Source organism: Talpa europaea (genome assembly GCF_964194135.1).
Source record: "Talpa europaea genome assembly, chromosome: 5".
NCBI lineage: Eukaryota > Metazoa > Chordata > Mammalia > Eulipotyphla > Talpidae > Talpa > Talpa europaea.
In genome coordinates, this window is record NC_140071.1 from 130,880,455 (window position 1) to 131,168,812 (window position 288,358).

The 288,358-nt window shown below is 45.5% G+C and overlaps 3 protein-coding genes across 3 annotated transcripts; 2 read left to right on the plus strand and 1 right to left on the minus strand.

The window, feature by feature from the left end:
• Positions 1 to 10,926: 10,926 nt before the first annotated feature.
• Positions 10,927 to 39,649, plus strand: LGI2 (leucine rich repeat LGI family member 2; the record flags this gene model as incomplete). The annotated part of the gene is made up of 8 exons (XM_084234047.1): positions 10,927 to 11,313; positions 13,181 to 13,252; positions 14,707 to 14,778; positions 16,989 to 17,060; positions 22,657 to 22,728; positions 23,381 to 23,550; positions 31,049 to 31,213; positions 38,832 to 39,649. The coding sequence occupies exons 1-8, from the start codon at positions 11,111 to 11,113 to the stop codon at positions 39,647 to 39,649; spliced, it is 1,644 nt and encodes a 547-aa protein (XP_084090173.1). The 5' UTR covers positions 10,927 to 11,110.
• A 59,053-nt stretch (positions 39,650 to 98,702) lies between these two features.
• On the plus strand, positions 98,703 to 195,190 carry CCDC149 (coiled-coil domain containing 149; the record flags this gene model as incomplete). The annotated part of the gene is made up of 13 exons (XM_084233567.1): positions 98,703 to 98,750; positions 134,803 to 134,964; positions 136,527 to 136,565; positions 150,776 to 150,883; positions 163,485 to 163,601; positions 164,366 to 164,538; positions 165,251 to 165,323; positions 166,729 to 166,813; positions 168,736 to 168,880; positions 178,088 to 178,164; positions 179,453 to 179,485; positions 185,161 to 185,277; positions 194,775 to 195,190. The coding sequence occupies 13 exons, from the start codon at positions 98,703 to 98,705 to the stop codon at positions 195,188 to 195,190; spliced, it is 1,593 nt and encodes a 530-aa protein (XP_084089693.1).
• Positions 195,191 to 202,590: 7,400 nt separating this feature from the next.
• On the minus strand, positions 202,591 to 203,898 carry SOD3 (superoxide dismutase 3; the record flags this gene model as incomplete). Its single annotated transcript, XM_084233022.1, has 1 exon — positions 202,591 to 203,898. One exon carries the CDS (start codon positions 203,896 to 203,898, stop codon positions 203,164 to 203,166), a length of 735 nt encoding a protein of 244 aa, XP_084089148.1. The 3' UTR covers positions 202,591 to 203,163.
• Between the last annotated feature and the right edge of the window lie 84,460 nt (positions 203,899 to 288,358).

Sequence of the window (288,358 nt, forward strand, 5' to 3'; positions counted from 1 at the left end):
TTCTCACCTACAGGGTACAAGAAGAAAAAGATTTACCTTTAAGTAACTTGAGGCAAGATGGAGGAAGGGATGACAAGGCTTTTGCTTTCTAGAATCTTGTGGAAGGCATGGATAGGCTTTTTGTCAGCTCATTCCCAATGCTTGCTCCCTACCCTCAGTCCTGCACCGCTGTCTGTCGCAGTCTTTGACATGAATGTGTCACGGGCTGCCTGGTCTTAGCCCACACACCTCGGTTTCTTCCTCTGAAAATACCTGATCCAGGGCTATTGTGAGGCTGCAGTTGAGGTGATGGGGGTGAAATGTCCTCATTAGCTGTGAATCTGCAGCATAAATGTCACATTTCATCATTGTACCCTTCCGAGCTACTTTAGTTCTGCCAAGCAAGGTAAATCTCCCAACACAGGGATGTGAGGGCTAGAAACAGATGCAGAATTTTTTTTTTTTTTAATGGAGGCAACCTTATATCTGACATGAGCTAAGGTGGCCTGCTGAGGGTCATCTCGGAGGGACAACTACTCTTTTCCTGAAATGACTGGTCCTGTATTGGCATCCGGGCTAGTGAACACCCCATGCTGCCCTTCCCTCAGTGATGGATCATCTGCTCTCCTCTGGATTAGCAATCCTCAGGAGTCACATGAATCCTAAGTGCCAATGTCATCCTAGTGATCAAGAACAATGAGTCACGAGGTCTGTGGAAGGGGTGGAGATATATCTCATTCTGGTCCAAGTTTGAGAGAGAGGGAGGATGGATAGATTGTCCTAGAGTCACAGCCACCATTTTGTCCTCTGGCTGGGCTTCTGAGATTCTGCCCAGTTCTCAGAGACTGCTCATGCACATGTGCAGAATGGATGCCTGGACCTGCTGCACACACGGGGAAGACCGAGGAGGCCAGGAATCCACAGCTGCACCACATCTGCCTCACCCACCTTTGTATTTCCAGAGTCCAGCATTGTATCCGGCCCATAGGACCAGCTCAATAAATATTTGTGAACGGCTAAACTAACCTTTTCAGGTTTCAGATAAATGCATAGATTCTGCTTGTTGAGTCTGTGGAAATCAGGTGTTGAGAAAGTACTAAGTCACTTCTGAGGTAAATAGCAAGCTGTTTGACACAGGAAAGTCTTGTTTCCTTGGGCGCATTGTAAACTTCTATATCTATATAGAATCTATATCTATATTCTGCACTAATTCATATCTCTATCTAAATCCATGTCATACCTATGTCTATATATATTTGCATCTGTCCATTTTCATCTCTATCTCTACATCCTTGGCTACTGATATTCATATCCATGTCAATATCCTTATCTATCTATCCATATGTATATTTATATCTTTTTTCAGGTAACCATACCTGTATCTATTTCCTTATCTATGTATCCATATATTTATTCTATATCCTTATCTATTTATCCACATCCACATCTATAGCCACACCCATATCTATTCTCTATATCCTTATCTATTCATTTCCTTATCTCTATATCTATGGTGGTTTGTGGCTCTCCATGAATAGCTAACCACCAAACTAACTTGTTCTGTCTATAGGGAACTGTCACCTTCATCAACTGATTTCATCCTTCAAACAATCCAGATGGATGGACACTTCCCTCTCCTATTTGCAGAAGAGGAACTCAAGTACCTAGAAGAGAAGATGTGCCAACTGGGGTGCAAATCAGAGCCCCCCAGCCCAGCCCATGGCCTCCACCATACCAGCATCTCTCAGTAGCAGGCCCTGAAGAGCTCTGGAAAGGGAGGCATGTGGAACAGCCGTGAGGTTATGTTCTGGAGACGTTTCTTCAGAGCAACTCTGAGATGTGGGGGGAGGTGTGGAAGCTTTAGTCTACTTTCTGATTGCAGGGACTCCATCTGAAACTCCCTCTTGGTTTTTACTATAAGCCTGAGGATTTTGTTCAAATACAGATGTCCCTGGGCAGGCCAATGGCTAAAGAGCCACAGGGGTTCAATGTGGATTGATTTAGATTCTTCCCTCAGAACATATGTTGCTATGGGCTGGGTGGCTTGAGCAGAGGGCATGAGATCACAGGATAATCAGAGGCTGTAGAGTGGAAAAATGATAAGCCCAACATATCTTTAATTTGGCTTTGATTAAAATTGAGATCAGAGCCACAGGCTTTAGTAGCAGGGATCTTAAGTGGATAGATGTCCTTGGAGAATGCAAAGCTTTGAACTAACCAGTATTTACGGGTAAGAGAAGGCTGGTGAGGATATTTACAAATCCATTATTATAAATTTATGTTAAAACTGTATTTTTTTGTAACTCGTTCTCCTAAAGTAGAATTTCTAAGTCTGTTTGCTAAGAAGAGCAGAGATCACCGCACAATTATCCTACTGACTTATACATTTGAGACTGTGAAAGTTTTGTCATGCAAAAGCTGTCTTGTCTTAAGGGATCAAGTTTACTCATGGACTCTCCGTCTATGACTCACAGATGCATTTCTCATCAATTCAGCCCAGCTAAAAGACAGGCACATTCTCCTAGGAGTAGGAACATAGCTAAAGGCATTTTGTCTTATAAATGTAAATAAAGTGATGTATTAGTCAGGGTGCTCTGGAGAAACAGAACCAATGAGATAAATATACATGCGAGAGAGGATTTATGATAGGGACTGGTCGCTGGAGGCATGGAGGTTAAGTCTCATGACCTGCTGTCTGCAAGTGGAGACCTGGGAAATTAGTGGTGCAATTCAGCTGAATCCAAAGGCCTGAGAAGGGGTGGGGGGAGTGGGAGGGTGGGAGAGGAAGTGGGTGGCAACAGGCATGATGGTCGGAATCAATCCCAGTTTGAATCCAAAGCCTGAGAAAAAGCAGCACCAATGCCTGAGGGCAGGCGGAGATAAGTCTCAGCTCAAGCAGAGAGAGGGACTTTGCCCTTCCTCCATCTTTTTGTTCTATTCGTGCCCTCAATGGATCCATGATGCCAACCTGCTCTGGCGAGGCTGATCTTTCCTCAGTTTACCAACTCAAATGTTGATCTCTACTGGGGTCACCCTATCGACACACTCAGAAATAATGTTTAACCAGCTTTCCAGGTATCTAAAGGTTCAGTCAAGTTAATACCTAAATGAACCATCACAAATAACTCTTATAAAATAAAGTCACTCTAACTTTTTTTTTAAGTGCAAACCTTCAGAATAAGTAGGAGAAAACAGATGATAAAGATAAGAGCATATCATAATGAAATAGAAAAAAAGATTGGATAAAGTCTTCATGACCTCCTTTGGTTCCTTGTGATGGTAATAAAATAGATAAAAGTTTGGGCCTCCCCTGGTGGCGCAGGTGGTTGAGTGCAGCACTGTGAAGCTGTCCGCAGCCTCTGCAGTGCTGGTTCCATCCCGGCCGGCCGGGGAGATTCCTACATGGCGTGGCAGACCTCTCCTGTCTTGCCCGCTGCGCCCCTCAGCAGTGGATTTCAGTCAGTCTGCCTGCCTGTTCTGTTCCCTGCTCTGTCTCTGGTGAATCCTCTCACCCTCCCGCGCATCTGGCCTGTACCCCGGTTCTTGTATAAATAAAATAAAATAAATCTTTTAAAAAAAAAGTTTGGCAACATTGACCTAGACAAGAAAAATGATCTCTCAAATGTGCAGAATTTCAAGATTCCCTTGACAGAGACACTGAGTTTTACGTGCTTGTCGATTTCATCCTAAAGTCACCCCATGCAATGTCTGAATGGACTAGTTAGAACCATTTGTTTGAAATTAACCAAGACCCATCTTTGACAAGTGAAGCAAAGAAAGGGGACTTGCGGCCTCACAAACCTGAGTATTTGAATGCATGGGTTGGGCTGGGGTCAAACAATCAGGACCCTTTGCCTATAGTGGTGCCTTACTCTTAATGTCATTCTTTCATTAGAATATTGAAGAGGGAAAGAAATCACTTCCCTTGGGGGTCACTGTCAGTGTGAGTTTCTCTGGGCACTTTGGTTTCCTCCCACAACGCAGAGATGTGCCCATGAGGGTCACTGACATGTCTCACTTGTCTCAGTGGGTGTGAGTGTGAGTGTCTGTCCAGGGTTGGTGTCCGTCTTTGCCCTGAGCTGCTGGGAGAGGCTTGGCCACAAGCAAGCCTGGGAAAGAGGCCTAGAGAATGAATGAATAAACGCACTCATGCATGCATGCAAATTGTTGTTTAATATTAGAGGTGTTTTGGGTCTTTATTTAGATGTTTAGTGAGATTTTTGTGATCAGAAATATGCCTCAGGCATTTTTAACTCTTATTTTTGTCAATTAGCCTGTGTTAAAATTGGTTTCATTGCGTGCCCTTCTGCTTAAAGCTGCAGTTCCCAAGAACCTGTAGATGACTTTAAGTGAGGATTTAATGTACAGATTTCAGGCTCCCATCACCCTTAGACAGTGGAAGTGTGGAACCATTTCCCAAGATTTCAAGCATTAAGCTCTGTCAAGTTGTTCTATTAAACCTTCTTGTTCCAGTTGGGGGATGTGTTTATCACTAAACCAGTCACTGTGACTGGGAGAATGGAATGTTCTGGAATATTCTAGTGGACAAGTGCAACAGGAGATGGAAATATTCATCAAATGAGCTACATGGATTGAACATTGAGGAAGAGTCATTCCCTCCAAAGCTTGTGTCCTGTTGTCATGCAAAGGGGTACAAGTATTGAGTGACAAGAATTCCACAGGGGTCCACAACACCGGGGTGTGAAAGGAAGTGGCAAAGTTTGCCAGAAAGCATGACCAGGGTCCTGAGGATCTTTTAGCTGAGTTAGGAAACTGCATGAGATTATCTACAGAAGGCCCTTCAAGAAAATAATTGAATTCAAGAGACCAGCCTTGTGGCCTATCTAGAATGATGGCTTCCAGACGGTGGCACCCATGGAGCTTATGAAGAAAGAAATGGTGAGAAGCCAGAAACAGCATATATTTGGATCCGCGGCCAACCACAGAGTGGCATATTGTGGTGATGGGGTCAAAGAGGGGTTGGCAAATTTATCAATTACAAAAATGAACAAGAAGTTTTTCTGTTTCTCCCCACCCCACCCCACCCCACACTCCTTTAATCTCTGTAAGTCCAATTTGTAACCTTCAAACCAAGTGCTTTTGAGGTTTGAATGGATAATTTTCTCTGGTTGTTACCGCAAGCATCAAAGTCAGAAGCATTCTGGTTAGTGAAGGTTTTCCAAAGTTTATAGTTCCTGAGAGAAGACCAGCCAGGATTTTGGTTGGAGAATGGGGAACAGAAATTAGAAGTATGATGAGAAATCTTTGGTTCTTACAAGGTTGGTTTAGAATTTGAAGTATTTTTTGGTCTAAAAATAGATCTGCAGGGCCTCCCCGGTGGCGCAGCGGTTGAGCGCTGGGTTGCGAAGCTGCCCGCGGCCTCGGCGGCGCCGGTTCAATCCCCGGCTGCTCCCCGGCCACCAGAGGAGGGTCCCACATGGCGCGCAGACCTCTCCTGCCGCCCGCTGCTCCCCTCAGCAGTGTACTTCGGTCCTTCTGCCTGTTCTGCTCCCCGCTCTGGCTCTGGTGAATTCTCTCACCCTCCCGCGCTTCTGACTGTACCCAGTGCATGTATAAACAAAACAAGCAAGCAAATAAATAAATAAATAAATAAAAACATGCCTCTATAAAAAAAAAAAAAAAAAAAACGAAAAAAAAAAATAAAAATAGATCTGCAAACTGCAATATCATGAGAGTCACACTTTTCTGATAAGATTTCTGTGGTGCCTTGTTGATTGTACCTGAGTTAGTTTTTCTTTAACATCTGTATTTCCAAAATGTCATTCACTCACTCACTCATTCAGTCAGTCATAGATCCAAAACATTAAGGGCTTATTGAGAGAAAACCAATGTTTTATCTAAGGAATGAAGATTTTCATCTACCACCTCTTTACCATCCCCTCTGGTCATTCAGCTGCCAACTCAGCCTCTGTTGTGGGTGCCTCTGGGACATTTCAGAGTCCAACATCGAACTCTTCCTATCTCTTTCCCAGTTAAACCCTTTCCTCTTGTAGGCAAGAAGTCTCAAGAAATGGCATTTGTACCCACCCACTGGCTCAAGCTAGTACTTGAGAGATAGTCTTGACCTTCCCGTCCTTCACACCTAAGTCCAACTGTAACAGGGTGGTCCCCAGGAAAAGGGGAGGTTCCAGATTTCCTGCCCCACCCAAAAGGAGGGTGGAGCTGAGCAGAGAGAGAAGAAGCTGCAGAGGAGACTGAGGAAGGAAGGAAGCAGGATGGAGAGCCAGAGGGAGACCTGGAGGAGGCACATGGAGCAGAGAGACATGTGAAGAAACTACACTTGACTTTTGGTCGTGGACTGGGTGACACAGATGTGGGTGAGAGACCCGTGGGAGGTGACAATGGCAGTTTTTGTCCTGATTTTGATTTTGTTCTTTTCCTCCCAGACTTGTCTAGTTGTTTCTGACCCTTTCCTGTGGGTCCCCACTGGAAGATGATTTAGACAGGCTTTGGGGACTTGTTCTGGGCCAATCCTGCGTGGGTGGACTTTTACCCATGAGAGGACAGGTAACTTTGGGTGCTTGGTTTAGAAACTGTATTCTTTGCCTTTCCTTGTATTGTTTCCTAATTGTGTTAAAGTTCCTTCCCATTAAAGTCGCATATGTTTTGTGTTGATGCAGCGGATGGCAGAACCTATCTAGAGCAGGTAGGTTTGCGGGGTCTGGGATGCCCCTCTCCCTGCCCTGCAACACAACAACTGAGGTTCTCAATTAATATTGACTGAGAGTTGTTGAGTGAAGGTGAATGAATGAATGAATAAATGCTGGCTTATACCAGCCACTCCAACTTGCTCCATTTCATCCCCCTATCAGAACATGTGAGTATGTCATGGAGACACAACTCGAGTAAGTGTGCATCTGAACAGAAATTTCACATTTTGAAAAACTCTTGCTATTTCCTGGAAACAGATTGTGTCTCTCTGATTGTCTGTTAAATTTTTTTAAACTGCTGAAGATCTTGGAACCAAACCAAAGTCATCTGCATTTCCATTTTTATATCTTGATTTATAAACTGCACCTTATAATTTACAAGCACTCACTTACTTAGTGTCTGTAACAGAGCCGAAACAAATACATACCCTGCCAGCTATGCTACCCAAGTCTTCTTGCTGTACTCTTTTCTCAGAAACTTTCTAGTTTGGAGAGGATAAGCTGGAGCCTGCGCTAGCTTGGGGAGGATATAGATAGTAATAATAAAAATGTGTCATATTTACTTAGGGAAGAGAGAGCCAGGGCTCATTACCCCCCTTTTGTAGATGAGAAAATAGAAGTTGGGGATGGAGATTCCCCAGCCAAAAGGGTTTGCTTGTGAGTGGTAAAGTCAGAATCTGCATTTATGGAGTTCTTCATGCAAGCACTTAGTCCAGAGCCTCTACACTTCAGCACCGGTGACATTTGGGCTGGGTGATTCTTAGGTATGTATTGTGGTATATTTAGCAGTATCCCTAGATTCTACCCATTAGCTGCCAGTAATACCCATCCTCCTATGGTAATCCCAAGTGTCTCCAGATATTGCCAAGTGAGACCCACTTGGACCCTTATCCTTGATTAAAATAGCAGCACAATGGTTAGGAAAGTTCATCTCCTTCTATAGCACCTCCCTTTTCCCAACCCCCCCACTTCCTTCCAATCCCAGGGTGTAGCTTAGAATGGATCTCTGAACAAATACAGCTCTCCCTCCACATACAATAGGATTCCATCTCGATAAACTCATTGTTAGCTGAAAATATTATAAGTTGAAAATATTGACTGGGAGCTGTGGCTCACTGAGGCTGCCCAGCATCACCAAGAGTACCTTACCTTGGTTTCTATTCCATAGTTATCGCTTTTACACCACTGTAAAGTCAAAAAATTGTTAGCAGGACTGTTATAAGTTGTAACCACCTGTATACAGTACCCCCTGAATGGCATTGGGTGTTATATAATCTCTCTCATATTTATTAACCTCAAAGGTTGATAATAATGTTGCCTTTTCTACATATGAAGAAACTAATGTTTCAAGAGGTCACTGGGGCACAGTAAGTGGCTGGCTGAAATGCTAACCCAAACCTGTCATTTTCTAGGGGTAGAGTTTTCCTTCTGACCCTTCTTCATTCCAACTCAGCTGAGAACCAGATTTTCTTTTTCTGGGGTAGCAGGAAAGGTAACTAGAAAAGCCTTGTTCACCTCCATGTAAAGCTGCCCAATTTGATCTCAATTTTTTGGGTTACACAAAACTTATCTAAACATTCCTTTAAGACTTGTTTTTGAAGAAGTGGCCCTGGACTTGACTCCTGGCCCAGCTCCTGCATGACTGTAAATGGGACTTGTTTGACCAATGCATGTGGGGATGGGGGAGGTAAGGGAAACTCATCCTGCATCTGCAATGATCAGAGCGCAGAGCTACCGTCTTCAAGACAGCAGCTACTCGAGGGAGCCATGGGCTTACTTGTGATTGATCAGATTTTGCCAAGTCTGAGAACACCCTCATTCTGCCACCCCCCCCTTCTCTCTACCTCACTTCTGTAAGCCCCTTCCCTCTCCAGGCCTGGAAGGCAGAGTTGAGGTTTTCCTCTTGTCTCCTCACCAATTGACCACGCAAAGCTGGCATCATGGTATTGGTCCTATACACTTTGGAAGCAAACCCGTTGCTCAGTAACACTTTCAGGTGGACCCATGACCCGTGATTATCCTCCCCAAACTGTGTTCTGTGTCCTCAACACCGGGCTTTGCTGATTAAAGTGTTTGTGAAATGAATGACAACAGAGCAGGCTAACCATAGCAACCCCTTCTGGGGTAGGGTCCTCCTGACTGTGTTGTGTGAACTTCGGCAAGAGAAAAATGTCTCAGTTCAATTTTCTCATCTATATGATGGGAAGACCCACTTCTTGGGGGTAGATGTGAGAATTAAGTAAGTATAGATGGGTTCACATTGAACCAGGTGCTGAATAAATAGTGACCTGCGATGAACAGCCAATGCCCTCCATGAGGTCAAATGCAACAACTTGCTTTCAATATCCTAGATCTCTTTCGGTTAGCCCATGACCCCATGCAGCCTTGGGCCAGCTGCCTAGCTCGACTTCAAGCTCCCTGCGGACAGTGCCTGGGCCTCCCACAGTGGTCAGCCTGGTTTGCGCTCAAAATGGTTACTGAAGAAGCAACAGCATTGATTCCTGGGGACTAACCATTTGTTTTGGGTGCAGCTGAGCTTATGAAATGGTTTTCCTTCTTTAGTAACCTGGTGATAGTGCTCTGGATTCCCCACTCTGAGTAGTTTGGACTATTAACCATTATTTTGGTCCTGCTTTGGTTATATTCCTCGCTCTCCCCAGTTTACACAGCGGGTGGTAAAAGTCAAGCTCAGTGTATTGAATGGGTAGAGCAGAAGAATTCAGGAGCACTTGACCCCAACTTCCCTCTCAGGTTCCAACCCCACCCCAGCCTTTTCCTAGCAGATCACCAGCCAGTTGTGATGCTCTCCATGCCTCAGTATCCTCATCGGTAAATTGATAAATTATTAATAGGGCCTGCCTCAAAGGGTTAGAAGATTAAATGTAGCTGCCAGAGAGTGTACCACACCCTCAATCTCTAGTAACAATTATCCCTGTCCTTTAATTGGAGCGGGTGGGGTGGCAGTGGGCATGCTGAGTGTGGAAAACTTTCAGCCCCCTTCACCCTCGCTCCTCAGTAAGGGTCACACAGCTGTGGTCACTTTCCTTTTTTGTATTCCCTCTGTGGAGGATGGTAGGTACTTTTGTAACTGGGTGGTCCCCAGGAGTGGGGGAGGTTCCAGAATTCCTGCCCCACCCAAGGGAGGGTGGAGCTGAGCAGGGAGAGAAGAGGCTGCAGAGGAGACTGAGGAAGGAAGAAAGCAGGATGGAGCCAGAAGGAGACCTGGAGGAGGCACATGGGGCCGAGAGACACATGAAGAAACTATCCTTGCCTTTTGGTCGTGGACTGGGTGATACAGATGTGGGTGAGAGACCCGTAGGGAGGTGACAAGGTGGTTTTTGTCTTGATTTTGATTTTGCTCTTTTCCTCCCAGACTTGTCTGGTTGTTTCTGACCCTTTTCTGTGGGTCCCCACTGGAAGGTGCTTTAGACTTGTGCTAGGCTTTGGGGCCTTGCTCCGGGCCAATCCTGCTTTTGGGTGGACTTTTCCCCACGAGGGGATGGGTACCTTTGGGTGCTTGATTTAGAAACTATATTCTTTGCCTTTTCTGTATTGTTTCCTAATTGCATTAAAATTCCTTCCCATTAAAGTCTCATATGTTTTGTGTTGATGCAGCGTATGGCAGAACCTATTTAGAGCAGACAGGTTTGGGGGGTCCTGGGCTGCCCCTCTCCCTGCCCTGTAACACCTTCAGTAACCCCAGGATGCCGTAGGACGGATACCAGGCCCCACTGACCCCACTATCCTGCCAAACTCACCACAGCATTCAGTTCAGTTTTTTCTCTTAAAAATAAAGCTGCATATAAGCTCTATCTCCAAAGCGCCCAGGTCAAAGTCTCCCTATTCAGCAATCAAGCCAATTCCTCCAGCCCTACTTTTTTTTTGGAGAGGTGGTGGGTGTGGGGGGAGACGGGATGTCAACTTTTGGTCCTATGAAAGGAGCCTAGAGCTTCCCCCAATTCCATTGCACTGACCTAAGGTCCGCGTGCGCCTGACCCCCAGGAGCCTCCAGGCCCGGGGTGGGGATGGAGGGTGTCGGGCCCAGGCCGGCCCCTCCCCCAAGGTCACCTAACTTCCCTCTTCGGCAGCTCCCGGGGAGGGTCCCCGGGGTCGCGTCCCAGCCCCAGGGCAGGGTGGGGCGCACGCGGGGCGGTGCCAGCCCCTCCGTCTCCATTGGCCGGAGCGGGCTGCGGGCGCGAGCGCTGATGTCAGGCGGGCGCTAGAGCCGCGGGCGCAGCGCGGCGGCCGCCCAGCAGCCGGGCCGGGGTGGGGGGGCGCCGAGTGGGGGTGGCGGCCAGCATGCTGCTGGGCTGCGGCTCGGCCTCCCACACCCGCGGCGCCCTCGTCCTCGCCAGCAGCGGCGGAGCAGCGAGCGGCGCGCGCCTCTGCAGCCGCACCGGGTCCGAGCGCGCGGCGCGGCGGCGGGGTCTGGGGGCCGGGCGGGGACCGGGGGGCCCGGCATGGCGCTGCGGAGGGGCGGCGGCGGCCGCGGGGCGCTGGGGTGGCTGTTGCTGCTGCTGAGCGCCGCGTGCCTGGTCCCGCCGGGCGCGCAGGTGAGGCGCCTGGCGCGCTGCCCCGCCACTTGCAGCTGTACCAAGGAGTCCATCATCTGCGTGGGCTCCTCCTGGGTGCCCAGGATCGTGCCCGGCGACATCAGCTCCCTGTGAGTGAGTGGGACCCTCTGAACCCCCGCCCCGCCCCACCCCGCGCCGGCCGCCGCCGGGGAGTTGCTCCAGTGCTGGGACAGCGCGACCCCGGCTGCACCCCCCGGCCCCTTTCTGTGCGTTCGGGTGGGGGGCGCGCCGCGCGAGGTGCAGGGAGTCTCGGCCGGAGGGAGGGTGGAGGGCGGCCGAGATCCAGCGCCCGGGGATCCAGGCAAGTCTCTGTGGCCGTGTTTCCCCAAGTGTGGCCCGCGGGCCAGCTGCACCAGCCCCCCCTGGGGGCGCCTGTGCCAATGCAGATTCCAGGGCCGGTGCTGAAGCTGGGTCTCCGGAGTGGAGACTCGGAGTCTGCATTTGGCAACTCCAGGTGATTCTGGGGTGCATTAAAGTTTGGAAGGATATGTGTTTGTGTGTGCAGGGGGAAGGTGGGCAGGGCGTTGTTAAGAGACTTGAATATGCAGAGACCCTGACTGGACTGAGTTGCAACTAGGAAGGGGTGAGGCCTCACTGTCCCACCTCAGCTCTCTGCTGTGATTTACACTGTGGTCTCCTGCCCATCTCTCCACCATGCAGGTCTGAAGAACCAGGGTGAAGGCATTCAGCCTCTGAAAGTGGGGGAGGGCACCCATGTGACCTGGAGAAGGGGAGCAGGAGGGCTCGGAGGAGGAGCTGGGGCATGTGGGGTATCCCGCCCAGTGGCCAGTGCTGGAAGTCAGCCTGACTTCTTGTCCCAAGTTGACAAGGGGTCTTGCCCCCTCTCCTCACCACTCATCGTGTTGGCATCTTTTTCAGCGCTGGAGGAACTGACAGGAAAGGGCTCCACTTTATTCACCTGCTAAGAGCTGCTTTCAGCCTGCCCTCACACAGCCACTCAGTCACATGACCAGCTCTCGTAATGGCTGTGGAAGGGGCTCTCCGGTCAGAGCTTTCCTGCTGGGAAATATTTTCTGCTGAACCCACTCCCTCTTCCAGATGCAATCACAGAGGCAGGAAGTTCCTGCTGGTGAAGTTGCTGGTGCGCTGGGCACTTTGTGTTGTGCTTCACTCCCTGGCCTCTGAGTCCAGGCCAGGCACAGGCAGGGGCTCCTGTTTGCATTTCTAGAAAGTCCAGAGTCTAGCAGTGCCTTTTTGATTCTTAATATTGCTAAGTCAGGTGACAAGGAGGGTTCTAGAAATTAGAATTCCCTTGCTAAATCCTTTAGATCAGCAGCTGCTTCATTGATCTGCATGCTAACTAAAAGAATTTTGAAGTCAGAGATCCTGCAGGGGACTGAAATGATAGGGGACCAGGTGGCAAAACCAGAGCCCCCTTCTTGCCCGGTGCTGACCCCTGAGTGTGACAGATGGCATTGCCTGCACTACACATTCAAGTTCAGGTGTCTTTGAGTTTTTCCCCCAAGGCTTTCATGGTGCATTTCATCAGATGGGCTCTACGTGACTTTCAGAGATGTGCTCCTGAGGGGATGCTCCATCCTACCCTGGAGTTTCATGGGCCAACAGTAACCCTGTGTCTGTACCAACAGAGTCATGGGCAGAGGTAAAGCAATTATCCAGGTCCAGCCAGGTCTCCTGTAGGTAAGAAAAAGAAGCCGGGGATTGATCTGAACTGGCTGAGATCACGTCTGTGAAGGAGCCTGGCTGGTGGGAAAGGTTCCTAACTGTCCAGACTAGTTTTCACATTGATCCGGTTCATTTCAAAAAGGGCCTGACTCTCCCAGTTTCTCCTGAGAAGCCCCCGGCCAGCAGTTTTAAGTCTCACTCCTGAGTGGAGGAGTTTAGAATACAGGGGCAGAGCCAGAGGGTTTGGCCATCCTGCCCGGCACTTCAGAAAGAAACCTGGGCCTTGTGTCCTTCCTCTTTTGCCTGTAGGAGCCTGGTAAATGGAACATTCTCGGAAATCAAGGACCGAATGTTTTCCCACCTGCCTTCCCTGCAGCTGCTGTGAGTATGGAAGTTCTCTCTGAAAATGGGTGTCGTGGGAAGAGTGATCCCACTTCTCAGCTCTCAGCCCTCCCTCAGCCCGAGCTCAGGAGTAAGCTTGGTAGCTCTTGGTATCATTGGGCCTGTGGCGTCCCCACCAAGCTGAGTCCTAGCACTCATTGCACCGTTTATTGTAGATCCCAATGCCCAGCTCCAGTGATCAGGGACACGATGGCGTTGAATTATGGCCGGAACGTTACCTAATTGAACTATTTCCCAAAATACCTCACTTTAAACTCTAAGTTACTCTGGAAATAAAAGTATTTCTAGTTCGTTAAATGTGTAAACCGTGGGGCAGCTTATTAGGCATTTAAACATATAATTTTATTTCATCATCATCCCTACAAGAAAGGTATTTTTATTTCCCCATTTGTCAGATGAGAAAACTGAGACTCAGAAAAGTTAAACAACTTGCTCCAAATAGCTGTGAGAATTCCAACCCACACTGTAACCTCTCTGCTTCCAGCCACTCTGAGCCATGCCCAGTGGTGCCCCTTAGCCCAGGGCAGTGAATGTTTGCTAATGAAAAGAAATGCCCAAGAAGCAGTTTTCAAAAGCACATTAATGACAGGCATTCTCAGGAATATATAGCTCATTTTCTTTCTCTGTATTGATTTTTTAAATTTCACATAAGATGGACATTAAAGCAGGCAACAGAATACAGAAAACCAAGGGGAAATCATTCTAAATAAATTTGATATTTTTTTCTTAAGATGTCGTGTACCTACTCATGAGTTTATATTACCCTTTTAAAATGTGAAATTCTTCAAGACTGTCCTTCTTTTAAAACATAGTTTCCATAGGATCCTACTATAATTCTGCGTGTTTTACCAAATAAACTTAACTGGTCACTATATAAACTATATGAACTTTTATCGAATAGACTTAAATGGTGACACATATAAAAACGTGGAGAATCTTCTGAAGGTTTCTTAAATTTTTTTCCTATCTCCTGGGAATGAATATAATATATATATTTTTTTGTCACTGTGTGTGACTGTGGTCAAGTCACTTAACTACTTTGGGTTCAGATTTTTCTGAAGGAAGAGTTGGCATTGATCCTTTGAGATGTCTAATTCTGTGATTCCATGTGTATGATAGTGCATTCATTGGCTATTTAATTTTGCTGGGCATTCAGATATTTTGAAATAACAGCTACCAGGTCATATTCACCAAGATCCACAGGGGAGAAAGGGAGGGGGAAGGAGGGTGCCCACAAAAGCTGGCCAAAGGGAAGCAATTTACTTGACAGTGTGCACCAGCACCTGTGTGTGGGGTTACACACCTCATAGTCAGCCTCAGGCTGAGAAGAACCCGTGACTGCCCACAGCCCAGAACACAGCTGACGAAACAAAGATGGCATCACCACTTACAGATTTGATACCTTTCCACTGAAATCTGTGCTTTGTTTCCAGATTGCTGAATTCTAACTCCTTTACAGTCATCCGGGATGATGCTTTTGCTGGACTTTTTCATCTTGAATACCTGTGAGTTTTGTGCGTTGTCTCTGTGCTGAGGGTTAGGTGTGCCAGGGGAATTGCTGGCCTGCCTTCCAAGCCAGAGCAGCATCCTCTAGCAAGCTGAGGGGTGGAGAGAATAGAGAAAATCCTATTCTCTTTAGCTCTGACCTTTTTGAGTTGACTTGCATATAAACATGCTGGGACAGGAGGAGGTTGGGGACAAAGAGGGGGAAAGGAAACAAAGAAGGAAAGATATTCATTCTCTGCTGACATTTAATTTGTCACGTAGTAAGCACAATTGGAAATTGCCTTGGATATTTTTACCTCTCATAAGTGCGTGGATTTGCTGATCAGCCAGAAGGAGAGCTGCAGGATTCTGAGGGTTACTTATTTTTAAATAAAGTCATTCCGTTTCGGGCCACAACTTTGTTTTTAATTCAGGCAGTCCTGCACTGAGGGTTCTCTTGTATTTCTTCTCCCTCAGGAAAAAAGTTTATTTCCCCCTTTTCAGATGTGCAGTGCTTTTCCCCAGCAACAGGCTTCGCCTGATTTCTATCCTTTCCCATTTTCAAATCATCTTTTTTCCTCTGGAGTTCTTTCACCTTTGTCTTCTGTCACTTTCTAATAATAATCATCATGCTGTCCAATAGGAATTCCTTACTTAGCATCCAGAGGAATTTTAAAACCTTGTCTCTGCTTTCCTTTCTGAGGTTAACAGGTGGATGTTTGGATTCTAAGCCCATTCTGGTCTCAGAAAGCTTTCAACTGACTTTATGTCCCTAGGAAAGCTTCTGCAGGGTTCTTTCTCCAAAGAACACATGAAATATATACTTTGTAGGCAGGTAGTGCACAGACTATGGGAAGAGTGAGTTCTCCCAGGTGATAACTCTGATGGGAGCCTTTCAAAGCAGCATAAACAGCTGATGGAGGATCTCCCTGGTGGAGCAAGGGGTTAAGTGTCAGCACTTTCAAGCTATCAACAGCCACTACACCATGAGTTCAATCACCAGCCAGGGAGCTACCCACATGGTGCAGCAGACCTCTCCTGTCTCACCCGCTGCTCCCCTCAGCAGTGTTGTTTCAGTGGATCTGCCTGTTCTGCTCCCCACTCCATTTTTGGTGAATACTCTCACCACCACCCCCCACCTCTCGCCTACATCCCAGTTCTTGTATGCATAAGTAAATAAATAAAAATAAATCTTTAAAAAAAACAGCTGATGGATGTGGGCAAAGTAAAGCTACTGGCTTTCTCTTGGTCACTGTTCATCTTACACTCAAAGTTATTGAGGACGAAGTTCTCACCAGTTTATAGATAATCCCATCAGTTTATCATCACAGTATAGATCCAGAAACCTATTACTATCAGACCCCTGATTTTTATAAGACTAGCATCGTCGAGTTTTCAATGCAACAATGAATGAAAGCCATCGCCTTGCGAAGCTCATTAAAGAACACACTTTCCTTTGATATAATTTGATGCTATAAACTAAAATTTAGTTCTCTGTAATCCTAGAGTATAATCCCAGTGCATTCCCTTCATCTGTTTTCCACAGTCAACTACGCATGGCCAGAGTTGCTATTGCAAGGTCCTGTGTGCAAACCTCAAGACATTTTAGCACAAAGAAAGACGTTTGGCCCATAATTAACTTCACTGTCTCCCCAGCCCTAGCAGCATGGAGATCTTAAAGATATGGGCGCTTGTCACCCATCTGTTGAGGGATTAGGCTGTGTAGGACACGATGAACTCAAGTGTGCTGGAAGGCAAAGCTAAATGGAACTCTCCCTCAGCAAAAACTTTAATATGGAGATAAAACAAAGGGCTCCCTCGAGGGACAACGATATTAGCAAAAGTATTAATAACCAGGCACTGTGAAATGAAAAAAGGTCTGAGGGGGAAATGTTTGGAAGGATTCCAGAGGTGCGAGGATTTCTTGCCTTTGATTTAGCGCTTTCTTCTCCCTCCACCCACTCCACCCCCAAGATGCTTTTACCCAGGTAGCCAACTCTGAATTTGAAGTCTCCCAGGCTGCTTTGGGAATGCAGAGCATACCGTTGTGGGCATGTGTTTGCTCACACACGCTCTCCCATGGGGAATCTGGCATCGCTGACCTCGTCTCAGAGATGTATTTTACATTTAAATGTTTCTATATTTTATTCCAAAAGCATCCCAGTATCACCATATTCTACAGATACCAAGCAAAGAAAATTCGATTTTATGATCCTGCTGTTCTTCTTAGGTTCATCGAAGGGAACAAAATAGAAACCATCTCAAGAAATGCCTTCCGTGGCCTCCGTGACCTGACGCACCTGTAAGTCCTGTGAAGTATTCAGTCTTTTCATGTATAGAGTGAGGCTCTCCCTAGGCATTCCTTTTCTCCTTGATGGTTTGTCCTTAAGGCAATGTGCTCTAAAGGAAAGCAACTTCCAGGTGACCCAAGAGGCATCTCTATGCTATGGATCAGACCCTTGTCCATTGTGCCACGCATATGTGTTGCTTAACAATGGGCTGTGTCTGGGAAGTGTGTCATGGGGTGATTTCCTTGCTGTGTGCAGGTAATGAGTGTGCTCACACAGACCTGGGTGGGAGAGCCTGCTGCCAGCATGAATGGCACAGCCTAATGGGACTGTTCCTGTTGACTGAAGTGTCACTCATAAACTTGGCTTTATTTATCTTTTCCATTGTCCTGAATTGTGTATGGACCTCAACTGTCTATGAAGAATAGAACACTCTGAGCTTTGGGGTGTGGGGGTTGGATGAAGGATGCTATAGGGATAGTATAACCTAATGTATGCCAGGCACAGGCACAGGCTTATGGAACACTATCTCTCAAAAATCTGAGAGTCCCCATTTTACAGATTTGGGAACTGAGGCTTACATGATCCCTTAAAGAATGTTGAAGGCAGGATCAGGATGAAGTAGAATAGAGACATTTTTGTGGTTCCTCTAATTTGAATGCAAATAGCTTTTTCTTTTATGTTGGATTAATGTACGGATTAAGCTAAGCTCTCTGGGTTCTTTAATAGCTTTCTGGAGGAAAAAAATTAAACAAATTGATTTGAATTGGCATATCAGAATGAAGCAAGTACACACACTTAGCAAATTTAGAAAACTGGAAAAGCTGTTGGCTGTGTTTATGAAAATGTGAAGAGAGTCATTGTTTTGGTAGGAACAGTTTTATTAGCCAGGAACCAGGTCCCATTTGCATGATAGATATTTTGCATTTGAGTGAGATAAACATGTCTCATCTCTACTGTCAGTCTGTCTGCAGCAAAGGGAAAATTGGAGGGCTTTGAAAGGAGGTATTGGGCAGGCGGGCTAGTACCTTCAGCAATAGCACCTCAGAGATTCACATCAAGCCCCAATGCAGGCAGAGGTGTTTGCCAGAAAGCTCAGTGAGCACTTGATTCTGGAATCCTCCATGCAGAAGCTTTGTATGAGTTAAAATTTGTAAAGTAAGGAGACAGGGAACAGAAAAGGCAGGTCCATACATTTGGATCGCACTGTCGTCTCTGGAAAGTGTCAGATGCTTGTTGGTGTTATTACTCCAGGTTTTCCTTTCTTCCTTTGGAAATCTTGATAAATGTTTACATTTTTCAGATAGAGTCAAATCCCCAGATTCTAATAGAGACAAGAATAAGGGCTTGGATTCAAATCTCAGGGCCATCATTTATTATTATTATTTAGCCTATTTGAACCTCAGTTTCCTCATCCTTAAGATGGGGATATCAAGGTGGGGAGATGCTCAGAGGTTTGCTACCCATTGAGTGTTCATGCTGCCTTGCAAAAGCATCCAGCCCATTCCAGGTGTGGCTGGTGCTTTATTGTCATCACCACCATCAGCAGTAGCATCTACATCATGCCCTCCCTCCACTCACGAAAGGTTTGTTTTCTCCATGGACTGTTGAGTAGCTTTTGCAGTTTGGGTGGCCCGAAAGGGTCTGCGAAGAAGACAGCTGTGTGTGCCTGGAGAGGAACAGCTGTGCCCAGATCAATTCACTTCCCAGAGTCAGGAATAAGGGGCTTTATGTCTGAGCAAAGGCTCTGGGCAGAGACCATACCTAACTCAAATTCCTTGTGATTGAGTTAGCCCAGATGGCTACTTTCCTTTAGCCCATTAGCTCTGGATGCCAGGTGGGCAGCGGGTGTGAGTATGTGTATTTGCATATCTTTATATGTGTGTCCCCATGAGTGCATACTTGTGTGTCAATGGCTGTGTTTGTGTGTGCATGCTTGCACAGTTACACATACAACCATACGTGTATAGCATGTGTGCCCGTGTGTAAGAGGCAACTCATTTTCCATGTGACATGCAGAGAGCACGAACAGAGGGAACAACAGAGTCCCTACTTGAGTCCAGGGAGCATTCGATGCTTTTGAGGTGATCTGGGCTCTCCCAGTGTGTGTGACCACTCTCTACTCCAGCCCACAGGGCCCCCTCTCCCCAAAATGCCTTATTTCCCTCAGTGTTCTAGGAACCCTAGGCTCTCCGGGACCCCATGCATACCCAGCTCACCCCTTACCAGATTTTTCCCTCATGCCTTTTTTCTTGAAGGCGATGCTCCTTCTTCTGCTCATGATTTCCTGAAGTTTGCCTTTTTCTTCAGAGTGCAGATTAAGTTCTCTCTCCCCCACATGGAGCCATTCCTGATTTCCCTTTTACTCTCCTTGCACCTCCTTAACTGTTGGCTCTCCCAGCATGCAGCGCATACTGACTGGCCAGACCCTGGGTTCCTCACTGGGCTAGATTTTCCATGTTTACTTTGAGCAAAGTCACATGACTTTTAAAGTTGGTTCCTCCAGGCTGGAGCTGTCTGCAGTAATTAAAGCATACTATATATTGTTTAAAGAATGAGCCCTTGCTCCCAGCTCCTCACTTTCACTTATAAACTAAGTAGGAGAACACATCCATTCTCTAAAGTTCTCTCCCTGTGCCTAAGAAAGTCACTGTCTGGAATGTGCTTGTTTAAATTAAGCATCTGACTTTTTTTTTGAAGTGACATTGCATTATAACATTATGTAAGTTTCAGGTGTTCATCTGGCAAGTCAACATATGTATACACTAAATTAAGTTCATTACTGAAATTCTAATTCTGTCCTTCAACATATCTTGTTCCTTTTATCCTGGTTTGCTCACCCCTCTCTCTCCTTCCCTCTGGTAACCACTAATTGGCCTTATAGCCCAAACGTTTATTTTTTTGTTGTTTAGTTCATCTGTTTGTTTTCTCTATATACCACAAGTAAGTGAAATCGTTCAGTGTTTGTCTTTCTTTGGTTTATTTCATTAGGCATAATTCCCTCTAGGACCATCCATGTTATTGTAAGTGGCAGGAAATCGCCTGTTTTATTTTTTTTTTTTTAATAGCTAATCGTATCCCACTGTGTATATGCCACCTCTTCCTAATCTGTTCATCAACCCATGGAGACCTAGGTCGTTTCCAGTTGCTGGAAGTGTGAACAGTGCTGTTCAGTTGGAAATAGTGCTGCAATGAACACGGGGGGTGCATATCTCTCCAAATTAGTGTTTTGTGTTGTGTCTTGGTAAATGACCAGAAGTGGGATAACTGGATCATCTGGAATTTCTGTGTTATGGGTAGTATCCAAAAGATAAATAACAAAAAAATATTAGAATACTGGAGAGGATGTGGAGAGAAGGGAACCCTCACATACTGTTGGCGGGACTGTAAATTGGTACAGCCATAATGGAAAGTAGTGTGGCGGAAACTCAAAAATCAGGTTTCTGATTTTTATATTTTATGAGCTTTTCCAACCACTAAAGTCTCACGTTTCTGCGTCAAGAGACATAGATCAGGTTTCAAGGCACGAAGGCTCAGAGCCAATGTGTAACTAAAATCTAGGATGCCTGTTTCCAGCAGTCCTGCCAGAGGGCAGGTTGCTATTAAGTAGTTTTAGAAATGAAGTAAGTGCCGTGAATTTGTAAATAAAATGAAGTGGAGTGTGAGATGTTTAGTACTCTGAGTGGGATGGATCGTCCATCTACATAATTCGGCTCTCTGAAATCTAAATGGAACTCTTGAAACAGTTGTTAGACATTTTGGGAACTTGATGGATCTGTTTGTTCTTAACTCTTCTGTAACAGACATTTCAATGAGCTAAAAAAAATTTAGTGAAATAATTCACCTTTAACTAGTTAAAAAAAATTTTTTTTTTTTTACTTTCTGGAATAAGTGACCATTGACCAGAAAAAAAATCAACACAAACACATTTTTTAACTTCAAAAAGTCACTGCTAGAGTTTAGTCAATCTGATGACAGTTTTAGCCTCTTTTGCAACATCTTTTAAAATGTGCAAATAAATAATTTAGAAAAGAAAGTAGGATAATACACAAAATTGTATTTTCATCAATTTGTGGCTACCAATGGGAAGAGATGGAATTTCAGAAATTATAGGTCTCCCATTTTCTGTTGGTTTCTTGAAGCAAGAATGTTTCAACTGGGCTCAAAGTTTTCTAATTCTGCTGATTCTAAAGGGGAGTACCCATATCTTTCATTCATCTTTCTGGGATGGGTCAGTATGATGTTGCCAAAGGCTAATTTCACTTACATTTTTAAAGAGGTTGGCACTGGATTGCCTATGTGTTTGTCATTTCTATGTCTAGCTATTTGTAGTCATATGTATAAAAGAAACCAAAACAGGCATCAGCATCTCAGCTGACTCTCATTATGGAATATGACATTTGGGGGAGTCACAGCCTTCACCTGCCTCATTCCAACACCAGCATCTTCCACGTCAGCAGCCTGCATCATGGACATCTGTCTGCAGGACCACAACAGGGCAATGCAAAATCTGAGTCATCAGAGAAAGACTTGAGAGTCTTCATTCAAGTCTACTTCTTGGCGGTTCGGAGTAGATAATTTAGAGAGATCTTCAACACTAAGAACAAAAATTCAAAATGGGTCTGGTCAACCTTTAGATAATGAGAAGGCAAAACTCATCATGATCACTCGTGCCCTAGACTGTGTGATGAGTGGAGATTGTATGTTATCATCGGGCTAGAGCTGAGGATCTTCATTGAGTCTTCTCTTGGAGTCAACAGTCATAGGATTCCCTTAGATGGACCTTGAGGGCATTTCGTGGGGCAAGACTGTGCATCCTTATTATTTTTGTTCTAGGAATTAAGGATTCAGATGTGGACAAACAGATACAATTTCTGTCCCCATGTGACTTATGTGTAAGGAGAATGCAGACGGTCAGCAAGTAGATAAGTCTCAGCACCAAGTAGATCATCAACATAGATTGTATGCTCAGTGCCCGTTGTGCAGTGAAGAATGATGAACAGGGAAGGGAGCTGTGTAGAGGCCATGGGCAGGGATGGTGGTGATAGTGGACGGCAGACTTCAAGGATGTAATGGAGTGTGCCAGGTGGGTATTTGGGGGAAGAACTTTCCAGCTGGATGAACAGCAAATTCTGAGGCTTTGAGCTGGGGGTTATGCCACATCTGTTTGAGGAACAGCAAAGTGTGGGTGATCTCAGAAGCTGCAATCAGGTCCCCTAGGTAAGTGGCAATGGGGGAAATGAGACCCTGGAGGGTCTTGCCTGCATCAATGGGAGGTTGGCTTTTCTTCTGAGATGTGGTGCCATCTGAGGTTTGACAAATCGAGATAAAGAGCTTACTATGCGCTTGTTTAAAAACAAAGCAAAAAAAACAAAACGAAACAAAACACTACCATGGAACTCCAGCACCTCTAATCTAATGTTCGTAATATCTTTATATAACTAAACGCATTTCTTTATCTCACCATCAGTGACCAAAACCAGAAATTGAACTGTGTGGTGCTGAAGAGGTTTAGAGTTCTGTTTTAAATCATTAGCTTTATTTAAGGGTCTTCAGGATAACAGGGCATGGAGATAATAACCACATTAAGATGTGACTTTCTTGTTCTAGTTCTCTGGCCAATAACCACATAAAAGCACTCCCGAGGGATGTCTTCAGTGATTTAGACTCCCTGATTGAACTGTAAGTAATGAAAATTAAGTGTATGTGTGCTTGTCATTGTGCCCCAGTTAATTGTGCCTTTATGTCCCCTCTCCCTCTTTATGGCATTTTTTTTATGTTGGAGCTAAAAATCTATGACCAAAAAACAGGGAAACAGCAGATAGTCTGTATTGTGTTGGAATTTGCCATTTTAGAATGGCATACAGCACGAATGCTACTGAGTGTGTCCATCTGCTTAAGCTTCTCACGTTTGCACTTCTTACTGGAGGTAGTTTAATGAGATTGTCAAGGTCAGTGGTGTTTGTGAAAACTGCCTTCCTCGAATGTCCCATTTTTGCTCTGAGAACCTGTGTTGGGTGGCGTCCTTCTGGCGTCCCTCCCCCATTAGCAGCATGACTTGGTGACAGTTTCAAGAGGGCTTGGAGAGATGGTGCCGTGTCATCTTTGAGAACTCTATGTCACACACTTGATATCATGGGCAATGAAGACTGTTAAATAAACTGGTAATACATACAAGATGCAAAATGTATTAAATATAAATATTTTGAAAAATTCCACTTGGAGGTTATTAAATATATCAAGATGTTAATAGAGCTTGAGTTTCCTATTATTGCAGAAACATGTCAGACATGTCTGTTTCTCTGTGTATGTGTGTTTTGTTTTTGTTTTTTAGAGATTTAAGGGGCAATAAATTTGAATGTGATTGCAAAGCCAAGTGGTTGTATCTGTGGTTGAAGATGACAAATTCCACTGTCTCCGATGTGCTATGTATTGGGCCACCAGAATATCAGGAAAAGAAGCTGAATGATGTGATCAGCTTTGACTATGAATGTACAACGACAGGTATTCAGATGTTCCATCCCCGAGAGCGACATTAGAGTAATCTTTTTGTTTTTCTTTTGGACTGTCAACAGGAAGTGGGAAAAATGGGTATAAAAGTTTTCCATCAAAATTGTCTTAGAGAAATTGCTAGCATTCTACATGAACTAAGTCGATGTGGTAAGAAAAATAGCTCAACAGGTTTTTTTACTGAGATAATGTAGTTTTACAATATAGGTGTATAGGTTCACAAGTCTTCAGATATATATTGCCACACCCACCACTGAGGTATTCATAAACCTCCCCTTCTCTACCCCCTCCGGTAACCTCAATTCTGCTATCAGATTTCTAGGATTTGTTTGTTTAGTTTTGATGGTTCCTTTGTTTTGTTTCTCTTTATTGCAATAACTCAACAAGTTCAAAGGATTTTGTTAAATGCACTGATTATAATTGTGACTGCTTTTCTTGACAAAATTCAAATTTCTTTGAAGCTTTATTTATTTATTAAAAATTTATTTATTGGCCTTCCTGGTCATGCAAGGGGTTAAGCACCACACTATGAAGCATTCCGCAGCCTCTTCAGCATGAGTTCGATCCCCGGCTGGCCAGGGAGAAACCCACATGGCACGGCAGACCTCTCTGTCTTGCCTGCTGCTCCCCTCAGCAGTGTATTTCAGTCAGTCTGCCTGTTCTGTTCCCCACTCTGTCTATGGTGGATCCTCTCATCCCCCGCACCTCTGGCCTGTACCCCAGTTCTTGTATGCATAAATAAATAAATTTTTTAAATTTTTTTTATTTTTTAAATATTTATTTATGCATACAAGAACTGGGGTACAGGCCAGAGGTGTGGGGGGAGGTGAGCAAATTCACAAGAGACATATTGGGGAACACAACATGCAGTTCTACTGAAATACACTGCTGAGGGGAGCAGCGGGCGAGACAGGAGAGGTCTGCTACGCTGTGTGGGTCAGCTCCCTGTGGGGATGAACTCAGGCACAGTGGCTGGTGATAGCTTGATAGCGCTGAGACTTTAACCCCTGAGCCACCAGGGAGGCCCCCAAAATTTATTTTTTAAGTCAGAGGATAAGCTAGCAAATTGGGAGCAAGAATATTCCCCATCGGTCTGTTTCATGGAAAGCGGGTGTGGAGAGGCCTAGATTGCTGCTTTCTTGCTTCCTATTCTCTGGAGAGAATAACACGAAGTTTATTGAAAATGCAACCAGTAAATCTACAAATCACTTTTGTAGCTTGTGTCAAAAGAGATAACGAAGCAAGCTCTAAGCAATGACAAAGTACAAATATAAGTTAACTAGTTTTCAAACAAATTCACATTGAGGGAAAAATGTAAAGGTTTGATTTAGCCTCCCAGGGCCAGTCTCTAGGTTTCAGTTTATACATTTTTCAGGATATAAGATAAAGTTAAATTCCTAACTGCCTTAACCATCACATCTTATAGAGGACAGGTGAATATCTCCCTATGAAAAGCTTCAATGGAATGTGTCATGTCCAAAGCGAGATTTTAAAGTAGAGAAGATCAATCCACAGCCTGAAGCCTGTTTACCAGACTTACAAAAATAAACATTTAGGCTGGGAGTTGATATCTACAAAGCCTCCAGGCATATTTGTAGGAGCAGCAGGAATGAGAACTCAGAAAATAGTTACAGAAATGGAAGAAACAAAAAAAAAAACCCTACCAAGAGCAAAATGTCACATTTGTCAGTCCTACTGCTGCCATCCAAACAGATAAATAAACGCTCACAAAGTAAAAATGATTTCTAGATACCTTTGTAAATAGGGACTCCACAAATCCTGTTCTTTTCTCATAGAAACCTGAAAACTTATGGAAATGCCCTTGTCTCTAGTCGTTGAAGGGGGCTTACTCGCCTGTGTAATTGGCAGGTGCCCTTTTGCCAGCCAATGCCACCAGGGGTTATTTATTATATGGTGGAAGCTGCAGTAAATCAGAGGTCATAATCAATGGCATTTACACCAGAAGATGGCATTCAGGGCCGGCTGGCATGAAATGCTCAACTAGAGTTGGCTGGGGCTCCTCTCTGCCTCTTCTCCAGAGTTTCTAGAAAGTTCACTAAACGGCAAGGTGAAGTAAGTGGCTTTCCTGTTGTTCTAGTCACACCTGGCCATGGCATGTATTGCTGATCTTTGAAAGAAGGGACATGGACTGTGGAGAACCTTCAGAACTGGGAATAGTTTATATGAAAAAACATGGTTTCTGAACTTTGAGCTTTGGGGGTGATTATGAAGATGATCTGGGCATGTATGTAATATGTATTTATTTAGATTTAACCTATAGCATATGTAATGTATATTTGACTTTGCTAATGAGTTTCCTACTAAACTTTAGAAGGTCAGCTCTCCTCCCTGGGAACAGGGAGATGATCCTTCTGTTTTTCCTATTGTTTCATCCCTTTAAGACTCATGAACGGAGTAGCTCTTGCTGACGATTTCTCCTTTCATCAATGAATGGCACCACCAAGTTGTGACCCCATCCCCACCTTGTAAGGACTAGGTCAATAAATTGTGAGTTTAGGGGGCTCCTGTCTTCTCAGATCAAGCCTCGTGTTCTGGTGCTTTCTGGAAGGTGGGGAGGAACAAAGTGAAGATGGATGGAAGGTGGAGAGACCTGTCACTGTTATCACATCCTCACTACAGATTTGGGAAGAAGCATGTTTCCTGAGTATTGCTTTCCTCTGAGCTCAGACTGTCAGAAAAGGAGAGTCAGGAGCTGTCTCATCCTGTTCTTCCCAGGGAGAAGGTACTGGTGCCGTTCTGTTCCTGGCACAGAGGTGTAATTAACACCACCAAGCCACCGCTGGGCTGTTTCAGCTCTCTAGATTAATCACAGTCCTTCCATAACCCTCTGCTTCAAGTCTATTTTTAACCACCTCCGAAATCCCTGTTACCTACTCATGATTCCTTGTGTTAGGTGGATAATTCACTAAATTCCTTAGAGGGAGCGAAGTTTGCATCCTAATTGTCCTGTTAGCTTCCCTATTTCAGGGCTGATGAAAATGCAAAGAGAAATAATGCATTAATGTGCAGTTTCTCTCCCAATAGGATCGGCATCATGTATAATTTATTTTCTGCAAGTGCTATAAATAGATATGTAAAAATCTGTTGATTCCAGCGGGAGCAAGGCCTAAATTGCAAGAGTCCCACTGACATCATGAACTTAATCCAATGTGAATGGAAGTGGCAGAGCTTTCTGCCGAGAAAGCCATTAATACTTTAACACTAGTAAATTGATGTCATAGCAATATGTGTATTCTTCGAGATCTTTCCACAGTGAATGTGCTTTTAACGTTTGAGAAAGATAAATTAAGTTGGGGATGGGAGAAGATATTTAAATTCCTGAATTCCCTCCTCCCATACACACAAACACATCAATTATTTAATTTCATCCTCTTCCATTCCTCCGCCTTCTCCTCCTCCTCTTTTTGGGAGGGGGGCTGGAGGGTGAGCAGAGGGGATTCCTATTAAGAATTAGATTTATAGTTCAGATGATTTAATAGCCTGTGTTGTTCCAAGTTGTCGGTATAGGAAAATATGAAATCAGCATTTGGGGAGAAATAAGTGAAAATACTTTCATGAAAGCCTCGATTTGCAAAATGCTCTCTATTCTGGCAGCTTTTCCATTCTGGGATTCTTTATTAAATCCCATACTTTTTGGTCTGCACTTTAAATGACCTGTAGGGTTTTTTTTGTTTTTTTTTTTTTTTCTTTTCTAGCAATGCTCATGTTGCTGAGACTTAAGAGTGTAGTCGGGGACTCACCAGAACAGACATCCCTCTCAGGAGTGTCTGGAACCTTCGGCAGACTTGGATTAGACACATGTAACGGGAAGGTTTCTAGCCACTTGGTTGTAATCGAAAGAATGCAGCTGTATTCTGAGTCCTGCGGAAGTCAGACAGCACTGACAGCTACCACCCCCCTTTCCTCAGTGACCCGCGCTGAACAGAAACCAGCCGAGCCTGGTGGAGCCCACAGTGCTTTCCAGCTTCACCAGAGGCTCGGCCAGTGCCACAGGGAGGCCGGGCATTTTCTGTGTTAGCCTTTGAGTGAGCGATGCTGGTATTTGGGGGAGTTGATAGCCATTCTGTCTTCCCAAGCCTTTGTCCCAGCAATTCTTAGAGCCATTCTGTCTTCCCAAGCCTTTGTCCCAGCAACTTACTACTGTGAATGTTGTATGTATAAAGCATGGAGGGATCGCCATGGGTGGGGCTCTGTGCAAACTCAGACCTGCACTCTTATCAGCCTCCACAGCAACCTTAGGAAATAGTCCTCACTCTCATTTTACTGATGAGTTGCCTGAAGCTTAAATTTCTTGCCAAGGTCACAGAGCTCCAGTTGTAAGGAGGATCTTGAAGCCCAGCCTCTCTTATTTCAGAGTCCAAGCTCCTCAGGATGCCTTCTCCTTTCCAGGTGGGGATAGGTGTAGCCAGTGTCCCCACTCTCCCTGAGCACGTCTCCCTGTTGGGGTGTGCAGGCAGCCTCCTCTTTGCTTTTCCCTCTTCTTGTTGTACCTTCATGCATCATCTCCCAACCTCTGCCCCCCACAATCTCAGAGTGGACCAGGGGGCATGCAGCCAACCCTCCCACACTCAGGAAGCCAGCAAGCATTTATTAAGCACCCATGGTATACTCAGGATGAAGAGAGGGACACCTGCAAAAATTAACGTGTACCTAGCACTCACTTTGCTCTAGACACCATTCTGAGAGTGTGAGTCCTAATATGTGATAAGGAAACTAAGGCAGAGAGAGGTTGAGTAACTTCCCCAAGATCACTCAGCAAGAAGGCAATCACAGCTCTGGCATCTTACCTTAGATGTCATTGAAATAGACACTCTTCGAAGAGTGTCCTGTGTTGGTTAGGACAGAGGAGGTAGCCTGTTCTTCCTCAGACCTCAATTCCATATTTATCAAGCACCTACTGTGTGCTAAGCCCTGAGATAGGCTCTCTACCGGGTCTGTCCCTGTCATCAAAACTGAGACTCGCAGGCTTCAACCCAAGGGAGGGGGTCCTGTGTAATGTAGGGAATGAATTCACCAGAGATTGCTAGGTGTAGTTGAACCAGCCAGGGTTTAAGTAGAAATTAATGCGAGAGGGAGCCAGTGCAGGCAGGAGAGTGTAGCCCGGCTCCTCAAAGAGGGTAGGAGGAGGTACTTAAAGGTAAGTCCACAGGCCAGGAGGAAGAGCTCAGGAGCACAGCTGGCTGTGGATCGGGCTACGCCTGGGCATGCACAGACGTGGGCTCTCACCCTCCCCCCAAGGGTACTGTGAGGTGATCATTAGTGAGGATCTGATATCTGATGCTCACAGTCAGTGTGAGGGCCAAGTTGCCTGACAGGGCTCCCCAGTCCAGGGGTCAGTTCCCCTGTTCAAAGAGGACTGAGGGCAACACATTCTGCTGGCTCTCAATTTCTTTCATCTCTGCTGCCTCAGGCAGTACTGTTATCCCATAATGTGGTCAAGTAAACTAAGGTCTCGCAAGGGGACGTGCCCAGCCCATGGTCTCGGTGTAGGCAGTGGTGTTGGGTAGTCTGAGTCCCCACACAGTGCTGCTTCCAGTGCCCCCTCAGTGCCCCCTGCCCCTCAGCTGTCCTTCCACGCCTGCTCCACACCCCCAACCTCAACTCTTAGCTGCTCTCACCTCCTGCCTCTATTCCTGTGCCCTGTCCAACTTTACTCCCTGCTGCGTGGCGGGCCCGTTACTCCCTTTCTTTTTTTTTTCTTTTTTAAGATTGATTGATTTATTTATTTATACAAGCACTGGGTACAGTCAGAAGCGCGGGAGGGCGAGAGAATTCACCAGAGCCAGAGCGGGGAGCAGAGCAGGCAGAAGGACCGAAGGACACTGCTGAGGGGAGCAGCGGGCGGCAGGAGAGGTCTGCGCGCCATGTGGGACCCTCCTCCTGTGGCCGGGGAGCAACCGGGGATCGAACCGGCGCTGCAGAGGCTGCGGGCAGCTTCACAACCCAGCACTCAGCTGCTGCGCCACCGGGGAGGCCCCCGTTATTCCCTTTCTAATTTGACATTAGAAAGGCTTCCAAGTCAGGGGTAGTTCTTGAGAGGCTGCCATGGGTTTGCACCGTTAGAGGCTCTGAGGACCCAGGCCTGACTTGGGGAAGCCTCTGGTCAGGAACCCTGGGTTCCCTCAGCCACGTGTGCTGTGGCTGAGAACTCACTGTCTCTGGGCTTCGGCTCCGGCCTCTGTGAAGTGGCTCAGAGCTCTGTGATTTCTCCCTTTTCTCCAAATCTGGCTCTGTTGTCACTTTTGGAGATCCAGTGGCAGTAAAGACTAAGACTTAAGCCAGTGCCTAATTGGAGTCTAGCAAGTTAGGAAAGTCTGTGGATGGGAGACATCAGGGAAGGCTTCACGGGGGAGGTGGGACTTGAGCAAGTGTGGGTATGGATTGGTTGGGGAAGACATGGAGAAATCCTGGATTTTCCCATAGGAATGACTTTCCTTTGCCAGTGTCTACTATCACTTTACCCCGGATGCATTTAGGCCCCCAAGGAGCTACCCATGTCACCACATCCCTAGCCAAAGAAATTACCAACCTTAATCTTTATAAGTTTTTAACACACTTTCTTCATTGGTTCCCTGGCCCCCAACTTACCAACTAGTCTTGCATCTAAGGTACACTCACCCTCTTCCAAGGTAAAATTGTATGTTCCATGGTAAAATTGTATGCTCCCTACTGAGCTTACTGTAGTGGGTCAGTTCAGGGAGCAACATGCATGCAGAGAACTGACTTCCCGCTGAGTGGAAGGTCAGCTCTGTCTCCACTAGACCAGAGTCTGTGTCTGCAAGTCCAGTCGATGTCCCTTCACTGCTCGTGAAGCGGGGGCACCATCAGATCCCAGCCACAGCCGCTGTCCAGGACCCAGTAAGCCCCCTAAGTCACTGCACCGCGCCTGGCCTTTTCCCCTCTAACAAGACCAGACCAGAGGGTTTGCTTTTGTTTCTGGGTGTGTGGTGTGCTGTGTGGGGCGTTTTCTTGCAGTCTTGAAGCTGTGCAGTGATGCTTGCCCCGCGGGTATCATCGATGCTAAAGGATTCTTTTGTCACGGATGGTGCGGGCAGCGCCACAGCCAGCAGGACCAGCAGGCTCCCTTCCTCCCAGGCTGTGGTGAGGCCAGAAACACACCATCTGCCCAACTAACCTGACCACACGCCTTCCTTCCCAAGGTGATCGCTGTGAGTTTCAGGAATGTTCTGCAGCATCCTCTCTGTCTTTTTGAAATCTTTCCAAATTTGAGATCCTTTAGCCACATTTGGGAGCTGTTTATAGAGAGGCTGTATTGGAAGCTGCGCCTTCTGTGTGACAGTCCCACATCAGCCAGACCCCTTACCCAACCCTGCAGGGTGAACACACTGTGTGCATTGCCCCCTCCTTCCCAGCCCTGTTGGAACAGACGATCTGAAGGATAGAAGGGTAAGTTGTCACTAATCCCCCCACGTGATCTCATGGATCTCTCTGTTTAAACACCCGTTCCCAGATTTTGTCGTCCATCAGACCTTGCCCTACCAGTCGGTGTCAGTGGACACGTTCAACTCCAAGAACGACGTGTACGTGGCCATCGCCCAGCCCAGCATGGAGAACTGCATGGTGCTGCAGTGGGACCACATCGAGATGAACTTCCGCAGCTACGACAACATCACAGGTGTGCGGGGCTCCCCTTGTTCGGTGTGGCTCCAGCTCCTGGGAGCAGAAACGGTCTGTGTTTGGCTCTCTGACTTGGTTAGAGTTGGGGAGTAATAGCCCCCCAGTGTTACTCTGCCTGTAGGTGAGGATGGAAGCCCCCTGCTCCAGCCCACCCTCATGTCTTGGATTTTTTTCTCAACTTGGCCAGTTATCGGGGAAGACAGAACCCTCAGGTGACGACCCTGTTTGTGTTGGCCGTCCTTTTGGAAGGGAGAGGGGCCTGGGGGACCTGTGTGTGTTGGGGCATTTTCCAGAAGTCACGGGACAATCCCCTGGTCCTGAGCAGTCATGGCAGCCTAAGGTTGCACCCACTTTACAGGATTCCTTTGACTTCTGTTAAGCTGATTGTTGACTAATATGCTAACTCATGCGCATACATGCACACGCCAGCAGACACACACGTGCACACGCACAGACACGCACACACATGCTCTATGGCTTGTTCTCACTGCCCTCTTGCCAGGTCGTGGTGAGAGTGATCACTCTCCTTTTTACTACGTTTTCCCCTAGATATTTTCTCTGTGCAAGCCCAAATATGGGTCTTCCTGTTCAATTGCCCACGGAAAAGCAACTTTGCAAGAAAAGTGCACGTTTTCTTTTAGATTCACCTTAAACTTTGAGATGGTTCCCTCATCTAGTTATCTGCTTCTCTATTTTATTTTTTTTCTAATTTTTTCCCATTTTATTTTGCAATTCTTCAAACATCAAAAACATCTGAAGGAATTGTACACTGAACATTTTATATGCACCCTCTGGGCTCACTGTTTACATGTTGCTGAGTTCACGTTATCTCTATCTGGTCATCCCTATGCTTAGCTATTGGTCTGTCTCGTGTGTGTGTGTGTGTGTGTGTGTGTGTGTGTGTGTGTCTCCAATAGCTCTGTCTTTTTCCCTTTCCACACCTTTCCCTTAGGAAGTGGCTGCTGCCTTGTGCTTGCTAGCAAGCAGCCCCATCTCCTTGTCTTCCCTGAGTTTAGAGTCTCCTAGTCAGAACAGTCCCTCAGGGAAGTCTCCCCCACCTCTCTGACCAGCACTGAGAAAATTATCTCTTAAATAAAGTCTGCTTCTTTTTCCTCCTTCCCATCACCATCCTCTGCCCCTTACCCTCCCTCTTAGCCTCAGAAGCCTCACTTTCCTTTTTCAGTTTCTGTAAGTACTTTGTTGTGTGGAGTCTTGGCTGTGTCAGCGCCCATCACTGCGCTCTTCTAGTAAGCACCTGTGAAATTGGAGTAAGTGGCTCCCGGGCTCAGGTGTTGGGGGTCAGGCTTCATCAATGCTCCTTTTGGCTCTGTCAGAAGATCTGGGTCTTAGCCCTACCGAGGGCCGCTGTCTGCTGGCTTTTACATAAGTAGATAAAGTCCAAATAGTCTTTGCAAGACCTCATTTGTCAAATGTGATAGCCATCCTGACTACGGCAGCGCCACCCCGGCTGTCCCCGTGAGCGGATTTCCTTCCCGTGGAGTCAGAGCAGCATTTTGCGGGTGCAGCCAGGAGCATCTCTAGGTAGGATTTCCAGTCGGGGAGGCTCCTAAGAACCTCTCAAAGTGGCTTTGGAGCAGGTGCAGGGGTGTGGGGAGGCAGGGAGCGTGCGGCCTCACCCCTGGGGAGCAGGGCTGCTAATGGGTCTCATCTGGCAGCGCCTGGAGGGCTGAGCCCATGCTCGATGCTCGAAGAGGCCATTTCAGGGGAGCTGAGCTGCTGCCGGCCCATCTGGCCTCCCAGTGCTGAGCTCAGGTTCCTGGGAGCAGCCCGGGCTCAAGTGCAGACTCAGCACAGGGCTCCAGGTGAGCCAGTCAGGGAAGCCGGTGTGGCCTGTGGACTTCAACCGGCCTGTAAAGGGCGGTGAGAGGATTGAGGACTCTCTGCCTGTTCTTTTGTGTTTCCTGCCTCCCAAGAGACTACAACTGGTGACATTCCCAGGTTCGTGTGGCCAGTGGTTCGTTCAATCATTCACAAAGATTCTTGAGCATTTACACTGAGCCAGGCTAGGGCCATGGCAGTGTATATGCCAGATTAAAACCTCCAACCTCAAGGATTTTATAATGGGAGGGAGAGACAATGAAAAGGACAATTGTACTAGTAGTGTAAGAGCAGACAGTAGCCTGCTGGCAAGAGAAAGGGAGGCAGGGGAGCAAGATTTGAAGTGTCGGGGGTGAGAAGAGTGAGCTTTATAGTGTTGAGTAAAGGCCTCTTTAGTAAGGTGTCATTTGAGTTAGACCTGTGGAAGGTGAGGAGTTCCCAGACAGGGGAACAGAGAATGCAAAGGTCTGGAGTCAGAGGGTATTGTTATTGTTTGGGGTATGCAACGCTGGTTTGATTTGAGCAAATGATCCTGCGGGAGTGGCGGGAGCTAGTGAGAGAGGTGAGAAGGGCTGATCGTGGGGGGCCTTGCTAGGCCTATGAAGACTTCGGGTTTTTCTTGGGTGCTCTGCAAAGCCGTGAGTTGAGGGCTGTAGCGGTCAGAGGGGTGCATGGAAGATCCAGGTTCTTGGCTGTGCTGGTGCAGAGTAGTCTGGGTGGGGGTGATACAATGGCATAGGAAGAGCAACTAGTTCAGGGGGAGTTGCTCCTGGAAAGCCAGGACCCTGCGGAGCCCTCAGGGAAGTGGTCTGTGGGGTGGATGTGCTGGGGGCCGAGGCTGGACCTTGCTGATTTCCAGGGATTCTTCAGCCCTTAGTCCCCTTATCTGTACTTTCGGACAGGTGGGCAACCCTGACACGAAGCCCACCTGCATCCTCTCCACATGACTACGGTGGTGTGTAGTTAGGTAAGGAGCACAGCACCTGCTGGTTTTGGATAAAACTGGCTCCAGATCTTTCTAGTTGTGACTTTGGCCAGTTTAGTTCATTTCATCTGTAAAATAGGGATTTTGTGAATTCTCATTTTAACTGTAAAATGGAATAATTCCATGGGAAATGAATGGAATAATATGGACAACACTTAGCACAGTGCCCAGCTAAAAGTAAATCCTCTGTGAATATTGGGATGTCAGTGGGGGACAAAAATAGATATTTGATTACCATTCCTTGCTACCATTAAGGAAAGCCACCAGCTTTTTAGCTTATGAAATCACATCGAATCTACACATCAAGTTTCCAACATATCCCACCAAATACATATTGCTCATTTCCTGTCACTTATTGATTTATGATCACACCTCACAATTCAGCCATCTCCTTTGCTTTTATTTCTTCCTCCAGGCTCAAATGAAGCCTCCTCCAGGAAGCACTCCTTGATGGTCTGATTAGAATGAAGTATCTGTCTTTTTTGTTCCCTTAGTACATGAATTTCCATTAAATACAAGTGACATTCATTGCCATCTTTTCACTCTAAGTAAGGCAACTAACATTTGTGTGCTTAGTGATTTATAAGTCTTTTCTCACATAAACCACATGACAACCTCATAACATTTATACTTACTGTCTCCATTTTGCAGTAAAAGTAAAACAGGAGCTGTCCTCCTTAACCCATAAACCCTAACAAACTCTTGGACTTCAATTAAAAACCTCTTTACGACTTTCACAAGTACAAGGATGCAGGGACCAGCAGAGAGTGGCCTGTGGGAGGCAGAGGATGAACGGGGTTGCAGAAGTAGTGTGGATTGCTCTGGAATTTAGCCTGGTCTGAAGGAAAGCCCTGTAGGACACACACACCGGCAGACATCAATGGATCCCAACCCAGAACCACTTGCCTTGAACCAGACCAAGGTAGATGCCATCCCTTATAAGGCTGTATCGACCTCGTTTGTCATCTTCTTTGATAACAACAAGGGCTGGCAGAATTTTCCAATTCTTGCCAGCCAGACAGAGGCTCTAGTGCCCCCTTCTGTGGCCCCAGTGAACTCTAGTCGTCCATCTGTCTTAAAGGGAGTGAAGGAAGCCCACGGTCATGTTCATCTCTCTCCTTTACATCTCTTCTCGCTCTTCTGTTTTGTTTGCTTTTAATTTCTGCACACTAAGTATGGTTCAGCCTCTTTTCTCTCTTCTGCACATGCACACACACGTGTACACACACACACACTAATCTCTTCTGTTAATGACAGCTCCACGGATTACAAGTGTTTTGAGGACAGAGATTTTTACAGAGCATCTGTAAGGAAGGAATTCTTCCTCCATAACCCTGGGCTGAGACAGGCAGACCTGCAGGGCATGCTGGGCAGTAGGGAGTCATCATCAGGGCTTCAGGAAGGGCACAGGAGCATGTGCTCTCAGTTAGTGTTGGCAGGGTGGATGTCAGTGAACTTTTCGAGGAGCTGTTTGATAGTTTTACCCTGGAAACCTTTAAAATGTCCCAATGTATGCCCCAGCAAGAACACTGCCAGATGATTTTTCCAAACAAAAAGATCTCTCTACTGGGAAGCACATTCATTACTTGCAATAATGAAAAACTAGAAGTAGCTGCAATGTCCAGCAATAGGGGATCAGTTCAATGACATGGTGCGTCTGTGCACTGGAAGGCAGTTGATGTTTGGACAATGCTCGGGTGGGGTTGCAAACCCCCACAAAGTTGAAAATCCATAATTGAACTTTACACTCCCCAAAAGTCATCTCTTGGTATCTGCAGGGGATGGCTTTTAGGACTCCTAAAAGCCAATGAGTTCCTGTATACTCAATTCCCGTATACTCAGTTCCCATATACTCAGCCCTCAGTACTTGCAAATTCCATATCCACAGATTCAACCAGCTGACAACCGTGGAAGTGGAACCTGTGGATATGGAGGGCCCATAGTATTTATTGAAAGCAATCCTCATATAAGTAGACCCGTGTCTAAGAGAACCCTCAAAGTTCAAACTCATGTTGTTCAAGGTCAACTTTACTGTATAGTATTAAAAAATCAAATTGTAGAAGACGCAAGAACACGGGAAAATATTCACAATGGTAAAGCGAAAAAAAGTAGCTTATTAAAAAAACCTATGTATACTGTAAACCCAAATCTATTTTCAAAAGAGCACATTTGGATATGTGCATATAAAAGATTGAAGAAACATGGTATCAAGTTCAGCATTTGCAGTGAAAGTGATTTTGATTTTTTTTTTCCTTTGTTTTTTCTGGTACTTTGGTGGTGGAGTATAGAATGGGGTCAGATTACCTGGATTTGAACACATACTGGTTGTGCACCTTGTATTAGCTGTATTCTTTTTGGCTGTTTCACTTTTCTTATAAAATGGAATTGAAATGATAGTGACAGTAATAGTACCTGCCTTGCCTGATTTTGCAAGGATTCAATGAACAAATACATGTTAGATGCCTAGTATAGTGTTCTGCATAGTATTCGCTTTGTGTGACCATCACTATTTTCAAAATTTGCTTTGCTGAACATTTAAGACTTTTATACTTAGGGGAAAAAGGTAACTGTTGTTTTCAGCAAAGGAGAGGGGCCAGGTAATTGTAAGAAGGGCAAAACAGTGGTAGAGAAAAGTAAATACCATTCTAGAAACTACCTATCTACCCCCAAAGTTAATACTAAGGACAGAAATTGGGTAATTATTCTTATAACTTACAAACCAAATTCACTTCGGTCCAGATTGTCTAGAAAATTAAGGGAAAGCAGTAACTTTTAATTGAATGACCTACGTAGAGGGTGTGTACCCTGAGACATGGGTGGCTCTAGTGCTCGCAGACTGGAATGGGGAGGTTGGGGCTGGGGGGGGAGGGGCAGGGGTTGGTGTGCAGAGTGGGAGAGGACTCAAGGAGGTGGCTGGGGCAGGAGAGTGTCAACTGAGAATGATCCCCCTTTCTGGAAAAGTTCTAATTTTCTGACTTTGTGATAGATTATTCTGCAGGCGTCTGTGCAGTGCTTGCTAGGGCCAGTCACGAAAGGGGGCAGATAGGTCTTTCAGTTGTCGGGACAATTGCTTCAATTATCCAATCACGATGCCTGCTCAGGATGGACCGCTCCCTGCGTGTGGGCACTCTGGGCCGCAAACACTGGCCAGAAGGTTCTCATTTAGTCTTTATAGCAGCCCTGGAAGTCAGGGCTGGCAGCATCTCAGTCTCATTCTGTAATCACATTGCTCATCCCACACTTCGGACAGTGACTGGCCGCATATACAACGGTAGTCCCCACATTTATACAGAGATCCAGTCTAGTATAATGGATACTTGCTGACCTTGGCACAAGGATGAAATTGCCCAATAACACATTCATTTCTCAGAGCATCACTAAGATGAGGTGCAGACTTGGGTTTACTAGCACAGAGTCAGGAAGCTTCCAAGCCGTAGGGCTGTGTTTGAACCCTGGGCACCAGGTTGAGGGTTGCAAGCTATGACACTATGTGTTTCTGCCTCTGCTTCCTCTGGCTCTGGAAACCAAGCGAGGTCATATGTCTTCAAGAGTCCTCATGCTTTCCCCTTCCCGCCTCTGAGTGCCTATTCCTTCCTTTCTACCCTCCAGAGAAGATGCCCATGTAACTGCCACATTCTGCCCTGTGGCATTTGGAAACACCTTTGCATGTTAATGAATGTCCTGAGTAGGGCACCTGCCCCCAAAGACGCCAGGTGACCCGCTCACCTATTTCTATGGTGGTTCATTGGAAAAGAAAATTAAAATTGAATTGTGGGAAATTATACATAACGTGAAACTTGCCATCTGTAGTGGCAGGAAGTCCACTGTGAGGTTTTCTGATCCAGAAGACCAGGTAAAGGAGGAGTCCTGGAGTCCTCGGTGGCTTTTGCAGGCGTCTGTTGGCTGGCAGGCCTCCCAGCCCCCAGCAACTCTTCACTCTGTCTGGGCTCTCCGGCCTTCTCTTGCGTTCTCTCTGCTTCTCTCGTGGTTCTTCCACTGGTGTCCCCGTGATGCCACCCTTATAAGCCCAGTCGAATCCCATCTACCTATGCCCACACCCTACTCCAGGTGCCCGCCATCAGGCATGCATTCAGGACCACAGGGATCCATCATCTATCCTGATGGCGGGAGGGCAGAAAAGCCTGATATCATTTACTTATCCTACACCATCTGAACCATTTTTCAGGGTACCATTCAGTAGGGTTAAGTACCTTTATATTGTGGGGTGTCCAGTCTCTGGAACTCTTTCATCTTGCAAGACTGAAACTCTGCCCCCATTAAATTACAGCTTCCCCTTCTCCCCTTCTCCCAAATCCAGGCAGCACTGTCCATGACTGATCGCTCCTGATGCTTCCTATAAATGGAGTCCTACACTGTCTTTTTTGTGCCTTGGTTGTCTCTCATAATGTCCTCGACATTTGTGTTGTAGCATGTATCAGAATTTCCTTTCATCGCTGCACACAATTCCATTGTGCATATGTCCATGTTTATTCATTGTCCTTCGACTGAGACGTGGGTGGCTTCCACCTTTAGGCTTTTGTGCATGGATGTGACTCTTACAAATATCTCTCTGAGACTCTGCCTTTAATACTTTTGGGTAGAGACCCAGAAGTGGACCTGCTGGATCCTGTGGAAATACCAGGTTTCATTTTTCGATGCACCACCATACTGTTTTCCACAGCCAACGCCCCATTTTACGTTTCTCCCTAGCATCCACCCCGGGCTCCCACGACACTGTGGAAGCACAATTCCCTGTGGCTGCCCTAACTCCTCTCCTTTCTTCGGGGCGCAGGTCAGTCCATCGTGGGCTGCAAGGCCGTCCTCATCGACGACCAGGTCTTCGTGGTGGTGGCCCAGCTCTTCGGGGGCTCCCACATTTACAGGTACGACGAGAGCTGGGCCAAGTTTGTCAAGTTCCAAGATATAGAAGTCTCTCGCATTTCCAAGCCCAACGACATCGAGCTGTTTCAGATTGAGGACGAGACATTCTTCGTCATCGCGGACAGCTCCAAGGCGGGGCTGTCCACGGTGTACAAGTGGAACAGCAAAGGCTTCTACTCCTACCAGTCCCTGCACGAGTGGTTCCGGGACACGGACGCGGAGTTCGTGGACATCGACGGCAAGTCGCACCTGATCCTGTCCAGCCGCTCCCAGGTGCCCATCATCCTGCAGTGGAACAAGAGCTCTAAGAAGTTTGTCCCCCACAGCGACATCCCCAACATGGAGGATGTGCTGGCCGTGAAGAGCTTTCGGATGCAGAACGCGCTCTATCTGTCCCTCACCCGCTTCATCGGCGACTCACGGGTGATGATGTGGAATAGTAAGCAGTTCGTGGAGGTCCAGGCCCTTCCCTCCCGGGGGGCCATGACCCTCCAGCCTTTTTCTTTTAAAGAGAATCACTACCTGGCCCTGGGGAGTGACTACACATTCTCCCAGATCTACCAGTGGGATAAAGAGAAGCAGCTGTTCAAAAAGTTTAAGGAGATCTACGTGCAGGCACCTCGCTCCTTCACGGCTGTGTCCACCGACAGGAGAGATTTCTTTTTTGCATCTAGTTTCAAAGGGAAAACAAAGATTTTTGAACACATAGTTGTTGACTTAAGTTTGTGAAGGTGTGGTGGGTGAATTGAAAGGACGCGTAGCACTTTCATGAGACGTGAAAGTAGACATCAGGCAGGGCCCGGGGTGGGGAAGGAGGTTCAGAGCACTAAAATTTGGGGGGAAAAAAAAAGTGCACTGGGGAAATAGTTAGGCATTTTCAAACTTTTAGAAGTCACCTTTTAATCAGGGATTGCATTTATTGGCTAACTGCATGACATGTCCATTCTGCCACTTAAAAAGACATCGTAAAGCCTGTCATTCCTGGGAAAAGAGTACAGCATTAACTCTCGCCATCTAGGAAAATGATGTGCTTTTTGTTCTTTTTTTTTTTTAATGAAGAAGGAGAAAAATCGGCTAAGAGGGGACAGCTCTTATAATGAAATAATAATAATAATAAAATGACCAAAACAAATGGTGGGCCCTTCTCATTCCATTTTAGCTATCTTTTTGGTAAGAACGCTTAACACCAAAGTCCGTTGAAAAGATTTGCTGATGATTAGCTTAAAAATCGGATAACACTCAGCGATGCTATTTTGAGCCATCCCAGCCTTTCTGAATCTCCTGGCAGAGTAGAAGCTGGTGTGATTGGCTCACACAGATGTCCATCACAAGTCTGTTCATAAAACAATGTCTGACGTTGCTCCCTCTGTCCCAGAGAAAATGATCTGCTGACACATGTCAGGCGAGGCCCGCACAGGCCCACACCGGCTCAGGAGCATCAGAGAGGAGTTTCCCCTCTCCCTTGTGGGGCAAACCTGTCCCCCGTGGAGGCCAGAGCAGTGATGCTCTGGTTTGATGCTCCATGACTCATCTGCTTCTCCGAGCCCGGCCTCTGTGTCTGTGGGTGACCGGCAGACAAGATGAAGACCAGTGCTTTGTATTCCATCCTTCAGAGCAAGAGGATGGGTATTTCCATAGCAGGAGCCTTTGGTAGGGTTTTTGAAGTGAGATTCCGTGAAGTCAAACTGCACACAGTTGGGGTGTGTTCTAAGCCCAGGGGTGGCCCTTTGAGGTGCACATGTCTTTCTGGGCAACTTAATATTTCAAGTCAGTGATTACCAACCTGACTGCCCGCCTGCCCACCTCCCTGCTCATCCCACAGGCCTGCTTCATTGATTTGCTGATATTTCTGCTGCCAGCGCAGCCCTGGCAAAGGTGTGGCACCAGACTGAAAAACTAGGATACCCACGACAGCAGAGAACCCTCTTCTCTCCAGGACCTCAGCAAAGGAAACCCCCAAGTCCCACATGCTCACATGAGGCCAGCACGTGCTGGCCTCATCCCATCCAGGTGTATGTGTGGGGGAGAGGGGTGCTATTGCAGGCTCATCCATAGGGGTCAGCTGAATCCCACAAACTGGGTCTGCACTCAGGGGGTCAGGTGGCCTGTTTCAAACCATCCCTTTCTGGGATGGACCCTAAGGAAGCTCTTGGGGTCTGCTTCTATGGAAGGTTCCAGGTGGATGTTAGCTAATCAGATACTTTCTCTTTAGAGAAAGTGCTTTCTGGCAAGTACTTTCTCTTTAAAGAGTAAGAAGTAAGCACATTTTGGAGAGGAACTACTAGAATAATCCAGCCACTTCTCTTCTAGCCATGAAAGTAGCCTAATCATATTGTACTGTATTATTTTTTAATAATTGTTTGCTAGTCGTGAGTTGGTAGATGTTTTGCTGCAAACATAAATGTGTTGTTTTCCTGACTTGAAGCAATGCAGATCGAGGCAATAAATAGCACTTAGAGAACCATGGCTTGATGTCACAACAGTACCCTTGGGGGCATTCTGGGACTACACGCTGAGGGCATCCAGCCTAGGACACCAGGGATTTTAATGAAATACACCCACACATAATAGCTTCGCTGCTTGGAACTTTCCTACCAAGCTCTGACCCAACAGTAGAAAAGTGGTCTATTTTCTTTGGCAAGGCACAGTCCCTCCTCTCTGTCCTCTTGCCTTCCTGGCTCATTTGAACTGGTTACAAGCGCCCAGATGCCCACGTTGGAGGCTGCACGTGAGACGTGCTGTTCTTCCTCTAGCCATCGAGAGGGGCTGCCTATCCCTCCTGGTGCATGGCACCCCCCAGACTAGCCTAGGTGGAAAAGTGGGCACTTGGCCAACACTGAGGACATCTACACAGCCCCAGAACCTTCCCTAGGTGGGAATGATGTCCCTGCTGCCAGTCCTTACAGAGAAGGCAGTAGGGCCTCCACTTTACAGTGCCAGCCTCCAGCCTCCCAGCCTTGCTGCAGTGGGGAGAGCAGGTTGCCCTCTGACGAGGCAACACAACCATTTCCTAGAAGCTGTGGGCCAGGTAGTGCAGGGTGCTGCTGGGCTGCCCATGGGGGGCTTGCTGAATCCAGATGAAGTAGGTAAGGGTGAAAGAAAGTTCTAGAACGACTGGAGGCAGGGATGGGTGGGATGAAAGTGAGCGGGTGGGTAATCCACTTGGAAGCCATTAGGTTTCTTTCTCTTTTTAAAAAATTTTGAACATAGCAGAGCCTGCAATCTACATCACCCTCTGGCTGAGAGGAGGTATTCGTGCTGGCTGAATTACCAAAGGGACAGGGATGTTCTTATTGTGAGCTGGTAGAAGCTTTGCTTCATTAATCTTACTGCTCCATCCCAAGAATCTCTTAAGTTTTAAACAATTTCTGCAAGAAACTTTCTTCCAGTCGTAATTTAAGACCAAAAACTAACAGTAAAAACCCAAAGCTGAGGGTAGAACATTAGGAGTGCCTGTTCTAGCGTCATGTCCTCACTGCTGGTTATCATCTAAGCTTTTTGTCATCTTGGTGGGGAGGCACCCCAGCTGAGTTCCTCCACATAGCCAGGGGGCCCAGCGACTCAGCCTTAAAGCAAGGATTTGCCCCCAGGGGCATCGGGTCTGTTGGGAGTGGTCTTTTATGCATAGAAACACGACTGACTCGGGTGTGATGGGTCCAGGATATTGGACAATGGATAAAAGACCATCTCGAAGTTTGGCAAAGCTTTCTGTTTCTTCAATGTTCATATCATTTATTCATAAAATAGTTCTTCCATTTAGTGAAGACAGGTGTTATTCTAATTTCAGAGAGAAGAGCTATGTCAATCTCCTGTTCAAGATGGTCCAGGAGTGAGTGGCAAGGCTAGAACTTTCCCTCTGATCAAACAGGTTTTGCACTTACTTTTCATGACACTCTGTCATGCCCACCATAAAAAGGCTTTTGTTCATACGTAAATCATGATTTTGAATAGAGAAGCACTTTGGGATAAAATTTTAAATTGCAACAAGACATGTATAGCCCGAAGGAAAATAGTGCTAAATAACTACCATTCAATCAACAGAGCCATTGAACAAACATCATAGAACTGCTTCTACATGTGAGGCTTCACATTTAAAAAACTTTCCAGAAGTTTCAGATAATTTTCCCTTCTAAAGAGGGTTCCTAACTGGCACAGTTCCCCACCCCACCACCCCCTGGGGCATTGCGAGGGATGGTAAGGTTGAGACACATCTGGTTCTTGTCACAATATCCACAAGATAAACAAGATGAGTTCTATGAGGGAAAAGCTCAAAACTTGGATGCACGGTAGCTGATGAATTGTTCCCGGCCACAGTCAGCCTTTGGGGACCATGCTGGAAATGGCAGTGTTGCCTTTTTCTTCCCTGTGGAGTGAGAGGCTGTGTATTTTTAGGAAAGAAATCAGTGTGGGATGCTGGAGGTTTGGCTGCCAGGAACAGTGATGATGGAAATTCCTCCAGCCTGGGGTATAATGAAAAAGGCATGAAGGTTGCTGGAGGGGGGCTATTTACATGCCACCTCATGACAATCTCTAGCCATTTTCCTGATGCTTCTATAGAGGTGTCAGCCCCTCGTCTGCAGATTTGGAAGACAGTTCTTTCATTAGGCAGTGGTCAAAGATTCTGTTAAACAGAGCCCTGGAGAGGAACACATTAATCTAGATGTTGATGAAAGGAATAGAGTGATTCAGATTTGGGGAAAATTGTAAAAGGAACTGGCAGGAAAGCAGGGCAGATGGCTATATAGGAAACTCTTTGGGGGACATAGAAATAAACAGGAGGAAAAGAAAAATCATAATTTCCTTTGCCTCAGTCAGGGCTACTTGAGGGTGGAAAGACCAGGCAGATTAACAGCATCTCAATTATTAATGAGCAGAGCCAATTGTAATGCTAATTAAAACAAGAATTTTATTGTAAAACTACGGGGGTCTTAATCGAAGCACTCTTATCCTTACGTTATTTCATTGCTATGTCAGAATCTACCTTTTTCCTAGTAGGGAACTATGCATTCCCTATCAATCCCCTTGACTATCAGGAATGTATGAGAACTGTGATAAAACAGGCCAATATGCTATTTGGCACCATTTTTATGTATTTTGAATATATAACTTAGGTAAAATACAAATAGTTTATATGTATATGAGAGCAAATTTTTTTTTTTTTTTTTTTAAATATATATTTTTTTTATAGAGGCATGTTTATTTATTTATTTGTTTGTTTGTTTGTTTGTTTTGTTTATACATGCACTGGGTACAGTCAGAAGCGCAGGAGGGTGAGAGAATTCACCAGAGCCAGAGCGGGGAGCAGAGCAGGCAGAAGGACCGAAGTACACTGCTGAGGGGAGCAGCGGGCGGCAGGAGAGGTCTGCACGCCATGTGGGACCCTCCTCTGGTGGCCAGGGAGCAGCCGGGGATCGAACCGGTGCCGCAGAGGCTGCGGGCAGCTGCTTCGCAACCCAGCGCTCAACCGCTGCGCCACCGGGGAGGCCCTATATGAGAGCAAATTTTACAGTATGTAAGCTCCAGTGAATGCACTTTAAGGTTGAATATATATTTAGCTCTTTCATAAATAGAGTTAACAAACAAGATGCCTCTTAATTCAATATATCCTGTAAACCTGTGAATAAAAAGTAGCTCGTACCTAATATGGCTTTGATCTCTGGTCTGCTTCAACGTGGCTAGGTCCACTTGAGCCCTAGTGTTGACGGGCTGGCTGCCTGCAATGGGCTATTGAGACAGTGGAGGGCATGCCCATTTATCTTTGTGGCCTGCTCCCTGCTGCAGTTCAAGATGAGCACTGCAGAGGCCAATTACTGCTTCTACTTGCAAATAAAAACATCACGGAAGGAGTTTACATCATAATCTTTACAGAATGACAAAGAACTGAGCATCCTTGAATAAGGAGAGGATACTGCACAATCTCACTGGTTGGGTTGAACCACGAACAATTTGAGGACAGGCCTCTTGGTGTGTCTGCATGTCTGAGATATAACCTGGTACTTGGCAGGCTCACAGTAAAAATTTGGCCCATGTGTCTGTGTCTTTAAGATCCATTTTGTTTCACTGGACAAATGAGGGGGTCAAAAGCTCAAATTACATATGAGTATGTACCTACTGCATGCCAAGTACTTTGATAATCTATGGGACTTTTCAAAAGTACAAGAACCGAGTCCTTGCCCTTTGGGAGATTTACATACAATCTTGTTAAGAGGAAAAGTTATAATTGCATGAAGCTGGAGTCCCCATGTAAGGTCTAGCTGACTTTCTATGTCAAAAAGCAGTGTATGACTAATGTGTCATGAGGAAAACAGAGGTGATAACCAAATATTTCACTTCCGGTAGAGCATGGCACAGAACTAGTTTTCTAGTGTGGTGTCACAAATCACTGCAAACACAGTGGCTTGTAACAAAACACTTGCATTATTTCAAAATTCCGTGGGTCGGGAATCCTGGCACTGCTTCCTTAGCTGGGCCCTCTGCTCAGGCACTCTCATGCTACAATCAGGGACTTGTCTTCAGTGTTTTCTGATTTGGAAACTCACCTGGGAAAGATCCACTTTCAAGTTCATTCAGGTGGCTGGTGGGATTCATTTCCTTGTGATTATAAGACTGGTGCCCCACTGTCTTGTTAGTGGTTGGGGGACTTCTCTCAGCTTTTAGAGATTGCCCTCAGCATCATGCCAGTGGCCTTCTCCTCCCTCAACATAACTGTGGGCTCTTGAAGTTCATCAGGGATCATAGGTATGACATCACAGGCCCTCTCATTTAAAATGAGGGGATTATAAGGACATGACCTATGAGGAGAGGGTCTGGTCACTTTCAGACATGTCTGCGCAGGTGCCAACCGAACAGAATGGATGCCCAACTCATCAGAATACATACTAACCATAAGCAACCATTGACTCGGGCCCAGTCCATTCCAGTAGGATGTGAGCTGTGACTATAGAAAATAAGTTCATAGGAGAAAAGGTTAATTCAGACTGGGAAGTGACTTTTGATCAGGATAGAGGAGAGAAGCATCTGGTTCCTTTTCATTATTACTTACCTTTAAATCATTGTTTTGTGTTTGAGGAGAAGTACAGGAAAGAACCTGCAACTCAGAAGCTTATTAATCCCAGTATCTCAGTGTGTTTCTTCTTCTTCTTTTTTCTTTCTAAAGATTTATTTATTTATTTATTCATTTATTTATTTATACAAGCACTGGGTACAGTCAGAAGCGCGGGAGGGTGAGAGAATTCACCAGAGCCAGAGCGGGGAGCAGAGCAGGCAGAAGGACCGAAGTACACTACTGAGGGGAGCAGCGGGCGGCAGGAGAGGTCTGCATGCCATGCGGGACCCTCCTCCGGTGGCTGGGGAGCAGCCGGGGATCGAACTGGCGCTACAGAGGCTGCGGGCAGCTTCGCAACCCAGCGCTCAACCGCTGCGCCACCGGGGAGGCCCTCAGTGTGTTTCTTCTTTCACCTAAAATGCTCTGTGTAAATTAAATTGCTCAGTCCTGACCATGTGCCCGTTAGCGAGGCTAGTAGACCTACTTCCTGTTTCTCAGAGTGCTAACTACAGCTAACTATCTAAGATTTGGCCACATGAGTAAGGTGTCATGTTCATTGATTACCTGTTCTTGCAATTAGTTTCTCTACTGGCTTCCAGACAGGACAACTCTTTACTAACAAGGGCCTCCTTGGCACACACGACTTTTTCCAATAAAGTCAGAGCTGAGACTGAAGGCTTGGATGAAACCCACCTCTTAGCCTCTTGCTAAACTTGAGCTTCTCCTGCCTTCAACCAGAAGCAAACCAAGGCAACACAAGAAGTGAGGTCAACAGCACTGGACATGGTACTTCAGGATCTCCTGCACCTTCTGAAGGTGAGCCCTGAAGAACATTCTCCTGCACACACCTCCAGGTGTTGACCCCAGCTAGTATACTGCAAACCGAGAGAAAAAGTATAGCAAGGTGCTTTTATCTTGCAAGGAACAATGGTCAGAACAGAAAGGAACCTGCCCAGCTCCATGCCCCATGTCACCCCACCCATCACCCCAAGAAACGACCCAGAGCTCTGACTAGTATGTCACTAGCCCAGTCAGTTTTTTTTACCTCCCCTTTTGTTTTCAAGGGCAGTGTGAACTGCAGAAAATGTGGAAGTAAGGTGGGGACCTTGCCAATTTCAACCTGTCTCCAGGTTCAACTCTGCTCACCTCTCGTGTGATTCATTCCTCATCTCCTGCATTTTATTTCCTAACTCATCTAAGAATTCTGGACACATTTCAACTCCAAAATATTTTTATTTCAAGTCTACATAGTTCTTCTGTCCTTTGGATTTTAGCATCTTGGCTCATAAATCATATGAAAATCCAAATTAACTTTTCACTTGATTCTTTTCAGCAAACATTGAATATTCTCTTGTGAACAATACTGTGCTAGGTACTGAGACTATAAATGTCTTAAGAAAGGTACAAAAGCATTTAAGAAATTTTCAAAGTAGCTTGTCCTTGCCATTTTACATTTGTGGTGGAAAGGCTCAGGGAATGTGAACATAACCCACATAAATAATAAGACCCATGAGACCCAATCTCACCCAGCATCGCGCTTAATGAAACAATCTAAAAACCAAATAGTAATTCTGATCCCTACTTATGTCCCTGAAAGAAGAGGAAAGCCAATTATGGTGATCTGCACACGCTTCTTAAATCCAGTCTCCCCAAGCTGCCCAGTCCTCATCCAACAACACCCCCTTATGTTACTCTGTCTACTTACTGCCTGCTTCTCGTTCTCATTTCTGCACATCAGTTTTCCTGGGGAAAAAATCAGAGGGAAAGAAATTCTATAGGCTCAAACATTAATATAGTTTATCCCTACTGTAGTAAATTCAATACATTTGAAGTTTCTTCATCTTTGAATCTCTCTTTCTGCACGTTACCTGTGATGGTTTTCAAATATGCTCATAACTTCTTTGGTGGTCCAGTCTTCAGGAGGTGGAGCCTGCTTTCTTTCCCTGTGAGTGTGAGCTGCACTTAGCAACTGGCTGCTAAGGAATAGAAAGTGGTAGAAATTTTGATGTGACTTCCGAGAATGGGTCTTAAAAGGCATTATGGCTTCCTTTTTGTCCTCATCAGGATGACTCATTCTCAGGAATCCAGGCTGTCATGTTGTGAGGACACTCAAGCAGCTGTTGTGAGGACACTCAGCTGTTGCTGAGACCTGCTGACAGCCAGAACAATGAGAGTGAACCATGAGGAAGATCTATCAGTCCCAGCCAAGTCTCCAGGACAGTGCGGCTCTGGCCAGCCTCTTCACTAAGCCTCAGGAGAAGCCTTGGTCCACCGGGGCCCTCCTGGATTCCTGGCCCAGGAAACTGAGAAGATAAGCATTGTTGTTTTCAGCTGTTGAGTTTTTGAGTGATTTGTTATGGAGTCATGGGTAACTATACACCATTTTCATTAACTTTCAGGATTGAGATTGCTGCCAAATAAATCCATTAATTTGAGAAAGTTTAGGAGCCAAACATACACCTATCACACCATACCACACCACCCTGTACTTGCATACACACAGACCCCATACACCACCCACGTACACCTCACACACACCACCACCATGCCACATAGGACGTTGTTTAAGGGAGAGGTGCCATTTCCACAGTTCATGCCCAGACAGGTAGATGCCTACTGGGTTAACAACGATATTGAAATCAAAAGGACAAAATGTCCAATTTAGCTAAAAAAAATTTTTAAAAAAGGGAGGGATTCTTGAAGGCATTCTTGCAGAGTCTTGAGTATGACTTGAATATGGAAAAAGAATGTAATGCCTTAACTTCCTAATAAGCCCTAAGATTTCTTAGTGACAGTGAAGGGCCCAGCTGTGTTTTGTGGGTTGTGGTGACTTAGAGAGAGAGGACGGTGCTCTGAAGGCCATCCCTGACAATCCTGGTTAGCTCCTGGGGTTTGAGGCAACCCTGTCACACACTGTTATGGAGCAAAGGATTTTGTCCCCTTAAAATGCTTATGCTGAAGCCTAATCCCTAATGTGATGGTGTCTGGAGGTGCAGCTTTGGGGTGAAAAGGTCATGAAGGTGGAGCCCTCATAATGGGCTTAGTACCTTATAAAAAGACACACACAAGGGTGTGTCTGCTCTGTCATGTGCGCATGGAAGGAGAAGGGGAAATTCTGCAAGCCAAGAGGAGAGCCTCCCCCAGATCCCACCTGACACCCCTTGATCTTGCCACCAAAACTATGAGGATCAAATATTGTCTAAATCACTCAGATTATGGGATTCTGTTATAGCAACTCAAACTAAGACACAAATATCTGTTCTCTGTCTGAAGACAACACCAAGGAGAAATAGGAAAATGCCAGAATAGCGCCTTCTTAATGATAATGGTTACATTGGTGACTGTGACTTATCACCTGCAGACAAACAGGTGCATAAGAAGGCACCTTGAAAGAGACAGATTGACACACCTAATCACAGACTTGCAGAGGACTCTCTCTGCTGGAAGACCTGGGGGGAGGGGACCACATGACCTTTCAGGGCCCAGTTTCTCCATCCTAACTCGCTAGTCACATTGGACATCCCGCCCTTCTCAGGTAGAGGAAGGAAAGCACACAGAGTAGAGCTGGGAGGGTCACACCTCAGCGCCCTCCACACAGAAGGAAGCTTCTGGAATGGGAGAGAAACCTTTTCTCCAATGAGCATTCATGCCAAGGTAACACCCCTTTATCCTTCAGCAGTTCTGGGGAGCTCAGTCATCCACAGAGACCAGGGAATGTATTTTTAACCATTTGGAAAAGATCTCCTTGGTATGCAATAGACCAGAAGAAAAGGACATGTGCCAGGACCGAGAGAAGATCTTTTCTGCAGTGATGGGAGCTGATGTAGTCCAGTAAAGCTCTGTTCTTCCCTACCACCCCCTTTCTAGTCTTTTATTTGCTATTTTATCAGCTTTTCAGATTGAATAGCACCAAATATAGTGAAATACAACGTCATTCCAGGGTTCTGAAAGAAAAAGCAGGTCAATTTTAAATTTCTTTCAGTAACATAGAAAATCAGGAGAATTTTCTGGCGTTTCATATTTTCAGCAAAGTGGAGTATGTGCTCTACTTACTAAAAATGACATTCTCTCCCACCATTTCCATCTGCATTTACGTTCTGCACGTACTGCTGAGGTAGCTTTTTCCCCCGTATGTTTACTGCCAACACATTTGCATTTTCTGTCACAATAAATAACCCAGTAAAACCCTCCAATGAGTAGGTTCTAGTCCTGGCTGTTTCTAAGCATAGAACCATACGCAATGATTTATAGTCACGATGGCCAGAGGAAGGAAAGTGGACATTTGCAAAGGAAAAATCAGTGAATGCAAACAAATATGCACTGAGCTGTTAGGAAATTAATGATGTGAAATTTCTATACCATTAACGTGGCAGGTGGGAGGGTGGTGCTGGCAGGAGGAAGCTCTCCTTTTCAGAGACTCAGTGTGGGGGTCACGCATGTCTCTCTCGTACCCAGTCTGTTGCTTAGCCCAGGGGGTTCCCAAATAATATTTGCTGAAGGAATGCTGAGTGGGTAAATGGTTCACAATTGTTAAGAGCAGGGTGGTAGGCAGGGAGTGTTAAAATCTTCACTCGTTTCTTCTCAGGACGATTCTGTGAAGCAGGTGCTCTCATTCTGCATTTCACGGAAGAGAAGATGGAGGCACAGAGCAGTCAAGTGCTTCCTGGGTTGCACAGCTGAATGGCAAAGCCAGGAAACTGCGGCCCAGAGCAGGTCGTTACTTGCTCAAGTTTGCATAGCATAGAAGTCCTGGGAGAGGGACACAGCTAGCTCACCTGCAGAAGAGGGTTGAAAATGCAGGATGCAGGTTATATTGGAATTTCAGCTAAGCAATGATTTTTTTTTCAGTGTAAGGATATCTCAAATATTGCACAGTCTACTCTTATGCTAAAAAAATAATCTTTGCCATTTTGAAATTGAAATGTAGCCGATAGTCGAGTGTCCTGTGTTTTTACTTGTTAAATCTAGCAGACCTAATGCAGACCCCACATAGTTAACCATGCATGGCACTGTCTTCAAGATGCCCAACACAAAGGCAGCCAGGAGAATGATCTCCAGTACAGTTGAGCTTGCATAATTTGCACCACATATAAATTTTTGCATCTAATTTGCCTCATCAATCAATGGGCAGGTTACAGATGAAAAGTTCAGATCCAGATAGCGAATGTCACTTGTCCAAGGTCACACAGAAAATACTAATCATATCTAACCCCTAGTGGCATTTGCCCAATGCCAGGTGCTATTCTAGGGGTTTTCTCCTTATTATTTCATTAATATTTATAAATTTTTCAAGGCAGATCCAGTCATTATCCCCATTTCATAATTTCAGAATGGAGTCCAGAGAGGTTAAGGAATGTGCCCATGGTCACACAGCCAGCAGGTTGGCGAGCCTGGCTTTAAATCCAGGAAAATATGATTCCAGAGAGTGTACTCTTATCCACTGAGCTGCATGCACTCCCTCTTGAATACAAAGAAGCCATAGCTTTTTAGGTGCCCAAATCTGATCCAGATGCATTATTTATGGCACTATATTTTGGGGTCTCTTTGTTATCATGCAGCTTATTCTTTAATCCAGGAGGCCATAAACTAAGACTCTTGGACCAAATATGGCCCTCTGCCAGTTTTGTAAATAAAGTTTCATTGGATCACAGTCATCACACGCATCTACTGCATTTCCTGTGACTAAATTTGAGCTTCAACACCAGTGTTGCTGCAACAGAGATCCCAGGACCTACATAGCCTAAAATGAGTTACTCTCTGGACTTATTTATAAAGAATGCTTGTTGGCCTCTGATCTAAACCATGGACACTTGTGATCATCATTTTACATTGAAGAAAATGAAACTCTTGAGGGTTAAGTAAGTTGTTCAAAGTCAAATACCAAGTGAGTAGCTCAGCAGTAACTCAAACCCAGAACCATCTGACTCTCAAATTCAGAACAAATAGCACCTTAGGTAGACGTGGTTAAGATGAACTCAAGTCGAATTGACTCCACACGACGCAGACATGCCAGAAACTAAGCTCCTGTGTTTTTCCTCTCATTGACCTTATCTTTTTCATAGACCCATCTCGCTGAGTAATGGGTAAACTAAATATAAGTCAATCCGGTGAACTCAGTCTAATCCATCCATTTTATTAGCTTACGCAGGTTGTGAGTTCAACACAGAGTTTTCAGAGTCATACACTCTTGGCTTTTCCTCCGGGACCACTTTCGGGGTCCTGGGGGCAGGGGCAAGAGGGCAGGAAGGGTCCTCACATCGTGTAGACATTTCTAGCCTCCACCTTGCCCTGAATTGCTCCATGGCCTTGGGGACCACTATGGTCTGGCCAATCCCGTCTGAACTGGGGTAGGTCTCTGCATCTGAGAGTTTCTACCTCGGGAGACGAATCCAAAGATTAAGCAAAAACAGACATGGAAGACAGTCGGAGCAAAGCTTCACATTTAGTGCCTGTTGTATGTGCTTACTGGGTCCTGCCCCCTCCCCGTCCTGCCACCATAAATAAATACAAACAAAAGAGCCTTTGGTTCAGCAAAAATAAATAATTTTTAAAAACCATAAAAAACCACAATTTATTCTAAGCAGCAGGGTAGAGAGAGAGGGAGAAGGCCCAGTTACCAATGCTTGGTGCCAGATGGGTTGCAGCTAGAGGAGCCGCCAGGGTGTGGCTGATACTGGGGTCTCCCCCCACCCTGTGGAGAGGGGTGTTAAAGTCTGCAGCCTGGTAGGCAGCCGCTTTTCTCGGCAGCTCTGAGGAAAAAGGGAACAAGTCAAAATGGCCACCCAGCCCACTTCTCAGCAGTCTCCCCGCTCAGGACATCACCAGTTCAGGCCAAGGCACCGCCCAGGCAGGCGTGGGCCCCTCCTCCGTGAGTGGCGGCTGGATGCCGGGGGTGGTCATCAGGGGCAGGTGAAGTCTGGGCTCTTGCCAGAACTGGGCCACTCCTGTAACAGGGTGGTCCCCAGGGAAAGAGGAGGTGCCTGCTTCCCTGCCCCTCCCAAGCAGGGTGGAGCTAGCAGGGAGGAGAAGCTGGAGGAGACTGGAGAAGGGAGAGATCAAGAAGAGGACCTGCAGGAGGTGCATGGAGCAGAGACATGTGAAGAAGCTGCTCTTGCTTCTCAGCCTTGGACTTGGACCAAGGACTTGAGGGACAGGGAAGGCCATTTGAGACAGAGGCCTGGGTGAGAGTTATCAGGGAGGCTGGCAATGGCAGGCTTTATCTTGATTTTGATTTTGATTTTTTCCTTGCCTGGTGCCTTCTGCCCCTTATCTATGGGTCCCCACCAGAAGGTGCCTTAAACCTGCGGCAGACTTTTGGGCCTCAGCAGCCCTGTGTTGGGCCAACCCTACGTGGCTAGGCATTTACCCACGAGGAGGTGGTAACCTTGGGTGCGTCATGTGGAAACTATGTTGACCGTATTCTTTATCTTCTCTTTATTGCACACTATTTGTATTAAAGTTCTTTTCCACTGAGGGTCTTACACACTAGGATATGTTTTGTCTTGATGCAACGAATAGCAGAATCTACTTACAGCAAGCAGGCTTGGGAGTCCCGGGATGGCCCTCCTTTGCCCAATAACTCTCCCGCAGAGGCATGTCAGAATGCATCGGTGGCATCACTGGCTCTTGGCCATTTGCCCCAGTCTGAGGTGCTTACCTGCAGCAGCCTCTCCGTTGCCCTGCAGGCTGCTCTGCCAGTCCCTGCAGGCTACCTCACGGAAATGCAGATTCCTGGGAGCCAGAAGTTCTGCTGGTGGGCTTCTCCTAGACCATCCCAGTAGCCTCCACTAGGGATGTGTGGGGAAGTGGTTCTAGAATATTCTTGCCCCTCCCCTGAATCGATGCAGCACACCCCCCCACATTCAGACCTGGGCCCTGCCTTTCTCCTCTTCCTCCTGCAATCTCTGGAAGTGGATTCCCAGTTCCTCCTGCCATGGCGTCCCCCTTTTTAGTCTTATAGCAAAACTCTATGACCTATTCAGCCAAACTCTAATCTGTAATGAAACTCATCATTTAGAAAATTCCGTTCTTTCCTTAGTGCCTGGTTGTTAAGGCTATTATCTTGCTAAAGAGGTCAAGGAAGGCAGTTTAGAAACTCCAGCTGATGAATGGCCTCTTTCTTCCAAGAGAATCTGCCCTTTCCTTCCCCGGGGCAACTGGGAAGCATTATTATCCCCATCGGAGAAGCACTCAGGCAGGCCCACTAGGTGGGGATGTTGTAGAAGGGAACTGAGCCCCAGATGTCTGGATGGCCTAAAAGTCCTCCAAGATCCTTAATAGCTAGCAGCAGGGGGGACAGTGGCCTGGTTAATGGGGAGCTGAGGCCACCTCTGGCATTCCTGCTGGGGGTCAGAGCTCTGGACTCTGGTTTTCTCATAAGCCCCCAGGAATGGTGCATGCCCTAATTGGGGGCTTCTCGCAGCAGGTGCGCTCCTGAGAACCTATTTCAGAGGCCATTTCACACGGGGACAAGTCACACACGTCCGGTCAGGTCACCCGGCTCAGATTTTCCCAGGCTCAACCAGCGGAGCCAGGCCCCGGGGCAGCAGAGGGGTGATAAAGGAAAATCTATAAGATAAATAACCATTTCTATCTGTTAAGGCATCTGGAGACCATGTCTGACTGAAAAGTCAGCAGATGTGGGTGGCATGTTGGGGAGAGCTTGCTTTATAATATCTGCTCGTTTCATACACCTTGGGGGCTCCTCAAAGGGACCGACATGCTCCCAAGGGGTTCGAACACAGAGATGGGTTAGCGCATGCAATGGAAATTAAGGCGATATAGATGTAGAAAGCATACAGTTTTGAAAATAAGCCGCAAATTAAAATTCAATGATGCAGGTGCCCCAGCAGTGTACCCCACTCTGAGACTTGATGCTGGGGGACTCAGGGCTTGCTTATAGTCGGTAAATTGCAATAGAAATGGTGCTTTGACTTCCAACCCATAAAAGATCTGTTAGATTTCTGTGTTGCTTAATAAATGACCACACACTTAGTGGCTTGCCACAACATGTATTATCTCACATTCTGAGGGTTAGAACTCAATGCACAACTTCACAGGATTCACTGCTCAGGGTCTTCCACAGATGAAATGAAAGTGTTGCGTGGGTTATGTTCTTATCTGGAGACTCAGGTAGGGAAGGACCCACTTCCAAGTTCCCTTAGGTTTGGGGCAGAATTCATTTCCTGGCAACCATAGAATCCATGGCAGTTGACTTCTTCTAAAGGCAAGTGTATGGGTCTGCTCAGCTGCTATAACAAAATGCCACAGATTAGGGGCTTAAGCAACAGCTCACCATTATGGAAGCTGGAAGTCTGAAGTGAAATTGTTGACAAGTTTGCTTTCTTGTAAAGTTTGGCCCTTCTCTTTGCTTGTGGATGGTTGACTTCTCGCTGTGTCCTCACAAGTTTCCTTCTCTGTACATGTGTGTCCCTGTATTGTTTTCCATGTCTCAATTAATGCTTCCTGTAAGGACTCCTCTTGGATTGGATTACAGCCCATTTGAATGGCCTTGTTTTAATGACCCTATCTCCAAATAATCACATTCTAAGTCCCAAGGTGCAGGATTTTGACATATGAGCTTGGGGTAGGAGACATAATTCAGCTCATAACAGCAAGCAATGAAGAGAAAGCCTTTGCTTTTTGGATTATCTCACTTCAGAGAAGTTACAGGCCTCTTTTGGAGGGGTCACAAAACCATATCAGGTCCAACTAGGGTCCAACCCTTTTGATTGACTGAGAGTCAACTGATTAGGGACCTTAACTGCATTTGAAAAATCCTCACACTTTTGTCATATGATATAAAATAATCATGGGAGTGGTGGCCATTGCTTTGGTCTTATGATTCAGGACCCAGTTTCATTCCTGTTCTCAAGTGCAGGGAATTCCATGGAGTATAGACATAAGTGAAGCTCCCTTGGGAAAATCCACCACAAAAGGTGTTGCAACTTCTGTCCGGTTTGCTGGGACACTCATCAGGAGCTCTGTACCTTCATGTAAGTGGGATGACACTGAGGCCTCCATGCTTGAGGAAGCTCAAGCTCTCCCCTCTGCAGGGACCCCATCCATACTTGAGCCAACATGAAGAGAAAGAGAGGTGTCAGGTAGCCCTTAGCTGCTCCAGGTTCCTGCTCTTGCAGCTCCTGATCCTCTGTGATGGCCACACAGGGGAAACTGAGTTAGACAAGCTGACCAAGCAGGTCCTGAATTCCACCCAACAGAAATAATGCCTGATGATGAAATGATTATTGTTTTGAGTGACTGTATTTTGTGGTCATTCTTTATGCAACAATGGTGATTGCAACAGCAGGCATTCCAAATGGGAGCCAGTGCTAGGAATTTAATTTATCAAAATTTAAATTGAGGTGTTATCAGCATTCATTGACATTCTAGAGAAAAAAGAGAGGGAAAAACATCTCCACCCTCACAGATTGCTCCATGGGCTGAGTAACCTAAGGCACTATTCCCAGCCCTGCCTCCTACCTCTTCCCCCAACCTGTCCTCTATTTGACTTTTCTCCATTTTTTTTTTCTAACTACCAAAGCACACTCTTTGTTTAGCTGTTTGCTGGCTGCCCTCTCCTCGCCCCCCACCACCCAGTGTACAATCCATGTCAGAGAACTTGTTTCCTCTCCTGTGCTGGGCGAGTATAGATTTGCAGGACAAACTTTCTTATTTCAACTGGCGATAGCTGGCCTAACCACAGGAAAGAGACCAGAACAGGAAAACAAGTACTCAGGAAAAGTCAGACCAGAAAGTCACATCGAAACAGAGCAGCACTGGTCCTGAGCTCACACACAATGCAGTCAAGGCCACGTTTCATCCTGAAGAAAACAGACGTCCTGGGGGAAGGACGTGCATGACCCGGGAGGCTAATGACAGAGCCGGCTCCTTCTGGGCGTCTCACCACAACATCACACTCATGGGGATCTGCACAGAGGGGCCAGGATCTATACTCCTTTGGAGTTTTGCCTGAACATGCACAAATCGAAAGACCATTTTAAAAATAATTACTTCCTTTTATTTCTCCATTAAAATATTGTTAGGGCATTCTATTGATTTAAAATACTGCTGAAGGTAGGTGATATTTTAAATGAGTATCATTTCACGAGAGTCACAGCGATTGTCTCAACCTGGGATCCCCCAAAGCAGATCTGAGACAAAGGCTGTACTGCAAGGGGTTGCTTTTGGGGGAGTATTTTCCATGGGAGCAGGAGTGAGGAACAGGAGGAGAAAACGAGTTGACTAGTGCTACAGGGGCTGCTGTATGATCCCACTAGAACCTTCTAACTGGCTGTGTGAACTGTACTTTAGAGCTGATGATAGGTCAAGCATTTTACCCATGGGCTCTCATCACCATTGGTAAATACTCGCTGTTTACTTCTGGGCTGGGCAGCCTCTGGAAATGGCCCATTCAATATCCTCCCAAGCAGGGGGCACATGTCCTCCCAAGCAGGGGGACAGAGGTGGCGCCAATCCTACACAAGGTGTCTCTGGGCAGAGCCTGCCAGGGTCTGCCTAGATCCAGTAGTTGCAGAGCGACTGGCAATGAGTTAAGGCCCGGAGGATTTTAAGGAGCATTCAGGAAAGATCTGTCCAATCCCCAAACCTTTGTTCTTTCCAGTGCAGTCAAGTGTCAGCAGATCAGAAGAGGAAGGCAGCTCAGAGCTCTGCCGTGAGCCTGCGGCATTTCTACCTAATCACACAGCCAGGATTTCTCATCTTGGAATCCTCTAGGAAATTCCATCTGCGGCGTCAAAGTCAAAGGGGAAGTTCAATGTGCCTTTATATTTGGAAAGACCTGAAACACAATCCCCCTCTGGGAGTGCTTGGTGGTCTGAAGTTTCCCACTGCCTGGATGAATCGATGGGCGTCAAATTTGTTCCCAGATTGACCCTGAATATGAGGGGGTCAGTGAGGGAGGAGGAGTCCAGCTGCCAAGGAAGATGCTATGAGAAAATTTACCTTTGTGGACATGTAGCCCTTATCATTTGCTGAGAACGTACTATTCCCAGGCATTAGCTTAAGTGCAAAAGAGTCATTTGCGGAAAGCCTTTGAGTAAATATTCCCATTTTATAGAGGATCAGGTACGTAATTTGCAGGGCACAGTGCAAAATGAAAACACAGGACACTTATTCAAAATACTAAGAATTCATTGGATAGAGAAGAGGTGGTATATGCGTGTGGTGGAATACTACTCAGCCATAAAAAAAGATGAAATCTTGCCATTTGTACTGCCACGGGTGAAACAGGAAGGGATTATGCTAAGTGAAATAGGTCAGAAAGAGAAAGACAAATGCTGCATGATTTCAATTATGTGTGGAATATAGAAAAGACAAAATGAATGTTTAGACCCTGACACCATAGGGCGGTGACCAGAATGGTGGGGTCTAGAGGGGAAGGATGCAGAGGGATTAGTTGGGGTCAATGAGTTGGTAATGGATGGTGAAGAAACAGTGAGAAAATACTCTTGGCGTAAACTGCTATTTCTGTATTTATGTCCAGGATTTTCATATTTCATTTCATTGATCCTCAAATCTGTCTTGAGACTAGGAAAGTAAGTATTATTGGTTCCATTGTAATGATGAGAAAACTAAGGCCTGAGAAATTAAGCGGCCTACTTAAATTCATGCAGCAAGTGAGGACAGTCATGACTTCAACCATCTTCACTAGAGATTAATCCCTAAATCTGGGATCCATAGCTATGGATCTATGATCTAAAGCCAGCCCATCTTCATTTCCAGAGACCTGCCAAGTGCTACCTTGGCCGATACACCGGAAGCTCACGTCTGCCCGCCCTGGCCTCGGGTACAGCTGAGTTTCACTCCTGTCCTAGAAACCAGTGAGTGTGGAGCAGGCGACAAAGAGAAACATCCCAGAGCAATCGCAGCCTCAACAATGACAACTGATGAGGCACAATAGCAGGATCTGGCCTGTAATCAGTTTCAAACTACACTCAGCTATTTAGGCGTCCATTCTGTTGGGAGAGAGTGCGGGGAGCAGCATGCACACCCTCAACTTCAGCTCCTTGCTCATCATCACCGCGCACCATGCAGAAAAAGGACCCCTTTGTGACAGCATCGCAAATTACAGCCCAGGCAATCTGGAGCCTCAGCTAGAGCAGATTCTTGTCTCCCCTAAAAGAAAAATCTGTTTTAAGCTTAATTATAGACTGTCATTACGCGCAATTTAGTAATGATCCCAAGTCCCTGGCAAATGATAATAATAATAAAAGAGAGAGAGAATTAATGATTCAGATATGAGTAGAAAAAAGACTCAGACAAGTACAGGGAAGGATGTGTTGGTGGCATTCTTCGGAAACATGAAACGAGGCTGGGTCATTAAGATGGTAAATAGGTATTCTGGCTCCATTGTCAACTTACCAGGCCCAAGGGCTTAGTGTTAACTTTACCCACTTTCTGAATCTTTAATTTTTGTTGCTCCAAAATTCATCTTGTAAAATGTAGGAGCAGTTCCCAAGATAAGCCAATGTCCAAAATCAAATGACCTAGATTTAATAGGACGGTGCTTCTCCAATCCCAAGAGGTTTCACTGAACAGGCTAGAAGTACAAGGAGATAGTTTTGGGCGTGTTAGCAAGAAGATGTTGAGGCTTACCGGAAGTTACCTTTAAAATCAAGTTTTCTTTGTCCGTTTCCATGGACTGGACTATAATTTCAAGTACAGCCAATTATTGGGAGCTCCCTCTTGTGGCTACATTAGGAATGGAAATCTATCTTTTCCCCCACATCCTCACACTAGGCCCCAAAAGCAAAACAGAGAGACAACTTGTCCCAAGCTGGAGGGTGGGGTTGGATAATGTTAAGTTAAATCTTACTGGAGCCTACATGGTCTCCTGAATTTGTGAAGCTTTGTAAAAGGATGTGACTATCAGCAGAAATGTCTTCCTTTCTTTTCCTTTTTAACTTCTTTTTAGCTATTTTTATAAATTATTTGTGGAGATAACTACTTTATATTGAATATAAAATAACTCTTTAGTTATTTTCCATTTATTGAACTGTGAGAATTCCTGGAACGTCAAAGAAACCTTCTAAGCCTTTGTTCCTCCACAGCAAGATTCTTGGTGTGAATTCAATTTTCTGAAAAGAGCTATCAATGAGTTGGGTATGGAACTCAGTTAGGCATAGGGAGTTGGCTGTGCTTGGAGAGAATTGAGTGAGTTGTGTAGTAAGCTCCCCTTCGCTGCAATGACTGCTGGGCCAAAAAGAGAACTTGTCTACCATTTCTTGCCTCCTCTGGCCATTGTACTCTTGTTTGCAGGAAGGAAAAGTTAATATGACTTAACTATCAGTCCTATTTCCTTGGTTTTGAAACAATGGGAATTCTGTGTTGTGGGAATAAAATTAGGAAAGAGAGGCGTTATGAATCATGATCATTATGTTGTCAATAACAGAAAACTGAACCCCAAAATAGCTTAAATAGTGTCTGAAATTTATAGGTGCAGGTAAAGGAGAACTCTGTATCAGCTTCAGGTAAGGCTTGGTCCAGCAGATCCAAAACATCACCAAGGATTCCACTTTGCTCCATCTTTCCTGTCATCTAAGGAATAGGAGGCACTGTCTGCACTGCCATTTTCCCCTGAGCCATTCCTGAAAGTCACTAGCAGTCATTTCCTGTATACTCTAAAAAGTCCTTGCATCCTTCTACCTAAGGGTATTCTTTGTCCTCAGTAATGTACTCAGCAAGCCAGAGAGAGCTAATATCCCAAGATTAACCCTAACCGTTAAGGAATAGAAGTTAGCAAATAAACATCCAAGCTTATTCACCCTCCCTGTAGAACCACTATAAGATATATTCAACACTATTTGTGAATGTGATCCCAAGGAACCAAGCTCCTAGAGCCCACAGTATCTTATTAATCTGTTCTCTCTTGGTGGCTTCTATCCTCTCATTTCCCTACTTCCTCACAGTGTTTTGGGGATTCCTTCCCCACAAAATCACTTGCACCCAAATCCTTCTCTCAGAATTTGCTTTGGGGAATAATCTAGGCTAAAAATAAAGCATACTCCTTCCTAAAAGGGGGACACAAATGTTGGACATCAGACCACAGGTGTCACCCTACTGAAAAATCCCAAAGATATGCCTGAGTAAGAGAGGTGCCTCTGGACCTGGGGTGTTTCGGGGGGGCAGGAGAGAATCACCGAGGACAGTAAACTAGAATCCGTGGCAAGATTACCATAAGATCTGAACCCATGTCATTCTGTGGAGGGTGGTGAATGGCAGGAGGCACCTTGAGGAAAGGCGAGATAGGCCTATTGATTTACAGGGGAAATTAGGAACCACCACCAAAGGAAGCCGTTCCTAAAACCATCCTCCCCAACCCCATCACCTGGTCTAGGGTGTGTCTGATCAGTGAGGTAAACACAAGTGGAGAGCCACAGAGACCTTGAAAGGACTTGAGTGGGATCCCCAAAATAGAGACCCTCGGAACCAGGGAGACCCTGAACCCCACAGAATTGCACCCTCAGAGGGCAATGCCTTTGAATCAGGAAGGTGGTATTCACTTATTGGGAAGATGTCATATACTTATTCAGCAGAGAGCTACTGAGCACTTATTGTGTGCAGACACTGGGGTGTGGGGGTGTTGAGATGAATAAGACATCACACACACACACGCGCACACACACACACACACACACACACACACTTAAGCTCAGAATCTAGCAAGGAGAACAAGAAAGTCACATTGGCAAGTCAGTGAGGAATGATATCATTACATCCTCGGGATGAGTCAGCTAGGAGGACACAGAAATTCCCAGTGCAACAGAGGAGCCGCGAGCTCATATCCGGTGTGGCTACCTCTGAAGTGGTTCTCTGCCGGCTGGCGCCCACCTTTGTGACTTGTAGGAGCTCCTGGGGTTGCTGCCAGAGCAAAGCACTGTGGGACCCAGGGTGCCATCCCAGGGATTTTCACTCCTCTGGGTTCTGGCTTGGGGTGGGGGTACACCCACGTGAAGGTGGGGACCATGGAATTCATAGCGACCAGGTGTCCCCCAGGCCTGTGCGCTCAAAGCGCAGATGACTGGTTGGTGGGGAAAGGGCCGGCACCTGCAGGTCACCTCAGGGAGCAAACTGTCAAAGGAGATGTGCCTGAGGCTGACCTAGTTTGACAGTGGGCCGCACGCTGGCGCTCCCCTTTTCGGGATTTGTTCCAGGCCTTCGTTTATTTGCAAACCACTCTATTTGTTGCTAAAAATAGTCCCCTGAAGCAGATGTGCAACTGACCATGACTGTCGGAGAAACAGCCCAGTGCATGAGCACTGACACACACCCCTCGGGTTTACCAGCTCCGCGGACCACCAGGAGTGAGGCAGGTGTCCTGGCCTTAATTGAATCTCGTCACTCCCATGACCCCCAGGGCCTCCCTTCCAGAGACAGGTGCCCTCTCCAAGAAGGGCCTTTCGGTCTGGCTGATGGGGGACAGCCAGCCCTGTTTGGTTGGGCATTTACCAACGAGAGATAGGTAATTTACCCACTTCAGATGCGTGAGTTGGAAACTATATTCTTTGTTGCACACTAGTTGTATTAAAGTTCCTTTCCATCAAAGGTCTTAGCATTAGAATATGTTTTGTCTTGATGCAGCGGATAGCAGAACCTATTTAAAGCAGGCAGGTTTGGGGTTCTGAGTTGCCTCTGAGTTGGGGTTCTCCCTGCCCGGTAACAATTACACAGGTTTGTCTTTGTGTAAATGTCATAGAGTGTCACTGCACAAACCTAAATGATATGGCCTCCTACATACCTAGGCTAGATGGTGTCACCAACTGGAACCCCAGTTGCATATGCAGTCTGTTATTGATCAAAACATTGCTAAGTGACACAGGACTCTATGTCCATTCATGTGGGTCTCTCAGGGGCTCAGGGGAGCTAGTTTGAAACAGACTTGCCTCAGGACTCCATTTAATACCTGACCCCAAACATCTGTTCTGATAGGGTTGGTTTGTAACTCTGGGCCTCGATCAATTTAGGCCTTGTGTCCAAAACACTGAGAACTCTGAACATCTCTCTTTTCACCAGAATTTCTTAATTAATGGACATAGGCCCTTGAAGGAAGACTGATACTGTCTCTACTGTTGTTGGGTCCATTTTCAGGAGGACTTGGCCTCTTCATTCATCAGGTTCTGGATCTGAGAAGTAGCTCAGGTCTGGAAACCAGGCAAAGAAAGGATCATGGCCTATGGAGGCTGCTGAGCTCAGTCTTCTCATTCACCCTTGATATCCTGTTTGTGTATATCAAACGGTCCTTGCTGGCAGCTCATGCATCTTGCCCTTAGAATAGAAACACTGTATTCTGTGAACTGGGGTGGTGGTGAAGATGTAGAGTAGCCGGGTAAAGTGTGATGGTGGGGGGTTCCGGGGAGAACCGAGGGATGGACCACTGAAATAATTTACATTAACAGCCTGAAATTGCCTAGGTCTAGCTCAGTTCAGGCAGGATGAATGGCAATGTAGTAAATTCAGACTTTCAAGCTGGAGAATGAAGTCAGAAGGCTGTCAGCAACCTTTAAATAAAAGCTTTAGAAGTCACTTTGAAAGTCTTTACATATGTTAATAGAGGGTCACCAAGAGGGTAAGTTAGGACCATCAGGCCCGGGGCAAGTTCAGAGAAATCCTTGTTATGGGGTCAGGCTGGGTTAACTAGGTTTTCTGTCATCTCACAGAACCACTTTGGCTTCTGTCTCTCGGTAAAGGGAAAAATGACTCAGCAGAGATCCAATTAATTTGGTAAGAGATACATGAAAACCCTGAGGTTTATATTTTTGACTTACAATATTTTATCAATTGTGCCCAATTTTTTTTTTCAGTAAAAAACATAGATCTGTAGCATCTAATACATACATTAAGCTTCCTGCCATCTTCTTGGGTCAAGATTGAGGCAAAGATTATTTTCCTCTGTTTAGGGTAGGGGATGTTGTTTAACTGAAGTTCCTAGAATTTTCTCTTTGTTTCTCCAAAAGCCTCCTTCAATGTAACCTAGCAATGGCAGGCCTCCTCCTATTCTTCCCACAGGGGGATTTGATCTTATGGTCTCATGACTGGAAGGACTTACCTTATCCACTGAGGAGCCCTGGGCCCTTCCAGGACTGACAGTAACCAGGGCACAAAGAGAGTGGGGGATGAGACAATTCCATGGGAGTCGCCACCAGAAGCTACAGAAGTGGTCTCCATTCCTTTCCCAGCTGTCACCCACTTGCCAGTCCTCTCTGGACTGAATGGACAGTGGACAGCAATGGGATAGTAGCCATTTCATCTCGGTATCATCATGACCATCTCCTCACAGAAATTTCCAAATTCAACCTTCTTATAAAAAGTCATTTACCAAAAGACAGATACCCTGTGATTCTGCTTATCTGAGGTAAAGTAATCAAATTCATAGAAATATAAAGTAGAATTTTTTTTAATGATTTATTTATTTATGCATACAAGAGCTGGGGTACAGGCCAGAGGTGTGGGTAGGTGAGAGGATTCACCAGAGACAGAGTGGGGAACAGAACAGGCAGACTGACCAAAGTACACTGCTGAGGGGAGCAGCGGGCGAGTCAGGAGAAATCTGCTTCGCTATGTGGGTTGCTCCCTGGCCAGCTGGGGCTCAAACTCGTGCTGCAGAGGCTGTGATTGTTTCATAGTGCAGTGCTTAACCCCGTGCGCCACCAGGGAGGCCCAGAATGGCGGTTTTGAAGAAATCCCAGGAGAAAATGATGAGTTATTTGTCAGTGGGTCTAGTTTCAGTTATACACAGTGATGATGTTCTGGCCAGGGGAGGGGAGATATGAATAGGTGAGGCAGAGAGGATTTTCAGAGCAGTGAAAATACCGGGTATGACACTATATTAATTGATATGTCATTTGTCCAAACCCACAGAATGCACAACACAAGAGTGAACCACAGTGAGAACTATGGACTCTGGGTATTGATGTGTGGATGTAGGTTCGTCAGTTGTAACAAATGTGCTTTTCTGGTGGGGGGTGTTGATCACGAGGGAGGCTGTGCATGTGGTGGCAAGGAGTCTAGGGGAGAGCACTGTACCTTTCACTGAAAACTTCAGGAAAGTGGAGTTATGAGTGCCCTAAGTCACATCAAGAGACATTGTTTAGGACATTGGGAATCAGGGCTCCTGGGTGGGAAGCTACAAGGAAGAAGGGGCTGTGGATGCGGGATCTAGCAGAGCCGAGGTGATTGGAGAGAGGCCTGCAAAGCAGAGGAAAGTCCTTCACAGCAGCTTCTCATCATCCGGGAGCTGGGGAGCCAGATGCAGGCCTGACCTTCTGCAGAGTTTCTGTGTGCAGTGCGAGCTTTTGTGGACCTGAATTAGTAAGATGCAGTTTTATAATCAGAATTCCTGGCCCTTAAATGGCACCTCTTCCTGAAAGGCTGCAAAGAGCTTTCCTATTTACTCTTCTACACAAAATGCTGCTTTCTCCACTAACACTGCGAGATTTGAACGGCCACAAAAACCGATATAAAAAGAAAACATTTAAAATACAGTCACTATTGCAGGCGCATTTTGGATGGCAAATGTATTTGGTCGGATAAATTGTTATCAGCTAAGCTTTCTCTTCTTTTCTCCCTTTTTAAACCACCATAAAAACCCAGAGTAAGTTACCATGAAAAGCTATAATAATGCTAATTTTGTTCCCATTTCCTGGCTTTTTCCACTAGACTTGAGGCTCTTTAATATGACTTTAAAATTTTTTTCCATTAATAATACCCTTTCTTTCGGGCTCTGCTCTTTTGAAGTTGTATTATTATTTCCCTCTATGTCTGACTGCGGCATATTTGCTCTTTAAAATCAACTCCTAATGCATGAAAGCACATTCCCAAGGGCTGTGCTGTCCACCCTGAAGTTTAAAAGCTTCCAAAAATGAGTGGGGATGCATCATTCTGAATGGAAACATTTGGGGCAGCTTGCCCTGAAACCTCCTTGGGAACAGGCAGATCTGGGGCATGGGGGTGCATCTAAATGAGGAGGTGTGTGTCTGATCTGTCACCGGCTGCCTGGCGTCCTGGTAACAGCCCCAGCACACGTGATGCCCATGCATGTGGTAATCACCCACCGCGGGCAGTGATTTCCTGCACACGCCTGCCCATGGCCTCCTTCCCTCCTCCCCAGCAGGGGAGCAGCTGTGTTTTCCTCCAGAAGGTGTCCTCTAGGGCACACAGATGCTGAGCTGGGGTATCAAGGGAATTTGGTCTTTGAATGCTGGGTTTGAGAAACACAGGGAACATTTGATTCAGAAGTGAGAATTATGTCCGGTCCCTATGGCAACTTTGGCCTGTTCCTGTCATCAGAGGCCCCTGGGGCCCCTACATGTGCCTTAGACTCACCCCCAGATTAGAAAACAAGTTACTTTAATAAACACACCTTGCTTATTTTTTTTTAAAATCCGTTTATTGGATAAAAGAATGAATATGTTGAAAAAGAAAACACTATCCAAACCCTAAGAGAGAGATACTATTGTTATTCCTGTTTTAAAGAAAACTGAGGGGGCCTCCCTGGTGGCACAGGGGTTCAAGTCTCAGTGCTATCAAGTTATCGCCAGCCACTGCAGCCTGAATTCGATCCCCGGCCAGGGAGCTGACTCACATGGCGAAGCAGACCTCTCCTGTCTTGCCTGCTGTTCCCCTCAGCAGTGTATTTCAGTAGATCCACCTGTTCTGCTCCCCACTGTCTCTGGTGAGTCTTCTCACCCCTGTACCTCTCACCTACACTCCAGTTCTTATATGCATAATTAAATTTTAAAAATCTTAAAAAATATAAAGAAAGAAAACTGAGGATTGGAGATGCTAAACCTTTGCAAGATCACAGACTAAGATGAAAAGCTCTGTCTTATTCCAAAGCAGGGGCCATGATTTCCACCTCTACATCCTCTTGATTCTGGGGCCATTTGAAGGTCTTTTTACAACTTGACCACCAGTCAGGGAAAGAGTAAAGAGGCATGGAGTTTTAATAACTGACTTTTCATAGCACCTGCTCTGAGTCAGGCATTGTTCTAAGGGCTCTTTGTATGTTGAGTCATTAAATTAAATAAAGTTACAACCGTCATATGATGGAGGGTTATTAGAGCTTGCTTTCACCGATGAGACTGAAGACAAATATATTACTTGTCAGCAAATGGTGAAGGCTATATTCGGAACCAGCCGGTTGGTTCTGGAGGTCATGCTCACTGGCTTTCCTTGTCAGGTGTATTGGCCTCTCACAGAAAGCCATCGTCACTTCACCAACAATCTGGGTTTCATTGGAAACAACAAAAAAGCCCTTTGGGAAGCACAGTCTCATGGCAAGTTGTGCATTTCCCCTATCAAAAGCCAGCACCCCCTTCCATAGCCTTTAGAGGGGCTGCCGCTGGGTGAAGTGGCACCTCCTTCCGCTGGGGCAGAGACACCACTTCCAGACAGATGCAGGGCACAAGGGGCCCTGTAGTTTGCTGATTGCACCTGCATGGGCGCTTTCTTCCAGTCTCCTGGCCTCATTCAAAGAAGGGCTCTACACATTTCTCAGCTGTGATAGTGGTGGGTGCTCTGGCCTATTCTACCTCCTTGTGGGGCTGCGCCAGTCACTTCCCATCAGGATGAACACTGTCCTTTTCACTTCCCTAGGTGGGGAGGAACCATTGCAGGGGAAAGGTCTTCACCCATGTACCCTGGCATGAGTCAGGCTGCAGTCTTTGGTGCATAACCACCTATGTTGCTCCATCTCTGGACCTCCAGGTTCCTGAAGCAGCCATGGACCTAAGCCAAGAACCTGGGGAGTCTGCCTGACTTCCCTGCAGCATCCTGGAGAAAGGCCCATCCTGTCTCATCCTCTACTACTGCTCTTTTCCCTCTGAGAGGGCCTGGGTCCTAACCTTTCGATGTGCTATTCTTGCTCAGAGGTTGGCCTCCCTTCCACCGTGGGGGTTGGTGGAGCCAGCGCCTCCCGTACCAGCCTCAGTTCGGGGGACATGAGACTGTCTAAAGGGCCCCCACCCACAGGCCCTGAATCATTAGTGTTTGGGCGTGTGAGCCCTTTGAGACAAGGAATCACATCCTGTTTCTCTTAACCTCAGAACCTGCATAGAATCTGCCTCACTGGCAAGTTCTATTGATGAATGTTGAAAGAGAAAGTACTTGGTCTATTTTGATTACATTAGATAAAGGACCTTTCTTTCCTCCTGTCCTCTTCCCCCACCCCACCAACACATACACACCTATACACACACACACACCTACACACACACACACACATCTTTCCAGGTGATGACCTGGAAGGAAACATCTTAAAAGTGTCTCCCTGCACAGGACAAGACCCCTTAGGCACATAGCATGCAGGGCTAAGTTCCTGCCCAGCTACAATCAGAGTCATTTTTCCCTTATCTGTGTTACCCAAGAAATTTCTGGGAGCCTCAGTTGCAGCAGGAAGAGATGTCAGGTTTCCATGGGTTAATTAATGAGAACTGAAAGAAGAGGTTATTTACAAAGACATGAGTAGTCTTAGAGGAAACACATATGAGATGATGAAACTCTGGAGACTAAAAACAGTAGTTGCTGCTACCCATGACTGAAGGGGTAAGGTTGGGGGAATGTTCTGGAACCCAGAGGGAGAGAAAGAAGTATGCAACTAAAGAATAGGGACATCCACAGGAACATTGTCACTGCCAACAATGACCTGGCATGCGGCGACATGGGGGAATAAAGACCTCCACCATGCTCCTCTCCTGTTGCTCTCCTGTTGGCTCCTGCTACTGGTGGAACCTACGTGAAAGCAAGGGTGTCTGAAGATGTTGTCCCCACATCCATCCTGGAGCTCAGGACAGGTGAAGAAGCCTGAGGTCTTAGTCTATATGGCTGCTATAACAAAATTACCCACAGGCAGAGCAACTGAGACAACAAAAACCATTATTTCTCAGAGTTCTGGAGTTTGGGAAGATGTCCAAGATCAAGGTGCCAGCAGATTCAGTGTCTGGGGAGGGCCCATGTCTGGGTCATAACTGACCATCTTCTCACTACTTCCTCCTGTGGCCTCAAGGGGCAGTGAGCTCTCTGGAGTATCTCTCCCAAGGGCACTAATCCCTTCATGAGAACTCCACCCTCATGACCTAATCATCTTCCAGGGCCTCCCTAACACCATCACAATCAACGTTAGATTTCAGCACTTGAAGTTTGCATGATCACACTCTTGACCTCTACAGCAGCTGGAGAATCAAACATCCAGTCCAGTAAGAGGAATTCATTGATAATAATCATAATAAAAATGCTGCTATTAAAAGACAAAACTTTGAAAACGACTGCTCTAAGCCAACCCTCTTATTTCACAAATATGGAAATTGAGGTAGAAAATTGTCTTGGATGGATCCAACTGCAAACCTAAACCCTAGTCACTTGATTGCAAATCCCTAATTTGTCCTCAAGAATATCCCAACTTTTTCTCAGGGACCCACTTCAGCATTACATGCTCCTCTAAGCACTGGTGTTCACAACCACTTGCTGATTTTTCATGATAAGTCTCTTAAATCACCCGCTGTAACACACTGCCTGGCTACTCTATGCCTCTGAATTTACCATTCCAGTTAAAGTCACGTCCATGAAGAGGGAGGGAATGAACAGCTCTCCCCAGCCCTTCAAGCCCCCAAAGTGATTTGGCACTTGAAGTCACTGTTATATTTTATACTGAGTCTTCTGAATCAGTTCATTGAATTTTAGCTGTAGCTATATAAAATCCTCTCCAGTGAAATTATTTGGCCATATTGCGGATGGTTCTGCCATGATCTATCAATGCCACTAACTATAAGCAATAAAGAAAAAAATTCTTCTCTTTTTGTTGTAATGAATTTTCTAAACTCAGATTGAACCTTGGAAGACACTTTACTGGCTTTTTAATTTTTAAAAGGTACTATTTTGTATTTTTGTATGAAATGTGCAAAATGGGAGGTGACAAATTTTGAATATTTCTTATGCTATAGAAAGTTTGCCTGAGGTGGAGGGGCTGCTCAGGAAATCCTAAGTGGGATTTCTTGGAAAGAATGGATGGGTTTGGGGAGGGCTCACAGGAATCCCATTTGAGTTACACTCCTGCGATTTAGTGCAGGTCAGGATGGAGACATTTGTTAAGTAAAGAGAAGGTAGGAAAACCCGGCTGGGGGATTTCTGTGCATTAGTGCATTGATGATGGGAGAAAGATGGCATAATTCAGGCAAAGATTGCAAAACCAGACGCTATTGTCCTCTACAAGGACCTGATTTTCAGGTCAGAGGGGGAGCTATGGACACTGACTTCAGCAAAGCATTACTAAGTGGCATAGGTGGAGGGAGCAGAAGGCATTACAAAGAGGAAGCAATTCATAGTTGAGGGAGGAAAAACGATGAGGGCATATGGATTGTATATTAGAAACCCAAGTCTTAAACTCTGAGAGTGTATCTGCAGTTATCATAAATGAGATTTCAAAGGCAAATCTTAGGATAATAATGAAACTGGAGTTAATATTAACTTACCTAATAAAATGCAGAGAGGAAACTCCTACCTCTTGCTGATAAAGAGATCGCGTATTCACCAGTACAGTGTTCTTTTTTGGCAACTATATAATATATGTGTTCTTTCATCAAGGAGAGTCCTTTAGTTCATGCAATTTTGTCTTATCACTCTCTGTACAATGGACATTTTGAACAATGGAAAGTCAAGTAAAAACAATTTTTCAAAAACTAACTTTAGAAAGCTCCCTCCCTTTTTATGACTGTTGTTTATATAATTGGGAAAAAACATATTTTAATTGACAAAATGTTGTTTGAAAGATAGAAAATTTTAAAGTAAAAATTATGTCTTAATTCCTCTTTCACCCAGCTAAGTAGAGCCCACTTCAAGGACATATAAAAAAGTAATAGAAACTAAGTATTAGTTTAGTTTCTTTGGTTGCAAGCAACAGAAACTGATTTGAGCATTAAACACACTGGAAGGATATTGAAGACTCACAGAATCTCCAGGAGGATGAACTGGCTTGAAAATAGGTAGATTTCATGTGGACAGCAGGGCAACCATGCTACGGCCTGTGTCTCATAGTGGTGTCTGGTCACGGTGCTAGAAGTATGGACGTGCCACTATTTTCCTGTATGTTTGTATGTCTTGCTCACAATCCGAAGTCCAAAAAGAAAGTGTAATTGGGCAAGCATGTCCACCTCTGACTGTATTCGGTCAGGATAAAAATGGTCCATCTTCAGAATAACATCTCTTGGAATGACCACTTCAGTGATAATTCCTCAGAAGTAATCTGGAGTGCTTTGAGGCCACTCTAAAATGGCACACATCCACTACAGAAGTCAACAGAAAAGAAGTCAGATTACAACTTCTCTTTTCTTAAAAGTATTTTATCACCCAAATACGTCTACATTTTCCTTTGGAAAGATAGCTGACACTCCTTTTTTCTAGAACAGTAATTCTCAAATTGTGGTCCCCAGACCAACAATGTCAACACCCCCTGGTGTATTCATTTCCTGGGGCTGTGGTGACGAATCCCTACAGAGGGAGTGGTGTAAGACTCAGAAGACAGCATCAATTTACTCTCTCACAGTTTGGAGCATAGAAGTCTAAAATCAAGGTGTTGGCCCACCATGCCCCCTGTGAAGCCATGAAGGCAGAATCCTTCCTTGTCTCTTCCTAGTTGCTGATTGTCACTGGCCATTCTTGGTGTTCCTTGGCTTGCTGCTCTCTCCAGTCTCTGCCTCCCTCCTCACGTGATGTGCTCCCTCTATGTCTCTGTGTCTCTTCTCCTCTTTTTGGACACCAATTCTATTAGATTTAGGGCTCACTTAATCCAGTGTGACTTCTTCATAACTAATTGTATTTGCAAAGACTTTTTCCAAATAAGATCACTTTCTGAGGACACGAATTTTGTGGCAGGGGTTGTGAGTGCACTAATTAATGCAGTGCCTCTCAAAAATGCAAATCCGCAGGACCTAGTCTACGCCTACTGAATCATAACTCTGGGAGTGGAGCCCGGAAATGTGTGCATAAACAAACTGCTGGGGGGGGGGGTCTGACATTCTCTGAAGTGTGAGGACCAGTGTCCTGAAAGTTGCAACATACACGTCTGGTAACATTAGCATTCAGTCCTCACAAAAAACTACCATATGGAAAACTAACATTTTAGGTAGAAAGGAAGATTTGGTAAAAGAGGAATATGATAGTAGGGGAGCAGAGAAGTAGGATGATGGGACTGGAAGCAAGAGAGTACCTAAGTTTGAGTTCCGGTGTTTCTGCTAATGGCTCTAAGCTACAGTGAACTTACACTGACCAAAAATAACCACCATCATAGGCATCATTATCATCATCCACTCAGATGTCTACATGGCAGAAAACAAAAGCCATCACCTGAAAAGCTCTCAAAATGTATTTGTTCGAATCAAAGAATGGCCTCTATGCCTTAACAATAGATTCAATTTCTTGAAAGTTTTTTAGACTCAAGTTTGTTTCCTCTAGGAAGAGAATTAGGCTTTTTCTAATAGCCAAATTAAAAATAAATAATACTCTCTCTTAAGACTTCTGAACTCATAAGATTTCCCCCAATTAGAGCTTTCTGTCATTTCTCTTTAATATCAGTAATTGATATGCGGTACAGCCTCATTCTCAGGGGCTAGAAGAATTGAATTTATCCTATTTGGAGATCTTGGTCCAGATGAACTATGGCCATTTCACCATGATTAAATTTTATGTTACATATCAATCAATCCTTACCTATCAGCCTCGAAGACATGCCTTCTCATTCAGACTTGAAGCAGAGTGGCTCACTGAATTTTCTCTCCATCACTATTTATCAGCATTCTTGGAGGTTCAGTAGCTATGCAGACAGCTCATCCAATACTCTGGCCTCCCGGTTCCTATCATCCAATTGTCCTTTTTCTCATCCCATCTCACTACCTATTCCCAGAGTCATGTTCTGGACCTTGATGTTATCTATAATTTCACCCCACTCAAAATCTCTATTTCAAGAAGCAGCCCACTCTCTGATTACCTCCTCCCATCCTTCTGCTTGTTTCCTCTATTATCCTAACTCCAGCCAACCCTTCAGTTCCACTGGCCCAACAAACTTTTTGCTGTCCATCGCTTATGTAGTGTTTCTACTTTCTTCCTGATGCATTCTTCCAGCCTCACTCTTGTACAAATGCCCTGGAGAAGCACTGTGATAGTCAGAAGCACAGACCCAGGGTCCGACAGCTGAATTCAAATCCTGTTTTACGAGTTGTTCACCCTTAGATAAATGATGTAATTCTTCTGTGCTCCAGTTCATCATCTACAAAGTGGGGATAAGTAATAGTATCTTCCTCATAGGGTTGTTACAAAGACTAAATGGGTTGGAATTTGTAAAGTACTTACGATAGTGTCTGCCACATAGAAGTCACCACATAGGTGTGTGTTAAGTAAAATTTTAAAATTCCTCAATCATTTTGGGGGGATAAAACTATCTTTTGCTCCTCCTTTTAACTCACCTTGGATAGATCCAATTCTTCATTTACTCCACACATGTAGCAGGTGCAAATGGCTATGGAAGAATGCACAATCATATTTTACTTTAAGTTCATGAATTTATTACTAGATAATGTGGTAATAAGAATCCTATCCTGCTCCCTAGTCAATAACCCTCTCCACTCTATTTTTCAAGCTTTCTCTTCTCTCTGTAAAGCAGAAACATCTTTCCCTTTCACTGAGAAACTAACACAGCTAGAAAACTTTCTCATATTTCAACCACCATGTCCACCAAGCTATTTGAATCTGTAGTTCTCTTCCATTTAAGATAATCCTTTTGAACACTAGATTCCATCCCCTCTTATCTACCTAAAGACCAGGTTACTGCAGGTCCAGTAAATCTTCACTTCCTATTGTCACTAGATTTTTAGAAATGGCGAATTTCTAATAAGTAAACCAAGTGCTTGAGTAACATTGTTTTCTTCAAAGTCAGCCAGGATGGTTTTATTTTCATCAGCATTAAAATGAAATGACCTTGAATGAAACAACATTATTCAAAGACTTGATGTATTTTCTTCTTCCCCTGCAGTACATGTTTTTCCTCACCAATGATGCACATTCCCGTGAGTATAAAAACATGCTCTAATACTGCCTGTTTTAAAACAGCAACTTCAGACCTCCCTTATCCACACCCCCTACTGACCCAATTCTCTCCTGTCCTTTGAAACAAATGTCTTTGAAAGAGTTGTCTGAATTAGCTTCCCATACTTTTATCTTCGGTCCTTCTTGGCCCACTACTCCTTTGAATTTGCCTTTGTCAGGGTTGCCCAAGACTTCTGTAATGGCCAAAACTAATAAGCAAATCTCAGTCCTCATCTTCCTTGACTAAGATTAGCAACCCCAGTGGGAACTGCCTTTTTCTTGAAGTATTCACTTTCCTTGGCTTCTGGGACATCACCTTCTTCATCTCTGCTTGGTTTCTGTCTCTCTGATGAACCCCTCTTTCTCTTGACTCCCTTCCTGAATGCAAGAGTCCTGCCTTGGATTCAGGTTCATGCTTTTAAATACTAGCTATGCATTGATGATCCCCAAGTTTATACCTTTAGTTGTCCCTCGCCCCTGAACGCTAGGCCTATATAATTATGCTTAAGCAAAATCTATACTTTGATTTCTAATAGTCGCCTTCAAATTAACACACCAATAACATAACTACATTTTTATCCCAAACCTGTGCCTTTGTGTCTTTTCCATCCCAGCAAATGCTACCCTGATTAACACAGTTGTCCAGACCAGAATAAATTTAAATCAGTCTGAATTCTGCATTTTCTCTTACTTCTATATCCACTCAATCAAGAAGCATGGCTGAGCTTAAAATCAAAATATATCCAGAACCTGACATATTCTTGCACCTCCATTGCTACTATTCTACTCTGAGGCACTGTCATCTCTCACTTGGACACCTGACAGAGCTTCCCATCTGGTCTCCCTCCTCCTGCTTTTATTCCGTCGTTGCTCTAATCCATTTTCCACGTAGCACAGTGTGATCCTACTGATACAAGAACCATTGCACATTACTCTTCTGCATAAGCCTCGCATCACATTTGGATAAAATATAAAGACCCAACCAAGACTTCCAAGGCCCTAGTAATCTGAAGTGTCTATCAACTGCCTACTTACCCTATTGGTTGTTCTTTAGCCACACTCCCAACACCTTTGACCTCTATAATCTTTGAATTAATCCCCCAACATGCAAAATATATCCCATCTCAAGGCTTTTGTCCTCCTGGTTCATTTGCATAGAATGCATCTCTCCCCCATCTTTCCCAGGACTCAGCCCCTCTCTTCATTCAGATCTTTTTTCAGTTGTCATTTCCTAAGATCATGGTATCTCACATAGCTGGCTCCACATGCTCCAGGCACTCTCTGCAGTAGGTAGTTTCCAGAGTGCTGTCATCAATTCTGACCATCAATAGGTAAAATCTAGCTTCTCCAAAGAAGACATACAGATAGCCAACAGATACATGAGAAGATGACCATCACCTCTTATTATTAAGAGAGAATGGCTAGTGAGAATGGCTAGTCTCCAAAAGATAAGAAACAACAAGTGTAGAAAGGGTGTGAAGAGAAGGGAATCCTTGTACATTGTGGTAACACTGTTAACTGGTGTCATCATGTGGAAAGCAGTATGGAGATTCCTCAAAAAATTAAAAATAGAAATTCCATAAGACCCAGTTTTCCCAATTCTGATTATTTACTCAAAGAAGATACTAAATTTGAAGACACATGTACCACTGAGTTTATTGCAGCTTTATTTACAATAGCCGAGGGATGGAAACAACCTTTAACAGAAGATGATGCGGTGTATATACACAATGGAATACTATTCAGCTATAAACAAGATGAATGCTACCATTTGCTACAACATGGATGAATGGACAAGGTATTACTATGCTTAGTGAAATAAGAGAAAGGCAAACACTGTATGATTTCACTCATGTGAGGTACAAAGAAACAAAACAAATGAATGAACTAAATAAAAAGAAAATAAACTTTCAGATTATAAGATGAAATTAGCAGTTACCAGAAGGGAAGAGAGGAAGGAAGGTGGGTTAATTGATTAAAGGGCTCAACTTATCAGCGAAGGGTAGAATGAACTTTTAAAGGTGAACATAGTATAGTACATACAGACATTGTTTTGAAAATGACACATGAAACCTATGTATTGTTATAATGCAAAAAAATTGAATGGAATTAGAATGATTTCCTTAAAAAAAAAAAATGAAGGAAGAGTCTATATCTGTGAGTCCAGGCTCGTCTCATGACCTGCTTTGACCAATAGAACTCAGTGTGCCAGGGCCTCCCTGGTGGTGCAGAGGGTTGAATGCAGCTCTGTGAAGCTGTCCGAAGCCTCTGCAGCTTGGGTTCGATTCCCCGCCAGCCAGGGAGATACCCACATGGCTCAGCAGACCTTTCCTGCCTTGCCCACTGCTCTGCTCTGCAGTGTATTTCAGTAGATCCACCTGTTCTGCTCCCCACTCTGTCTCTGGTGAATCCTCTCACCCCAGTGTCTCTGGCCTGTACCCCAGCTCTTGTATAAATAAATAAAAAACTTTTTAAAAAAAAAGAACTCAGTGTGCCAGTTCCAGGACCACCTTTAAGAGGCCTGGAACACCCCGATTTTATTTTCTCTGGGAAAATCAGATACCATGCCATCAAGAAGATTAAGGTGTCTACTGCATAATGACACATGATGGAGAGAGGGGAGACATATGAAGGAAGTACTACATATATGAATGATTTTTAGAATCTTCCAGCCTGGTCCACTGAATGGGACCAAGTGATCTATCCTAGCTGATGCCACATGTTGCAGAAAAACCAACCAACTGAGCTCTCCCTAAATTTGTGCCCTACAAAATCATGAAATATAATAAGTTATTATTTAAAACCTTAAATCTGGAGATAGTTCATCACAGGGTAATAGCTAACTGCGATACTTTGTAATTCCTCACTCTGTGCAATAGACTGAATATCTGTGTCTTCCTGAAATTCTTTTGCTGAAACCGATCCCCAGTGTGATGGGGAGGTGGGGCCCTTTGGGTGGTGATTAGGTCATTAGGGCAGACGCTAGTATCAGTGTCCTTATAAGAGAGACTCAGAGCTCTGTTGTTCCCCTTTGGCCAAGTGTGAATTTGGCCTTCTACAACCCAAAATGTGTGGGGACACCAAATCTGTCCCCACTTAATCTTGGACTCCCCATACTCCAAACTATGAGGAATAAGTTTCTGTTGCTTATATACCACCTAGTCTAAAGCATTTAGTTATATCATATTTTTATGGTATTTTGTTTTATAGGAGCCTGAACAGACTAAGACACTTTATTTTCTTCATAGCAATTATCTCAGTAAGAAATTATACAATCATTGGTTTATCTGTCTACTGTTTATTATCTGTCTCTCCCGCTAGAATATAAACTCTATGAAGAAAATAACTTTCCTTGTTCACCACCGCCTTCCCAGTGCTTGGAACAATCCTTGACCTATTTCAGGACTCAATAAACATTTGTTGAATATATTAATATACCAAGAACCCAGACTGATATAAGAGTCTTCCTTTTCTATAAAAATCATATCCATCTCCATGGAAACATTTTCCTTTAAATCCCAACATCTAATTTACATATGTCTTTTAAACCAGAGATCTCTATCCAGTTAGCAGGAAAACTTATCAGACTTTTTCTTTTTTTAATCCAGAAAATACTTTGGGTCAAGAGCTGCCACGCCTTTGAAGATGAGTGGAGTATTATTGCCATTCCCTGGCGAGCACAGAGCACCCTGGGGCAGGTGAATGACAAAATACCATTTAGTCCCTGCTCTTCTCAGGATGGATTTCTTGTGGCACCCTGCCCCTCCCTTTTAAAAACATACACGTCCCCACTTTTAGGATAGAACATCCAAGCAGGAGTTCAGCGTTCCTTATTCATTCTGAAGATCCCACCAATTTTTCCGTCAGGGCAACAACAGAGCAGCCTCTTCTTTCTTAGTCATCGAAGATTATTTTCTAGTGTTTTTCCTCCCTGAGTCACCGGCCCTCACCGTGCATCAGGCATCGGACACTGCTGCATTGGGGATTGCTGAAATAGGTTCACTGCGATTTCTTTCATGCCTGGTTGGAACACAGAGTCATAATTAGAACGAGGCTCTGCTCCCAGATCATTGCTCTGACGGTTCTAAATTGGTTCACACAATCCTATTTCTTTCTAAATGAACAAGACCTTGCCTTTCTGATGGGAGACTTGTGAGATTGACCACCGGGTCCCTGATACCTCCCACCTGAGTAATGTTTTCCCCGGTGTTTCAGCTGCTCTGCCCTCTACATTTCATTTTGGGGCCACAGTGCTAGCTTGTAATTTAATTTTTCTAAATTTAGTCTGTCGAAGGCACGCAGCCAATGGAAAGGGATTACAGCTTACCAGGAATCCACATTTAAGCAAAGGAAAGTCCTCTCTGGGGATCTGGATTTATTTACGCAGTTTGGGGACTCAAATGAAGACCAAATAGACTTAGCAGCCACACTTCCCTCCTGCAATTTAACAGTCTCTTAAGCACAAAATCAAACACAATATAAATAAAGTGGCTTGAGTCTTTCCTGAGTATCTTAACTTCTGCTACCTTGTCTTGTTGATCCCCTAGATGTCCCCAAAGACCCCTTCTGTCTTCTGGAAGACCTGGAACTCTTTAAGGAGAAACAATGGCATCTTCTGAAATGCTTCCTGATAGCTCAGAAGCAATCCAACAGCGCAGAAGGTAAAATTTCTAAAAGATCAAATCTATGGAAGACCTTGATTACAAAAGTAGCGGCGGACCATACCTTTTGGAAAATATCTTAGGTGCCTAAAACTGTATTTGGCATTTTGGAAAATAAATGAATCAACGTTATATCTTGGTCTCAGCTAATAAGGAAGGTAAAGAGACAAGACATAGCCGCTGGGAGCAAGAGCTGTGGCAGTAAACTGGCTGTGCTAGCACTTTATTAGAATTCTTAGCTTTCCTGTGGCTCAGTTTCCTCATCTGTAAGTTGGAGACAATAAAAGTAGCAATCTTGGAAGGTGATTGTGAGGATTGAAGTGAGTTAATACATGTAAACAAGAGAATGTCTGGCATGTGGTAATTGAGTACTGTCCTATAGATATGGATGTGTGTGTGCATCCATACAATGTGTGTGTGTGTGTTTATCCATACAATGTAGAAACTGCCTATTAAGTGAGGGGCATGTATAGAAATCAGAGGAAGGAGCCATTATTTGCAGCCGGAGGGAACCAGAGACATTTTCTAGAAAAGAGGCAATGATAATAATGCTCACTCAATATTACCACATTTGCTTTGTCTACTTCCTAGTTCCCTTATCAGGGTCATGTGCATGACTTGGTCATGCCCCAAGTTCTGGAAAATGGGAAGTATGTGAACGTGCTGGGCTCCTTTGTTCTCTCCTGCTGTATCCATGAGGGCAAGCTTCCCCGATGTTGCAGATACAAATGGCCATCAGCCTGGGTACCTGTGTGTCACTGTGCAGTAGAGGCGCCTCCTTTGATGCAAACACATACATCCAAGCCACAGTCAATACGCAGCATGAACAAAATATGCACCTCTCAGGCTAAGCCCCTGGGACTTCAGGGTTAATTTGTCTCTACAGTGTCTTGTCTCTGGTGGCTCCTTCCTGAGCCAGCGGGGTCCCTCCTTTCCCCAGATAGCTCAGAACACCAGTTTCTTTTGTACGTCAATACCAAGAATTGGGTTTTGTGATCACTAGGACAGAAATGTCTTATCTTGACGTCTAGCCCATCTCTATAAACTCTCCCTGTCCAGAGAAGCAGGAACCTGCTCTGCCTTGCTGTGGGAACTAGAACAATGTCTCAGTATGACAACTTCTAGGAAGAACTGAAAATGTTCATGCTTTTCTTCACTGAGTTGAGGGTTTTGCTGAGTGTGTGCATTTCTGGAAATGGAATGGTCTTTAAATAGTTCCACAACCAAAATTAAAATGTAAACGGGGACATATTGGTGCCGAAATCAGTTGCCTAAGGAAAACAAAAATCACAGTTTCTGCACTTCTGCCCAGAAATACTACAACCCGTTACACTGGTTGAGGTGGTCCTGGCCACTGCAGCAAACCCATGTAGTGGCTCAAACATGGTGGACACTTATTTCTTACACACTCAAAATTCCAAAATGGTGTTCCCCATCGCTAGGTCGCTTGTCTCCTTGATGATTCAAGGACACCAGCTACCTTCTGGCTTTATCATCTTCCAGGGTCACCACGCTAATCTGCATCAAGCTGGAAGGGGAAGGAGAATAGTGTTCCATGTGGAGTCTGAATGGCCCAGGTCTTGAAGGGAGCACATCCTTTCTACTCACTTTCCACTGACCACAACTCAGGGAAGGGTCTCCTCTGCGCACAAAGTGGGTAGGCAAGTGTGATTTACCTGTGTGTGCAGGAAAGAGAAAAAAGACATTTAGGGAGTAATAGCCAATTCTGGCACACCTGGAATTGTTTCCCTAAACACTTTTCTTTTTTGATATATGTCTATTCAAAGAACAAGTTAGTAAATATCTGGTTTCTTGTAGTTTCACTACATTGTTTACCTAGCACATCCTTTTTAAAACATTCAGGGCATGGGGCCTCCCTGGTGGCGTAAGGGGTTAAGACACAACCTATGAAGCTGTCCACAGCCACTGCAGCACGAGTTCAATCTCTGGCCAGTGAGCAACCCAGATGGCGCAGCAGACCTCTCCTGTCTTGCCCATTGCTCCCCTCAGCAGTGTGTTTCAGTCAATCAGCCTGTTCTGTTCCCCACTCTATCTCTGGTGAATCCTCTCACCCCCACATCTCTGGCCTATACCCCAGTTCTTGTATGCATAAATAAATAAATCTTAAAAAAAATTCAGGGCATGCTGGAGCATAGGAGGCACAAAGAAGAATACAGCTGAAGGCTTCCCTCTAGGAATGTATAATCTAGTTGAAGGAAAATATCTGTCTGTCTGTCTGTTTGCCTACCTAGCTACCTATGAATCCATCCATTGATCAAGGGGTAGGAAGATACCACATAAGGCAGAAAATAACAAAAGCTCTAAGAGAGGTTCAGAGAAGACTTCATAGAAGTTCAGAAGAGGACATAAATGGAAGATTCTATGGTGGAAATGGTGCTGAAGACAAGACATGAGCACAGGCACGGAGTTAGAGAACCAGGGAGTCTTCATGGCAAGAAGTCAGCTTCCATCTGACTAGAGTGATGGGTGTAGAAAGTGAGTGCAGGATTAAGTTGGAAAAGTGTGTTGGCACCCAGTGCCCTCACACTCTTGCTAATCACACACGATGATGTGCATTTCTGAGAGGCTATTCAATCACCTATCCCACGGTTTCTATTTTTTCCCCAGCTATTTTTCATTAAGCAGGTACCCTGTTCCCTTTCCACTTCAAATAATTATAAAGATGATTATGGAAATGATGGTGGTGGTAGTGCTAATGATTAGGAAAGAGAAGAGGGTTTATAAAATTTCCTAACCTACCCAGAAATCTTCCCGTCTCACTCTGAGAGGGACCCTTGAGCTCATCACTCAGGAGCTGCTGTGGACTGACTTCCGCGCTGAGGGAGATGCACAAGGAGAACAGCAGATTATGGGCTGCTTTTGAGAATCAGCCCAGCAGGGCTGCTTGACAATCAGCTTCGAGAACACAGAAGTCACCAAGCAGCCCACTTGGGCCTGCTCTGAATGGACCAGCATCTGCCCTGGGAAAGGGAGTAGAAAAGCGCTGATGTTGAGACTGGTTTTCCCCACCCTTAGCCTTGCAGAAAAGCACCAATGGATGAGCTGGAACTCTATGCCAACGAGGGGGCTTACTCTGCCTTTATGTTTTATAATAAATTCAATTGTCTTTTTTTAGATTTTTTTAATTTATATATTTTGCGTGGAAGAACTGGGGTACAGACCACAGGTGCAGGGGAGAGAGGATTCACCAGAGACAGAGTGGAGAGCAGAACAGGTGGATCTACTGAAATGCACTGCTGAGGGGAGCAGCGGGCCAGACAGGAGAGGTCTGCTGTGCCATGTGGGTCAGCTCCCTGTCCAGGGATCAAAATCAAGCTGTCTCAGTGGGCCATGGAGGTGGTAGTACCGAGACTTAACCCCTAGGCCACCATGGAAATTTCCTTCACTCTTCCTTTAAATTAGGCAAAACCAGCTAAGTTCATGAAGCTGTAGCATCCTGACAGGTGAAGTGGAGCCAAAGTAGCAACCAGTACATTTCAAGAAACCCAAAGGATGCCTGAAGCCACAGAGAGTATCAAAGCTTATATGTGCTGTATTTTTTTTCCTGGTTTCATTCAGTGTCATTTGTTATAACATTGATGAGGGGAAATATCCCAGCAGACGCTGAACCAGACAATGTTGTTTGAGGACCTGGTTTCATCACTTGAAGTTTCCAAGAACCTATCAACTACTTTAAGTGAGGACTTACTGAGGATAAAGTTTAATTCGTAAATTCGGCGCCGTAAGAGATGAGCAACAATAACTAGGAATAAATTATCTAGGAATAGACAAGATTAAGAGTTACGTGACTCTGGTCATCCACCTCAAGACGTCTTATGGTGTGTGGTATTTCCTGGCCATTTGATCAGGGGGAACGGAAATCTCAGAAAGCAAAACCATGGATGATGGGCGACTGTAACTCAAGATCATTTCAGTTGATCGTAAATGTCAGCTAGAAAAAAGGGTGTGAGCTGCTCAGCTGTCACACGGGCGCAGTCTGCTCCCCTTCCTATTTGGCTTCTTTACCTTCTGGATTGTGCCAGCTCCTGAGTTCCTCAGGGAGTGACAGGAAAATACCCCTTCTCTGTGAAGACCATGGCACCTTTATAATCATTTCCTGAAGCCACACAACGAACTACTACAAACTGGTGGTTGAAAACAATAGCGATTTGCTCCTTCACCATCTGGGAGGAACATTCAAAGCAGAAAGAACAGTAGTGGCAAAAGCTCTGAGGTGGAAGGGTGCCGAGACAGGACAGCAGGCGGGAGGAGGGAGTCTGGGCTCGCCCAGTGATAGTCAGGGCCCGACACCCAAGGCTCAGGAGGCTCCCTAAGGAAGTGAGAGGAACACAGGAGGTAATGGCCAAGCCTGCTCCCTTTGCAGACACCATGCAATCTGTGGGAGTTCCTGGGCATCCCCCCAAACCAGCGTGTGCCCACTTTCCCTGCTTCAGCCTTTCCTCTCTTCTCTTCCTTCTGGGGCACCTGCCCCCGCTAGACACAGTACTAATCTTGACCTCTTTCATGCAGCTGCCATCCAGCATGCCTGTCTCTGGAACACCTTGCCCCTGGCTTTGGGCACAGGGAAGCCCTGAGTGCTGTTTCCCTTCTTTATCTCCTCAAATCCTTGCTGCAACGTTGGGGATTTTCACTGCAAATCAAATTTGAACTGAGTTTTTAGAGAAGACCTAGTTTATGTGCAAAGTCATAAAGATGTAATAGAATCCTTTCAAAGAGCTCTCTTGCTAATGCTAAATCATAGGGAACAACGCATTTCCTGACATTTTCAGAGTCCCAGGCCTGAGATAGAATATGATAGAGCGAGGCGGGGGGGACAGTTTCATAAAGATTCTTTGGTTCCATCTTCCTTCTAGACTTTATCTTTATTTATGGGACAAAGGAATTCACTTCTAGTAAACTAGATTTCACGAATGTGCCCAGGTGTGGGTGCCCTGACTTTTGTCCAAGCCAGGTCTTAGTGATGGGAAATGTACCGAATATGTGGAAGATCTAAGCAATTGTAAAGGATTTAAGGGTGATACAGGAAAGTTTGTGTGTGCAAGTGATGTGAGTGTGTAGGGGGTAAGAAAAGGGAGGGAGAGATAAAGATGGGGAGACTGAGTTTGTATAGAATGAAAGGTGTGGGTAGGTCAAGTTTTCATGGGCAAGTTGAACAGGTGTTGAACCGCTCAGCCCAATACAGACGTCACACCTAGAGAATGACATCGTGATAGGTAAGGCGCTGGCTTCTTGTAAGGGGAAGGCTTTGGGCCAAGAGAAGATTTCAGCACCTGCTTTAAACAACTATTTTTTATGAAGATTTACTTATAGGAGTTTGAGTAGTTTTTCTCGAGCTCCTTCCCTTTGCTTAAAGTTTGGAATTTTTCCATGTTTTTGGACGCAAATAAATGCAGCTGTTTGCTCTGTGAGAGCGATGGAAAACATGTATTTATGCTGTATTTGTAATATAGAGAATGTTCAATTGAGACTGAATTTGGCTTCTTGCCTTATGTTTCAATGTTTCTTTTTAATAACATAAGGTCCTTCATTCATGCAAATGATGCTATTGACTCATCAGCAGGGTATAGCAAAAGAACAGGGGTCTGGGCATAAAAACAACTGCGTTTCAGTTCTGCTTCATCAGTAATGACCTTCCTGGATGTGGCAGATCACATTTTCCAAAGATACTTCCAAAATCTCATCTCCTACATACTCCTTTACAATGTGACCTTCTCATTCTCCTGTCAGGAAGAAAAGTCTCTGTCTCCTCCTCTAGAATCCAGATGGGTTTGAGACTTCCTGTAGCCAGTAGAACATGGTAGAAGTGACCGCCCATGACTTCTGAGCTTGGGTCACACAAGCAATGCTGCTTCTAGAACACTTGTACTAGGAGCCATGGCCATGCAAGAAATTGAACTACTGGGAAGCACCATGCTGTGAGGAAGCTAAGTAGCATGGAGTAGCCTCAAATGGGCACTCCAGTCAAAAGTCTTAGTCTTTGAGTTCTTCCAACTGGGTACCAGACATAGGATTGAAGAAATCTTCAGAGAAACCAAATTCCTCATTGAGGGTCATTCCCAATCATCAGGTATTTCCCACGAAGCTTCCAGAAAGGGGCTATCCTCACTATTCCCTTTTGAATTCCTGACCCACAAAATTTGTTAGTTTAGGTTTTTAGACTACTAAAATTTATAATCAATAGGAACAGAATTGTCAGCAATAGAAACAGAAAATTTGGAGTCTGGAAGTGGAGGGCTACTGTAACAAAACCCTAAAACATGTGACATTAACTTTGGAACCCAGTGGAAGAGGGATTCTGGAAGCCTTTTATGAGGTACTTTTGTACAAGCTGGAAAGATCTCAAGGAGAGAGGTGTTAGCGATTAAAAGAAACAGAGGAAAATGTTATCAGAAACTGAAGGAAGATGTTTGCTATGTAGTGGCGGGAGCAGGGCAGGGGATGGGGTGGGGATCACATTACATCTGTTTCTGCTGATAAAGTATAAGATAGAAAATCTATCTAATGGCCTGACTTTATCTAGTTGTCTATAACACAAAGAGAGATTGGTGTGATAAACTAAATAGTAAACTTCAGTTTTTTAGTATAATTTGGAAATTATATAAAGGTCCTAAGCCAGTCTTTTCAGGCAAGAAAGGGTCTCAAATTAAGAAGTAACTTCTGGGGCCTCCCCTGATGGCGAAGCAGTTGAGGGGGCAGCCCCACAGCCTCTGCAGCACCAGTTCGGTCCCACATGGCGTGCAGACATCTGCTGCTGCCCGCTGCTCCCCTCAGGAGTGTATTTCATCCGTCTGCCTGTTCTGTTCCCTGCTCTGGCTCTGGTGAATCCTCACACCCTCCCGCGCTTCTGACTGTACCCAGTGCTTGTATAAATAAATAAATAAATAAATCTTTAAAAAAAATAGGAAGTAACTTCTGGCAAAAGGTAGAGAGGCCACATGCAGGCATGCAGGCCACATGTAGGCACATCGTCCATGTGCAGGTGTCCAGCACACAAAAGAAAGGGCCTTCAGGTGACCTCAGATCATTACCCCTTGAGTCATTCTGTGAATTTCTCCAGCCAAGGCCACAAGCATCATGGATAAGCTCCAACTGGCCCTTCTGTGCCCTTTTAAAATTCCTGAACATAATGTCTGTGAATATCATGACACTTTATCCTAGTAATTTTGGGCTGGTTTGTGATGCAGCCATGGTAACTACAGCCTTGTCACATTTTTTTTTTTTAAATCACATTTGTAAGCTTTTTTAAAATCACAATTTTTTTAAATCACAATTGTAAGAATTTAGTTTACATGACTTCCAAGGTCCCTTTTTGGCTACAAAGATTTGAAAATCTGGTCTCATTACATTACGACTTAAAATCCTTTAGGTAAGACTGCTGGCTCTACCCCCAACTTCACCTTTGCTTTCTGCTTTCAGGGCCCCCCAGTTAGAGGTTATTGTCCATTTTTCTTTGCTGTGTGGTATGTATGTGACCATGGGACTGAGTTCTCACTGCAGGGACACTGACCCCTCACTTGTTTAGAAAAAAAATAGCTGACTTGGGACTTTTCCCTTCTTGAGCTGGAACACACTTGGCCTCAACTCACCTTCAAACCTGCATTTGAGGACAGTGTCCTGGTGGAGGCAAAACCACAACAGGCAAGGAACCTGGGGTCCTGAGTGGTCTTGGCCAAGAGCGCTGCCCTGTCTGTCTGTTAAATGAAAGAGCACAAAACTCTTCCTATTCAAGCCACTGTATATTTGGGCCTTTTATTAAAGCATCATTTTAAGCCCAACATATCCTTCATACCCACTGTTTGCATGATAAATGCCTTAAGATGGTGACATCTCTGGCCTTTCTCCCTAGTCCACACTCCTGTCATTCTCTTTCCTATACTCTGTTAAGCCACTCTTCACAGTGATCTTTTGTTTTCTCTACGTGGGTGTTCAGTTTTCTCAGGACAAATTCTTTCCCCTCTAACTCTTATAGGTCTTGGTTAAAATGATACTTAACTTAAATTCCCTATTAAATGCCCCAGAACAATCCCGTGTGTTTTGTTCATAGCATTTATCACTGTGCTAGTTAAATTATTGTTTGTATAGCTGCTTGATATCTGCTTCACCACTACACTATGGACATCATGAGGACAAAGCTTATGCCCTTTTTGTTTCCTGCTCTACTCCCAGTACCAAACCAGTCCCTGGCCATAGTAAGTACTCAAAGAGTACTGGCTGAGAGTTATTGAAGGACTTGTAAGTTAACTGACCAAGGTTTACACCTTAGGCTTGTGGCCATAGAAGTAAGAAAAGATGAAGCTGCCCATAGGGTATCAACCTACAACCTTGACTTTCTAGTTCACATGTTCACAAATCCACTGAGCATCCCCCACCAGGCTGTGGACCCCCTGAATTCGTTCCCTATAGGCCATCTTGAGTGTCATCAGGGACACTTCTGATAATAGAATCTCTCTCTTTAAAAAATTGGTTTATGGATGAAAAAGTCCCAAGTATATAGGATGCTGAGTTTAGCAGAATCTGTATGTAAATTGGTATTTTGCTGGTGATCAATCTTGTGCTAAAAATGGAAAATCAATAAAAAAAAGAAAATCTAAGGGGAAAAATAAGTTGTAGACATTTTTGGTCCAATGAGTTTCCAAGTCCGAGGACACTGCATCTGAGACCAAGGTTACTGCCTGTTTCAAGGGAGTGTGCAAGAAAGCTAGAGGACCCTCACACACTCAAATAGAGCAGAAACTCAGGGGAGAGGAAAGTTCCACAGGCAATGCCTTCTTAGGGCATTAGCTGGGGAAGGTCTTTGCAGTATCTCCTTGGACTCAAGAAGAATCCATGACATGTGAAGGGCAGTTCAGGGTCTTAAAATCTGTAGAGTTCACTGAATGACCAAAGGGACTGGAGCTGACCTCATGTCCCAGCCACTGGTTGTAGAAACAGCAGAGTTAAGGGCATTGGAGATGCATAAAAAAGAATAGAACAAGTAAGAACTGTCTCATAGCAGAGGCTTCAACTAGACACTGAAATAGGTTACACAACATAAAGACATGGATGGCATGGGGGAAGAGCAGATGTTGCCAAGTCAGGGTGGACTCCAGTCACCTCTGACTGAAGTGAGAGGTTCATCATGGGCATGGTTAGGCATACTTTTGGGGAGCTAGTAGGCCTATACACCTTGCTCCATGTAAGATGCCTCATTAACTTTGTTACACAAAGATGAGAAGAAATCTTGAAAAGAAAATCACTGTTATGGTTTAATTGTGTGCCCCCCTCCCATCCCCTATTCAGATGTCTTGAAATCCTAATCCTCACAACCTTATTTGCAAATAGGGTTACTGCACAAGTAGTAGCTAAGCTAAGCTAATCTGAGGTCACAGTGGAGTCAGTTGGGCCCTAATTGAATATGACTGATGTCCTTGTGAAAAGGAGATATCTGGGCATGGAGACAGACAAAAGAAGGAGTACAGCGTGAAGACACATGGGGTGAAGAGGACCATCTGTGAGCCAAGGAGAGGAACCTGGAACAGATCATTCCCTCTCAGCATCATTCCCTCCTCTGTTGAGGAACAGGAACCTACCCATTTGAATTCAGACTTCCAAACTCCAGAACTGTGAAATAATACATTTCTGTTGTTAAAACCAGCAGGTCTGGGGTCCTTTGTTATAGCAGCTCTAGCAAACTAATACAGTAGCAACTATCGCTCTAACTATGTGTATATGCAATAATAGCAACAGATACCATGTGGATCTCAGAAGCAGTCTTGTCTTGGATCTATCCCTTACAAGCTATGTGATTTTGATCGAGTCATTTAAAAAACTTAAAATTCTCAGCTTCCTTTTCTTTCAAATGCAGATAATCAGGGGCGACAGTCAAAATATTTCGTAGCCCATCAGCTGCACTGCAAAGACTGCTAATCCTACAAGTAGTCACAGGAGAGCGACTTCAGGTGTATTAGGTCTTGGACTCTTTCAGTCTTTTTTATTTAAAGATTTAGTTATTTATGCATACAAGAACTGGGGTACAGGCCAGAGGTGCAGGAGGTGAGAGGATTCACCAGAGACAGAGTGGGGAACAGAACAGGCAGACTGACTGAAATGCACTGCTGAGGGGAGCCTCTGGTGAGTCAGGAGAGGTCTGCTGTGCCGTGTGGGTAGTTCCCTGGCTGGGGACCGAACTGATGCTGCAGTGGCTGCAAATAGCTTCATAGGTTGCATCTTAACCCCTGGCGCCACCAGGGAGGCCCGACTCTTTCAGTCTTAATGGCTAGGTACTCACCAAGCACTTACCTACAAATGTGCCAGCACCACCTGCCCAGAGCTAGCTGCCCTTTAAGGCTTGGTCAAACCAAGCTAGGAAGACACCTGGATGGGAACTTTGGTGAGGGACCTTCAGGAATCTCAGGTTAGTGGGGACTTCCAGATAGTGCCCACCTAGGTCTCTCCTGGGCTGGGGTGTTTGGTGGGGGAGAGGTATGAGAGTAGGGGTTCATTCAGGGGACACAGAATAGCTATTATTTATGGAAGTATCTTTTTCTTTTTAAGGTTTATTTATTTATTTATACAAGCACTGGGTACAGTTAGAAGCGCGGGCGGGTGAGAGAATTCACCAGAGCCAGAGCGGGGAGCAGAGCAGGCGGAAGGACCGAAGTACACTGCTGAGGGGAGCAGCGGGTGGCAGGAGAGGTCTGCGCACCATGTGGGACCCTCCTCCGGTGGCCGGGGAGCAGCAGGGGATCGAACCGGCACTGCAGAGGCTGCGGGCAGCTTCACAACCCAGTGCTCAACCGCTGCGCCACCGGGGAGGCCCTATGGAAGTATCTTAATATTTTAACAACTAATAGGGTCTTATGGCTTTTACCTTCTTTATATCAGGCCTGGGATAATTACAGATAATCACACAGTCTTGTGAAGCTGAGATAAGGTGACATATGTCAAGTGCTTAGCAAAATGTCTGGCATGTGGCGAATAATCAATGCTAGTTTACATTATTATTGAGAAGCATGGTATTTAAATAGAGAGCAGCACCCATGAATTAAGTACCTCCTCCGTGTCATACACTGCCTTGGGCCTTACAGGTACCGAGAGGAAGATGGCAGCATCCCTGCCTTTGGTATTTTCAGTGGAGAGGAGACACTCTAGTCTACTCTCTTGCTTTTCCTAGTGAAGGGAGATTTGAGGGCTCCAGTGTTTCGGCACTTCTTGTCTGTTCCACCTTCCTTTCCGCACCAAGAGTCCTCATACAGTCCTCGTTTGAGCACTGCTTTAGGGATTCTCTTCTGTCATAGTTTAGCTAGTTTAAATGATCCCTGAACTGGTAAAACAAAACAAAACGAAAACTTGTATTGAGCTCTGAAGTCAACTGATTTTATTTCCATTATGATAAGAAATCAGGCTTGGTTAACACCTACCCGGTACTGTATACCTAAACAGGGCACTGAAGGATTGTTTGTGGTAAAAATCAGAATCCCTGCTGTGATAATTGGCTTCCAAACATATGGCCATTAAATTCTTCCCTCCTGGTGTGCCCCTGGCTCCAACCAATCCCCACATGGGGGAGGGGGAATCAGCCTTTCCATCTCCTTCTGGACTAACTTGGGACCACTTTGTTGAACAGGATATGTTGGAAGAGAGTCTATACTACTTCCAGGGTGAGTCTTTAATAGAACTGACAAATTCTGCTTTGTCTAGAGTCCCCTCAAAATTCAGCCGTTGAAATAAAACCTCAAAGTGATAGTAATCCCAGGTGAGGCCTTTGGGAGGACGATTAGGTCATGACTGGGATTAATGCCCTTATGAAAGAGCCCCAGAGAGCTAGCTTGCTTCTTCTACCATGTGAAGTAGTCAAAAAAGGGCCATCTAGGATGTGGGTTGTCACCAGATACCAAATTCACCTGCATCACCATGATCTTGGACTTCCCAGCATATCCGGAACTGGGAGAAATATATTTCTATTGTTTTTAGGTTACCCAGGTTGCGGCATTTTTTTGTAGCAGCCCAACAGACTGAGAGCTGCTTCCTCTCCCTTGAAATACCTGCTTTGGGGAAGCTCCCGCTAGGTGCCCAGCTGCCATGTTTGGGAAGTCCTCCGTGAAGAGACATAGAATGTGCTCCAGTTGACAGCTTCAGCTGCGTTCCCAGCCGACAGCCACATGAGTGTGTCATCTTGGGTATTAATACAGCCCATACTCCATTTTACCTCTACCAGGGAGTCTTCAGGAGCACCACAGCCGAACCCAGTCAACTCACGAAACCAAAAAAAGGCAAATTGGTGTTGAAGCTACTAGCTTTTGGCTTGCTGCCTAGCAACAGATAACCAAAACCTGTTTTCATGAACCTCAAATATTCTTTTTTTTTTTTTTTTTTATAGAGGCATGCTTTTATTTATTTGTTTGCTGGTTTGTTTGTTTGTTTTGTTTATACAAGCACTGGGTACAGTCAGAAGCGCAGGAGGGTGAGAGAATTCACCAGAGCCAGAGCGGGGAGCAGAGCAGGCAGAAGGACCGAAGTACACTGCTGAGGGGAGCAGCGGGCGGCAGGAGAGGTCTGCGCGCCATGTGGGACCCTCCTCCGGTGGGCGGGGAGCAGCCGGGGATCGAACCGGCGCCACAGAGGCCGCGCGCAGTTTCGCAACCCAGCGCTCAACCGCTGCGCCACCGGGGAGGCCCTCAAATATTCTTAACTTATAAGCATTTTGAAGGAGCCAGGGCACTAGAATCAGAATTTCTAGGGGCCTCTCACAACTCTGTCCCTAGGAAATTCTGTGAGCTTGTGCACATTGCTTTATCACTCTGGGCCTGTTTCTTCTCTTGTGCAATAAGGAAGGAATCCAGATTTCTAAAATTCCTCAGGCTTCTAAAGCTGTATCATGCGATAATCTTTTTTGAATGATGTTAACGGCACCTTCACTAAACATTTGTACAGAATTCCACCCAGATGTAGATTTCTGCATTAATCTCTTCATAGATCTCTTCACAGAGACCTCAGGGTCATCTGGCCCAATCTGCTCATTATGGAGATGAGAATAGTAAGTCACAGGGAGGTGCTGCTACCCCAGCTTCCACATCCACTGCTCCAACCCACTGCCCCATTTCTAAAGCTTTGTCCAATTCTGCTTCCTTAACCTTGGAAAGGGGTCATTGCTACCTCTTTTCCATGCTCTGGGATTTGGTGAATAACTTACCAACTCATGCCTTTTAGTCTTTCTAGTCATTGAATCTGCCCTCTCCCAGCTTTGCAAAAGGACCTGGTTTTTCTTTTTCTTTTTGAGGATTAAAAATTTTATTATTGTAAAATGTACATAACATAAAATGAACCGTTTTAACCACTTTTAAGTATGACAAATGGATCTAGATTTTGTGATTCATGCCTGGCTCCTGAAGAAGCTTACTGTATGTCACATCAGAGTTGAAAAGACAGTTCCATGTTTCTCCTTGGGAAATGAGACTTGCTAACGGAGGAGCATCTAGGACAGAGGACAGGATCATAGCCTTGCTATCATTCCCAAGGCATATAGCACCAGCTCAAGAAATGCTTGTTGAGTAAATAAATGATCTCATAAGTTAAAAAGAGACCCTCCCATTTAAAAATTGCATTACTTTCTTATTGAGTTAACATCGGCTTATCACACTTTATGATTCAGAGGTCCATGTTTGCACCTTTTCAGATACATATTAGCCAGGACCGTGATTGCAGAGTTTGGGCACCTCTCTCTGAGCCTGTACTTGCTTGCAACTTGCAATTACAATGAAAACAGAGACTGGAGACACCGAGATACAGAGCCAGGCCAATGGGTGTTCCAGTTCCTGTATACAGAGCCAGGCCAACAGGTGTTCCAGTTCCTGTACACCACACCCAGCATCCAGGTGCCCATAGTCCAAAGGAGTTCCTTCTAAGACTTTCTCATGTCACCTAGACATTGTTTATCCTATTTCATTGGAACAAAGAGGGCTATTAAAGGAAAAATTTTGTGGGCATATAAGGGACATAAACAGGCCTCTTTCCCCCAAAGTAAGCTACTGATGCTACTGCAAGGACGTGACAAGTTCAAAAGCACCCTGTTGGGACTGAGGTGATGGTGCACGGGTGCCTTGGTGAAGGAAACTCGATGGGGACTACACCTGAGGGGATGGGGGAAGCAAATATTGTTTAAAAATGAACAATGATATAAAAAAAATAAAAAAAACAAAATTAAAAAAAAAACAAAAAAACAAAAAAAAAACCGAAGCAAAAATCACCCTGTTGACAGTCTCTCTTTAGAAATCATGTTTACTTGCGATTTTGTGTCTCTGTGTAGAGAACAGAGACATTTGCCTCTTGGTGACTGAAGGAAGTCAAAGCATTATAATCAGTGTTACCGAGGGCTGATGATTTCTGCCCCAGGGATGCAATAAAAATGAGCAGATCCCCCCAAACCTGTGTAGCCAAGGCCTCTGTGCCACTTCCGGACCACAGAACCCCTGTAGCTGAGGGCCCCACAACTATCCTGACTCTGGGGCGGTGCAGCCTTGACAGGAAGCCAGAGCTGGTGCTGGGAATATTTGTCTTTATCGGGAATACAGAAACTGGAACACCCGTTGGCCTGGCTCTGTATCTCAGTGTCTCCAGTCTCTGTTCTCATTGCAATTGCAAGTTGCATGCAAGTCCAGACTCAGAGAGAGGGGCCCTAACTCTCTGCAATCACGGTCCTGGCTATAGCTAGAGAGGCTGCTACCGACTGGGGAGGCACATTATTAGAGAAATGTGTGACCTGGAAAAGGGGAGACGGTAAAAATCAGCATCCAGTGTTCTGAAGGACAGCCTAATGGACAATCACTATTTTACGAGCTCCGGCCATTTATATGGAATGCCACCTTTCACCCTCTCAATCAAATTGGTTTTTTTTGTGTGAGTTTCCCACCCCCTCAGTCCCAGCCTTATTGTTCTTCCGTAGTGTGGAAGGAAAAACACATCACTCCACTAGCAAATTCTGTGCACACAGTAAGGCCTAGACCTAGCCCCCTCTCTTTTCATGGAAAGAAGCCTGCCCATCTCTGCCCTGCAAGAACTGTCTCCCACCCTAGGACCAAGATCAGACAGGAGGACCGTGTAGGTGATCCTATTTTAGGCAGTCATCAGGCTTTTTTCTTATAAATAAGCCTTTGAGAGCGACAGGGTCAGTCCCTCTCTTGGCCTGCAGGCGAGGCCAGTGGCTCCCAGGCCAGACATTTCTATTTTCAGCTCAGGAAGTCTGCAGAGCGGTGCCCTCCGCCTCGCCGAGGGCCATGCAGCCAGCCCGCCAGCGGCAGGGGCCTTCAGCCTCTCTGCATTTCCATTTCCATAAATTTACATCAAATTTGTGCTGAATCATATCCCCCCCATGCAGAAGAAATGAAATACATTATCAATAAGTACAACAAATTTGAATAATCTGAGAGTGGAGTGACTTCCCTATCCCTTCCCCATTTAACTCCTTCCTTGGGTCTATCTCACTCCATTGCCCCCACAGCCACCACCACCGGGCGGGGGTTAGCTTCTCCCCTCTCCCCCCCCCCCCCCCCCCCCAGCAACCAGGTTTCTCTGTTCTCCTGACACTCTTGATTTCCTGCCTTTCATAGGCGCCCAGGGGCCTGCGTCTCCCTCTGCCTCCTGTCCTTTCTCATCTGCTCCAGCTCATAATCCTTTCCCCCTGACATCTTTGCTCTGGTCTCCTTTCTCTGAACCATTCCATCTGCTGAAGGTGCTGCCCCTCTGTCCTGAAATGCCCCAGCCAATCATACCCATTCCCACACCCCCTCAGGATGACAATTGGGGGCCCCTGGCCTGCCAGACTGTCATCTGCCCCACGGAGTCATTTGGAGCTCCTCCACACTGTTCAGCAGGGAGTGGAACTTCCTTCCACCCCCTGCTGCCCGGCTGATTGGCAGCCAGCAGGGTTGGGAGGGGGGTGCAGAGGGGAGCAGCGAGCAACTGATTGTCGGCTGCTGGGCAGGGAGGGCTCAGCAGAGGCTGAGACTGAGCCCAGGCACTCGGGGGGCTAAGAGGCTGAGGATGCTCTGAGTCAGGAACCTGGGCAGAATCCCAGGACTGTGTCTGTCTGCTGCCTGCCCGCCTCCCCATAGGGAAATGACAGAGGAGGCCCTTTGCAGAATATCCCCAGGTAGGGGGAGAAGGGGAAGAAAGGAAGGCTGAGATATTACAGATTTGAGTCCAGTGACTCAGATCCCAGGGCTCTGCAGGAGGCCTGGATACCATGTGCACTGAGATCAGCAGTCCCTTGCCCTTAGCAACCAAGCATGTGGAAGGACCTGTCAAAATAACCTTCCTTGAGAAGAGCAAGAATTGGGGACCTATATTTTATAGAGAGATAGGCAAATATTAGTATACACACACACACACACACAGAGCTGACATATCTACATCTATATTTGTATCTATCTGTCTATCTACCTAGCAGTTGATATTATAAACAGCAGTCATTGTGAATTATTTTCTTCCCAGGCTCATCAGCCTGGGGCTCTGAGTTCGGGCAGTGTTTGGGGACAGGTGTGGCCATGAATATTGCCCCAATTGCATCAAGTTCAGAGAAAAATCAAGCTAAAAAATCTCAACTGGAGATTTATTTAGTTTCCTTTAATATCTCTTACATTTTTGCTTGGGTAGCTAGAATTTGAACTGAAAATACTGTCTGGACAAGTTCTATCAAAAGCTTTAAGGCTTCCCCATGTGTCTGGGGCCATGGGGACTTGGCCAGAGTCATTTAGCAAGTCAGGAGAGAAATTGACACGGGAGGCTTAGGTTTCTAAGGGTGAGTTTGAGACCTCCTTGCCTTCCCAGTCTCTCCAGAGATTGTTGGGTTTTGTCTTTATCAGTATCTGCTGCTGGTTCAACTTCTCAGATTAAGCTATTTTGGAGTTTCCACATCTAATACCCTCTCAAACTTTTAAAAGTGAAAAACATCACTCAGAAGCATAGAAACACTTTCTTCTAACACTATGTGCTCATATAAATAAATAAATAAATAAACCTCACCCTGGGGCTAGGAATATATCGGGGAAAATTGGGTCCCTGGAGATTCTTCAGAGAGCTGAGGGGATGTGAGATGCAGGCTGACACCTGTGTTCCCATCTGTGCGCCAAGATGGCAGATTTAAGACCGAAGCACCTGGTTTTAAAGTGGCCCTATGCAATTGGACTATCAGGTGGGATATTTAATAGACTGCTTTTATAAGAGGTAAGGATGGTTGGTGAGTAGTTTTATATGTTTTTGTTTGAGAAAAGTTAACCACAATATAATTAGCTTTGTTTTTGTCAGCCTGGACTGCGGCTGATGAGGTGTCTAGAGGCCTTCTGGCATAGGTGCCTAAAAGCTTAAAGTGCACTTAATTATTATTATTACTCAATGTCAGGCTACTTAAATGAAAAGAGATAAAAAAGAATCGCTTGCAGCTACATTGCCTTAGTTTGTGATTTCATTACATCTCAAAAGCTAAACAGGTTCTAGTTGCCACTTGGGTGTGAAAGCTCTAAGGAAAACCCAAGAGACTGGAGTTTCAGCTGAGTTGAAAGTTTCCCCATATGCTGGGGAGCTAGGAACTTGATACCCTTTGATTTTCCTCCCCATTTTTATTCTTAAATACCTTAAAAACGGGCTGACTTATTCCAGGGAAGGAAAGCCAACAGAGGAAGGGGGTCACACAGAGCTGTCTTAAATGTGCAGAATCTCTAATGTGAAGATTGTTGACTCCCACAGCTCATTGGTTGTCTGTCCTGCTGCCTTCCTGAAATGCCAAGGAAGTTTCCAAAGCAGCAGCAGCAGCACTGAAAGCCTCACTAACCACGGTAACTGGAAGAAGAGGGCTGCTTTCCCACCTGAATCCCAGCCCAGGGCACGACATAGACCAGGAGGCAGCAGGAGGCAGATGGGCCAGGTTATGCCACTCTTCTTCCTACCGTCTATTTCATCGACAGGTCAGAACAAAACCAGATGGTTCGCCAGAGGGCAATATATTGGCAGACAGTACCTTGCTTTTTAGCATGAGACATTGGGCTGTTAAGAACAAGTGCTTGGCGTTGAATTAACCCTAGACATTCAGCTCAGAGATGACCTTCTTTCTGCTTCCTTGGAATAAAGAGAATGGGTTAGGTGACCCAGCCTGGTCAAGAGACCAGAAGCCTTAGCTGCATTATGATCCCTTTATTTTCTCTTCTTACTCCCTACAGTCTTAGCTTGCAAAACCCCCAGGACAGGGTGCACAGTCTGCATTTCTTTTGAATATCCCCAGGGTAAATACAGCATTTGCACACCACAGGCACTAAGGAAATGAGCTGACTTGTAGACTGGCTCCTTCTTGTAGCCCCTGACTTGCCAGAATATGTTGTAGAAAAAAGACCTCTGAGGTCTTGACCCAGGACCTGTGACCCTTTAAAGGCTGCAGGCAGAGGTCAGGCACCCACCTAAGCCAGTGATCTGTTGACGAAGAGCAAAACACTTAGTGGCTTAAAGTAACAGTTTATTTGGCACGTGATCTGTAGGTCAGCAAATTGGGTCTATCTCAGCTGAGTAGTTCTGCTCGTCTCAGCTGGACCCATGCATGCATCTATGGCCAATGGCCTCAATTATTAGTTGCTTGCTGGCGTGAGTCTGTCATCATGCAGCAAGCTAAGCTATGGAGGTGATCACAGGTTCCCAAGAGCTCAAGCAGGATCAACTTTACCTAACACTAGTGCTTTACAAACCTCTTTGCATAGCACATTTGTCAACACAGCATTGGCCAAAGTCAGTCACATGGTTGGGTCCAGTGTCAAATTCACAGACAATGGCTGAGAAATGGGCAGGAATTCATTGACGTCATATTTGCAAACTCTGCCCCACGTGGCCATAGAATGCAGTATTTCCAACTCCCAGCTGTGAGACTTCATTCTTGGGTTTCCAAGATGCTGGAGAGAGCCTCTTGGAGCCAGAAGTCCAAGTGTACCTGTTTCTCCATTGTGCAGGCCTCCCTTTTCTTATCTGATAAGGAGGTTAATAACACCCATCTCACAGGGGTGATCCAGGATCAGAAGGGGTGGTGGTGGAATAACACGTGCATGCATCTAGGCTGTGATGTGTCCAAGACTGTAAAATGGGTTCCCAAACCACCTTGCAAAGACTGGTGTGAAATTCACCTGTTCCCTGCAATTCTCTTGCAGTCCTTCCTCTTGGATAAGGGCTCAGTTTGATGCCCATGCACCCATTCTCTTTAGAATTTAATATTTTACTTCCATTTTCTTTAAAAATTTTATTTTCTTTATATATTACATCGTTCCTGTACAACTTTTATATTTGCTTTCTGTGCATGCCAGCTGACAATTTCCGACGTAAACATAAACCCCCGTTAGGAGCTTTAAAAACCCTGTTAAGCAGATAACTCGTGGTGCGTCCATTCCGCTTTCAGTACCAATTTGCAGAGCACCTACTGTGCGCCAGGCCTGCGCCCCACGCTCAGCAGAAGAAGCATTCTAGTTGCGGGTGTCGCGACGGTGGCTGGATGTGGGGGTTTACCCTGTGGGAGGCGGGAAGACACGGAGGTGTCAGCCAAACCTGCCTCCCTCCCCAAAAGCGCGCGCTGAGGTCGGGCGCAAGCCGCGGGCCGGGCGCCCAGGCGCGTCCCCTGGGGAGGTGGGCGCAGCTGCAGGCGGGGGTCCGGGGCCCTGGAGACTGCGGGGTGGGGCTCCGGGGCTGCGCCGCGCGGGGTGCGCGGGATGCGCGGGGTCCCGGGGCGCGCGGGGCGCGCGGGGTCCCGGGGCGCGGCTGTCGCGGTGCGCTGGGCGGGCCGGGCCCCCGGGCCGCGGCTGCGGGCGGCTCCTCCTCCCTTTCCTCCCGCCGAGGCTGACGCTGAGTCAACGGCGCGGGCGGCCGCGGGAGGCGGCGCGCGGCGGCGCGGGGGGGCCCGGCGCTGCGGCGGGAGGCGGCGGTGAGGGCGGCGTCCCGGAGGCGGCCGCGCCTGCAGAGGGAGGCCATGAACGGCGACCGGACCGAGAGCGACTGGCAGGGGCTGGTGAGCGAGGTGAGGCCCAGGCGCCGGCCGGGCAGGACGGGCCGGGCCGGGCCGAGCGGCCGCCGGCCCCGGGGCCTCGCCCCCCGCCCCCGCCCGCGCCCGGGGGACCCCCGCGCCGCGCCCCTCCGCGCCCCCCGCGCCCCGCGCCCCCGCCTTCGGGGCTCGGCCGCGGGGAGGGCCCCGGGCAGGGCTCGGCCGCGCGCGGAGCGGGGAGCGCAGGGGGCGGCGCGGGGCGCCGGGAGCAGACGCCGAAGCCCCACCTGCCCTCCCGGCCGCGCAGCTCCGGAGCCAAGCGATTGGCCGCCCGAGCGCGAGCGGAAAGGTGATGCCAGCGGGGAAATCCGGCCCGGGGGTGACACCCGGGCCCGCTGGCATCACCCGCCGCGGGGGCTGGGGCGCGGGGCCGCGGGGGCCTCCTGCGCCTCGGTTGGTTCCCACGTCCGACTCGTGCCCACGTGCTCCTGCGGGCATACTGTGTGTCAGGCCGTGGGGACACTGACTGAGCGAAACGCAGGTGCAGACATTACTAGATTGTGGAAACAGAGGCCCCACACCCCTCTCTCTCCCCGAGCTATTTTGTCATGAACAGGCTTGGGGATCCCCTCTTGGACTCCTGGGCTTTTCCTCTTTAGTACAACCTAAAAGTTTTCTGGCCTGGGAGGGACTGCCCGGCTTCTCCAGGCGAGAGGTGGCCCGGAGCGTGAGTGATTTCGCAGGCCCCATTTGCTGGGGTCCTTGCCACGTTACCTTGCCGTGCTGACCTTCTGGGGCAGATCTTCCACTCTCCCTCCTGGGAACTACTCCCAACCCCCAAGGTCAGCCTGGAGCTTCTTTTTTTGTATTCCTGTCCACACAGTGCAGGGTGTGTTGGTTTGTCCCTGCCTTGCCTTGTGGGTGTTGGAAGGAAAGTCTGTACAGTATTTCCCCTCCCAGCATTTTCTGGGTCTCCAGCCTAGTCTGATGATAGTGCCGAAGGCCCAGTGTGTGCACAACAGTCAAACTCTGAAAAGGAGTAAGTTAGCATAGTTCAGTTCAGCCTGTTGAATTGGTCTAAGAGCTGAAAGCTTTTTCTCCTTACTGTCCCAATTATGATTATGATATACTCGATTGCAGTTTATCCCCTTCTCTAATTGTCAGGCTTTCTGCCAAGGGACAGGTCCCCTGGGGATGCTTTCTTGGTCTATCAAGAATCATACTCGGTAGTCAAGGAGACTGGAGGTGGGTCTCCACAAAAGTCTAGCGTTAGGCTCTGAAATAGCAGCAGAACCTTTATAGCCTCAGTCAGGGTCCTTGTTGAATGTCTGCTAGGAGTCAGGTGTACTCCTCGGCGCTTGCAACTCAGTGCAGACAAAGAAAGACGATCTGCCCTCAAAGAATTCTGGAAGCATATGGTGTGGTTGGCAGTGAAAGTCACACAAGCCACAAGCGATTGCTATAGAATGTCACAGAGAGGGTGGAGTAGTGAAGGGAGGAAGTGCCAGGGCCGCCAATGCGATGTCCCTGGAGTGTGGTTCTTGCTCACCTTGCCTTGTCGCCCCATGGTCTTGTAAGCTGTCTTTTTTTTTTTTTTTAAGATTTATTTATTTATTTATACAAGCTCTGGGTATAGTCAGGAACCAGAGTGGGGAACAGAACAGGCAGACTGATGAAGTACACTGCTGAGGGGAGCAGCAGGAGGCAGGAGAGGTGTGTCGCGCCATGTGGGACCCTTGCTGGCGGCCGGGGATCGAACCGGCGTTGCAGAGGCTGTGGGCAGCTTCGCAGCCCTGTGCTCAACTGCTGCGCCACCAGGGGAGGCCCAGGCTGTGTTTTTTATGTGGTTCTTTATTCCCAGTGCCTCCAAGGTAGGTGTGTGGTAAGCTGATCAAGTAAGTCCAGATCCTGAAATGGTCTTTTAGGAGTTGTCTGGCCAACCCTGCTTAGCTTCTGTAGAGGGATACCTTTTAGTTTTCTAGCGGCAAATGAAAATTTGTTCACAGACATTCCAAATTCACTCAAGGCCTAGAATGTGGAAAGCACCAGCTAAGGACTGTGGGGACATGGAAGTGAATACAAGCTGCTCCCCATTATAGTAACAGCCAATGGCTACTTCTCAAGTCTTTCCTTGATGTTGAGCCTTTACGCATGCTCAGTCTCATGGCAGTATAAGGTAGGAATTATTTCTTACTTTAAAGATAAGGACACTGGCTCAGACACACCAAGTGACTTGCTTAGAGCCTCACTGCTAGAGGGTCAGAATTTGAACTCTGGTCTGTCTAGCTCCAGAGCTGAGGGTCCCTAGGCCACACTTTGTATTTTCATCCTCGGTTCATCTGCCTGTATCTTCCACTAAGTGACAGATTGGGGGGGAGGGTGGAGGAGGTCATGTCTTATTCATCTTTGAACCTCAGCACCTGCAACAGTGTTTCTGAGTATGATCTACTTGCTCCAGATCATTTAGGGAGCAGAGAGTCACTGCTTTTTTTAGGGAAATGCAAGTTTCTGGGTCTCTCCCCATATCTACTACTGTAGGGGATTGAATTGTGTCCCTCTCCCCAAAGCCCTGAGTCCTGGCTGCAAATGTGATCTCATTTGGAAATAATGTCTTTGTAGATATAATCAAATTCAGATCTCGAGGGGATCATTCTGGACTTAGGGAGGGCCCTAAATCTTGTGAGTGGTGTCCTTATAAGAGACAGTAAAGACAGATTTGAGATGCAGCTGCAAGGGACACGGCTATGGGAAGGCAGAGACACTGAGAGGAAGGCCATATGAAGATGAGAGAAATTGGAGTTGGACAGCAATGGGCCAGGAAATACCAGGGTGGCCACCGGAAGTTGGAGTAGGCATGGAAGATTCTGCTTCAGAGCCTGTAGAAGGAACCAGTCCTATTGACACCTTGAGTTTGAACTTCTGGCCTCTACAATTAGGAGAGAACCAATTTCTGTGTTTAAGCTGCCCGCTCTGTTATGGCAGCCACGGGACACAAATACACCCAAGAGAAAGAGCCTGCCGGGTGGGGTAGCTCCTAAGTCTGCCTCCACCTGGGCTGCCCAGGTGGCTCTCCTGTCCTCTGGCGTCACCTGGCCAGGTTCTGTGGCTGTGGACTGGGTCTGATATGGAGAAATTGTCTGGAACCCAGCAAGCAGTATTCAAGGAAGCATGGGATTGGTACAGTGATTTTGGAAGCCCAGAAGGCAGCTGACCTGCATGTTTTCACCTACTCACATCTGTTTCTGCAGGAGGTCAGGGGAGGGTTCTGCTCCCTTGCTGGTTCCACTCCTGTCCCTTCCTGTCCAGAGCACCCTGTGCTCTTTCAATCTGTGTGCTCCCTCAGAGCACCTCTAGGAAGCAGTTTTCATTTAAAATGATGGTACGGAGATCAGTTTTATTTTCGTATTTCTAATATAACAAGCTGAAATCACAGCCTTTGCTCAGGCCTTGATGTAAACATGGCCATCCATGTACAAGAAGCTTGACTGGGGCCATGTGGGTCAGCTCCCTGGACAGGGATTGAACTCATGCCACAGTGGCTGATGATAGCTTGATAGTACTAATACTTAACCCCTGCACCACCAGGGAGGGCCTCCAATAAGTTTCTATTTTTAAGATAAAAATCCTGGCCCTCTCTCAGCCTGCTGTCCTATGATAAGCCATCCTGAATTCAGTGTCACTGTTTGAATTTGGCTAATTCATTAGCTATTGATCAATTTCCTTTTCCTTGAGTGTGCTGCGTGCAGTGGCTGGGAGGCAGGGAGAAGACAGTTAACCTTGGGCCTCTGCTCAAAGTAGAACCAGCACCATTTGAAAGAGAGAAGTTCGTAGGCACACAGAGTATGACTCTGTGGTTAGGGGTGTGGTTGTAGGTCTCAGTTATTGACTGAGATTTGGGGGTAAGTCTGGGCTCTCTCTGTTGTGGCAAATGACCCAAAACCCAACCCAAAGTGGGTCAGCCCAGAGGGAACTACAGGGCTGATGTCATGGTTTGAATTGTGTCCTCCAAAAGGTACGTTCAAGGTCTAATCCTCCTGGTAGTTGCAAATGTGCTTTATTTGGAAAGAGAGTCTTTGCAGTTGTTATCAAGCTAAGAGGAAGTCATCTGAGGGGGCTCCTAGTTCAATGATAATATTCTTCTACAAAGATATTTGGACCCAGAAATGTATGAAGGGAAGACAGTGTGAAGGCACAGAGGAAAGAAGGTATTTGTTGGCAGCGGAGATTGGAGAGAAGCGACTGTGAGCCAGTGAAGACCAAAGAGGGTGGGCAGCCAGCAGCAGCTGAAAGAGCCATGGAAGGCTCCTCCCTCATAGCCTTACTAGAGAGCGCTGCCCTGCTCACGCCATGATTTATGGACTTGCAACCTCCAGGATTATCAGAGAATTAATTTCTGTTGTTTCAAATTACCCAATTATGGCAATTAGTTAAGACAGCTCTACAAACAAATACAACATAATATAAATTGTATCGTTCCAAAAGAGGGGTGGCTTTGGGCACAGCTGCATTTAGCACCCAAACCAATGCTTTCTGTTCATCAGCTGCTTGTTCCTGGCTTCAGTCTTACCTTCCTATCCTTTCAAGTCCAAAGGGAAGACAGAAACTCAGTAGATACCATAAAACACAGGAGTCACTCTATTTGAATCCACATAGGTCACTCTAATGCCCTGGAAGAAACTGCCCAGGGTGGAAAAACCTAACTATCTTAGGTCAGAACTGGACACGGAGCCTGCTCAGACCTGTGGATGGAGGGTGGGTTGGGACATTAGGGGCTGTTTTCCAGAAGGGTGAATGGGTGTTGAGGGACTCACTGCACCATGCAACTTCTCTGAATCTTGTTTTCGTCCTTCAATGGGGTAATACAGTAGTTATCTCATAGGCACTGGATTTGTAAGGGTCAAGTGAAATCCTCCCTCTTAGTATTCAGCCCTCTGCTTGGCAAGAAGTACAGTGAGGATGGACCTTAGGAGGACCTTAGGATGGCACAAGCTTGCATGTTCAGGAAATGAAACCTCATTATTTTCCTACAGCACCTTAATTCCTATACAAATTTCCATTGTAAGGGTGGCAGAAGCGTAACCTGAATTGGAATCCTGTCTCTCCCTTTTCCTGAACTTGTATTTAAGTTCTAGGGGTTTATGTGGTGCTTGGCCATCAGCAGGGCTGGGGGGTTGGGTGTGCGTGTGGTCTGCGCTCTTTTCATTTAGCTGCACTTGGCTCATTTCAGCCTAGTGGCTGCCATTGTCACTACAGGCCACTGCTCTGTCTTCCCTTGCTACGCCCTCCAGTCCCCTTCAGCCCGTTGGGCTGTCTATACCTTACTCATGAGTGAATTTACTTTGGGTGAATGAAGAGTAAGTTGATGTATTGCTTCTTCACTCCTCTGGGCTCAGGGGGGCTTTGCTTTCCTTCCCAGAAAGGGAAGGGTCCCTGAACCAATCTGGGGTGCATTGGAAGTGGTGCCTGGGAATCCCTCCTGAGCTATGTGGAGGTTTTGGAAACTTGTGTAAATGTATCACATACCACCAGGCTGGATCCAGGGAACTTGGGATTATTTTTTACTTCCTAAGAAAGATGTATTTCTTTTCTTTTCTTTTCTTTTTTTTTAAAGATTTATTTATTTATTTATACAAGCCCTGGGTACAGTCAGAAGCGCGGGAGGGTGAGAGAATTCACCAGAGCCAGAGTGGGGAACAGAGCAGGCAGACTGACGGAGGACACTGCTGAGGGAAGCAGCAGGCGCTGCAGGAGAGGTCTGCGCGCCATGTGGGACCTTCGCCGGTGGCCAGGGATTGAACTGGCGCTGCAGATGCTGCGGGGAGCTTTGCAGCCCAGGGTTCAGCCACTGTGCCACTGCGGAGGCCAGAAAGATGTATTTCTTAAAGACTAGTGCACTATAAAGAAGATACTTACCCCCAAATATATTGTTTTACATTAGGTCTCTTTCATGTCATAATGTGGTGACTGGGGCTGCGTGGGCAGAGTAGCTGGTAATAGAGAGGTACAGAATGTGTTTCTAGCTGGAATACATGTTGATAAAATCCAGTGATCCCTTGGTATCTAAGGGGATTAGTTCCAGGACTCCATGCAGAAACCAAAATTCACCCCCTGCAGCAAAACCAGTGGATACTGGGCACAGAGTGTACTTGCTATACATTTGTTTCTACTGGACTTAATATTCTCTGAACTGCCATCATCCACAAGCCATTGCACCAGGCATTGGGATTACAAAGACAAATCTGGTAACTTGGCCAGGAATCAGGGCAAGACAAGTTAAGGTGAGCACCAATAATCTGGTCTTTTCTCTTACCATCAGCATCCCCAGTTACTCCTGTTGCACCTAAATTGTACCACTTACATGGTTTTCTAACTAACCTTTGACTTGTCTGTCTCTTCACTAAACCCAGACGATCTTAAACTTCTTGAGGGCAGCTGTAGATGATTCGTTGGTGACCTGAGCACTGGCACCGTATCTCCTTTGTAGGCACCCAGTGAATGTAGAGTATATGAATGCTTGGGTGTTGGAATGAGAGGTGATGAGGGTCTCCAGCATCAGTGGGGACAAAGGAAAAGGAGAAAGATTTTAAAGGAGGAGCTCTACACAACTTCAGGACCAACTGGATTGGGAAGATGGAGTAACATGAGTCCAAGTGGACCCCTGATGGTGGCTGGAACGCGGTGGTACTGGGTATGCCAGAGGTTTGGGGGGAGTGACTGAATCTTGGTGAGATGAGGACAAGTTCCCTTTAGAACTCTGCATTGTTCAAAGTTTCCTGGGAGTACTTGAACTCTTGCAAGGCCAGCTTAGTGCTTACTGGGAACATTTTTGATGAGCAGCTATCTTCATAGTGGCAGGCTAATTTCAGAGTAAGTTTATTAAAATTAGCATGTGGGGGAAAGTGAGCACAACTGCTATTTTTAACTAATGGGATTCATGTTCTCCCCTGTGCAGGGAAATTCGCATATGTGCTTCTAAAATTGACAATTTCTACTCTTATTATGTTAAAAAATTAATTTAGTGACTTTCACATTGAATAAAATACACTGGTTGAAGATTCGAAAAGGACTTTTGCTAGTCCCTGAATGAAAATGACCAGAGTAAAAGACATTTCTTACCCACTGCTTGGTTTTTCACAGTAGAACCATACTGGGCTCTGAGTCCCTCCTGACTAAGGCTTTGCTTCCTTGAGAGTCTGCACCCCTCTCTGGTTCTTCAGGTAAAATGGTGCCAGTAATGGGGGATACCTGGCCCCCAAGAAACATAAAACCTGGGTTGATTTCTTTGCTTTGAACTTTTCCCATTTTCATTTCACTTCATCTAGTTTATTCTGTTTGCATTGTCTGATGACATTTTATTGTGACAAACTTCATTATTTCAGGAGAGCAGGTCTTTTTCAAGCTGGCCTACCCTCTTTACAACTAGTCTATTAGAGATGTGAGAAGTGGAACAATTCCACTAGGTCCTCTGATTCAGAAACCTGCCAGGGTAATCAAGCTGACCTTGGCCTGTCCCTCTGGTTTCATGTCTCATTTTCTCCCCTCATAAATTGGCTGCTCCAGCCAAACTGACCTGTCATGCATCCTGGCTCCCACCTTCTTCTCACATCCTGACCTCATCAGGTGGCCATCCCCTGCTTCCCTGACCACAGCCCATACCCATCCTTCAAGGTGAAGGAGAAACCTGCATCCCTCATAAAATCACATGACCACCCAAGCTTGAAGTGAGCAGTTCATCTTGTCACCTGCTGCAGCTTAGGTCCCACCCCACTCACAGCACTTACATCTTCCAGGGAAAGTAAGGGACCTACTCGAGGTGAATCCCTGGAAAAGGGACTGTGACCACCTGTGTTGGGGTGGGAGACAGGAATCCCAGAATGCTGAGCTCCATGCTGTGGCTCTAGAGGTACAGGACCTGAGTGAGGACCCAGATGTGCATCACAGAACTGGCCTAGTTCTGGCCCGTTTGCAGGGTCCCCACTTTGATGTCATATACTCATTTATGAAAAGAGACTTAGGAACATGCTTGCCCACCCACAGCTTCATGAATGGCAGATCTGAAGGTTGGGGAGGGGGTAGAGTCATCACATCAAGATGGGTTCATCACTGTGCTGGGTTGGTTGGTTGGTTGGGATAAAGGAGAAATGAAGGACAGCCTGACATCTCAATGGAACAGGTTGCCAGCAGAGGAAAAGGTCAACATCCCATATACCAGATGCATAAAGCACTACTATAAAGCCTTATTCTTAGGACAATCTCAAGGATTGTACAGTCAGTGGTGATAGAGAATGGTGGCGAGGCCATTACACTGGGACATACATGGTGATAGTGCTCTGCAGACCGAGGGAAAGTGAATTTAGATTGAGGGATGAGGGTAGCACTTGGGCCCAGAAGGGTGGGCAGGATTCCAGCAAGTGGAGATGCAAAGGAATGGTGTTCTGGGCAGAAGGCGTGTAGACAGCAAAGGGGCAGAGGTGGTAAGACAAGGGCCTGTTTTGAAATCCCAGATTGTCTGGCGTCTGATTAGTAACACAGAGTGAGGCATCAAGTGTTGTTTTTTAGGCAGATCTTGAATGATATGCTGTGTGAGTGCTGGGATCCTGAGTGTGGCCTTCATTCTGGAGGTGACTGGTGGCCTTTTGAGCAGGGGAGAAGTTGCCTGGATGTGTTGGGAAGGTCACTATTTGCCAGGAGTATATGGGAGCAGCTGGGTGGGGATGGAAGTTGAGCAGGACACGGGGACCCATCTTACCTGAACCTATACCTCTGCCCCCTTTGCCTCATCTACTCTGCCTGCCTGGGTCTGCTCTCCACCCTCCTTGCTCCTGAAAATGCTTTTGCTAAGGCCGCCCAGGACAAGTCTGTTTCCACACCAAGTGGCCTATCTGTAGGCGTCAGCCTACTTGATACCTGGCAGATTCAGACACTCTTGCCCTTATCCTGGGCTTTCACATCACTCCCCGTGGCCATGGCCATGTCCCCCATGTCCTAAACAGGATTCATCCCTGCTTCCCACTTCCCTGTCTCTCTCCCCTTCTCCCACCCTCCGCCCCCTCTCCTCGATTCATGACACCCCATGGAGTCTTCCTTGATTCTTTGCAACTTGCGCACTCCCTCCAATCTAATCAATTTTCTGCTTTCAAACAAGTTCATCAATAAACGCTCTGTGGCTCCATCCTTCTATGGCCCAGGTGCTCATCCACTGTCCTCAGAACATCCACCAAGATGGTCTTTCCACCATGCAGTCACTAGAACTGTCATCTCAGTCACTGGCATGATCAGCCACCCCTTTGTTGAAAGCTCTCCGATGAATTTCTAGGGTCTGCAGAGTGAAAGCCAGACCCTCAGTTGGCCTCCAAGAGCCCTACTCCCTCTTTTTTTTTTTTAAAGATTAAGAGAAATCTATCTCTTTTTTTAATTAATAAATTTATTTATGCAAGCACTGGGTACAGTCAGAAGCGCAGGAGGGTGAGAGAATTCACCAGAGCCAGAGAGGGGAACAGAGCAGGCAGACTGACGAAATACACTGCTCAGGGGAGCAGCAGGCGCGGCAGGAGAGGTCTGCATGCCATGTGGGACCCTCACCAGCTGGCTGGGGATCGAACTGGCGCTGTAGAGGCTGCAGGCAGCTTCGCAGCTCAGCGCGCAACCGCTGCGCCACCAGGGGAGGCCCCCTGCTCCCTCTTGATCTCCAGTTACTCCTCTCTACCTCATATGTTTGCCACCTCCCTACTCTTCATACACTTCCTGTTACCTGATCACTCCCTGCTCTGAGTTATTCTGAAGTCTTTGCTTATGTCTAAAGGTGCCCTCCTGTTTGTACTCTAAAGCCCAGCTCAAATGCCCCTTCCTACACTTTGGCTCTCTACTTCCTTTGGGTCTCCAGGGCTTGGGAAGTGGATGGAATATTTCAGTTGGGGAGGTGGCTTGGGGGGATAGTTGGCAGCATAAGAACACAAGGTATGATGGAGTTCCCGAGGCTAGGAGACCCTTAGAGGTTGTTGGTTACCGATGTCAAGCACAATTCCAGACACATGATATTTAGCAGGTGTTCGTTGAAGGAAAGAAAGGAGAAAGGGGGAGAAAGAATAAAGACGGAAAGACAGTTCACCTTGCCGTTTCCAGCATTCTCTGAAGTCAGCCCTGTCCACCGGCTGGTGAGCCCCGCTTCCAGCATCCCCTCCACGCAACCATGACCTTGAAAGGACTGGGAGTAAGTGTCCACATGGCCCCAGCACATGCCTGGTGTCTTGTCCAGCTTCCTGGTGTCCTGGCCGGCCTCCTGGCTCAGGCCGCAGTGGGTTACATAAGTCATCAGGCTCTGCCACCGTCGCTACATGGTCTGGAGCAAATCTCCTGCCTTCTCCAGACCCCAATTTCTCTGGACTTCACGCTCTGAGGGTAGCAATACCTACCTGCGTCTGTCACTGAGGACAAAGTGAGACGATGTATGTTGAAGTGTGTTTTAAAATCCGAGCCCTATAGAGGTGAGGTCCTGCGGGGCATCAGGAAAACCCTTCCCAGGGCTTCAGAGATGCTTCTGCAGAAGGAGGTGATGTGTCAGTTGCAGGCTGTCAACTCTGTGCCATTGAAAATTCATATTGAGGGGGCGCAGATTGACATACCTGCTTGCTCGGCCATCAGCAGACCCCCCGGCCAAGCAATATTGGAGGTGGCAGGGATGGGACTCCCTTTTCCTAACCAGTTCCAATTTGCTTTTTAATTGCTGCAGCCTGGTGAGCCCTGTCAGGGTTAATCTGTAACCTTTTCCTCTTCCAACAATCCTCAGCCTTGCCAGGCCTTCCAGCCCCGTGCAGGCCAGCCTACCGATTCCCCAGTACCGTCCTTTTCTGAGGTGGCTTCTGTACTTCCCCCCTTGACTTTCTGACTTTGTACCTTTCTTACTGCCCTCTCACCTCCCACCCCTGCCACCCCAATCTCCTGCCCGATTTATTCAGCCCCTCCCTTCTCATTGGCTTCGAGCATCTCCGGCCGCTCTACTTTCTTACCTCCTTAGGTGGAGTTTTGAATAAGCTGACATCAGTGCTTAGGAAAAGACCCAGCCCTTATGGAAAAAGACTAACCACCTCCGCTCGCCCCCACCTTCTTAGATATCTTTCTCAGCCTGCCTGCTCCTGCACCTCTTTCACTTTCCATTCATTCACCACCCCCCGCCCCCCACCTCACTGCCTGATCAGGTCTGGAAAGGGAACTCCCACCTCTCCCTTCCCTGCTGGAAGACCCCACGGTTCCTATTGACACAAACTCGGTTGTCATCCCAGACCGTTCTTACTATTGCCCAGACCACACGTTCCAGGCTTATTTCGTATTTCTTCTTCTCACACGTCCCATGCACCTGCAAACAGGACTGCTGCTGCTTCTCTGCCCGGAGCCTGTTTCCAGCTCCTGCCTTTGCCAGGCACCCTCTGCCTGGAACTGCAGTTCTCGCCCTTGTCCGCCCTCCCCTTTCAAGCCCCAGTTCCCACCACCTTCCTTCCAAAGCACTCTTGCTTCTGCAGACCTGCTGCACGTTGGCAGCCCCTTCTACCAGCCTCCTTCATTGGAAATCTTCTTGCACAGGCCTGGCCTCCAGCCTGGAGTTACCCAGAGGAGGAAAGGGCCGATTCACAATTTCCTCTCTCACTGTGGCCAGCACAAAGTTCTGGGAGTGGTGAACAGCTCTCACAGAGATGACAGACCTGTGAAGGGCTCAGTTAATACTTGAATTGGAAAGGTGACTGAATTAAAGCAAGGGTATCTTTTTAATTTTTTTCAGAATAATGTTCTCTTCTGCTGCTTCCCCCAAAGCCCCTTGCATCCATTTGCTCTTACAGACTTTCTGACTTTCAAAACATAGATTGTGATCATTTTACAGTGGTAAGTCAAAGCACCATTTTAATAAGCTCTAAGGGGATTTATGAACTTCCTAGAAGTCTGTTCGCTCCCTCCCTCTCCCTGTACTTCCTTTTCCTTCCTTTCTTCCAAACTGAAATTTTACTGTATCTGATACATTGCTTGGAAATTGTCAGGCAGAAGCCATGGGTGGGAAATCGTTTGGTTAATAAGAGCTGCTTTCTGAGACGGGCTCTGATCTGTGTGATAGTATGTTGAGCTCATGCGAGCCCTCAGCTGGGCTGTGGACTGGAGTCAGAGCTTGCTCCAAGCTTGATGCTCATGGAGAGACATTGTCCTACCTCTATGGTTCCTCTGGTCATCTTCTCTCCATGAGAAATAATAAGTAAAAACAATTCCTTACATTTGTCTTATGTCCACTGGTAAATGTAAGAGATTTACTGTGTCCCAAACACTCCTAAAAGTTGGGGCGCAGCATCCGGTAGGATGTTTTCCCCTTCCTATACATCCCCTTATCTCATCTGTCTGTTAGAATAAGACAGGGGGTAGAGTCCTCACTTCACAGAGGAAGAAATGGAAATTCAGAGGTACTCAGAGGTACTCAGAAGTTCAGTGGGCTTCGTAAATCGCCTGGCAAGAAGCAAGTGTACGGGGTTGGCATTTTAACGTCAGGTCAGATGTTATTCCCCACCGGCACCTTGGGTTTAGACCCTCCTCACCCTCACATCGGCGGAGCTAGAGCTGCGTCCAAGAACTTGAGCTGACAAAGACCCAGACCTCAACATAGGTGAGCAGGAGAGTGACACTGGCTTCAGGAGCCCCGCAGATGTGATACTCTCTCAGAGCGGCAGCCAGGATGCCAGGCAGAGGGTGACCCAGCCTGGTCCTTGCAGAGGCGCCAAGGACATGAGAAAACCTAACCCGTCCCGAATTTACCTTCCTGCTCTCTCTGCTTCTCCACTATTCTAAGAAACTCTGGCAACGGCAGGGGTCCTGCCCTCAATGGTCTGAATCTCTGAATGAGGAAAGGTTGGGGAAGCAAAGCTACTGGCTGAAGCATTAACCTAGAAAGGATACCAGCATGAGTCACAGTGCATTTCACTTTAAATCTTCAAGTAATGTGAACTCACTGCACCCCCCCAAATTAGAAACCACAAGTACATTTGAAAGTCTATAATCCCAACGTCTAATGCTGACTGCTGTTAATATTTTATTGTATTAGCTTGCAGAAATCTCCCCCATGCCTCTTCTAAAAACGAGCTTCTATCACATGCTATTTTATTCTTTTTCTGTATTGAGGCTGACGTCTGTACACTGAATGTGCGATGCAGTTTTACATGTGACAAACCTCCAGACCAAGATAGCAAACACTTCCCGCTCCCAGAAGACTTTTCCCTGCAACAGGACCTCCGCACATAACCGTTTTTCTGACTTCTGTGCTGGATGCTATTTTTATAATCTTTTTCCTGCTCAGCAATAAGTAATGGACAGCTTCCCTGTCGCTAACTCACATGAATAACAACAGCATCATGATCATCCACATCAGTCTCGGCAGCAACACAGGATTCCAGAGTACTGACAATCTAGCCGTTGGCTGGCCTTGAGCCTCTGTCCCAGGAAGCCCGGACACCTGATATCTGGGCTTCTGCTTAGCTCTGAAACAGGCTGGAGGGTCGGTGACTTCAAGAATTTTCTATTTGTGTGTTTGCTTGCTTGTTTGTTTTTGCAAGGTCTGCTTGTGCCTCCCCTGGCCCCTGTGGTTTCTCTGAATACATGTATGTTATGTTGAAAGTCCTAATCACCACCCATGTGGGTGTTAGAAAGGACACCTCGGACCCTTGTGTGCGGCGGGTGTGAAGGGTTATAGGGGAGAACAGATTCTAAGGTGCTTATTCATCCCACTCCTCAATTTCTCTTAAAAAATTCATTTTTAAAAGAGGAGAGAAAATCATTGGACAATTTAAACACCTGGGTTTAAAGAGCGATCCTTTGCAGATGGCATTGGTAAGCAAGGCAAAGGGCTGTTTTGATTAGTAGCATCAACTGTGAGAACTCCAACATGATGGAGAAGAATCCCACCTGTCTCTCCGAGGCTCTTCCCAGCACTGACGGCTACGCCGTGATCACGGAGGCAGAAATGAGGCATACTGGGGTACCCGCCCTGACTTAGCCTCTCCAGGCTTCGCTTCTAAACACCTGGCTACCTCTTAGTATGAGCCCTGATCTGGTTGTTGCTACCATTCCCCAGATTTTTAGCACTCACAGCTGTAAAGTTCTATTGAACAATGTAGGTTTGTATAGAAACAATATTCTTACACTGTTTCCATTCATTGCTCTTATATTTCAGGCGCAAAAGCAGCATTTGACATAGAAGGTTCGTTTTAAGCACATACAGGAAGGGAAAAGGAAACATTTTAGCACTTTATACCAAGGGAGTTCTATCCTGGAACTATATATAGAGGTATGCCCTTTCATTTAGTCTTCACAACAGTCTTGGGGGTGCTAGAGCTACCCAGGGTTGTAGCTGTGCTCAGCATGGCTAAGAGATGCCAAGTATGGTGAGGACACGTGGGAGTAACACAAGGCCTGGGATTTGAACCCAGGCTTGTTTGATTCCAAAGCTTGTGTTTCCCGCTCTCGCCCACAGCCTCACCCAAGTAATGAATGAATGTGTGAATGAACCAACCAATCTCATACAGTGAAGTACTTATTTTTAGGAAGTGTACGTTTTGAATTATGAAGTTGGAGGGAAATATTTCACTTAAACCCTAACTTATTAATCCACTCATCTGTTGTTGGGCACTTAGACTGTTTCCATAACATAGCTATTGTAAATAGAGCTACGATGAACATAGGAGTGCATATAGCCCTTGAATTAGTGTTTTGGCATCTTTGGGTAGAGATCTAGGAGTGGAATTGCTGGGTCATATGGTAAGTCTATTTTAAATATTTTGAGGCACCTCCAGATGGTTTTCCATAGGGCCTGCACTCCCAGGGACCCGTGTGCGCATGTTCCTTTTTCTCCACATCTTGACCAACACTTGTGTGCCTGGTCTCTTTCACTGAGTCTTTCTCATGGGAATGAGGTGGCACCTCGTTCTGGTTTTGATTTGCATTCCCCCGATAATAAGTAATCTTGAACAATTTCTCATGTGCCTGTTGACCATCTCTATGTCTTCTTTGGAGAAGTGTCGATTTGGTTATTCTGCCCATTTTTTGACTGGATTTTTTTTTTCATTTTGAAAAGTTGTAATTCTTTTGTAGATCTTGGATATTAACCCCTTTTCAGATATATTATGGACAAATATTTGTTCCCATTTACTATGGTGTCTTTTTAACGATAGTTTCTTTTGCCATGCAGAAGCTTTTCAGTCTGATGTATTGTTTGTTTATCTTTTGTTTATCTTTGTTTGTTTCCCTCTCTATTGGAGTCACGTCCCCAAAGACAGCCAGGAAGCCAATGCCATAGTGTATTTTACCTATGTTTTCTTCTATATATTTTTTTTATTGGTTTCAGGTCTTACATCCAAATCTTTAGTCCATTTTGAGTTACTTTTTGTGAATGTAGTGAGAGAGTAGTCTAGTTTGTTCTTTTGCTTAAGGCCCAAGTTTTCCAAATACCGTTTATTGGAGAGGCTTCCCTTTCTCAGTTGTATACTTTGGCTCCTTTGCTATAGATTAACTGACCATGTAAGTGTGGGTTCATTTCTGGGCTCTCAATTCTATTCCATTGTGTTTCTTTTTATTCCAATACCAATGAATGCAGGAACTCTATCCAGGTTTGCTTCTCTGGGTATTAACTGCAAATGGGTTGATCATGTCAGCAAAAGGCTCCCATGGGTGACCTGAATTAATTATGGCTTTCAAGGAAGATGGGAAAATTCTTATTGGCTACATATCACCAATGCACCACAAGCCAATACTTTCCCTTGATTTCCTGAACAATGTGTCCCCTACCACCTCTGACCTCACCATTCATTGTGTCTCTTTTTATTCCAATACCATATTTCTTTGATTATTATTGTTTTGTCGTGTAGTTTGATGTCTAGGCATGTGATACCTTCATTCTTCTCTTTTGCCAGAGTTGTTTTAACTATTTGAGTCCTTTGGTGGTTCCATATGAATTTCAGTAATGTCCTATTTATTTGAAGAACACCATTGTAACTTAGAAGGATATGGATTGTGCTGGGTCTACATGTTCCTTTGGGTAAGATGGCCATCTAATAATAACAACAGTGGTTTCAATAAGATGGAATTATCTGTATTTCTCTCAAGTACAATATATTTGGAGGTAGGTAGTTTCGGGGGAATATGCAGCTTGTAGTTTGTCAGATACCCAGGTACCTCCCCTTTCTATGGTCTTCCATTCTGTCCCAAGAGTGAAGTTTCCCAGTTTGTGAACCAATATGTTGCAGGAAGGAAGTAGAATGAAGGAAGAGTGTCCCCTTTCCTTTAAGGGAACTTCCCCGAAGTCCCATAGGAGGCTTCTGCTCCCATCTTACTGGCCAGCACTTTCCTTGTATGTCAGGGATCATAATAGTACCTGCCCCATAGCTTTCATTGTGAGGAGCAAATGATCTAGTGTGTGTGAAGTGCCTGGAACAGTGCCTGGCACACAGTGAGTGGTAGAGGAGGGGCTGTCATTGGTGTTTGGACTGGTGCTATTATGGTAATATCTGAAATCTGGGCCCTTTAGCCTTGATGGATCTTCCCCCAGAGACTTTTTTAGCTACTTTAGCTACACAATGTGGACAGCAACCAGTCCTGGGGCCATTCCTAAAATTGATGATGATAAGATGGCCTCTCAGTGTCAACCACTTATTTAGTTACTGGGCTAAATATCTTGTTTTATCATTCCCTTAACCTTCTCACAAACCACATGAAGTAGATACTATCATGGTCCTCATTTTATAGTTCAGGGGTCTTAGACCAGCAATAGAAGGATTAATTTGCTCAAGTTCTTCAACTTCAGGGCAGGAATTAGAATCCCAGAAAGTCTGATCTCCAAGCTCAGGGTCTTCCTTGGAGAGGCTTCCCTTCCTCAGTTGTATACTTTGGCTCTGCCCTCCCTCTGTATCCTTTACTCTCTCCGCCTCTGACCTTTCATCTTCTTTTGGAATAGTCAGACGGCTCCTATGTTTAGCAATTCATTTTAATTTTATCATCTGTAGTGATTCTACTTTTCATTGAACTTTCCTAACTGAAATATAAATGGCCAGCCACACCTTGACTTTACCTGCGTTGGCGATGTCTGTGTTCTTCTCCAATGGAATCTTTGAAGTGTCAGGTCTTGTGTCCGTTTTTGGAGAACAATAAAATGGAGTCACCTATTTTATTGTCATTTAATGGTCTCCCAGTGAATGGTGAGGTCAGAGGTGGTAGGGGACACATTGTTCAGGAAATCAAGGGAAAGTATTGGCTTGTGGTGCATTGGTGATATGTAGCCAATAAGAATTTTCCCATCTTCCTTGAAAGCCATAATTAATTCAGGTCACCCATGGGAGCCTTTTGCTGACATGATCACCCCATTTGCAGTTAATACCTAGAGAAGCAAACCTGGACAGAGTTCCTGCATTCAGAAGTGTTTACAGCTTAGTCTGTCCACTGAAAGCTCGTGATTAGAATTACCAGGATTGTACACCCACTCCTGTTCCGGAGAGCACACCTAACTTTTTGCTGTGGGGCTGAGTTCTGAACTGACAGTTCTTGCTGACGAAAATTCTCACTAATCAGAGCTGCCTGGAGTTGGTAGAAAGAAACGAAGAAAGATGAAGATGAAGAGCTGGAGCAAATTAACGGTGCTCAAAAAAATATGAGCAAGGTGTACAGAAAGGGTAAAAACAGCTTCCAACCATAGGCTTCAGCTGGGGAGACTTTCATCATGTGGGTAAAAATCTGGGTCCAAGTGGCCCTTTATCGATGCCTCTTGGGTTCTCATCCAGAAGAACCACTGGCAAAGCCACAATCATGACATCTTGGCAGATGGTAGTAAGAGCTCTATTTGCTTGGATAATTAAAATGGTGATGGATTTGCATGGCTGATTTCAAGATCTCTAGTCTGCAGATGACTGCCTTTTGGGGCCGGCTGGGATGGCACACCTCCTTGCTGCAGAGTCTCTGCACCTGACTCGAGTATTGACGAGACGGGAGACAGGGACTATTCCTGCAAATGCTCCATCTTGAGTTAAATCTTCATCTTGAACACTCGGCCTTGTTATGGAACTGTTCATCCCAGCAGGGAGGTATTTTTCAGAAAAGCAAGGTCTGTTGACAGACTTAGGAATGGAAAGTGTTTTCTTTCTTTGGCACAGCCTTTGATGATATGATCATTAATAAGGCTGGTATCTGTGGAATTCATTGAGTGCTGTGTTAAAATGCATTGTCTTGGAGAATCCGGACGGCTCTTTTGTGAGGAACAAAGATGCTCGCAGAAAGGGCCTGGTCTGGGAAGGCCTGGGTTCCAGGTCCACCTTTGCCACTTACCGATTGTGTGATTTATTTTTCTGTCTGTCTTGATTTTTTGTTTTTACTTCTGAATACCCCAGTTTCCTCATCTGTAAAAGGGGCTAATAACATCTGCCTTTGAGGTTTCTGATGCGGGTTAATGATATATATATGTGAAGTGTTGAATCATTTTTGTGCACCTTGTAAAACCCAAAATGGTGACAGTTATCCCTGCAGAGAAGAAAACTGAAGCTCAGAGGACTCAGGGGCTTCTCATGGGCCCAGTGGTAGTCGTGATGGCAGTGAAACTCACATCATGTCAATAAACCCCCCAGAGTGTCTTTTAACGATGCCTTTGTCTCTGTCGTCCCCAAATTTCCTGTGTTAGTGGACAGTCTGGGAACTAGTTATTTCTGCAAATGCCACCCATGAACCTCTCAGCACCTTTTCTGTAGAGCAACATGGGTCTCTCTGCCTTGTGATGCCAAGGCCGACCTGAGAAGTTAGGAGCTAGTAGATATTCCAGGGGGCGCTGTGGGTCAGCAGTACTAAGGGTTTTATAAATTTTATTTTGTAATTTCCTTTTGAGACAAGCGGAAGGTGAGCTATAGCAGTTTTGTAGCTTTGAAATTCAGTTTGACCAAAATGTTGTCCATGCTTTGCTGGCTTTTTACTGTTGCCAGACCGCAGGAAGTGGAAATGGAATTGAATGATCATGTAATGAAGTAACCAGTGAATCTATCATTACATGCACATGTGCTGTCATATGTTATAATATGTACTTGCATATGTGAGGGTAGGTGGCATGGTCTGTCTCCCATATCCAGCACACCCCAGGTCCCCCAGCAGCCTGGATGGGAAGGGGAGAGCCTCAAATGCATGGTTAATTTTAGTCTCCCATCCTGAACACCTGAGCGCTAAGGCAGCACAGCTTTGCAGTCCCCACCACCAGCATCTCCACTCAAGACAAGGTTGGATCAGGCTACCACTTGCGGGTGGGGGGGAGAGAAAATTCACTCAAGGCGAGCAATGCTTTTTAAAGATGTAATCTCTCTTCCACAATGAAGAGAGGTGTTTCTTAGTCTGTCTATGGCCAACTAGAAGGAAAGCCAATCTTTCCTCCTTGCATTTCCTCCTCATCATCCCAGGCCTGAAAAAGAGATGGAGAGAGGTAGAAAGAGGAAAATAACAAGAGAGCAAGGATTGAAATAGATACTCAGGCGAAGCTTCGTGATTCAATACTTCAGTTAACCAAGACTGTCAGTGAATTTCACATACCCCCCAGCTACTATAGTTCACGTTATAAACTCTTCCAATTACCTGAAATCTCACTTAACTTAAATTTCAGCACATTCCCCGGGGCATTCAAATAATCAAAGTTTGCCTGTCGAAAGTAATACTGGAGAGGGGAACAGTCAGGTGCCTCCGAGAAAAAGGATGGTGCTGGAATCATTGTTACCCACTTGAAACTGCTGGAATGTTATCTAAAAATTACAGAGGTGAACACAGGCATAGCTGAGGCCATGACAGTGCAGGGAGGCTGTGCCCATCTAGACTGTGCCAGGCCAAGTTCACACAGAAGGTTCCAGGGTGAGCGTGGCTGGGATTGTTGTGGGCCAGGGCACTTCAGCGAAATGGACATCAGTGTGTGGTTTGCCCTGTGTGACTGTAGATGGGCAAACTCAGTCTGGTGTCTCTCTAATGGCAGTCCAGTGTGCCTATCCAGAGGGTGAATTTCTAAGACCTCCAAGAATAGAGATGGTGAAGGCTGTATATGCCTGGGGGAAGTGCTCATTTTAAGTGATAAAAATAAGGTTAATACATAAATGTTGTCCTGATCCTTCTAAAGGGGCTATCCTGTGAACTCTCCATCCGTATCGAGTTCATGTCCCTAGACATTTTTTTAAGACATGTGACATGAGGCATAATAATACATTGATGGCTATTTTATTAAAATACATGGGTGTAACAACTGTATATATATGTTTGTTCAACTTCGTGGGAACTGAATTCATTTATTGCTTGAATATTTATTGCACACTCACTATGTGTGGGTCAGGAGCCACGCTCAGCTTTGGGGTGCACAGGAGAATAAGCCAGGAACTCAGTACTTATGAACTGACAGCTCAGTAGAAACAGAAGCACAAGAACCAAGAGTCTCCTTGGCCCCCACTCTAGTGACCAGGTGGGGCGTTTTTCTGCACGTTGTCCAGTTCAGCTCAGACCTTTGTGGTGCAAGGAGTCAGCCATGTGACCCACTTGCGTACTGATGGGATTCTGATGCTGTGGCTGAGCTAAATCCATGGTGCATCCGGGTGCCTGGTCGCCCTGCCTGCAACATTGCACTAGACAAGGCAATGACAGAGCCGGTGTTGGGGAGCAGCAGAGCGGGTATGTTCTCTATGGGCAGGACAGGGCAGAGCCAGACCAAAGATCCAGAGGTGTGTCTGCAAAGCAGACCCTGGGCCCAGCCATCTTCCCCTCCCTCCAGCTTTGCAACCAGTTCTCCCAAGATAATTTACACCCTGTGATGTTGGGACAAAATTGTCTTCCTAAACCTTTGGGGGTCCTGCTGCTAGTGGAGAGAGATCTGAACCCCTCAACACCACGTCCAGCCTTCTCTGACCTGGCCAGCAGCTCTCTCGCTCTCCAGCTTGATTCCACGCAGCATCCCTCCTTCTCCTCCCGGAGCCAGCACCTGTTCCTGCAGTGTCTCCCCTCTCACCTTGCTGTTGCTGTGGCTGTTTCTCTGCCAAGTGTATCATTTTCTCATCGCTGCGAGAAGGAAGGTTGAGCAGTATAAGGGAATGAGGGTCTGGGTGATGGCAGATAGGGGTGAGTTTCTGAGAAGGAAACATGACAATGGATGAAATCAGGGAACAAGTCACACAATCAAAGCAGAGGTGTAGGGAGCAGGAATGGCCACTGAGCAGGTTTTCTAGGATCCCATGCAGACCGGGTAAAGGGGGAGTTCTGGAGCCCTCAGGGGTTTTGCAGGTCTTTTATTGGGGTTCACCAGGCATATGGCAGGCAGGGGTGCTGGGGGGCCGGGAGGCTGGCAGGCCTCCCAGCCCCCAGCAAATCCTCACTCTATCTGGGCTCTCTGGTGATCTTGGCTTCTGCTTCTCTTGCTTCTCGCTCGGCTTCTGCTCGGCTTCTACTGGCATCCCCGTGATGCCGCCCTTAAAAGCACAGTCTCAGCCCAGATGAATCCCATCTACCTCTGCCCACACCCTACTGCAGGTGGCCGCCATCAGGCATGCACTCAGGACCGCAAGGATCCATCATCTATCCTGATGGCGGGAGGGCAGAAAAGCCTGACATTTTTCCTTACCCTACAAGAGGGAATCATCGTGCAAAATCATCGTGGTGTGATCAAAGATAGCAAGAAGGCTGGTGACAGAGAGGAGTGAGCCAGGCTGAGGAGAAGAATGTTGGGTTTTGTCTTAAATGCAATAGGTGGCCGTGGGGTGCTTTGAGCCACCAGCCATGGCCATCTGCTTTCATTTAAAAAGCACCATTCTCATGACTTCAAGGAAGAAGACTGTAGTTGGGTAGAATCAAGAGCTAGAGCCTCAGTCCAATCAAAAGATGATGGTGACTTGAAGGTAGATCATGGTGAAAGTGAGGAGTGTGCACCCCAAAATATGTAGTTCTGTAAATTAACGGCAAATCAGTAAAGCTTCAATCAAAAAAGAACAAAGAAATAAGTAAATATGAACAAACTCAGTGTCTCTTATGACAGTATAGCCACAGGATTTGCTGATGAATTAAATGAAGACTGATGAATGAATTAAATGAATGCTGATGAAATCAATGAAGAAGCAAGATGGCGCCAGGTTTTTGCCAGCACATGGTCTGCACCATTTGTCAGGAGGGGAGGTTTGGAGACATTCAGGTTGTGGGGGAGGTCAAAAGTTCTGTTAAGATACCTCTCAGAGGTCCAGATGGAGGTGCGTGGTTGGAGGGTAGACTAAGACTGAGCTGGTGGAATTGTTGGGGGAAATTGGCACAGAGCTGAGGGTGAAAGCGCGGGAATTCAATCACTGTTGACAAGAGGCGTGGGGGTAGATGAGGGTCTTCACAGAGGAGAGGACTAGGGCCAGGTCACAACTTAACTCCACCTGCAGGTGTTCTTTAAAAACTCAAGTAAAGGGGCCTCCCTGGTGGTGCAGAGATTAAAGACACAGCGCTGCCTGCAACTACTGCAGCACGAGTTCCATCCGGCCAGGGAGCTGACCCACATGGCGCAGCAGCTCTCTCCTGTCTCCCCGCTGCTCCCCTCAGCAGTGTGTTTCAGTCAGTCTGCCTGTTCTGCTCCCTATTCTGTCTCTGGTGAATCCTCTCACATGCTCACCCCCCACCCCCATACACCTTTGGCCTCTACCCCAGTTCTTATATGCATACATAAATAAATCTTTAAAAAAAAAAAAACCTCAAGTATCTCGTGCCCACAATTGAGCTGGTGATGCCCCAGCAAGCAGGTCTCTAGATGGCCTTTGCAGCCCAGTCATTGCCGTGGCGTAGGATTGAAAAGGCCCCAGGAGAGCCTCCTGTCTGCTAAATAAATACAACGAATTAAAATGCATTGCTTTCGTTGCACAATTATTCAGAGTGTCTTGTTAAAAATATGGCTTGACCCATGAGAGGTAGTGTGTGGAACTGCTAATAATTTATTTGGCACCAATGTAGAATAGTAAAAAGAGCCTGGAATTTGCAGGTAAGAGTCCTGGTTGGAGCTGACTGTCATTATGACACTGAGAAGGCTACTTCATCTCAGCAGGTCAGTCTGTAAAATGGGAAAACCTGTTCTCGGCCTGTTTGTCATGTAGCGGTGACTGTCGAATAAGAGCGTGTCTGCAAGTGTCCTGGTGGCTTTAAATGCTATCAAAATAATGCCTGCGAGTTTTTTTAAAGCAAGTGAGTGTGTTATCTTTCATTTTACCCTCTCATCATCTCAGTGAGGTGGGCAGAGCAGTTATTAATTAACCAGAAATGATCCACAGTCCCAGAGAACTAGTTAATTATTTCTATTACATAATGACCTATATACAGGTGCCTTTTATACCGACTCATCTCTCAAAACTCATTTCCAGCATCATCTCCTCGGTGTACCTTCTCCTCCCTGCCCAGTCCCCGCGGTGCCGCTCACTCACTGCTGTTGAATGAATGGATAAATGTGTGACTTACTATAGAAAAGTAGTTTTCACACTTTCCGAATGGCAGTCCACAATCAGTGTGTAAAAACAGGCACATATTCCTGAAACAATACTTAGCTTGACTTCATGGAATATACTTTGATCTTTTGTGTTCTAATCTGTGTCTCTCTTTTTTAAAGAAAATGAGGGCTACAGCTGAATTAATTTCACTACCCAGACTCATGTGTTGTGACCCACAATTCAGAAAACACTGTGGTGGAATATGCCAGATGCCAGAAACCTTGTGTTTTTGCAGTCAGCCAGTCGCATGGGTTATGGCTGAGGCTTACCCAGATCTAGCAACAATGCTAATTCTAAAGAATAGGACTTAGGAGCAACGGGAAGAGACACGTAAGCATCTGGCAGCTCAGAGATTTACTGCATGTAATGTACTTCCATTTTTTTATGTCCTGTGTGAGGAAATCAAAACAATAGATGCTTGGGTTTTGGACAGTTACTAATTTTAGTCACACGTATGTCATGGAGACTATGTAGAAATTTGCCAGGATAACTTTCAAATAAAGTCAGGTTCCCCTACCCAAAATCTTTGGGCTCTGGATATGGTTTTTTTAAAAAAGATTTATTTATTTATATATAGAAGAACTGGGGTACAGGCCAGGGATGTGGGGGTTGAGAGGATTCACCAGAGACAGACTGGGGAACAGAACAGGCAGATTGACTGAAATACACTGCTGAGGGAGCCTCAAGTGAGTCAGCAGAGGTCTGCTGCACCATATGGGTTGCTCCCTGGCCGAGGGTTGAACCTGTGCTGCAGTGGCTGCGGATAACCTCATAGGTTGCGTCCTAACTCCTTGCGCCACCAGGGAGGCCCTCCAGATATGTTTCTGATGCACAACTTTTGGAATCTGGAAGGAAATTCAATAAGCATGCTGTATATCATATATATTGTGCCCGGCAGAGTCTTGAGCCTCAGCCCGTAATCAAACACATTGATTTTTTTCTTCAGAAAATGCATGAATATTCATGGTTAGTGGCATAAAGAGTATGACTACATCACATTGGCTGAGGTGACTAATGGGATATGAGTATGTTTTCCATTTTCAGAATTTGGGGAGTTTCAGGAAAACCCATAAGGCATTATGGAAATAAAATTTTGTTATCCATATATCATTTTTCTTTTCAAAATCAACAGGACTATTTACCCCATTAGGAGACTATGTTCTGGCTCAGGGCCTGATACATAGAAGGCACCTAGAAAATATGTGTTGAATGAATACTCAAGACCAACTGAAGCTTCTATAAAACTCCTGTTGCAACCAAGTTGCTTTTGAGGAGATAGCCCTCTAGTTCTTCCCTGGGGCCCTCAAGATTTATTCCATTTCTTGTAAGTAGATGGAAGCCTTATTGCTTCCACTTGGCTCCCTCCACGAGAGGGGAGAGGTGCTTGTGGATTCTTTGATTTCTTTTTTCTTCCTTCAAGTCTTGCATGTAAGGAAAGAAGAAGCAGGTCCACTAGTTTTAGAGGGAATTGGGAAAGATATAAAGATTTTTTCCATTTGTACTAGCTCTAAAAATGAGTCAAATTCAGAATTGTCCTTTCTTCTTTGTGTTGGAAAAAAAAATTCAATGGCGTAACCAGTGCTGTCAATAGTCTGATTTTTATTTATTTTGCACAGAATGCTTAATTTGTTGGGAATTGGGGTTTCACAACTTGGCTTTACAAATATTTGGGTTCAAATTCTGACTATGCCAAAATCTCAACATATCACATAAACTCTTTAATTGAAGCCTTACTATCTCATTTAGAAAATGTATGCAATAATAAGCCAGTAACTAGGTTATGTGTGAGGATTAAAAGATAACACACATGGAGAACATGGAAAATGTTGTTTTTATTGTTAATAATATAAATAGTGTTTATATTAATATTCTTTTTTTTATTTTTTTTTAATAAATTTTATTGTTATATTCCCCATACAATTGCAGCCCCCCCATTCTGACCCCAATCCCTCCCCTCCCGCCCCCGCCCCCCTAAAAGTGTCTCTGGTTCATAGTTTTTTGTTGATTTTGATTTTCACTTTCTTATATTCATTTTCCTGGTCCCTTATTTAAGTTTTCTAGATTCCTGCTATGAGTGAGACCATCCGGTATTTTTCTTTTTCTTTTTGGCTTATTTCGCTGAGCATGATCCCTTCCAGCGCCATCCATGTTGCTGCAAATTGCATGTGTTTATCTTTTTTGAATGCTGAGTAATATTCCATGGTATATATGTACCACATCTTCTTGATCCAGTCATCTATTTTTGGGCATTTGGGTTGTTTCCAAAGCTTAGCTATTGTAAACAGTGCTGCTATAAACATAGGGGTGCAGGTGTTCTTTGGAATTGATGTTTCTGTGTCCTTTGGGTAAATACCTAGGAGTGGAATTGCTGGATCATATGGAAGCTCTATGTTTAGTAGGTCCAGAAATCTCCACACAGCTTTCCACAGTGGTTGGACCAGTTTGCACTCCCACCAACAGTGCAGAAGAGTTCCTTTTTCTCCACACCCTCGCCAACATTTGTTGTTGCTAGTTTTTTTAATATGTGCCATTCTCACTGGTGTGAGATGGTATCTCATGGTAGTTTTGATTTGCATTTCCCTGATGACAAGTGATGTTGAACATTTTTTCATATGCCTGTTGGCCATTTGCATTTCCTCTTCAGAGAAGTTTCTTTTTAGCTCTTCTGCCCATTTTTTGACTGGATTATTTTCTTTGTTGTTGTTGAGTCTCATCAGCTCTTTGCAGATTTTTGTGATCAGTCCTTTATCATTAGTGTTGGGTGCAAAAATGTTCTCCCAGTTGGTGGGGTTTCTCTTTGTTTTTGTTATTGTCTCTTTTGCTGTGCAGAAGCTCTTTAATTTGATGTAGTCCCAGCTGTTTATCTTTGCCTTCACTATCACTGCTTTGGGTGATGTGTCTGTAAAGATGTCTTTGATGTGCAAATCACGTAGTGTTTTGCCTATATTTCCTTCTATATATTTTATGGTTTCAGGTCTTATGTCTAGTTCTTTAATCCATTTTGAGTTGATTTTTGTGTATGGTGGGAGGTAGTGGTCAAGCTTCATTCTTTTGCATGTAGCGACCCAGTTTTCCCAGCACCATTTATTGAACAAACTTTCTTTGCTCCAATGCATATTCTTTGCTCCTTTGTCAAAGATTAGTTGACCATAAATCTGTGGGTTTATTTCTGGATTTTCTATTCGATTCCATTGGTCTGTATGTCTGTTCTTGTTCCAATACCATGCAGTTTTGATGATTATGGCTTTGTAGTATAGTTTGAAGTCTGGGAGTGTGATGCCTCCATTCCCTTCTTTTTTTTTCAGGAGAGCTTTGGCTATTCGGGGTTTTTTGTGATTCCATATGAATTTCATCAATAATTGTTCTATTTCTTTGAAGAATGACATTGAAATTTTGATTGGAATAGCATTGAATCTGTATATTGCTTTTGGAAGGATGGCCATTTTAATAATGTTTATTCTTCCAATCCATGAGCAGGGGATGTCTCTCCATTTCTTTGTGTCTTCTTCTATTTCTTTTAACAGTGTTTTATAGTTTTCTTTGTATAGGTCCTTTACCTCTTTTGTTAGATTTATTCCCAAATATTTGATTTTTTTTTGTTTCAATAACAAAAGGGATGGTTTTTTTGATTTCTTCTTCTTCAGATTTATTGTTTGTGTATAGGAAGGCTACTGACTTTTGCGTGTTGATTTTGTATCCTGCCACTTTACTGAACTGATTGATAAGTTGAATTAGCTTTTCTGTGGAGTTTTTGGGGTTCTCTATGTATAATATCATATCGTCTGCAAATAGTGAGTTTGACTTCTTCTTTTCCTATTTGGATTCCTTGGATGTCTTTCTCTTGTCTTATTGCCCTGGCTAGGACTTCCAGTATTATATTGAAAAGCAGTGGTGAGAGTGGACATCCTTGTCTTGTTCCAGATCTTAATGGAATTGCTTTCAGCTTTTCACCATTGAGAATGATACTGGCTGTTGGCTTGTCACAGATGGCCTTTATGATGTTGAGGTATGTTCCTTGTATCCCAAGAATTTCAAGGGCTTTTATCATGAATGGGTGTTGCACTTTGTCGAAAGCTTTCTCAGCATCTATTGATATTATCATATGGTTTTTATATTTCTTTTTGTTGATGTGTTGGATAACGTTGATTGATTTTCGGATGTTAAACCATCCTTGTGTCCCTGGAATGAATCCTACTTGGTCGTGGTGAATTATCTTATGGATACATTGTTGGATTCTGATAGCTAAAATTTTATTGAGGATTTTTGCATCAGTGTTCATTAAGGAGATTGGCCTGTAGTTTTCCTTTTTTGTGTTGTCCTTGTTCGGTTTTGGTATTAGTGTAATGTTGGCTTCATAAAACGTGTTTGGTATTGTCCCTTCCTTCTCAATTTTTTGGAAGAGTTTGTGAAGGATAGGCACTAATTCGTCTCTGAATGTTTGGTAGAATTCATTTGTAAATCCATCCGGTCCTGGGCTTTTGTTTTTGGGGAGGTTTTTGATTACCATTTCAATTTCGCTAATTGTAATTGGTCTGTTTAGGTGTTCTATTTCTTCTTTATCTAGCTTTGGGTGATTGTAGAGTTGTAGGAATTTGTCCATCTCCTCTCGATTGTTAAACTTGTTTCCATATAACTGTTCATGGTAGTTACTGATTATTCTTTTTTTTTTTTTTTTTTTTTTTTTTTAAATAGAGGCATGTTTTATTTATTTATTTGTTTATTTGTTTGTTTTGTTTACACATGCACTGGGTACAGTCAGAAGCGCGGGAGGGTGAGAGAATTCACCAGAGCCAGAGCGGGGAGCAGAGCAGGCAGAAGGACCGAAGTACACTGCTGAGGGGAGCAGCGGGCGGCAGGAGAGGTCTGCGCGCCATGTGGGACCCTCCTCCGGTGGCCGGGGAGCAGCCGGGGATCCAGCCGGGGATCGAACCGTCACCGCAGAGGCCGCGGGCAGCTTCGCAACCCAGCGCTCAACCGCTGCGCTACCGGGGAGGCCCCTGATTATTCTTTTGATTTCTGCTGTGTCCGTTGTGATTTCTCCTCTTTCATTTATGATCCTGTTTATTTGTGCTTTCTCCCTTTTTTCCTTTGTGAGCCTGGCTAGGGGTTTGTCTATTTTATTGATTTTTTCAAAGAACCAGCTCTTGGTTTCATTGATCTTTTGGATTGTTTTTTTAGTTTCAATTTCATTTATTTCTGCTTTGGTTTTTATTATTTCTTTTCTTCTACTGGTTTTGGGGTTTTTTTGTTGTTCTTTTTCTAGATCTTTGAGCTTCGAGATTAGGTTGTTTCTTTGCGTTCTTTCTTGTTTCTTGATGTGAGCTTCTATTGCTATATATTTTCCTCTTATTACTGCTTTTGCTGCATCCCATACATTTAGGGTATTGGTGTCCTCCTTGTCGTTCAATTCAAAATTTTTTTTAATTTCTTCTTTGATCTCCTCATTAGTCCAATGGTCTTCCAGTAGTGTGGTTTTTAATCTCCATGAGGTAGGAAAGTTCCTTGCCTTCTTTTTATGGTTTATTTCTAGTTTGATGCCTTCATGGTCAGAAAAGATGGTTGATATGATTTCAATCTTGGTGTATCTGTTAATGTTTGTCTTGTGCCCCAGTATGTGATCGATCCTGGAGAATGATCCGTGTGCGCTTGAGAAAAATGTGTACTCCGTTTTTTTGGGGTTTAGTGTTCTATAGATGTCTGTTAAGCCCAATTGCTCTAGGTCCTTATTTAGAGCTTTGGTTTCTTTACTTATTTTTTGTCTTGTTGATCTATCCATTGTTGATAGTGGTATGTTGAAGTCTCCCACTTCATATGTGTTTTCTCTGATGTCTGTTTTCAGAGAGGACAACAGTTGTCTGATATATTTTGGTGCTCCTTCGTTTGGTGAGTATATGTTAATGAGTGTTATTTCTTCTTGAAGTATTGTCCCCTTGATCATAATGTAGTGACCATTGGGGTCTCTTTTTATCTTTTTGAGTTTGAAGTCTGTTTTATCTGATATAAGTATAGCTGTTCCTGCTTTCTTTTTTGGTCCATTTGCTTGTAGGATTGTTTTCCATCCTTTAACTTTGAGCCTATTTTTATCTTTTGTAGCTAAATGTGTTTCCTGGAGACAGCAAAAGGTTGGGTTTTGTTTCTTAATCCAGGCTACAACTCTGTGTCTTTTTATTGAAGAGTTTAGTCCATTTACATTTAGAGTTAATATTGATATGTTAGCATCTGTATTTGCCATTGTGTTTGTCTTTCCTTTGATTTTATTTATTTATTCTTGTAATAACTTTTTTTTTTTGGCCTTCTTTCATTGTTATTCATCCCTCTGAGGTTCTGGCTTTAGGACTCCTTGTAGTATTTTTTGGAGTGGGGGTTTAGTTGCAATGAAATTCCGGAGTTTCTGTTTGTCTGGGAAGGTCCATATTCTTTCTTCAAAGAGGAAGGAGAGCTTTGCGGGATAGAGTATTCTTGGTTGGCATCTGTTTTCTTGGAGTCTGTTGACTATGTCCCTCCACTCTCTCCTTGCCCGTAGTGTTTCTTCGGAGAAGTCTGATGTCAGCCTGATTGGTTTTCCTTTGAATGTTATCTGTTTCTTCCCTCTTGCCAGCTTCATTATTTTTTCCTTGTCCTGGATTCTTGGGAGCTTTACTATTATGTGTCTTGCTGTATTTTTCCTTTCGTCGTGGAAGTTTGGTGTTCTTCTTGCTTCTTGTATATCAATTTTCAGCTCCTTCTTCACATTTGGGAAGTTCTCTTCAATTATCTCTTTGAATATTTTCTCTGTTCCTACATCTCTCTCCTCTCCTTCTGGTATTCCTATAACTCTTATATTTCCTTTCCTCATGGAGTCAGATAGTTCCCGAAGTCTTTCCTCGTTCTTTTTCCTTCGTACTTCTCTTTCCTTTTCTGTTTTGGTTCTTTTTATTTCTGTGTCTTCAAGATTACTTATTCGTTCTTCCATTTCATCTATTCTGCTTTCATTGCTTTTCCCAGAATTCTTTAGTTCTTCCATTAATTCTTTGATCTCCTGCATTTCTTTTACTTCCCTCTTTAGGGACTCAATTTCTTTCTTCTGACCATTGTTTTCCCTCTCTAGGGACTCAATTGCATTCTTCTGATCGTTGATTATTTTTCCCTTATCATTGTTTTCCTTTATGACTTCTGTCAGTTTTTTAATCACGGCAATTTTAAATTCTCTTTCTGGAAGGCTCAGAAATTCTTCCAAGTTATTGTCGTTGCAATCTGGGGGCTGGTTTTCTTTTTGTGGTGTGTTTTTTCTCTGGAGAGTTGCTAGGTTGCGTGTGGTTCTTCTCCTCCCTACTGTCTGTTTTCTAATTTGCCGTATGCGTTGGGACACTGTGTTGTTGGGACTGGCCGGCATCTTGGGTGGGCTTCTCTGCTCCCCTCTGGTTCCTCCAGGAGTCATCTGTCAGTTTCAAGCAGTCTTTACTGGAGAAAGGTCCCTGTTCTAAAATGCCGATGTGGGGACACACTCCCCTGTGCGCCTGGTCTGCCCCAGCGGTGGGTTCCTGCTCCCCCTCTGGGCTTGGACTGCAGGCCAGAGGGGGTCTGGCGTGGGCGAACTTCCCCCGCTCACCTCTGGCTCCTGAGGAAGCCTTCTGCAGGTAGTCTTTACTGAAGAAATGTCCCTGTTCTAAAATGGTGATGTGGGACACACTCCCTGCGCTTCTGGTCTCAGGCACACTCTTCTGCGCGCCTGGTCTGCCCCGGCTGTGGGTACTCGCTCTCCCTGTGGGCTCAGACTACTTGTTCGGAAGGGGCCCAGTGTGGGCTAACTCCCAAGCTGGCCACTAGCTCCTTCAGGAGCCTCTGCTGGCTTCAAGTCGCTAGGTGGCGCCAGAGATCTCTCCTAGAGCCCTTGGGGAGCTGATTTTCCACCCCGTGGGACAGGGAGCAGAGCGGGGATGGTAGGGTACACCTCAACGGCTTTGGGGTGCTGTGTCTGCCTTGTGCCCCACCGTCGTGGGGAACCCACGCCCCTAATTTCGTGCCCCGGGTCTCAGTTCCAAAGCCCTCAGTTCCAGGACGCGGGCTGTAGCCCAGATCAGTGGCGCGGGAATGGCGCCTTTTGAATCCCGCTCCCCTGCCTGGGCGCCTTGTTCCTGCTCACTCAGGGAGGGCCTCCGCCGTCTCCCCGCAAGCCTAGGTCGCAGGCGCGGGGACCTGGGCAGCTGCAATCCGAGCGCCGCTTTCGCGCAAGCTTACCGGGCGGCCGGGGCTGTGTGCTGGTGCTGGTCTCCTCCTGGGGGGCGGGGCTCTCTTTAATGGCGCCTGGAGCTCACCTCCGCGGCGGATCCTGCAGGGTTCGCCTCAGCTCCCGTTCACAGGGTGTGGTGGCTGCAATAGTTCCTTTCCACTCACAGTCCCACTTGCTGCGTCCGTCTTTCTTGTTGGCCGTTTTGGTTTGTTGTTTCCCTCGTCTCTGCCGGTCGGAGAGTGCCGCCTCTGTGGGCGGGGGAGGGGAGCAGGGTTCTGCGCTTCCCTCCCTTCTAGTCCTCTTTTATGGCCACTTTCTTCTTCGGGTAGTTTGCTGGAGTCACCCGTTTATCTTCCGTGTCCCAGTTCTCACTGGGACCTGCCGCTTTTCCTCCCTATTAACTTTTTTTAATGGGAGATCTTACTCGCAGCGTCTCCTCGCCGCCATGTTGCTCCGCCCCTTCTCCTATATTCTTTCTCACTGAGGTGACTAAGCAAAAGCACAGACTAGATGCAAATACAATCTTTACCAGTCTCCATTCCCTCATTTTTTTTTTTTTAAATATGGACTATAGTAGTCGGGATGGGGTAAGTTATGTTCCAATAACAAATATCCCCAAAAATCTGTACCTTAGTACTATAAAGCCTTATTCTGGATCACACAGATTTCTCTGTGGGCTCAGAGCTGTCTGCTGTGCTGGACCCTCACTTTAGGCAGTTTTCCTCTTACAGCCTTTACAGCAACACATACTCCCCAATTGTTGCAGCAAAACCTGGCAATTCATACCATGACTCTTAAGTGCTTCTGTCCTAGAAGTGACTCATATCCCTCCCAACCCCATGTTGTTGGATAAAGCATGTTCTGCCTTACTCTAAAACAGTGGGGAAGGACAGTCCTGCCCTGTGTCTGAAAGGAAGGGAGAACTAGAAATGTTGGAGAGAAGCTTTATGATGTTGACCACATAGACGTGTATCCTGTTTTCACTCTTTGTAAATTACTTTCGCAGACACAGCTTAAGCCCTAGCACCTTCTCCAACCAGGCAGCTCTCCCGAAAACCCACAACATAGAGACTCTGGATCTGCCACTGTTGAAGATGATCTTTGGGGATCATTGAGCTGGCTCTGAAGTCTTAGACAATTTGGTGGAAGCAATTTCTGGGAGCTTAACGTGAGCCATACCTTCTGGACTAGAGCCTCTCACTTCCAGTGTTTTCCTTCACCCCAGTGATACTGAATAGTTATGCTAAAAATTAAGAGTTCCTCCAGTTGGGGGTACTTTGGGAACTTCCTTCCTTTTCTAAGTGTGGAAACTGAGGCCTTAGAAATAATAAAAAACTGAGACCTAGGCAGAAATAATTTTTTAAAACTTTATTATTTCTGTTATAACTAAATGCTAAAAGCTTTTGAGTTTTACTCTTCTAAGCCATAAACAGAAGGAGAAACTGTCTAGCAGAGGACTTCTAAAGACCAATCTTCCACACAGATTGTGTTTGCTTTCTTACCCTTTGATAGAGCTTATTATTGTCCAATGTTCCTAAGAAGAGCTGAACTGCAGAGATTCTGCTTTTCAAATCCTGAGCCTCTGGGTCTTAACTGAGGTCTCTGTTCCTGTCTTCTGCCAGTGTGAACATTAATATTCAGAACTCTGTGTAAACGAGTTTGGATGGCCAGAAAGATTGCCCACGCATGCACACTTCAGCAAATTGGGGACAAGATGCCTTGCGTCTCCCCTGGGATGTGTGGTGGTTCCCCTCCTCCAGAGGTCATTTAAGGGGTTGTTAGCCTCAGATTTGGGGAAGTACAGCAGGTTCTTGCCAGGAAGGCACTCTCCACCTGCCCTTTCTTTTGTTGTTTGTTTCCAAATAAACTGTTGTTGGAATAATCAATTGCTTTTGTCAGAGGGTAACATCAGGTATCTTAGACCCAAGGGAAGGGAGGCCTGTTACTGTCCTTACTGTTACTGTTAAAGCATTCAAGGCCCCCCATGTAGATCATGTCCAGAGAGACAAACAGTGTCTCTCTTGAACCCTAAAAGATTGCAGTTCAAGGCCAGGGAACTTGCATTCCTCTCTGCCAGAAATTGCAGGCCTTGACCCTTTCAGTAGATAGGATGTTACATCTAATCTTGGGCCTTCCAGTGTCTCCATGAGATTGGGATTTTCTCCCCCAGATTCAGAAGACAGCAGGTATCTTTGGGGTCTTGGATTTGGATCTGATAAATTGGAGGGCCAAAGGTGGCTGTCTTGATGCCACCAATGCTAATAGCACTGACGCTTGAGGTTGCTGAGTACAAAGAACTGAAGGCACAAGGGCAGATCTCTTAAATTGTGTGCAAATGGTATTTTTTCCTGTGAAATCTCAATACCTCCCTTAGGACATTGCAGTTGAGATTTTGAGCCACTTGCCTCTGATATTTACTCGTTGGGGATTTTACTCTTGAGAAATCACTGTGGCAACAGAACCATTTTGCCTCCATGAAGACGATGTCAAAGTCTTAAAATCCAGGACGTTTTAAGGCAGGATTCCAACCTCATTACTGCCAGGAATAAGATTCATCCAAGGTGGAAGTGTCCTCCCTTAGAACTCAAATCTGTCTCAGAATGGCTTTTCTTTCTCTTTTGTTTTTGAAGCTAAGCAATTACCTTTTTTTTTTTTAAGAAAAAAAAATTGTGCTAATGCACAAAACTCTTTTTCCCCTTTCATTTATTTGGAATTGAACTTAACAAAGTCAGTTCTGAGCAAGCACTATATATGAGTAATGCTTTTTGTCCATAAAAGAGCATTGACTCAAATGGTATGGGAGTGCTGATTCTCTCCGCTTTGTGCGAGCGTCCGTAATGACAAAGTGCTCATGTCACAGTGTATAATGAAACTATAAATTGTTTTCATGAATGCTCTGAATTTGGTCTTTTACAGGGCAAATTCAAAAGGTATTTAGTGCCACATTTCACATATGTGAATAACGCCAGACGGTGCAATATATCCAGTCAAAGTAAAGAGCCCCCTTTGGGTTCACCTGGGTCCATGTGGTGGGCGATTGTCAGGTGAGCCAGGTCCAGGTGGCGGAGGGGGGCGAAGGAGGGACAAAAATATTCTGCGACTCTTCTATTTAGGGATACGTCAAAAAGGAGGAGGGGAGAGCAGAGAGCAGGGTGTGAAGGGGCCCGACAGATGATGATGGAGGATTGTGGGAGCCGTGGTGGTAGGTGAGGTTTGGTTACAGACATCTGAAGAGGTCAGGACCTGTCACACTATCTCATGTACGTGTTGTAAAGCAACACCAGTGTTACCTGAATTAAAAAAAAAAAAAGCAAAAACGAAGTGTGGGTTGATAAAAAGAGTTAGATGGAGAAAGTCAAATACCATATGATTTCACTCAGATGTAGAAAATAAACAAAAATTCTTAATTAGCAAAACAGATTGGTGGGGATTCCAGAGACGGGACTTGGGTAGATGAGTAGAAGGGGCTCAGCGCTATGGCGGTGGATGGTGGTGATCACAGTGTAGTGTGTACAGATGTTGGATTGTCATGCTGTGCACCGGAAGCCTATGTAAGATCTTAAGCCAATGTTACCCCAATAAAAATTTATTTTAAAAAGCATATGGTGAAAATGCTTAGTTCACAAAATTGATGTCTGGGTGGTGGGTGCCTGAGTTGAAATCATGGAAGAAGTTGTGCATATGTTGGCCAAGCTAGTGAACGAAAATTCTCAAGGGAGAAAACATCTGCACTGCATAGGCAGGTGCGGTCTCTTGCAGTGATTTATGGTTCAATTAAATTATCTTTAATAACATTTTGTGTATTTTTTATCAAAGCCATGTGGGTTTATTCCAGAAAACCATAAAGAATAAAAAATTTAAAAACATGCAAATAATTTTGCTGCCATGAATGGCTAGTAATATTTATAGAAAATTTTATTGGAATATCTTTGTATATCCTTGCATAAAATTTTTGTAAAATATTATCTGGATATATAAATCCAAGCATTTTTCAAACAAAAGCAAGGTCCAGCTATGTGTCTATGTAAATTTTTTTTAAATATTCCTCTTTTTTACTTGTTTATCATATAATTATCTTATCTGTCCCAGTTTGCCTAAGTTCATAAACAGCCAAGTTCTGTCACAGGGGAGACATCATTACCATTCATTTATATGGAAAACACTTTTAGTGATCCCAGACCTAAAAAAAGTAACCCACCAAATCATGCCAAATAGGAGCCTTCTATGTTAATTTAGCAGGAGAAACCTGTACCTATGTGATCTCTGAAATCTAAAAAGGCAGCAAAGGCAAGCCAGCCCTGCTGGGTGCATTAAACACAGACGCTTGACCTGTTTGACGGGTGGCTTGGATTTGTTTGTTTTGTAGTACCTGGTGTGCAAAAGGAAGCTGGAGAGTAAAAAGGAAGCCTTGTTGATCCTTTCCAAGGAGCTGGACACATGCCAGCAGGAAAGGGACCAGTATAAACTCATGGCCAATCAGCTGCGAGAGCGCCACCAGTCCCTGAAGAAGAAATACCGAGAGCTGATCGTATGTATTATAACCCTGACGTCCTGGCGCTGCATTAAGATAGAAAGCCATGCTTTTGACATGCTGTTTTTAAAAGGGTGCTGGAGGGTAGGAGAACGTGGGGAGGTGGGGCTTAAATTCAGATAGTTCCTAAGTGGAAAAATTAAGAAGTGAAAGCTGTCACCTCTGTTTCTTCTACCTAATCCCATTTGCTAGTTGTGGGATGTTTTCTACAGCTTGCTCCGCACTATGAAATACACACACGAGGCATGTGTTTCTGTGATTATGAATTTACTAACTTCTTTATATGGGATTTTTTAGAAAGAGGATTTGTGTTGTAAGTATGCACTAATACTAGAGACTAGCTGCATGTGGTTATTTAAATTTCATTTTTAATTAGTTAGAATGAATTAGAACTGAAAACAGGTTCTTGGGTCTTGTTACATGTCACTGACTTAGTAGCCAAGGGCGGCTGGTGGTCTCTGCGTGGATTTCAGTGATTTGGAACAATTTCTTGGTGGCTCCTGTGTTGGACCGTTAGTGATAGCACATTTCTTTCATTGCATAGTTCTGTTGGACAGCACTATGCGCCCGTTGCTCCACAACCTGCTCTTTTCACGCAACAATTTATTTTAGACATCTCTCTAGTCCACTTATATGGATTTAACTCATTTTGTAAAAACAATAGTTGCATAGTAGTATATTCCAATTTTTTTTAACCTTCCTGTTATTCTAGAATGGGATTTATGCATGTAGATCTTACTTTAGGTTTTCCTATGGAAAGAATTTTAAGGGTGCAAATTAAACTGATGATACCAACTGCATAGAGCTGTTTGGCAGCTTTTTTTACCCCCTCTCACTGATGCAATCTTCGTCTTTTATTTTTTTAAACACTGACACTATCGCTAACATGAAGCCATCTGTGCTGGGATCATTGAACTGTCCTGGAACAGAAATAGAGTAGAAAGATCCCTCAGGTGCAAATACTGTTGTTTTCTGTGTGGCAGCATCAGAGAGCACCGGTTAACTGCGCATTCACTCACTCACTCATTCGCTATCCCACACGACCCACAAGGGAGGGGAGTTAAATCCTTTGAACACAAAAACCTGAGCATGCTCAGTTAATTTTCCTCTATTTGGAGCATAGCCTGTCCCTGTCCGCCTCCCCCATCCACTGTCCCCATCCGCCTTGTTTTGTCCATGGAGAAAACCCAAGCATGGGTGTGCACGAGTTTATTACTATGCCTTTGGCTCTCATCTGTTTAAGAGAGAAACTCCAGCCAAATGAAATTTTATTTCAGTTTAGGCTTTACTCAGAGATGATTTTGATAAATCCAGGGGTTTTTTAATTCCCATAGTTCTAATATATGGGTTTGGTCCTAATTGAAACAGATTCTCTAGGGGTTTCCCAGAATAACTCTGGTTCAGTTTATAGTCAATTTTTTTAGTGTATTCATGCTTGGTTTGACACATTACTGGCTTCAGAGGGTAGAACTGGGGAGGATCTGAATATAAACTGGAAGTTCCTTGAATCTAAACACATCTATTTTCTTTTAAATACAGTGTAACATGTTTCTTTGTAGGATGGCGATCCATCACTTCCCCCTGAAAAGAGGAAGCAGGTAAGACTGATTTCTGATCTTAGATGGTTCTAGGTTATTCCCAGTGATGTCTTACAACAGTGGGGCTAGGGGCAGAGTGATTGGGGAATCCCAAAATGGGGGGAGAAGTCTTTTAATTTTCCAGAATAATTTTGTATTTGGGGGCAGAGTGGGAGAGAGAAATAGTGGTTGTGATGAGGGGTTGGGGTGGGGGTTGAAGGAACCCAGGGATGTTTAACAAGGCGGACGAGAGCTCGTCTGCATCTTGCCCAGTTTCTTGTGGGACACCCTGCTGGGATGCTGCACTGAGGACTGGCTGCAGCTCCCTAGCTCTCTGGCCCCTGGGTGGACGCCGCCCTGCTGTTTAACACTTGCCACTTCAGACTTTTAAAAACAAAACACACAAGGCATTTCTGTTCTTTCCTCCTAACTGGTATAGTAAACGTTGTTTATTGGTGAATCCCATACACCCCCAGTAAGGCAAGGGGAGATTTTACGTGCTCACACTTATCGTTGAAAATGTCTTATCCATACACATGATCTGTCCCTGTACTTTCTGTTCTGTCATATTGGGCTTCCTGTGTAATCCTGGGCTTGTACCCCATTATCCCAATCGTTTTTGCTTTATAACACTTTTAGTATCTGCTTTGGGCTAGTCTCTTCTTTGTCTTCCTTTTGCAGTGTTTCTTGTTTGTTACTTTTTGCAGATAAAACTTAGAAATATTTTATCAAGTCCTTCTCTGATCTCACCAAAAAACCAAAACACAAACAAGCAAGCAGATTTATTGGTATATGGATAATGTTTTTTTTGTCAAATGTATGGATTAATTTGGGGACAGATAATTTTCATAATCTTATATCCTAGATGAATATTATAAATCAACTTTCTTTTAACTCAGTTGCATGTATATGCAAATAGATAGAGATATTGATATAACAGATATCTCTGCTAGAACTTTCCTTAACATCACAATTGTTCTGACATGCCCTTGCATGCCTAGCATAGCATTTTGTGGACCCAAAATGAGCCCCAGAGGGGGTGATCTTAATGCTGTGTGATCCTGGACATGGCGGGAGCCTCTACATCACAGCAAGACTTCAGATATGGTGTAGTAAATAAGAACCCCAGAATTAAAAGTCTCTTGATGGCTGGATGGATAACTCAACACCCTGTTTGATTTCAATGATGATATACCTGGTACTATGTATAAAATCCTTAAGTTTATTACCTTGAGATGTTTGATGCTAAGTAAACAGTATCCAATGTGTGCACACATGTGCACACACATGTGCATGCATGCACGCGCGCGCACATGCACACACACAAACAGCACTTTTACCCTTAAATGGCAACTCAGCGACTGCTCTTTCCCAGACTCCCTGCTTTATTTGATTATTTTATAATGTTCCACGGTTTATCTCAAATGAAATATTTCTGTGGAGCTAATTCATTTTTTTTCCTAAACAACATTACACGGAAATTTATCGTTAATAAATTTTTAAACCTTAGAAGTTTTTAAATAAGCATTCTTTATCCCGAATGGCGAGATGTTTTTGTTTTTGTTTTTGGCAGCTGTGAGCAGTCATCTCTGCCATGACTTTAAAATTTGTTAGTATTCATGAAGGAGTTTTACAGTTTAAGTGCATTCACATTCCGTGACTTGATAATAAAAACTTTACACTGACCGAGGAGAATCTGATGAATTCCAGTAAGTCTGTCAAGCCATAGCCATTCTTACACCTCTAAACAAAAATCATGTCCTAAGCACCGACTTTGTAGCCTTTGAGGATTGGGGGTGCGGTGTGAGCTTGGTTGTGCAGCCTGGGTTGGAATCACTGACTTATCCCACGCAACAAGGTGCACTGGGGTGCAAGCCTCAGAAAGTCTGAATCATCAGCCTGATGCACCCAAAAGTTCAGATGTAGTGCAGGCTTCTGGCGCTCTCCTGTGATGTTCTCTCCACTGTGCCATACATAGCAAATAAACATACAGGACTCCCAAATAGAGTATCAGAGAGACAATGGATACTTTTTTAGTTAAAAGTACCCCCTGTGCAGCATCCAAGACATAATTACACTGAAACTTTAGGTATTGCTTATCTGAAATTCATGTTGAATGGGGCACCCTGTGTTTCATCTGACCACTCTACCACTCTGCCTGTTTTAAAGCCAGCTTCCTCTTCAATTTGGCATCAACTTCCTTTTTTTTTAAAAGATTTATTTATTTATACAAGAGCTGGGGCACAGGCCAGAAGTGTGGGAGTGTGAGAAGATTCACAACAGACAGTGTGGGGAGCAGAACAGGCAGATTGACTGAAAACACTGCTGAGGGGAGCAGCGGACAAGACAGGAGAGGTCTGCCGCACCATGAGAATCTCCCTGGCCAGCCGAGAATCGAACCCACACTGCAGAGGCTGCAGACAGCTTCACAGCGCAGTGCTCAACCCGCTGCACCACCGGGGAGGCCCTCAACTTCCTTTTAAGACTGGTTCCACCATACAGGAGAGGCAGAAAAATGGCCATGACATATAAACCATTTCCTCCAGCCTGATTGGGCCACTGTCAGATGCCCCCGTCCGGTCCCCTGGGACCCACTGGGAGGCAACCACTCATTCACTAGCTTCACTGTCACTCTGATGGAAAGGCTGTGAGGGGGCCTGCAGTGGCTTCCATCAAACTAGTTGTATGGCTTTGCAGAGTTTCCTCTGGGTATCTCAGCCTCAGCTTTCTCATCCATAAAATGGGAGTGAATCGGGTGCCCGCTTGCACAGTGTGACTGTTAGGAGCCAGCAAGAAGATGCAAGCTCAGTCCTGAGGACAGTGCATGGAGCAGGGTGAGAGTCAAGAAGTATTCCTACTCCTCATTCCTTGCTTTAAAATCTCAATTTTATGTTAGTGTGTTGATTCTCCACCAACTTCCCTTGTCAGGACCCTTTGGGCTACACTTGGCATTTGAAGGGCTTGGGACCAAGAGGGATTCTTGGCACATAGAACCTCAGAAGGGTCAGCTGAGCTGCTGCCCTGGGAAGCAGCAGGGCCTCAGGGTCGGCTTCAGCCAGCGCTCGGGGTTCCCGGGCCCCTCACTGCCCTCTGCTCTCTCTCTGTCAGTCTCTCTGTCATGTTTGGGGATCCACTTTCTCTGTCGAATGGGAAACATCGCTGCTGACCTCAGAGGGCAACAGACCCTGTAATCTTTGACCATTAGGAAAAAGAGGGCTCCCCCACCCCAAGGAAGAGACGCCCTTGGAGATCCCTAGCTCAGGCCAGGGGCCCATTTCAACAACAGCCAGCGCAAGCAGGCGTTGTGCAGCTCCAGACAGCTTCTGCCACCACCCTGATGAGATGGCGTCATAACCATCTGCTCCGCTCGCCTCCTTGGGACAGTCTGGCAAGGCAAGAGCGATGGCAGCCGACGTTTCTGAGCACTCACTTGTGGCGGGACGCCAGACGCTGTGTCCCGTTCCTCTGTGGATGAGCTTACCTGTTTCTCACACAACCATGTGGACTAGATGTTGTTGTTTTACTGTTTTCATGTGACAAATGGGGAAACTGAGGCATCTGGTGGTAAAGGCAGTTGTCCAAGGGAATTAAGGTAAGTCATTAGTGAACTTAAGAATTTGAGCCCCTGGGCCTTCTCAGTGGTGCAGCGGTTGAGCGCTGGGTTGCGAAGCTGCCCGCAGCCTCTGCAGCACCGGTTCGATCCCCAGCTACTCCCCGGCCACCGGAGGAGGGTCCACATGGCGTGCAGACCTCTCCTGCCGCCCGCTGCTCCCCTCAGCAGTGTACTTCGGTCCTTCTGCCTGCTCTGCTCCCCGCTCTGGCTCTGGTGAATTCTCTCACCCTCCCGCGCTTCTGACTGTACCCAGTGCTTGTATAAATAAATCTTTAAAAAAAAAAAAAGAATTTGAGCCCCTGCGGTCTACTCAGAGCGTATGCATGGAACTACCATATCTCAGGAAGTATTTGCGGTGCCCTGTGCTGAGACAGTAAGGACACAGGGTGGAAAACAGACCCAAATTCTAGAACTTAGAGAATTTGCACTGTAATTAGGGTGACCAGACCTTCGATTTCCCAGGACCATCTGTTTATTTCCACCTTTTGTCTTGCCATGGTTTTTATTCATGTTTCCTTTCATGCTCCAAAGTGTCTTGGTTTCGATAATCAACAGTATAGTCATCTTAATTGTAGTAAGGATGCTAGGGCCAGACAATAAACAGAATAACTTTTCGTTTGTGGGATGTTCAGTGACGCTCCGTGCTGTGGCATAGATGTATCGGAAGGAAGGCACAATTGTTTTCTGAACTTTTTCACCAGCAGGAAGGGGCAGAAGCAAGCACCCTGACCTGTATGTCTCCTACATTACATGTTTACCCCAAAGGCAAAACAGTAGGTGAAGTACCGCAAATACACCTTGTATAAGCAGAAGGCTCTGGAATAGGAACAGCTGCCAGGTTAGCAGATGGGCGTTGAAGGTCACGAGATCCACTTATTGGAAAAGGTGAAGTCGGCCCCTTTGAGCATCTTGTTGCCCAAAGGCCTTGACTGACTTCTGTTTCTTGATTCAGAAAGAGGGAGCTCGTGGTCTGTCCTTAATGGACGCTTCTCCTGTTCACGTCTCGGCTCAGAGGGGAGATTCCTGTGATCTTTATTCTCCTGTGGACTGAATTTTTGTGCCTGCCCCTTCCCCCCCAAATTCATATTTTAAAATTCTACCCCCCAATGCAATGGCATTAGGAGGGGGCCTTTGGGAGTTGGTTGGGATGGGATGAGGCAGTGAAGGTGCAGTGCTCAGGATGGGGGATAGTGCCTTGTGAGGCTATTTGAGGGTCTGCAGCCCAGAGAGGGCCCTCGCCGACCCTGACCAGACCGGTACCCTGAGCTCAGATTTCCAGCCTCCAAAAGTGGGAGAAATAAATTTCTGTTGCTTAAAAGCCACCTGGTTTATAGTGTTTTGTTATAGCAGCCTGAGCTAAAACATGCTCCTTGGTGGACTTTCCTCTAATTCTTGCCATTTTTCTGGTCCTGTGGTTCCCACACTCTTATGTATCAAAACTATCTGGGAAAATTTGATGGAAGCTACAGACCCTTTATTCCAGAAATGGCACATATTCAGGCTCACAAAACCCTTTTCATGGATTCACAGACCTCAAGCATGGAATCCTTGGAGTTCCTTGGAGCGGCATTTAAGACCAGCCACTCGAAATGTATTTAGGGTTTCTCTCAAATATAAGTTGAAACAATACCACGTCCTCAGTCTTTGTAGTGTTTTGTATGTATATGTGCATCTGTCTGTGTCTATTGTTGTGCATGCATAGATGGGTAGATGGATGGATGGGTCGAATCTCCTGGCTGTCTTCTGAGGTCACACTAGCAAGTTAGTGCAGACTCGGTGGTAAAATCTTGAATTCTGGCGTCCAGCTGCACAGATTCTAATTTAACCTTCCACTTGCTGATTGTGTGATGCTATGCATTTTTCTCCTCTCCAAAATGAACATCATAATGAGATGTTGTCATAAAGTCCTTATGAGGAATTAGTGTGAAGGTGCTTGTAATACGTGCGCTCTTGTCGTCAGTGAGTGCTCAATGACTATTGGGCTCTTTTGTGTTTTTCCTGTGACTTGTCCAAGGTCATACAGTGGGTTAATAAAGCAGGGCTAAAATCCAGATCCTCTAATTTGTGGTTCAATACTCTACTTCGGGTTTTTTGTTCTATATTCAACTCAGGCTGGTTGAGTGGGTAGGAAGCTGAGTCAGCATTGAATACAACCCATTTTAGAAGTCTAAAGGTGAAGTGCTCAATGCCCTCTGCTCAGGCATGGTAGGGAGCCAGCAGCTTACCTGTTAAGCCACTCCCCTTTCCTGTGGCTCCTAGTAACTGGTGATTATTTTTTCCTGCTGTATTTTTGTCTCCTCTTCAGAGGACAGACTAGAATTTTCATGTTTGTAGTTCTAGAAATATAGTTGTCGAGGATTCTGTTAGAACTTGGGATCCTTTTTAAAACAACTCAATTTCCAATGGCAAATCATCCGTTAAAGAAGCTGTGAAGAAGTCGTGACAACCGTGATTGTACTAATAGCTTCTCAGGGGATATTGAAATGAAATTCCTTCTTGATCCTCCAGGCAGAGCCTACACGGAGCACCTCTGCAGGGCAGCAGGGATCACCACAAGATCTCAGACGACCCCTTAGATATTTTTCTTTGGCTAAACAAGCAGTTTCTCCAAAGGAGACAGGGGGGGATTTAAATTATCTTGGGTTACTCCTCTTGTAAGATGGGATTCTTTGGGGTCATGCCGGCATGTTTTTCCCACACAGACTCCTCCTGGGATAAACAGTCCAACACATCTTTAAGATCTTTGTCTTTTTCTGTTGTGATTTCAAGCAGACATACCAAGGGAGGTGTCCCTCCTGGTGCAGTAGGGAGCCTTAGCTTTCTTCCCTTACAAGTGATGGCTTATTCAGACAACATGCAGCAGGATGACAACCCCAGAGAAAGCAGAGCACAAAGTGGCCCTTCGTGGGTTGGGAGGGAGCCTTGTACTTCAGTAGCAAAGTCTTCTTGGTCGATCTTATTTTCATCCACCGTGACTGCAAATCAGAGCAACTTGGTATGTGTGTCCTAGTTTGATGCTCAGAACCTAAAACACCCTTCAGAGATCTCAAGTGCTTTGAGATGTTTCTTTTCATAAGACTTTGAACAGGATGATTTTACTGTCATACCAGGAAACTGGAAAGAAGCCCAGGGTCCAGCCAGAGGAAACCTCCCAAATCATAATAAAGGTAATTTCATCCTAAGCATCAATGCATCTTGCTATAAGTCCTTTGAATCCTTGCAACAAATTTGCAAGGAAGGTATGAGCAGCCCCAATTTATAGATGATGAAATTCAGGCTCAAGAGAGAACTTGGGTGCTCTTAAGGGAGCCACTAAGTGGCAGATGCAGCATCATCATTGCCAAAATTAAGCAAACATTTATTTAAATTGCAACCTCCTAAACCTATTGAAGGGTGTTTGCCTGTGGGGCCTGGAAATGCATTCACTGCAAGTGTGTTTTGCGATTATGAGGTGGGAGCAGGCTGCAAGGGCTCCTTGCACAGCCAAAAAATAGTATGGAGCAAGCGCTGCGTGATTGTTTTTTGTAAATAAGAAAACTGTGTCTGCAGTAGAGGTCATCCCCTGGGCAGTTGCTATGAATCTGGGGCCCTTACTCAGCAAAGCAAATTTCACTCTGTTGCCATCAACAGAGGCATCACCATAGACCAAAGCAGCAGAGTAGAAATTGCAATTAAATTTGTTATCAATCACACCCTCAAGTATATTTGGTGTTTCATCAAAGTTTTCTTTTTAACATATTCTTGTTTAAGTTTGCAATTTCCAATTGAAGATGTGGGTTTAGAGTTCTAGAGAATCAAACTTTTTAACACTAAATAGTTAAGTGACATTTTCCAAATCTGACTTCTCTTTCTCTTTTTTTTTCCTTACTGTTGTTGAGTGAGTGCCTAGGTTAAGGGTTTAGCTCTCTTATTACTGTTCCATCCCACTGTTGGCATTCCAGTTTTGATAAGTCAGCTATTTGAGAAGTAAATTACAGGACTTTGTGGTGTACATCATTTTTATGTAATGATGTAGGGTAACTTTCCCACAGTTAGCTTACTGAAAAGTTAGCTGATAAATTACAAAGATGGGGATCACTGAAGGGTTCTTCCTGAAATGTTGCTCCTTTCTGCTCCTGGCCACCTAGATAATTATTTAAGGGCACAAGTGAAAACATGCTGTCTGCCCCTTTTATGGCTGTCCCCAAAGTCTTGGTTTGCATGAGGTTGAAAGAGAAATCTTAAACTCTTACTCATTTTCTTTCTATTTATTTTTATTGCTCAGGGAAGCAAAGCTTTCCTCTAGTCTGTTACATTCAGTGTCTGCAGACATGCAAATTTACCTGACAAAAAACCAGATTAACAGGAGGAAAAAAGCATACAATTTAATGAAAATTTTGTGTGCATGGGAGTTCACAGAGTGAAATTCAAAGAAGTGGTTAGAGTTGGGGCTTATATATCATTTTAACAAAAAAAAGGGGTTTGGGCTTCAAGAGATGATAGATCGAAACCAATGGAAGATCAGACTCATTTTGGTAATTTGCCTCATTTTGCAGATTTGCCTCGGTGACATCAGAAGCTTTCTCAGTCTCTGGTGTTGAAAGTTGTGTTCCTCTTCCTGGCACAGGGGGAGAGACACCCTCAAAAATGGAAATTTGTGCCCTGCTTATGAGCAGAAAAAAAAATGAGCAAGAACTCTTTCTGTATCTGTTGATTCTCAATTGTCTTCAGCAATTCAGAATGATGGCCATTGCCAAATGTGATATATAATTAAGTTTTTGAAAGCTTCCATCACTTTTTAGAAGTTAAAAAATCTATCTATGCAGTAAGCAACTCTGACATCTTTTGCAGCATCGATCGGAGACTGCAGCACAGTGGTAGAGGCATGTAGTGGAATTTGGGAGCAGGAGGACATGACGGAAGGTGGAGAGGCTCCCCTATGACCAACCTGCCTTCCAAGGAGTTTCTGCCAAGAGGCAGAGAGGTTAGGCAAGAGCCAGCCTGTTCTCTCAAGTCCCGGATAGCTCTCCTTCACCACAGCTGTCAGGATCTGTGGTCCTTGTCTCTGTGCTGGGAGAATTTCGATCAGCATTGTACTTCCCACACCAGCTGTTTTGGTAGAATGTCTTTGCAGACGCCACTTGTAATTGGGGGTAGAGTTGCTCCATGACAAAGGGAGAATTGTTAGGAAGTTAGAGTCTGAACGTTCTTTTTTTTTTTAAGATTTATTTTTTATTAATACAATAGCTGGGGTACAGTCCGAGGCGCAGGAGGGTGAGAGGATTCACCAGAGACAGAGCAGGGAGCAGAACAGGCAGATAACCGAAAGCACTGATGAGGGGAAGCGGGCGAGACAGGAGAGGTCTGCTGCGCCATGTGGGTATCTCCCTGGCCAGCCAGGAACGGAACCCATGTTGCAGAGGCTGCGGACAGCTTCACAGCGCTGTGCTCAACCCGCTGCGCCACCAACGAGGCCCGAGTCCAAACGTTCTTTCTATCTTGGGTTCCCCAGCTGTATTTTCCTTCTGTCTCTCTCCCCTTCCTACCTCATCCTGATTTTAATAGATAAACTTCCAATTAGAATAGAAAGAGTAACTTCAATATATGGATTCTACATTGTATTCCCCTCTACTCAGACTTCTGTATTATCTGAGCTAAAATGTCAGCCTTGAACATCACCCCCCGCTGGATCTGAATGTTGAAAAGAGGCTTCCATTTAAACCTTTTCATGTTTTGCTATGGATGCTCTCCCTTGCCCCAGAGATTTAGAGGGAATAATCTCCAGGTTTTGTTTTTCTTCCCGGTAAAAATCTGTCCCGGTGTTAGACGGGCTGCCACTTTCCCCCCTGACATTTCCTTTACATAGTGCTGCTGTTCTAAACTGATGGTCACACAGTCCTTCTCAATAACACGGAGACAAAACGCTCTGCATAGCTGATAAATTATAAGCAGGCACCGAGTGTTAGCTTGATGGATTGTTATAGTGAACGTGTGTGAATCATGGGTGTTATTTTTGGTCAAAAGAATTGTGTGAACTTTTCTCCTCTATTTTGAGTGCTTTGAAATGTACTACTTTCTTTTCTTTTTCTCTTACTTTTTTTTTCTTTTTTTGTTCTTTAAGGTGTATGTCAAGGAATTAGGCACCATATCAGAGTAGTCATTTTCTAGTTTTCAGAGTTATTGTTTTGGAGTTGAGGAGGTGGAAGGACTGAATAGAAAAGAATTGTGTGTTGACAAGTGAGCCAGCCTGTGAAATGTAAAAGAAAATTACAGTCACCTGCTTTAAAGGGGGGGGAATCTCCCCCACCCTACCTTACCCCAGGGGTCAATTTTAGAGCTGGGATAGATGTACTGTGAACTCGCTTGTGATTCTAATTAACCATTGTTTTGCAGCTACTGTAGAAGTGCTGGCTTTATTTTACTACATTTCTTTTCAGCCAGGGCTGCAGAGTAAATAGTGTTTGACAATCCCATCACTGAGTCTCTAAATCGCTGCTTCCTAGAGCTGCCCTGTCCTCTGTGTCAAGGGAAGCATTGAGGTATGGGTGTCTGCTTCACTCAAATGTCCAAATACCTGGGAGCATTGCTGAGCTCAATGCTATTCAAAGTGAAGCTCCAGGACCGGTGCCAGGCTGCAAGCTGTTCGTTTCTGGTCTGAGACAAAATAAGTACAGAAATTGAGAGTAAATGTTCAGCAACTTTTAGAACCATCCAAAAGTTTGATTTTATGTCTCTTGAATCTAACAAATAATTGGGGTCTTGATGTCTTCTTAAATGCATTTTCCTGTAATTGATCTTTCATGGAGTGAAAGTGGAAAATTGGTCTTTCAGCACTGATAGGCAAAGTTGTCCTGGGTTAGCGACTATGGTGATGTGGGTGAATGAACATTGGGGTCTTCTCACCCACCTGAGGGGCTCAGGCCATTATTGATTCAAAAGAGGTTAGGGATTTTGCATATATATATATATATATATATACGCAATTATATATATGCAAATATATATATATTGGTCTTTTTTTTTAAATAGAGGCATGTTTTATTTATTTATTTGTTTGTTTGTTTGTTTTGTTTGTTTATACAAGCACTGGGTACAGTCAGAAGCGCGGGAGGGTGAGAGAATTCACCAGAGCCAGAGCGGGGAGCAGAGCAGGCAGAAGGACCGAAGTACACTGCTGAGGGGAGCAGCGGGCGGCAGGAGAGGTCTGCGCGCCATGTGGGACCCTCCTCCGGTGGCCGGGGAGCAGCAGGGGATCGAACCGGCGCTACAGAGGCCGCAGGCAGCTTCGCAACCCAGCGCTCAACCGCTGCGCCACCGGGGAGGCCCTATATTGGTCTTGTTAACATTTCATTGTTGCTGTTACAAACATTTCTTTCTGAGGTTCTCTTCCAGTACTAGGAGAAGGCAGGCTCCATGCTGGTGAATTTTGCTGTGTCTCCTGCAGATGGGGTGTTAAGATCCCCAGACCATACAGGGGTGCCCAGAGAGCCACCTTCACTTGCAGAGCCAGCCCTGAGCTGCTCTACTAGCCCCACCTCTTGGCCAGTCTCTCTGGCCTGGCGAACCTGTCCCTCCATCTGTCGGGGAGGGATTATGCTTGCTGAGCTAATGTCTGGGAAATGTTCTGGAGTTCCTTGGAGGAAAAGCAGAAGCCGCACATTTGTGATACCTTATGCTAAGGGAAGGTGGCTGCAGGATGGAGACGAGGAACCAAGAAAATCAAGAACTGAATCATCTCTTCACTGCACTGCAGTGCCTGGGGTCATCCAGCCTTTGTGACCTTGAACAATTTCCGAGGTGGAAATTTTGCAATGTGATGGGAGAGAGGGAGGGAAGGAAACCAGTCTCCTTTCCCCACCTGGAGCTTTCGCTTTCCAACTAGAATAGAAAGCGTGATCAGCATCGTACTTCCCTGGATGCTTTCGCTCCAGGATATCCACAAGGTTCACGTTCACACTCTCCTTTTTCAAGTCTTGGCTTGTATGTGGCTTTTCAGTGAGGCCTTTTGTGACCCTTTGCCTGCTTTACTTTTCGCCATAGACATTATCCACCTAGTAAGTCATTTCTTACTTTATTGTAGTACAATGCATTAAAGTAATATCATTGATTAAAATGTAAGTTTACAAGGACAGGGGTTTTGTCTGTACTGATCACTGTTGTATCTCCAGAGTCAGAGCAATGCCTAGTCCATGTAGGTGCTGAATAAGAATTTGTGGTATCAGTGAACTGACACTGAGTGGTTAATTTGGGGCCACAGAAGGGCACTGTTAACAGAAAGTGCCTTTAGCTAGCACCTACTGTTTGCCAAGCACTGTGGTAGAAATCTGATGTTCGTTACAGATCACTAGATGTAAGTATCAGATCACTAGATGACGTCTATATATTTAGCTCCATTTTACAGATGGGACATTAACAAAGTTAAGAAACTTACCAAAGGCCACCCAGTCTAATAAGTGACAGAACTTGGATCCAATTTAGTCTATCTAATACATCGAGAGGAATTTCCAAAGAGTCAGTTGGCCATAGTTTCTCTGATTTGAAATGTGATTTGATTTTCCTCATCCTTCATCAGGTTTTTATTTGATGAGAACAGAAATCTAGGAAAATTCAGGCACCACTATTGTGATGTATGAACTTTGCAAGGATGGAGTTGAAAAAGTAGAAGACATCATTGAATAATCACCAATAAGAGAGTGGAAATCAGGGCTTAGTTACATTCAGCCATTGAGGGGGAGTGGTGCTTCTCATTCTTTTAATGTGAGACTCCACATCGACCTAGGCCTAAGTGTTGTCAACTATCATTACTCCAGATCCTGCTCTAGGCTGGGGCCACACCCTCCAGATTCAGCATACTGCCTCTCACCTAAAAAATATTTATGGAATATATACTACTTGAAATAAGTCAGTAGAGAGGACAAAGTTCCTAGACTTTCATGAAATTTACATTTTAGTGAGATGAGGGAGACTGAAAATAAAGAGTAAGCCATGAACTATGGCAATTGGTGTAGAAATGTAAGAAAAGATGTGTAGGGGAGGGACATGGGGGTTCAGGGTGGAGGTAGGCAAGTTGCAGTATTAAATGGAGGGTCCAGGTGGGGCCTGTTGAGGTCATGACCTCTGAACACAGATCTGAAAAAGGCAAGGCAGAGAAAAGGGACTCTGGAGCATTCTAGTTTGCAAGAACAGTGCCTTGGTGCTAAGACACGTTTAAACCTGACTTGTTGGGGAACAGCAAGGAGGTGAACTTTGGGGGAGCTGAATGGCAAGGGTGGAGACCACCAGACATCCCAGTGGATGGGAGATGCAGGTGAAATGAAATGAGAAGCCAAAGATGAACCAAGGTTGAAATCTTTATATTCTTTCATCATTATTCCCTTTTAGTAGCTGACATGACTGGATATTCCCAAAGGATCAGCATTGAAGTCTTTGGTGATTGAGCTGCTACGTTTGCACAAGTTCCTTAATATCTTTGGATGTGGATATTTCCTGCTATAACATGAAGAGACACTATCACTTCTACATAAAATAATCCCTTATGTGACTATTTCTGAATGATTCCTTTCCAGGAGTCATATTCTGATAACTTGCTTGTTTCCTCTCCTCCTTCTTTTATTTATTCATTGGGAATTTTTAAAATATTTGCTGCAACACAAGCACCTTCTGGAACCAGATAGGGGGATGCCAAGGAAGTAAAAAAGAGACTGTCTTCTCTGGCTTGCAGTCTTCTTGCTAAGACTAGATAAGAAGGTAACAAATAAGGTGAGGCTAGGGGAAGCTGTGTCTGGCAAAGCACAAAAAGTGGCAAGAGCAAGAATTCAGGAGATGCCAAGTGAACGCAAAGTTAAGGCTTGAGTGGATGTAAGCGCGTCCATAGTGGCAAAGAACCAGCAATTCGGGTTTGGGGAAGCTGAGAAAAACTTGGGGGGCATGGGAAAAGATGTCCACATGTTCTTCAGAGAGGGGTGATGGTTGTGTTAGAGGAAGCTCAAGTGACAGGAGGAATCTGGCCAGTGGGGACCTTCCCCTACGGGAGCCAGGACCAGGGCATCTGGGTCCCAGCAGGAGGCACATTTGCAGGAAGGGAAGACCATGAAGAAGCTGCAGTGGGGGCCGCCCTGGCTGGTGCTCTGTGGGCTGGAGTGGGCAGACACAGCTCAGGAGACCAGTAAGTCTCTTCTGGGCCCTGACACTTTATCAGCCTCTTTCATGGGGCACATTCTGGGCTTTGAGGTCACTCAATGAACAAGATCTCTCTGAAGGGAAAAAAAAATATTGAAACAAGGGAATGAGTCTTTTTCTATATTGTTGATCCAAATTTTAGAATTGATCTCTCTGTCCACTTGCAAACTTTTCAGTGAGGCATTTTTTCAAAATGTCAACTATGACGAACTCTAGTTTTGTCGCTGAGCCATCCTGGAAACAAAGACCATCCCCAACTGAGGTTTTGGCCAACTTCATTTCCCTCCACCCCACTGTAGCGGTGGGATTTGCACAGTGGCACCATTCATGCGTGCGTTCCCGCTAATGGATGGTATGGCTTGGATGGGCCTGGACGCCAGCCCCAATAAACCCGACAAAGCCTCTCATTTATCTGCTCCTTCCTTTCTCATGGTGTATCATCATGTGTTGATATTTCCAGGCTAATCTTGCACAACTATTGAGAGATTCTCAGGACCGAAATAAACAGCTGGGAGAAGAAATTAAAGAACTTCAGCAAAGGCTTGGAGAAGTCCAGGGCGACAATAAGGTATCGTGAATATGAAAAGGGAAAAGCTGTAATGCGTAATCGTGCGAGGGAGGTTTATGTATAGCACATCGGAAAAATGGAATGCTGCGTTTGCTGAGAAATTTGTTATAGATTTTTACATTTGCAATGAAAATTCAGTTTAGCATTTCTTATCTTTATTGCGGTCCCTTTGTGTGGATGTGTGTGCGCATGTGGTTGTGTGTGTTGCTGGACTGCTCTAAAATATTGTCAAACCCGTTGTAGAAGCTTCATCATGTTCAGCTTGGTGGCGAATAACACTGTGGTTGAGGGCAAAATAAAACCCAAATGCTACACTTTCCCCCCTTCTATACAAATAATGGATTTGTGGCTCAGATGATTTGGAATTATTCACATTCGGTTTTGAATTTTAAGTAGTCATCCTACTAATTATGTTCACATAACCAATTTATTTTATTGCTAAATTTGGCAATTTGTATGGAACATTGCTCAAAATCCACTGCTTGGTATTAATCAAACTCCCCTGTTGGCAACGTTAATTATAAAATATGAACTCATAAACTCCAAACTAAATGTGCGCACTCTCTCCCAGCTGAAGCTACGAACAAAAGTACAATTCAGAAAAGGAAGAAAAACAGCCGAAGCTTAACTCTAGCCCCCATCTAATTTCCCCTTTTGCCAAGATAGATTAATTTTCAACTCCTTGCCAGAGGCAGCTTTCACAGCAGAGATGACCACTGGCGTTTGATTCAAGAAAACCACAGGCTGGGGAGGAAGCATTTTCTTGGAAATGTTTTTCAAATGTTGCCAAATTCTTTGACAAATAATGGTGACATTTCTGGGAGTTGTTGGTTATTGGAAGGCGCCATTTTGAACGATGCTCACCCCTAAACAAATAATGCACGGAAGTGTCGGGTTATCCAGAGAGTTCTGTCGAGCACGAGGTCACAGAGGGTCTCCCCGACACTGCTGGGCGAAAGGGCCCAGCAGGGAGCACTGGGGCATCTTCCTGATGTGACTTCTTCTCCATTTAATCGCCCTTGAAAAAAATTTTTAGACCTCTAGGATTTAACATGTATTTGAAGAATTGGACTCTGTCCTTCCCCGACGTGAAACAGAAAGTGGGCGAGAAGGCCTCAGAAAGTTATAATTAACCAGGACAAACTAATCAGGCCTCTGCAGGGTTGTATGCATCATTACAAGGATCTAAGCTCTGTAACCTAGGTGTTTGGTCAATAATTAAAGGCCAGACCTTCTGAGTCACTTCCACAAGAGATAACAGCAGGACAAGGTTTTCCGGAGAATAAGATGAAGTGTTGCAGGAGTTTCCTTTAAACCCATAAAACTACTGCAGGAGTTTTAGAGACATTTTAAGCCCACAAAATTCTGAAGCATTTTGAGATGTCAGTTTTGGATTCCTGCCTCTTATTGACCAATTTTTTTTCTTATATTATTTCCTTTCTTTTATTTTTAATGAGCTATCCCCACCCCCAACTGTTCTAACTATATTTTAGCTTTATCTTTTAGTTACTTCATTGTAATTCCTTTTAAGCTTGAGATATTTTAGAGATTGATATTTGCCCCTGATATTTCAAGGAAAGAAAGGGAGGAATTTGTGTGTGTGTGTGTTTGTGTGTGTATGTGTGAGAGAGAGTGAATGTGTGTGTAAGTATGTGTATGAGACTGTGTGTACAAATATGAGTGTGTATGTATGTGTGCATGTGTGTGAGACTAAATGTGAGTCTATGATTGCATGTGCATGTACAATGGAATGTGAGTATGCATGTGTATATGTGGGAGTGACCGTGAGCATGTGTGATTACACACACGTGTGTGAGTGTGTGCATGTGTGTGTAACACTAAGCGCCGGTTCGGGCGCCTCCACACTCCACACTTCATGATTTGTTCTCACTCTGGTTTTTATTCCAGTAACTGAACACATTTATCAAACTTTTTTTCTCACCCAAGGTTTAGAATTTAGTGGCTCATATTCATGGCCTGTGAAGTAATTCTCCTGCCAAAAGGTGCAGGCAAGATGTTATAATATTCAGCAGATCCCGTATCTCAGTATCCAGCCACCCCCTCAAAAGAGACCGACTGCAGTGAGCCCCCAGAGGTTCCATTTATTCTCATTTGCATCTGAAGTTATAGGGCTGGTTTATTTTCAGCCCCCGTGAGTCACAGCCACCCTCCCCCAGCCCCACCCCCAGCCATCATCGCTAAGGCCAGATTACTCATTCCATAATGATATAAACATCTTGAGAAACTCAGAAGTCCGTGTTCAAAGGTGGCTGAAGGGTTAACCTGCTTTTTTTCCATTCTTCGTGTTACTCCCTGCTCCAATCATTCCATCACCTTCTACGTCCACCTCCTAGCCGTGCTGTGGTAGGCACTCCATTATGTGCTCCCTGTTGTTTTCTCCAGCACATCCCTGATCACTGGGCACTTGCAGCTTCAGCCGCCATGCTCATTTCAGCCCCTGTGCTGAGCTGTACTGCCTGGTGCGTAGGGGCCTTTGCACCTGCTGTTGTTCGGTCTGAGCCACTCTTTCCCTTTTCTTCCCCTGCAAACTCCTGCTTGTCTTTCGGATCATAGGTCAAAGGTAGACTTCTCAGGCTCTCAGAGGCAGGTCCCGTGCATGCCTACCGTGCCCCCCCCCACTTTCCCTCAGCTTAGACTGGCGTGGCACCCCCATCCCCAAGGGTGAAGCTGCATGCATGCTGGATTCCTGACTGGGGTGCTCCTGTGTTCCTGGGCATTAACACTCCCATTAGTTCCTGACACATTCCCAGGAACCTACGAACTATGTTAGGTGAAGACTTACTGTCCCAGAAATCGGTGGACTCACCACCCTTGTGCTTGTCACCAGTAACTCTCTTTGTGAAGTGAGGAATTATTTAGAAATTTGGAGAAAGGAGCTAAACAAACTGTTCCTCAGAGAAAAGCCAAACCAAACCGAACTCCAGGCATGAGGACTTGGGAAGCCCAGTGGAGAGAGCCAGGGGTCCGTGACCACACCCTGGTAGACCGGGGCTTGTCTGCCCACCTGTTCCACTCAGGGACATCTCATAGCTGCCACCAGGCCGCTCACTCCAGTCCTCACAGCAGGGCTGATGGCATCGTTTTATGAGTAACTCTTAACGTGGAAGGTTTTTATCTTCAAGTTGCCATTTTAACTGATGATCCTGATCCATCTTTTGGGAAGCCCAGATTCTAGATGTTAAGTACATTTAAGAAACAAGGTGATAGGAAATGACTCGCCTTGAATATTTTCAGGTAGACTAATTTTTCCATTTGTTCAGCTAGAGCCCTGTAGCCCTATGTGCCATAAAGCATTTTCAAACAGTCTCTTGAAAGATGTGTTGCCACCCCCGCTTACAGCCAGCTTTGCACTCCCCCGGGGGCCTTGGGGGGTTGGGGGCATAATCAAGTGTGACCTGCCATCCTTCTGGACAGGACCCAAGAATTTCTCAGCCAACGGAACTGACACCAACCCCTGCTCCAAACAGATGAGAGGAGCACAGAGGGAACCCCACCAGACTGCACCCCACCCTTGATAAATATAGTCGTGAAAGGTTACAAAGAAAAGAAGACGCCTGTGGGGAAGGGGGGCGGGGGGCCTCACATCCCCACGATCACAGATACGGATTGCCCAGGGCTTTCAGTGTCTCCATCTGTGAGGAATAAGGACCAATTATATGGAAAAACCCAGACAATGCTGGCGCCTCAAGTCTCAAAAGCAGCCACTGGGAGAATAGCAGCCCCCCTTCCTGCTGAGAGGTCTGTTTGCTGCCTCTTCTGGGCATTAAAAAATAATGATTCAGGGCCTCCCTGGTGGCACAGAGTTTACGTCTCAGGCCTCTATGGCCTGAGTTCAATCCCCGGCCAGGTCGTTAACCCACATGGCGCAGCAGACCTCTCCTGTCTCGCCCGCTGCTCCCCTCAGCAGTGTACTTCAGTAGATCTGCCTGTTCTGCTCCCCACTCTCTGTCTAGTGAATCCTTTCACCCCTCCCACCTCTGGTCTACACCCCAGTTCTTCTATGCCAAAAAAAATTTTGTTTAAAAAAACTGATTCAGGGAAGGGGGACCTGGAGGCAGGGAGAAGTCTCTGAGAATCTGAGGGTTAGTAATTATCAAATGACAGAACGAGAGGAACGCATTTGAGTCACGTGACCAGAGGTGAGCTGGGAGACCATCCAGAAGAGGCAGCCTGGCTGATAGAAAGAACATGGCTGCTTTCTATGGTGTGAGTGCTGATATTGTAACGGACACCAGGTTACCAATGTGAAATCACCGAACATGGAAGCTGGAAGGCTGACACTGCAGAAACAGTCAGTTTCATGCTGCCACTGCCAAGTCCTGTGGTGAAGTATCCAAGGGGTTCATCTTTGCAAATGTTAAGACCAGTTTCTGTTCTTGCTCTGCCAGTTACTGTGTGTCTGGTCTTGACAAGTCAGTTTTCCACTAGCTCTCAGTTTCCTCATCTGTAAAATGGGAGCAATAATTCCTCTCATACAATTGTTTTCAGGTTTTATTATTTATACATCCACACATAACTGGGGGCTTATACTATGTGCTGATGAATGTGCTGGGGGCCGTGACTGCGTTGAGGACTAAGAAAGGCAAGGTACCCATTCTCATGGAGCTTGTATTCTAGTTGGAGAGACAGACAGTAAGAAAATTAAATACTTAAGGTCATCAGACAGTGGCTAGTGTTGGGAAGAAAAGAAAGTAGGACAATGAGATTTGATGATGAGGGTGTACGTGTGCGTGTGATAGGACGTGTGAGTAGCGCAGCCTAGCGCATGGCACCGGTAAGTGCTCCAGAGGGGTAAGTGTTGCCCCTATCTTTAGCATGACCTGCACCTAGATTGGCTTAGAATCCTCTTGTTCAAAAATTCTACCAGAGAATGTAAACTGGTCCAGACATTATGGAAATCTGTGTGGAGGTTCCTCAGAACACTGGAGAGGAATCTATCCTAGGATCCAGTGATTCCATACCCCTAGGAATCAACCCAAAGCACACAAAAATACAAAATTGAAAGGAAACCTACACTCCTGTGTTTATTGCAGCACTCTTTACAATAGCTAAGATATGGAAACATCCCAGATGCCCCGAACAGAATAGTGGATCAAGAAGATGTGGTACATATACAAGATGGAATACTACTCAGCAGTCAAAAATACAAACTCATGCTTTTTGTGGCACTATGGATGGAGCTGGAGGGGACTATGCAAAGCAAAATAAGTAGAAGGAAAAGATAAAGTGATGGTTTCACATATGTGTGGAATATAGGGAAACTGAACCAAGGGTCAGGGAAAAGGCAAATGTTGCAAGCTAACCAGATAACTGAGACAAGCAGCAAGGGAGGGCGAGGAAGTCAAGTCAAAACAGGGGAGGAAGTGCACAGAAAAGAGGCTGTGCTGATGGATAGATCACAGTTGCTGTGGTGGTGGGATAATTGTGGGGACTACACCTGTGGGGAGAAATCAATTACTGTACAAAAATGAACAGCAATGTAAGAACATAAATTTACTAACAAAAAATACAAAAACAAAAATTCTACCAGTAATCTCAAGGTCTTCCTTCCTGATCAGCTCTTTCCACCAAGCTGGGCAGGTAACTCCCAAGAGTGACCAAGATTAGGGTGAGAAGCCTATCTACTGGCAGAGGGATCCCCAAAACCGAGCCCTCCTTTGGCCACCTCGAATGTTGCCAGCTGGGGCATTGTTACTCCAAGGCAGAGCTCCTGGAAGCCTGGGCGCGTCTGTGCACCACGCAGGATGCCAGGAGCAGCCGCTCAGGCGCCCACCGAGACAGCCAGCAGTGGGTTTTCTTGTCAGTTGCTTGGTTTTTTGCCTTCGCTTTGCAGATTACAGACCTTTAGTGCAAAGGAGCGATAATGCAGCGCGAGGAAGTCAAAGGCGAGGACTGTCAGGCGAACAGCAGTCCCTCCCAGCGCCCTGCATTGGGCCTTTCTGGGCCCCCGCTGACTAATTTAAATGTCGCTGTTTGTGCTATTGCATAAACACAGGGTTTTGCCCTTAATAATGAGCTTTATGTTGCAGCAGCTGATGGTCTTTAAGTACCTCTGTTTTATCTGGTGCTGGCACCGTAAAACCAAAGAGCCCTTCTGTGCGAACATACCTCTATTGACGTGGGACTTTTGGATGGATTCAGTGAGCAAACCAATTAAGTCCAAGCCACGAGCCAATAAAGACAAACCAATGAGCAAGCAGGTGACTAATTAAAGTATACTATATCGAGAAAGAGAGCGCTCAGTTGCAGGTGTTTGTGGTGGTCCAGGATGAGGGATCAGAGAGCTCTTCGTAAACTGGCCCCTCTTTATGCTCTAAGGAAACACAGGGATGTCCTAGCCCATAGGAGACGTGCTTGAAGAGGGCACTCTAATGAAAAGCTCTCACCTTGGGGCATGATAGAAATTAATTACAAAGAATTAAAATGAGTGATAAGGGCCCTTCACCCGCTCCAGCCTCATCATATCTTGCTCTGAGATCTTGATTGTGAACTCGAGGCCACAGCTCAGCTAGTTCCCAAGGAGCCAGGTGAGTGCCGCCTTCCCTAATGTTTTAATGTGAAATGAATCAGATGTGTTTGGTCTCAGAGACCATAGTTGAGCCCGTCCTGGCTTGAATGAGCTTGTGGCCTGAGTGGACCAAGCTGCCAAAACAGTGTGGCTTGGACATTTGTTCCACAGACCCGATGTTCTCCTGTCACTTCCATGTAGAGAATTGGTTCTGTGATATCTCTGCATGGGATTCATTTTACCCTCAACGAACGGCCAAATTCCACTAAAGTAAAAAGAACTCAAAGTGGCTTTAAAACTGGTTGTGGGACGTTATGCAGCTTATGGCTTTTGAGACAGTGTGGACACAACTGCCTGCAGGTAATTCAGGACTCCTTAGCTGTGTGATCTTGGGGTTATTTGACTTCTCTGTGCCTCAGTTGTCCTCATCTGTGCAATGGCTGTAACAGCAGTGCTTTCTCTTGAAGGGCAGCTCACTGCAATTCACTTCAACATATCTTTATTGAGGGCCCAACTATATGGATGGGGGCAGGGGAGTGAACAGATGCAATGAGTTGCTGCTTCCAGGGGGCTTCCATTCTAGTGGGAACAGATGGGTTGTAAGCAAATAAACAATAAATATGCAGATGATCCTGGATCAACGCTGTGGGTTACGGGCAGCTACTATGGAAATGCAAAATCTGTGCATAACTTTTCATTTCCTCAAACTTAACTACAGTTGTCCCTTTGTATCTTGGTGGTGGGGCAGGGGGTGGGAGGGGTGTTCAGGAGCCCCCACCCCAACTATGAATAGTGCTCAAGTTCCTTGTAGTCAGCTTCGATTTCCATAGGTTCCACCTGTACAGATACAGATCACTCAACACCCAAGGACATAAGCAACTCACCTCCAGAGCTGGTTGAATCTGTGCAAGTGGAACCTGTGGAGAAAAATCCACTCAGTTCAAACCTGTGTCCTGAGGTGCACAGTTTTTCACATTTGGAGATCTATAATATGAAGTCATTTGATAGTTTTAACTGTACTTTTTATTCATTTAAAAAGGTGCAGAATGGTTGATATTAAAGTTGACGGATTCTTATATTTGGTGAAATATATCAGCAGGTGCTAAGGAGAAAATGCAGGCCGCTAGGGGGCGGTGGAGGGCAGCCTGGGCAGAGAGGCCCCCCCCATGGCGTGGTGGGAGCCGTCCTGTCTGCTCACATGTTCTTTTCTCAGGAACCTGAAGCAGAGTGGGGGGGAGGTGGCCAGATGATGAAGATGTGAGGTGCGGAGACCCTGAGGTGACGCCAGCTTGGGCTGATAGATACCCGGTGTGGGGGCCAGTGCATCTTTTGTGAGGATTAAATAGGAAAAGGTATAAAAAGTGCTTAACACAGAACACCCCCCTCAGGGGGCGCACCGTGCAGCGATTGCTGTGGTTCTAGAGAGCAGCAGCATGGCACCAGCTCCAGGGCCCTCGCCTGCCAAGGTTCAGCTCCCGCCTGTGCTTTAAAAGGCTTGTGATGCCGGCAAGTCACCTTACCTCTTTGACCCCATTCTCACCTGGAAACGGGGGTTGTAATAATGCTTCATCGGGTGCTTGTTGGCCTGTGTTAGGTTCACGTGTGTGAGCACCTGGGACGGACTCTGCACGTGGGAAGGGCTACCGGGTGTTTACTCCAAGTGGTAAGGGGTGGTAAGGGGCTTTGTGACCTACTGAACTGGGTCCCGGGACAGGGAGACTTGCCTCACAGCTCTGTGCCCACCTCTCTGGGGTCCCATCTGTACAGAGGAGAGGAAGGTATCCGCCTTCTAGAGTTGCGCAGCATCAAACGAGAGGCTTCCTATAGTTAAAAAGCACCGGGGACACTGTATGGTCAGTCGGACATACAGCCAGTAATGTGACAAGGGGGTTCCTTTAGTGGTGACAAGACAGTTCTGGATGGTTGCTCAGGCTGCACACTGCACAGCTCCACCTCTCAGGGTCTCCAGTCCCACAATGTGAAGATACAATGCAGTGGCCACTGTCGATGTAACTCTCCATAAAGCTATTGTAGGGTCAGGAATGGACACAGGGCAGGTTTTCTAATGCAGCAGACCAGGTAAAGGAGGAGTTAGAGTCCTCAGTGGTTTTTTTTGCAGGTCTTTTATTGGGATTACCAGGTACATGGCAGACAGGGGGCCTCCCAGCCCCCAGCAAGTCTTCACTGTATCTGGGCTCTCCGGCCTTATCTGCTTCTCTCTTGGCTTCTGCTACTTCTTTCTCAGCTTCTGCTGCTGCTGGCGTCCCCGTGACGCCTCCCTTAAAAGTCCAGTCTCTCAGCCCAGGTGTACCCACTTCAGGTGCCCACCATCAGGCATGCATTCAGGATTGCAGGATTCCATCATCTGTCCTAATGGCGGGAGGGCAGAAAAGCCTGATACCTTTTACCTTACTCTACAGCTATAAAAGACCAATCCTCGTTCTAGTTGGTGCGGCTATAATTCTCATATAGTGACTGTTTGCAGTATTACCGGAACGAAAGCCTAGTGGAAGTGGGGGCTAGCCCTTCCTCCCCCCAAGTCCTTGTGTATTAATGCAAACCACAAGACATTTCAGGAGGACCAGAGGGGGAGCAGGACTTTGACAGGAGTCAGACACCCCTGGCAGGGAGGGGGAAGGGCCCCAAGAGCCGTTTTGCCACATGGTTTCCCGGCCACGTCTCTTGGCCACGTCCCAACTGCAGCTGCGGCTCATCCACAAGCTGACGACTCACACCCATAATTCATTCATGAGCGTTTATTTCCATCTAAATCGGCAGCTGAATGCATCTATTGGTGGCCGTGGGCACGCCTGGCAGGGCACTGCTCCACTTGCGGCTTGGCACCGGGAGGCAAGCCGGAGGGTTGATGGCCCTGTCTGAGGGCATCAAGTGCCCTAGATTGCTTCCTAGCTGTGTCCTAGGTGGGAAATCAACCCCGTTGCCTGCAGCCCACAGATAATCTTCGCTCCAGAGCTCTGCATCCTCAGCCTAGCAGGAACATGGGAGTCTCCTGGGAGCATCTCCACAAGCATTTACTGAGCACCTTTCATGTTCCAAGGCTAACTTTTTTTTTTTTTTTTTTTTTTTGGTGGGACCCTTGCCGGCGGCCGGGAAACGAACCGGTGCTGCAGAGGCTGCGGGCAGCCTCGCAGCCCAGTACCACTGCGCCACCAGGGGAGGCCCTACAGGACTAACATTCTTACAGAAAACCCATCTTCTTGTCCTTAAGAGCCGATCGACAGGTCAACATGTAAATAGCAAAAATTTGTGTCTAACTTAACTTGCCCATGAAGTTCAGAGCACACAGTCATGGGTACTCCTGAGAGGGGGTTTTATGCCTAAGTGTGAAGAGTGATTTTCCCAAATGAATCATTTTCCCACCTCACTCTCAGCCTGGGACCTTGAATTGGAGAGAATCACCCAATTTTTAACATTTTTATTTCTCTCCGATCCTGTCTTCACCATGTCTCTTCCTCCTGTTTTCTCCTCCTCACCTTTTTGCCAAACACATATGCTTGAAGTCCCCCATAATAGATGCAAACTCAGTGCAGCTCCACCCCCTCCCACTCCAGGTTTACAGCAACCTTCTGAGAAAGCTGTTTGTGCTGTCATATTTTTGCAGTGAAAGATACTGAGCTCAGAGGAGGTCAGGCGCAAGCTCGAGGCTGCACAGCTCACAGATGGTGGAGCCGGGTGGGAGTCCTGCGGGCCTGTGGGCTGTCAGCTGAGTCAGGAGGAGAACTTTGCCTGGGGCAGCACTGCCTTCCCCTTTGCTGCAGCCTTGTTGGGTCCATCAGCTCATTTCACTCAAGTTTCAGACCCAACACATGAGCTGACTGCTACCAACATGGGGCACACTTTGAAAATCAATGTTTCTAGCAGACAATTCAATAATGCAAAACAATTTCAAAAACCAGTGGAGGTTAAGAGGGAGTGGTGAGGGAAAGGGATGAGAGTGAGAAAAAAAATGATATGTGTAAATTATATAAATATATAAATATAATATATACAGATATACAGTGGCCCTCTATATTCACAGGTTCTGCATCTGTGCATTCAACCAATTGCAGATTAAAAAAAATCCCTACTATGTGGTTAGGCTAATGATTGCTACATCTGTACTGAACATTTATAAACTTTTTTCTTGCCATTATTCCCATAACAGTATAGTGTAACAACTATTTACATAGCATTTACATTGTGTTAGGTATTATAAAAATAAAGACGTAATTAAATTTAAATAAATTAATAAAAATTAATGTTTCCTCCAGCCCTGCGATTTAATAGTCAAAAGTGTATGCACATTACACACCAAATGATTGTTAACATATTTGTTGAAGCTTAACAGGCATCCAGTATATAAAAGATGACTCGTAGATGGCTGTCAGACCTCAATAAACATGTTTAATAATTAATTGGCATTAAGCAAACATAATTGTGTGATTCTAAATTAAGTGTTCAGCGAAGCAGGCTGTGAATGGGAAACCACAGTGGTGTTTTATTACTTAAAGTTCAGGCTGTCAGTCTGGCTTTTCACATATCAAGTACCCTGCTTCCATAACATGTCAAAAGCCTCCTTTTCCCTCATCCCAGAAAAGACACAACGAGCCTTCTTATTTCTAGTCCCTTTGATCTGAAAAATGTTTCTTCCTTCGTTTGCTGTTTGTCTTTCTGTATATCCACTTGGTGTTATAAAGCCCCAACCCACAAATTGTGTGACATGAACAATGTTTTCACACATCAGCTTCCCATTGAATGAAGCAATTCTGCCATCCACTCCCAATCCCCCTGAATACAGCCGGCCTCGATATTTGCTGTAGTTATGTTTTCTAGAGCCACGTGAAGCTGAATTTGCAAATACTGAATCACACTGCTCCTAGGGGAAATACAGGTTAGTTTCCTGTGAGCTTCTGGTCACAAAGATTTTTGTCAACTTATCAATATATACCCTGTTTTTTTTTTTTTTCCTTTGTTTAAGCTTGAGTCATCTCGAGTCTCATCACCAATAGCACTGTAACTCACACGTTCAAGAAGCTTTTCGAACACGTGTTTTCTCTGTAAGACATGCCACAGCCTTCGTTCCCTTAGGAACACCAGATAACACATCAGCACTATGCATGGGGCCATTTGATATAGCTCAACAAAGGATTAGCAAAAAACAGAAAAATGTGAAAATTATGGCACTACATCGACCATGAAAAGATCACTTGCTTACACTATGAGAGCTGAGCTGAGGTGGCCTTGTTCAACCCCAGCTAGGTACATGGTTGTCCAATGGCTCATGTTTCTTTGCAATGCCACACTCATCCATACAAGTCCACATGTGATGCAGAAAAACCCAAGTATTGATGTTGAGTTTAGAAATAAGCATGTGGTAGACAAAACTACAAATACAGAAGCCTTCCCAGCATTGTGTTACAGTTTTTAATCTTTGCTAAGTTTAAAGGATACCTTGAGTTTGTTTCCTGATTATTCAAAAAATTTTCCCTTACATTCCATCCATCCATTTGTCCCAAATGCCACCATTTCATCATTCTTCACCGCTGTGTAGTACTCCATTGAGTATCTGTTCCACAATTTCTCTATTTGTCTGTTGAAGGGTGATTGTGTGAGTGAAGTAAGTCAAAAAGCAAAAGACAGATAGTGGATGATTCACTCATCTGTGGAATACAAATACCCCAAAAAACCCATGTACAAAGAATAGTAGGAATAAATCTTGAACTCAGCAAAAATAATATAATGGTTATCAGAGGGAATGGGGGAGAGAAGAGAAACAGTGGAGGGAGGCAAAGGGGGTATGGGCATGGGTGGTTTGGTGGAGGGTGAAAAAAATATTTTTTTAAAAAAAGCACATACCCTAAAATTAATGGAGAAGTAAAGGATCCTGAAATTTAAAAAAAAAAATTAATCATCATATTTGCAATAAATTTGTCTTGTGCCTTTCCCCGGTATTTCTTGAAAAATCTTATCTTCCAAAACTTTCTGCCTAGCTTCCTCGGGTTTGTATTTGGATCTATTCATTTTAACACGCACACTCTTTATTTTTTCTTTTTCTACTAATGGAAAATGCAGCTCTTGAGGATGACAATTGCCAAACAGAGGCTCGGAGACGAAGAAGTTGGCACTCGACACTTTGCAGCTCATGAACGTGAAGATCTGGTCCAGCAACTGGAGAGAGCTAAGGAACAGGTGACTGCTCACGTCTGTTAAGAGTAAAGGAGTAGTCTGTGCCCCTTTCTCAGCGAGCGTGGGGTGGCAGCGATGTGCATCAGAGGAGGAAAAAGATGAAAGGAATGATTTTACTCCTCCGGACCCCAACAGCTTCCCAAGCTGCCTGTGTTTCTGGCTTCCAGCAGGTCTATTCTCTTTGGATGCCATTGTTCTGAGCACAAGAAACTTACCCTTAACCAGGCCAGACAGGAAAAGAGCAAAATGTGACAAACTGGCCTTCATTTGCAAGTTTCCACTGAAATGCTGAGCGATGCTTTGTTGGCAAAATCGCAGTGGGTGCAGAGTCCTAGTTAGGGAACAGCTAAGAAAGCCTCGACTTCATTTTCCTTCTCTTACTAATTGGGTTTGAAGAGCAGAACAAGAGTTCTGGGTCTCAAGGACTTGGCAAAAGTGTGTCCGCAGAAGACTCAGAGATGTGCCCAGTTCTGCCCCTCCACGCCTCCAGCCTTAGGGCATGTGGCAGTAGGTGGTAAGGGGCTGGCTCAGTTCTTCCGAGCTGCTGCTCCCATCCCATCTTAGATATAGTAAGTGTCTGGCTGGAAGTCATCCCTTTGCTTTTAGCTTTTTTTATATCCCTGTGTGAGGCGCTTATGGTTTTATAGCATGCGGGTGGTATTAATAAGCTCTCTAAAAGTCAGCCAACCAAGCAGAAGTCTCCATCTCTGGCCATAAAGCCGACGTCTGAAGAACATCTTGAGTAAGGGAACTTCCTCTGGTTTCAGATTGAGTCTCTGGAGCATGACCTGCAAGCCTCTGTGGATGAGCTTCAGGATGTCAAGGAAGAGCGGTGTTCCTACCAGGACAAGGTGGAGAGGCTAAACCAGGAACTCAACCACATCCTGGGTGGACACGAGAACCGGATTATCGACGTGGACGCCCTGTGTATGGAAAACAGGTGAGGGACCAGGTTCATGCCTGTGCTTGTGGGGAGCGCTGGCCCCCCCACCATCGACTTCCAGGCCGGGAGTTATGTACAGCCCTGCAGACATTAGAGGAAACTGGCTCACAATGCAGGGCAAGTCACGCCTCCAGCGGATGATATTAACATCGGGACTTAGTTGTAAAAGTAAGAAAAGAAGCGTCCCTTGCCTGATGCCTACATCGTCTGCTCTTCCTCTCCCCTCCCCACTTGCGCAAGAGGGAGAGGGAAGCTGCTTGTTATTGCTCTCAAAGAGAGGAAAAAGAGTAAGAAAATAAATTGAGAAATTCCCTTAGCTGTTTCTTTTCCCCGAGGCAAATTTCAGCGTGTGTATGTGTCTAACTTAATGTTATGTCTGGTGTCGCCTCTTCCTGCCTCACTTCCCAGTGGAATCATCTTAATGAGAATTATGCGAAAACTGTGTTGCTGTCCCTCAGGGGCTCTCTGCAGAGGCCTGCTCTAAAGTGGGGTTGTGTGATTTGGGCACATTTGACCTTGATCTCGCATCCACTTAAGAAGAGGTCGCAAGGATGTGTTTTTTCCTCCTCTTCCTTTTGGTGGGGAGGAAGCACCTCGTGGGAAAGACGACTCTTTGGGCATATGATTTTCATTTGTTCCTTCCTGTCCTCGAGTATATGTTTTCTATTTTGCCACCAGACACTTTCTGGTCATCTATATTCTTTTCCAGGTATCTTCAAGAAAGATTAAAACAACTTCAAGAAGAGGTCAGCCTCCTGAAATCTAACATTGCCAAATACAAGGTAGCAAGATCACACCAAGGATGGGGATGATTCACACTTGTACATCTAAATGTCATTCTATTTTAATTCTCTTTTATGTGCCTAAGATAGTTTAGTGCTTGCTGCCCCCCCCCCCATAAAGTCCAATAAGAGCTTTCAGTGACAGAGCAATGAGAATTAACCCCCAAACAACAAAAAAAACCAAACTGCTTTCACAAAAGCTCGTCCAGTGCTGTCACCTGACCGGGGCAGGCAGAGGCCACCAGGCGCTAGACGTGGTCCCTTTACAGACTCCTCGGTCGGTATGAAATGAGGTTCTTTATCCAGTTTTTCTAGAAACTGTTCTGTCATCAGATGCTATTTGTCTCATAATCATCCATAAGAAAATGGTTTCCGAGTGATGAAGATACAAAGATGGGGAAATCACAATCTAAATGATAATGTTCACGTCACACTGAAAGGACAAAATGTTAAAATTCTCCCCACTGTTATTTAGTCTAATTCCAGCACCATTAGTTTGATAATATCTATTTCTGCAGATGTTAGTTGTAAGTTTTATAATTAGAAAAATCTCCTGGGTTTCTCTGCTTTGAAAATAGATTGATTTCTCTTCCTGAGGGTGAAGTTTTCCAGCAGGCTTGGTGCTGGGGAGCGCCTTCTTGCTGTTCTGGCTTTTTTCTCAGAAGTCTCTGTGCTGTTGTTCCTCTCCCTTCTGTGGGGCCACCCTTTACTTGACACCAAACTTACACAGATGTAGCTAAAGAATACAGCATTTCAGATTGTGTAATTCATCCTTAGTTTGACAAAATATATGCACGCATTCATCTAACAACACTTAACTCAGTTCTGTCTCCCAGACACTGACTATACCACACACATCGTTTTTCATGTGAGGGTCTGTGTCAGGAGTGACACTTAAGTGGCACATATGTGCTTCCTGATCCCGTGTCCACGTGCCACTAATTGATAGGGGCTTATTTCCCAGTCCAGCCACAGAATCCTTCCAAATATCACTAATGATCTTTTGGCATGGGTCTAGGAAAGGAAACCCATTCTGCATCTCTTGTCTATTTGAAAAGGGTTTCCATAACTAGTGACTTCACAAATTAGAGTGAGTTCTCCAGATTTGATTTAATTTAGTGCAGATTTGATTTAATTGAGCTTCAAGTACCTTTTGTATAGGAGACTATCATTGCTGTCATGTTGCTAGGCACCAACTTAAGAGAAAAAAAAAACAGACTCTTTACTGTGTCCATAAAAATTGTGACTTTTTGCCTGGGACTCAGAATTCTGAACATCAGGCCGGCGTTTGGAGTTTGTCAGGGGTTCCTGTGTGCTGGGTGGGAGGATGTACCAACCGATTGCGTGTTTTTCCATTATTGACTTTTCTGACTACCGTCTTGATTTTCTCCCAATGCTGCTTCAGAATGCTCTCGAGAGACGGAAAAACTCCAAGGGCCAAGGTAAATCTAGCAGCAGTGCTTTGACGGGAGTCCTCTCTGCAAAGCAAGGTAGGAACTCACACGTTTGCTCTCCAGGAGAGACCACTTAGGAGTAGAGAAGGCCAGAGCTGTGGGTCCACATCTCATGCAACCTGCTCTTTTTGTGCGTTGGGAACACAGGCGACCCTTAGGACAGGGATTCCCAAACTTCTACCTGCATCAGACTCGCCTGGAGGACTGTTTAAAGCAGATGACTGCACCCCACCCCAGAGTTTCTCATTGAGTAAGTCTGGGGTGTGGAGAAGATGAATTTCTCAAAGTTCCCAGGTGATGCTATTAGGCTTCCGGGACCCTGCCTTGAGCACTGCTGCATTAGAGGATTTCCTAGTGACCGGACCCCTTTCTAGCTATACCCTGGTATCATACTCTCCTTTCAAGAATGTTCTCTCCTTCCCCAGTCATCATTTTAGCATCTCAGTAGATGTTTCAGCCTCATCGAGTTTCTCCTTTTCCTGGCCTCTATGATCGGAATAGAAAAGTCTCAGAGCTGCTAAAATCATTTTTTCATAGAACATGTGCCTTTTTCAAAGAAGCTTTTATTGATCGCAATTTTGTTCCTCCTTCTTGTCGATTTCAATGAAAAATAATGATCTTCCAGGAACAGTCCAGGGGAATAAATAGCAGAGAGCTCGCTTCTGACACTTAATATTTGGGAATGCAGTTCTGAATGGAAGTGTCAGGTTGAACATGCTCAGCTGGCCAGCGAGGCTCATGCAGAAGTCTTCATCAGAACTAGAAAGGCTTGAAGAAAGTGCTGAATTGCCAGCCAACCTAATAACCAGGGCACTTTCCCCAGCAACTTCTTTTTTCCACTCAACAAGAAAGGATACCCTAGAATTGTTTTTTAAAAGAAAACTACAATACTCTAAAAATGGAGAAGTCCCCCAACTAAGTTAAGTTCTCTAGATACGCTTCATTGCCAAGCATCTTTGAATGTCGAGTCCCCATGTCACACTGGGGAGTGCCAGCAACACTTAGCCACCCACAGCAGATCATACATGTAGACAGCCTTGCTAGGTAACCATTTGGCTACCTGTTATGAAAAACCTTAAACTGACTCCCTTTGAGCCAGCAAGAAAGAATTACAGACATATGCAAACATTTTGCTTCAAGGAAGTTCTTCCATATTAGGTATAACTAAAACAAACAACTAACCAAAAAGTTGGAAACAACATAAATACCCAGTAGTAATATCTAGTCTTAATAAATAAATTCTTAGATGCCAATACATGGATTGCTGAGCAACTGTTACATTTTATGTTTTAGGAGAGAAAGGTGTGTGAATTTGTGTATCTTGTAAATAGAGGAAATGGGGTTCAAAGATACAGTGAGAGACTAACATTGTGTCTTTTTTCCATCAGTAGGTATGCAGGTGGTCCTGTCTTATTTGTGTTATCCACTTAGTTTATCTGTCTTTTCTGCAAATATGCATATGTAAAATATATTTTGTAGTTTAAGTAATCCCCTAAGTCATCTTGCTTCCCATCCTGTGTGCCACTCCATGAAGGACCCTGATTCAAAGCCTGGAGTTCAGGACTACTCACTGGTATTTGCAAAACAGCCAGTGTTTTTAGCACCTTGCATTCCTGTCCATGAAACTGAAATAAATACTATTTCCCAGGTGGTGTTGTTTTTTTTTTAAGTCTTAAATGAGTTAATTTGAAAGTGTAAAATACCACACAAATATTAAGATGGTTATCCTTTTAAAAAACTGTTGATAAAAGTCTATGAGGACCCCACTGGTTAACCTCACACTGAATTCTATTTTGTTTTACTTTTAAACTTGAAGTGAACTTGTCAATACAATAGATTAGCATTCAGAGGCTGGGAACCCATCCCAGCTTCATTATTCAGGAAGTAATGACATCGCTTTGCATTCCAGTGTTCCAGAAAGACTGGAGACTGAGTCGTAAATTTTGTGTCCCACCTAGTTCAGGAGCTATTATCCGAGGATCAGGGATGCAGCCTCCCGGCTACACCGCAGTCCATTTCGGATCTGAAATCTCTAGCCACGGCCCTTTTGGAGACGATCCATGAGAAGAACATGGTCATCCAGCACCAGAGACAGACCAACAAGTAAGTGGTGAACCTTTAGGCACTGGTTGGGTGGGAGAGAAGGGCCCGTGAGTCGCCACCAGGTGGAAATACAGACACAAAGGGAAGGAGCTGGAAACCCTCCAGTCTGGGAGGTTCCAGATAGTACTCCTCTACTACGTCAGTACTTTGGTTATTGCTGTTGAATAGCCATTACTATCAAATGCTTACTCAAGCCACTCCCTGAGCAATGCTTATTTATATGAGGGCATTTTCAGTGGCATAATCAGCTGGGAACTACCTCTCCTCAGGTCTTCTTGCAGGGACCCACCTCCCGAGTGCTCTTATAACCAAATGGCATGACTTTGAGGGGCTCAACAAGCCAAGAGCACCCAAACATCCAGCAGCAGTTGGGCCTAGAAGGGAGTCTCCTATCTATCATTCCTCCTATCATTCCTCCAAATTTGGCCAAAAAAAAAAAATTTGGTGAAAAGGACCACTGCATTCATTAAAACAGGATATCTTATTTGGTTTTTATAATCATGTTGACTGTGGGGCAAAATCAAGCAAGGTAAAGTAGGTGAAAGCAGCACAGAAAACAGAAGCAAAATTGAAAATGTTCAAAAACTGGTGAATAAACAGTAGATTAAAGCAACAAACATTGCAACAGGGCCAGCTCGGTGGGTGAGCCTGCCACGTAGGCGCTCAGGGTGCCCTGCTCAGACAGCCTGCTCTGGTCTGAGCTCTGCTGTTGCCAGCTTGAAATTCTTACATCAAATAATTTTAAAAATTTATTTTTAAACAAGGGAGCCCTGCATTTCCATTTTGCTCTGAGTCCTGCAAATTATGTAGCTGGTCTGCTGGCAAGAGCTGTGCCCAGGATAAAAGGGTGGAAGAAGCCAGCAGGTTCAGAAGGAGCCGGGTCAGGGAGGGGGGAGGCCTGGCGAGGCAGGGGCATGTGGAGAGAGGCAACTGGAAAATGATTGAGAGTATTGTAAAAACAAAATAGAGAAAAGAGAAACAGCAGTGAAAGGAAGATGGCGCAGGAGATTAAGATATATATAAAAGAAAGCCGAGAGCGGTGGAGGGAGGCTGGCAATCTCAAAGGGATGACAAGGGTAATTTATTGACAGAAGAAGTTTTTAAAATTCTTTTAAAAGAAGACTTCACCAAGGAATGAAACAGCCAGACGCTGAAATGCAGATGCTTCTCAGGGGAGGAACACGGAATGGGAATCTCCCCAGAATAGGTACAGGGTCTGTCTTATTCAGGCAGAACCCACAGCCAGAATTGGTCCCCAGGAGTCTTCTTTGTTTTCATTGACTCCCTATAAAGCACCAGCGGGAACGCTTTCCCACCTTCTCTGGTCTTCTAAACCCTAGACTGTTCTCAGCAGGACCCCTCAGCCCCTCCTTGACTGAGCAAACAGAGGCCCCAAGACTTGCTGCTCCCCTAAAACCAGTGCTCCCCTTTCTGCTCCCCTAAAAATCTCTCCCCACTGTCTCCAGAAAACATGCCAGGACCCATCAGCCTGTGTGTCCACCCACCTTCTCCTGGGGACTTGCTCCACTGCGACCGCCTTTCACCCCTCTTCAACTTCCACCCCTTCCTCCAGAGACTTCACAGGTCTTCCTGAACCCCTGAGCCTTCCCTTCACTCTGTAGTCTCCCAAGGATCCCACTCACCTCCAAGCTTCTGGTCAAGGAGTTGAGCTCTATTTATTCAACAGCCCCTCAAAGTGTGTTAGGAGGGGTACTTGACAAGGGGAATGGATTCTGAGGAAGGTCAGGAATCTGGATTTTAGCAAGCTTTCCTCACCCCCCATGATGCCTTGTGCAGGAAAAGGAGATCACCTCTGCTTTAATGCTGACCACAACCTCTTCCAGAATATTCCATGGAGATCTTCATTTGAAGGTCACTAGTACCCCAAGCCATGCTCTATGAGTCTCTTTCTCCTATATTTTCTCTTTATCCCAATTTCCGCTTGGAAATCCTTCTTCTTGGACTTCTTCAGTTTTCTCCTGTCTCATCCCTTTACCTTCCTCTTCCTATTTTTCCCCACCCTTGACCTCCTCTTTTCTTTGAGGTCTCCAACTTCTCTTATCCCAGCTGGGAGATCTCATTCCATGCCTCTGTCTTCCCCTCTTGTTCTCTGCAGACTCTTCTCAGAATTCTTGTCCTCATCAACCCTCAAGCAAGACCCACATTTCCAACTATAGGGTGACAGTTGCCCCAATATCCTTTCTACTGGTCAAATTCAATGAGTCTCAAGTCTGGACCATGCCTTCTCAGTGCATTTTAAGAGACTTTAAAATGCATGCACCCTTTAACCCAGATGGTCTGCTTCTAGGAGTTGATCCCTAAAGAAAAATATCGGAATGACACCCTAAGGTGGATTCATTTATAAGAAGTTGGAAACAGCTCAAGTGTCTTTTTTAATTTAAGATGATTAGGATTATTGTAAATCCATAAGATAGAACATTATGCAGCCATTAAAATCATCATTTGAAGAATATTTAATGGCTTCTGCCCAGCAACTTAATATCCAGATTTGACAAATCTTCATAGCACTAGAGCTTTAGCTTTTCCTGGGCCAGAACATCCCAGTGCCCAGGACAGTGCTGGACCCTGTGGACACTTGTGATTATGTGATAAGTTGGTGATCAGGTCATGGTGTAGCCCTTTGTTCCTGTTCCCTTAACACTCACGTCCAAATGATCATTACACTTGTGGCTTCCATGCCTGAGCCTGTTCTATGCCTACTCCCAGCACTTGCTCACTGCACCTCGCCCATCTGCCCTTTGGTTTTCTTCCCTCCAAAGCAACACATCTTCCTTGGGAAGACCATCTTCCACCCACCTAGCCTCTTCAGACCTCAACCCCACCTCCCCAGCTACTACCCAGGCTCCCAACACCCACCTGCCTGCTGTAATTCTGCTCATATCACAGACCTCTGCAAGGCGGGTTGGGCCCCAATGCCTCCGGACCCCAGTATCCACAACCCTGTTGGCCTGACAGATGGCTCCCCTAATGTGCTTCCCTACCACAGCTCCTGCCTGCATTCCCAGGAGTCAGGGGCCTCTCCTGAGAAAGACCCACATTTTCATTTTGCCAGGTTTATTTTTATGTTCTTGTGCCTTTCCATTTGTAACTAGTATTTAACAATGTTGAAGCATCTCATGGTTTAAGGTTAAACAGTGTATCTCCAAACTATTATTGTCTCGACCACCCAAATCCCTCCCTAGAAGAAACCACCAGTCCTCATTTTTTGTGTCTGCTTCCCAAGGATGCATCTGTCGGCAGCACACACACATCAGTATGCACACACAACAGTCAGACCCCCGTAAATACAGATACTCTTGTCTTTTTCTTTTTTCACAAATGGTAGCTAATCACACATACGCAGTTTTATACTCTTCTGCCCCTTGCTTTTTTTTTCCCATATAATAGATCCTGAAGATTGCTTCCTATCACTATATAAAATGCCAAATGTGCCACTTTTCATACTTAGAAGGTCTTAAGTTTCATATTTGCAATTGATGTTTTACTTGGGGGCACATAAAGAAACTATTTAGCTAACACATGGGTAGGGGGCTCAAAATAGGATGGTCCGCTGCCATCATCCCTGTGATTTAACGTTTTGTAGCTAAAAGAATAGAAGATCGGTGTTTGGGTGGAGCATGTCAGCAGGAGTGAGGTAGTCCCTTGTGCAGGCATGTGCTCCCCCTACTGGCTTCCCACCGCCTGACAGACCCCCTCCCCCAACCCAGCCCCAACCTTGACAAGGCCCAATGGGAGCCATCTTGAAGAATCGATGAATAAACCTGACATTTTGAGAGGATGTTCAATTAATAGGCATTTTGCTTGAGAAACTTGTTGCCAGAGAGTTGGCAGTTGTCTGGTTACTGCTGAAGAAGGGATGAGGTTCGCTTGTCTTATCAACAGATGGAAGAGCATTTGGAGAAGAGGCAGTTGTTCAAGTTCACTGAATGCCACGTTTCGTTCTCCAGTTGCTCCCAACACACAATCACTTTGCTGCTGGTGCTGGTGCTGGTTGTGGGGGAGGATCATCAGTGCATATTGGCCTTTTGCTGCCTTTCCTGCTGTGCCTGGAACTGTTCACTGCCCTTCCTCTTCCCCAGCCAGAAGTAAACAGCCTGGACGTTCAAGATGTTGGTAGCAACATATGAGCTGTCAAGGGTCAGAGCAGAGATCAAAAAGCAGCCCCCTGGGGTACAGGTGGGGGGGGCCAGGTTGTCCCCAAGTGTGTATAGAGCCACAGCCACCTCCCTGTGTGGTCCAGGGGGCCAGGACAGAGGCCCTGTGGTGGCCAGATCCAGAGTTAGTTCTCTTTTCACTGGCCCCTGGGCTGTTGTTATTGCTAGAAACTACTGCTGAAAACCCATCCAGAGGCCTGACGTTTTGAGGATTTTCCTAAACCTGGACATAGGCTCAAATCCACCCTATCCTGAAACACACCATCGCTAAATAGAAACTTGATGTTAAACTCTTCCCCCGCCCTCCATCCTACCACAGAAGCCCTCTCTCAAGCTTGTTTATGCCCCAAGCCACTGTCGAGCTGTCTCCTCCTGTTCCCGGCTAAACTGCTTGAAGAGTCATCTACACTCACCGCTCCACTGTTTCACGCTCGGCTTTGTCTCCACCCTGTCACTTGGATTCTGGATTCTCCCCTTCCACTGTCCTGAAGCATCTCTCTCAAGGAACTGGCATGTCTTCCTAGCAGCCTCTTTTGTCCTCTATGCCCACTTTCTAGAATAAGATAACGTTAACCACACAGTCCCACCAGGAACACACTCTCCCTGTGGCTTTCAGGCCCCCCCTTGCCCTGCCCCTCCCTCCTTACCCACCCTGCATGTGCTCTGCAGTCCTTTCTTGGTTCCACGGAAGGTCCACTAGTCCCTGTTCTTCCCCCTTCTCACCCTCTGTTGTTGAATAGACCCGCTCCCCGGCCCACACGTCATCTTTGCACCTCTAGATATTTCCAGTTCGTTCCTTTCTCCCTTATGTCCTCTGGCTATCTGGTAGGTACTTCAGCTCACCTACCTCCTCATTATTGCCCCATTCTTTGGCTTCCGCACAGCCCACTGACTTGTTCTGGGCCACTATCATCATCGCTTTGCATGATGCCCTTCTAGATGGTCTTTCTGCTACTACCCAGAGTCCTTCCAGCCCATTCTCAACTGCATCCAGAATGCTTAAACTGTGTGAAGCTGCCTCTCTGCATAAAGTCCTTCCGTTTCTCCCCATTGCCGATGTAGGCAAGTCTGAACCTTCTCAATATGGCAGCTCGTGGTCTGGGTCCCACGGCCTCTCTGGGCCCATCTTTAATTTACTCCTCACTTCCGTTCTCTACTGCTGCTGAAGCACGTGTGTATTTCCAGGTCCAGGTTGCATTCCCGCCCCTCTGCTTACTGCTGTGTGACCTGGGGAAAGTTCCTTGACCTCTCTGAGTCTCTCTTTCCTCATCTACAAAATAAGAATACTAAGAGCTGCCTCACTGGTTGGTGTAAGGGACTGAAGGAGATAATCTCTGGGAAGTGCTTAGCGTAACCTCTAGTACAGAATAAGTAATTTGTAAGTATTGATGATTATTGATAAATTTATTAATTAAAAATTTACTTATGTATATTTAGCTTTTGAATTCATCCTTATTTTGCCTGAGCTGACTTCCATCTTAATTAATATTCCCTTTGAGTTCACAGAACATTTTTTGATGTTACTGTAGGTGGTTTTCTTCATCGAGGTCCTTAGCGCTGTCTCCCGGTGTGGTAAGGGACTGAGAAGGTCATCTCTCTGTCAGAGTGAGGGTTGTTCTGGCATAGAACCACTATTAAAATCTTTTTATTAAAAGATCATTAGAGTTCCCAGTGCCACCATATGTGTGTATACTGCTGTCTGTCTCCCACCACGCTTTTAGTCTCTCAAATTCAAGGACGGTGTCTCTTCATCATCTCCTATAATCTCAATAATTGTTGAACTGGTCAAGCTGAATTGAATTCACCGTGTTTCTACTTCTACCTTCTCCACCTATGCATATTGCCAACCATGAGAATCAAATAGTCCTCTCCTCTCCTCAGCTATGCTGCACCACGTTCAGTGAATCGCCTGGCAGTTTCTGGCAGTGCGATGACAATCAGGAGGCTCCGCTCGGTCATTTTGAAGCATCTTGGGTTATGTTTTGCCGGTCAGCTGTAGGTACTACCATTTCCATATAAATGGTATTTAACAAGTGTGTGCTGCAGGCAGTAGAAGCTTGTTTTTTAAAGTGCCATTATAGGGTCCTGGTTAAGAGCATGCATAAATTTCAGAGGTAAATTGCGGCATAGGTTTACATCTGGACTCTGCCACTTGAGGTCCAGCATGTGATTTGGGTCAAATTGACTAACTTCCATGCCTCTGTTTCCTCATGAAAGTAGAGTATAGTGGGCTGGAGCGCTGGGGGTTGGGAAAAGATAGAGCTTTGAGATGAACTGGGTGTCCTGGGGCAAGTTGCTTAACCTCTCTGTTTCTTAGAGTCCACCTGTGTAAAAGGAGGATGATAATGTAACATACGCTGCAGGATTGTTGTCAGGTCTATTGCGATCATGCAAGAGTGGTCAGTGTTCAGTGTGAGCTCTGACTCATATCCCAGACTCAGGGAGATTCCTTTTGCTGTTTGTGCTAATAGTTGCATAGTAGCAATTGTAATGGATGGTGTTATTGTTACTATTACTGCTGGCAAAATTGCTGTGGGGGTCGATTTCTCTCCTCTAGTGTGCTTCATTTGCCTCTGTTTCAAGTGAAAAATGAAGGCAGTCACCACTAGCAAACTTAGGCCAGGTCCCTGAGAGTGGATTGTGGGGGTCACCAGCAAATCCACCTCAGTCCATTTCTGGGAGAGATGGCTGCATTATCCAGGGACATCAGAAAACTACCATCAAAGGTCTCTTCACCACGCCTTTGAACGTTGCCCTGATGACATCCTTCAGTGTACATAGAAGAGTTAAGCCTTATCTTTTGTTTCCAAAAGGCAGCCACAAGCAGATGATCTGATCTCGTTAAGAAACAGGCATCAACTTGAGCACCACTGTGATTGCATCTCAAACCCATCAGCTGGTGAAAAGGGAGCTTGGATCAGAAGGTCTGAGCAAAATATTGAAAGCGAGATTACAAAGAATGGTGTTTATTGAAGGGTCAGGGACATGAAAGCAGAACAGACCCAACAAACAAAGTGAAAAAGGAAAGTAATTGATAAAGACTATGCAGAATTTAAGACTTAAGGAAAAGAAGACAAACTCTCAGTACCTAGATGAAGAAAACCACATATAGTAACGTCAAAGAGTTTTCTGTGAACTCAAAGGGAATATTAATTAAGATGCAAGTCAATTCAGGTAAAATAAGGATGAAGTCAAAGCCATATATATGTGTGTGTGTAGAAACATACATATTCATGTCTTTGTGTGTATGTGGGTGTGGGTAGCTATCGCTGGGATATAAAAAGAGGCAGGAGAACAATTCTGGCTTTCTGATTTCTCTGCTGAAAGGAATGGAAACTTTGCTATTAAGGTCATTTCCACATCATTTTAGCACAACAGTGCCAAAAAAATCCTCCAAATAATATAAAGACTGGCTTTTCCATTTCCAGGCTAATGAAAAGTGATTGAAGTTTTAGATGACTATCAAATCATTTCCCAACTATATTTAATTTTGTGTAGAATGAAGGAGGGGAAATATTATGCCCACATTTATGTCCTTCCATGCATATAGACAAGTTTGATGCCCAAGTCAACACACATTCCTTTGTGATTACATATCATAGTGAGTCAGCATGGTCACTGTGGAACGATGCACAGTTATTCCAGTTATTCTACAATTATTCTTTTGAAAATTTATTTGAAATCCTTGTTTTTATTTTTTTAAAGATTTATTGATTGATTGATTGATTGATTGATTGATTTATACATACATACATACAAGCACTGGGTACAGTCAGAAGCGCGGGAGGGTGAGAGAATTCACCAGAGCCAGAGCGGGGAGCAGAGCAGGCAGAAGGACCGAAGTACACTGCTGAGGGGAGCAGCGGGCGGCAGGAGAGGTCTGCACGCCATGTGGGACCCTCCTCCGGTGGCCGGGGAGCAGCCGGGGATCAGCCGGGAATCGAACCGGCGCTGCAGAGGCTGCGGGCAGCTTCGCAACCCAGCGCTCAACCGCTGCGCCACAGGGAGGCCCTGAAATCCTTGTTTTTAAATTCTCTCCATAGATAATTATAAGCCATGAGAGGGATAAGGTATTTATTTAATGACATAAAATATATTTATTGATTACCGACTAAGCAGTAATGTTCGCATGAAGGTTGCAGTCCTCAGTAAAACACAGGTCAGATCGAAAAAGGCACATCTGATATTTCATTGAAAAAGCAACATGACCAAGCATTCTCACCCATTTTATTTGTTCTACTTGTTGTTCCCCAAAATAGATCCACCCTCAGAGCATCCAGATGTGCTAGGACTGAGGATACGCAAAACTAATTGTTATCTTTAGCAGTTCCCAAGCTTAAATCTTGCAAGATATTTGGGCAATGGTAGAATACTTGTTTGAGTGCTCAGAGGAGCTACCTTTATGGGAGAGAGTTCACTTGATAGGAATGCTTTGTTTTTTTTCAATCATTCATTTAAATTTATATTTTCAAATGTCTTTTTAAGAGCATATATGCTTCTAACCGCAATTATATGTGTGATGTATATATACGTGTGTGTGTAACACAAATATTCCATTTTTTTATCTTAGTCTGTTACTTAACAATGGGGGGTACCTGTTACAGGGCTACCCCGATATAAAAGGGGTTGTCTGACTTTGAGTTCTTACCCGCTTAACTCTGCCCTCAAGTCCTCGCAACTCTCCTTTTGGGGATCATGGGATTTGTAGTTCCCAGTGTCTTGATGGAGTGGGCTATGGAGTCTACAAAGCCTTTCCCCCTAACATACCTTCTGAGAATGTATAATTAGGTGATACCTCCAATGCACAAGCATCATACCGTGTAATTACTCAAACCTGGATAGCAGAGCCTTCTACACACCCAAGCTACATAGTTTAGTCCATTGGCACCAGTCTTTGACATAAGTGTGTCTTGAATCTCCAACATTTTCTCTCAATTAGGACACTTAGATTTCCCAAGTAGCTTGCCCACAGCCCTGAGAACCGATAAAACTCTTCAGTAAATATCTGCTATCATTTTCTCCCCTATTCCAGAATCCTAGGGAATCGGGTGGCTGAACTGGAGAAAAAATTAAGAACTCTGGAAGTTTCTGGTTTGTGGAGTCTTCCAGGTAAGCAGAAATTTATGGCAATTGTTTTTCCTTAAAAAAAAAAAAACCTCCCACATTATTTGCAAAGAATATCTTTTAATTTGAAGATTATTGCTGAGAAATCTGTGTTTTAAACTTAGAAACCACCATTTGGGGAGGAGATCAGAAAAATACAATAAATATGCAAGTACTCATCTGTGGAACTGTGAAGATTTGCTAACTAAAATTTGTAAAATTGTGTGTGTGATTTTTTTAAACTGGGGAACATGGTAAATTGTTTTTCAATGTTGTTTGTTTTGTTTTTATCCATAGGTATCTTATAAATTTTTGTTCAATTTAATCAGCAATCCTAAGAGCAAATATCAGAACTTACAAAGAGAAGTTCAATTCAAGCATCATTCTGAAAAATGAATATAAGAACCCATAGTTGTTGGAACCCCAATGTACTGTTCCTCTCTTCACCCATCCCACATCTTCTGTAGCCTAAAAATCAAAATTTCCAGTGGAGATTTTTTCACAGTTGTAAACACATTGTAAGGAAAAGCTGATGTCTCACTTTAATTAACTATATTTATCCCATTTGTCTTGGTAAAATACCCCCCTTTTTAGAGACCCCCGTCAGCTAGTCCCTCTTTCCACTCTCCAGAAACTTGTATTTATCATTTTCCACCACCTCCTCTTTCCCTGGAAGCAACATTGTACATATATTTTTAGTTACTTAACCTTTCTGCACAAACCAGTCTCCTCTAGCCTTGAATACTGTGGCTGCTTCTCTGTAATGTATGAGAAATGAAAATTGTTAGAGGGACGCAGCAACGCCTTTTCTTAATGTAAATCTGAACAACCGCCTTAGGTTGCCAGGAAGTGTGTCTCATAAATTGGAATTTTTAGCAGAGATGCCTTGAACGTGATGTCAAAAGACCTAACAAAACTAATTAGTGGCGAGTGCCATTCTGGGGTTTGAATGATCCATTTTGTACGAGCACCATTTGATGCTGTTAAAACCTATCTTCTTTGAAGGCCTTTCCTTTTTTGCTTTGAATTGCAACAGAGTCAGGCAAATTTATCGCTTATTTGTGTAGTCAGAACGCTATGTCTGTGTGTGTACTGGAGTTGGATTTTTTCCTCTTCCAGTGATTTAGTGAAATTTCACAATGTTTTATTTCTACAACTTATGTAAAAAGAGGGCGGTGGAATCAGAATGGAATGCTGAGAATTTTCTATCTCTGGTTTTGTTTTGTTTAGGTTAGACTGCAAATGGCTATTCTGCAATAACAATTGTTTCTTTCCTTCTTTCTGCTGCCTGAAGGCCTGAGCTACAATGTTTCAATAGGATTTGGGAGTATGTTCTATTTGAAATCTCTCTATTTGTGGCTAATATCAGCAACGCATTAATATCATGCCTGCATGTAAATAACTGGAAATGCATTCTCTGTTATCCTTGCACACTTCTGATTAGAGTAGTCCACTGAAATAGAGAATTCAATTAGTAGAAAGAGATATTAAATGGTAAAATTCACTTTGAGGGTAAACGGATTTTATGCCATATTTCTTCTAATCTCTGGCTGCCACTTAGATAAGAAGTGGGGCCCTCCTTGGTGGCGCAAGGAGTTAAGCACCGCACTATGAAGCAATCCGCAGCCTCTGCAGTACAAGTTCGATGCCCAGCCGGCCAGGGAGCAGCCCACATGGCGCAGCAGACCTCTCCTGTCTCGCCTGCTGCTCCCCTCAGCAGTGTACTTTGGTCAATCTGCCTGTTCTGTTCCCTACTCTGTCTCTGATGAATCATCTCACCCCCTGCATCTCTGGCCTGTGCCCCAGCTCTTGTATGCATAAATAAATAAATCTTTAAAAAAAAAAAAAAGGGGTAAGAAGTGGGAGGTCAGGGGGGAAGTGGCAGGACCCCACATCTGATCCAGCTAAGTCTTGGCACTACCTTGCCTGGTGCAGTCCTGAAGGGTGTTACAATGAAGAATGGCCTTAGTCCCTTTTCTCGGGTTGTAAGATTCAGGACAGGCCTGGGGCCAGGCAGGTTCTTCTAGTGTAAATCAGACCAGTCCCCTCTGTCAGCTCACTGTTTTTTTTGTTTGTTTGTTTGTTTTGTTTTTGTTTTTGTTTTTTTTTAAAGACTTATTTTTATTTATTTATGCATACAAGAACAGGGGTGTAGGCCAGAAGTGCCAGTGGGGTGGGGGTGAGAGGATTCACCAGTGACAGAGTCCAGAGCAGAACAGGCAGATCCACTGAAATACACTGCTCAAGGTAGCAACAGGAGAGACAGGAGAGGTCTGCTGTGCCATGTGGGTCAGCTCCCTGGTCAGGGATTGAACTCAGGCTGCAGTGACTAGAGATAGCTTGATAGTGTGTCAGCTCATTGTTTTAAGGTCTCCGTTTAACCTAGTGACTAGCAGAACAAGAGCCAGTTCTGCCTTTGTCCCTCCTCGCCTCCATCCCTCTCACCTTCTCCAACCCCCTCTCGCACCTGCCCTCCTCGTCTTCGTCTGTCTCCCCAAGTAGAAGCCACATCAGTGTTTCAGCTAACTGGCTGGGTCCCAGTGATTTCAGGGAACTGCAGCTTTCTCTTATTCACCGGTGTCCAGAATGGATCAGTGTCTCTCCAATAAATCATCCCGTGCATGTGTTGAAGCCTGTGAAGATCCATTTTGTAAGTTCAGTTCTGGGCTAGGCAATCCAGATATTGCCCTCGCTCCCTCCAAGAACCCAGAAGCCAGATCCATGTGCATAAAGCAATGAGCGGAAGCACAATGGAGCATAATTAAGGGCTGAATTACGAAGATGCCAGAGCTGCCAGGCACAGGGTGCGGAGGCATAGAGGGCTAGACCTGGAAGCTCAGTGGAGAGCAGCAAGTCCAAGGATGGCAAATCCCAAGCGCATATGACACAGCACCCCCTCCTGTGGCGGTACCTGACCTTGCTAATGGATCACAAAGCTCTTCCCTGCTGATCTCAGAACCGGCTTCCACATTGGCCTCCAGGAAGCACCTCCCAGTCAGGTTGACGTGTGAGAGAAAACATTTTCCCTTTCCTGATCTAGGCTGAGCGCCTCGTTTTAGATGAAGAAACAGAGACCCAGGAGGGTGGCTGATCCCCAGGTACTTGGGGCCACAGAGGCTGGCGCTAGAGTTTGCTCGGAGGTGTTGAGGTCTTCATTTCATCCCTACAGCTGTGCTGGGGTAGGTCAGATCAGCTTGGGACTGGTTCGCAAGGCAGGTTGGACTGGAGCAGAGGACTTGCAACTCCAGAGCCATCTCTGCGGTTCTCGAGAACAGTGGTGCAGGAGCCTGCCCTTCAGGACTGTTAGGCAGAATTACTCTTGGACTTTGAGCCTGCTGTGACCTGACACCTCCCTCCTGAGAGCCTCCCTTCCTTCCGTCCTTGTTGATTTGATATCACTTTTTCCCCCAATCACAATTTCCTTTCATTTTTATTTTTGAGGCAACATTGGTTTACAGCACTGTGATTTAGGGGACGAGGTTCACACCTCCTCAGATGTATGTATGATTGTTCTCCGTCTCTCTTCTCCCTCCTCACTCTCTCAGTCAACGGTACATAGCTCTTGACATTGTTTGATAGAGTTAGGGCAAATTTGTGATCTTGCTGGGAAATAGACAAGTTTGACAAATGTCACAGCCTGCACGGAGAAGTGATCTGCATAGCAAGGTGCATTCCAGAGCTTTGAACAGTCCCTGAGATGTTGGCAAGGTATGGGGCCATGGCCAGGAAGCCAGACGGTGGTTCTCAGTGACCACATGTCTCTGGACGGAGTGACCACCCCCCTCTGCAGTCCCCTGTCTGTCAGCCTCCTTCTCTCAGCCTCCTGCTGAGCCCTGCCCAGGGAACAGCAAGGAGGGGCTCTGGGGCTTCCAGGATGTGCTCGTGTTTGATAAAGAAGCACGAAGGGCAGGAACAGTTCTCACAAGAGCAGAGCTAGTTCTGTGAGGCTGTCGCTGTAATTCTCTTTCTCCTCTCCAAGCATCAGCCTAAGGAAGAAAATGTGTCTGGAAAGTACCGGGTGCATTTTGGAGAAGGGAATGAGGAATTTCATGTTACAAGGAATAGGGGGACTTCCAGAAAGACCCATACCAGTTGAATGGAAGGGCTGGTGTGACCATCTATGTGAGCTGCATTTGTGGGTCACCCTTGCCCACTCCTTGCCTTCCCATCCTGAGACTAGAAACTGAGACAGCGCCCCATCGGATTAGAATCCATTTACTCAACAAAGATAACATCTGGCTTGGGAACTTAGAAACCTCAACTATTTTGTAAGAATGAACAAATCTTAGCAGTTTCTCTTAAGATAGGGCAGTAGGGCCTCCCTGGTGGCACAAGGGGTTAAGCACCACACTTTGAAGCAATCCACAGCCTCTGCAGCATAAGTTCAGTCCCCGGCTGGCCAGGGAGAAACCCATATGGCACGGCAGACCTCTCCTGACTCGCCTGCTGCTCCCCTCAGCAGTGTATTTCAATCAGTCTGCCTGTTCTGCTCCCCACTCTGTCTGGTGGATCCTCTCACCCCCTGCATCTCCGGCCTGTACCCCAGCTCTTGTATGCATAAATAAATAAATGTTTTTTAAATAGAAGATAGGGCAATAATCTCTCTAGGAAGGAATATGAGGAAGGTGCTTATCTGCTCCCTAACCCCACCATGACTGGCCGTGGGTCAGCCATGACTTCTGTCTCCCCTTCCCCTTCTGTTCAGATTTTTAGAAAGGTTTAAAGTTTATGGCACCAGCATTTTTGAGGAGCTGTTGATGGTAGTGGTGCCCTACAGTGGACAGAGCTGTGGAGACATTCAGCCCCACAGAATTCCTCATGACAGGAAGCCCAGGACATCCCTCGGGCTGACCTGGCACTGGGCTGCAGCCAACTCCCAGCTCTGCCCATAACTCTGATTCTTTAGCCACCAGGGCAGAGAGGATGTGGAAGTTCCATTGGGACACAGAGGTGGCTGAGCTTGTCTCTCACTGGGTCCCCTTAAGGCTAGAGAGCTGCCGCCTTACCTGTCAGAGGAAGATGGATAGAGAAGTGCAGTCCTGTCCCTGACGGAGTAACTGTTGCCTGGGTGGAGAGAAACCAAAGCAGCCCACCCCCAGGCATAGCTCTTCAGGTTGCCTGTAATCCCTGGAGGTGTTTCCAGATTGTACCTCTACAACACAAAGGGTTGCCCAATGGTGATGACATCATGTCAAAGGCCTCAGCAGTATTCCATGCTGTAGGTCAGCATTTCTCTTTGGGAAACCTTCAAGCAGTGACCCTTAGACATTTCTGGATTTTTATTCCCATGAGACAGTAGTTATGCAAGTGGAAACCTTCAGGGTGGACTCCTAACAGATTTCCATTCTTCTGGGATGACTCTCAGCAGAGAAACCACAGTGCTGTGGCTTCTAAAAACACCCCATCTGCCTGGAGCTGCCCATGCAGGGGGCAGTAGGATGCCCAAGAATGTGTGAGTCTGTCAGAATGGACTAAGTGCCTGTTGCGTGCTCAACTCTCTACTACGCTCAGTCTTGGAAACTGAGTTTCCAGTCTTGGAAACTGACTGGACTTGGTTGACCAGGAAGACAGTATTACAATGTAAAAGGATGCAGAAGAACCATCCAATGACCACCTAATTGTCTAAGGAGCAGCGGGCATCTTTATGTAAAGAGCAGCCTGCTCTCTGCTGAGCCTGAAACTGACTAAAATCATATAACTTTGGAAGTTCTGATGCAAGCCCCAGAGACATCTAATGTTTTACCTTGTTCAAGGTCAGACAGCTCAGGGGAGAGCGTGGGCTGGCCCTTGGCCCACTGGGTGTCGCATTTGGGAAGATGATTTCCTACTAGGAAAATTGCAAGTCCTCCTGGACAAAGCTGGGGATGGAATCTGGTGGGGTCACCCAACCCAGGGAGCGGGGGAGCGGGCAGCACCACTAAATGTCCGTGTGTCTCGTGTCTGTGTATCCGTGTTCATCATCTTGGGCTTCCAAGCTCCCCTTCCCCAAGCCTCACCTCCATAACACCATTGTCTTGGAAACAGAGTTGTAAAGTCTTTCCTCTTTCTTTTTGCCTCGGGCTTTCTCTACCCACTCATGGACTTCATATGAAAAGGGAAAATTGAGAAGAGTTTGGCTGGTATGTTCTAAGTGAAAGTTTAGCTGTGCTAATACTCCCAGACTTCGGACAGAGGTTTTATTCATTCTAAGTGAGTAGGGTAGATTAAATCGGAGGCAGGAGCCTCCCCTGGTGGCGCAGTGGTTGAGTGCTGGGCTGCGAAGCTGCCCGCAGCTTCTGCAGCGCCAGTTTAATTCTTGGCCGCCCGGTAAGGGTCCCACATAGCATGCAGACCTCTCCTGCTGTGCCCGCTGCTCCCCTCAGCAGTGTATTTCATCAGTCTGCCTGTTCTGCTCCCCACTCTGGCTCTGGTGAATCTTCTCACCTTCCCGCACTTCTGGCTGCACCCAGTGCTTGTATAAATAAATAAATAAATCTTTTAAAAAAAAATAAATCAGAGGCAGTGTGTACTGTCTACACTGCCGTTATTCCAGGAGGTGACACTTATTGAGTGTTGATGAAATGCTCAAGTGCTTTTGTGAATCAGTCCATTTCATCACACCACCCAGTGAGGTGGATGCTGTCATTTGTTCTTCCTTTTACAGATGAGGGCACTGAGGTTCAGAGAGGGCACCAAGTAGGGAGGCTCTAAGTAGTAGCACCTCCTTCTGCTGTTATCATTGTCATTGTCTCACCCTCCTCAGATCTGCTCAGTCTTTAGCTGACGAGAGACTGGCCCTTAACAGTCACATTTGTGGGTGGCCTTGTCCTAAGCAGAGTCTCAGGGCTCGTAGACAGCTTGCCGAGAGTCATGGCTCTGTCTCACACTCCAGAAAGGACCTACCGCCCTTCCTTTTCACCTGTTGCCTACCGTTGAGAAGGTGCTGTACTTCCCCAGTCAGTCTGTTGGAACCACCATTCTGCAGGTGATGTAATGTGTCTGCCTTCCCTTTTTACTTGACAGGGAGCAAGGAGACCCTACTTTTCAGCGACTCTACTTTTCCCCCCATTCAGAGGTCAAGATCCCCCCTGCTGAAGTTCACTGAGTCACCTCCTGAGACCAAAGTGAATTCCCAGGATGGTAAGTCCACCTTGACTTCTCCCCATTGCCTGCCATGAGGAGGGGCCCAGTGGACATGAGTCCCTTGTCCCTCCTGCAGCTTCTGTGCACACAGAAGAGGTCCCTGTACTCTCTGCATCATGGCATACAGGTGTGCACGCTAGGAGTTGACCGACTTGGGTACATATTCCAGCCCTGTATTGAACTGATATGTTGTTTGTCCTCCTTGACAGAGGACAGAGGAGAACGTGGACTAGTTACTTCAGTCTCAGTTTCCTCACTATAAAATGATGAGATGATGGTGCCAGGAAAATCTTGGCATATAAGTGGTTTGGGAATCAGTTGTATGGGAAAAATAGTTTCTCCTCTACCAGGCACACTTTCTGAAAGCAGGATGTTTTGAAGGAGATTGAAGGCCCATTTAGGGTGCCTGATAAGGTAGCAGGTGTGAAAGCCACATCTCTTCCCAAGTAGCAATCTTTTTTCCCCCCAAATAAAGTTTTCCTTGTGCCAACTTCCAAGATGGCACCCAATGTTCCCCACCTCCTGGTACTGATGCCCTTGTTTCATCCTCCCCACAACTCCGCAGGGTTGGTCTGTGTGACTAATAAAATCCAGCAGGAGTGACAGGTCATAAAAAGCATGGGATGTATGCTTGTCATTGTTGTCTCGGAGCATTCACTCTGGAGGAAGCTGGCTGCCATGTCATGAGGATACTCAAGCAGCCCAAAATGCTATTCACATTCTCCAGAGCATGGAATGTAAGAATGGAAGCCAGGACAGGTCTGATATTTCAACAGAGAGGTTCCCCAAACTTGTGCCAGGGGAATTCCTGGAGAGGACCCCCTGATGCAGGTGGACTCCACAGCTAGGTCTTTCCAGCCAGCAAAATGTGACCATTGGCAAGGCTGGCCCGTGACAGACCACAGTCACTCTGCTGCCTGGAACATGGTGGTCATCCCAGATGGATACACAGTGTCCACAGGGCCTCTGCAGCCCTCTGTCTGCTCGGGACCTGCTGAGCCCGCGGGTGCAACTGGGCCTGATAAACAGAAAGGGAGCATGAGCCTGGCTTGATTTTCACAAGCGTGGCATAAGTAATGGCCTGATTCAAAATGATAGCTTCCAGAGTTCCATCATTAGCTCTCATTGTTCCAGCCCCGTCCTTTGCCGGAGCGGGTGGGAATAAGGAAGCATTTACGCCTTGGCTGTCAGTGTCTGCAATGGCCTCATCACTGCTGCCTCTCTGATTAATTCCAACTGAAAGCAGCTCACACTTGGGAGGACAAAGCCCATCAGAGGCCAGTTAACAAAAGAAGACATATGTCCCCTTTGGGCTGGGGTGGGGGTGGTGGTGGCATTTTTAGGGGGCTAATCACCTTTACTACAAAGAGCTGCTGTTTCTTCATCTTTAGAGGGAAATATCTTTTCTTTCCACACTGTTTGTGTCATCATGCATTTGAATCCACTGACTGACTCGGTTTTGATATGTGCATTGTTATTAATAATGAGTATTAATGATACTAATTCTGTGTGTTAAAACAGGACAGAATAATGACTATTATTTGTAAAAATGTTTTCCGACTCTTGGCTACTTCAAAAATCTTCCCTTTATGGAAACAACCATGTCATGTGCCTCTTCTCAAAGGGAAAATCAAATTCCTGCCATTGAAGAGTTAATGTTCCTCAAACACTGGGTTACAGGAAGATTTTACTTCCACAACAAGTAACCAGAGGTCCTAATTCTAGTTCAACAGTTAAGGCATTTTCAGTAATTTTTGACTCCTGATAATAACACGAGTACACATTTTAGAGATCTTTTGGATAAACAAAAGGAAAACTGGTAAACCCACTATGATAACCCAATCCTGACTCTGCCCCTCTGTGTCTTTCTGGCTGCGAGGCTCTGAAAACCTAGCCTTTCTCAGAAATGCCCCCAGTAGGACTAGACAATAGAATCATAGCCTCGTCCAACCCCTTCCAGAAGCTGTATTTTGAATTTCCAGTCATGGCCCACATAGGGGCGTTTGGCGGCCGCAGCACCGCGTGTAGGCTGGGTAGGTGTGCGCCGCGGTGTGCAGGGGCTGGTCCACGGCTGCACGTGGAAGGGCTCTCGTGACAGTCACACAGGGCAGCATCGCCTAATGACGCATTTCTTAGACAGCACCCCCGTCGCCCAGCGACGCTGAAATGATGACAGCGGTGTTGCTCTCCGCCCCGCCCCCAAAGAGTTTCAAAGCCCTCCTTGGTGATCTCAGAGGTTTGCCATTTTCAAAAAGATTCATGCATCTGCATCTGCAGATTCATGTCATCTGCAGAAATGGCACAAGGCAAATCCTGGTGACCGAAAGGCCCAGTATAATTTAGACCACCCTCGCGTCCATGTAAATTACGGTAGAGAAGATTAACCTGACCTACAGTAACAACACCGCAAATGGTTTAGGGGTTAGGTTGTTATGGATAAGGTTAATTAATTTTTCAGGGATACCAGAATATACTATTAAGTGTCCTGGAAGAAGTAATTTCATAAGAGTAATTTCCAGGAGGAGTTTATTCATCTCACATTGGCAAAAATTTAGCTGCAGAAAAGAGGATGATTTACTCCTTTTGAATAAAGCGCCTCGCACTTTGATGGGAATGTGCTCATTTTCACTCAGTGTTTCCTATGTCCCCTGTACAGCCACTATAAAAATTTTCATTTGTTAGTATGGAAATTATGTGATTGCTTTGTGTTTCAAACTTCCAGAGCTGCTGTGGATGTAGCTAAATGTTTGTGCAAGTCAGAAATCTCTTGTTTTCTGAATGTGTCATTTCAAGAACTTCTAGGCTAGCAACCTGAAGCTAATATCATAAATTCAAGGATAGCTTTTATTTATTAATGCATGGTATTTAAATATATGTGCTAATATATTCATTTATTCATGTATTCATGTATATGTCTATAGAGTCAAACATTTAATAAGCTTTTTACTGAGCTCCCACTATATAACATTGGCAAGGCAAAAAAATGAATCAGGTAAGATTTTATACTTCAGGTGGTTTTTATAAGCTAACTATATATAAGTAACAATTTAAGGGTAAGAAACTAAAACCCACTAAGTTTCCGTAGAGGTCCAGATACAGCCTTGCGGGAATTGGTGCACTGGAGGATTAATCACATTGGCTTCCTGGAGGAGGTAGAGCTGACTCTTGCGGTTGGTTATGTGGATCATGAAGGGATGATGAATATGGTGTAATTAAGCCCCTAAACACAGACACAAGGGGTGGGGCCACCCTGAAGGGCTCCATGTGCCTGTAGATAGAGAAAAGGCTCCATGTGCCTGTAGTAGACAGAGAAAGAGAAGAGTCGCTAGAAAGGTCACTGGAGGCCTTGAGTGTCACACTGGGCTTTCTTCCCCAGACAGTGGCAGCCTTTGAAGGTTTTATAGTCCGCGTCTCCTTTGTGTTTCAAACTTGCAGTATTTCTTAAACAGTAACATGCACCCAAATTGAAACACAGATTCTGGGCTGGTGCATCTGAATGGGGTGGTATCTGCATATCTAACAGCTCCCAGGCTGTACCCTGAGGGCCGGTGCATGGACCCCACTTTGAGTAGCAAAACTTTAGGGAAGGGCACTCTCCCTGACAGGTTGGAGTAGAGCAAGAGGAGACTAGAAGCAAGGACCTGGGAACTAACATACATTGTCCTGGCTGAACAGATCTGAATAGTTATTCTTTGAAAAATCAAGGCTTATGTTAGTCACGCATTTATACATTCATGATTTCCATTGTAAGTACAAGTAATGGTCTCATTTTCAGGTGCGATACTTAGTGAGGTCAATGAGCTCTTCGGAGAGTAATACATAGTTGTCCATGACTAAATACAGTCTTGAGAGAGTATAAAGTAGATCTGGCTGAACTCCTGTCCCTGGGATTTCATCTGTGGATATCAAAAAGGCTAAAGCTAGAGAAAACATTTCTTTTTCATATGAGAAGCAAATTTGTAGTGGAACGAGAGGGTGGGGAGAAGGTGTGGTTCATGGCCAAGGTCTTCCACGCTTGGTGAGATCCTCAGCCCTCTTCCCAGTGATTCCAGGCTGTTAGCGATTACACCCAGCACTGTCTATAGTCATTTTCCCTTCCCGCATTGTGTTCCTCCCGCCAGCATCTTAGCACAGAACTTCCTTGATTTATGATTCGGTTACAGTCCCAATAAGCCTGTCATCGAAAATAGCTTAAGTCAAACATGCAGGCACGCGGACACCATGGAGTGGGCTCCTCAGCCTCATGCCGGCGTGGCTGGCAGGCAGCAGGAGCTGGGGCTTGCTGCCCAGCACCCCAGGAGAGTATCTTACTGCAAATAGCTGGCTCGGAAATAGCCCAAAACTCAAAATTCAGAGTATGGGTGCTTCTAAACAGGTACGGCTTTTGTACCATCATGAAGTTGAAAGATCCTGAGTTGAACCGTTGTAAAATGGGGATACTTATAGTTTCACTTCCATGTTATGATCCATCTGAACTTCCTAATATTTCATTTCTTCTAGAGTCCCTTGGGGTGTTTACTAGGTTCAGCCATTTTCAGGTTTCCTTTTTTTTTTTTAATTTTTTTAAAATATGCATACAAAAACTGGGGTGTGGGCCAGAGGTGCAGAGGGTGAGAGGATTCACCAGAGACAGAGTGAGGAGCAGACCAGGTGGCAGATCTACTGAAATACACTGCTGAAGAGAGCAGGTGGCGAGCCAGGAGAGGGCTGCTACGCCATGTGGGTCAGCAACCTGGCCTCCAGGAATCGAACTCTTGCTGCAGTGACTGTGGATAGCTTCAGAGTGCTGAGACTCAACCCCTTGCGCCACCAGAGAGGCCCCCATTTTCAGGTTTCTTAAAACTTAAAAACTTGACTGGCTAAATAAATGCTCAAAACTCTATGCAAGTTGTTTAGTTAAATGAATAAATGCCTAAAGACCTTACTATCTTTGAGCCTCCCCTGATGGTGCAGCGGTTGAGCGCTGGGTTGCAAAGCTGCCCACAGCTTCTGCAGCACCGGTTCGATCCCCAGCCACCAGGCGAGAGTCCCACAAAACACGCAGACCTCTCCTGCCACCCACTGCTCCCCTCAGCAGTGTATTTCGTCAGTCTGCCTGTTCTGTTCCCCACTCTGGCTCTGGTGAATTCTCTCACCCTCCCGCACTTCTGGCTGTACCCAGTGCTTGTATAAATAAATAAATAAATAAATCTTTAAAAAAAAAAAAAAAAGACCTTACTATCTTTGTAGTAGCTTTATGCCTTGTATCAAAGTGGTTCATGTACATAATAACAATGTTACCTGTTGCGGAAACTCTAAACTGGAGTCTAATTCAAATTTCTTAGATTATATTGATTTTTTAGATTATATCTACTTAGATTTATGTGTTTTTAATTCCAAGATCTTTCTAAATCATGATTAATCCTCTCCCATTCTTGTAATTCTTACAGCCACCCCATACCTGTCATACCTGTCACTTGCCAGAGTTTGGGTGTATGAAACACCAGGACTGGCTTACGCTGGCTTTCTGAATGCTTACCTGCTCATTGGCTGAGGTGGTGGTATAAAAGCCCCATGCAGCTTTGGGAAAATACATCTAGGTGATTTATAGAGCGAGGTCTTAGAACTTCAGACCATGATTGGTGAGGGTCTGTTCTGGGGAGGGAGAAGAGTGGGCAAATGCAAGATTTCTAAGTATTTTTGTCAGCTCAGGCTACTATAACAAAATGCCATAAATTAGATGATTTAAACAGCAAATCCTTATTTCTTATAGCTGTGGAGGTTGGGAAGTCCAGGAGCTAGGTATTGGCAGATTCAGTATTTGGCTAGAGCCCTCTTCCTCTTGCAGACAGCCACCTTCTTGCTGTATCCTTAAACAGCAGAGAGAAAACTGATTTCTCTTCTCTTCTTAAAAGGACACTAATCCCATCATGGGGACATCAGTCTAATGACCCCATCTAACCCTAATTGCCTCCCAAAGGGCCCATCTCCAAATATCATATTGAGGATTAGGGCTTCAACACATGCTTATGCAGGGGCCCAAACATTTAGTCGACAGCACCAGGGGACATAGTAGTACTCGGCAGTCAGTGGGCATGCAAAGAAAATAGCCACTTAATGATGGACTCCACTGAGGTGGCAAACCGGTCTATTTGAGAGAGAGTTTTGTTTTCAGGAAAGTACCAGATCATCTTGGTCAGGATCCAACTGGAAGCTGCAAACCTGGGTTTGTATGTCAACAAGAAGGAATCAGAGCCATGGTACAGATTCGAGAACTGTGCTCCTGGGCAGGAGGTCAGGGCATGAGGTGGTCAATGGTGAGAATGAATGAAGAGAAATGATGGCAGATTGTTGGGGGTGTCAAAAGGAGATGTCAGGATGAAGAGAATGTTGGCCCCCAGCATTTATTTCAGGTCCTAAATCCTGGAACATGTAAATTTGACCTTATATAGCAAAGGGACTTTGCAGATGTGATTGATTTACTAATTTTGAAATGGAGAGATGATGCCAGCCTGTCCAGCCGTGTTGTGTTGTATCCTTCACTTGTATCCGTACAAGGGAGAGGAAGAGGAAATTTGGCACACACGGAAGAGCTCAGAGGCAGATATTGGAGGGATGCAGCCATAAGCCAAGGATTGCCATCAGCTGCCAGAAGCTGGCAGAGGCAAGGAACAGATTCTCTCCAGAGCCTCCAAGGCAGCGTGACCTTGGTTTTGGCCTAGTGGCTCCCATTTTGGATTTTCAACCTCCAAAGCTATAAGAGAATAATCTGTTTTCTTTTAAATCACTAAACTTCTTATAGCACCTATAGAAAACAAATACAGCCTATTCATGGAGCTAGTTTAGAGGAGAAACAGTTAAGAATGTGGTTGTGTTCTGGGAACCAGAGGGAGAGACAGCTTGACAGAAGGATGTGGCCAATGGAAACACATGCTTCAGAAGAGACAGAGGTGGGGACTGAGAAAAGAACACTGGGCTTGGTGGCACAGAGCTCGGAGTGGGAGGGTGCAAGGCAGATGGAAGGAACTCAGGAGTGATTCAGCACTGAGAAATGAAGCAGTGGGCTTAGGCTCCTAGATCTACAAGTTAGTGCAGAAAGGGAAAGAAAAAATGATAATGGGTGCAAAATTTTGTAGATTTCATGTTGTTTTTTAATTAACACATAGTACAAACCCCTTTTTGAAATTTTAAACAGAAAGGTATAAAGTTGAATATAAAACCTCCTTCCACCTTTGCTTCTGCTCTGAGTCCAAAGGCAACCTACAATTCTTAGTGTATAGCACCAAAAACACTGTATAACTTAGCTAGTATATCCAGAATCCCCTGTCTGTGGACACTCCAATTCTATCCAGATTTCTGCTATTAAAAGCAGGTCTAGCAGGTCTTGAAATATTTGGGCTGACAGTCATAGATAGTTTCTAGTAATGGAATTACTGGACCAAACGGTAAACACATTTAGGATTGCAATAGATATTACCCAAATACCCTACCAAAGAGTTTTACTGATTTTTATTCTTTTTACTGTCTGATTACCTGTTTCCCCTCATCCTAGTGACTCTGAGCTTTATCAGTCCTCTTATGCAGTAGACCAGTAGATGAAAATTGCATCTCTTCGCCATTTAGATTTTTTAATTATGAGTGATGGCATGAATTGTCTCATGTGTTTGCTCTCCATTAATACTTCTCATTCTGTGAATTGCCTGTTTTCATGGCATACCTGAATATATGTTGAAAATGATAGTTCATTCAAATGAACCATTTCCACACACAATAACATGCATCAGTCTCACACACAACATGGATCAAAAGGGACCAGATAGAAACCCACATATAAGTATGATTCTGGTAAATGAAGCATAAAGGCCAGGCAAAGTCATTTGGTGTCTTCATAAGATCACAGTCACCCCTAGTGGAAGAGAAGTCACTAGAAAGGGGGCAAAGGGACTAGACTGAGCAGTAGATTAGACTGTGTTGGTAGAGGCTTGCTAATCTCTCGTTCTTGTCCTGCCTGCTGTTTGTTTTGATGCCTGCTGGTTATTTGAGAAGCTTGAAAACTCATCTTGCTGTAGACATAGGTTGTGCACTCTTTGATGTGTGTTATTATTCCATTAAAAAACAAAAGTGAGCAACTATTTTTGGTACATTCTTGAATGCTTAGTGTGTGCTGAGCAGTGTGAACAAGTCCAGTGAGGACCCCCGCCTCCCATCCCGTGCTCTCCTGGATGGACATTGTAGAATAAAGTACATTTAAAATGCTGAGCCCTGAGCCTGGTGCGGCAGAGCGCCTAATAAGCATTGCCTTGCGTGATTTGCTAGGGGGAAACTGTATGGTCCATGCAAGACCTAAAGGCACCCTGGATCAGTCAGAGGACATGACTCTGTGCCAGAACTACGGAGAAGGAGGCTGCCTGGTGCGGCAGGAGCAGATCAGGAAGGACCCAGGGAAGAATTGAAATTTATCCTACAAGCCTACAAGTGATAAAGCTCTGGTGCAAGGTTTTAAGCATGAAAAGGGCATGCTCGGCACAGGTCAACTTCCTTTCCATCCTTCCTGCAGTTCTGCCAGCTCCCCGTCAGCCTGAAAGCATATCCCCATGTGACTGAGCCAGGGATATGACATCACTCATTTGGAGTGGGGTCCCATGGTTGCAGGGGTGGGGGTAGACCAGGAAGCATTCCCTAGAGCCCTCACCCCTGCAGCCTCCACCCAGGGAAGGCTTTCCCTGCTTTCTACCACTGCTGAGGCCACAGCAGTCTGGAACGTCAGGTGTTGGATGCACATGTCAGGGAGCTAAGAGCTCCCTCCCCAAGCTACCCCCAGTCCTGCAGGCCATAATTATGCATTTGGTCTAGAAGGGAATTGAGAACCCTGCCCCCAGTTTTGCATGAGAAACAGAGGCCACACAGGTTGTCCTGATCACAAGCCAGAGAGTATGAGATTGGGCACCGCCCCCCTCCCTTCAGTTTCAGCTCTAGAATTTCTGTCATGTAGGGAAAGGGCCTGGGGACATAATTTAGTGGGAGAGGGGGAACTTGAGGCTGCCTTTGCACATGTTTTATTGAAATAGAACAGCAGCAGCCTGCTCCCCTGCTTCAAAGATTGAGGTGCTGACGGAGAGTTGGAGGAGGCCCGTGGGGTAGTAGACACTAACCCCCACCTTTCTCTGTCTGAAGGCAGCCAGAACCTCCTTGTATTACTAAAGAGCCCCAGGTCTTCCCTGAGCTACAGAACCTGCAAAGCCATTGTCCTTAATTTAAATATTTCATGGGCACAAGGAGCTGTCACTAGAGTGGAGCAGGGAGACCTGGGTGTCTGGGAAGGATGGGCTGTGAACGTGGCCAAGTGCTTCTTTGCCCCCATCATGAAACCAGAGTGGCTGCTTCCTTTTTAAATGTGGGTCCTGTGTTCCCCTGCAGCAGCCTTTTCTATGTCAGAGGCCTGGAAGGCACCATGGGGAGGAGCAGGGATGGGGCCTGACGTCCGGCAGGGGTCTGATGCTGTCCTCCTGTTTCAGGGGAGGTTCAGAAGCAAGAAGATGAAAGTGGTGCCACAGCCGAGGCGTTGACAGCGCCGGAGGATGCCGGGAGGCCTGCTGTCAACTTGCTAGCAAATCAGAACCAAGGCAAGCACGTTCATCCTTCATTACCCCAGCTACCTTCTGAGGAACAAGAAGTAAACAGGCTTGGAAGGGAAATAATGAAACTGACAGAGGAACAGGCAGTTGCAGAATCAGAAGGAGTCAGGAGAGAGAATCTGGTGGACAGTGAGAGGAGCAAGATGGGATCCCCCCCACCGGGCCTGGCCTCCAAGGGAGGACCCCCCAAATCCTGCCAGGACCCCTTGGAGTCCAGCCAGCCAGCAGCTGAAGTTTCCACCCTGCAAGATGGTCAGGAAACCCTAGAGGGTGGAGGGAGCACTATGAAAACTTGAGGGGCGCAAGAGAGCGGGCCTGATGACACGCTGACCACTTGGGGGACAGTAAAGAAGGAAGAATCGGAACAGCTTGCCCAAGCCACTTTCTCCTGGAACTAACACCTCCAAATCTGGAAGTGAGAAAAAACATGGATCCTGTTGCAAACTGTGACCATTCTGATGATGCCAGCACAGTTTGATTTATTAAATGCGGGTCCTCGAGCTTCTCAGTGTCATCTCTTTCTGCCGAAGACACACTGCTGTGAGCATGGCCAGGCATGGAATCATGTCGGCCATATGGCTGCTTGTCGGCATTCGTCTTTCTGTCAGCATTTGTTTTATTAGAGATAAGATGTTTTTCTATTAGTGTTTAATGTTGTCGATCAAAATTATGTGAAGAGCTTGAAACGGATGGGTTTTTAATCAGGTCCTGTCTTTGTCATGGCGAGGTGGCTGGAGAGAAAGGTGTAATTGAGCCTAATGGGTTCCAGAGGGCCCACGGCTCTACTTCATCATGTCAGAGCCCAGGAGACCCTCCCAGCACGGGTATTCTTGGCATCCTGCCCGCTCCACTGTCGTGGCACCAACTGGCAGGTGGAGAGGGCCTTAAGTGGGCTCAGAAGGTTGGGCTTCCGGTTTGAAATCCACAGCCCCTGTTGAGACGTGTTTGCTGTCTGCTAGAGCTGAGTTTTCCAGCCTGTAATTCTGGAGGATTAATTGACCTGGAGTGATGGGGGGAGGAAGAGGAGCCTCTTGGTGTGTTGATTTTTTGTTTCTTAGATGAGATGAGAGCTAGAACCTAGAAATGCTGGTTCTCTCCATGCATCCTGTGCTGCATAGAACCTTCTATGGACGATTGGGGTAGGGGCAAGCGAGAGCTGCTTGGGACCAATCCAGTTTCCTGAAACATCGAGGCCCGGGTTCCTCCAGCAGATTCTTCAGGCTGCCTCCCCGGGGCCAGCAGATCCTGGGTTCTTAAAGAGAAGACCCAGAGCTTATGGCCCGGGAGTGAAAGAGAGGAACACAAAATAGCTTTATAATAGCCTGTCAGGCTGCCCTGGCACCCAGAGCAGCCCCGGGGGAGGGAGTGGTCAGCCCTACCTGTTCTTTCCTTCGGGATAAAATTAGCTTCCTAAGGCAGCATCAAACAATAGACTTTTTTTTGGTTGAACCCAGTTTGTTTCCCCAGGAAAGCCTGCTACCGGATTCCAAAGCTCAAATTGCCCTTCAAAATCAGAGTCACTCCTTTGAGACCTTCTCCCTCCAGAAAAAGAGAAGCACCTGAGGTGGGAGGGGTGGAAACTTCATCCTAAAAATCAGCTGTCTTTACAGGGCTTGTGATCCCAGGTGTCAAGCCTGCTCGAGGCTGGCCAGCACCCCCTGACACTTGCGGTCACATTTGACCTCCAGAATCACTCTGTGGGCTGAGTAGTAGCACCATCAGATTTTCTGTCTTTCTTTGAAGGATGCAGTTGCACTAGAAGGTCCAGCCCTTCGCCAGGTGCACCCTGTCTGGATCTCCAGCTGCTTTCTTCCTGCTCACCAGAGCTCACCCCCAAAGTGAAATGGGGATCAGTACTCTGTTGGCCCAGTGAGCTGGCCACACCATCCTCCCCTGCCCAGCAGGCTTCAAAGCCCCATCATCCCACAGTGTCCCAGCCCCGCCCCAGATGCCGGCCTCACTCCCCCTCCGGGGAGGCTGCTTCTGCAGCTGCAGACCTCTCACAGGCCAGCAGCCACAGAAATAATTTTCCTGTTGCACGAAGCCTTAACTGTCTGCAAATGTTCAGCACCACTGCATAGGACGCCAGAGCCACCAAAGGCAAACACAGCCAGATTTAATACAATAATAATAAAAAGGAAAAGCTCTCCCGGCCGAAGCTCGGGTTTTGACACACAGTCGGCCAGGTGCACATCTTTAGGGCTCATTCGTCACCTTCTGGAAAGCAGGGATTTCATAAACTCTGCCTGGGCAGGGGAACTGCCATGAGTCCCAGAGAGTGAGGGTTCAGGGTAGGGTGTGCGTGTCTTAGGGAGTCGTGACCAAAACTCATCAGCAGTCAGCCTGGCGGGGGTTGGGGGTGGTGTGAATAGATGCATTTGGAGCCCATGTGTTGGTCCTGTCACGTGTGCAGCCTTGACAATGCCCCAGACACACGTGACACTGTCCCACTTTGCTGTCCCAACCCAACACGGTTCTTCTGTCATTAAAGAGTTTCACTCAGTACTTACGGTTGTCTCTAGTCTTTCTGATTATGACTGTGAAAACATGTTGCATTCTCCCCTACGCCATCAGACAATGCTGCACCTTTAAGGTACCCTGGGCTGCCATTCACACTTTAAGAAACAAGTGGTCGGGAAATGTATTGCATTACAAGGATTTCAGAAGTAGGGCATTGCAGGGCTGGTTCATTCGGGAACATTATCAAGGATCTGGGTTTCTGTCTTCCTGCTCCACCTGCATCCGTGTCAGCTTCTCCCTCATGCTAACAAGGTGGCTGCAACAACTCCACACATCGCCTGTTCTCACACTGTGTCCAAAGGAAGTTTCTCCGTGTGCACATGTGTGTACGTGTGCGTGTATGTTTTAAGAGCAAGAAAACCAATTCTCGTGACATTACATTGACCAGAATTGCCACATGCCTATATTCAATCCGTGGCAATGACTGTGCCTCTATCTAAACTAATCCCTGGAAATTACTGCGATGGCTCTAAACTCATCAAGATTGTCCTCTAAACTGGGAAAGGATCTGTGCCTGGACATGTGGACTCTGACAGGTGAATACCTGAACAAAATCAGGGCTTGAGAAGTGGGGAGTTGGGCCTACATTTGACCAGGTCAGCAGCATGACATCTGAGCCCCACTTATCTATTTTTGTTCTGTTTTACTCTTTTCCCTTAAAAAGCCAAAATATCGCAATACTGATGAGTTTTGGAGTTGGGGGGAGAGCAGTTGTTTGTTTGTTTGTTTAAGAGAAGTCCCTTGCTTCTCTCCCCTGCTTCCTTTCTCATCTGTCCTGTTTTGAAGCTGGAACATTCCCACCTTGCTTAACTCCTCAAGTGTGTCTGTCCTTCCATTATTTTTCCAGCTCGGTTGCCAGCAGACGGCAGAACAGTCTGGATAAATGAAACCGAGCTGACAGGTCTCTTAATGAAAGCTTGTTTGCACACGCTGCATTTCTCGTCAGCGCTCTGTACCTGGGAGCCTTTAGGTGTGGATTTTTACATATGAGTGTTTGTCGTGCTTTTAATTAAGGCCTGTGGAAATGGATTGGTTTTTGGAAGCCAGGCATTTCTCATCCCTAACTCCTCTTCCATGCCTCCTCTACCCACAGTCCTCTCTCCTCCCCCTTTCTGCTTCCTTCTCTCAGCTCTTCGAGAAGCCTCTGTAGCGAGGAGGCCCCTGATGACATTCAGCTGGATCCCTGCTGGAACCTCCTCCCAGTTGGCAATCTTAAATAAGCCCTGGCTCCCAAACACCATCACGATGTTCTGGCCTCAGTCATTCACGTGTTGGAGTGCACTTTTGGATGTGTTATTCAACGGGAACATTTGCACCCCAATTTGCCATGTGACATAAAAGGTTCAGTCTCTAATGATTTTCAGTGAACAGCTATCTGCTCTTTGGGGTGATCTTCACTTGAAATGACATGTCTGTGCCCCTCTTGGTTTTCTGCTCCTCAGAAAAATGGGGCTCTCTCCAGGCTCCTTAGCCTTGTGGATGGTGTGGGACCCTACTTTCTCTTTGAAAAAAGGTCTCTAATTGAGCACCTTCTCCCTCTGCAACCTGCCTACATTCTGGAAGCCTCTACATTTAACAGTCTGCCTCCTTAGTGGTAGTGAGGCTAACTTCACATGCTCCATTAGGATGTCAAAATGGCAAAGGCTTCCCCTCAAGTCACTGCTTTAACATATTCCTTTTTCCAGCTGTCTTTCTGGACAGAGAAAAACTTGAGGATCAGAGAAATGCAATAGAGAACTCAGTAGTGAATCTAATTAGAAAGGAGAAGCAGGGAAAATAGGAAGGCCCCATCTCGGTCTTACGGTTGCTCACGAAAACAAAACAAAGCAAGTTGATAGCACATGAAGGCAATTTAAAATGATAGCTGGAGAGGCACTGCCTGACACTTCACTTCACCTCTTTACTAAATGAGCGTGTGTTCGGATGCACAGGGAAAGTTTGCATAGTCCTGACAAGTTTGACCTTCTGGAATGTGTGAGAGCCCAGGAATACATTTTGGGATTTTAGCTAAGGCCAGTGATAGCCTATTAAATTGAAAACAATTGGCTTATAAAAAAATAAGAAGCAAACCAGCTGCTATTTTGTGGTTTAATATAGAGAAAGGAGTAACTTCTATTCATGTGCAGACCTTGCTTTATTGGATTCTATAATCATCATGTATCATAACTATATCTTTTTTTGTTACCTGAAATAAAAATGCAGTAATCTCCCTGATATAAGTGATTAACTATCCTTATTACTTGCGTCATTCTTCCTGTCCGCCCTCACCTCACACCGGGCCTAGGCTTAGCATGGTTTCTAGCACAGTGCAGCGACTTACCAGTTGCAATCTGTCACCTAAAATTATTAGCTCATATGGTAGTCATGAAAAATATGGAGAATGTAAAGATTTTATGCATTCAGTCAAAAATGCCAGATCTAAAATCAGTTGGTTTATTTCCTGCACTCTTTCAAGTTGACCAAAGCACTCACTGATTTGCTCTATTTTCTTATGTTTTTAGTATTTCTGTATACACAGGCACTGAAAAGCCCCACTCGGAAAAAAATGCACTGCAATTCTGAGAAAAAGCTTATCCTAAACATCTAAAGATAGCATTTCTAATTATTGTCTACATTGTGTTTAAACTGTGCAAACTTGAGCATTCTTCTCACTTTACCAGCTGTGTCTAGGTAGAGTCATTACATCAAACGCTTCTAATTTTACAAAAAGAAATCAAAACAAGTGTATGTTTAAGTCTCAGTGACAAATGCAAACCCTGTGAGTCAAATAGGCAAACTGATTAGCAAGCTGGCTGGGAAGTCAAAACAGCAGATATAAGGAGATTAGCAAAATAGATCTGTAAGATGAGAGGAGTAAAAATAGACTCCAGGGGCCAAGTGGGTCCAATGGTTCCTATTGGCGGCACATGTGAGATTCTGTGCCAAGAAGCAGATGCCAGGCTGTGTGACCCACAATCTTTCCTCATCTTAGATCCCTTCCCCTCAAGCACTGGGATCAGAGTTCATCTCATTCAGCCTTTTAACGGATGCAGAAATCCTTACAAACCCCAAAATCAGTGACTGCTCTTCATTTGCATCCTTCGAGCTATGGGATACTCACTACCTTACAAGGCAATCCAATTCATCAGTAGGTATTTTTCCGACATTAGCCTTTGTTATTAGACATTTACAAGCTCCTATGCTATATGCCTCATGAATAACACTCGATTTCATTGTCACAACAATTCAATGTGATGTTCTCCTCTTATAAGTGAGAAAACTCAGGTCCAGAAAAGTGAGGTGACTTGCTCAGCTTACACAGCTCCTAAGTGTCCCTCCAAACAGCCCTTCCATCAGAGCCTGAGTTGTCAACCCCCGTGTGACATGAAGTTCTTTGTCCTTCCAGTGAATGGTAACACGCCCTCCAACAATTCCCACTGTTTGTTTGGGGCTCTGGATACCATGGAATTCCTTATCAATCGCATTCTGACTAAAGGACAGAACGGAAATAGAATGGGTCCACTGGGGTCCGTTTGTGTCTGGGGGACTGGGCAGTGAGAAGAGAAACTAAGAACTGAGGCTGCTGTGATACGAATGTTTGTGTCCTGCCCCCATTCATATGTTGAAACCCTAATCCCCAAAGACAAAGGGAAGTAGGAGGTGAGGCCTTTTGTGGGGGGGACCCCAGAGTCATGATGGAGGTTGCCCTCTTGAATAAGATTGGTGACTTACAAGACGGGCTGGAAGATCCCTAGCCCCTCCCACCACTGAGGATGCAGAGAAAAGGCTACTGCTGTGAACCCCAAAGAGGGCTGGCTCTAACCACACCAGAATCTTGGCCCTCCAGCCTCTAGAACAGTGAGAAGAAAATTTTTGGTGTTTATAAGCCACCCACCCAGCCGAAGACCTTTTGTGATCAAGGCCTGAAAGGCTAAGAAATGATGAGAAGCACCGACCTCCTTCAGAAAAGTCCAGGCCTCCACGATCCTCCTGAATTAACCCATCATCTGGACAGCAGGATCCAAGCTGGGGTGTTTGGCATTTTATTCCTCTTCATCGTGCATTCCCGCGTAATTGCTGCCTCGCTTTCACAACTTTTAATTGCGGGGCTAGGCAAACACATCTATTTGAGATCAGGATATTTAAAGACTCTGCTTGCTAATTCCCTTTCAGTGCTGACCTGTAGAGTTCAAGGTAATATTTCAAACCAGTGAGAACCAGTTGGTGGAGCAAAGTTACCAGGAACTAGCCTTTCTCTCCAGCTGTCACTTGGGTTAAAGCAAAGATTTTAAAATAACAAGTTAGTCCTAGTAAGAGGCAAAAATAACCACTGGGGACGTGTTTCTGGCTGAGCTTCAGTTTGACTCACGGTCTTAGGAATCTGGGAGAAATGGAAGTTGCCTCCAAGTAACTGGGGCAGAAAAGCAACTGCTAGGAAGTGGGTCTATCCAAGGAGGTTGTTTTTATCCAATACATGAAGGTGTAGATGCAAGATGGATCTAGTCTGTGCACAGATTGTCATCGTCATTATGATAAAGGGAAGATGAGCCTCTAAGAAATCTTGATCCAGTCAGCCTGCTTCTGCTTCCAACTGCCTGTGTCATGCTGAAGGCAAGATCAAGGGCATCGTGCAATGCTGGAGAAGGCTGAGGACTTAGGTACCAAGGCCAACCGCTTCCCTGACCCTGTCTCCATCTCTGGGCCATGCACTCAGGCTGCATCTCCAGACCCAGTGAGAAGCCCCAGGTCCCAGGGCAGTTGGCAGCACCTCCTGCCGGGCCGGTGGCTCCAGAATCAGCATCACCAGGAAGCTTGCTGCGAACAGATTTCCTTCCCTCGCTGTGGATTTCGCAGCTGTGGGGCATGGCCCAGGAAGCTGTTTATGCTTTTTTCTCATTTCCCTGAGTGACCCTGGTGCCTTCTAAGTTGGATGCCACACTGGAGGTCAGGACAAGCATTGACTGAGCATCTCTGTGGCCAGCAGATTTGGAAGAGGAGAAGCCGAGTCTTGCAGGGATTTAGAAAATATTTTTGCTATTTCCAAAAAAAATAGACATTCCCAGGGAGAGAAGTCTCAAACAAACAAAAACGAGTAACCCAGGCCTGGATGCAGTGCTGAATTGCTTAGTTTTTAATGTGCAACACCAAGATTGCCAAACAGCTCCCAAAGGAGCAGCATTCTGCCAGGGAGGTGATGGGCAGGGAACACTTGGGGGTGAGGGCAGGGGCCTGACTGCCCGCTGCAGATGCTGGCAGGGCTCAGGAGGTGGGTGGGGAGAGAGGACCCTTGGCGACTTGAGAACGAATCTCAGAAGCCTAGGAGGAACCTAGGGGGTGAGGGAGTTGGGTCCCCACGGTATCGATGTGTCAGGGCTGATGGGTGAGGCAGTAGCAGGATGGAAAGGGACCTCAGAGAGTCCAGGAGACCTTCAGGGTGGCCGGAGTATCTCAGGACCTCTGCGGGTTCTTAGAGTTTGGAGTGGATCCTCGAGGTTGGGGCGCCCTCAAGATGGAGGGCGGATGTGATGCTGGTTGGAGGCATCCGTGTGGAGGGGATTTGCGGGGTGGGAGGAGACCTCAACCATGGCAGATGCGACGTCAAGGTGGAGGGTGTCTCCGGGAGTGGAGAGAGGCACCTAAGGCAGAAGGCGGGGGGCGGTCTCGAGGCGCACGGAGGAGTATCAGCGCGCGTAGAGGGTCCCATGGCACGACCGAGCGGGGTGTCGGTGTGCAGGGGACCCCTGCGGCCCCCGCGCAGGGCCGGGCATCCTCAGGGGGTCTTGCACTCGCCGGCCATGCGCCGCAGCTTCTTGCGCTCGGCGTGCTCCTGCAGCTGGCGCGCCCAGAGCTCGGGCCCGCAGGCGCTCACCACGCAGCAGGCGAGCCGCGGGCCCGCGTTGCCGTGCTCCAGGCTGGCCCGGTTGCCGCCGCGGCCCAGGTCGTCCAGGCCCTCGTGGACCACCAGCGCGCGGCCCATGATGGAGTGCGGGCCGTCGAGGGCCGGGGCCAGGCCCGCGCGGTGCTTCCAGACGCGGCCGGCGCGCACTGCGAAGTTGCCGAAGTCGCCGGGGTGCTGCGGGTGCGGCACGCCCAGGGGGTTGTAGTGCGCCCCCGCCGCCTCGCAGCCCCGGCTCAGCTCCCCGAACTCGTGCACGTGGATGGCGCGGCTGGCGTTGCTGTCGGCCGGGAAGCCCTCCAGGTCGAAGAAGGCCTCGAGCAGCGCGCCCGGCGCGGGCTGCCGGAGCAGCACCAGGCCGCTCACCCGCGGCTGCGGCGCCTGCAGCGAGGCGGACGGCTGCACCCGGCAGGCGGCGTGGAGCGCGCCCTCGGAGCCCGGGCCCGCCGCGCGGTGCAGCCGCAGCCCCTGCCAGATGGCCGTCACCTTGGCGTGCATGTCGCGGATCTGCTCCTGCGTGTGCGCGCTCAGCCCCGCCGCGTCCGGACCCGTCCCGGTGGCGTCGGCGCCGGCCGCCAGGAGCAGCCAGGCACACAGCAGCGCCAGCATGGCCGGGCACCTGCGGGCACCCCAGGGAGCGGGGCCGGAGCGAGGCTTAGTCACTGGAAACGTGGACCTTCGGGGAACCCAGCCAGGTAAGATCGCCCCTCCCCTCTAGTGCTCCTTCCCGGGGCTCCCTTGGCGGCCCTGCACCCCCTCTTTGGAAAGCCCGGGTTTCTCCAGGAGCTGTTAGGTGCCGTGTTTGTAAAGGTGGAGCGAAGAAGGGGTGGAGCACTTCAGAGAGCGGGCACAGACCCTGGCAGGGCCAGCAGGTCTTAAGCACGCCTGGAAGGGAGGCTGCAGCCAGTGGCCGACAGGAGGCAGAGAGATGGGGGAGAGGCAGAGACTGGGGGGAGCCCTCAGCCAGAGACGACTTCCTCTGCCCTACTCAGGCACAAGTTCCCATCTTCAGTCATAGGATGACTTTGGAATGATTTGATGGCATGTCTGTCCCCAGGGGACCCCTCAAACTGGCTGAGGTCTCTGCCACCACCACCCCCAAATCCCCATCCACACGGATGTCTCCAACCAGTATAACATCTGCCCTCTATCTTGAGGGCGCCCCAACCTCGAGGATCCACTCCAAACTCTAAGAACCCCCAGGGGTCCTGAAATACTCCAGCCACCCTGAAGGTCCCCCGGGCTCTCTGGGGTGGGCCTTTGTAAAGGTCCTCTGGAGAAACTCACAGGGATCTTTCTGAGCCACAGATCTGATCCCCAGCCCCTCAAGGCCTCTCTCCCAGCATGGAGGTGAGAAGGGGTGTCTCAAAAGACATGGGGGGGGGACTCGGGAGGAGTCTCCCAGGTCTCTGCCCCTCCCCCAACTCTCTGCCTCAGGTCTGCCATTCACTGCAGCCTCCCTTACAGGCAAGCTTAAGACCTGCTGACCCTGCCCTCTGGGTTTGTGTGGCTCTCTGAAATGCTCCACCCGCTCTTTGCTGCCATCTTCTGAAGGCTTACAGACAGAAACTTGGTTTTATTCTGCAGTCTCCCCGCCTCCTGGTCCCTCACCCAGCGGTCAGAGACATTTACAATGTCATCATTGAGTGAGGGGTCCCCTGGGGACAGACATGCCATCAAATCATTCCAAAGTCATCCTGTGATTGAAGATGGGAACTTGTGCCTGAGTAGGGCAGAGGAAGTTCCTGGGGAACTCCAGGAAGGCTTCCCTGAGGAGGTGACTTTTGAGAAGGGCCATAGAAGACAAGTAGGAGTTTTATAGCCAAGCCACGTAGGACCCCTGTTTCAGCCTGGAGGCCCAGTGTGACATGGGCTGTGGTTGTGAGTGGGCAGTTTGTTTGGGGAGGAGGAAAAACGCATTGTGGCTAGAACAGGACCTGTGCCGGCAGGAAGGGTGGAGGCCTGAGAGGGAAATTGGAGCCAGGAACGGAGGGCTTGGGTTGACTGCACTGAGGAGTATGGCTTTTAGCTGCGGGAACTAAAGCAGGTGAAATTTTTTAAGAAGAAAATTGGGTGATGAGGTGGTTTTTAGTTCATTAAGTGTGGCAAGAAAAAAGGGTGTGGGCTAGACTCTGGGGTCACAGAGGACATGGGAGAGATGGAGACAGAGAGCAGCAGAGGCTGGGAGGGAGATGGGCTTGGAAGCCATTGCAGCAACCCCTTCCAGAAACCAAAGCTTTCACCCAGATGGAGGTGGCAAGGATACAGCAAGGCGGGGGCTGGGGAGACAACTAGGGTAGGGAAGGCAGGAGGGAAAGACCCAGAGCCTTTGAGGATGACTGAACTTCCAGTGTGGCTTATTGGAAGGTGGTACCAGACCCCAGGGGCCAGAAGAAGGGAGTGAGGGTGAATTCAGCCTGAGCCTGCCAAGGGGGAGATGCTAGTGTGTGCCCAGGGGGACCCTGGACAGGCGGTGGAAACTGAGGTGGGGTGCTTACTTGCAAGAGGCAAGTAACTTGGAGAGGTTCTGTTTTGGCTGCACATCTTAAAAATCAGATGTCCAAACCTCACCCCAAGAGATCCTAATTCAAGCATGAATTGTTTTTGTTTTAAGCTCCGCCAAAGATTCTGAGACTCAGCCAGGGATTTTAGTGTCACACACATTCAACTCCTGATTCCAACATACACTCACTGCAGCATCATGGGGGAGCTCACCGACCCTCTTTTAGCTACCTGTGCAATAAAACCCGCAACACTGCAGAGAAGGCTAATTGAGATACTATATGCCACGCCAGTTTCACCTCTCAGGTCTGCCCATGTGGCCTTCCATGAACTGTTTTGGGGACCAACCCTACTTTTAAGGGTTTTCTCCAACCCCAACACAGATGCAGTTTCAAACTCCAGGGTTGAGTATTTATTCTTTCCAGAACCATGTCAGAAAGGCCATCTAGTGCACTGAGGGGAAGCATCTGAACCTCACCTCCTCGACCTGAAGGCTGAAGCTGTCCTGTATTCCCTAGAGATTAGATATCATTGTTGTCTTGTTGCTGAGTAACAAGAGTAAATCCTGGGCCTCAGATTCTGCTGGGCTCCCGCCCCGCTCTTTCCCATCTGCAGTGCCACCCCCGCTTTCCCGTCTGCAAACAGAAGAATTCTCACCTTCGAAGCTCACTGACTCCGTTAGACTTGTACTGGTAGCATTTATGGAACGTACGTACCAGCTCTGTGAAAGGCACTGGGCATGTGTTCATTCTCGGAGCCTCGTAAGGACCCTACATGTAGGTGTTCGGTGAGCCCCATTCTAAATAGCTGGAAACTGAGGCACTGAGGGGACAAGTGTCTTGCCCAGGGTGAGATATTAAGTGATAGGAGAGGATAAGATTTGAAAGCACGTGGTCTGCCCCAAGCCCAAGTATGGTTTAGGTGCCAGGAGGACAGGTCTTGTCCCAAGGGCTCAGCACAGCATCTGATGCCTGCAAAGTTCTCAGCAAACGGCAGCTCTTGGCCATTGGAGAGAAACAGCCGATTGAGATCCCAGGACCATGAGCTGAGAGATGCTGTGGAAGCTGTGGGAAGAGGAGGAGACCTAGGAAAGACCCCGAAAAGCAGTGCCAAGAAACAGGAGCAGCCCAGAAAGTGCCACCCAGAGATTCACCACTGACAGCCTGGGGCAAAGTCACGGTGCTGAAGTCCCAGGGAGGGGAGGCAGGCTGGGGGGGGGGGTGCTCCCTGTCAAACCTCAAGCTCCCCATCAGCTGGACCCCCTCCTGCTGAGGACATTCTTATCTCTCCGGAGGACTCTGCCCTTGGAAAACTCTTCTTTAAAAACAGACAGCAAAGCCTGATTGTTGCGAGTGGGTTGCTTTCTTTTTCCAGACTGCTTCCGTAATAATTAACCTTTTAAGGATCTTTTTCTCTTTTAAAAGAAAATTCTTCCTCAACCCCTGCTAAGCCCGGACCCCTCATTTCTTAAGCTTCTCCCTTCTACCCCTCGTGGCCAGCCTACATCATGCCCTTCCTTCTGGCTTAAGCTGTGAAGAACCCAGTAGTATTTTGAGGACCTACTGTGTGCACAATATGCAGGGGAGGACAAGGTTATCGGGGGGCGGAGCAAAGGGGACAAAAGAGGTTGCCAAGCCTGGACCACCTTCCTGGGCCTGGATCTGGGAAGCAGTGCCCTCCAGTTGCTGCTGGGGTTCCGAACCCCCGGTGCCCTCCTAGCAAGAGCGCTGGCTGTGGGCTGAGCTGGCCAGGACCTTCTGTCTCAGTTACCCCCTCAGGAGTCTTGCCCTCGTCCTTCCCACCACCAGCCATACCGCACCCAGCCAGGCAGCCCCCTCCCTCACAAGGTCTCCCTTCTAGCCCTAAAGGCCCATGGGCTGTCCATCTGTGGGTCCAAAGGAGAACAATTACTTTCATCGCATTGCCTTTGTCTCTACCCCACCCCTCTGTCCCCTGCACAGAGTGAGCCTCTGTCCCTAAGTCGGCTCCTCTCTCCAGAAGTCAGTCAAATAGGCTTCCAGGAAGAGGTGTAGAGCCCCACCCGCTCGCGAACCCTGAATGAACACACTCGGAAGAATGAGGTGAACCTCTGCTTGGCACCCACCTGTCCAGCCCTTCCAGAGAACTTGCCCTCGTGAGAAGTGGGGAGCGGCACCCAGCGGGTCGCAGGAACTCAGGCTGCCTGCCTCTGGGCTGTTTAAGGGCACACCAGGAGGCCAGCCCAGGGGAGTGGTCACTGTGGGGGATCAGGGCCAAGGGGCCGGCCTGGGCAGGACAGCCGGCTCCCTGGCCCAATGGCCTCACCTCCTCCGGCGCTGCCCCGCCCCCGCGCCGCCCCAGCCCGGCTTTCCTGGCTAAGTATTTCATTTCCTGACTGCACCCGTTTGTGTGGACGCAGCCAGTGACCTTCAGCACGCAGCAGGGGAGTGAAAAGTGGCCAGAAAATAGCCTGTTTGGAGCGATGGACAATGCTGTCTTTCTTGGGAGGCCTTTTGCTCTCCCCTGATTTCCACAGCTATTGACTTATTTTTGCTGGATGCTTCTATGATGGATGTGGGCACCTTGAAAATACATGATTTTTTTTCTCCACCACTGTGCTTGGAGAGGGGACAGGCTGCAGGGCGGTGGCCGCCTGTGCAGGCCCGAGCGGTGTCCCCTCAGAAAGGGGGGGCTTCTGCACCAGCTCTCTCTGCCTCGCCCACACCGGCTGCAAAGTGGGGAGAAGATGCTAAGCCGGTGTCTGGCACGTCGTCACACTCACAGATAGTTGTCATTGCTCTTGTTGCTTTGCTGTTGAAGCAAAGGCGGATGCATGGTCTGGAGGGGCCGGGAACTTACCCCATCCTCACCTGCCCGGTGCCCTTTCTTGCTTTGTCACCATGATCTTTTCTCAATCACAGCAACTCTTTCCCAAAAAAGGCAGCTTTCTTTTCCAGAAATGCCTCCGAGGGAAACTGCAGCCTGCCTGCCTGCCTGCCTGCCTGCCTGTCTGTCCTCCTGCCTGCCTTCAGCAGGCGCTCACGTAGGCTGGGCTCTGTGTTGGGTGCAGGGGCCTCTGCGCTCCGGGGGCTCGTACTTAGGGAAGGGAACAGCGGTGTCAGCAGATCCAACCAGTACAGAGCAGGGCAGGCAGCCGGGAGCGAGGGACAGGGCTTGACAAGTCCCTCAGGCTAGCTCAGGCACTGGGGGAGCATGTTCAAAATCTGGACCTCTGGATTCTCATTGTGAATCTTTCATCCAATTAAAAAAAAATTATTTTCATTGTGTTCTTGACATGGTATTTACATAAACTTGTAACTACTGGCACTTTTTTTGCATAACCTAATTTTCTTTCTTTTTTTTAAGATTTATTTATTTATGCATACAAGAGCTGGGGTACAGGCCAGAGGTGTGGGGGTGAGGGGATTCCCCAGAGACAGAGTGAGGAACAGAACAGGCAGACTGACTAAAATACACTGCTGAGGGGAGCAGTGGGCGAGACAGGAGAGGTCTGCTGCACCATGTGGGAATCTAACTGATGCTGCAGTGGCTGGTAAGAGCTTCATTGTTCTGAGACTTAACCCCTGCGCCACCAGGGAGGCCCTCGATGACAAGACCTTTGACAATACTTCTGGAGTAGTTAACTCTTCTGGGTTCTCCATTAAGACCGCCCATGGTGTTTCTCAGGCACTGATGCTATCAGCGTCCTCAAAAAGAGCAGAAATATCTGGTTAAACATTTCATCCTTTACCACGTCTCTGAGAAATGTAAGAACAGGGGCTTCTAAGGCAGAAGCCATCTTCTCGGTTCAGGCCGCACCACAGTCGGTACACCCAGACCTCAGAGTCATCTCTGTAACATCAGGGACTGTCTGCAAGCAAACCCTGAACTACTGACTTCTCATTCCTTTATTTCAGTTAATGAATAGTATACGTCAAAAAAATCATGTGAGCCCGGCGAGGCAGCAGCATTCTGAGACTCTGAGACACACTTGAAAGTGCCCCTATCTCTGTAGACGAGATCTCTGTTAGAGAACTTTGTATTTTTTGTCAGCAGTTACCTCTGTTGTAAACAGCTTCCTGCTGTTTACAGCAGGAAAACTGATAGAATTAATTCCACCAGGAAATAAAGCAGCTATCCAAAAAGAAAACTTTTGACAGCAACAATTAGTGTTTCTGATTACCTCCCTCAAAGGGCAGCTTCTGTGTGATGACAGTTCACCCAACCGGAGCCCTTCAGACACACTGGAGAACACTTCAGGTGTGGCTTACCTGCCTGTGGGTCCCCTGAGGCTCCCGGGGAGTGGAGTGGAGTCAGGCAACTGTGTGATTCCACATTGGGTCTTTCTGTTTTGTTCCAACACACTGGATGATAGAGGGAAAGGAAGATTTTGTTGGCAAGGGGGGTAGGGAGAAGAGAAGCATCACTCTTTATTAAAAGTAATAAAAGAATAACTGCTACTATTGAGTGCCTTTTGTGTGCCAGGCGTTTGTGCAGAGACTCACTTGCACTTTCCCATTCGTGGTATTATTAACCCGAGGAGGAGAGAGTGAGGAGGAGAGAGTGCAGGCAGGGTCACGCCACATCCTGGCGAGTTTCCTTTGCATTCTGACATGTCACCTTCCGTTCAAATGTCAAGACAACAAGTGTGAGCCAGAAGGTCATGAAGAGGGCCTCCCCCGTGGCACAGCGGGTTGAGTGCTATGCTGTGAAGCTGTCCGCAGCCTCTGCAACACAGGTTCGATTCCCGGCAGGCCAGGGAGATACCCACATGGCGCGATGGACTTCTTCTGCCTTGCCCGCTGCTCCCCTCAGCAGTGTATTTCAGTCCATCTGCCTGTTCTGCTCCCCACTCTGTCTCTGGTGAGTCCTCTCACCCTCTGGCGCCTCTGGCCTGTACCCCAGTTCTTGTATAAAAATAAATAAATCTTTTTTAAAAAAGAAGAAAAGAGACAGAAGTGGATGCTACCAGTTCTTTCTTCCTCTTGCCTCAAATGTGGGCTTGGCACCTGACTATGCAGCAGCTACCTTGGGCTATGAGTTGACAAGAAAGAGAGAGCGAAAGCCCAACATGCACTAAATGAAGGATGGGAAAGAAAAAGAACTAGGTCCTCAAAACCTTCATCGGGAAAATAAAATTTAAAAACTAAAAGGGGAAGAAAAAGCACCTTGAAATTTTCAAGTTGAGCACGTTGGCCAACCTCAGCACAGTGATAGTCTTCTTGTGATAGTGGGGAATCAACTTCATGCCTTTCACTGTTACTGCTTTTCTGCTACTTGTAGCCATTTTCATGCCTAACCATGCAATTATGTGTCAGACCCAGCCCTGGGCATCTTGACTATAAAAATGTAGAAATAATAGTCTTCCTTCAAAGGGCTCATGGGCTATGTAGAGAGACCTACATACAAGAGACAGTGGAATCTTACCCAATGTCATGCCCATACTTTACAGACAAGGAAACTGAGACCCATAGCGGTTAAAATCTGTTAGATACAGAAGAAGGACTTGAGCCCAGATCACTGAGCCTACAGGCTACTGATCTTCTACCTCACCTGTTCTGAGGATCCATCTCTTCACCTTTCCCCAGAGTGGTGTGTGTGTGTGTGTGTGTGTGCGCGAGCACGTGCGCACGCGTATAAACACACACACACACACACACACACACACACCCTGCAACCTCACTATGAAGAAGAAATACTCTCCACACTCAGACAGTCAGCTTGGCCCAGTTGCTTTCCTGAACATCCCCAGGTTCACCAAACTAACAAAAAGATGGGCAGGAAACTCCAGGGAATTTGTGCAAAATGAATGAATATTGCAACATGTGGAAAATGGAATCTAAGGACAGAGGTGGTATACCATTCTCTACTCTTAAGATTACGGACAAATGTTTCTCGAAGGAATGGTAGAGGAAGGAAAGAAGGGTCCTTTGAGTCAGGCTCTATTCTGGTAAAGTAATTAGGCAGTATAACGCTGGAAGGATTCAAATAGTCTCAGATTCAAAGCCCAGGAAAGAAAACAGAGAAGCAGCCACGTGTCTCATGCAGAAAATGAACCTACTATAGTTCTGGTCATTCCTAAGTGGTGTCTAAAATTGAATAGGTCACAAGCCACTGTCATCCACCAAGACCACTCAGAGAGCAAATCTTCCGGGACAGTAACATTTGGAAGCTTGGCAGCTTCTGTTTTATAGCCCTAGTAGTATATTTTGAATAAGATTTCAACATCTTGGCATGATCTTATAAAGCAATCAACCTCCTCAAGGTGCTCCTGGACCATAGCCAGCTGTGCATGGTGCCATCTTGCCTTCTTGGAGAGGAGAGAAAAAAGGGTTTGGTTGTGCGTCTTCCTTGGTGTAGTGGTAATATAATAAGAGCTGCTGGCAGCCCCAGATGAGGATCAAGACATGGAGTTTTCTAATGCTTCTCCCAAGTTCTGTCCATCATAGCAAGAAGTTTTTCACTCTGGTGTTTCTCTGTGAAACTTACAACAGAAGCAGCACTGTCTCTTTCATTGCTCTAGTTCCCTCGAAAGCCAGGTCAGAAGAGATGGGAACTAATTATTGGCTCAATTCCTCTATTTTTCTAATGGAGACAAGTTTTAATAATCAAAGCATAGGACTAGTTGGGTATTATTGACTAGAATAAAGTTATTTTTTCATTTGTGAGCATATATTCATTATATAATCTCTAGTATAAACTTGAAATTATTTCTAAAAACACATTTATAAGGCCAAAACAGTCATTTGTAAAACAAAATGCCTTAGGCATCCTCTGTTGAATTTCAACCCTCAAAGTTAGAGCATCTCAAATGGAACTTGAATATTTACTATAAAAATTGAATTCTTAAATGCCTATTGGGGGCCAGAATGGTGGCATACTGAAAAAGTATAATATAATTTAAAGGCCAGGAATATGGTATTTCTGTTTTTAGGTACATGGCCTTCTTGTATAGATTTTGTCTTTATATTTTAGTGGGGATAATTATGAGAACGAAATAGCCTACTGAAAAATAGAAATTCAGTGCCAGTTTCTGGAAAACAATAGGGAAGAGTGGAGACTATGACAAACTGGAAATACTATGCCAAATTTATAAGGGACAAGAACTGCTCAACCATATGTTGCCATATGGGGGTGTATCCTTTTATTGCTAGATCTTCTATTTCTCAAGAGAAACCAGAGATTCAAATTCTATGTGATATCTCTTATTTTTTAAATGATGACTCAATTGTGTTTTAAATATGTACATATGGCCAGATAAGCTTGCTACCTCTGTAAAATACTCTTCCCCCATGACCACCATAACAGTCACTGAATGGAATAATAACCCAAGCTAAGGATGATGGAAAACTAGCAGCATATGACAATTTAGTAATGAAAAAAGAAATAGAAAAACTACAAGGAAACAATTATCATCATCATCATCTAACCTGAGCTAGTGAGGTTATTTAGTATAGAGGTTAATTGCCCCACTTCCTGAACCAGTGACAAAAGGTTAAATCATATTTCATGCTTCTTATTTAAAAAGAAATTTTTTAAAATCTAGTAGGTTGGTATATTTAAAATTTAAGTGTTTGAGAGTTTTGAAAAATAGTGTCTACTTTTGGGAGGCATTGCTAATTTATCAACTTTGCCTAATAAATGTGATTTTTTTTTTTTGGTCACTGTTCATAGCAATTAGAGATCTTCCAGAGAAAGCCACATCTTTCACCTTGAGTTCGAGAAAATAGCTAATTGCAGCAACATATAAACATTGTTCTCAAGGTACACGAAGACTTCTGACCTACTCAGAGCAGAAAACATTTCATTAACATAGTAGATGAGACACCAGAAAGGCCATCTTTAGGAATAAGAACTACTCTGGGGCAAGGTTATTATAAATATACACTTACAAACCCAAAAACAAGCCTTAACAAGATCCTCAGGGAAGATTGGGTTTAGAGGTTCAGTCTCAACAAGTCAGAGAGACTCATGAAATTTATTGGGCTTTCAGAGATCTGCCATACCAAAGTGTAAAACCAAGTTCACACAATTCCAAAGTGATAATAATTTAACTCCCTAATAGAACAAAAAATAAAAGCAAGTTACTAAAATTTTCATTCTGCAGTATAGCATCCACAATGTCTAATACATGATAAAAATTACTAGATAAGTAAAGAAACTGAAAATTGTGATCCATAATCAAGAAAAATATAATCTATACATGTTGATACTGAGATACCCAAATATTTTAATTAGTAGACTAAAACATTAAAGCAGTATTTAAAAATATATCAAAGCTCTCAGCAAACAAATACCTATGAGTAAAAAGAAAGGAAATCTCAGAATAGAAATTAAAGCTGTAAGAATGCAACTATTGGGCCTCCCCGGTGGCGCAGCGGTTGAACTCCGGGTTGCGAAGCTGCCGCGGCTGGTTCGATCCCCTGCTGCTCCCCGGCCACTGGAGGAGGGTCCCACATGGCACGCAGACCTCTCCTGCCGCCCGATGCTCCCCTCAGCAGTGTACTTCGCTCCTTCTGCCTGTTCTGCTCCCTGCTCTGGCTCTGGTGAATTCTCTCACCCTCCCGCGCTTCTGACTGTACCCAGTGCTTGTGTAAATAAATAAATAAATAAATAAATCTTTAAAAAAAAAAAAAAAAAGAACCTAAGAATGCAACTATTTATTGGAAATGGAAATTATACAGAGAAATACAATAACTGATATGAAAAACTTGTTACTGGATGAATTTAACAGCAGATTATAAAGGGTGAATTATGTAAATATACCACAACTTTTTATCTATTCCTCTATTTCGGGGGGAATACAATGATGTAAGAAAATCAAATAATTAATTAAAAAAGAAAAGAGAAAAAGATGAAGAGGAAAGAAAGAGTTGAAATAAAGGGTCAGCAGACAGAGGAAATAAGAGATTACAGATTTTTTTAAAAAAATGAACAGTCTCAGAGACTGTGGAACAATATTAAACAATATTAAATAATATACATGTAACTGGAGTCACAGGTGGAGAATAGTTATAATGGAATAGAAAAAAATATTTGAATAAATAATCCCTCCATTTGTTGAAAACAGCAGCTTATTTATCCAAGCATTTTAGCAAATCCCAAGAAAGGCAAGCAAGTATGTAAACACACAAAAATCATACCTAGGTACATCAAAACCAAACCACTGAAAACCAAAGGTAAAGAGGAAAAATTAGAAAACATCAAATAAAATTAAATAGAGAAAAAAATAATACAAATGATAACTGACTTTTCATTAGAAGCAATGGAGGGTGTGAGACAATAGGATGACCCTTGTGAAATATACTCTGTGCAGCTTAGTGACGGGAATGTATCCTGAGAAGGCGCTCATCATTATGGGCATATCAAGGAGTGCATGTTATTCTCCAAACACTGCTTCTCTAGTCACTTGCCAAGCAATTCAGAAGGTGCCTTGAGGGCTTCCCCTGGTGGCGCAGCTGTTGAGCGCTGGGTTGCCAAGCTGCCCCTAGCCTCTGCGGCGCCGGTTCGATCCCCGGCTGCTCCCCGGCCACCGGAGGAGGGTCCCACATGGCACACAGACCTCTCCTGGTGCCCGCTGCTCCCCTCAGCAGTGTACTTTGGTCCTTCTGCCTACTCTTCTCCCCGCTCTGGCTCTGGTGAATTCTCTCACCCTCCCGCGCTTCTGACTGTACCCAGTGCTTGTATAAATAAATAAATAAATAAATCTTTAAAAAAAAAAAAAAAAGAAGGTGCCTTGAAAGAGCAACTGGGTCATCCATGACTTCTTCCTGTTCCTGTAGTATACTAATAGCAGGTGCTGCAATGTCACTAGGCGATAGGAATTTGGGGACCATTGCCATGTGTGTGGCTGGTTGTATGTCTTCCTGTTGCTCATGATTGTACTGGGGCATGGATGGGTTGAGAGGAGGAGGACTATCAACCCAGAATATTCTATCCAAAAAAATCAAAATTGAATATGAGGAAGAACTAAAGGAATTTTTCAATCAAATATAAGTTGACAAGGTCCTCCCCGGTGGCGCAGCGGTTGAGCGCTGGGTTGCGAAGCTGCCCGCAGCCTCTGCAGTGCCGGTTCGATCCCCGGCTGCTCCCCGGCCACCAGAGGAGGATCCCACATGGCGCGCAGACCTCTCCTGCCGCCCGCTGCTCCCCTCAGCATTGTGCTTCGGTCCTTCTGCCTGCTCTGCTCCCCGCTCTGGCTCTGGTGAATTCTCTCACCCTCCCACACTTCTGACTGTACCCAGTACTTGTATAAATAAATAAAATCTTAAAAAAAAAATGAAACAAGAATTATAAAAAAAATATATATATAAGTTGACAAAATTTATCACCAGCAGACCTGTCACCCCTATTAAAGGGGCAGGAAATGATACCAAATGGAAACCCAAGGTATAGAAAATAATGAGTATAACCAGAATTGTAAACAAATGAGAAATTCAAAATATTGGTTGTTTATTCCTAATAATTCCTGTACTCCAGTGAATCCTCTCACCCTCCCACGACTCTGGCCAATACCCCAGCTCTTGTATAAATAAAAAATAAATCAAATAATTCCTGTAAACATCCATTGATTTTAATTTAAAAATAATTACATTATAAGGTGGCATTTACTGTTGGAGGTTTTTTTTTTCCCCAGCTAATTAAGACACAAAACCAGCACAGTCTAAAACATAGCAACATTCAATGATAGTTCTACAAGGCTTCTAAATTGCTCTCTTTTAGAGAAAGCAGGAATCAAAAATTTAAACAAATAATTATATATATTGAAATTTTCAATAGCCATTATGAGTTTGCAAAGCAACTAAAGGTTGATAATCAACACCCCATTGAACTTTGGTGAGTTGAAACATAAAAATCCCTATTAAATCCTAATGGAAAGAGAACAGTCTTATTCCAGGATCCACATGAAGCTTAATTTCTTCCTACCTACAACCCATACTCTCAAACACATCAATTATGCACCATTAAAATATTTTTCAATGAGTTCAAATTTGGTTATAATAAAATAAGAAAGTAACAGTTGCAACAAGACAATATGGCAGCATTATGTGTGGGTGTACCCAAGGTGACCAGATGTAAATAGAGAAACCTGATCATATTAGTCAATGTTATCAAGTTTCAATCACACAGAAATACTTTTTTTTTTAGATAATAAATTTTATTGTTATATTCCCCATACAATTGCAGCCCCCCCATTATGACCCCAATCCCTCCCCTCCCGCCCCCGCCCCCCTAAAAGTGTCTCTGGTTCATAGTTTTTTGTTGATTTTGATTTTCACTTTCTTATAGTTATTCATTTTCCTGGTCCCTTAAGTTTTCTAGATTCCTGCTATGAGTGAGACCATCCGGTATTTTTCTTTTTCTTTTTGGCTTATTTCGCTGAGCATGATCCCTTCCAGCGCCATCCATGTTGCTGCAAATGGCATATGTTTATCTTTTTTGAATGCTGAGTAATATTCCATGGTATATATGTACCACATCTTCTTGATCCAGTCATCTATTTTTGGGCATTTGGGTTGTTTCCAAAGCTTAGCTATTGTAAACAGTGCTGCTATAAACATAGGGGTGCAGGTGTTCTTTGGAATTGATGTTTCTCACACAGAAATACTTAAAAACTGTGCAGACCTAGCTTCACTACTCCTACTGTTGGAGGTTTATTGCAGCTGTCAAACAGGCAGTGTAAAACAGGAAGTGTTAAATGTTAAGTGAGAAGCATCAGGGGTAAAGTGTGGTGTGTAAAGTGGTACAAGATTAACTCCAAAAAGACAAAACTTGCAAGCTGACTACTGATCTGAGGCATAGAGCAGAAGGAAGAGAGAGAGGTCAGAAAAGGGGAAGGAAGTTCGCAAGGGGCTATGGTGATGGTCATGGATGCCGTGGTGGTGGGAGAATTACATGGATTACACCTAAGGGGAGAAATCAAATATTGTACAACAATGTAAGAAAATAAATATAATTATAAGAATTAAAGGTATTCAAACTAAAAAAAAAAAACTCTAAGACTGCAAACTAAGCTACTAGTGAAACTCACTTTTAAATGGTTATAGGTAAAAGGTCGATAGAAAAAAAAGAAACACTAAAAAGTATTTGATTAACTCAACTGAAGCAATAAGTATTAAATAAAAAATAAAAATGGGTATTTTAATAATTATATTACATGTACATTTATTAAGCACTATAATTATAAGGTAGAGATTCTCAGATTGTGTTTAAAAACAAGACACAACTATTTGCTGTCTATAAGAGATAAATATCACATGTAAAGGTAGAGATTAATTGGCAGTAAAAAATGAAAGACTTATGGAAGTGATGAGCATTAGATACAATTATATTAATATCAGACAAAACAGACATCAAAACAGACTACTGCTCTAAATAGCCACAGCTATTGGATAGTTCATGATAAGAGGCATATGTATCAGATATACAATAATACTAAATTTGTATATCCCCAGTACATAGCTTTAGAATACAGTAAACAAAAACTTTATAAAACCAGATAGAAATAAATTCATAATCATAGTTGGATATTTTTAACACACACTCTCATTAATTGATAGAAGAAATCGATGAAGCAATGAGGATATAGATTATCTGAACAACAAACACTATCAACCAACATGACTGAAATGATGTTTTCATTTTCACTGCTAACTGAATAAATGTACTTTGAAATGTTCACCAAGATAGATCATATTCTGGTTTCATTAAATTTATAAAGGTTAAAGCCTTCTAGAATATGTTATCTCATTGCAATGAAACAAAAATAGAAATCAATAACAATGAGATAGCTATAAAATTTCCAAATACATAGAATTTCAATATTGCACACTGAATAATCTATAAGTCAAAGGAAAAAAAAAAACAGAAGGGAAATTTGAACATACTTCTAAGTGAATCATAATGAAAACAGCACATCAAAAGTTGTGGGAAGCAGCCAAAGCAAATCTTAGCAGAAATGCTAATTAAATGCCTATATTAGAAAAATTGGAAGGTTTAAGAAGCTAGAAAAATAAGAGCAAATTAAACCAAACCTTTACTTATGTTAAAAAGTTTAATATATGATTTAATATATGATCCAATAACTTCTTCCCTGTTTATTCAAGAGTTATGAAAATGCCCACAGAAAGACTTACACAAGACTGTATAAGAAATTTATTCATGGTAGTTCCACTGGAAACATCACAAATGTCCATCAGTAGACAAGAAGATAATTTGTGTTATATTCCCACAATTGAATACAATTCATAAATAAGGAATAAACTATGGGTACATATGACAAATTTGATAAATCTTAAGAATCTTATCCTAAGTGAAAGAAACCACAAAATAGGACACACCATATGTTTCTACTCACATAAAGCTCTAGAACAAGTGAGTTAATCCATTGTCATAGAAATCAGAACAATGACTTCCTGGGATAGAGGTAAAAAGGCACTGATGCAGTTGGGAATTAGCTTCAATGGGGCAGAAGAAATCTTTCTGGAATGCTGGACATGTCCTATATCTTGAATGTGAGACTCACATGAGGGTTTCTATTTGTCAAAGATCATGCATTTTATTCCGTATAAATTGTACCTCAATGAATTTGAAAAAGCAGAGACATTTGTAAACATTAGCAGAATAACAGGGTTGGCAGCTGGTGGGCTGACTTCATTGGTGTGAAGATAAATTCAAGTGCAAATCCTTTCCAGGCAAGGTCATCCAAATGCAATTTTGTGTTGTATATTGTTGGTCCTTAAAATTCAGTCCTGCAGAGTTTGAGATCAGAACTCTAGTGAGCAAGCCTTCGAGACTAAATAGAGATTTTCTTATTCATTACTGGGATGGTTGTCTTCTTGGGGTACCACACAATCCCAGGGACATCTGCAGCTCATGCTCTCCTCAGAAGTCTCTGATGGAGACCCAAAGAGTGGTGAGAGCACTACTCTGACCTTGGGGGGTGAACAAAGGCCAGCTTATCCCGCAGGACATTTATCCACTCTCAGCCTCAGGGCCCTCACATGGAACAACAGGGAAAATAATTGTGTGAAGATTCAATGTGATATGCATGAAAAAGGCACCAGTAGAGTGCTAGGCGTGTCGTAACCACAGTGAGCATCTTGTAATTTTATTACTTGTTTCCTGAGAATAATTAATTTTATAAATCAGACTAGAAATACACGAAGATACCAAGGTGGGGCTGGAGAGACCATTGTGCATATAAAATAAATTTATGTCATTGCAGGTGACAGTTTCTCCTCTTTAGGATTCAAGATACTGGCATCTCTTGTTTTGGTTTTAAGTTATAAGTGACAGAAATGCAGCTCTGGCCAATTTTAGCATAAAGGGATTTTATTGGTTCCTATAACTGGAAAATCCAGGATATCTTATCCTGTAGAATTTCAACCCCTAATAATTTCAACGAAAGTCCCAGGTTGAGTCTCATGGACGTTATTTGGGTCAGGTCCCTGTGTCTGAATCAAGTATTGTTTAGATGAGGATGAAAGACGAGACTGTGTTATATACACAGCCGTAAAGCCAGTGGGGGTCAGACCATGTGGGGAGAGAGGGACAGTTCCCCCAAAGGAAAACGCAGGTGTCACTCTGTCCTGTCCTTGTTCTCTACACCTGCCAGGTGGTTCCAAGTGCAACAAATCGTTCTCCCTGGGGTAAGCACAGTGAATACCGCAGTGGGTTATACACAAGCAGGTTAGTGTTCTGGAGACACACTAGTCCTGTGAAGCTGCCACATGTCACATGATCATCCTGTCACTCAGTCCTCACATCTGTTCCCAGATGGGCACCAATTCTTAATATTCCTAAGGACATTAGCTCCACCTGTGAACAAGACTATTTCTAATACATACCCGTGCCTTCATCTTATTACTAAACAGACTTTGGACACACTTCTCATTTACACAGAGTTTGGGTTTTCTTCAATACCAGTCTTTTCACAGTGAAGGTGGCTTAGTTGAGAGGAAGAGAAAGGAAGAATTGCTTGTTTTTTCCAGGTCAATTTTACAAGCAGGCTATTGGGTTCCTTGCAACACTTTAATTACTTCCTGTTATGAGTCCAGTCAAGTAAGATGAGTAAATCAGATCATTCAGTTGAAGTCATCAATGTTAGCTGAATACGAGAAAACAAGTCTTCCTTTTTCAAATGTCAACCAGAGAGTGTCCAAATCAGTGTCAACACTAGGCTGGTGGAATCATCATCGTGGTTTTGGACTTACTGGTTTTCCACATATTGCAGAGTGCATAGACAGCACGTCATTGTGCACCTAGCTGACACACATATTTCTTTTCTAACAAGTATCCACTTTGTTCAGGTATCCAACTCTACCCAACAGGACTCAGGGAGGTTCCAAGGAAAGTTCCTGATTCACCTAGTTCAATTAGAACTTGGAGTTTCCCACGATGAACAAGCAGAGATGGGATAATCCTGGAATCCAGGGCTGGGATGGTTCTGTATTTGCATCTTTTTTTTTTTTTTAATCTCTGGACTTAGTCCTCTGTAATTTGTCCTGTGAATTAGTGTGAGTCAGGGGTTTCTTTTGCTTGCAGCCCAAGCTGGTATAACACGGCTTACCCATGAGGACCTGCCCATAATTTAGGTGCAGCTCACTAAAGTGTGATTTTGCCTTTGCTTAGTCTGGGTACCAGAGTCAGAGACCAATTTTCAATTGGATCAACTGAATAGTATCTGCCAATAATGCTTTTGGCTGCAAATAATAGGAAACATGATTTAAAAATGTTGCATAAACACCTGGGACCTGGTCACTGGACTACAAAGTCCAGAGCTGGTAAGGTGGTGCTGTTGCAACCTTCAGGGCTTGGGTGTCCCATGTTGCTGTCATCTTCAGTTGTAGAATCTGACCTTATGCTTGTTCCCTCTGACTGCAAGTTGACTTCTACAACTCCAGATGCAGCGTCTCACTCCAGGCAGTTAGAAGAAGGGAGAAGCAGCAGTTCCTTATTTCCCAGATGACTTCAACGTATGTCTCCCGGCCACAGATGTATCACTATTTTCATGGGAATCGAGCAGAGCAAGTGTTCTTAGCTGGATATATTGCTACCCTAACAAAATGGAATTATCTTTATTAAGAAAGAATGTACATTAGGTAGGCTACCTCAATGTCTGCCACACTCGTTCAGGTCTTTATCTTAAGTTCTTTAATTTGGAACTTTATCAAGACCAAGAAGATTAACTGAGAAGGACCAAGCTCATTCCATGGAATTAACTTCTTGCAGTTAACTTAAGCATGAGTCAAGAGACTTCAAATGCCAAGCAACAGTAATGAAGTCTTGTGTGTTTCCTTATTTGAAGGGCGTGATGTAAACCTGAACCAGGTGCAGCAAAGGGAAATGTTTTTCCTGGATCTTCTTCATCCCTCACCATCCTTGTTCTGCACTATTCACAGACCTTCTGTGGGCCCCCCAATGGTTGCTTCCCTCTATCAGAGTTAGTGGGCAAATTGTACTCTCCCTGTCGATTGTCATTGTCCGTCCGTCCATCCATCCATCCATCCATCCAGCCAGCCAGCCAGCCAGCCACTCATTCTTCAAGTTTTCTAAATTCAAAGATCAAAGTCATATTGACAATAGTGAAAGTTTGTCTTTGCTGGTGCTAAGGCTACTGCACAGGTCTGTGTAAATGTGCCTTAAAAATTCTCTGTTTTGCTTTATCTCCATCAGAGCTGGGTGGCTATTTTCTGCCTCGTGTTCTGAGGAGGCTCCAGTCTTCACAGCAGAAGTTCAAGCAGTTTTGTTGTGTCTGCCCTGACTTTTAACGGGAACAGAAGAACTTTGAAGTTGAATATTATTTGAAAAAAGTCTCCCCGGAGAGCTATTACTGATTCTCTAAAACTTAGGGCAAAGTCCGGTACATGAGAGTCAGCAGTGAGCCTCGACCTTCTCCCCAGCCAGCCTCTATCCCAGGGCATTGCCGTTGAACCCTGTGGGGGTAGATTGTGTTTCTGTTTCTGCACGGGGAGTAAACAAGGGCAAGAAAAGTTAAGGAGCAACTTAGTATTTCTCTCTCAGGCAAGGCAATCTGCACTCTCATCTCCAAAATTCCCAATGAATGATTATTTTGCTAAAGAGTGGAAGGAGCCCTTCTTCTATGAACATATGTGACTGCCTGGAGGTGATTTTCCCTAAAAGCATAAGGGACTATCTTGGAAATGCGGAGAAGTGGTCGAGAGAATTAAGGAGGAAACTCCTAACTGGGCAGGGACAGAGAGGTGGTGTTTGGGTTTATATTGCCTTGCACATCTACTTCCAACTTAGTGGCTGAAAAAAGCCACATGTTTTATCATATCTCATGGCTTACATGGTAGCGGCTTAGCTGGGAGTGGGTTGACTGACCTCACTTGGGTTCCTTCTGCCTGGGTGGCCACTGGGCTAGAAACCTGAGACTCAGCTGTTCCTCCACCAGGTCACTCTCCATGAAAGGACTCATCTCCAAGGCCCCTCCAAGAGGCTTCCTTCTCCAGCAGGGGTGCTGCACTCCCGATGTGATGGATCAAAAAAGATAAACACATGCAATTTGCAGCAACATGGATGGCGCTGGAAGGGATCATGCTCAGCGAAATAAGCCAAAAAGAAAAAGAAAAATACCGGATGGTCTCACTCATAGCAGGAATCTAGAAAACTTAAATAAGGGACCAGGAAAATGAATAACTATAAGAAAATGAAAATCAAAATCAACAAAAAACTATGAACCAGAGACACTTTTAGGGGGGCGGGGGCGGGAGGGGAGGGATTGGGGTCAGAATGGGGGGGCTGCAATTGTGTGGGGAATATAACAATAAAATTTATTATTAAAAAAAAAAAAAAAGACATAGCTGCAGTTCCAGCCTTCTTAACGCCTGGACTCAGAATCCCCAGACATCACTTCTTCCAAATCCCATTGGTCATATTCTAAATTGATCAATTCCAAATCAGTAATAGTCCAAACTCAGATTAGGTGGAAGCAAATGTATCACTCTTAGGAGTTTTAACACATAGAAGGTCACAAGAAAGATCAGAAAAGTCACCCCACAAAACTGGGCTGTATTAAGGGCTTGACTTGTAGCCAACACAAGTCACAGATTTATTTAGGAAACAATCCTGACTTAGGCAACCTGGGTTGTGAAACAGGGTTGTGTAAGATTTTGGTTCAGAGTCAGAGACTCATTCATACCCTCATTTCTATCCCTTAGTTCCACATGTTTTTTTTTTTTTTTTTTATAGAGGCATGCTTTATTTATTTAGTTTGTTTGTTTGTTTGTTTTATACATGCACAGGGTACAGTCAGAAGCGCGGGAGGGTGAGAGAATTCACCAGAGCCAGAGCGGGGAGCAGAGCAGGCAGAAGGACCGAAGTACACTGCTGAGGGGAGCAGCGGGCGGCAGGAGAGGTCTGCGCACCATGTGGGACCCTCCTCCGGTGGCCGGGGAGCAGCCGGGGATCGAACCGGCACCGCAGAGGCCGCGGGCAGCTTCGCAACCCAGCGCTCAACCACTGCGCCACCGGGGAGGCCCTCCACATGTTTTTAATAAACCTTCCCGTGGAATGAAGACAAGGCCTGCATTAAAGCATGTGAAGAAAATGCAGACAAATGGCCTCATTCTACTCTGGCCAAGAAAGTCTTCCTGACCACCTGTAAGAGCATCTTACTTAAACGAAATGTGTTGATTATTTTTAGCATAACTTAAGCCCTGGGAGACTAATGAGGTGTTACCAGCGTGTGTTAATTATGTGATTTTTGTTGTCTTCATTAAAGTTAAGATTCTCAATCCTATTTGCCACCTGAAATCCCAGAGGAGCCACATTATTCTTCTGACCCTGGCATCTTTTAGTTTCCCGCAGTTCGCACAATCAGGACGACGTATTTTGATCCTCCCGTGGAGAAGCAGATGAGCACGCCTCACACACGCAGAAGACCCGGGATACCCCCTTTTTAATTCTTATCCACTTGTAACCACCGTTGTTAGCGGTGGGGTTTTACACTCAGCGCGCCGGGCAGGAAAAGGGCACTATACGCTCATTTTTGATCTTTAGAAGTGCTTGTCCTTCAACGCCTCGGAAAACTGCCAGAGAAGCTGAAAACCAGGAAGAAGGAGAAACTCAAAAATCAGCTTTCGTTGCTTTTTGCAGCATTTTAATTAACCAAGGAATTGTGTTGCATATACACAACTCTGATTATTTTAAACTTCTGCAATATGTGCGATACCTTGTTCCGAGTGACAGTGCATCCCATCCAGAATAACCTTTCCTCAGGAAGAGATAATCACCTAGCCCGGACTCATTTGAAGCAGCAATCAACATCTCTTTCATGACTTTGTCTGCATTGCTGATGTTCTGAAGAAACTTTATTTGGCAATGGTGTCAGGGACCATATTGCAAGTCCAGAGGTAATGGAGTTCAGGGTATTTCAGTTGAGGGTGTCTTAATGATGGCTTCATCAGGGTGTATGAAGTTGTAATGAAAATAGCAGGTGAATCTGACCGGCAAATAGCACATTATGGGTCTTCCTGGTGATTAGAGTTGCCTAAAAATGGAATGGGCTGCCAATTGAGGTGGTGAGCTCCCCAGCAAAAAATTAGGGAGGTCGAAATGAGGGCTCCATGGCAGGTGGGGGTTAGACTCAATACTCTTTTGGCCCCTTCCAGCGTTCATTGAGATTCTATGATTGTTCTAAGTCCATACAGAACAGAGGTCCTATAGGGTAAAGAAAGTGTCAGGCTTTTCTGCCCTCCCGCCATCAGGATGGATGATGGATCCTTGAGGTCCTGAGTGCATGCCTGATGGGGGACACCTGGAGTAGGGTGTGGGCATAGGTAGATAGGATTCACCTGGGCTAAGACTGGGCTTTTAAGGGTGGCGTCACGGGGACGCCAGCGGCAGCAGCAGAAGCCAAAAGAGAAGCTGAGAGAGAAGCAGAGAAGAAACAGCAGAAGCAGAGAAGGCCAGAGAGCCCAGATAGAGTGAGGATTTGCTGGGGGCTGGGAGGCCTGCCAGCCTCCCGGCCCCCCAGCACCCCTGCCTGCCATATGCCTGGTGAACCCCAATAAAAGACCTGCAAAAAGCCACTGAGGATTCTGACTCCTCCTTCACCCGGTCTGCATGGGATCAGAAAACCTGCACTGTGTCCAGTCCTGCCTTTACAGGTCCTGACTTGGCAGTTTGCAAGTTGGGTTTCATGGCGGAGGAGAAAGTCAGGCTCTCCTGGTTTCCACCCCCTGCTCTGACTCTTCCTAGTGACAGTGAGCAGGTAACTTAAACTCTCTGTGCCCTGGAAAAACAGGATTGAAATATATTGCTTCTAGGGCTGTTGTAAGATGTAGAAATAATACATTTAAAATACGAGGTCCAAGGTAAGCACTCAATAAATCACAGCTGTATTTACCTTTAGGCATCTAATTCATTTTTTTTTTATTCACTCTCCAGTGAGAGAGTCTTGATTTGTAATAACAGAAGAAAAGGAGGGCTCATAAAGACACTGGAGAAAGAGTGTGCTCGGAGCTGGACTAGAGAACGAGAAGAGTAAGATCTTCACGAGAAGTCACCTCCTCCTGAGCAGGCGGGGCCCCAACGGACCGTCCCCTCCCTGGGAAAGGATAATCATGCGGCTGGATGCCTGCCATGTGCCCGGCGCACCCTTTGTTATCTTGATCCGCTATTGCATCATCATGCCAACCCTGAGAGGTAGGGTGGTCACTCTCCCTTACAGAGGGGGAAACTGGGGCTCAAATTGTCACCTGCTTACCCCAGGCCATGGGCTCACCACTACACCCACCTCGCCCATTCTACCACCAGGTTCCCTGGTGTAGGGTAAGGGAAAATGTCAGGCTTTTCTGCCCTCCTGCCATCAGGACAGATGATGGATCCTTGCGGTCCTGAATGCATGCCTGATGGCGGACCCCTGGCATAGGGTGTGGGCACAGGTAGATGAGATTCACATGGGCTGAGACTGTGCTTTTAAGGGCGGTGTCACAGGGACGCCAGCAGCAGCAGCAGCCGAAAGAGAAGCCAAGAAGCAGCAGAACGAACGCCAGAGAGCCCACATAGAGTGAAGACTTGCTGGGGGCTGGGAGGCCTGCCAGCCTCCCAGCTCCCCAGCCAACATTCCTGCCTGCCATATACCTGGTGTACCCCAATAAAAGACCTGCAAAAAACCACTGAGGACTCTGACTCCACCTTTACCCGGTCTGCATGGGATCAGAGAACCTGCACAGTGGTCCATTCCTGACCTCTACACCTGGGCATCCTGCTGTATCCCCCAGTATGGAGTAAATTCAGGTGCCTCTGGGAAAGACCCCCAACTGAGAGGAAATAGCAATTGTGGCCCCACCAATGGGAGGCTCTAGAAAGCCAGTGTTTGGAGAACTAAACTAGAGCCCTAGTCTGCAGATTATAAATTAATTGCCCTCTGCTACTAACTCACCCTTTACCTGTTTATCTTGGACGTTGCCGGGGCGATGGCTATGCTTACTATGTCTTTGTATTCCTGCTTGTCCGCATGGTTCAAAAATTGGAAGTACCAAAACGTGTCCTATCTCCTAATGTCTCAGTCCCCTCCCCCGCCCCCCACAGACCATTCATTAGTTTTCCAGATTGGGTGTATAACCTCCCAGACATCATTGGTTTTGATTTTCAAAATTTAGATGAAATTCATATATAGTCATTTTTAAGAGTACAACTCAGTGGCATTTAGTGGCATCAGAACGTTGTAAACCACCACCTTTCTGGTTTCAAAAGTTTTTCATCAACCCAGGAAAAGATATCAATCACAATCACCCATTCAATTACTCACCTTCCTGTTGGTAGCCACACCTGCTTTCCATCTCAATGGATTTGCCTGTTCTCGATGTATTATGTTAAAGGAATCGTACCATGTGTGACCTTTTCTGTCTGCCTTCTTTCACTTAGCACGGACTGCGGGGCAAGACCGGTGCCCCAGAAGCTGCTTGAGGGCAGTGCAACCAGCAGCAAGTGTTGGCATTTTACCTTCTGCCACCCGGGGCCCCACTGGGGCTCATACTGCAGGGGAGGCCAGCAGTGATGGCGGGCTGCAGTGGTTCCCGACCATGTCGCCATGGGGCATGCAGCCCTGGCTCAGGGCCGCGGGGAGAAGCATGGGGCCCCACTGGGCCAGCTCTGGCACCGTGGCTCCTCCAGCTGCAGGCATTAGAGAGGCCTGTAGATTTGGAATAGACTGATCACATGTGAGCTGTGAGCTGGTTAGTAAATGGTCCAATCAGCCACAGAATTGAAACTCATCCAATCAGACTTGTTAGTGGGAGACCCTGAGAAAGGATATAAGGCAGGAGAGATGCCAGCTTCGGACACTCGGGCTGACTCTCAGATGCTTGGGCTCTTGAAATGATGCTGATCTGTGTCTCCAACACTCTCACTCTGTTCCTGAGAAGGAGGCTGTTCATAGCCTGCGAAGAAAGAAGCAGCATCCAGCAGCTGACCTCCGAAGACAGAAGAGCTGAAAAGTTTCTCAGAGACGCCAAAGAGCTTCACAGAGGCTGGGCTGGCCTCACCTGCCTCTGACATAGCCTGAAAGGAGCACCAGGCCTTGGGCCTGGTGTCTCACGAAGCTGTATGCTGATAGTGTGGGCCAGAGCTGTCATGCTAGTGACTGAGTGACCAGCACTATGGGCAGTGCTGTCCAGCACTGTTGATGAGTGATCAGGACTGTGTCTGGGTCACCTCTGAGAACTGTTGATTGTCCAGCACCACCTCTTGGTGCTGCTGCTTCTGTTGCTGTCTGGCCCAGCATCCAGTGCTTTCCATCCTGCCCATGAGACTGTAGCTGCAGGCTGCTGCGGCATCATCTCAGTGGCCTCGCCTGTGAGCACGTCCACCTGTGGTGAGTTGGACCCTGGCCATCTGCTTGCCAGCCATGAGCTCCAGGCCCTGTGCCATCTTGGATGGGCAGCCTTTTGTTTGCGACTTGTGGACACTATCTGGGGTAAGGTAGCTGGCACTTGTGGCCTTAGCAACTCTTTTCTTCCCCCCTTTGTTAAATAACCCTATTGTTGTTCTCTGAGCCTGAATGGTCTTGTAATTGTGTATGTGGGTGAAGAACCCATTGCCAGTGACCTATCCTCTACCTGGCCACCCACTATAGCACCTGCTGTGGCACTGTTTCACTTCTAAGGTCCATCCAAAGTGTAGCATGTGTCAGTATTATAATGACTAAATAATATTCTTTTGTAAGTTTATATCACAACTTCATTCATTGATAAACATTAGGGTTGTTTTCACCTATTATGATTAATACAGTCAACATTTGTGTACATATTGCCACATGGACATGTTTTCATTTCTCTTGGGCATATACCTAGGAGAGGAATTGCTAGGTCACACAGTAACTGTGTTTCCATATTGAGGTATCAGAGGTTTTTGATGCTCCTAGTATCTCTTGTTTATACCGCTGTTAGCTTCCTATCACATTGCAGTCCACTGTGCTTTGATTACTTGAAAATGGGTTATGGACACCTTTTCGGTGGTGTGCTAATGTTTACCAACTAGCTGTCCTGGAGTAGGGAATGCCCTGATCGGTAGCATTTACAGACTTCCATGGTGTAACTCCCACAGTTCCAAGTTATGTGAGGTCTCTGTCTGCAGAGCTAGGAAGTGTTAATAATCTGCCTTCACAAACTGGTCCAAGGTGGCTCTGGCATGCGATCGGTCATTCCGTATGGGAGCATGCAGAGCTGCCTCATTCTCTTTTATGACTTGCACTGCCTGTCATTTCAGGATGTACTATAATTTTTTAACCAGTCCCTCGTGGTAGACACTTAGGTTGTTTCAGACTTGTACTTCCACAAACCAGCCTTTAAAGGATAACCTTGCGTGTGTGTCATTTTGCTCATGTGCAAATATTGCAGTAGATATGGTTCCATGACTTCGTAAGAATCACTATGGGATGAAATTCTCAAAAGGCAATTTATTCCTTCATTGGACAGTTATGACTACTAGAACTCCATGTAGAAGAATTACCAGTTTTTACTAAGTTTCCCTGTGAGTAAAATGCATGCAAATTAGCCATTTGCCAGTGTCAAAAAGAATTAATGTAAAACTTTAATGAAATTGAAAATTGCGTTTTTCATCTTAAATATAGGAATTTGTATAAATATAAAATAGCATGGTTCACATTTGGTGACTTACAGAACTGTCACACAAGTAGGGTGACAAGAAAAAAAAATCCATTCCTGGGATATTTTGACCCTACTCTCAAGTTCCAGAAAGTCAAGGTTTTCTGCAGAGGCAGCTAATCAGCTGACGAGGAAGCAGTTGAAAGAGTTTTCATTCAGTTCTTGTCAGTCTTGACAAAAGGAGCTATAAGGCTGTGTCTCAGTCATGATTACACATTAGAATCATGTGGGTAGACTTTATAATCTTGATATCCAGGTTACAGCCCAGACTAATCACATTAGATTCTGATGTTGGGACAGGACAAAAAAAGTTCCCTTGGTAATTCTATGGTTCAACCAATGTTGAGAAAAAAGTATGAGGAAATTGGGAAGGTAGGGAAACGTTTTTGTGTTAGGATTTACCTGAGAAACAGAACCAATGGGGTGTGGACATATGTAGAATGAGATTTTTTTTTAAATATTTATTATGCATACAAGAACTGGGGTACAGGCCAGAGGTGTGGGGGGTGAGAGAATTTGCTAGAGACAGAGTGGGGAACAGAACAGGCAGATTGACTGAAATGCACTGCTGAGGGGAGCAGTAGGTGAGTCAGGAGAGGTCTGCTGCGCCATGAGGGTTAGCTCCCTGGCTGGGGATTGAACTTGTGCTGCAGTGGCTGCGGACAGCATCATAGGCTGTGTCTTAACTCCTGTGCCACCAGGGAGGCCCTAGAATGAGATTTATTTTAAGGAATTGGCTCATGTGACTGTGAAGGTAGCAAATCCAATGTCTGTAGGATGGCCTGATCTGCAGACTAAAAACCAGAGAAGAGCCGATGCTATTGTTCAGGTCTATTAAGGCCATCAGCTGCTGAATTCCCTCTTTCTTGGGGGTGGTCAATTCTTTGTTCCATTTAGGTCTTCAACTGATTGGATAAGGCTCACCCACATTATGAAGAGCAATCTGCTTTATTCAAAGCCCATAGGTTGAAAAATAAACCTGGGCCTCCCCTGATGGCACAGCTGTTGAGCACTGGGCTACGAAGCTGCTCGCAGCCTCTGCAGCGCCAGTTTGATCCCTGGCCGCTGGCGTGGGTCCCACATGGCACAACAGACCTCTCCTGCTGTGCCCGCTGCTCCCCTCAGCAGTGTACTTCGTCACTCTGCCTGTTCTGTTCCCCACTCTGGCTCTGGTGAATTCTCTCACCCTCTCGTGCTTCTGACTGTACCCAGTGCTTGTATAAATAAAGAAATCTTGAAAGAAAGAAAGAAAGAAAGAAAGAAAGAAAGAAAGAAAGAAAGAAAGAAAGAAAGAAAGAAAGAAAGAAAGAAAGAAAGAAAGAAAGAAAGAAAGAAAGAAAGAAAGAAAGAAAGAAAGAAAGAAAGAAAGAAAGAAAGAAAGAAAGAAAGAAAGAAAGAAAGAAAGAAAGAAAGAAAGAAAGAAAGAAAGAAAGAAAGAAAGAAAGAAAGAAAGAAAGAAAGAAAGAAAGAAAGAAAGAAAGAAAAGAAAGAAAGAAAGAAACCTAATCCAAAAACACTCTCAGAAACATCTTTTTTTGGTTCTTATTTAAATTGAGGTCACATTAGGGAATCTCCTCTATCAGGTACCACCACCCTAGTGCACCCACCACCAAATCATCCATATTCCATCACCATAGCCCATTGTCCTTCCTTCCCTCCTCTGGATGCTTCAGTTCTATTGTCAGCTTTCAAGGGTTAGTTTTTAGCTTGTCTTTATCTGAAGTTTAGTTTATTTTCTCTGTATTCTGCATGTTAGTGGAACACCATTCTGCGTTTATCTTTCTCCATCTGACTTTCACTTAGCATCATCCTTCCCAGCTTCATCCATATTGCTATAAACGGTGTGCGTTAATCTTTTCTTGATTGCTGAGTAATATTCCATTGTGTACACCACATCACCTCGATCTACTCATCTGATTTGGGGCACTTAGGTTGTTAACATAATTTTACCACTGTAAATAGTGCTGCAGTAAACATGGCAGTGCAAGTCTTTCAAAGTAGTATTTCTGAATTTTTCAGGTAGATGCCTAAGAGTGGAATTACTAGATCATATGGCAGATCCATTTTGACTCTTTTAAGACACCTCCATACTGCTTTCCATAAAGACTGGAGCAATCTGAATTACCCTAACTGTGTAAGGTAGTTCCTTTTTCTCTACATCCTCACCAGCGTTTGTTGCTTCTCTCACAGAAACATCTTGAATAATGTTTGACCAGATATCTGGGTCCTGTGGCCCAGCCAAGTTGACACATGAAATTAACCATCAGAATTTCATCTATAGGGAATAGAGTTCCATGGTAATTTAAAGTTGTCTTTCTCTTGTTTGGTTACAAATAGATTCTCTCTGAAATTCCTTGGCTTCTTTCCCAAGAGGAATGGTTTACTTGTCATTTGTAAGCTCTACTCCCAGAGTCTACAGATTTTATTAAAATTAAGAATTATGAGAAGATAAAGTCTTTTGTTTCATCATCTCAGAATTGGATGTTTTTATTAAAAGATTATCAACTTTTTTGGAACAGCAGTGAATGTTGTTAATTGTGCAGTGCGATTCACTGGAGTGGATATAAAAGTTAGATTATTAAGCCATGAAGATATTCCTTTAAGAAAATCTGATTCTTTCTATTCTCTTGAAAGAACCCCAGCATCAAAACCTAGAATTAAAAAAGATTAGCGTTGAGAGTTCAATCGGTCTCAACAGGAAGGAATCATGGCTTATTGGGAAAATCATAGACAACCTAATTATTCCTTCTCTTCTTTATAAAGGGGCTTTAGAGTTTTTCCATGTCACCAGCAATAGCATTTACTGTCTTCTGGAACTGATTGGGAGTTTAATTTAGAAACAGCTGTGCTAGTAGTTGACCATCGGGTTACCTGAATTTCCCAAGGTATTTGATTTCAAGTAATGGATGAGGAATCAGAGGCCATCGTCTTAGCAGCAGTGTCAACTTGAACTTCCGCCTGGCCTTGCACCCCACAATCTCAAGCTCCCATTTCAGAATGCTAACTGGAAATATCAACCCGGTGAGGAGATTGAGATCATGAGGACAATCCAGGAGGTCTAAGGACTCACTCTGAGACTCTCACAGTGGCCGTATGTGTTGCTCTGATTCCCAGGATATTGGGTTCAGCCTGGAGCTACTTTTAATCCATGGAATCAGCTGACTGGTAAAGCCATGTCTGCTGTGAGTCAGCAGGAAACTGAGTCAGCCTCATTGATTTGGAGTAGGAGGATGTGGGTAGAGTTTTTAAGGACCCTAAATGAGTCTTTGTGATCATGGAAATATTCATTTGCCAGGTACAAATCAACTAGCATTTATTCAGGCCAAGAAGCAAAAAAACTAATGTTGAAAATAAGTCAACCATGTATTTTTAGGCAAGACAGAGCACAGTCTCAAAATGGGAATGTGGTATGTGCACCTGACTTGCTTTGAAGACACAAGAGAAAGGAACAACACTGGATCTCTCCTGAAACATTGGTGCCCTCCTAGCCTGCTTTCAGCTAAAGTTCAGGGAACTTAGAGTGTCAGTTTTCTAAAATTTTCCAAGAAATGATACTGGGATGAGGATATCTCTGCCTTTTGTAAGGGTGAGTTTCAGCAGGACTGCTGTGCTTCAAATTGTCCCAGCTGTTAAACCATTGAATGCCTTCACATCTCTTGGTAACTAGACATTGACACAAGCCCTCTGTTACCGCCCCCTCCTTGGGGATTTCAAGGAGCTCCCTAGAACCCAGATATAAAAGAGCTCATTTCTGGCAGAGTGGGACACTGAGAAAAACAGATTCCTTCTGTTCTCTTGAAAGAATTCTAATATTAAATTTCCAAATTCAAAACTCTTGGTGGTGAGAATCCTATCAACCTCTACAGGAAGGAATTCAGGATTTATTGGGAAAATCATGAACAAACCCATCCTTCATAAAAGGGATTTGCAGCCACTCCTTGTTACCACTAATAATAGTTTACTTTCTTCCATAAATAATCGGAAACTTCAGCACCAAAGCCAGCTGCTACATCCATTGGTTGGTGGTTAAATACAATGACCCTTGCCACTGGAGGTGGACCTATGTTTGTTCCATCAAAGGGCTGGCAAGTCAAGGGACTTTATCAGCAGTCAACTTAGAGAGGAAAAAAATCCTCCTCTTTCATCGCAGCTTTTTCTGGGTATTTCTGACCTCGGGTCACCTTCTTCCATGTGCTTGGGCACAGATTCTTCAGTTCTACCACTTGTCCCTCATCATCATGCCCCATATATCTTCTACCCTCAGTGATCCTCGCTGGTGACCTCATCTCTACCTCACAGAAGTGAACACTTTTGCCCTAATGTCCCAGAATCCCAAACATGGGCTGGCCATTCCACTTGGCTCCCATAGGAGATCAGAGCCTGGTATATCACTTTTAATGAGACCTACTATAGGTATGTAAATAATGAAAAGGAAGCAAAACACAAATGATAGATCTTAATAGGTTAGTGTCCCTGACATGCTTTGGGGGTAAGATGAACTACTTCAGCCATCATCAGAAAAACCCTGGGTGTTCCCAGTCCCTAGACTACAAGCCACGATGACTCAGCCAGGTTCTACAACAAGGAGGAAATTATTTTCTCACCCAGCCCTAGGCCTTGCTATGAGACACCAGCAGTTTGGTCAAGATGAAACAGTGCCTCTTTCCAAGGACCCAAGAATCCTGCAAAAGTGGCTAACAATGAGTCTACCAGACACAACCATCCTCACGTTAAGTGGGGTGTGTATCATTCCCATTTCACAGATCAAATCCCGAGGCCCAGAAAGGTTTAATGATTCAACTAAGCTCACACAGTCCATAAAAGTTTTAAAGTCTTGTAATTGGCTGATTATACCAAATCCTGAGTTTTTAGTCATAACACAAAGCACTTTTCTTGTGGGGACCTGGAGAGGCCTTAAAAATTTATCAACATGTCCCCAAGGTGCAAAGGGCACATGGCACTCACACATTATGCACAGAAGTAAACTTGAAGTCCTCTTGTGATTTTATGGAACAGAAGCCAACAAGAAGCAGCTTAGAGAACACATCAGCAGAAAGCTTTTGAAATTTTCTGGTTGGTTTCTTCACTAATTGTCAGTGATGTCAGAGAGGTAGCTTCAGTTGCAACACTAATGTTCTCAAGTTATTCAGTTGCCGTGTCCCTGCTAACATTATTCACATGCAGCTGTTCAACATCAGCAAACAGGTGTAACCATCACTAACAGCTCGGTGCTTTCATAAGACCTTGATCCGCCACTGTAGTTTCTTTTGTATCGAGCTTCTTTCAACCATGGGAAGCTCCATTTGCAATGAGTATGGTTTTTTCCTGCATATCTGTCCAAATCACATTCCTTACTGCTGTGTCTTTCTACCTTCTATCTTCTAAATCTATCCATCAGTTGAGTCAGTAAATGAGCCCTCTGATTTACTTGCCAGCACCAGAAAAAAATGCCCTTACATAATCCAGTTATCCATGAAGTTGAGACTCTACTCGTAGGATGTAGATGCCTTGAGCATCTTTGTCTTCCCTTCAGCGTCTAGCCCTATGCCTTATTACAGACACAGTTGTTAGGAATTAGTCTACTTGTTCCAAGAATTCCCTCCAAGGATAGTTTTCGATTTGTGCCTGGCCCATCCCAGTGGGATAAGCCCTCCTTCTGTCCTTACATCTCCATCCCATGGTCACCCTGCCATCTTCACTTCTCTCTGCCTTGCAAAGAGAGTAAGAAGCAAACCATTTGCATCCTCCAAACTGTGCCTCATCTTAAATTTCAAGGCAGTTTATTTTCAATATTTCTCTCACTAGACAAATATGGGTGTTTTTCAAGACTCTTCCTCATGGAAGACAGTTTCATAGGGTGGTGTATGGCCTGGGCTGATCACCTTCAAGTTAGCATATAAACAGGTTTGGAGCAATGAAACATGGAAATTTGATGGGGAGGGGTGAATACACTGTTCTGCCTACCACAGACAGGAACGCATTAGATGGCCTAGAACATCCTATTTGCCAGAAAGTGCAGGACTCAATAAATGATGGAAACGTGTCAAAGAAATAGCTTAAAGGATCTTGGTCTGTTCTGGCTGCCATATCAAAGTGCCTTAGGCCGGGTGGCTCAAATGGCTGAAACTGATTTTCTCATAGTTCTGGAGACTGAAAGTCCAAGGTCAAGGTATGGGCAGGTAGGGTAGTATTTGGTTGCCTCCTTTCTGTGTCCTTATGTGGTGAGAAGTCTCTGCTATCTCATTCTCCTTATAAGAATGCCGGTCCGGGGCTTCCCCGGTGGCGCAGGCAGTTGAGAACAGTGCTGTGAAGCTGTCCGCAGCCTCTGCTGCATGGGTTCGATTCCCAGCCGGCCAGGGAGATACCCACATGGCGCAGCAGACCTCTCCTGTCTTGCCTGCTGCTCCCCTCAGCAGTGTATTTCAGTCAGTCTGCCTGTTCTGTTCCCTGCTTGGTCTCTGGTGACTCCTCTCACACATCTGGCCTGTACCCCAGTTCTTGCATGCATGAATAAATAAGTCTTAAAAAGAATGCCAGCCCTATTGATTTGGTACCCTACCCAGATGACCCTATTTAACCTTAATTACTTCCTGAAGGACCATACCTTTGATTACAGTCACATGGAGTGTTAGGGATTCAATATGAATTTTAAGAGCACACAATTCTATTCATAACAGGACTCTCATTTGTGTTGCAATCCAAGCTCTGTTGTATAAACAAAAGCAGGTCAGGTATGCTCTCTAGACATCACAGTGTGTGGGTCAAGATGGGTACAGTATGGTGCATATAATTATAACAGAGATGGCTTTTGACCCCACCTTGCTTGTATTTGGAAAAGTTTGTACATCATTTTTCAGTTTCATTATTCGATCTATTTCTCATTAATTGCTTCATGTAGCAAAAGAATTGGATTACAATGGAACATATGAACCTACCTTGGGAGGCCTCGAGCCTGCAACTATGACGATAATAACTTTGGGCTTTTTCAGGACCCTAAATTACAGTCATGTATCACTTAACAACAGAGGTACATTCCGAGGAATGTATCATTAGTGTGTGCTTGCACAAACCTGGATGGGGGACTGCCTACAACGATTCTAGGCTATATGGTTGAGCCTACTTGTCCATGTGGTCCTTCATCAAGTGAAACATCATTAAGCAATGCATGACTGTAGATGGTCCTACAAACATCATTGAAAACCCATAGACCACTGCTCAGTCAGTGCCCACCACAGTCTGGGCTGCCACCACCTTCTCAATGCATTTCAACTCCAAACCAAAATGAAAGCAGCCCCAGCACCCTAAGTTTAAACTCTGAGTGTTACAGAAATTAGAAAGCAAAAATATGGAATCAATTAGGAAATAGGTTGTATATGATGTTTTCTTTCCTTACATCTTCCCTTTCAATTATAAAATAAATGGAGAAAAATCATCCACCATCACAAAATAATTACAATGCTTTTTGCATTTCTTTCCAATGTTTTCCATATGCCCATCCCTTGTGTACTGCTTCAATGACACTAGACTTGCAATTTTAGATTCTGCTTTTTATAGTCAGTGAGAGAATTTGATATATTGTGTGACGGTTTAAAAACATACCTGCAAATTCTTTGTCACTCCTGTCTTTGAAAGGTAGTCTTCGCATCTCCTCCCCTTGAATTTGGGATGACTTACTGACCTGCTGGTAGCCAACGGATGCCACAGAAGTGATGCTGTACATCTTTCAAAACTGGGTCAGGAAAGGCCACACAGCTTCTGGTTCTTTGGGGATATTAGCTCTAGGGGAAACTAATACCATGGAAGAAGGTCAAGTGTCCTGAGACCACCATGCTAGAAAGCCTGTGTGTGGACACTCTGATGGACAGCCCAGCTGAGTTTGCAGCTGACAGCGTCAACTCCTCTCTGTTCAAGTGAGTCATCTTGGACCTGCAGCCCAGTCAAGTCATCAGAAGTTTGTAGTCCCAGCTGACATCTTACTGCAACTGCATGAATAACCTCCAGTGAAAACTGCTCACTTTAGCCCTTTTCATATTTTTGATGTGCAAAATTATGAGCAAAAGAAAACAGTTCTATAAACCACTAAGTTTTAAGGTAATTTTCCAGGCAGTTATAGTAACCAAAATGAATGTTGGTACCTAGAAATGAAGGACTGCTGTAATCTAACAATGTGCCATTGGCTCTGACAAAAGGGAAGGGCTGAAAGAATCTTAAAGGGAAGTGAGGAGAATGTTATAAGAAGGTGAAGGAAAGGAGACTGTTGTTGTGTAGGCATGATTGATGATCTTTTTGGCCAGTGGCCATTGACCTAAAACCTCCAGTCTTTCTCCACTGCCCAGAGGTCAGAGGGTGGAACTAGAAATTTTAAGCCTCTAGTCACATCTGCCCCATCTTCAAGTATTTTCCAAAATGTATTAACATAACAAGGGACATATATGTTTCCTATAAATCACAATGTTTTAACTCCCAAGCTTATTTTAGGAGTCCAAAATTATCCTGAAACTTAGAAAGTGGAAAACTTTCTCTAAGATTAGGAACAAGACAAGAGTGCTCACTCACACCAGTCATCAACGTACTACTAGAAGTTCAAGCTGGAGCAGTCAGACAAGAAAGAAAATAAATAAAAGACATGCAAAATAGAAAGGAAGAACAAAATTGTCTTTATTTACACATGCTATTTTAAGGAAAATCATAAAGACTTCACCAAAATAATGTTAGAATCAATGAATTCAATAAAATTGCAAGACATAAAATCAGCATACAGAAATGAGAGTGTTTCTCTACATTAGTAAAGAATCTGAAAAAGAAATAAAACAATTTCTCTCATGAGCACCTCAGAAAGTAATAAAATACTTAGGAATAAATTTAACCAAGAGAAAGACAAATAGTATGTGATATCCCTTATATGTGGAATCTAAAAATGTCAAATTTGTAGAAATAGTAGAATGACAGTTCCAGTGGTGGGAAGTGGGTAGGGTGGTGAGGAGGTGTTCATCAAAGGACAAAACTTGCAGTTAGAAGATGAATAAGACCTGGGGATCTAATGCACAGCAGTATTGTTCTAGAACAACACTATAACATATAATTGAAAGTCTAAGAGACTATATATTAAATGTTGGCACCACAAAAGAAAAATAATTATGTGACATGATGGAGGTGTTAACAAATGCTACAACATACTGTACATCTTAAACTTATACAAAGTCCTATGTCAATTACACCTCAATTAAAATAAATTACAATAGCTGCTTCCTCCTTTTCTTTTGAACATAGGTAATAAAAATAATCACCTTCCTCGTTTTCCTTCTTTAGGGTTATTTATTTTAAAAGTTTCCAAAAGGAGAATAACCAAGTGGAAAAGTATGAATATTTTTATAACTTCAAATTTACTATACCAAATTACTTTCTCAAAAGATAGTACCAATTTGCCATCAGAAACTTATGGGTATAGCAGTTTTATTGCAACTTTACCAGTGTTGGATATTGTAATTTCAAAGTATGTTGAAAAGCATCACAAATTCAAAAGCTGTTCTTCTGTATCTATATCTTCTGTAAAATTCTATTACCCGAATCCTAAAAAGGAATCCACACTGTTTGTAGCTATAGAGCCCTCTCCACTCAGTCCTTTATTATCTGATTGATGTTCTTCCTTTTAACCCAATGTAATTCTATTGTGTTCCCAGTCTCCTCCTGAAAAGTTAGCCAAGTAGAACATTAACAGCCTGGACTACTACTATCCCTCTATATTCTTACATGTCTCAAAAACAGCCTGAACCATATTGGCTTTCTGGTCTACCTGTGGCTCACTACTGTTACCATTGGCAGTTTGCTCTAAGCCACAGCTGTGCTCTCTTCACCACCTTGCAAGGAGATGTTGTTGCTCTTTTTTAGATCATGAAACTAGCGCTCAGAGACATTAAGTAACCTGCTGTGGTCACATAGTTTTCTAAGTGATGAGGACAAAATTTGAACCTATGCTTTGGCCCACCACACTTCACTGCCTCATCTAGACTGCCTAGCAACTGGGTGTTTCCTTCCTGTTCGACAGACTTGCTGGGAGAATGCTAGAAGGGCATGGGGAATTCCCATTTGCTCTCTTCAAATAGTGTCTACTTCCTCCAGCATCCTGATCTGTATTTTTGAAACATTCCAATTTAAAAGGCAACATCCAGGTTATAACTACATCCATACCTCCATACGACATTGGTAAAAATTTTGTAAAGAATTACTTGGAGAAAGTAAAAATGAGTATGACTATATAAATATCTGAACATTTTTCTAAAAATCTATTCATGAGTCTAAGAAATTTTATACTTCTTAAAATGGGAAGAATAAATATTTTAAATCATTCTGCTTTTCAGCAGCCCTTTATATTTCTTCCCCTTTCCTGGGATAAGCAGTTATATGAACTATTGAAGCCAAAGAAGCATCTGCTGAAGGTATGGGGAGTGGCCTATAAACATGACCTTGCTTCTCTGCAATGTAAACTCCATGAAAGTTGAGGGATTTGCTTGTTAAAGAGCTGTATTCCCAGCACCATTAACAGCACCTGCTACTCTGTAGGCAATCATATCTGGGGAATGACTGAATGAGCTACCTGGCTCCAACAGTTTCCAATCCTCTACAGCTAAGCTCATTTGTTACATGACTTTGGGCTGAGCATCTGTTATGGCACTAGTCCTAGCCCCTTGATACTGTGTCAGCACCTGGAGCTTGTCTAGGGAATGCAGAATCTCAGGCTCCACCCTCAAAGCAGAGTCAACATTTCAACAAGCTCTCCAAGAGACTTGCTCCCGTGTTATAATTGTAAATGATTGTCTAGGCTAGTAACTGGACCAGTATCATCTGTTATAACCTGGGAACCTGCCGAACAAGTAATCAGTCAAAAAAACTCTAATGATGGGGTCCATTAGTTTGTGCAACCTCCAGGAGGCTTCAGTGTACCTTAACTTTTGGCAGCCAATTAACACAGCCTCACCAATTTTGCTTCTAATTCTAATTGGACTTTAGATCTTGGTTGCAGTAATTGGACTGTTTTCTTATTTCCTGCAAACAAATCTTGACTTGAAACACTAATGATGATTCACTTCCCAAAGCTTTATGTTCCAAAATTTGGATAACTCTGAAAGTTCTTCCTTACCAGTTGCATGTAGTATGACATATTCCACTCCAAACATAATGAAAAATCTCATTATTTTTCTCCTACCTTTGAAGAGTCCAGATATGGAATTCTATTGGGTTTCAGAACCTAGGAATAGACAGCATCAGACTATGAACCCTGTCAGTGCAGCTAATCCTCAAGCAAAATGCTCAGCAGAAGAGATGTGTGGAAGCCATGTTCCACTCTCTAAATGATTGACCCCTGTAGGGTTGCACCTGCCCAGTTGGGTGCCTTTTTCCAATTCACCCAAAGGTGTTGGATGAGCTATCTGAGGCCTGCATATTACTCTTGTGGTTTGTGGATGGATTTTGAAATGGTTATAGACAGTGGGGTGCTACTGTCCAAGAGCCATGCAGTAAACACAGTTGTAACATTTCCTGTGCTGTGCCCATCTGCCTTGATTCCAGCTGATGGATTATTCTCTGCTCCTTCTGACAGTTATAGGGCTGTTTGCTCTTCTAATTCCCACTCTTTCCTCCAGGTTCACTGTTAGCTTCTCACTTGTCAGCTATTTGAGTTCTTCTCTAAAGTTTTATTCGTGTATCTTCTTCCATTTCTCAGACCTCTTACACATGGTTTTGCAAATTCTTCAAAAACTCTTCAATACCCTTAAGCAAATAAAGGCTCAAATGATGCATAGTTCTTTTAAAAATAGGGTTTATATGCTGTATTAATTTCAAAATAGGAAACACATATTTTCTATTGTAGGGTACAACCTGTAATATAATTGCTAAGCTTAAATTTCTAAAGAACAAGTAAGCAAAACATTATATAAGTGGCAGGTAGGTAATGCAGCAGGAGGATGGGAGTATGAAATATGAAATAAGCAATCTGTGATATTGAGTAGCATTAATAGATGTATATTATCTCAGGCATATATATTATATATAATATATAATAATATAATGTATGCATTACCTACCTGCCACTTATCAGGGTCAGTATTTAGAAATTAACAGCATTGTTCTTCACAATGATGTATTCTCTGACTAGATAAGGTGAAAAGTTATTTCCAAGTGACTTTTGAGAAAATATATTTAAGTATATCATATATAGGGCATGAAATTAAGGTGTGTCCATCGGTGGCTTCTGCCCATTGCTCCTCAATCTATCAATGGAGACAGAGAACATATTTTATGTTTCTTCCATGTATCAGTCCCTCAGATTTTTTAAAACAACTATCTTCCCATCCCTTCTCCATGGCCACCCCTTATTTTCTTCTTCACAAACTAAACACCTAGCGTTCCTCCCATTGTTGATCACATGGTAGTTTAAGTCAATTTGTCATCTTAATTGTTCTCCACTGAGAATGTTCTTTTTAGTCTACAGCACTCAGAGTATGATGCCAAAACAAAGACATAACTGAGTGCTCGGAGAAGCATGAAATAGAGAACTATCATCTCCTTTGCCTGAGATAATACACACCTATTAATGCTACTTGATATCACAGGTTGCTTATTTTGCACTGCCATCCTCCTGCTGGTCCACATCAAACAAAACCTGAAATTGTCTTACATGATGTTGACAACTAAGCCACGGCTGTCCAACACTTGCCTGGATTTCAGGAGACTTCTTTCTACCATAGCGTCTGAGGCTTTCCTCCCAATCTCCAGCACAGACTACCAGCAGCCAAGTCTCTCTATGCTGCATGCCTCGCCCAGCCCCAGTCCTATCTCAGGACAGCCGTTACAAGTACTGCTGCCAGCTTATTCACCAGCAGGCTTGAAAACTTGATTTTTAACAAGCACAACAAAAAATAAGTGCTATCTATGAGGAAATCTGGTGACAATGATTTGTTATTATTACTGCTATTCCCAGCCCAGATGGTTCTCCAGATGAAATGGATAAAAATTGGATCCTCTTTGTGGCTGGTGACAGGTGCAGCTCTGGCCCCTCCGGTGGGATCTCATCAGACACAGAGCACACCCCCGGCTCGGGAGCGTCCCACGGGCACGCGTGTTACAGCAATCCTGAAAACTGTCAAGTGAATAATTGGCCTCTTACATGGAGTCTTTAGAAGATTCCCTTCTGCACATCCTTTGAAAAGTCATATCAATTTGATTCTTTGTTTGCAAGCAACAGAAACAGGCTCTGGCTAACTGGAGCAGGAAAGGTTTTTTTGAGTAGACATGGGTGTTCTTCCAGAATTAACAAAAAGCCAGAGAACCAGACTTTATATATGGTAGGAACCAGGAGAGCCCTGGGAATAAAATAAGTAAGAATCTTGCCAGTGAGGATCTTGTCAGTGTGTGGCTCCAACAAATGAAAAAAAAAATCTTTTATTGTCTGTTTTTGTATCACTCCATCAAGATTTCAAACTTGAGTCAGTTGAGTGTGACGTCTTTGCTGTCTTAAAGGTTTACCTGCTGGCTAAAAGGGTGCAGGCTCTGTGGTTAGCAGTCTCAGCAAAACAGCACATAACAGACAGAAAGTGACATACAATTATATTGAAGAGGTGGGACTTCCAGAGAGAGGATCGGTAAATTCTTTCCCCACAAAAAATAAGTATAAAATTGGGCAAAATTGTCAAAACAACATTAAGACTGAAAATTGCCCAAAAGCATGCAAAAAAAAGAAAAGAGAAGTGTTTATGTAATTAAGCCTGTTGTAATGTAGCTGAGAACTGCTGGACTCGATAATGGCTTAGCCCGGGACTGCTCCTGTTCTCCCTTGTGTTCCATTAGTTTAGTAGGTCTTACTAGGGCAGGGCAAACTGTGAAAAACAGCAGCTTTTCTTTCTTTCCAGAGGAGACTGACCTCATTTATTGGAGCACAGGAAAAGTCCCAGGCCCCAGACATTCTGGAAAAGAGTGGTGATTAAAGTTAGTCTGAAGTAGTGGTATTGGCTGGGACAAGCAATACACTAGAAGGATAGCCAGACATTTGACTGAGATACCTATCAACCCTCACAGGCAAGCTCCTTAGAGGTCTGAAGAAGACTCTAGCTATCTTTGGATGAATGTGAGACCTTGTGTACTTGCAGAGGACACACACCAGCTCAGCAAAAGAGTATGGGCAGATTTGTGAACTGTATGAAGTTTCAGTGTGTTCCCTGATCCACTAGCAAAGAAACGGTAGTATGTTTGAGCATAACCTCTGATCAACTAGTAAGCTATACTGAACTCAGGATGAATGGTAGAAAGCCAAATTTAGAAATAAAAAAAAAAAAAAACATAAACAAAAGAAAACAAAGACATCAGCTGTCACACACTGAAGAAAAGACTGTAGAGTAAGACCAAGCAAGTCAACAAAAAACCAGCAGTAATAACTCCCAGAGAGAGATGAGAATCCAGTTGCTATAATAGATTATTTAAAATATCTAATTTCCAATAAAGATTATGAGATGTCTAAAGAAACGGGAAAGTGGGGAAATCTCAGGGAAAAAGCGTTCAGTAGAAACTGTCTTTGTGATGTCCTCTAAGATGGTGGGTGTAGCAGAAAACTGCAAAGCAGCTAGAAAAATGTGTTCAAAAACTAAATGAAATTATACTTTTTTTATTGAGGTAACATTGGTTTCCAACATTGTATGACTTAGAGGGAGAGGCTCACACCTGCAGTGTGTGAGGGATACATGCTGGAGCACATCCAACACCAAGGCACCCATAATCCTCCTCCGTAGTCGATTGTACCCCTTCCCACTTTGCTCCCCACTTCTTCCTTCACCTCTGGTAGCCTCAATTTCACTGTCATATTTCTAGGTTTTGTTATTAGTTTGGTTTTATCTGATCTTTGTTTCCTCCATTCCACGTAGAAGTGACACCATCTAATAATTGTCTTTCTCTTCCTGACTTAACAAGCTTATCCTAAAATATATACATAAAAGCAAAAATCCCAGGATAGCAAAAACAATTTTGAAAAAAAAAAGAAAAAGGCAGGAGGATTTTCTCTTTTTTTTTCTTCAAAAAGATTTATTTATAAAAGTTCATAGCAGCATTGTTCATAATAGACAAATATTGGTAACATCTATATATTCATCAACTGGCGAACAGATAAACAAAATGTGGCATGTCTATACAATGGAATAATAGTCAACAAAAGAGGAGAAGAAAGAGAGGAGGGAGCAAGAAAGGAAGAAAGAAGGAAATGAATTACTGATACAGGGCCTCCCCGGTGGCACAGCGATTGAGCGCTGGGTTGCGAAGCGGCCCGCAGCCTCTGCAGCACCGGTTCAATCCCCGGCTGCCGGCGAGGGTCCCACATGGCGCGCGGACCTCTCCTGCCATGCCCGCTGCTCCCCACAGCAGTGTATTTCGTCAGTCTGCCTGTTCTGTTCCCTGCTCTGGCTCTGGTGAGTTCTCTCACCCTCTGACTGTACCCACTGCTTGTATAAATAAATCAATAAATCTTTTTAAAAAAACTGAATTACTGATACATTCTTGTTATATAAATAGCCAAAGATGGCCTCCTTGTATTGGCTCCTGAGTTTGTTGATTTCTGCAGACCGAGACCCATTAGCAAAAAAAAAAAAAAAAAAAAGACTGAAGAAACTGACATTTTTACACATCCAATTATTTTTAAAATAGCCCAAACAAGTGGATGTTTAGCCATTTAGAGACTTCCTGCTTTGCAGTCCCCACTAAACCTCACTACACATCTGCTGGCAATAGATAAGCTATGCCCTGGGCAGAGAGACCCCAAACTGGCACCGCCCTTCAGTGCTCTCTGACCCAGAGAGCCCACTTTGCTGCTGAATGGCATCACCTAGACACAAAAGCCCCCTCTCTGTTCTGGCTTTCCCTCCGGAGTTCCCTTATTCTCCTTCCCTTCTGGGTGGTGGCCCCAGAGCCTGTCTCTGGATGACAGCATACTCCAAGGGATGTCCCCTTTCATGCAATCCGAGCATATCCCATAACACCTGGTGCATGTTACTGCTTCTCGTGTCCTGAAATCCTTGAACCCCCTGCAATGCTACAATATGGACGAACCTCAGAACAGCATGCAACGTGAAGGCAGTCAGACTCAAAGACTGCATGGATTTCAGTTGTATAAAACATGCAGAAAAGGTTGGTAGGGAGAGACAGAGAACAGATTAATATTTGCCTGAGGTTGGGAGTGTGAGGGGGCGGGTTTCAAATAGGCATGAGATGATGAAAATGCTGAATTGTGATGATGGCGGCAAAGCTTTATAAATTTATTAGAAGTCATTGGCTTGTATGTTTAAAACAGATGAAATTGGTGGTGTGCAAATTAGATCTCACTAGGTTATTTAAAACTTACATCTGTTGGAGTGCTGATTCCAAAGAAAGAGAAATTAATGCTGGATACCAAAACACAAGTGCCCAGAGCGCCTCGCCCCCTGACTAGCATTGACTCCTATTCGAATATAGAGTCCTGCAGGATTGACAGCAACTGTGCTAAGCATTCCTGTTGCTCATCAACCTTTTTGCCTTTGGGATAACTGGTGTGATTGTATTTTTCTGAGTCCTTGTGGATGATGGGGCCATATGACTAGTGCTGGCCAGTCGGTTGTGAGGGGAAGCGACATGCATCGCTTTGGGGCTGAATATTTGCCAGTAGGACAACTTCCAGAGTGTTCCACTTTTCTTCCATATTGACCAGCACTATTCCACAGGACTGCAACTGACAGACCCCAGCCAACCTGTCATAGACAGGAGTATGCGTCAAAATAAACCTTTACCGTCTTCTGCTCCAAGATCCAGGCATTGTCGACACAGCATAATTTACCCTATCCTGACTGATGCCAGGCAGCCAAATTGGAATCAGAGTTTGGTCCAGATCTAAGCAATATCAGTTGTCACTAAGGACCATAGTGAAGCAGCAACAAAGTGTGTCTCTCTGTCCCACCCCATTTTCTTTATTTTCCATCTAGTCTTAATAAACCTTGTTTTCTTACATTCCAAGGGAAAAGAGTGTCACTACAAAGATAACATTGGAGACACTGACTCTTTTTTTTTTTTTAAAGATTTATTTGTTTATTTTATTTATACAAGCACTAGGTACAGTCAGAAGCGCGGGAGGGTGAGAGAATTCACCAGAGCCAGAGCGGGGAGCAGAGCAGGCAGAAAGACCGAAGTACACTGCTGAGGGGAGCAGCGGGCGGCAGGAGAGATCTGCGCGCCATGTGGGACCCTCCTCCAGTGGCTGGGGAGCAGCCGGGGATTGAACCGGCACTGCAGAGGCTGCGGGCAGCTTCGTAACCCAGCGCTCAACCGCTGCGCCACCAGGGGAGGCCGAGACACTGACTCTTGATGGCAAGAGCAAGCTGGCATCAACCAAAACCACCAGACACTAGTGTTGCAAAAATGGACATGCTCACCTTTGTCCCTTCTCCGTTCTACTCCCTTTGGAACGCCACATAAATACCCCTGCTCTCTGCCAAAGAGCTAGACTGTGGTCTTTTAGGCTGTAGTCTGCTGTTTTGTTGACAAACTACTTTCCTTCTCCTCAAACTCTGTTATCTTTTTATTAACTAAAGGAACCAAGACTGGCCAGCATTCCAGTATAAGTAATACCATTTTATTAATCAGCTACTATGTGCCTGACAGATTTCTAATTCTCAAAGCATCACTTCCAAGCAGAAATCACTTTTCTTATTTTACGTATGAGAAAACTAACCCTTTGCCAGTGGCAGCTATGGAGACAAGGTGACAGAAACCTATCATTTGCTAACATGAAACTCATTTCCTCGCTAGTCAGCACTGTTGCCTATTGTCTGCTGATCATGTAGTCTGAATATCGGGAATCTGATGGTGAAAAAGACAAATACAACCCTATCCCAGGGCTCAGATGCTTCAGAAATATCTAAATACCTACACTACCTCAGCTGTATGAGGAAACATGCCAGGATGATGCCTGTTTGATGATGCCTGTTTGATGATGCCTGTATGATGCCAGGAAACCCTGGCATCAGTGTTTTTTAAAAGCTCCTGGGTGATTCTATTGAGCAGGATGTCAGAAAAGCCCTCCTGAAAGAGAACATGACTGTGTTGAGAACAGAGCAATGAGTTGACACTAAACAGACCAAGAAAAGTGAGTGGCATTTCATCTTGAGGGAGTTGCATGTGCAAAGGTCCCGAGGCAGAAAAGTGAGTGATAACTTTAGCAGCTTCAAGTCTGACCAGAGGACAAGTGATAAGAGATGAGCCTGGAACCTCCATGAGGGGCCAGATCATGAATGAGAATGACACTGCTAGAGAGTTTAGGCTTGAGCTTTGTCCTAATAACAATGGCCTGCTAAAATTATATACTTAGAACATCTCTCTGGCTCTCATGAGGATGGTTTTAAATTGACTACGATTTGCCACAGAGCATCCAGTTAAGTTGTTGTGGTAACACACAAGAGGGGAGATAGAATCAAGGAAGTGATGACTGGGCAGACTAAAAGCCAATAAGGAGGTAATTGTCAGGGGCTGATGAATGATTAAATTGGGGAGATGAGATAAGGAAGGTGCTCAGGATGACAACCAAGTTTCTCCCTTGGGTATCTGGATGGATGGCAATGCCATTCCCCGAGATAAGGAATGCAGGAGGAGGGGTCTGTCTGAGCAGGGAAGATATGAGATCAATCCATCAGTCAGATGCACTTGTCTGCAAATATCAGAAAACTCAATCCCAAATGGTTGAAACAATAAGGGTTCATACCATCTCATTTTACAAGAAGTTTAGGGGTAGGGCACTTCCTGAACTGGTTCATTCAGAAGCACAACAAACTCATGAAAGACCCAGGTTATTTCCAACTCTGTGCTGCCATCCTGTGTGTGAGGCACCCTCACAGGTTCGAGATGGTACAGTCCCAGACAGTACACCCTCACACACCATATCACTCTACTGGAGCTGTTGTCACAAAGTGCCACAAACGGAGTGACTTATGACAGCAGAAATATATCCTCTCACAGTTCTGGAGACCAGAGGCCCAAGACCAAGATGCCAGCATGGTTGATCCCTTCTGAGAACTTGGATGGAGAATCTTTGCCATGCCCATCTCAGCTTCTGGTATTGGAAAAGCTTTGGTGTTCCTGGGTTTGCGGCTCCATCTGTGCCTCCATCATCACATGGTGATCTGTGTCTCTTTCCAAATGCCCCTCTTTTTATGAGGACACCAGTCACTGGACTATGGCCCACCCCACTCCAGTATGACCTCACCTCACATATATCTGCAATGACCTCATTCCCAAATAAGGACAGATTCTGAGGTACCAGGGGTTAGGACTTGAACATAACTTTTTTTTAAGAGATATTCTCAACCCATAACATGCACCAAGATGGAAAGGGAACATGATGGTTAAATTATATTCTGACTAGGCCATGGGGTGCCTATTTGGATAACCACTATTCTAGGTATTTCTGTGAAGGTGTTCTGGGATGAGATTAACTTTTTGTTGAATAGACTGAGTAAAGCAAATTGCCCTCCCTAATTCTGGTGGGCCTTGTCTACTCAGTTGACCATCTGAATAAAACAAAAAGATGGAAATTTCCCCTCACCCCCAGTTAAAATCCCCCTCCCTGACTATCTTTGAACTGTCATCGGCTTTTTTCCTGCCTTCAAAGTGACACAATAGCTCTTCTCAGATCTTGAACCTGCTGACCTTCAGATGGGAACTACAGCCTTAGCTCTTCTGGTTCCCAGACCTTTGGACTCAAACCAGAATTAAAGCATCGACTTTCCTTGGTCTCCAGTTCACTGGCTCACCATGCAGATCTTGGAAGCTGCCAGCATCTGTAATCACATGAGTCAACTCCTTATAATAAATCTGTACATGCACACATGAACCGACTGTTGGGTCTCTGGAAAATCCTGATAGTACAAGAGACCAGTTCTTGGTGTCTCCTTAATCCTTCATTTTAAAGTTAAGAAACTTTAACTCAGAACCGCTCATTTCAGTAGTCATGTTTGGGACATGGAATGACCATGGTTAGCTTAAATCTATTGGAATTCATCTAAGTGACTCAGGGAGAGAAGTGGAGAGTGGAGGAAAAGGAAGGCACTCCAGTATGGAAGGAGAAAGTCTTGCCAGTGTCAGTGACAGCTGAGAGCAGAGTTGTTCAGGGACACAGCGACAGGCAGGTGCCTGAGTCCAGAGCCTAGGAAGCAATCTGAAGCTTCTGCAGCACAAGCTTAATCCCCAGCCGGCCAGGGAGAAACCCACATGGCGAGGCTAGACCTCTCCCGACTCGCCCGCTGCTCCCCTCAACATTGTACTTCAGTCAGTCTGCCTGTTCTATTCCCAACTCTGTCTCTGATGAATCCTCTCACCCCCCGCCCCCACACCTCTGGCCTGTACCCCAGCTCTTATATACATAAATAAAAAATAATAAATCCGTTTATATATTTAAGATGAACTCAACTGGATTTTTGATATTTAACACCTGCAAATGGGGCCTCCCCTGGTGGCGCAGCAGTTGAGCGCTGGGTATCGAAGCTGCCTGCAGCCTCTGCAGCACTGGTTCAATCCCCGGCCACCGGCGAGGGTCCCACATGGCACGCACACCTCTCCTGCCGCTCGCTGCTCCCCTCAGCAGTGTATTTCGTCAGTCTGCCTGTTCTGTTCCCCACTCTGGCTCTGGTGAATCCTCTCACCCTCCCGCACTTCTGACTGTACCCAGTGCTTGTATAAATAAACAAACAAACAAATAAATAAATAAATAAATAAAAATCTTTAAAAAAAAAAAAAAAACCTGCAAATGAACCAAGAAATGCAGCAAGTCTGCTGAGGAGCAGACAATATTCTCTCTCTCTGAGGGGCAAACTGTGAACATCTATTATCACTGAAAATAAGTCCATCTCCCTGTGCTAGGTGCTATAAAAGATCAGAAACTGAGGCTTCCCTGGGGGCCTAGGGGTTAAGTCTCAGTGCTATCACCACTGTGGCCTGAGTTCTATCCCTGGCCGGGAAGCTAAAACCCACATATGGCACAGCAGACCTCTCTTGTCTCTCCCACTGCCCCCCCTCAGCAGTGTATTTCAGTGGATCCACCTGTTCTGCTCCCCACTCTGTCTCTGGTGAATCCTCTTACCCTGCACCTCTGGCCTACACCCCATTTCTTCCCCAGAAAAAGAAAATGAAAAAAATGAAAAAGATCAGAAACCACCAGCAAATTCCTCAAGGAGTTTATGGTCTGTACCCCAAAACATGAGGCTCTAATTCATATTGCTCCTATCTATAAGGAGTACTCCCTAAAGGCCTGGAGGCACAGAGCTAAGTCCCTACCATGTATCCAATCTTCAACTTTCCCAGCATAACATGATACACACGGCTATTCCCATTTTACAGCACAGGAAATGGAAGCTCAAATCCCCTGACTTGTTCAAGTTTGGATGAGTGGCCCGGTGGGACCCACACTCAGCTCTGCCAGACGCCAAAGTCTGTCTTTCTTGCCCATAATTCACAGGACAAATAAACTCCCTGGCGTTTGAGAAAGAGAAATTTTGTGGCTGGGATAAAGGTGGAGAACAAAGGTTTCCTGATGGAGCAGTTTAAGGAAGCTCACCTTGAATTCTGAATGGAATTTATTATAAGCCTTTCCTGTCCCCAGAGAAACAGACATAGCAGGGGGCAGCGAATCTCCCAAGGTCACACCACAAGTCACCACTCAAGCCTGGCCTGTCACTCACAGTTCTGAATTCCCAGCTCACTGAATTCAGCGGCTAAAGCCGCTGTGCTGGGGCTGTGTCAAGTCAGTCTGGAATAAACACCTACCTGCAAAGTCTCCCCTTCTGCTTTCCTCACGGTGACCGCTGCCCACTCCCCCCGCCCCCCACCCCAATCAACTCTCTTAGCATCCCACCCACCCATCCATAAACCACCCAGGAAATGCCAGGCTCCGAACACTGTATTGGCCATGAGGGACTCGGTCAACTTCTTTGCCTTCTGGCTGTTCTAAACAAACAAAGGGCAGTGCCCAAGTTATTAGTAAATACCAAGGCTTAGTTTATAGTATAAAACTTCAATCCAACAAATAAATGAGCCATCAAGTTTGAATTTATGTAGCATTCAAAACACATTAAAGCCATCTGACCATGACAAAGGCCTTTCCTGCTTTGAATGATGAAGCCAACCCTGCAAATACCCTTCGGATGAGACATTAAGCGAGGTCCTTTCAGTTTGTCTCTGGAGACTGTCAAGGAGGAAGGTAAAGGTTCTGGCGCTCTTTCTAAAGAATTCTTTTGGGAAAACCCCATCCTGGCTAATGTCTCTTTTCTCTAAAAAAGGGTTTGTGAGTCCATATTGATCAGAACAGCGCCACTCACTCAGCTAGCGGTCCTCTAGCTGACCTCCACATGGGCCTTATTTACCTTCACGTCGCTGTGGAGAAGCAGCATGGAACACCCGCGCTCTCCTGAAGGACGCAGGTGGCTGATTACATGAGGTTCCAGCTGCTGAGGTGGCCTGTCTAAGAGCAAACTGGTTTTAAAATACCTTCAAGGGGATGATGAGAAATGCATGAGACCATACAGGAAAGCGCATTTCATCAGTTCTAAAACCCTGTTCAAATGAAAGGTGTTATTATTAATTACATGTAAGGATAAGAGTTCAGCCATACCTTCATACTCCATTTCAATTTTTCTTCCTCTTGCTACAGGCCTGGAAAATTTCTCCTTTCTGCTGGTGTTTTTGGTCTTGTATGGAGTTCTCGGGGGGCTGCAGCTGCTACTAATGATTGGGGTTGACTCATTGGAATTGAACTCCATCTGGACAAGGACTGAGCCTCTCCATAAACAGGCAGTTTCCCAGCAGGCATCGCTGAGAGTTAGTGAGCCTAAAAGAAACTATATTGCTGTGGTCTTCTTCCCAGCACAAGCCCAATTCACACCCAATTGAAAGTCAAATACAGCCTTCAAAGTACCCTCTCCAAAAAAACACCCCAAAAGGTGGATGTCAATGGGTCTACATGGAAGGGGTTGGAAAGGGAATATTCATTCAACAAACCAATTGGGCACCCACCATGTGCTGGCGCCGTGTTGACTACTGAGCCACAAAGATGAGTAAGACACAGGCCTTTTCTCCAAAGGACATATACACGCCCGGTACTAGACAGGCTCCTCTGGATGCTGTGACCCCCTAGCTGTACCTTGGGGAGTGCAGGTCCAAGGCCTTTGGCGCTAGGGCTGATTTGTGTGTATAAGAGTTCCAGGTCATTTTTAGTACTTGTGGGGCTCTGGGTCAGTACCTCCTCAATGTCAGCTGGAAGTAATTGATCTCAGTGGATGCACTACAAGATACATCCCATACAAATTCTCTAGTAGAAGGAACACTGGGTGATAGGCAAGAACTAAAATCAGGCAGGACAAAGGAGCAGGAAGAAGACAAGGGGTCAAGGAGAATAAACCCAGTCCATGGCCTCTAGATGTCTGAATTTTCATGTTAGCACTGCAAGGAATTAGCTGCTAAATTCTTGTGCCATCCTCTCAATTTCAGTTAATCATCACGAAACACTGGGAAGCATTCCCTTCCCTGTTCTACAGCTCAGGAAATGGAATTTCCCGTAAAGGTCCTTTCCAAGACCCACAGTTAGGAAATCAGAATGAAAACTCAGACTTCAAACCTGGCCTCTGTGCTGTCAACTGTTCTACCCCATCCAAGCTTCTTCACTTTGTACTTCATGCCTGGTCTTCTGAAAAATAGGCTTTGAAGACTAAGGTTCAGGTGAAACAATGTATATGAAGCACCTGCCACACTACCTGGGACCTACTAGGTGCTGAATATATGATAGCTACTTCTCCTACTAGGATTAGCATCCCCAGCAGGACTCAGAGCAGAATCCAGCTCAGGCAGAGGCATCAGGACAAGCCATGCCGATTATTACTGTATGCAGGATAGAACCCAGGTCCTGAAGAATATTCAGAGCTGGGAAATTTCCTGAGGCTGCCAATGGAAAGGAAAGTCAACATTTGTACTAAGCAATTTGGTCCTAGAGTGTGTATGTCCATCCATCCACCCACCCACCAAGCAAAATCAATCTAAACTATCCCAGGTATCTGGCTCTGACTATGAGGTGGATGATGCTCATAGGTGAGAGGATGGTCAACAGTAAACAGAGTAATAAATAAATATGACATCAAATTTTTGGAAAAGCACTGAATGTGGTGTACAGAGTGCTATGCTGGAGAACAACCAATGAGAAAACGTACTGAGAGGCAATAGTCAGGGAAGGCGTGTCCAAAGAGGTGACATCTAAAACAAACTCAAAGGGCGAGAAGCCATTGGGGAGGTGGGTGAGTGAATGCATGAAGTGGGTGCATGGACACCTGCCCCTCACCCAACTGCCTCACAGGACTCACTAGCAAAATTTTTTAAAGATTTTGTTTTTATTTATTTATGCACACAAGAGCTGGTGTGCATGCCAGAGATATGGGGGGTTGAGAGGATTCACCGAGAGAGCGGGGAGAGAACAGGCAGATCTGAAATACACTGCTGAGGGGAACAGCAGGTGAGTCAGGAGAGGTCTGCTGCACCATGTGGGTATCTCCCTGGCCAGAGGGATCAAACCCATGCTGCAGAGGCTGCAAATAGCTTCATAGTGCTGAGACTTAACCCCTTGTGCCACCCAAGAGGCCCCTTACTAGCAAATTCTATTGGCACAAAATCTCACTTGCAAACCCTCAACCAACACGGGAGAGCAACTTGGTGAATGACTTTGTCTTTGGCTCAGGGACTGGGGCCCGGGGTCCCTAGGGACACACTGGGGCGCCAGGATATCACAGATAAAGACACCTGATGGTCACTGCCAGAGGAGAGGCAGAGTGGAGGGATACAGGGGATGAACTGGCGGGAGGTGGATGGAGACAAGACATCTGGTGATGGAGGTGTTGTGAGAAATGGTGCGCCAGAAACCTATACAGTGTTGTAAATGGATGTTACCTAAAAAATAACTTTAAAAACAGTAGGTAGGAGATACCAGTAGGAGAGATGAGTTGCCATCTAAATTCTCTCCAAATTCCTCATGGGATCCTTGAATGAAGGGGTTAGGAGTGGGTCTGAGGAAGCTGGTGGGGACCGGCCACCCTTTGCTCTGGCCTGGTCTGCTTTCCAAAGCCCCAAAAAGAGCACAATCACTATTTACATTTCAATGTAAATGAAGCCTCCTTCAACCAACAAGGCTGTGTAAACTTGTGTTTAATGTCAGGTTTATATTAATATTTGCATTAACAAGATTGATCGTTTACATAACAATGCATACGTAAAGCCTGGGCTGGATTTGGGTTTACACACATTTGCATAATGTTTACAGATTGATTGATTAGGCAAACTGTGCATAAATCCAAGTAAACTGCTAGTTGTTTGTTTATTTTTTCTATTGGGGCTTGGTAGCCTATATCTTAATAAATGGGCTAAACTGGACCTAAGTCCTCTATTATAACCTTCACAGAAGATTTAATAGTTCTGAAAAGTAATTTTCCCTGAAAAAGAGTGAGATGAAATCATTGGGGCTATTTTTTTCCTTTAATCTCCAGCACTGAGTGGTAGGAAGGAGGACACTGGCTTTAAACTATACCCTCACAGAGATAAAACCAGGCTGGAGGCGGAAAAATCTAGATTCCAGGCTCCTACTGCCTCAGCCATTGCTGAGAGTTTCCTAGAGTAGGTCAGGTGTGGCAGGGACCTCGGTGGGGCATCTGAAGTTCTGCTACCCCTGGTCTAAAAATGCAGATGGAGAGGGCGCCTTCCCTTCTGTGCCCGGAGCGCCTCCTGCTGGAGGAAGGATGATCTTCTACTCTTCCAAGACCCAGCAGAGGAAAACCTAGAGAGTGCAGGAGAGAAAGGACCCAGGCAGAAAGAAATAAGCTTGGTGTCTCCATCAGTTAAGCTACTAGTTGCGCTGGAGTCGTGCCCAGCAGGATCTCTTGTTTGCCAAAACATACTCAGTTTCCTTTATATTCTGATGTCTGGAAAGTCTTCACTTTAAAAACACTCTCGATCAGACCTTTCGTTGGTTCCATCAGAACAGAACAGAGTCCTTCTGGCTCGGCTCTTGGCAAACCTTCTGATTCACAATCACAGAGCTTGTATTTCCTGGGCTGGCTACAGTGGTTCCCAAAGGAGAGCTCCCTGGGAAAAGTACCTGCAGGTTCTTCAGGACCACGCTTCCCTCACCTGCTCTCCACCACCCCGAGTCCCTTGCTGCTGCTCAGGGGAGTTGCATTTGCCGTGGCTGTCCCCCGACTCTCCCAACGGCAGACTCTTCATCGTTCAGGTCTTGCTTGACTTCCTACCTGCCAGAGGACCCCCTATGACATCCATATCTAGTGTTTTTCCCCCACCCAGCCCCTGGCCCAGCATGTGCCATCTCACTCCTGTGGTTTAATTCATTTTTTTCTTCATGGCATTTCACACTGTCTGTAACCATCTCATTAATTTTTAAATGCTTATGGCTTATGGCCCCCATTAGAATATTTGTTCAATGTGGACAGAAACCCCATTTGGCTTGTTCATTGCTGAATTCTTGTTCCTGGCACCTAGGAGGTCCTCATAAAGATTTGTTGAACAAATTATACCACTTCATCTTCCCAACAGCCCACAAGGCAGGCCCTGCTCTACAGGTGGGGGAACTTGGGATCAGAGAAGCTACAACTATTTGCCCAAGTCACACAACTGAAATTTTGGGGAGCACAGAGCTGGGATTCCATTGGCCTCCCACTGCTTCATCTACCCCCTGTCACCCTGTTGGTGAGGGAGGGATTCTCTCTTCAGGCCTATGGGGCTGCTGAATCCACGACCCCGGCCACTAGACAGATACAGTCAGAACCAGCTAATCAGCCACACTCACAGCCCGGAGGGAGCAGTCACTGTGCTGTGCAGAGCCACAGGGGGGTGCGCTAAGGAACGGGGTGAACCACAGTGGCTTTGGGAGCAGATTGTGGCAAGGGAGGGGCTCTGATTCCAGCATGAGGACATGATTGGCTGGTGTGAATACCTCTGCCGGCGAGCAGGGAACTGAAAGCGAGTCCTCAGAGAGAAGCAAGCCCTTCACCTGGCTCATTTAACAAGAGGTGTTGTCGGCTGGGGGACCCTCCTTGTGTGAGCAGAGAACCTAGGCAAGGCCGTGCAGGACCTCCTGATTCGGTCACAGGTCAAGGCAGCAGTGACATGGACATCGAGTGTTAGGCCTCACACCACACCCATGTTAATGTTGCAATGGAATCTACTTAGCTTTTTTTAAAAAAAAAAAGGTTGAGGGAGCCTCCCTGGTGGCACAAGGGGTTAAATCTCAGCACGATCAAGCAATCCATAGCCTCTGCAGCACAAGTTCGATCCCGGCCAGGGAGGTGACCCACATGGCGCGGCAGACCTCTCCTGTTTGCCAGGACACGGAGCAGAAGTTACACGGAGCAAGGAAGCCCCAAATTAAAGGGGGTTGAGAAGCCAACACCCTTAGAGGAAAGTGCTTTGCATTCTTCAGAAAATTCTTTATTTCAAGAGTACTGAAAATGTGCAAGGCTGGTCTTCCTGGGAATAAGCGCAAGGACGATATTTGGGGGCATTTGAGCTCGTGAATATGATGGACGTTGGCAGATTCAAGTCCTGGAGCCTGTTCAAACACCTAGCACAGTACCAGTGGGTCTTGGTAATGTGATTTTAAGCACCCATAAAAATCGAGCTTTATTGATGCAGAAAACATAGTATCTTCTTGGAAGTGGGCCTGTTTTGCACAAAGAGTCTACACAATGTTCCAAAGAGAACTTGAGTCCTCTGGGACTATAGCAGCTTCCACCCACAAAATCTCCTCTCAAGAGCAGAAGTGGCCTGCCGGGCCCAAGTGATGTGACTCTGCCTGCAGTTCAGAGGGTTGCTGGTATCAGACATCAAATTATTTTCATGATGTGGAAAAGAGGTGTTGGCTGCATTTTTTCATGATGCGTTGTGCACTGCATGTGTTACTGTTTGTTATGTTGTGTCTTTGGATTCTTTGAGACTGAGTGCTTTGAGACATCAGGTCTTTGAGACTGGAGTGCTTTCTGCACTTTTGCATGCTCATACAGGAAAAAGGAAGTGAGGATTGAGGGTGACAGTAGCCCGGCTTGCTGGGGGTACACGCTACCTTACACGCTCCGCATGGATCCGTAACTCCTCCATGCATCCCCACCCACCCCCACCCACGCTGTAGGGGCAGGATGACACAGGGCAGGTTTTCTATGATTCCAGCAGACAGGTGAAGGAGGAATCCTGGGGCCCTTGGTGGCTTTTGCGAGCTTTTATTGGGATTTACCAGGTACACAGCAGGCAGGGGTGCTGGCGGGGCTGGGAGGCCTGCCAGCCAGCCTCCAGCAAGTCTTCACTCTTTCTGGGCTCTCTGGTGATCTCTCACATTCTCTCTGCTTCTCTCGTGGTTCTGCTCACATCACTATGACGCCGCCCTTATAAACTCAGTCTCTCAGCCCAGGTGTACCCATTTACACTTGCCCACACCCCACTCCAGGTGCCCGCCATCAGGCATGCATTCAGGACCTCAGGGATCTATCATCAATCCTAATGGTGGGAGGGCAGAAAAGCCTGATGCTTTTTATTTACCCTAAACACCCTGACCCATGCCCTGGTATGTGCACTTGCGTGTGCACTCCCTCACACGTCTTGTTGGGAACTCTGCTTCCTGCTCCTTCTCTCTCCTTCACCTCTTCAGATCTCATTTGCTCAGGAAGGTATGCCCTTTAAGTGAACCCCCATATGCCCTATTCTGTGCTCCTCCAAGGTCAGAGATTGCCCTGGGGGAGGGGGCGCAGACAGCAGTCTCTTGGCTGCGGCATGAAATGTGAAGAGCCCGGACAGGGAAGAACAAGATGGCAGCCCCAACCAGGAAGATGGCACCCATCAGTGTCTCTCCCTGGGTTGCTCTCTTGGCCACCTTGGCTCAGACCACCATGGCCTGTGATAGCAACTTCTCAACGCTGAGTCTCCTGTTTTGCACCTGCCCAATCTGACCAGGCGCTAAGGTACCTTCCTCTCTAGGACTTCATTGCTGGGCTCTGCCCTACATAGGTTTCCAGGTCAGGCTCTCCTGCAGCTTCAGTTCCCAGTGGGGTGAGAAGTCACCATGGGACAATGAGTCTGCAGAATAAAGGGATGTCCCCACTACAGCCTGTGCCTCACACCCCAACTTCTGATTCTAGATTGTGATCCAGATACCCAGGCCCCTGCGCACCTGATATTCCAGCTCTGAGCCAGCACAGGAAGCCCCGCTCTCCTGAAGGTAGGACTGTAACCAGCACACACGACTAGCTGGGCCTGGGGTGCCAAGGGGCAGCTGTTGGCCCAGGATGGGGTGTAGACTGGGGAAAGAACAGGCCTGCCCAGCAGGTGGAGGCAGTAAGTACTGGGGTGAGGGCAGGACTGAGGACACAGCTGACTTTGAGCCCTCACAGACTCCCTAGGTCCTCCGGAAGCCCTCCAAGCTCCTGAGGATACCCTATAACACCTAGAAGGTTCTATTCTTCTGTCCTGTCAGTTCGAGCCACTTCCCCCAGGTTCCCTCTCAAATTGCATTCCAGACCTACTAAAGGGTCTGCCTGCTCTCACAGACAAGTTACAGTACGTTGCCATTATTTCTTTCCCTTCTGCTCTCCTTCCTCCTCACTGCCCTTCAAGGCCTTCGCCAGGACTCCTCATCCATAGGTGTCTCCCCAGTTCCCTGGCCTGGGATTGGCACTTATTTAAGTCTTGGGAAATACGCGGGGAAGGGAGGGAAACAAAGAGGGGTTCAAGAGGGCCCCCCGGGTGGTACAAGGGGTTGGGACTCAACCTACAAAGCTATCCTAAGCCATGGCAGCAAGAGTTCGATCCCCAGTCGGCCAGGGAGCTGCCCACATGGCGCAGCAGACCTCTCCTGTCTCCCTGCTGCTCCCCTCAGCAGTGTATTTCAGTAGATCTGCCTGTTGTGCTCCCCACTCTGTCTCTGGTGAATCCTCTCACCCCCACGCCTCTGTCCTGTACCCTGGTTCTTGTATGCATAAATAAATCTTTAAAAAAAAAAAAAAACAAAGAGGGGCCCAAGAGCTGGACTTTGTGCCTAGGATACCAGTGACTCTCTGATGGACCCAAATCCACACTGGGAACACAGAGAAGGTTCTGAGAGTGCTCCACTGATGTATGTTGGGGTGTGGGAAGAGGAGGAGAGAAATGAGCTGATAAAGAGATTGTAATAAATAAGAAGAAATGTTTTCATGAAGATAATAGTGAGAGCAAGCCCTGGTTGGAAGGTCCTCAGAACCGGAAGCTCCAGACCCCTCGCAGTCCCTGCTGTGAGCTTGCTGGGTGGGCTGGAATCCAGACAGCGGCCCTGGATCCTGAGTTCTGACCTGCCTCCGGTCTAGGTGTAGGATACTGCTGTGGCATTGTGAGTCCTGGAGAGGAATGCACAGAGATGGTCTGAGTTGATTAAAAACACACACAAAATATATTTTCAGTTATTTTCCATTTGCTGCCCCCACTCTCCCCCTCCCCCATTCAGAGAAGGCATGTTCCCAACAAAACACTGGATTTATACCTCAGGAGACTTGTACAGTAGTTTAGTCTTTGTTCCTCCACTTGCAATCTGTGTCAGCGGTCAGCAGAGTTTTTCTATAAAAGGACAAATAGGGAATATTTTAGACTTTGCAAGACTAAACTTCTCAACTCTGAAGCTCAAAAACAGCCACACATAATGAATAATTGAAGGGCTAATAAAGCTTTATTTGTGTTGCAATAAAACCTTAGTAATAAAAACAGGGGTCTGTCTCGATTTGGTCCATTGGCCATAATTTGCCACCCCTGATCTTAGTGATTTCAAGCATATCAAACCTTATCTGAGAAAAGCTGGGGATCTAATATCTACTTTATAGCAGAGGAAGAAATGTCATATGAAATTATTTTGAAAATAATAATTAAAGCACTAGCAAAGTGTACATTACAGGTAGCAACAGTGATGTTAACATGTTACAGGTGTCCTCTTCATCGCATTTATTATGTACTCACTACCAGTTGCATTGCATTCAAGATTTGATCCTCACAAAGATCATTTTTTTAATTGTAGTATTTATTATTGAGGTAATGTGAGTTTGCATAGTATGTGATTCACAGGTGTAGGTTCACACCTTTTCAAATGTGTGTCACCACACCACACCCATCACCAGAGCACCCACCATCCTCCACCACAGTCCACCAGGTGACCTCCCCTTCTGCGAGCCTCAGTTCTGCAGTCAGATTTCTAGGGTTTGTTTTGGTTCGGTTTGGTCACTCCTGTGTCTTGTTTCTCTATACTCCACGTGAGTGACATCGTCCAGTATTTGTCTTTCTCCTTCTGACTTATTTCGCTCAACATCATCCCCTCCAGTGTCATTCACGATGTTGCTAATGGCAAGTTGTGTCTTTTTTAGAGCTGAGTAGTATGCCATTGTATCTGTATACCTCCCAGTCTTCTCATTCATCAACCTTGCAAAAATCTTGCAAAAAAAAAAACTTGGGCCTCCTCGGTGGCGCAGCAGTTGAGCGCTGGGTTGCGAAGCTGCCCGCGGCCTCTTGCAGCACCAGTTCGATCCCCAGCTGCTCCCCGGCCACCGGAGGAGGGTCCCACATGGCGCGCAGACCTCTCCTGCCGCCCGCTGCTCCCCTCAGCAGTGTACTTCGGTCCTTCTGCCTGCTCTGCTCCCCGCTCTGGCTCTGGTGAATTCTCTCACCCTCCTGCTCTTCTGACTGTACCCAGTGATGGTATAAATAACTAAATAAATAAATAAATAAAATCTTAAAAAAAAAAAAACTTACCAATTTACTGATCAGGAAACTGAGGCTCACATCTGGCTGTAAGTTTACAGAGGTGGTCTTAGGCAGGGCCATGTGTTAACCAAGAGCAGCTTTCAGAATGAAAGCAGTGGTCTCCGGAAAATCAAAGGAGTGAGGGGTACAGGAAACAGATGAAAAAATGGCTGCAAACAGATGGGCCCCTGGAGAATTCAGAGTGGAGGGCAGGACCTGGTGTTCTGCCGTCTGGGTTATCACATGATTGCCCCCTGTGTCCCACGGCATCCGAGGCTGGATCCTCTTCCCTGGAGGAGAAAAGCTTTTCCTGGGCTGGGTCCCAGATTTAAATCCCAAACAAGGCAAGCTCCCCAGGGTGGGCTCTGCCAGCAGCGGAGGGCTGGCCTTCTCTGCACGGGATTTCCTCAGTCACAAGGCAGCCCTCCAGAACTTTCTGGGCCTGCCTGTAGCCAGGCCTGCTTCAGCCCCGAGGGGAGGCGCGAGCAGCCGGTGCCACTTGAACGCCGAGTCCCCTGCCTCGAGGAGGCCAGATTTAGCAATCTGTCACACACAGCCCGCCTCATCGTGACACCGGGCTCAGAGAGGCAGGCAGCGCGGGCAGGCAGAAAAGCATCTGTCGGCCTGCCATGCAGACAGGGATTAGAGAGGATGGGGGAGGATAATTATGGCATTTGCTTTCCTATAAAGTGCGTGTCAGGAGGAAAGGATTAAGCTAATTGAAGAAATCTCCAGCACTTACGTCAAAGGTGGCTGCAAAGCGATTGCTTTATCTTGCATCTCACCTGCTTCTGAGAGCCCCACTCGAGGAGTCTACCCACATCTCCACTTTGTCCCCAGCAACTCTTTTCAGAAATAGTTTGAGTTGGCGTTAGCCATTCTGCAAAGGAGTGAGGAGCTAAAAATAAAGCGCATGTGAAGGAGGCTCCCCGCCTTTTTTTTTTAACTTCCAAAGCTCACATCAAATTGCCCAGAGAAAGATGGAGAGCTGATCTTCCTGAGGTTTTACATATCTGTGTATGTGTGACAGGTGAAATAAATGGCTGAGCGTGCACATGTTGCACGGGGACAGGTGGTTCCCGATCCCTTTCTCATCGCTCTGCAACATTGGCTGATCCTCCTGGGGGCCATGTTCATGCAAAGAGAAAGCACAGGCCTCAGCATCATTTATCATTGCCCCCCTCAATGCACCACCTTGAGCCCCAAACATCTCCACACCGGAGAGGGAGAGGATTTGTCTGCCGTCACAAACAGAGCTTGGTTATTGAGTGGCCAGGGACAGATTTGGGGGACCTCTCAGTAATGAATTTGGAAAAGCAGAAAACAGAAAAGCAGAAAACAGAAAGGAATGATGTTATGTGCAGCCAAATAATGTCTAACAAACGGACTGCTATTTCTTAGCAAAGAAAATAACACGTCTGAAAACATATAGCAAGTTGCCTAATGTTTGGCATGATGCATTCTTAGAATGTGTGTATATACATAATACATAGACAGATATATATATGGGGGAAGGAGGATCTTAAGGAACTGGTTCCTGAATTGTGGGGGCCAGCAAATGCAGGGCAGGCTGTCAGGCTGGAAATTTCTAGCAGGAGTTAATATTGTGATCTTTTGTCTAAAGGCCGCTGGGAGGCAGAATCCCTTCCTCTTCCGGGACCTTTCTTCTTAAGGTCTTGGGCTGACTGCCTGAGGTCTGTTTCCATTCTGAGGGTGGTCTGCTTTACTGTTTGTCCCTGTCTAGCCAAATATCTTCACAGCAACATGGAGACAGGTGTTTGATGGTTGTGTTACTGGGCACTGTGGCCCGGCCAAATCACCTCAGCAAATTATCTACCCCTGGCATGTCATCTTCCTCCAAGGCAACTCTTGCCTGCCCAGTGGTGAATGTTGAAGAAACCTCAGATTACCAAGACACCATTAAAATGGCACAACAACAAATTCCCTCAGAGACCCCGCGCCCAGGACCGATCAGAAGCTAATAAGACTCCAGTGTGATGGGAAGCACCCCACACTCAGAGCTGGCATCCCAGGTTCTAGCTCCTTCTGCCCCTGGGTGACTGTGGCTATTAGACAGGTCACTGGATGCCTCTAGACTTCCTCAGCTGCAACTCCACATAACCACACCTGCCCTCTGCTTTGGGCATAGGGGGATTGAGAGGCGAAAAGGCAACTGTTGGGAAGGGCTTTGTAAGGAAATTCTAGGCATCATTCTACAAGAAACAGAACCCTCTAGAATGATTGAGTCCAGTGACTTGTCCTAAAGCAAATAAAAGGCAGCTCTACTGGAACCTAAGTTTGACCTCAGTCTAATATATATGAGCTGATATATAATTAATATTTTCAGTAAGCTCATTTTCTCACCTTTTAAGGACTTAGCATGAATTTTTTGGGTATGAATTAGGTGAGCAAATGTCTGCGTGCCACCTTTTGTGTTGCTCTCTCAATAAACATTCACAGCACTGGAGCAACCAGCGTGTTGTCGCATTTGAGAAGGACTCAAGATAGCAGGTCCCAGAGAGCCTTGCTGCGGTTAAGTCATGGATGCCAGAGATGTTTATGGAGCCCTCCCCATGTGCCAGGCACCGTGCTGAGCCCCTGGTGGCACAGGGTCTGAGCTTGATTAAGTGCCAACTATTTATTATGTGTTCTTGTATTATTATGGGACCATTTTGGATAAAGAAAGACAGACTGAGCACTTCAAAATAAAGGCAAGGCTGACCAACACCCCACTCAACTTCTGCATTGTCCTCAAAGTTCCCAGGCGTGGGGTGGAACGTCAATTCAATATCACCCTGAAGTTAGAGCACCAGGAGCTAGAGAGTGAAGCCATCATTCTTTGGAACATTTCACCATCAAAGGAAATTATCCTGTGTTGTCTTTTAGAACACTTCACACTTCATTGGGAAGCTATAAAAACAATTACCAGGTCATTAGTAAAGGTTATTTTTTTTTTAAGATCCAAAAGCATCTCTCCCAGAATGACCTTAGCCAGGATCTCGGTGCTGTTGTGGAGAGAGGGAGAGCTTTGGAATGGAAATAGAGCGACCCAATGCTGGCTGCCTAACCTTCTCCCAGCCTCAGTTTCCTCCGCCCTGTGCTGACGCGAGGCATCCCTGCTCACCCCACAGGGCTGGCAGAGAGGCTGAGGTAGAGTGGCTTTGGAAATCAAACTAAGCACCACCGTGGGCACCAAAAGACATGCCATAAATTAGTTCTCCCTTTCCTGGATGCCACATTGGTTGTTTATGGGGTCTGAGATGTGCCTGGATAAAACAGAAAGGAGTGAAATGGCTGCTGGGCCCATAGGACCAGCTGGGTTGTGCTGCACAGCAGCCTGAAACTCAGCAGCTGAAAACAGCCAAGTTCATTTATCACTTCCATGACACGTCCATAGTGGTTGACAGGAGAGCACTGCTCCCCAGAATCCCTCAGAAACCCACCTGACAGAAACTCCTCCTTGTCACGTGGTTCCAAGATCACAGAGAATAAAGGAACATGATAGATCATATTTGGCTCTTCATGTTTCTGCACAGAAGCGATGCCCATTAATTCCACTCGCTGAGACATGCCATGTAGCCACATCGGAGCTGCATGGGTGAGGTTAGCTCCCCAGCAGGGCAGGCAGGACTGGAAGTGTAGGGACAGACCAAGGTGTAGGAACTTGGGCCATGCCAACGTCAAAGGCATTTTTATTGTAAAAAGTAGGTTGAAATCTAGCAAAAGTTGAGGTTTTGAATAGAATCCGTGTCACACCAACTCCAGTTATTTTCTTTTTTTTTTTTAATTTTTAAATTTTTTTTAAAGATTTATTTACTTATTTATACAAGCACTGGGTACAGTCAGAAGCGCGGGAGGGTGAGAGAATTCACCAGAGCGGGGAGCAGAGCAGGCAGAAGGACCGAAGTACACTGCTGAGGGGAGCAGCGGGCGGCAGGAGAGGTCTGCACGCCATGTAGGACCCTCGCCAGTGGCCAGGGATCGAACCAGTGCTGCAGAGGCTGCGGGCAGCTTCGCAGCCCAGCGCTCAACCACTGAGCCACCGGTGAGGCCCTCCAGTTATTTTTTTAACCAATAACTTCCTTTGAGCTTTCAATCTTTTGTTTAGTTGGGAAGTTGATTTTGCCCCTTCAATCCAGGGGCTGCTCTGAGCTCTTTCAGCAAGACCTGGTCTCTGCCTTTGGTATATGTGCTGCCGAAGCGAGCACATGGTCTCTGCCTTTGGGTGGCTTACCTTCTAGAAGAAAGGCAGACCACAAGAGGAGATCTGCACTATCATTTCAAGAGGTGATCAGTGCTAGAGAGAAAAAAGAAAAGAGGGTAAAGGAATCCAGAATGACTCGAATGAGGTGAGGGGCTGAAGGTGTGTGCCAGAGGACACTGAGTGAGTTGAGTGGTGGTCCCCAAAATTTCACATCTCCCCTTTCCCATTGCTTAAAACTTTCTGGAAGGTGATGTGACTGCCTCAAAATAACGACAATGATAACTGTTTTCACAAACAGCACCATAATGCCTGAACTAGTTGCCTTCCTCCCTGTGTGGACCTCAGATACTGGGAAATACCCCAAAATCCTGCTGTTTCAGTGGCCCCGTGGAAACACAGAGTGGGACAGATTAGTCTCAGGCAGGCCGAGCTTGTCCTCTAGCAGCGCTTGGGACTGTGATGTAGGCATGGGGAGTGGCGGCACTGAACTCAAACTCGGGCGGCCTGGCCCAGAGCCCACACCCTCAGCCTCGCTCTGCCAGGTTAATGGCTGCATTTCATTCTATGATATTGCAGACATCAGGTAAAGGTTGGAATTAGGGGTCTCCTTGGTTGTGCAGGTGTTAAAGATAGTGCTGTCAAGCTATTGCCAGCCACTGCAGCACGATCCCCAACCAGCCAGGGGGGTGACCCACATGACGCAGCAGACTTCTGCCTCGCCTGCTGCTCCCCTCAGCAGTGCATTTCAGTAGATCCACCTGCTCTGTTCCCCCACTATGTCTCTGGTGAATCCTCTCACACACACACCCCCACACACACCTCTGGCCTATACCCCAGTTCTTGTATGCACAAATAAATAAATCTTTAAAAAAAAAAAAGTTGAAATTAGATGTTCGTTTCAGCTGGCGGAAGGCGTTGCTTGCTTGTCTGTGACAGCTTGTGACTGGACCATATGAGGCCCAGGACTACATTTGGTTTTTAGGGAGCACCCAAGTGGTCGGCCTCTGTGAAGATGGGGGGCGTGGGGGTGCAGTTCACCCAGAGGAGTCACAGCACAAGCAGCATCTCTCTACCCCTTGTGCCTCCTTCTTCCCTCCCTCACCTTCTTACCTCTTTCTTCCAGGATTGCCTTGGAGACTGCAAATTCTTCCAGATACCAAGACCCATATGCTCATGTATGTGGAAATGAATATATTCAATAGGTGGAGTTAGAAGAGTGTGTTGGGTTAGTAGGACAGAGGAGAGAGGCAGTGAAAGTAAACAAGGCTCTATAAGGGGCTCTTTCTTGCATCATGCATGCTCAGACTCATCCCTGGGCTCAGACAGACAGATTTTACAGGTCCCACTCTCTGGTGGGTGGTGTGCCTTTGATTGAATACCCTTGCACCTCAGGTTCCTGAAAAGATGAATCAGAACTTGCTTTACCAGTGCTTGGTCTGGAGCACACTGACAAAGGCAATGGGTGAACACCCAGAGTTATCAAGAAGCAACATTTAGGGCCTCCCTGGTGGCACAGGCATTTGAGCGCCGCACTGTGAAGCTGTCTGCAGCCTCTGCAGCATGGGTTGGATTCCCCAGCCAGCCAGGGAGCAACCCACATGGTGCAGCAGACCTCTCCTGTCTCGCCCGCTGCTCCCCTCAGCAGGGTATTTCGTCATTCTTCCTGTTCTGTTCCCTGCTCTGTCTCTGGTGAATCCTCTCACCTTCCCGCGCATCTGGCCTATACCCCAGTTCTTGTATAAATAAATCAATCTTTAAAAAAAAAAAAAAAGGCAACATTTAGAGGCCCCCCACCCCAAGAGTTGCCCCTGGAAAATGCTCCCACCTGACATGTCTGTGTTACACAGTTTCCCCTCCATTCACTCCACTGATAAAAAGAATCTAGATGTTGGTGCTTCCCCGTTAAAATTGCTTATTCCCTGAAAGCCAAGGCAGAGAGATTTTTCAAAAATCTGGCCACCTTGATATCAACAGTGACTGGGGCCCAGCAGAGCCCGTTACTTCCTATTGCCAAGTTGCAAAAATGCCCTCTTGAGTTTCCAAAAATACCTCCTTTTCCTCAGAAAGGAAGGGTGATGGGTCGAAACAGCCACTGAGTAGAAGGCAGCAGACATTAGTCACACGGGGGGGACGTCGCAGATAAATGTTAAGAGCCACAGCAAACACGGGACCATCTGGTATCCAGGGGCATTCTGTTTTAGCAGACATATCTTGGGAACTTTGAAGGAATGGTTGCACTGCCAACTCGTCAATTAATCAACCCTCCCAAGGTCGCCAGGGACGCAGTGGTTGGGTCCCGGCAACAGGGGCCTGGAGGAACTGGCTTTAATTAAAGGATTTGTGCAGTAATGGAATCCTCAAATCCTTTGAGCAGCGTTGCATGAACTGGGCCTTTCAATCCCTGTGTGCATTTTCCATGGCTGCAAAAAAGCAACAAATATCCTGACCAAGCACTTCTGGGGAGGGTGTTGTTAACCCACTTAGAAGCCCCACTGAAGGACGCGCCGCTGGAAAACAAGCCTAAGCAAATGACAACAAAAAATACTCTCTGCTTGTTGGGAAGGATATTCATTGTCCAATTTTTGTGATAAAGCCTTGATGAGGTCATCGCCACTTTAAACAACTGCTTTGTGAAGTGTGTTGCTGTCACCTGCACCTGGGTACTCACCTGCTGTCTTCATTTGACCTGTTGCTATAATTTGGGGGGAGTGATCAATATGAGTCCCACAATCTGGGGATGCTCTGGGAGAATGTGCCCTTAGATGTTTTTCAATATGGAGTATATTCTCATAGGGCATCCATCGGCTTCTGAAAAAACAGCTACCCCCTTTGGGCCAGGTATGCACCCTCCAAGCTCACGCCACACACAGTCCCACCTGTTTGGGGGATTTTTGTGACCCTGCTCAGGTAGTCCTCAGGTTCTATTCACCCCATTACTGCAAACGGGAAATAGACCCCCCCCACACACACACACACCCCATATTTTCATAGAAGTTCCAACCTGGGGGCTGCCACACAGCCAGTGAGGGGTAGAAGGAGTGCTGATTCCTGGGTGCAGACAGGAACGCCCCAGCTAACTCCAACTGAGCAGCTGATTCCCACACACCTTTTATCAAGTCCTGTTGCCAGGAAGCTCGAAACCATAAATACAAGAGGTCTTCAAATAATGCATTTCCTCCAAGGCTGTTTGTTATAATGTTGATGAGAGAAAAAAAAATTATTCCCTCTGGGGCTATGTACTCCCCAAGTTTGTGTGGGTGTTTTCCGGGGACTTCATTTAACTCCCTCTTCCCAAAGGTGTGCCTGTGGGGTTCCCTGCCGCTTCCAAGTGTCTCGGTGTGCGTGCTTGTGTGTGTGAATCGTCTGGCAATAGGTGGGTGTCCTGGCCAGGGTGGGTCCTTCCTTGTGCCCTGAGCTTTGGGCAGTGGCACCAGGCATGAGTGACCCCCAAGTGGAATAAGAGGGTTGGAAAATGAGTGAATGAATACAAATGGTTGTATTAGAAGTGTTGGGGGTCTTTAGAAGTTGGGCGATGTTTTTATGGCCATAAATACACCTTGGGAACTTAACTGCTGTTCATAGCAATTAGTGAATGGTGAAATTGGTCTCATTACTCGTCGTGTCACTTAAAGTCACAATTTCCAGGTGCCTGTCGACAGCGTTAAGTGAGGATTTCTGTAATGTGACTTGGTCTCCAAAATCTCTTGCAACAACTGTGAAGCATTAGCTTTTTATCAAGGGCTGCTATAAAATCATCTTTATATGTTTTGAGAAACAGCATCGAATCTTAATATATTGTTCAATGTCTCCTCTCGGTAAATGGCAGGCAGGTGACTCTCAGAGCCAGAACTAGGAAGACAGTCCACTTTCGTTCTTGACAATCAGACGCGGCGCTATTCTGTTATGGCAGCTGTCTAAGTCACCTCGGGCTGCCATAACAGAATAGCACACTGGGTGGTTTAAACAGCAGGACTTTTTTTATGGTTCTGGAAGCTGCAAGTCTGAGATCGCCAGCTCAGGTTCTGGTGAGACAGCCCTCTTCCTAGCTGGCAGACACTGCCTTCTTGCAGGTCCTATGGGAGTAGAGAGAATGCTCTCGTTTCTTTTCTTAGAAAGACACTGACCTCATCAGTCAGGACCCTGCCCTCTGACCGATTTTTTTTTTTAATTTATTTATTTTTACAAGCACTGGGTACAGTCAGAAGCGCGGGAGGGTGAGAGAATTCACCAGAGCCAGAGCAGGGAGCAGAACAGGCAGACTGACAACGTACACTGCTGAGGGGAGCAGCGGGTGCAGCAGGAGAGGTCTGTGCGCCATGTGGGACCCTTGCCAGTGGCTGAGGATCAAACCAGCACTGCAGAGGCTGTAGCAGCTTCGCAGCCCAGCGCTCAACCGCTGTGCCACCAGGGGAGGCCCCCTCTGACTCATTTTAACCTTAATTTCTTCTGTAAAGGACCAGTCTCCAAATGCAGTCATATGGGGCTTCAGTGCATGAAGGGCAGGGATGGTGGGGGTGTGGGGAGACACAGTGAGTGCATTGCAGCACACATACACAGTCCACACAAGTTTCTTTCTCCCTTGGTGCTAGGAATATCTTGGCAAAATTTTGGACATGACGCCATTCATGTCTTCCACCTACATGTGTATTTATAATCTTTCTAGTCCCTCTTGCCCTCTACTCAGTTTTTACTCTTGCATCTTTGTAATGATGTGGAGTTTTGTTGTGTTTACTACATGTATGTAGATGTGCTTTTTTATATTTATTTTATTTATGCATACAAGAACTGGGGTATAGGCTAGAGGCATGGGGGGTGAGATGATTCACCAGAGACAGAGTGGGGAGCAAAACAGGCAGATCTACTGACATACACTGCTGAGGGGAGCAGTGGGCGAGTCAGGAGAGGTCTGCTGCACCACGTGGGTAGCTCCCTGGCCGGGGATCGAACTCCTGCTGCAGTGGCTACTGAGAGCTTCATAGTGCTGAGACTTAACCCCTGTGCCACCAGGGAGGCCCAGTGCTCTGCCTTCTTAATGCAGTCCTTGCAGGGACAGAGGAAGAAGCTATTCTTCCTAGCTCACTCCCTGCAAGGCTAGACTCTGCTTTCTAACTTTGGGTTCTATCAAATGCTCCCCCCATTCCCTTAGCAAATCTCCCTTTCAATTAAAGCAGTTGGAATAGGTATCTGATTCTCACATCCAACCATACTGTGGCTCATGCAAACAAAATTCAGTGGGACGTCTAGTGCGTGCACATACTAATTTTCTCAAAAGTTGATGTTCGTTGCTAAGCTACCTCTTAAAGGCCACCCATGTGGTCCTTTCTCCCCTTCACTGTCCCTTTCTCAGAGAGGCCTTCTCTAAGCTGACTCTCCAAATGCTACCTCTCCAAGCTGCCTCTGTGCCCTGGGGAGTCCTCGTCACCTTGTGGTTGGCACACATCTGTGACTCTTTTCCAATATAGCTGAGGCTCCTGGGAAGAGCAACGTGTTATTGTTCAACTTCACACTCCCAGCCAGACAGGAAGCACTGCTGCTAAGTAGGTGCTCAGTAAGTGGCACTTGAGTGATGGCACTTCCTAAACAAGCAGCCGCCATTCCCCTGCATCGTCTTAGGGCCTCATGACGCCAGGGAAGGTGATAGATGCCAACGTATGCAAACATGGGATACACCCTCCTAGTTGTGAGGTGTCTTCTATTTCCTCTCCCTGCTTCCTGCCAGCCCTGCTCTCCCTGAGGAGGGGCTGACTCTGATCTCACCTCTGCACTTAGTCCATCTTCAGCAAAGCAGAGTGAAGAGGTGACAGGAACCACTTGCCCTCCCCAGTAGAAGGACTAGCCCAGCCAATGGCTGAGCTCAGTGATGAGCTGCAATGGTGCCAGGATGCTAGAGAATGAACTCCCCATAACCTGCAGCCTTCAACCTCATGCTGATGTTGAAACAAACCCCTCCCGACTTCCAGAACTCAAAATATCAGTGTTTTTTTGTCGACCTCCATCATTTTAAATTGGTCACATAAGGCGTATGTGGTGATGACTGTTGTTTTTAAGTGAGTGGATGATGCTTTTGAGCCGAGACCTCTCCTTGGCCCGGGGCAGCCCAGAACAAATGTTGTGATCAAATTGCCATCCCCCGGAAATAGCAGCCTAAGTAGGAAGTGCTGACAACTTCTAACCTGGACCGTGCAAATGGCATTGATCGAATATCTAAAATAAATGAACACAGAGAAGGGGAAAAAAAGGCTGAGGTGTGGGGTTCCTGGACACAGCAGTGCCATGTGGCTCTGGCCCTCTGTGCTTAGGAGGGAGACAGCACCCCAGGGTGCCCGAAGAGCCTTGGCCGACCTTGGCATGGTGCGGCATCTACAGCAGTGCCCTGAGTGGCGTCGCTGGCTCTGTCACCAGGTGTAGAAGCAGAGTGATGTCGGAGAGCCCCAGCTCTCCTGCAGCAGGGCGGGGCTAATGACACCTGTCTCCACTGTGCTTCTGGGGTCAGGAAAGCTGTGAGCACTAGGTCTCCCAACCACAAGGCTTGTTTAATTCTGTTCAAAGTTCTTTTTGGACAGAGTATTTCACCTTTCATTTTGCACAAAAGAAAACCTAAGTTTCCTTATGACAAGTAGAGGTCATCCAGGGCTAGGGCTCACATTTTCTGATTCTTAATCTAGTGTTCATTCCACCCAAATCATGGTTGGAAATTTAAGTAATAATAATGATCCTGTTAGGGATGTGAAGGCTTAGGAAAACATTAATGAACTATTTTAGCTTATGTTTTTCTTTTACATTCACATGAGAGTGATGTGTGATAAAATCTGTCTAAATCATTACTGAAGGGCCTCCGTGGTGGCGCAAAGGATTAAGCACCGCACTATGAAGCAATCCGCAGCCTCTGCAGCATGAGTTCGATCCCCAGCCGGCCGGTGAGAATCCCACATGGCATAGCAGACCTCTCCTGTCTCGCCCACTGCTCCCCTCAGCAGTGTACTTCGGTCAGTCTGCCTGTTCTGTTCCCCGCTCTGTCTCTGGTAGAAACTCTCAACCCCCTGCATCTCTGGTCTGTACCCTAGCTCTTGCATGCATAAATAAATAAATCTTTTTTAAAAATCATTACTGAAGACCTTTTACAATATGTTTAAATTAAAATGATCAGTGAAAAGAAAATAATAATGATCGTAGCAGTGATGATGACTGACACTGATGTCATCCTGTCGCGGGAAATGCTGTAGGTGTTTCAACGTACCTTATCCCATTGCTATGAGGCAGGCACTGTCATTACTTACATTAGTAAGTCATTACTTACATTAGTGAAGAAACTAATGCCCAGAGAGATTGGATAACTTTTCCAAGACCACACGGCCAGCAAGTAGCAGAATTCTCAACTCCTGCACATAAGATCTTGACTTGTTCAACTCTAAGGGAAAGTGTCACAACATTTAATTTATGTATTTCATTTATTTCCTTATTCTAAAAGTGACATAGTTACATGATTTAGAAATTAAGGGGTTTTCACTCATTGGATGCTTCCAGCAAAATTGGAAGATTACTAGATAGCATAATACCTGATTAAACATTTGCATACGAAAGCAGGATGCAAAATTGTAAAACTATGGGAAATTGTCTATGTAAAATAGTCATGGGGAAATAAAAAACTATAAGGAAACACATCAAGATACTATCAGTACCTGTGTTACAGTGGTGGAATATGTGAGGGTTTTTAATAATGTTCTCTTTCTAAATTCTAAAGGTTTTTTTTCAATATAAAGAAATGTGACAAACCTCCCCAAAACATAGTTTGACTTATTGCTTTGAATCTGTGGCATTTGGGGAGACACAGAGGGGAAAAAAATGGCATTATAAAAAGCAAGAAAGGAGGAAACAGCTCATGTTTTTCATTTTTATTGTATCAAAACTTCAAGGAATTTGTGTTGGTTATACTAGCAAAAACTGGTCCCCACTGCCGCGAAGTAAGGAAAAAAGAGGGAAAAAGAAAGGAAAAAAGAAAGGAAGGAAAAAAAATGGGGTGAATTTTGTTGCAAGCAGAACCAATAAATTTCATTGCTTTGTTTGGGAACTGCTTAACAAATCCACAAACTCTAATCTTGCTGGGTAATTAAAACAGTGTAAATGTCACTATTCCAATCTTTGACATTTGGTTTGGGTCCTGACAGGGCGCGATGAATTATAGAGAAGGAATCTCCCTGTTGCGAGCACATGTGTTAATAATCCTGGCACAAAGCTTTGATACTCCTCTAGATATTTGGGGAAAAATCTGCACTGCTAGATATATGCCACTCCTTCGGCATTTCATCACACTCTGCCTCACAGCGGCTCTTCCGTTGCTGCTGTGTCATTAACCGTTTTCTTGAATCGGCTAAACTTCCATGCCCATGAGTCTGGATTTGCCATAGACATGGCGTGTTTCTTGAGACCACAGTTTACATTCTGTTTCTTAGTAAGCGCACACCATCATATACATCAGAGAAGGTTAACCACATTTTAATAACAATATAATAACAATATCAAAAAAGCTACCATTCATTGATCACCTGCTGGGCACTGGGCACTGTGCTTCATGCTTAAAAACTCTAGCTCGTTTAAGGGAAAGCAGTGTGCACTGTGGGCGGAGCAGGCGGCCAGCCAGCCAGAATCCCATCTCTGCGGTTTACTGGCTCTGTATCACTCACCAGTTCCCTTAGTCTCAGCCTCAGTCAAGTGAGGAAATAATGGCGCCTTACTTGTTAGAGTTGTTGCAAAATTAAATGAGTTGGTGTAGATGTAGATATACAGATAGATATACATTGATAACAGATAAGGTAAGTGTACATCTACCTAGCTACACACACACACACACACACACACAGATGATCATATATCTTTAAAAATGGAAGGAAGCCCTGGGCCTCCCTGGTGGCACAGGGGTTAAAGTCTTAGCGCTATCACCAGCCACTGCAGCATAAGTTCCATCCCCAGGCAGGGAGCTGACCCACATGGTGTAGCAGACCTCCCCTGTCTCCCCACTGCTCCCTCAGCAGTGTGTTTCAGTAGATTCATCTGTTTTGCTCCCCACTCTGTCTCTCGTGAATCCTCTCACCCCTGCATCTCTGGCCTACATCCCAGTTCTTGTACACATAAATACTAATAAGTCTTTTTTTAAATAGGCATTTGTTCATGATTTAGTTGGCTTTAGTTGTTTGTAAGGCTGTTTAACAAAATTAAAATTACATCCATTTTTTTTAAAAATATAGAATGATGGTTGGAATATATTGGCACAATCCTCTTTGGAATTACGGGGTACACAAGACTACCATGAGAGCAGCCACTGTGCCCAGTTCATGCTGCGCCAGGCCTACAACAAAGTGTAACACACAGTAGATGTGCAATAAATACTAGTTGATCCTAGGAAGGAGGTACTCTGTGATGTAAGTACATCATCTTCATTTTACAAATGAAAAACTTGAGACTCAGTGACTGATGCAGGTAGAAACCCAGGTCTGCTTTAACCCCAAAAATAATATACTCCGTTCCTTCCCTAATGCCCTGCATTAAATAGATGAATAAAAGAATAAGGGCTGAATTATATTTCTTCCTTAGTGAAATTATTCTATTATCACTGACTGATACTCAGATTCTACCAATTCTTCCAAATTCTTTCACAGATTTTTCTTCCCCAAACTTCTTAGGACTGAGTCTTAACAGCAATAATGCAATAAACATCCTTATTCAGTCGGATCATATAATGTCTGGTCTTAGGATAACTTAAGACTACTGCTTCCAGGCAAAACAGTCTGGGAATGGCTGAATGCAACTTTCAGTGGATTCCAGCCAAGGATGGTCTAAGCAACCTTCATAACTGAAGGACTCTCCTTGTTGCTGTCTAAAGGGAGGGCCCTTCTGTAGGGGAGTGTCTGATTGAGGAAAGGTGGGCGGGCATCTGGGTCATGGATCAGGGAAGCGCGCCACCTGCTGGTGACCTGCGCTACCACCACCACAGCTGCACCTGCCAGTTCACCAGCAAAGGATTTACAGGGATCTTCTGAGCAAAATAGTGGGGTGCTGGTTTTAAACTCCAACTCCGGTATTCTGAGGTAACGTGGAGACAGACAAAACCATAGCACACCGAATATAGGGCCTACCAGTGTGGTTTTGTGAAGTAGGATGGTGACTTACATGAGAAAAGATTCTTTCCAAAATACAGCTTGTATTTCTCAGACAAGCCTTTCCACTGAGTGTTATGCTATGAAGGATAATAATCCTGTAGTATATTTAATGCTCTTCTTGCAAGCCATGGACTAGGTTATTGTTTCCAATAGTACTTTTCCTTCTGTTTCCATGTGTTCCTGAAAAATTCCAACCTTAAATAGATCCTCTCATCGGTTACGAGGTTTGTAGCTCTATCTGACAGCTTTGGCAGCTTGACCAAGAAAATAGTTCACATGCAGTCATTCCATTTAAATGAAGTTCCAGAATAGGCAAAACGTATATGTACTGATCGAATCAGAACAGTCACCATCTGGGGCAGGGGGTGGGAGGGTTAATTACAAAAGGGCAGAAAGGAAGGTATGTAATGGTGAACATTTCTATACCTTGATGGGATCTGTATACCTGGTAATTCCACCTTGAGGAATTTAGTCTAAGCAAGAAACTTGATAGTATCTCAAGAATGATCTGGAAGGATCTCAATTCAGGTGTCTTAGTAAAAAAGACCAATTGGGGAGTAACAGATGTCACCAATTAATGTTTTTAGATGAGAAAATTTTTAAATCTGTCTCAGCTTCCCCATACATCCTTTTAGTATAGGTGGGTTCCCAAATTGAGCTAATGAAGCCAAGGAAGAGGACATGGCTTTACCAATTATCTGGATCTTTCTGCAACCTCTTGACTAGCGAGAATGTTTTGAAGAAATTCTCGGGGAAGCCTGCCCTTTCTCAAGTCTGTCCTAGCTTTGTACCTACTTTTTCAATGAGAATTATCCCCCCTCCCTTTCAGCTTCATGTTTCTGGAAAGAAACTGCCAAAAAAAAAAAAAAAACACAACACCTTATTTAAGAGAGCCAGCAAAGCTTTTTGAGCCATCAAACGAGTTAAGCGAAGATGAACCACAAGTATATGAATTAAATTTCCCCTCAAGTCCTATAGAAATCCAATAAATAAATTAAATGCATGTGGATTTAAAAATTAAAGGCCAAGAAGGCTTGAGGCAAAGTGCACTTGACATTTGGAATAATAGAAAGTTGAGCGGAGGCATGTGGCGAGATGTGCCCTTACCTGGTGTAATGGGGGCCTGGGTCACAGCTCTGCTGGACGGTTTGGGAAGCAAAACAGCATTGCAGGGAAATTCAGTAAAACTCTCCAGGTGCCAGGTGTGCCACCCTTTACAGGACAGTGTTGCCAGGCTCCAGCTCAGCCCTGCACCCAGGAGAGCGCGGGGTTGCTGGGGCTCCAGGGCCTTCAGGCTCACCCTTTGAGAAGGTTTGCCTCTAGCTGCAAAGCCTGGAAAAACCTGGGGGAAAAGCTGCAAAGCCTTGAAAAGGGTCTGGTAATTGGTTGCAAGAACCTGAAAGATGTTCTCTGGTTTTGCTCGGGTAATTCCACCTTGAGGAATTTAACCCAAGCAAGGAATTCTGAGATATGGCCAAAGGAGTGTGCGCAAAAGAGCACCCACCACTTCAAGATGGTGAACAATTTAAATTTATCGTTACTATTGGATCTGCCCAGGAGTAAGGGATTGGATGCGTCGTTGTGCTAGATGCTGTTTCACACGGTGGAGAAGAGCTGGGTGTGAGTGGGAGACCTGGCTTACACACTCACTAGCTCTGGCACCCTGGGCTGGCCCCACATGTCTCCTGGCCGGGCCTCTGTTTCCTCAGCTCTAACATGGACCATAGCATCACTACGTGGGCCTCATGGAAGGATGGAATCAGACAATATGAGAAAAGCCCCCCTCGCGGCTCTGCGGGCTCTGCCCTCCTCCCATCCACTTTAATGCAGACTTTTCACCAACACGAACTGATTCAGACCTTTCACCAACACAAGCTAATTCAGCACAAACTAAAACACCCATGACTAAGTCAGCACTTCCTGCCCTGTCTCACGCTCACCTCCAGCTCGGGCACTGACTGTCCTCACCTCACATTGACCTCTACGCAGACATCCCAGAACACGGCCCAGAGCCCTTGGTGAGGAACGTGTCTTGAACACACTAACCCAGCCCACTGTTCCAGCACCGAAGTCATCCACAAGCCAGTCCTGTGAACAGAATGAGACCAACCCCACTGGGGTGGATTTCCACCTCTCGGGTGGCCTAGCTTGCCAACAAATGGACTTGGGTCCCAGAATTCACTCAGGTTGTCGCTGAGCCAGGCGATGTTTCCAGAGATCAGTGCTGCCCGAGGCAGGGAGAGGGTTGGGGCCTCCTTGGCAAAAGGACTAGAAAAATTCTTCAGGTCAGGCTGCCTAAGGGGGTTCAGAGAGTGGGGCTCCTGGTCCACTCGCCAGGAGCCCTCCAGCCAGATGTGACCCTTCCACCTCACATCTGGGCTGAACACAGCCCCACTCACTCCATGTGGGTCTGGAGTCACTGACTTGACCTGGGCCAGACTGGGGAAGGGCAGGGAGAGGTGACTGGCCCTGTGAGGAGGATTATGTCACCTACCAGGGTTTGACTGGGACTCTGAGAATCCCTTGATAGCAAAGCAGATTTCCTGTCCTCACAGAATATTCATTTTGGAAGGGACCACAGAGAGTGCCTAAGCAATGCTCTCTGCTCCAGCCACCCCAGCACATGCAAAGTTGAAAATCAGACTTGACCATGAGGGGTCTTGGGTTGTAAGATACCACAAGACATAGGAAGTGAACATTCGAGGACAAAGAGAAATAATTCAAATACTTTGCATTTTGGAAAATATGTATCAGCACAATTACTCTGCTTTTCCAAGACTGTGAGCTCGCTGAGTACAAGGACAGGATCCTGTCCACCTCTGCAACCTCTAGGAACCAGCCACCTGCCTCCTGTACAGTGAGTGCTCAATATACTTATTGAACTGAATCTAGTTGTCCTAAGAAGATGCTTAGGGATGTGGAGGTTTGGGAGGTGGCTGGTTTCTCATTGTAAAGCTTGCTTCTTGTGCTGTATTAAGAATGTGTTTTCCAAATACAATAATATGCTTTTTTTTTTCAGTAGCTTTTCTATTTTGGCCTCTTTCTCTGGGTATTGCTGGAGCCTTAGACTTTGAAGACCTCCCCCTCTTGCTAGTTTAGGCAAGACACATATGGTTCCTGGACCATACTTGCAACATTCAAGGGGTTAAGTCTCAGCACTATGAAGCTATCTGCAGCCACTGCAGCATGAGTTGGATCCCAGGCCAGGGAGGTGACCCACATGGCACAGCAGAACTCTCCTGTCTCGCCCGCTGCTCCCCTCAGCAGTGTATTTCAGTAGATCCACCTGTTCTGCTCCCCACACTGTCTCTGGTGAATCCTCTCACCCCTTGCACCTCTGGCCTGTACCCCAGTTCTTGTGTGCATAAATAAATAAATCTTTTTGAAAAAAGAAGACCATGAAGATATCCTACTTGCCTGCCTTTCTAATACCTTGTCAGATCAAAGATGCTAGTGTTTGTAAAAACATCTTAAAACTGTATAGAAAATCTTGTCCCCTCCTCCTTCTATTTCCCTTCTTCCTAACATTAACTAAATGTTATTTTGTGATTAAAAAAAAAAAACTGTGCTTGGCATCTTACATCCATCTTCTTGTTGACTTCATGAAAATCCCATGTTATCTTCATTGTACAAGTAAGGAAATCCAAGTTTAGACAGGCTTGGGGGCATGCCAGGAACACACAGCTAGGAGATGACAAAGCCAGGATTAAAATCAAAGTCTATTTGATTCAAAAACTGCTGTTCTACCTTCTCCTCCTCCACACTGTCCCTGTCCCTCCTCTGTTCCTCTAGTCTTCTTTTTCCTCCTTCCTTCCTTTGTCTGTGACGGGGGACAAGGGTATGGAAAGCACCACTGTTCATGGTCTCCCTAACAGCAGTGTCTCCTGCCCTTCTTCCATGTACTCAGAAGCCTGACTTAGTCAAGTAGGCAGTTTCCTGCACCCCAGGGGAGCCACAGCCTTCCCCAATTCCAGGATGAGTCTGGTTTGCTTGGCTCTTAAGCACTAAGAATAATCTCATTCCTCATTTTTTAATAACTGGAATGGGCATAGGACTCATTCTAGCCATGGTGACTTGAGAGAAGGTCTTTTGGGGAGCTTACTGGAAAATAAAAGAAGATAGAAGGGTCATGGATGTGCTGAGATGTAATGTCCAGAACCATGGCAGCCATTTTGTTATGAAAGGGGGAACTGACCTGAATCAGAGTAGAGGCATGAAATGGACTTGGGTCTTCAATGACATCAGTGAGTTGATGACTTAATCATCCCTGGAGCTGCTGGACAGCTTTTCACATAAGTGAAATCATCCCATATTGTGTAAGCCGGTTTGAGTTGCGTTTCTATTCTTTGTGAGCAAAAGTCTAATTCGCATGCCCCTTCCATCTTCCCTTTTCAGGAACTGTGTTCTTAAAGGTTGAGAATTGCTGATTGGGGAATCTCATCACATGAGTTTGACACACTTTCTACTGTTGAAACTTTTTGTTTCACAACTCAGGTTTGACCTGAAACTGGGCCTTGTCTCCAGAGGGTAAAGACAGGCTGAACAAAATGGCAGCCCACTCCATGTTGGTGGGTGACAGCTTTAATAGCCAAAGGAACTTACATGGAGGGTAGTTTTCTTCACCTGCCCCCAAATCTTAAAAGTTTTCATGGAGGTTTTTACTGGGCTTATTCACATTCACTGTCCACATGGTCTTAGCAGCACATTTTATCTCAAGTGTGTCTTTGGGCATCTTCTGAGAGCAGGGAAGGCTAGTGGAACCCACATTCCCAGCAGGGGAGGGCAATGAGGAGCCTCTAATTGCTCCCAGGTTAAAAGGCACTTCTGGTCTTTTGATTGCCCTCCCCAACAAAACTGTGCCAGAAATAGCAGAAAAGAAGCCAGAGGGCCCTCTGTTCCAGGCTTAGCCAGGATCCACAAATGCCTCAAGGTCCCTCTTAGGATTACACCACACATGACAGCAGATTTCCAGCTGTTCAAGAGGTGTCCTGAGAGAGCCACGGCATCCACCACCTAGATGGGAGGCCAAGAGTGGCTGTCCATCATCTGAGGAAGAAGTGATGTTAAAAGAGAAGACAAGTGAAACTATCTGATATTTTTTTTTCTTCTGACTTATTTCACTGACCATAATTCCTTCTGGCTCTGTCCATCTTAATGTGAATGGCATTAGTTTATCTTTTTGATGGCTGAATAGTATTCCATTGTGTGTGTGTGTGTGTGTGTACCACATCTTCTTGAGAACTATAGGGGAACCAAATAAGATATTAGGGGGAAAAATAATAACAATTCAATACAAAACAAAAATAAACAGACAATTATAAAATCAGAGACATACTACAGGGGACGGGGAGGGAGAGGGGTTGGAGGGAGGAATATAAGGAACTGTGGTGAAGTGGAGGACATTCTATGGGGACTACACCTGAGGGGGGGAAAGCAAACATTGTTTAAAAATGAACAATGATGTAAAATATATGCAAATAAATAAATTTTTAAAAAAGAGAAGACGAGAAGGAAACTCCTCCCTGCCTCACTGTTGAGGGAGTGGGGTAGATTAAAGATCCTGAATATTGCTAGTGCTGGCAGGGAGCTGAGACATCAAAGTTCAAGCTCAGTGTTTTACAGATAAGGACACAAGGCTCAGGAAGGGGAAAAGATAGGTCAGTCTCCCACAGTTAACACCTCCCCAGCATTCAGGTTCCCAGCTGAGAGCTTCTGCCCTTCTGCCTGCCTCAGAGCTGCCCTGATCCGTTGAGACACTCGACCCCAGGTGCTAAGCACACAGGACCCTTGAATGAATAAAGGAAATCTTTTTTGGGTAGGGTTCAATTTAAGGTTCAAATTAAATCTGGGTGGGGGAGGGACCGAGGTGAGAGCAGTGCCCAGCGAAAGAGAAGCACATTTGGGCTCCTACCACTGGGCTAGCCGGTCACACCAGCTGTGCTTCCCAGAAAGTGTCCCTTCCTGGCCTGCCACTGACAAATTGCATTGATTTGCGAAACAGACAACTCTGCAATTGCCTGAGTATATTTAATCTTTTCAAATTAAGCCAACTTCACATTCGGCATACCATATGGAATTCTTCAGGGTGTTTATAAACACAGTTACACTTAAGCCCTCGTCCACTCTGCTTAGACTGTAGCAGAAATAGTACCAAGAGCCAAAAATACACAGATTGAAGGGACGATCTGCCACCAGGCCACATCCCTGCAGAGGTGGAAAAGACTTTGGACACCATGCAGCCCAGAGGCTGCTCCCCCGAGGTCCGTGGGCTGAATTCAGCACACAAATGTATTGAGTTTGGCTTGTTTTGTGTTGCTGAAAATTCTCATGCCAACATTTGAGCATTGGAAGATTTCACATAAAAATCCAGACTTCTTCCATCTTTTGTAAAAAAAAAATTGGAAATGTGGCCACACTGAGCCCTCATTTCTGCACAGCAGCAGTTAGCTGAAGATGAGGAGTAGTTGCTGCTGCTGCCAGGGCATCCTTTCCTCTTGGCCACAATCTCCACCACTCCCTATTGTCTAAATATACCTAAGGACTCTAAATATCTGCATTAGTCATTCTCAATACTTGCCTGACTCTTGTAGACATTTGAGTTTGCCGTCCTTATCTAAATCGAAGAGGTCCATTGACAGAAGAAGAGACTGAGTCTCAGAGTCCAGATCCAACTTCCTTAAAGTCATTCCTTAAAGTCATTTCACTGGCAGGGGATCCCACGGGATCTGACTGGTGGGAGCTGCTGGGGTGGGAAGGTGATGAGATCACAGAGGGTCCCCAAATCCAGGAATCACTGGTATCCCAAGGGGAGCTTTGAATTTTTTCAGTCCATGAAATTAGTTGTGGGGAGAGTAGAAGAAGCCATATCAGTTTTACCTGTATCCTGAGAGCCTGTGACTTCAGGATTAGACAAGAAGGTGAGATATTGGATCCTTAGCCATCAGCTTGTTACAGATATTCATTCATTCATTCATGAAATTAGCAAGCATTGCATTTCATGAACTGCTTCAAGCGCTGAGCAAAGATATTCAGTCTTGATTCTGATGCTCAAGGAACCCACAGTCCAACAGAGGAAAACAGACCTGCAAGTCCATGAATTCCAACAGCCCCCACCCCCGCTCTTCTGGTCGGAAATGCAGCTAGAAGGCAAAGTAGCACAGCGGGTGCGTGGGGCCATTGAAAATACATACAGGCCTCTGCCCCCTGTTTCTGGCACAGAACTCCCCAAGCCCTTGTAATTTCCCAAGCGGTAAGAGTCCTTAGACTATCTTTTTTTTTTTTTTGATGAGAAAATATGACTCATATATATATATTTTTTTACATCATTGTTCATTTTTAACAATGTTTCCTTTCCTAGCCCCCTCAGGTGGAGTCCCCATAGAGTTTCCTTCCCCAAGGCACCCGTGCACCATCACCTCAGTCCCCTGTGCTCCTCCCTCCCTCCCTCTCACCCCTCTCCCTCCACTTCCCCTGCAGTGTGTCTCTGATTTATAATTGTCTGTTTTTGCTTTGTTGTGTTTTGTACTGTTATTATTTTTTAACACTGATGTCTTATTTGGTTCCCCTATATTCCTGCTATAAGTGAAACCATCCGGTATTTTTCTTTTTCCTTTGTTCTGACATTTGGTCTTTGGCTCCCATTCCTGAAGCCCTTGTAATTTCCTGGCTGATAGTGTTGTCTTTTGTTCTAATGAGGCTACCCTGGGTGGGCTCTTAGGTGGAGGCTAGATGACAACTGGCTGCTAGAAAGACCAAGTCATGATTAGAAGTTGAGAATTTCCCGTCCCCACTCTCTTGAGCAGAAAGGAAGGCAGAAAAGGGGGTTCTTGATCGATGATAACTATGTGATGAGACCTCCTTAAAAGTTCCAATAGTGTGGGGTTTGGAGAGCATCCTAGGCACTGATCAGGAGAAGGAGTGGGGAGAACAGCACCCCCGGAGAAGTCCTAGAAGCTCTGCACCCCTTCTCGCATACCTGGCCCTCTGCCACTCTCCCATCTGGGTGTTCATCTGTAGCCTTTATCATACCCTTCTCAATGGACTGCCAAATGTAAGTCAACGTTACCCTGAGTTCCATGAGTCTCTCCAACAAATTAACAGAACCCAAAGGGGAAGGCGATCATGGGAACCTCCGATTTGTGGCCAAGTCAGACATCCATGTAAAGCAATTAAGTGGTTACCACCTAGAGTTCTTGCGAGAAGGCCTTCGAAAGGCTTCTTGACCAAAGTGTACAATAATGGGTGAATTCAAGCATTCTTCCTTTAGAATGCTTTTATCCCTCCGTTACTCACTTCCTCCCCCTCCCTCTTTTATTTCTCCCCCTCTACTTCATTCCAGACATCTTTTTAAATTTTGAGATCTTCAAATATTTTCTGACATCATAAGTCACTGGGTGATGGACAGGCCTTATAATGAAAAGTGCCAGCACTTATTAAAATAATCCCATGAGGCCTTGACTCTCACAAGCAATGCATTGTTTGTGTTGCTTCTTTGAAGGACAGACAATTACTAAGGAGCGAATCCTTAATTATTTGGTTTCTTATTTGCATGGAGTATCTTGGTTGACAGTCCTGCTTTGGGGTTCTCACACACACAAAAAAAAAATTCTTCTGGGCCTTGAGCACTCCAGATTCAAAAGTGAAACAAAGGACCAAGAGTCAGAAAATCTTAGATTTTAATCCCAGGACAGACGCTGGTTCCCTTGTTGGCCACAGGCAAATTACCTCCCCCTCACTTTCCCCACCAGCAATACAGAAATCAATTATTTCCTTGCCTCACTTGAGGGCTGAGAGACTTAATTAAGCTTTTGGAAGATGGTCGTTAGTTAACCTAATTTTCTCTGTAAACTAACAATCCTTGGCTTTTCTATTCACACCGCCCCAACTTTTCATAAATTAGTCCTCTTTTCCTAAAGTCAGAATGTAAGATGACTTTTTTTTTTTTTTTTTACAGATTGGCTTCTACAAATGGTTTTTAATGATATTATTAGCACTTCCCTATAGACAGGCACAGGGTCAGGAAACGCTGGTAGAGGGAGAGCCTTGCAGGATGTCAGACCTCAGGGGTGCTGGGAGTACCTGTTCCCTGCAGAAGGGACATGGTTTCTATGTCATTGAATACAGAGAATGTCTTGAGCCCTCGGGTCCTTGTAGGTGCCCTACAGAGAACCGTGGATTAAACGTGTTTATTTTGCAGTGTCTGAACCGTGCTCTTCCTGACATGCACAAGTGTCCATTCAACATTGGTTTAAATCCTGACTCCACAACTTCACGTTCTTGTTGAGTGACCTTGAGCTTTTGCTTAACTCTACAATCTATGAAAATGACAATAATAAAGTCGAAGCAGGCTTGCCACAAGGAGATAGGAAGACATATAAGTTTCCCTCTCCATCTTCCCTTTTAGAGATAGGTACATCTGTCCAATTTCTGCAACTAGATTATAATAAAGCCCTTGAAAACAGGGATTGCTTGAGTGTATCCAACCTTTCTCAACAAGGAGTCCACAAGAGAATTAAACTCCATAGAAAATTATGTGAGTGACAGTTTTCCCAAGAATAATATATAAATAGTACCATTTTAGATGCAAAGGAGAGAAGTTAATTCATAGATCCCTTAGGGCATTAGGTCTTAATTCTTTCCTGCAACCTGTTTAGAAGTGCTGTAACACTAAATAGTATAAAAGATGAACTCCAAATATTCAGTGGTTTAATGTAATAGTTTATTATCTGGTGGATGTTCCAAGCAGGCAGTAGTGAAATCATTCAGAGCTTGTAAGCTCTCCATGCTCCCTGGTTGTAAGGAAAAGTGGGGAGAAGGAGAGGTTTTCAGTTCACATTCTAGGAGCTAGAACTCAGACACTTGTTGTTTAGATGTAGAGACAGGGAGGAAAAGAAATGAAAATGACAGCCAGTCTCTGCCATATATAAATGTTCTCTCCCTGGAGTTCAGGCTGTCATAAAGAATCACATAGTAGGCGACTGTGTTCAATAAATGCTTACTAAATTTGTGAATGAATGAGTGAATTAATATTCCACTCATTCGTCAATCTCCACACACTGACTCTCTGTTATCCCAAGTCCCGTCTGCTCTGACCCATTTGTTCCAACCACCTACTACAGTAACACCCTGATATATTGATCTGGAGCTGTAAGCAGAGTATTTAGAAAGAGCACTTGATGTCCCAAAACCTCAGATTTGAGTCTCAGCTGGATCCATTACTAGTTGGGTGACTTGGGGCTAGTCATTTTTTTACTTGTCATCAGAAAGGGGCGGGGGGTGTTACATGCGCCTTTGTCTCCAGTGGAAACAATGATTTTGGGCATAGGTGGGCTCCTTTGTAATCTGAGGGAAGACTGCAGGACTTACTATAAGTTAGGGCACTTAGGGAAGTGCCATACACAGGAAAATTGTTACATTATTAAGTTGTTATTAGCTGGAAATACTCAGAGACATCTGTGTTATAAGAGAAAACTCTTGACAGATGTCTAGTAGTGAAACAGCACTACTTGCAAAGCCTTGCTTTCTGCTCAGTGTTTCTATGTCCTAGTAGTTGTGTGATGGTGATTCAATAAATGCCATCATGAGGGGGCCAGAGCACGGGGCTGTTGTGTGAATCAGTAATGATGTGGGCTCCAGGACAGGAATATGCAAACATGAGCTCATCTGTCATTGAGATTCAGACCAATCCAGAGACAAGGATAGGAGAAAGAGAGAAGGAGGAAGGGAGAAAGAGAGAAGGCATGTGTGTCTCTGACAACACAAGTGGATTGTAACTGACCCAGTGGGATCATTCCCCCCTAAAGGAAGCCTTATAGAGAATCAGGGGGAAATGCAATGAAGAAAGGAGTAACTCAAGAAGTTTGGTAGGCTCTTCCAGTGGGGCAAGAGGAGAAAGTATTTTGTCATTTGTGCAGAAACAAATCTAAGTGAGTTCTCAAATAACCAGATTGCCCTTTGGGGAACATGACTGTGAAGGCCAACCTGGTATCCCAACCTCACCTCCCAGGAAGGGAAAGGATGTAATGTTAAAGAACAGATGCCAGAGAGCCAAGTAGAGAGAGGTTTAGATTTTTCTTTGCCACTTATTTCTAGTGTGATTTGGGGGAACATCTCTCTGGGTTTGGGGAATTAATAATTCCTATGTGAAAGGCTTGTGGTAAAGACTAAATACAGCAACATGCCTGCTAGCCTCCCTAGCATGTAGCAGGCACTGAGTAAGTGTAAGTTTCTGTTAGGAAAGCAGACCAAAGCATTCATCTCCCCCAGTGACACTGGGATGGACAATACTTCCTGAGCAATAAAGACACTTGGCCAAGATCTGAGGGGTTTGCATAACACAGGACTGGGGCAGAAGGGGGTAGGGTCCCTCCTCACCCTCCCGTCATGAGTAAACCCTCCTGGCGACTTCATAATCGGGCATGTTTTATAATCTTGGGTTTTGTCTGTCTTTTCAACTGAAACACATGATCAAAGAGGGACAGTGAGCTTGTGTGTCTTGCTCGTGGTGGTTGAGTCGACACAGCATGGAACGCCACGTGTTCAATAAATGGCTGTTGGGAGGAAGGCTGGGCAGGAGGCGGGCTGCCTGAGCAATTAGTAAACATTTTAACACTGACAACCTTCGCATCCCACAGAGAGAGCTGCATCCTGAAACGTAGATACCCCTGGGAAAGGCAGCAGTTGACTGAAATGTGTTCTGACGCGTAAAGGACTCCTCGGAGATCCCTACTCAGAAAAGGGTCTCCAGAGAAGGTGGGCTGGGGCCCGGGGCCCAGGAAGGAGCTGGGCTGGCTGTCACCTGGGGATGCAGATCCAGGTGTGCGTGTGGTTAGGAAGGAGCCCTCCCCAACCCAACCTGCCCACGCAGAACCCGATTTGCATGCATCACCCACACCCGGCGCAGAATCCATCTTCCTTTCATCAAGGGTTGTGGGGCAAGGGAGAAAATACCTTTCAAGACCAGACATGAATCTTGCAGTAAACAAGCTCTACTCTGCCCTGTTGTGTGGGTTTTAACCTTTCATAATACCCAAAGGGCAGATCGAAATGCTGAAGAAATGCACTGGAAAGCTTCCATGCGAGGCTGGGGGAACTCTCTCCACGAAAAACAAACAAATAAAAAGGCATGAAAAGCCATCATGAGCCTTTTCTCCTAAGAAGAGGCGAGTAGATACAGATTCTTTGTTTGCCAGACCTCATTCTCTGTCTCTTCACCCCTCCCTCTGCTGGTCCTCTCTCTCCCTGTCTCTCCTTCC